The 237,048-nt window shown below is 37.4% G+C and overlaps 19 protein-coding genes, 1 long non-coding RNA gene and 2 pseudogenes across 37 annotated transcripts; 12 read left to right on the top strand and 10 right to left on the bottom strand.

Annotated features, from left to right (window-relative positions):
* Positions 1–11,909: 11,909 nt before the first annotated feature.
* LOC126627660 (protein NRT1/ PTR FAMILY 5.4-like) lies at positions 11,910–21,331 on the top strand. Its single transcript, XM_050297170.1, has 5 exons — positions 11,910–12,088; positions 12,289–12,506; positions 12,775–13,026; positions 15,124–15,398; positions 20,257–21,331. Exons 1-5 carry the CDS (start codon positions 12,019–12,021, stop codon positions 21,134–21,136), a joined length of 1,695 nt encoding a protein of 564 aa, XP_050153127.1. The 5' UTR covers positions 11,910–12,018; the 3' UTR covers positions 21,137–21,331.
* Positions 21,332–27,572: 6,241 nt separating this feature from the next.
* LOC126627664 (two-component response regulator ORR9-like) lies at positions 27,573–29,640 on the top strand. Its single transcript, XM_050297176.1, has 4 exons — positions 27,573–28,017; positions 28,378–28,565; positions 28,925–28,995; positions 29,178–29,640. Exons 1-4 carry the CDS (start codon positions 27,909–27,911, stop codon positions 29,335–29,337), a joined length of 528 nt encoding a protein of 175 aa, XP_050153133.1. The 5' UTR covers positions 27,573–27,908; the 3' UTR covers positions 29,338–29,640.
* Positions 29,641–33,378: 3,738 nt separating this feature from the next.
* Positions 33,379–70,244, top strand: LOC126627656 (PH, RCC1 and FYVE domains-containing protein 1-like). Of its 6 annotated transcripts, none has more exons than XR_007625105.1 (10): positions 33,379–33,971; positions 34,730–34,816; positions 35,865–35,954; positions 36,216–36,296; positions 36,550–36,741; positions 36,823–38,895; positions 39,321–39,467; positions 39,984–40,348; positions 40,626–40,837; positions 40,995–41,176. XR_007625105.1 is itself a non-coding variant. In XM_050297164.1 (10 exons), exons 2-10 carry the CDS (start codon positions 34,323–34,325, stop codon positions 40,756–40,758), a joined length of 3,228 nt encoding a protein of 1,075 aa, XP_050153121.1. In that variant the 5' UTR covers positions 33,379–33,971; positions 34,161–34,322; the 3' UTR covers positions 40,759–41,176. The 6 variants fall into 6 exon arrangements, 5 of the variants coding, with proteins under 5 accessions (XP_050153121.1, XP_050153122.1, XP_050153120.1 ...); XM_050297164.1 differs by adding an exon at positions 34,161–34,379 and having other exon boundaries at positions 34,727–34,816; positions 40,626–41,176; XM_050297165.1 differs by lacking the exons at positions 40,626–40,837; positions 40,995–41,176 and adding an exon at positions 69,947–70,244.
* LOC126627655 (F-box protein At3g54460-like) lies at positions 42,146–48,436 on the bottom strand. Of its 2 annotated transcripts, XM_050297162.1 has the most exons (9): positions 47,692–48,434; positions 44,728–47,244; positions 44,425–44,638; positions 44,042–44,323; positions 43,886–43,945; positions 43,651–43,781; positions 43,274–43,388; positions 42,694–42,844; positions 42,146–42,531 (listed from the first exon to the last, which is right to left on the bottom strand). In XM_050297162.1, exons 1-8 carry the CDS (start codon positions 48,228–48,230, stop codon positions 42,698–42,700), a joined length of 4,005 nt encoding a protein of 1,334 aa, XP_050153119.1. In that variant the 5' UTR covers positions 48,231–48,434; the 3' UTR covers positions 42,146–42,531; positions 42,694–42,697. The 2 variants fall into 2 exon arrangements, with proteins under 2 accessions (XP_050153119.1, XP_050153118.1); XM_050297161.1 differs by lacking the exons at positions 42,146–42,531; positions 42,694–42,844 and adding an exon at positions 42,853–43,049 and having other exon boundaries at positions 47,692–48,436.
* LOC126627657 (flowering time control protein FY-like) lies at positions 52,413–62,762 on the bottom strand. Its single transcript, XM_050297168.1, has 18 exons — positions 62,194–62,762; positions 61,715–61,806; positions 61,126–61,194; positions 60,882–60,986; positions 59,394–59,489; positions 58,900–58,982; positions 58,735–58,806; positions 58,567–58,664; positions 57,388–57,447; positions 57,237–57,297; positions 57,067–57,154; positions 56,882–56,945; positions 56,131–56,209; positions 55,495–55,584; positions 54,470–54,558; positions 53,561–54,078; positions 53,109–53,345; positions 52,413–53,008 (listed from the first exon to the last, which is right to left on the bottom strand). Exons 1-18 carry the CDS (start codon positions 62,456–62,458, stop codon positions 52,940–52,942), a joined length of 2,235 nt encoding a protein of 744 aa, XP_050153125.1. The 5' UTR covers positions 62,459–62,762; the 3' UTR covers positions 52,413–52,939.
* A 2,842-nt stretch (positions 70,245–73,086) lies between the features above and the next one.
* On the top strand, positions 73,087–73,810 carry LOC126629987 (probable RNA-dependent RNA polymerase 3). 3 transcript variants are annotated; one of them, XR_007625919.1, is made up of 3 exons: positions 73,087–73,179; positions 73,259–73,378; positions 73,489–73,810. XR_007625919.1 is itself a non-coding variant. In XM_050300160.1 (3 exons), the coding sequence occupies exons 1-3, from the start codon at positions 73,164–73,166 to the stop codon at positions 73,781–73,783; spliced, it is 435 nt and encodes a 144-aa protein (XP_050156117.1). In that variant the 5' UTR covers positions 73,087–73,163; the 3' UTR covers positions 73,784–73,810. The 3 variants fall into 3 exon arrangements, 1 of the variants encoding a protein (XP_050156117.1); XM_050300160.1 differs by having other exon boundaries at positions 73,087–73,183; XR_007625918.1 differs by having other exon boundaries at positions 73,087–73,383.
* Positions 73,811–81,451: 7,641 nt separating this feature from the next.
* On the top strand, positions 81,452–83,005 carry LOC126629600 (uncharacterized protein At5g39865-like). The gene has a single exon (XM_050299678.1). The coding sequence runs from the start codon at positions 81,825–81,827 to the stop codon at positions 82,644–82,646; it is 822 nt and encodes a 273-aa protein (XP_050155635.1). The 5' UTR covers positions 81,452–81,824; the 3' UTR covers positions 82,647–83,005.
* Positions 83,006–91,211: 8,206 nt separating this feature from the next.
* Positions 91,212–109,895, top strand: LOC126628980 (subtilisin-like protease SBT4.3; annotated as a pseudogene).
* Positions 109,896–111,771: 1,876 nt separating this feature from the next.
* LOC126630390 (uncharacterized) lies at positions 111,772–113,706 on the top strand. Of its 2 annotated transcripts, XR_007625981.1 has the most exons (4): positions 111,772–111,962; positions 112,054–112,675; positions 112,781–112,844; positions 113,129–113,706. It is a non-coding gene; the product is annotated as an uncharacterized LOC126630390 (long non-coding RNA). The 2 variants fall into 2 exon arrangements; XR_007625980.1 differs by having other exon boundaries at positions 112,781–113,706.
* Positions 113,707–116,146: 2,440 nt separating this feature from the next.
* LOC126628068 (subtilisin-like protease SBT4.4) lies at positions 116,147–118,581 on the top strand. The gene has a single exon (XM_050297651.1). It carries the CDS (start codon positions 116,173–116,175, stop codon positions 118,369–118,371), a length of 2,199 nt encoding a protein of 732 aa, XP_050153608.1. The 5' UTR covers positions 116,147–116,172; the 3' UTR covers positions 118,372–118,581.
* A 900-nt stretch (positions 118,582–119,481) lies between these two features.
* On the top strand, positions 119,482–121,885 carry LOC126627798 (subtilisin-like protease SBT4.4). Its single transcript, XM_050297352.1, has 2 exons — positions 119,482–121,680; positions 121,772–121,885. Exon 1 carries the CDS (start codon positions 119,482–119,484, stop codon positions 121,654–121,656), a length of 2,175 nt encoding a protein of 724 aa, XP_050153309.1. The 3' UTR covers positions 121,657–121,680; positions 121,772–121,885.
* Positions 121,886–123,099: 1,214 nt separating this feature from the next.
* On the bottom strand, positions 123,100–128,119 carry LOC126629530 (probable ADP-ribosylation factor GTPase-activating protein AGD11). Of its 2 annotated transcripts, none has more exons than XM_050299603.1 (11): positions 127,751–128,119; positions 127,588–127,668; positions 127,366–127,492; positions 126,866–126,946; positions 126,144–126,228; positions 125,349–125,424; positions 125,073–125,236; positions 124,764–124,992; positions 124,374–124,490; positions 124,187–124,282; positions 123,100–123,671 (listed from the first exon to the last, which is right to left on the bottom strand). In XM_050299603.1, exons 3-11 carry the CDS (start codon positions 127,412–127,414, stop codon positions 123,390–123,392), a joined length of 1,179 nt encoding a protein of 392 aa, XP_050155560.1. In that variant the 5' UTR covers positions 127,415–127,492; positions 127,588–127,668; positions 127,751–128,119; the 3' UTR covers positions 123,100–123,389. The 2 variants fall into 2 exon arrangements, with proteins under 2 accessions (XP_050155560.1, XP_050155561.1); XM_050299604.1 differs by having other exon boundaries at positions 127,767–128,119.
* A 9,657-nt stretch (positions 128,120–137,776) lies between these two features.
* On the bottom strand, positions 137,777–138,494 carry LOC126630491 (40S ribosomal protein S25-2-like). Its single transcript, XM_050300610.1, has 2 exons — positions 138,374–138,494; positions 137,777–138,288 (listed from the first exon to the last, which is right to left on the bottom strand). The coding sequence occupies exons 1-2, from the start codon at positions 138,374–138,376 to the stop codon at positions 137,965–137,967; spliced, it is 327 nt and encodes a 108-aa protein (XP_050156567.1). The 5' UTR covers positions 138,377–138,494; the 3' UTR covers positions 137,777–137,964.
* A 9,433-nt stretch (positions 138,495–147,927) lies between these two features.
* LOC126629363 (protein PTST, chloroplastic-like) lies at positions 147,928–153,976 on the bottom strand. The gene is made up of 9 exons (XM_050299386.1): positions 153,880–153,976; positions 153,445–153,479; positions 152,845–153,160; positions 151,075–151,164; positions 150,213–150,281; positions 149,570–149,675; positions 148,610–148,698; positions 148,347–148,459; positions 147,928–148,272 (listed from the first exon to the last, which is right to left on the bottom strand). The coding sequence occupies exons 2-9, from the start codon at positions 153,477–153,479 to the stop codon at positions 148,170–148,172; spliced, it is 921 nt and encodes a 306-aa protein (XP_050155343.1). The 5' UTR covers positions 153,880–153,976; the 3' UTR covers positions 147,928–148,169.
* Positions 153,880–159,886, bottom strand: LOC126629364 (E3 ubiquitin-protein ligase DIS1-like). Of its 3 annotated transcripts, none has more exons than XR_007625743.1 (5): positions 159,676–159,886; positions 158,367–158,596; positions 157,115–157,501; positions 156,407–156,780; positions 153,880–153,982 (listed from the first exon to the last, which is right to left on the bottom strand). XR_007625743.1 is itself a non-coding variant. In XM_050299387.1 (4 exons), the coding sequence occupies exons 2-4, from the start codon at positions 158,574–158,576 to the stop codon at positions 156,460–156,462; spliced, it is 918 nt and encodes a 305-aa protein (XP_050155344.1). In that variant the 5' UTR covers positions 158,577–158,596; positions 159,676–159,886; the 3' UTR covers positions 156,208–156,459. The 3 variants fall into 3 exon arrangements, 1 of the variants encoding a protein (XP_050155344.1); XR_007625744.1 differs by lacking the exon at positions 153,880–153,982 and adding an exon at positions 156,077–156,191; XM_050299387.1 differs by lacking the exon at positions 153,880–153,982 and having other exon boundaries at positions 156,208–156,780.
* A 1,562-nt stretch (positions 159,887–161,448) lies between these two features.
* On the bottom strand, positions 161,449–163,838 carry LOC126629611 (uncharacterized). Its single transcript, XM_050299689.1, has 3 exons — positions 163,454–163,838; positions 162,432–162,829; positions 161,449–162,119 (listed from the first exon to the last, which is right to left on the bottom strand). The coding sequence occupies exons 1-3, from the start codon at positions 163,616–163,618 to the stop codon at positions 161,681–161,683; spliced, it is 1,002 nt and encodes a 333-aa protein (XP_050155646.1). The 5' UTR covers positions 163,619–163,838; the 3' UTR covers positions 161,449–161,680.
* Positions 163,839–165,800: 1,962 nt separating this feature from the next.
* Positions 165,801–171,665, top strand: LOC126629871 (uncharacterized). Of its 2 annotated transcripts, none has more exons than XM_050300015.1 (11): positions 165,801–165,995; positions 166,454–166,525; positions 166,650–166,804; positions 167,538–167,825; positions 168,123–168,252; positions 169,422–169,529; positions 169,637–169,739; positions 169,832–169,957; positions 170,426–170,619; positions 170,873–171,000; positions 171,380–171,665. In XM_050300015.1, the coding sequence occupies exons 2-10, from the start codon at positions 166,473–166,475 to the stop codon at positions 170,958–170,960; spliced, it is 1,245 nt and encodes a 414-aa protein (XP_050155972.1). In that variant the 5' UTR covers positions 165,801–165,995; positions 166,454–166,472; the 3' UTR covers positions 170,961–171,000; positions 171,380–171,665. The 2 variants fall into 2 exon arrangements, with proteins under 2 accessions (XP_050155972.1, XP_050155971.1); XM_050300014.1 differs by having other exon boundaries at positions 171,374–171,665.
* An 890-nt stretch (positions 171,666–172,555) lies between these two features.
* On the top strand, positions 172,556–175,950 carry LOC126629779 (DNA-directed RNA polymerase V subunit 5C-like). 2 transcript variants are annotated; one of them, XM_050299903.1, is made up of 5 exons: positions 172,556–173,052; positions 173,975–174,025; positions 174,129–174,305; positions 174,730–174,843; positions 175,490–175,950. In XM_050299903.1, exons 1-5 carry the CDS (start codon positions 172,774–172,776, stop codon positions 175,613–175,615), a joined length of 747 nt encoding a protein of 248 aa, XP_050155860.1. In that variant the 5' UTR covers positions 172,556–172,773; the 3' UTR covers positions 175,616–175,950. The 2 variants fall into 2 exon arrangements, with proteins under 2 accessions (XP_050155860.1, XP_050155861.1); XM_050299904.1 differs by lacking the exon at positions 173,975–174,025 and having other exon boundaries at positions 172,564–173,052.
* A 544-nt stretch (positions 175,951–176,494) lies between these two features.
* LOC126628988 (protein LNK2-like) lies at positions 176,495–184,088 on the bottom strand. Of its 2 annotated transcripts, XM_050298873.1 has the most exons (10): positions 183,738–184,087; positions 182,000–182,288; positions 181,188–181,317; positions 180,337–180,467; positions 180,149–180,258; positions 179,968–180,054; positions 178,743–179,462; positions 178,498–178,652; positions 177,034–177,431; positions 176,495–176,927 (listed from the first exon to the last, which is right to left on the bottom strand). In XM_050298873.1, exons 1-9 carry the CDS (start codon positions 183,759–183,761, stop codon positions 177,065–177,067), a joined length of 2,013 nt encoding a protein of 670 aa, XP_050154830.1. In that variant the 5' UTR covers positions 183,762–184,087; the 3' UTR covers positions 176,495–176,927; positions 177,034–177,064. The 2 variants fall into 2 exon arrangements, with proteins under 2 accessions (XP_050154830.1, XP_050154829.1); XM_050298872.1 differs by having other exon boundaries at positions 180,149–180,467; positions 183,738–184,088.
* Positions 184,089–185,438: 1,350 nt separating this feature from the next.
* Positions 185,439–196,907, bottom strand: LOC126630677 (glutamate--cysteine ligase, chloroplastic-like). Of its 2 annotated transcripts, none has more exons than XM_050300830.1 (16): positions 196,718–196,907; positions 188,718–189,070; positions 188,461–188,611; positions 188,182–188,289; positions 187,937–188,029; positions 187,724–187,807; positions 187,538–187,606; positions 187,387–187,457; positions 187,200–187,268; positions 186,805–186,898; positions 186,594–186,686; positions 186,420–186,500; positions 186,135–186,227; positions 185,960–186,040; positions 185,808–185,877; positions 185,439–185,693 (listed from the first exon to the last, which is right to left on the bottom strand). In XM_050300830.1, exons 2-16 carry the CDS (start codon positions 188,936–188,938, stop codon positions 185,605–185,607), a joined length of 1,467 nt encoding a protein of 488 aa, XP_050156787.1. In that variant the 5' UTR covers positions 188,939–189,070; positions 196,718–196,907; the 3' UTR covers positions 185,439–185,604. The 2 variants fall into 2 exon arrangements, with proteins under 2 accessions (XP_050156787.1, XP_050156788.1); XM_050300831.1 differs by having other exon boundaries at positions 188,718–189,060.
* A 16,194-nt stretch (positions 196,908–213,101) lies between these two features.
* LOC126627755 (annexin-like protein RJ4) lies at positions 213,102–216,725 on the top strand. 2 transcript variants are annotated; one of them, XM_050297298.1, is made up of 5 exons: positions 213,102–213,238; positions 214,149–214,294; positions 215,190–215,408; positions 215,855–216,067; positions 216,204–216,725. In XM_050297298.1, the coding sequence occupies exons 1-5, from the start codon at positions 213,166–213,168 to the stop codon at positions 216,495–216,497; spliced, it is 945 nt and encodes a 314-aa protein (XP_050153255.1). In that variant the 5' UTR covers positions 213,102–213,165; the 3' UTR covers positions 216,498–216,725. The 2 variants fall into 2 exon arrangements, with proteins under 2 accessions (XP_050153255.1, XP_050153254.1); XM_050297297.1 differs by lacking the exon at positions 213,102–213,238 and adding an exon at positions 213,842–214,008.
* A 711-nt stretch (positions 216,726–217,436) lies between these two features.
* On the bottom strand, positions 217,437–236,471 carry LOC126628975 (annexin D4-like; annotated as a pseudogene).
* Between the last annotated feature and the right edge of the window lie 577 nt (positions 236,472–237,048).

Here is a 237,048-nt window from a genome sequence, read left to right as displayed (position 1 = left end):
GCTTCGACCCGAATCAGAAGAAGTGGAGGAAGACACCTCCTTGCAGAATGGTTGGAAGGATCAAAAGTCGTTTATCGTGACTGCCGAGACTTCCTAAAGCAACGTCGAGAGAATCCCCTCCACATATGCTCGAAGATCAATGACCCAAGAGTTTCTGAAAGACTCGGTCCCCTCCCACGACCCAGGCCAACTGCTAATCTAGGGAATGAACGACATGTCCTAGAGGAACATGAAGGTACAAGGGACTCTGAGGTATTTCGACAGACTCGCCCTAGAAGTCAGTATGGCAAGTCCAAGGAAAAATCACACGCCCTTGCTCAAACTTTTCTACTTCCAAGAGGCGATGGAGACTTACGAAAGAAAATCCCAGTGGTACATGACTCCATTCAAGACCCCCTTGTCCTACAGCTCCTTGAGGAAGTAAACATGTTGAAGGTCGAACGTCAGGCCGAGATACCTAACTGGAACCAACCTAGGCCTGGCCCTCTCACAAGGAGGATCTTTGACACCCCCTTCAAGCGAAGACAAAACAAAAGCTTGGTTTACAACTCAAAACTGGAAGGGAGGACCTAATTGAACACCTTAACCTCTTTGAGTCCACCATGGCATATCGGATGCACACCGACGAAGAGCGATGTCTTCTCTTCCCCTCCACCCTCTCTGGCGGAGCTCTAAACTGGTATTGCCGTCTTCCACCTAAGACAGTAGACTCATTTGAAGAACTGAGGAAACTGTTTGTCTCTCAACACATCTTTCAGACCGATCGCTTCCATTCTGCAGATGACTTGTACACTATTCGCTAGAAGCCGGACGAGTCACTACAAGAGTATGTTGGTCATTTCAGCCATCAGTATTCTCGTTGCGCTGAGGCAGATGACAAGACCACCCTCAAGGCCTTCACGGCAGGCCTATGTGATTGTTTCTTCAAGTACATGATCAATGCCAACACTTGGAAAACTTACTCTGAGGTGATGGCACAGGCTTACAACCATGCATTCGCCGAAGCAATGACATATCAAGGGAAACCCCCCACAACCACCCCTTATAAGCAAGTAGGGAGTGGAAGCCAGATCCAACCAAATGAGAAGACCTCAACCTTCCAAACGGCAGCGGTGCCTCCCCTGCCTTACTTAATACTTTTCCAAGTCAACAGACATATCAATCTCAGGGAAAAAGGAAAGATTTCCATCCTCACCAGTCTCATTTTAGTAAAAGGAGTAAGGGACACTACCGCGATAACCAAGGGTATCGCCATGATAATCCTCGACCCCAGGCAGTCAACACAGTGGGTCAAGCACATGTCAGGACAGCCCCTACCTCGAGGTATAAGGCATACACACCTTTGAACGCCACATGCATGGCCATTTACCCCAGCATAGCATACTTGAAACCGAAGCCAAAGCCGAGGCACCCGGATTGCAAGCCCACGAAGAACACGGGCATGTTTTGCTGCTACCACAAGCATAACGGCCATGACGGCGAGAAGTGTATCACCCTTCATGATCATATTGAAGCTTTGGCACGTGAAGGAAAAATTGATCAATTCCTCCTTCACCCTCCAAAGGGTAACTGTAACCTACACCAAGTAAATGTGATATATTCCATAAGTGGTGGCACACCCATATCTAAATCTTCCAACAGGGCCATGAAAAATAGTGAACGAGCTTTAAGGTCTGGCCACCAAGTGTTTCACATGGAAGACATCAGGGGAGGTAAGTATCAAAAGCCTAACTAGGATCCAATATGTTTCTACCCTGAGGAAGAAAGAGGTATCATCTACCCTCACAACGACCCACTGATCGTGGAAGCTCACATAGCCAACTTTGAAGTACGACGAATCCTAGTAGACACGAGGGCTTTGGTCAATATCATGTTTGCTGAAGCTTTCAGGGCACTTAATGTAGCTGAACACTTGCTCGACCGCTCGATTTCCCCTCTGATAAGCTTCTCCGGTGATATTGTACAACCTTTGGGGAGCATACACTTACCTTTCACCATTGGTACAGGCCCTTACACAGCTACCATTACCACTAACTTCTTGGTGGTTGATTGCCCAACGGCACACAATGTCAACTTCGGACGCACAGGCATCAATGATCTCAAGGCCATGGTATCCACACATATGTTGTTGATGAAATTTCCAACCCCCTATGGCAATGGTTACATCAGAGGAGATCAACTTAGTGCACGATCATGTTACAACACTTCGGTCAAGCAACAACACCTACATGTGCCCAAGGAAACCCTTTCTATACATGACCAAGTTATAAAGACCAGCCCAGACGAAGCCAACTTGGATTTTCACGGTGGCAACAGTCAACCCGATGATCTTCGAGATGACTCTTTCACCCAGCAAGCACAACCCGCTGAAGAGTTGGAAAAAGTCTCTATCTCAAAAAATTATCCGGATCACATGGTAAAGATTGGTACCACCTTGTCACCACCCATTTGGTTGGCATTGATCACTTTTTTGCAAGAGAACACTGAGATATTCGCCTGGTCATACGAGGACATGTCAAGCATCTCTCCCGATATATTCTGTCATCGCTTAAGTATTGACCCCAAGACCAAGCCAGTGAGACAGAAGTGAAGATCTTATGACGCTGAACGGTACGAGGCAATGAAGGCAGAAGTTGAAAAACTCAAAGGCATAGGCTTCGTCCGCGAAGTCAATTATCCAACGTGGGTAGCAAATGTTGTCCTTGTTAAGAAGAATCCGACCAAGGAAAGCCTCATGCTCTAAAAGGTCTAGTGGAGAATGTGTGTCGATTACGCCAACCTAAACAAATGATGCCCGAAGGATAGCTTTCCTCTTCCTCTCATAGACAGACTTATAGACTTTACGGTAGGGTGTGAACTCCTAAGCTTCATGGATGCTTACTCAAGATATAACCAAATCTTCATGAACCCTCTAGACCAAGAACACACAGCCTTCACTACTGACAGGGGACTATATTGCTATAAAGTCATGCCATTCAGCCTAAAGAACGCAGGAGCGACTTATCAGAGACTGGTCAATTCAATGTTCGCCGAACAGATTGGGAAGAGCATGGAAGTTTACGTTGATGATATGCTAGTCAAGAGCAAACATGCTGACCAACACATCACCAACCTATCTAAAACTTTCACCATTCTGAAGAGGTATCGAATGAGGTTAAACCCTAACAAATGTGCCTTCGGCGTAGGCTCTGGCAAATTCTTAGGCTTCATGATAAGCCAACGAGGCATTGAGGCTAATCCCGAGAAGATCAAAGCAATCCTCGACATGAAGGAACCGGTAACTTCAAAAGACATCTAGAGCCTTACTGGCAAGGTTGCCTTAACTAGGTTCATCTCTAAGGCTACCGACAAATGTGCTCATTTCTTCAAAGCACTTAAGGGAAGTAAGAAGTACATTACATGGACTGATGAATGTGCTGAGGCATTCAAGAACCTCAAAGACTACATGAGTAAAGCCCCTTTACTCTCCAAACCTGAGGTTGGTGACACTCTCGTTATCTATCTGTCGGTATTAGCTTCAGCAGTAAGTTCCGTTCTCATTCGAAATGATGGTAATGTCGAACGACCTGTCTACTATGCTAACAAGGCCTTACAAGATGCGGAGACACGATACTCCAACATTGAGAAATTGGCTCTAGCATTGGTCATGTCTGCTCGAAAACTTCGCCCTTACTTCCAAACACACTCCATCATCGTGCTTACCAATCATTCTTTTCGACAGATACTCCAAAGTCCTGACACTTCCGGGCGAATGATCAAATGGGCGATAGCATTGGGTGAGTTTGACATCTCCTACTAACCAAAGCCAGCTGCGAAAGGCCAAACAGTGGCAGACTTCATCATCGACTTCACATATCCTATTGACATTGTTTATATGCCTAAAGAAATTATTTCATTACCCTCGGTAGCTCAAAAATAGAACCAACAGCCCCAGCATGGAGTCTATATGTTGATGGCTCGTCCAACCAACAGGGTTGTGGAGTAGGACTAGTCCTTACAACCCCTGACAAAGTAGCAATGGAGTATGCTCTTCGTTTCAAATTCAAGGCGTCGAACAATGAGGCCGAATATGAAGCCCTCCTAGCAGACTTACGTTTGGCCAAACACCTTGGGGTTAAACAAATTGATATCTTCAGTGACTCCCAATTGGTGGTTAACCAGGTCACCAACAACTTTGACGCTAAGGATAGCTCCATGGCAACATATCTGGCATAAACACAATTTTTGTTCAAGCACTTCCACTACCAGATCACCCAAATTCCTTGAGCGGCAAAAAGTCATGCAGATGCTTTGGCTCGCCTCGCCTCAGCGGTGGAAGACAAGATTGGGATAAAAATTCAAGTCGAATTGTTGGCAGCACCAAGCACTATGGCTGCGGAAGTGTGCAACTTACAACAAGGAGATAGTTGGATTACCCCGATTTATAGATTCATTGCTCATGGCACCCTTCCAAATGACAAAGTCTAAGCTAAGCAAATTCGATACAAGGCTACCCGTTACTTGATCATTAATTACCAACTCTACAAGCGGGGTTTTAACCTACCATACCTAAGATGCCTTACGCCCGCAAAGGCGGAAACTGTCCTTCGGGAAATACATGAAGGAGTCTGCGGTGATCATGCTGGATCTTGATCCCTAGCACATAAGGCTTTTCGCCAAGGATATTACTGGCCAACACTCCATCAAGATGCCATCAGAATATCCCGCTCATGTGATAAGTGTCAACGCTACGTAACTATTCCTTACTCCCCTCCTAAGCCGCTCACTCCTATGATCAGCCCTTGGCCCTTCGCCCAATGGAGATTTGATTTGATCGGCCTAATGCCTGCAGGGAAGGGCAAGGTTCGCTATGCAATCGTTGCAGTTGACTACTTCACAAAGTGGGCCGAAGTAGAACCCTTGGCAACCATTACTGAGGCAAAAATAGAAGACTTCGTATGGAAGAACATCCTTTGCAGATTCGGCATTCCCAATGCGATAGTCACTGACAACGGTCGATAGTTCGACAACAATAAGTTCAGGATATTCTGCTCTAAGTTCAATATCAACTTATGTTTTGCCTCCCCAGCTTATCCCCAGTCTAATGGACAAGTTGAAGCCATCAACAAAATAATCAAGCGAACTTTGAAAACCAGCTTGGACAAGGCTAAAGGTTGTTGGCCAGAATTTGTACCTTAAGTTCTTTAATCATACCGCACTTCGTATCGAACATCAACAGGAGAAACCCCATTTTCACTTGCCTTTAGTATAGAGGCAATTGTCCCAGTTAAGCTTGAGCAAGCAACGCTTCGAGTCCAGAACTACGTGCAAAGCGAAAATGACAAACAACTTACCCTCAACTTAGATCTAGTCGAGGAACACAGAAACCAGGGTCACTTGAGGAATGTCGCCTACAAACAGCGTATCTCTAACTACTATGACTCAAGGGTCAAACCTCGTTCTTTCAAAGTGTGGGACTGGGTATTGAAGAAAAGATTACTCTGCGACAGAGTCCCGAGTGAATGAACACTTAGTCCAAACTGGGATGGACCGTTTGAAGTTGTTGGCATCAGTCGCCCTCGCTCCTACAAGTTTAGAAGCTCCGATGGCAAGACCATTGGCCATCCATGGAACGCTAATCACTTGAAGTACTATTACAAGTAAACTCATAAGCTTCATCCGTTCGACATCCTATGTAACGAAGACTATTTGGCATGAATTCAATAAAGAGGTGATTTAGACAACTTGATCATAATCTTCTTACATTCCTAGCAATGAAACACTCGGGTTCAAAGCTTCAATATGAATGCTTCCAACATGAAACAAAATTTAAGTATATGTTAATAAGACTATACAAATAAACGAACAGCTTCACAGTATATTCGTTCAATCATACATTCCAACACATTCATACATAAGCCAACTGTGCTTTGAAAGGATTCAACATATTTTGTGTCATTCGACACTTGCTACAATGTGCCTAGACACCTTGCCCTTATTCTCACCAACCAAGTGATGAAATGTGAAGAAGAAACTCATCTTCATGCCACCAACCAGGTGATGAAATGTACAACCCGTACTCTCCTTCATACCACCAACCAGGTGATGAAATGTACAACCCGTACTCTAATATCATTTGACAACTTACCACTCATGCCACCAACCAAGTGAAGAAAGAACTCATCTTCATGCCACCAACCAGTTGATGAAATGTACAACCCGTACTCTAATATCATTTGGCAACTTGCCATTCATGCCACCAACCAGGTGATGAAATGTACAACTCGTACTCTCCTTCATGCCACCAACCAGGTGATGAAATGTACAACCCGTACTCTAATATCATTTGGCAACTTGCCACTCATGCCACCAACCAGGTGAAGAAGGAACTCATCTTCATGCCACCAACCAAGTGATGAAATGTACAACCTGTACTCTCCTTCATGCCACCAACCAGGTGATGAAATGTACAACCCGTACTCTAATATCATTTGGCAACTTGCCATTCATACCACCAACCAGAGGAAAAAGGAACTCACCTTCGTACCACCAACCAAGTGATGAAAGCAACTCACCATTCATTCCACCTACCAGAAGATGAGTGGTACAACTTGTACACGTGAACTCCTAGCATTCACAAATAATCAAAAACCCTCAAGCTTGACAACTCAACTAGGGGAGCACTTATGCCCAACAAGAGTTATAGTCACCAACAAAGTCTTATTACAAGCCAACAGTAACTTCAGTGCATGGCATACGAAGATCAAGCTATTCAGCTCTCTTGCATCAGCTTCAAACATTTCCCCTCTGTAACAATGCAAACACTACAACTCGTAGAAAGTTTCACACACTCTTGATCAAGACAGTGTGAAGCAAAACCAATTTATGGTGCCAACAAGAGCTTCATCAATGGAGGGTAACCACAATTCTCAAAAGGTTCACACACTCTTGATCAAGCCAGTATGAAGCAAAACCAATTTATGGTGCCAACAAGAGCTTCATCAATAGAGGGCAACTACAATTCTCAAAAGTTTCACACACTCTTGATCAAGATAGTGTGAAGCAAAATCAATTTATGGCGCCAACAAGAACTTCATCAATGGAAGGCAACCACAATTCTCAAAAGCTTCACACACTCTTGATTAAGACAATGTGAAGCAAAACCAATTTATGATGCCAACAAAAGCTTCATCAAATGAGTTCAACTACAAATTCTCAAAAGCTTCACACTATCTTGATCAAGATAGTGTGAAGCAAAATCAATTCATGGTACCCAACAAAAGCTTCACCAACAAAAGCTTCGCCAACAAAAGCTTCAGCTCCAAAGCTTCACCTACAAAACTTCAACTCCAAAGCTTCACCAACAAAAGCTTCATCAATGGAGGACAACTACAAATTCTCAAAAGCTTCACACTATCTTGATTAAGATAGTGTGAAGCAAAATCAATTCATGGTACCCAACAAAAGCTTCAACTCCAAAGCTTCACATACAAAGCTTCAACTCCAAACCTTCACCTACAAAAGCTTCAACACAAAAGCTTCACCTATAAAAGCTTCAACACAAAAGCTTGCCCTACAAAAGCTTCACCCACAAAAGCTTCACCCACAAAAGCTTCACCTACAAAAGCTTCACCTACAAAAGCTTGACCCACAAAAGCTTCACCGACAAAAGCTTGACCCACAAAAGCTTGACCCACAAAAGCTTGACCCATAAAAGCTTCACCCACAAAAGCTTCACCCACAAAAGCTTCACATACAAAGCTTCAACACAAAAGCTTCACCTACAAAAGCTTCACACTATCTTGATCAAGATAGTGTGAAGCAAAATCAATTCATGGTGCCCAACAAAGCTTCAACCTCAAAGCTTCACCTACAAAGCTTCAACACCAAAGCTTCTACAAAACTTTAAAAAAAATATATATATATATATATATATATATATATTTTTTTTTTCTGAAATTCAAAAATTCAAAAATTCAGAAATTCGAAAATTCAAAAATTCAAAAATTTGGAAATTCGAAAAGAAAAAAATTGCCTAGGCCTCCTCTTCTTTGAGCCTAACAACTTTCATAACAAATATATATATGAAGAATGAGTTTTAGGCTACCACTTAGAAAGGAAATGCCTCATTCGTCAACTTCATCGACCGGAGACTTGGGGGACTCCTACCATATGCTACTGCACCTTGATACTCGGAAGTCTCACGACCACTTAGTGACTTGGATTTTTCAAGTCTCCAAACGAGAAGTTTTCCTCACTCGGGAAATTAAGGGAGCACTACCTCAACCTACATGCTTTACTCACAAAGCTTCAACATACAAGCTTCAACAAAAAGAAAAATTCAAAGAACTTAGTGAAGAAAGCCTTGGTGTATTTAACACAATATGTTGAAATGAAGCAAATCTTGTTTATTGATATCTCCGATAAGTTACAAATATGTACATATACATGAATCAAAATAAACAAACAAGAGGGAGCCTTCACAAAGGTTGCTTAGGAGAAGTCTCAGCAGTAGGCAGAGCTCCAGAAAGATGAGGCACCAGAGGGTGGTTATTCGGAGCCTTAGTGCTAGGCAGAACCCCAGAAGGAGGAGGCACCGAATGTTGATCATTTGGAGCTTCATTACGCGGTACAGCCCCAAAAGACGAAGGCAATAAATGCCTTGGGAACAAACCCATAAACCTCTGATGATCAAGTAAAATCTGACCATCAGATTCCTGCAGCTGGTCGAGCTTCCTCTTCATGTTTGTAACATAGTCATGTGCAAGCCTGTGCAACTGTTTATTCTCATGGTTGAGCCCTCTGATCTCCTATTTGAGACTTATCACTTCAGCCGCCAATGATTCAACTTGGCGGGTTCGAGCAAATAGGCGTTAGGCCATATTAGACACAGAACCTGCACATTGAACACTGAGAGCCAGAAAATCCTTAACAGCCAACTCATCAGACCTTTTGGAAAGTAGTCTGTTATCTTTGGAAGTGAGAAGGTTCCTAGCCACCACCGCAGTGGTCATATCATTCTTCATGACAGAGTCCCAACGGTAAGAGGACCAGTAGGGGATAAGAAGGATGGGCACCATATGTTATCTTGAGAAGGTATGGCTGCCTCTTCACCAAAGTTCAAGTCAAAACGACGGTCGGATGGGCCAAACATTCTCAGAAATGATGAGGGATAAATGAGGTGCAATAAATCTTTGAAGTAAGGGGAAAATTCCTACAAGCAATAACTCTCTGAATGTAGTCCTTGCACACAACTGGTGCCCTTATAAAAGAAAGGGCAACAGGGCCGTTGGTTCAAAAATCGAAGAGGCACCACTCTCCGGATTCCGAAGAGGCACCACTCTCTGGATTCGAAGAGGCACCACTTTCCACACGCAACATCAGCTCCTTGGGTACCGCAGATAACTTTGCCAAAGATCTCTAACAAAGTTTAGACACATAAATTTTGAAGGTCCAGCTACCCTACTTGATAACTAGAAAGTCTCAATGTGTGTCAACCTCCGTGCTCCGTGGCAAGGTAGACTGGCAAAAATGCCCAACCTTTAGTCACATTTGAGAAAACACTCCCAACAAGATTGCTTGCTCAAAAATCGAAGAGGAACCACTCTCCGAATCTCGAGAGCCAAACTCCCAACAGGATTACTTTCTCAAAAATCAAAGAGACACTGCTCTCCGAATCTCAAGAGTCAGACTCCCAACAAGATTGTTTTCTCAAAAATCGAAGAGGCACCATTCTCTGAATCTCGAGAGCCAGATCCCCGACAGGATTGCTTGTTTGAAAACCGAAGAGGCACCACTCTTCGAACTTTGAGAGCCAGATTTCCTTGGATAAAGCTTGTCTGCAATCTTCACACGCAACATCAGCTTTCTAGATACCACAGACCACTTTTTCAAAGCGCTCTGACAAAGTTAAAACATGTGAAGCTTGCAGCTCCCACTACATTGCTATAACCAAGAAGGGTAAAGGAATAGCATTATTACTTGCTCAAAAATCGAAGAGGCACCGCCCTCCGAATCTCGAGAGCCAGATTCCCAACAGGATTACTTTCTCAAAAATTGAAAAGGCACCACTCTCCGAATCTCAAGAGCCAGACTCCCAACAGGATTGATTTCTTAAAAATCGAAGAGGCACCGGTCTCTGAATCTTGAGAGCCAGATCCCCGACAGGATTACTTGTTTGAAAACCAAAGAGGCATCGCTCTCCGAACTTTGAGAGCCATATTTCCTTGGATAAAGCTTGTCTGCAATCTTCACACGCAACATCAGCTTTCCAGATACCACATACCACTTTTTCAAAGTTCTCTGACAAAGTTAAAACATGTGAAGCTTGCAGCTCCCACTACATTGCTACGACCAAGAAGGGTAAAGGAATAGCACTACTACTTGTTGTTAGGGAGACTCCTATATATGTCGACCTCCATCCTCCACAGCCAGGCAAACCTGCAAATAAAAAAATGCTCAACTTTTCTTCACATCCGAGAGGGCACTCTCAGCAGAGTCTCTCGAAATACTCAGCTTCTTTTCTTCCCGATAATACCTCTGCAAACAAGCCACACCAGAGCAAGAGTATCTCATATCATCAGGGTTAAAAGCAAAAGTATCCTATATCATGCTTTTTCCCTGTCTTTTCCTTTGGCCTTGTTCTTACCTGCAAGACAAGGAGAAAGAGAGCAATCAGTCAGCACTTGGAATCAAGCTTCTAGTCAGGAACTGACTGCCTGGAACCCCTTGCCTGATTACTTACCTGGCATTGCTCTCGAGTACTCATCTTCAACATCTTATGCTTCCAGAGAAGATACCACATCTGCCTAAGGAACAGATAGGGCAAGTGAGAAGGATACAAGGAAGCATGTGGAGACAAGCGTAGCAGAACACGTGCCGATACATACTAAATGTTATATAAGGGAGGTAAATTTCGAATAACACCTTAAAAAGTATCATTTTCAAAGTCCTTTGCTCATTGTCCTTGTAATACAATTGTAATGTTTGATATTTCCCTTTAAGTTCTTTGAGGAGTTCATTATGATTTTTCTTCAATGTATTTCTAAACAATTGAATCTAAAGTTATGTATAATTTTAAAATTTTCACATTCAAAGAGAGTACAACTTAAGTAAATAATTTAAACATAGCAGTAATGTTGTTAGTTAATAGTACGGATTAATATTTCTCTCTATTTGTTAGTTAAAAATTTTATGTGTGAAATTTTCAGTACTAAATTATTATGACAAATATATCGAATACGTACCATACTGGATAGGTCAGACATGTTACCCCTGAAAATCATCAAGGATAACATTTTGAAAGGGTCATTAACTATATCACACTTATTGACAACGTTTGTAATTGTCGGTGATGCCAGTCTGTGCATGGATCATGAGTTGATTTGTTAATAGTGTATCTCCCTGTATAAAATTCATCAACATGAATCACAGTCACGTGGGTATGTCCTCCAGCTGCCATGCATGCAACCATGCAATGAAATATGCTGCACTCTCCTGTCTTGGGGGGCTCAGCCAGCAACTTTGCCTCCTAAAATAATTCTGTATAAGCATAGAAGGCCACAATAGCTTCAAACTAAATAACTTATAATTCTGTATAAGCATGCATAGAAGGCCACAATAGCTTCAAACTAAATAACTTTATAAATTCTAGTTGCCCAGTGCCCACCATATATATACGCACACACGCATACACATATACATGGATAATGCTAAGGGAACTAAATTTGGAGATAAAATTTACAAACTAAATGATGTGTCACCAAAAGAAATGAACACGTAATCAACCTTAAGTAATAAATCAATCATCAACTTTCATGTCCTTTAGTTTCTAAAATTTTATCTACAAATTTAGTCTCCCTAGCATTTCCCATATATATATATATATATATATATATATGAGCTCGGAAACACGATTCATAGTAATTCAACAAGAAAAAATTTCATGTAAAACCACCACATATCCTGAGAAATCTCAAGTACTTTTCTCTCTTGATGAGGTGGTTCAATAATACTTTAGCTCTCTAAACACCATCAATTATGAATATTGCTTCTACTGCACATGGAAAATCCAGTAAGGGTGGCTGGAATGCTGCTATTTTCATCATCTGTAAGCAATTTTTCTATGTTCATCTTATTTTTTAGTTTTTTTTATCAGCATCTTATTTTTCATTTAATTCCACGATTACTTGTGCTTTTTGTTTGCAATGAATAGTTATATTCAGTTCATTAAGTTTTCTGAAAATATATTGGAGTTTCATCTTTTATGAGTACTCTATTTATTTGTGCTTAATTAAATTTTATTTGCAGTGGTTGAGGTGGCCCAGCAGTTCGCATTCTATGGGTTGGCAAGTAACCTCATCATGTACCTCACAAATGTTTTGGACCAGCCCTTAGCCGCCGCGGCTAAGAATGTCACCACCTGGCTTGGTGTCTCATCAGTCTTCCCTGTCCTCGGAGCCTTTCTTGCAGATTCATATTTTGGTCGGTTCAAAACCATCGTCTTCTCCGTCACCCTCTATTTCCTGGTAAATCATCTAAGAGTTTTTCCCCATAATATATGTGTCCAATGTTCAGTTTTGTTAAGTACGTATGACGCTCACTTGTGTTGCGAGACTGTGATTCTAAACTATTAAATAAGTTAGAAAGTTGTAGTCTAAATGTGTTCAGATTTACAGTCTGATATCATAAATATATAGAACGTAGCCAGGTTATTTGACAAGAAAACATTAATCATGTTTGATTGGATAGATGTCCTTGTGTAGTTGTGTTCATGGCTTATATATCATTTTGTAGGGCACAGTTCTTTTGACTCTGTCCGTCTCAGTAATTCCTTCACAACGTCGCCGAGCAGTGTTCTTTGTGGCGCTCTACATTTTATCGGTGGCTCAAGGTGGGCAGCAGCCATGCTTGCAAACATTTGCAGCAGATCAGTTCGATGAGAACACGCCGGAAGAGATAAAGGCCAAGAGCTCCTTCTTCAACTGGTGGTACTTGGGGTTCGTGTTTGCTGCCACTTCTGCCACACTAGGAGTTGTATATCTCCAGGTAACAACTTTGTTCTAGATTCCCACATCCTCCCAAAAGTATTTAGATTATAACAGTACATAAAAATAAGAGTAATGTTATTCATACTATGTTTTTATACCACATTTCTATACTAGTCAGCATCTGATGTGGACAGCCACATCATTTGAAAAATTTACAAAACTCAAGAAAAGGAAAGAGAAAGACTCTTTGTATATCACAATCATCATTTAATTAACTAGTTTTTCTTAATTATTAGTTTATTAAATAATGAACTAAATTTAAAAATCTAATTAATTCAAATAATATGGCCATCCACATCAAATATCACCTAAGGTGGTATGAAAATGTGGTACAAAAACATGATATGAATAGTATTACTCTAAAAATAAAAACAAAATCACAAAAGGTATTTAATACTTCCAATTGTTGAATAAGCTATTTTGTCTGGTCAATACTACTAATAACTTGTATATTCGTGAAATTACCTTGTTGACTTTTATTGAATTTTGTGCTCCTCTTTCTTTTTTTAATATTTTATTGGTATTACAAAAGGGATGTGCTATCCACACATCCCATTTTACTTCTCACACACCCTTTAATAATTTTTGTCCGTTGATCTTCTTCAATTCATCCGATCCGACGGCTGAAAATTAAAAAGGTATGTGAGAAGTAAAATAGGATGTGTGAATATCACACCTCTTACAAAACATTACAAATCATAATTGTAACCAACAAAATTTTAATTAAGTTGGCTACAACAGTTTACTCTTTTTCACCCAAATATTAAATGCCCGTAGTTTATTAGATGAAATTAGTATATAAGTTTTTCTAGTTACACTCCATTATACCCATCTAAGTTCACCCCACAAAAATTTTAAAGTATTTGATTTCCGAATTACCCTTAAAAAATTGTAAATAAAAAAATAAAAAATAAAGAAAAGAATAATAAAAGGAAACACAAGACGCTCCCTCCCCCTTCCCCCTACAGGCACCCCTCCTCGATCCTCGACTACGACACCAGTGATCCTTACCAGTCTGATTGTTGCCCTCTCCCTCCCTCTGTATCTCTTATTGATTTTGGATTCAAAAATATCAACCATCAAAAGATCAAGAACACATTGCATCAAAATAAGAATCTGAATTCAAAGAACTTACAAATCAAGTTTTAAATTGAAGGAACTCATTGCTCTTGGGTTTTGTTAGCGGGAATTTCATATTTCATATAATTTCGAGAAGGGAAGAAGGAACTTGGATACTGGCTGCGAGAGTGATAGAGAAAGTGTTGGAAGTTCAAATAAAAACATTATTTCAATGTTTGTGTGCTGCTAGCTATTTTTTGACTCATGCTTCCTGCACCTACCAAAATTAAATGCTTCTTCTGTGCTGGCCGAAGATGTGGTTGCAACCAGTCGAGTAATGCAGTGTGTGTGCGTGCGCAAAAATCTAAAGCTGCTGTATGTTTTTTTAAAAGGGTGTAAAGAGTTTGAACACCTTCATTTATTTTGCATGCGTTAGTCTTTGTTTTGTATTGTTTATTAAAACCACTTGTGTGGTTCTTTCTTTTCTGCGTATATAAGTAAGTCTTCCCTGTAAGGCTTTAATATTCTAATCTCATTTCAGCAATAAGAGTTGTAAACTCTTTTAATAAATGAGAGTATTTTTTTTCTCAAAGCTTGCTGCTTCTTTTCTTTCTGTCGGTCCAGCTTCAAAGATTGTAAAAGTGAGAGGTGTGATGGAGTTTATAAACCTATCACCCACGTAATTGGTATTGAGTTAGCAAACTTTGAATGTCAACAGAAAGAAGGATGACAGTGAGGTTGGTAGGGGACGCCGTTGGTGATGAGAGGGACGCCGGTGGTTGTTGTCTTGTCGGGGAGAAATTTACATGTGATGAGGATGTGGGTGTATTTCCTTAAGAGTGAAATTGGATATCGCAAAAAAATAATTTGTGGGATGAACTCAGATGATTGCGTGATGTAAATAGAAAAACTCTTAGTATATTTATCCTATCGTTTGTCAAAAGAGAAAACATTACTAATCTTACTATTTGTCCTATCGTTTGTCAATTAATTATTAATTATGTACACTAATTAATTGAAATTACTACACTTGTAGGATAATGTTGGGTGGGGATTAGGGTTTGGAATATTGGCAGGGGTTTTGGTGGTGTCACTAGTATCATTCTTGTTGGGAACAAAGAGGTACAGGAAGCAAAGGCCCCCAGGGAGCCCTTTTACTACGGTGGCACAAGTGCTCGTCGCAGCAGCTCGAAAATGGCATGTCACTGAGACACTCAATTGCGAGAATGTTTATTATGGAGATGAGAAGGGTGAAGGCCAGCTACAAGGTCAGTCGCAGCCTGTAGTTTTGGCTCGTACTAATCAACTCAGGTACAACTTAATATCACATAAAGTACTACTCTTTCAAGTTTCTAATGTGCTTTCATGATTTAAACCATTCATTTTTTTTCTTTTTCAAAAAAATAAATTCATATGAAAGATCAGAACAAGTGAGAATCTAGTCATATAATTGTAATAAAGGAAACAAAGATAACTGTTACGGTTAGCCTATGTGTTTTTAGTAAAATCATAAAATCAATCCCACTCTAGCATTGTTATTGTGGGAAGTGAAAATGAGGTAGCTTTATTAAAAAATAAAATAAAATAAAAAAAGGAAAATACAATCTGTCAATTGGCATAAAGCCTAACTTTGACCATAATAACAAACAAAACCTCTAACAACCAATATAAAATATAACAAGGCCAACAAAAGATAACCTATCTAAAGCAGTAGTAAGAAAACCCTACATAATCTCGATGATAATATACGGCAAATTGAAATCTAGAGGGAAATTCCACCAAACAAGACCAATTGAAAAGGAACCATGATTTGCAAGGGGATTAGCAACTTGATTACCTTTCCTATAAATGTGAAAAGACCGAAATGCATTCTATGCAAGCAATTCCTCCACTCCATCTCAATTGCCAAGGAACCAATTGAGAAGAGCACAAGAAATGTAGAACCAAACTAGAATCAACTTCCAACCAAATAAAATATTAATCCCGAACTGAAGCTAATTCAATAGCCTTAATTACCGCTATTACCTCTGCTGCTACAGAGTTAGGAATCTCCAGGTTCAAATAAAGGCTCCATAGAACTGGCCTTTGAAATCCCGAAACACACCACCATAACCAGCACGACCAGAACCACTCTTCTGAGCACCATCAATTTTTAACTTAACCTAACCAGGATTAGGAGGAAGCCAACACACCTCTAGTATAACGTGGGCACGATGATGCCTACATGTAGCACCAAACCTTTTCAACACAGATAAATCGCAAACATCATTATTCATATAACCAGACTCTATATATTTGAATAATGGATCTGACCAACAATAAGCTTAAAAGCATAAGAAACATTAATACTAAGTCCTTTACGGCCACAAAGTGGAAACAAAAGCTGCCAACCAAAATCTCGTAATTGTGAACTCTTATTCAAGGCCAATCTATGGTGAAAACGTTCTAATAAGGAGCCATGAAGTGTACCTAAGCCAAAATCATCTCAAATATGCTGCCAAACTGACATGATAAAAGTGCATGTACCTAAAACGTGCTCAAAAGATTCCACATGCAAACAACATAAAACACATCTAGATGCCATAGACATCATGCGTCTTTGCAGCATGTCCTCGGTTAAAACGCGACCACATAAGATTTTCCACGCCATTATGGTCATTCTAAGAGTAATAAATTTAGACCAAATCAAAGCTTGCAACACTGCTTTACGCGTTATCCTCCATTGAGCTTTAGATGTTACCAAAGTTAATTCCGCTTCAACCTCTGCTCTTTCAGTCTTATCATACCAACCCTCCAAAGGTGTTCGAGAAACATGGGATTGGCCACTCTTAGAGCCCTCATCATCAACCCCACTATTCCTTGCATTCGCGACAAAATTATTTATTCTTCACCCAAAAGATTCTGCTCTAACACATTGTTTTCCACAACCGTCTATTACAATAGTATTTTCCTCAATATTACCAGTCATAAGATGTCTTTGTTGCTCCAATTGTGTTGGATTTTTGGATCACTGGCCGGCTCCACTTTAATGACACCGAATACTATTCTCATATTTACCACATGCTCAATCCGTTAGATGTTGAGTTTGACCATAAAAATCTTCGGTATTAGTTAGAGTAGGCTAATTCTATTTAAACCCATTGGGTTTCTTTGAACCCACCGATGTGGGACTTTAACACTTCCCCTCACATGTAACCCTATTTAGTAGTTCACATGTGGAGATTCACATCGGTAATTGAAACTTATAGGTCGGCTCACGTTGGGCCATGTTGGGCCACCACTCTTAGAGCCTTCATCATCAACCCCACTATTCCTTGCATTCGCGACAAAATTATTTATTCATCCACCAAAAGATTCTGATCTAACACATTGTTTTCCACAACCGTCTATTACAATTCTTCACTCTGAATAGTATTTTCCTCAATATTACCAGTCATAAGATGTCTTTGTTGCTCCAATTGTGTTGGATTTTTGGATTGCTAGGCCCATCTCACTCTAACAATATCGATATTGTTCCTATCTTTACCACCTACCCAATCCGTCAAGTGTGAGGTTTTATCACAAATGGCATTGGTATTAGTTAGAGTAGGGTAATTCTATTTAAACCCATTGGGTTTCTTTGAACCCGAAGATGTGGGACTTTAACACTCCCCCTCACGTGTAACCTCATTTAGTGGTTCACACATGGAGAACCAACATCGGTAGTGGTTCACACGTGGAGAACCACATTGGTAATTGAAACTCAGAGGTTGGCTCACGTTGGGCCCACTTGTTTTCAATGGAACTCAGCGGTTGCCTTTATATTAAGAGTTCAGACTTGTTTCCTTATGGGTGACAAGCTCGTTGGCTTGCACGGGCTTGAAACCGTGGGCTCTGATACCATGTTGGATTTTTAGATTGTAGGGTCCGCCCCACTCTAACGTCACCGATATTGTTCTCATCTTTACAAACCTGCCCAATCCGTCAGGTGTGGGGTTTTACCACAAAAAATCTCAATATTAGTTAGAGGAGGGTAATTCTATTTAAACCCATTGGGTTTCTTTAAACCCACCAATGTGGGACTTTAACAAATTGATCATGACTGATAACAGCTTCTTGAGGTTCATTTACCATAGTATCATGTTGTCCTGGCATGTGTTCTTTATTGGCATTTCTCTTAATAGTTGACCTATGTGGGGAGATAAATTTGCGTGCAAAAGACGGATAAATTTTCGTGCAAAAGACGGACCTTCTCGATGGTTAACAAAATTCGTTGGTGTTTCAGTCACCGCAACAGCTTTGCCCTTGAAGGAATTATCTGTCCGTTTAGGAACAAAAACCTTAGAGGCAGTACGGCGTTTTCTAGCATTACGCCGTCTTGAATGACCGCAACGTTCATATCCATCACCCTTTCCATCATTCAGATCTATATAAGATTGCCCTTGCTGTGCATACTTGCAGCGACTGACCATATGCCGCACATTCCCACAGTGGTAACAAGAACCTGCAAATCTTCACATTCTAACCCAATTTCTATTGATGCCCCATTCCTACGCTTGGTCATCGACTGTAAAGGTGGGTCTATAGATCAATTTGCATCGACCAAAAAGTGAGCAAAAAGTCCAAATTTCCTTCCCAAAGTGTTATCATCAATCTTTACGGGCACTCCAGTGCCACTTGGCACTTCGAAGAGAGTTCTTGGCTCCCAAAAATCTAAACCAAGATCCCGGAAACGTCCAAATATTTGCATTGGTATTCCATTGGTTATCTGGGGAAAAACTCGGTAACCACTTCGAAAACCTCAAAGTTCCAGGTTTCAACATAATTGCTCCCTTAGCCCAAAACCGTAGAAAGAGAAACTCTGAAGCAAAATTGAACGTGTAAAAACATTTGCATATGGGCTATAGGGATGATGCTCCAAGACCCCAAACCACAGCATAGAATAGCTAGTTTCTTTTCCAAATCCGCAGGAGTGTAGGGTTTTTCCTTAGCATTCAATTGGAGACGTTCACGTAGCATATTCTTGGACTTATCAAGGTCAGATTGATATCCCTCTTCAGAAATCGTGGCTGTTGTTTTCCCATCCTGAACAACCGGAGCCGGCAAGTTTGAAAACGGAATAGCCGCTTTTGCCACAACCGAAGCAAAAGGACAATGGAGGTTTAACAGTCCCCTCATCCAGGAATGACCACGGACAAATTGGTTTTTTCATAGCCATGAGCATGTCAGTCACGGAGATGCCCAAAACCTAACTAGATGAAAAGAAAATTTCATGATTAAATGCACATCATGAACGACATCTTGGAGTCGGCAATAAAACTTGCACTGCTGCCTAGTCTACTAGCATTCCCAATTTAGGCAAGAAAAATAAGGGTTTAGGCGCAAACCCTAGCCGCCCAAAAGAAAACCCACATTCAGAGAAAAACTAGGGTTTAGGCACAAATCCTGCCGCTTAAATGATTTCAACCACCCCTCCTCCGTTAACGTATATAGTATCTAATATCGTTTGTTCAAAAAATAATAAATCTTACAATTCTAAGAACTTCCAATAATTTTCTAAGAGAATCTCTAATTAGATATATTCACTATCGATTTTCTTAAATGTAAACAATAAATAAATAAATAGATTAGCAATATTCTTTATTATTAAAACTATACAATGATAATGATGATAATCAAACAAAATGTAATGTGGAATTCATTATTCAATATGACATAATGATCATATATGGACATATACTATAAGGGTGCCAACCTAAGGGTAATTTGAGCGACAAAGAGCCTCTAATCATTTCAATGGGTCAGGTTAATTTATTGGGTATGTAAATGGAAATACAAAGAATCTTGATCGTTGGATTATGAGTTGATCACAATTGTCACATTTTTGTTATTCATTTTAACAAAACAGACACATATAATGACTTAGTCAATGACTAATTAGACAATTTTAGGTTATATAGAAGCATAAGATCATACATAGTCATAGATGACGTAGACGTCCGAACCTCTAGTTAGGGTGTCCACATGCATTCATAGATTATATTCTTTTCCCCTTGGCTGTTCTTCCCCATTTTCCTATAGTAAAAGTACGTAGCCAGTCCTTTGGCTCTAATTTTCCCGTACGAGATCCACACTCTCATTAGTTACAATTAACAAGCTCATTGTGTAATGAAAACAAATAATAATGCAGGTGCTTGGACAAAGCAATGATCATAGACGAACTAGATGCATCAACGGAACCTAGAAATCCATGGAGGCTATGCACTCTCAATCAAGTGGAAGAAGTGAAGCTCGTCCTCCGACTCATCCCCCTATGGTTGAGTTGCCTAATGTTTGGTGTAATCCAAGTCCAACATAACACCTTCTTCACCAAACAAAGTAGCACAACTATCCTATCGATCGGTCCCCATTTCCAGGTTCCTCCGGCATCGATTCAAGGCCTCACTGGCATTGTAATTCTAATCACTATTCCAATCTACGACCGGGTTTTTGTCCCAATAGCCCGAAAATATACGGGACACCCCTCGGGTATTACTGTGCTACAAAGAATCGGCACTGGGCTAGTTCTATCCATACTCGTTATGGTTGTGTCAGCTCTAGTAGAGGCCAAAAGGCTCAACATTGCAAAAGACTACAATCTTATGGATAAACCTAAAGCAATAGTACCAATGAGGGTATGGTGGTTACTCCCACAATATTTGATTCTTGGCCTCGCATATGCATTTGCCACGGTTGGACTTCAAGAATTGTTCTACCATCAAATGCCGGAGCAAATGAGAAGCATGGGAGCAGCAGCACTTTATTGTGTTATGGGAGTTGGCAGCTTCATGAGCAATTGGATTATATCTGTTGTGCAGTTAATTACCTCAAGAAATGGTGACAAATGGCTTGGTGACAATATCAATCGGGCTCATCTCGATTACTTCTATTGGGTGCTGGCAGTTTTGGGCACACTAAATTTCTGTGTTTATGTGTTAGTTGCAAATTTTTTTGTGTACAAAAAGGTCGAAAGAGAAGACAAAGTGAAGACGGAGTTGAGCATTGCAAACAACCACGGTGGAGAGATATGAGACATATTAATTGGCCATGATTCAAGTGCACAAGAAGAACAAGATTCAAACATGGATAAGGTGATCTAACATTAAAGCTGGAAGCAAGCCCCCTAGACATTAAAACTTTATTTGCGAAGAACTAAACGCGTTGTATAAGATATTGCAATATGCAGAGTTCTTTGATTTAAACTTCGAATGGATAATTGTTCTTTATTTTGTTTTGGAAACTCCCTTACAAACACAAACCACATTATTCAACTTACTGTTTTAGTTTTCTAGATGAACTCTTCATGAATCAGTACAAAACGTGTGGGGTATTGTTGGAGTTCGAGAAACTAGGATAAGTTCTAGGATCATCGACCAGTAAGTAAGAGTGAGTTCAAAAAATCGAAAACCGAAAAAATATCGATCCAAAGCCGGAAAAAAAAACGAACTGAACTGAAAACCATTAGTTCGGTTTCGATTTTAGTGATTCAAAAACCGAACCGAATAAATATATATTAGTTTTGCTGCATCTCGCTCTGATCCCACTGTGCCGACTCATTCATCCGTCGAAGTCAGCCGTGGCTTCCACCATCATAGAAAACGAGGTGGTTCTCGCTCGCCGTTGCTGACATGCACCAGATCTTGCCACCTTTCACTCCAACTATTATGATTGAATTGTTCCTCTCAGTGACTGAGCTTTGATCTAGAAGCTTCTTGGGTACGATGCTTCGACTAGAAGTGCGGTGTAAATTGGATAAAATTCTTGTCCATTTTATTCTTTGTTATGGCTTAATTGTTCATAGATATGAATGACTTGGGTCTGCAATTTTACAATTATTGGTCTGGATTTGGTCTTTTCAATTTTAGAAATTGTGTTAGATTTGAATGAATTTGAAATTTTATATAAAGCGTTTATTGTTTTATCTAAAGATTTGTTTTTCAGAATTATACCAAACGGAGGAATTAAGCCATAATATCAATCAAGGCCGGTCCAAAGATTTTTGAGATCCGGGGCGACGTCAAAAAAAAGTGTCATAACTTCATGTAAGAAAATTATTTATTTTCACACATAAGACATCGAAAAAATTATACTTAGAAAAACACTTCAAACTCAATAATTTAGAAACATAGAAAGACTAATTTATTTTGTATTGAGAGAGGGAAACAAAAAAACTTCGGGCTTACAAGTAGATAGATGATAAATTTTGTTTTCCATCTAAACTTTGAATGTGTTTTTGAATAAATTGTGAGATGTTTTTTTTCTTATTTACTAACCTTGTCAATATGGGACTAAAAAATAATGATGTTTTCGAGTCTTTAATTGATATGTATTATTAATGAATGAACACTAAATTAAACATTTTGATGACACATCATATAATTTGCAAATTTGGTCTACGTATTATTCTTTATTGAAGATTAGACTTGAATTAAAACGAATATGTAAAAATAACAACCCACATAGCTACTAGATAGTAACTAAAAATAAATTAACAACCAAACAAAAATTTGTAAAAATTGAAAAAAAATAAACATGCACATAGCATTTCGAACTTAGGACCTCTTGTTAATTTTAAACAATAAAAATCATTGTGTCTAATTAAACTTCTTGATTCTTTAACCAAATTTTATAAATTTATACTCTTATAAAAAGAAGTTTGTAAAAAATGGAAAGTAAATAAGCACATATGGTGTTTTGAACCCAAAACCTTCTCATTATTTTCAAATGACAAACCACCACTTCTAGTTAAATTTTTGTGTCTTTTAACCAAATTTTATAAATTTATACTCTTATAACAATATATATAAATATAACATCCTAATAATTTTGATGACCCTAATTTTTTTGAACCCTGGACAGTTGCCCTGCCTGCACTGGGCCTAGGCCGGCCCTGATATCAATCAATACATATAAGTGTTTTACTGAGGGATTACATGAAGTCATTGAAGTGTTTGAGGGATTTTGTAATATCTGTGGATTTCGATTCTATTGTTGTGAAATGCGTTCCCTCTACTGAGGGACAATAAACTAATTTTCATTGTACCCGGCATTATTTGTATTATTTTAAAAAACGAAAAATTTTAGAAAAAAAATCAAACTGAACTGAAAAAAACCGAATTGAAGAAAAATCGAACTGAAAAAACCGATAAAAAATCGAACCGAACCGGATAGTAACTTCAATTCACGTCGAACCAAATAGAATTGAACCCACCCCTCCCAGTAGGTGTTTCGATATGATCGATCAAATCTGCACAGAGAGCATGAGATCAACTCTACAAACAGCGAACAACGAAGACAGGTCGGAAACATCAAGTGACTAGTCAGACCTGCTTAGAAGGCAGGCACGAGGTCAATTCTACGAATAGAGATGACCGGTCGGATATGTCAAACGGCCAGTCAAACAGGATCTATTTCAGAGATTTCTTCATACTTATTCGGGTTTTGATCTCTTTCGTTAATAATTTGGGCCTGAGTGAAACATCACTAAACTTGAGAGTCAAATTAGAAGGTTGCAACTCTTCTAATAGGTGGACAATCGGAATCAGAATTTTTTTTTTAAACAAACGATATTATTATGCGAAAGAGTGGATGGACTAGCAATAATGTAGTTCAGATTTGTCTTTGGTAAGAATCAAACTTAAGACCTTTAACTTACAAATAAAAAAAAATATCGCTAAACTATAGTACTATGTGGCTACAATATAAATCAAATTTGACAATAACAAGAATTAGTATTTGATCAAGAGAGTCATAAACTTCCACACAAAAGTTGCCTGCATAATTTCTAATTCGTGTCTATTGTCTTTGAGAGAAACACGAAGTAAGTCCACCACATTCTAATGATCAAGTGCTCGAACCTTAGAAGATAATAGTTGAATCCTACTTAGACAACGTTCAAAGAACCACAAGCACACAAGCGAGGACAAAAGTCTACCTAAGGGCATTGCATAGCAAGCCTCATATATCTTATGCATATGATGATTCTGATTGAAGCTATTTGTTAGTACTTAGTAGTAGTTATTTTAAAAAGCTTCGCTGATAGGTTTGAGCTATTAAAATCACTTTTGCTTGTTCTCTAAGATCAGTCTATTAACTAACGATGGGATGTCGGATGGCCTCATTTTGTATGTAACGTATTTGGCTGGTTAGTTGGCGTTAAAAATATAAGGACAAGGACATGTAAGTTTTCAGTATGTACCATTATATCACTACCACGAAATGCCACAACGTCGATGTAATTCACATCTGCTAAAGATAAAACTTAGAGTTGATTAGTTTGTTACGTTAGTTTTGGTTTGTTAGGTTGAGTTGTTAGTACAAGTGTGTTGATGACTTGTATATATACACAAATGTAATTTTATTTTCGTATCAATGAAATCATAATTTTTCTAATATGGTATCACCCGTCTATGTCTAACGACCCGATTCAATTCACGCTTCCCTCTCTTTCTTTCACTCAAATCTCATCTTCTTTGTCAAAATCTAATCCTTCATCTGGATTTGCAAACCTTATTATTGGCTATGGCAACCTCTGCATCTCTTTCTTCTGATTCTGCATCTCAAATTCATCCCTCTCCAACCACAAATCCAAGCCCTAATTCTTCGAATTCCTCTTCGATTACATCTATCACAATTCAGAATTTTGGATTTATCTTATCAAAATCACGACCACGAATTACTTGGCGTGGATTGCTTTGTTCACTTCGATCTTTCATCGCTACAATCTCACTGACATCATTGAGGCATCAATGAAATCAATAGCTAGTTTTCCAACTCCGCATTCTTGTAATGGTGGAACTATTTACTTCTTAATGTTTTTTAGTCGAGGATGTAAACATTTCACTTAATCAATGAATGTCTATTATTTCAAAGGAAAAAAAAAACTCCCACTTATTCCTCGCTTCCGTGTAATTTGAGATTGATATATTAAGATGATTTGAAGAATCCATGAGAGACCAAAATTTGAGTGGCAGGGATTGAAATAATGAGATTTGTGTACACTGGGAAACCCGAATAGAGGATATGATTTGATTTGATACCTACGGATCAAGATTTTAGAGATTTTATTTGTTTTTTCCATTTAAAAGGAAGCCAAAGGGCGAAGGAAGATTCCGACCTGATGCAAGAGAATCAACAAGAATCGCTTGAAATTTCACCCTTGCATGCAATAAAACCCTCACAGCATCCACTTTTTCTCTCTTTTTAATATAGTCGACGAGCATCTAACGGTCCTCCATTTTGTAAGTGTAGCTTAAGGTTTAGGATCTCGAGTGTTAAACGTTAACAATACAAATCACTCGTGTTAACGTCTAGAAGGTTTGCTTATGGTGGCAGGATCCCTTCTCCAATTTTTATTTTACATTCCAATTTTGGTTAGAAACAAAATTCACCCCTCCCGAACCCTTAAGATACAACCCGACATCACCGTACCAAGAGATCTAACGGTATAGTCTTTGCCCTTATTGCTACTATATGCAATTGAAGAGAATACAATATTTTTTTAGTATAAGTAATACCTTACGCTAATTTACAATAATAAGATACGAGGATAGTTTGAACCAGAATTCAGTGGGTTGAAGAGGATGTCCCTTCATAGACGTAGGCATCGGATAAAATTGAAAGAGAAACAATTGTTAGTTCAAAATCTTCAAGCCAAGATTGAGTTTATAAAAAATTTAATTTTTTGTTACTTTTAAGATACTGTCTTAACCACATTCACCCACCACTCTTTCGCCATTTCTTTTCTTCTTCTTTTTTTCATAAACTTAGGGCAGTGCTCTTTACAAACCCATTTGTACTTCTTACACACTTATTCAAGTTTTGGTCTTCGACTCAAATGACTTGAAATCGATGGCAAAGAATAAACAAGAATGTGAAATGTAAAAGTTAGTGCGTAAACAACATTTTCCTAAATGTATTAGTCCAAGAATCATGTCTATTTGAAGAGTGACTTGTATCAAATGAATTTGTTGTCATTATAGTGTTTTATTCAATAATACAATGTGACAATATAACACGTCAACTTTTCATTATATCACATTGTGATATTAAATCGAGATGCGTGATTGGCAAACAACCTTCAATATGAGTTGCTGTTGCCCCATTTGGCCGTGTGAGTGGTTGGCCAGCCAATTTTTGCAATATTCGTTTATCTCGGAGCTCCTAGTATGAAATTCGTGTGACAAGTGACTTCAAGTCATGTATGATGTCATTCACAACTTGCCACGAGGTTACACGTGGATTTGGTACGGAGGATGAAGTAGGTCATGAACGTGCATGGGAAGGCATACCTGATACCTCCAGCCTTACAGTGCCCTTTGGCTCTAACTAAAAGGAAAGGCCAAGAGCTAAAGCCCAATGGCACCCCGTACTAGTAGCTGCAAAAATCCTAAATAGTGATTACCCTTTCTAATTACATAATAAGGGATTTACGTAAATTACAAAAAAAATTACTGTACCATTTCAAAAAATTACCACCAAAAATAGTATTTGCAAATTACATAATAAGGAGTAATTTTCTACTTGATTTTTAAAAATTGCATCACCAAATAATAATACGATATTCTCCTCTAGAAATAAATCTGAGAAAATACTATTTGGAAGCACTTTTGAAGAAAATCTTTAGTGATGCTTACAAAATTATGGACTTCGTTTTATTTTATCCTCTAACAGTCATTTTGGTTATGAACGCTAATACAATTTATATCTCTATCTCTGCAACCTTTAATTTTGTCATACTTTTTTGTTAATTGTCGTCCAATGCACATGAGCAACTTTATGCGCCTAAAATAAACACTAGAAAATAAATAATTAATTGATTTGTGAGAAAATAAGGGGAATTGATATTTATACATCTACATCAAATTTCAAGGCTTTTAATGTACAAAATGAATGAAATTAACTCTCCACTTGATGAAACAATTGACAAACTAAAAGTTTTTTGGGGGGCCTTGATGGCAAAAGTTCTTTGGTTGTAGATATAACCTTCTTTGATTGACAGATAGAGTTATGTCAAAAAATATATTGTGGGTGTACGGATAATGCTAGGTCGATTAAACTTATAAATTATGTGACGTATTACTAATTTAAAATAAACATATGAACCAACACTTAAATAATAATTCAATCATCATCCACTTCATATAGTTTACTAAATGTGGTTTAAATAAATGGTTTTTCTAACATTACCCTAATAGTTATTAACGAAGATTGTTTGCTTTGAGTTCAAGGAATTATTCTCTTTATATGCAAATCAAAGTTTAACACGTATACAAAAATTACAGTTTTATATATATAAGAGATAACTCTTTACGTGTAAGTTGTTATTGTTCATTACTAAGGTATCAAAATCTCTTGGATTTTTTTATTTTTTTTTTGGTGAATAATCTCGTTCAACATCTTGACTTGAAAACAATATCAAGAAAGATAAAGCTAATAATAATGCAAAATTTTCAGACTGGACCGTAATGGTCAATTTTCTCAAAGGTCAAATGAGAATTTTTAAAAAAAAAAGAGAAAAAATAACACCTTCTTTGTTTGTTCGCTAATTCAAAAATCAACATAGAAGATCCTCAAGATTCTGGACGTAATCTGTCGGATCTTTCTTTCCAAACTGTCAGATTTCCAAGAGGATTTTCTCTATCTCACTGACTCCGATGGCTTCCCCTTTTAAATCCCACCCACCCTTCCTCTCCTTTCACCATCGCCATCACCATAATATTCAGTAGTTCTCCTGTTCTTCTTCTTCGTATTTTTCCTTCTTGTGTGTTTTTGTGTTGCTTTTGAGATTACAAGATCGGAAATATGGGTTTGGCAGCTGCAGAGGCTCATCAGTTTCATGTTCTTGCTGTTGATGACAGCATCATTGACAGAAAGTTGATTGAGAGACTTCTCAAGACTTCTTCTTATCAAGGTAAATGTATAATTTGATCAATAAGCACGATGATTTCAAGATTTGGATGCATTCTTTTGCTTCTTTTCATGCTTGTCATGCTTATAGATTCGTCAACATGATAATTTATTAGACTGGCCAAATTAGCTTTGTTTTTCACTTTCGAGTCTCTTTGGTTTGAAGACTCTCTGGATTTACTCTAGGGTGCCTTTTTAAATGTTTTTATTTATTTATTTCTTAATTTTCTAATAAGACTGCTATCGTTTCACTTTCAAAAAACATTTTCAATTTATTTTTATCAAAAATGTTGATTATATTTATGTACTTTTATTTAATTGAGTGCTAAATCTTTTGGGTTTCTCCCATTTGCATTGTTTACAGTTACTGCTGTTGATTCTGGAAGCAAAGCTTTGGAATTTTTGGGTTTGCATGAACAAGATGATCAGAGTGCTGCAGATATTCCCTCTCTTTCCCCAGATAATCATCACCAGGAGGTTGAAGTAAATTTGATCATTACAGATTACTGCATGCCAGGAATGACAGGTTATGATCTCCTCAGAAAGATTAAGGTAAAACACAGGACCCTAAATCTTCATCAAAGCATAGGATTTATATTACAATTACAATCCAAATATTTTAGATCAAAATTTTGCTATCCTCCTGCTCTGCATCCAAATTCGAATCCCCCTAATTTAGATTAAATTAAAATATAGATTGAACAAAAAGAAAATTCTCCCATTTTTAATTTTCCATGATAAAATTTGGTGCATCATATAGTATACAAGAGTATTTGATCTTCATCAAAGTCCTCAGTTTGTATTCAATTGCAAATAAATCTTAATTGTTCCAATTCCTAACGCAATTAGCAGATCCATAGAAGGTGATAGTTTTTCCTCAAAAACCTAATAAAAATTTACTTGATTTGCAGGAATCTAATGTGCTTAAAGACATACCAGTTGTTATTATGTCCTCAGAGAATGAGCCATCAAGGATCAACAGGTAATTAGGAGAATATTTTAATATATCTCCACTGAAAATACACATATCCAATTATTGTACAGTTAATCATTACACACACGCGCACACACACACACACACATATATATATATACATGTATGTATGTATGCAATTATATATATGATCATGATCTGACATGGTTTGATGGGTTATTATTGATCAGATGCTTGGAGGAAGGAGCAGAAGAGTTTTTTCTTAAACCAGTGCAATTATCCGATGTGAACAAGCTTCGACCTCACATGTTGAAGGGCAGAAGCAGTATGGACATGGAGGACCAACCCAACTTCAACAAGAAAGGGCATGAAACTAACACAATCAGTTGATTCATTGCCAGACAGAACAAGAACAAAATATAATGACTTGGAAGTGATCACTTCATGAGCACTTGATCAATTTTCTCTCTCTTTGGAAGTATCAAGTAGGAATGATGATGGATGGATAGTCAAATATTGATATATGTGCGTCTCACATTACGTGCCACGATGTAGATCAAACGACCCTTGATCTCTATAGTTTTCAATAGACTTCTCTTCTCTACTATTTTTTCTTTTAGATCTGATTGTAAATTAACGAGCAGAAAATATTCATTGAATTTTGTCAGCTATAAAATATTTTACCTTTTTTTTTTTTGTTCTTCTTAGCTTTCCTTGTTATTTTCTTGCTAGTCAAATATGTACGCAATGGAATTTCGTTATGACTTTCTAAAATGAACAGAGGAAAGGCTATTACATCTTTATACGTCAAAAATGGTTAGTTCAAGGGGCTAGAGGGCGGGTAGGGAATTATAAAAATAAGGTTAGCTTAAAGGTTTGAACGTGTTAACCAAATGAAACAAACATGTTCATGGAATCGTATTTGTACAGTAAGATTTCTCTAGTAATACTCAATATACGAATAACTTTTATTTAGTCATATAAAATTACGATCCCATCTTAGACCAATTATTCGTAGAAATGAACTTCATATCGTAATAAGTTATAATTTTTCTTAAGTACATATTAAAATATTTGTCTCCGCATAAGAATAAACTATTGGAAAGGCAAAAGAGGCCAGATTGTGTGCATGTATCTACTATAAAGGGCAGAGTAGTATGGAGATCGACTGTCAATAGTATTCTGTCTTTAGTTCTAATTCTAAGATCCTCATTTTAAATACATGTGAGTACCTCTTTCATACCAACCATTAGATTATAAATGAACTTATCAGCTTAAACCATATCATTTATACTTAATCAAAATCCTAAACTTGAAAAAACTTACGCACGGACTCTTGAGCTTCCAGCGGCAAAGACAAACATCAAATCCCTTCGGAGATCACGATCGTTGAATCCTTTCTCCATCTCAAGCTTTCATTTTTTTTTGGATAAATTACACTTTCATACCTTAGGTTTGGGCTCTATTTCAATTCCTTACAACATTTTCAAAACATTTTACTTTTATACCTTAAGTACTATTTTATTTCAAAATAATATATCTGTTACATTTTCCATCCATAGATCCGTTAAATGCTGATGTGGCTGCCACATATATGCCACGTGGCAAGTAAAATAATTTTTTTTTTCTTCTTCTTCTTCCTCCTCCTTCTTCCTTCTTCTTCTTCTTCTTCTTCTGGGTTGCAGGGGGTTCCTTTTTTTTTTCTCTCTTCTTCTTCTTCTTCCTCCTTCTGGGTTGTAGGGGGTTCGGGTTCCCTTTTTTCTTTTTTTTTCCTTCTTCTTCTGGGTTGTAGGGGGTTCGGGTTCCCTTTTTTCTTTTTTTTTCCTTCTTCTTCTTCTTCCTCCTTCTTCTTCTTCTTCTTCTTCTTCTTCTTCTTCTTCTTCTTCTGAGTTGCAGGGGGTTCGGGTTCCCTTTTTTTTTTCTTCTTCTTCTTCTTCTTCTTCTTCTTCCTCCTCCTTCTTCTTCTTCTTCTTCTTCTGAGTTGCAGGGGATTCGGGTTCCCTTTTTTTCTTCTTCTTCTTCTTCTTCTTGCAGGTTTTTGGGTTCTTTAGGGATGTGGGTCGCTGGGGGGAAGAAGAATGAGGAAGAAGAGAAGAAGAAGAAGGAGGAGAAGGAGGAAGAAGAAGAAAAAAAAAATTCAGGTTTTTTAAAAAAAAATTAAAAATATATTTTACTTGCCACGTGGCAGACATTTGGTAGCCACGTGGTATATATGTGGCAGCCACGTCAGCATTTAACCGATTCATGGATGAAAAATGTAACGGATGTATTATTTTGAAATAAAATAATACTCAAGGTATGAAAGTGAAATGTTTTGAAGATGTTGTAAGGAATTGAAATATGCCCCAAACCTGAGGTATGAAAATGTAATTTACCCTCTTTTCTTTCCTATTAAAAATAAGGGGGCCAACTGGAAAGGATTTTGCGACGTCTTTGTCGCAAAAATTTGAATTCCAAAATTGTTTGAGCAATTTCCAAAACCCCAGCAATCCCAATCTATTTTTGGTGATGTAATTTACAATGTTTGGTTTTGGATATTATTGAATTTGTGGAATTGGGATTGTGTGGATTTGAAAACTGTTGAATTTGTGAATTGGAATATTGTGTGGATTTGAATATTATGCAAAAGGTTTTGAATATCATTCAAGTTTAAGTTTATTTATTCTACAAGCAAATTTGAACCACATTATCGCTAGTCCATCGTGAGTGATAGGTCTTAGGTTCGATTATCTTCAAAGGCGAATTTGAACCACATTATTGCTAACTTATTATGAGGCTAAGTTCATCACCTCCCCTTTGGTGTAGATAATATTGTTTGTTAAAAAAAAAAAGTTTATTTATTCCACTAGGATGACTGGTTAGAACCCAAGAGCTAAAACACCTATGATAAGTTTTTCCCCCGTATATATGAACATCCTCCACTACTGCTTTGGCTTGCTAATTCGTGTAGTTGGGATAGTCTTGATGGAGTAATCACTTGTGTTGTTGGGAAAATCAAATGTGTCGTTTCGGTGGCGTCATTTTTAATTATGGTAACGTTATGTGGATGATGATAAAATATAATTAATTGTTGATTGTATTAAATTAATTGTTTGGGTCCATTAAGACATGATTTTAATTAAATAGGCTTTGAGATTTATTTAAGCAAAAGGGTCCAAGTCATGAGCTCAAAATGGGTAAGTGATTCAGCTTAACGCATGAGATAGGGCAAGTGATTGGGCTTGATGCATTAGATAATGTCCATGATGCCAAAACTCTATGGTCTTTGTGTTTATCACATCCTATGTTTATTCATTTTTGTCCCTTGGAGAAAAGATGGAAAAGTCCTAAGCCAAACACACCTTAGTGTCGCCTAACCTCATTGATCCAAGATGCTAGCAAATTTATATCAATCACTCCACATCCATTACTAGATTTTTCAATGTGGATACTCTTAGATTCTCAACATTTGAAGAGTTTCACGTGATTAATCACGAAGAGAAAGATCACGAGCACAAGGATGATCCAACAAAACAGCACGTTCATGGTTAAAGATTCTAGTCAATCTCTTAATCTTTGTTCATTATCGCGAAAATTACAACCAACCATAATATAATTGGGATAACGTATTGTATATTATTTATTTGTTTTCCGTTGCTTATTTCATTATCCGATTAAATTTTGTCCCAATATCTATTGTACTTTTAGGTTAGGCAAACAAGAAAGTTTATAAGTTCTAGAAAATAAAATTCTTAATAATCTTAAATTTCAACTTCCAACATTTAAATACATAAAAAGTAAAGGTTTGTAAGTAAGTACTTTTTAAATGATTGAAAGTATTTTTGATGAAAGTGTTTTTTGATTCCAAAAACACTTAAGTGTATTTTGAAAGAAGAATCAATTATATGCTAATTCAAGTGTTTTTTCATGATTCACTTGACGTTTTACTAAAGATTGATAATTATCCCAAAAAGAGAGCAATTGTAAATACATTTTCATCAAAAACGTTTTGAGTCATTTTAAAAGCAGTTCTAAACACAATAAAATAACAAGAAAAGAAAAAATGCCTAATCGGATAAATGGTCCCCGTGGTCATAAGGTATTCGGAAGATAGCCTATGTGGTAAAAAAAATTCGAATTTAAACCCCTGTGGTCTAAGTCTATTAGAATTTATGTCCGAAATTAGAACTTTTGTCATTCCTCTGCTAGTAGCTTGCAGGTGGGTCTCACGAGTAAGACTAATGATAGAAGTTCTAATTTTGGGTATAAATCATAACAGACTTAGACCACAGGAGTTTAAATCCGATTTTTTTTACCACACAAAGGCTATCTTTTGAAGCATTTATCTGATTAAAACTAGTGTTCCCCCTTGTTCCATTCAATCGTGGCAATTGGTCAATGGCGTCAGTAGTTGACTTCCCAGCTACAAACATCAAAATATAAATTGAAAAAAAAAAAGGCAGGCAAACGGCACAGTTCAGTCTCCCACCGGATCAATCAATCACTTTCGACACCTCCACTCACTCAGATTCTCTGCTCTCTCTCTACTCTCTCTCTCACTATTTTCCCCCGCTTTTTCGGTCCCTTTCCTTTTCCGCACAGCCCGAGTTAATCTCCGATACAAACACTGTGCCTCGAAGTAAACGACGCCGAGAACCTTGGAAATCACCACCACTGCAACCACCATTTTTGGCCGCATTGCCTCGTCGTTTAGGGACAAACTCGGTGCTTTTCCGTCGCCATTGTTGTTATTCGTCCTCTTCTCCGAGCTCGATTCCGAGCTGCCTCGAATTCGGAAGTGAACGAACTTCAATCCGAATCACTGATCTCCGTCGAGAAGTTCAATCGACGGCTCTGATTGAGTCTCTGGCGAGGGAGAGGGCGAGAGACCTGGAGTTGCGGAAGGAGGCAATGGGAGGTGCAGTGGTGGCGATGGAGGTTAGGGTTTCGGAAGGGAAAGGGAGATTGAGTCGTTGATGCTGCGTATGGACAGGATGACTGCGGATCAGGCAAAGGCGGGCCCACTCGAAAGGGACATTGACTTGGTGAAGTTTCATTCACTTTGGAATTTTAATTTAATTTAGTTTTTTTCATTGAATTTCTTGTTTTTATTAAGTTGAAAGTGCAGTTGATGAATGGATTAGAAGCGTCGTTAATGATTAGTTTTGGTTCATTTTTAATTTAATTCGTATTTTTATGGTTTTGATAGTTCTTTTGTTATTAAAATTTGCCAGCTCTTATAGTTTGAAAGATTGGCTGTGTCGATGAGAAATGCAATACGAAGAAACATAAATATGACTGATATTTATAGTCACCGAATCAGCTGTTATTCCGCAGCATAATCTCAAGCCGCATTTGTTGTTGGATTGACTTGGTGAATATGTAAGGAGTTGTGTATGCACTTGGGAGACAACTCACTGTTTGTGTCTACATTGCCGTTTACATGGATTGTGGTATGAATTATTTCCCATGGATATGCGCACATGTTTGTGTGTGTGTGTGTGCGCGCACTTGGAAAAAATGGGAAAGAATGAAACTTGATGAATAGCTGTTTCATATGCCTCAAAACACAGATGTTCTAATAGAAGTGACGTCATAAGTTTTTCAAATAGACGTAGCAACATTCATACATTTAGTTGGATGTTATTGCAACTAACAGTGTGCTGTTTTTTAATCCCCACTGATTCATCTTGTTCTGCAGTGCTATTAATATCATTCTTTTCCCTTCTTTTCCGTACAGTTATCAGTTTGGAGAAAATATGTAGTTTAATCTAATTCATGTTCTGTGCTCATTTCAAAGCAGGCCATCACTTCTCTGAAAAAAGGGGCACAATTGCTCAAGTATGGACGCAGAGGAAAACCCAAATTTTGTCCTTTCAGGCTTTCCAATGTATGTCCAATTGTATTTGAAGAGCAATATACATTCTTATATTGGTTTTTGCATTTTTTTATTCTAAATGCTTAGTGTTCTTTCTTGGAGTTTTCAAATGTGAATCTGAGTTCTTAAGAATGATTTGTCTTGCATTCATGCTTGTGCATAATGATTATCTATTTCTTGCTTCACTTAGTTCATGTTAGGTCTTGAAGGTATGTCAAAGGGGATTTGCAGTGAAGTATTTGATGGCTTTACAGTGTCTTAGAATTTTATATATGGCAATATCTCTAGTTATATTTTTGGCATGTTATGCAGCCAGACTGTGAATTAGGCCTGCACATGCACATATACTTCTACCTCACCAATGGTCCAGATTGATGGTCTAGCAAGAAAAAATTACTTGGTAAGAGTAAGGTAGGCCGGGCATAGTAAGTGAAGCGAAATATATACAATGTCTGTATGCCATAGGTATTGTCTTTTTGATATTCCAGAACAATTTGGTAAGAAGGGTTTAGACAGTGTGGAACATACTCTTCATATTGCTTGGTGTTCACATTGTACTACATCTGCTATGTGGTGCTTGTTTTAGTTGAATATAGGATCAGCATACTAGTAATAAGTTTTGGATGCTTGCTCATGTCTATATCTAGCCTTCTTGATGTTGGAGTAAATTCTTCATCTGAAGTTCTATTGTTACACAGCCTTACAGCACTATTATTCCTTTTAGGCTTTTTATCCAAAATGGTCCCTGAGATTTGCATAACTCCTCATTTTGAGATTTTAAATCAATAGAATTGGTCCCTGAGTTTGTCCCCATCAATCATGTTGGTCCTTCCGTGAAAAATCTAGATTAAATAAGGATAAAATAACAAAAATACCCTCAACTCAGGGACTAAAAAGCCTTCCTTTTATGATATTTTTGTTAAGTTTTATGAGATCTAATAACACGATATGTATGAGTCATTTATCGCAGTTTCTAGTGATGTACTGAGCAAAGAAATCTTGCCATCAATTTCCTCTTTTTACTTGGATTTTGAATGTTATTCCATGTTGCTTCTTTCAGGATGAATCTGTTCTAATATGGTACTCAGGAAAAGAGGAGAAATATCTTAAACTAAGCCAAGTCTCGAGAATTGTACCTGGTCAGCGCACTGTAAGTTCCTCATGTTCTGATCTTCTACACCTCTTCAATGGTGAATACTTCAATAATATGACAAGAACATACAAATAATATATATCTGTTATTTTTAGCGCCTGTAGATTTATCTTTAGTTCTTTCTAGAACTATATTTCCTCCGGATTATATCGTGGTCCCTATAGATTTTTATTCTTGTATTGCTTGTTTAATTCCCTTTGTCATTTATTTCTCAGTTATGAATGTAACTGAACATCCTGTAATTTGATATTACTGCAGCAAACCTTTCAGAGGTATCCTCGGCCTGAAAAGGAATATCAGTCATTTTCTCTTATATGTGATGATAGGTCTTTGGATTTGGTAAGCATCTTCTTCGTTGTTGATTTCTGCTGTATCCGATTCTTAAATTTTTTTTTCTCCATGCTCAACTATTCTTCTCCTTTTATGGTAGAGGACGTATTGTTGTCTAATCATTTATAAATTTTACATTGTAATAGTTTATTTTCATGACTTTCTTTTCTCTTTTCCAATCCATTTACTTCTTTATGTTTACCCTGTGTGCTCTTCCATAAATTTCATTTACTTATTTTTTTAATTTACTTGCTTATGCCAGATATGCAAGGATAAAGATGAAGCTGAAGTTTGGTTTACTGGTCTAAAAGCATTAATATCACGTGGCCTTCATCAGAAGGGAAGACCAGAATCAAGAAGTGGAATTACATCTGAGGCAAACAGTCCGAGATCACACACCCAACAAAGTTCTCCATTGAGCTCTCCATTTTGTAGTGGTGATAGTTCGCAGAAGGTGATCTATTTTTGTCTCTTCTGTTATTGCCGTGCCTAAACTGTAACATAGAAGTAAATAATCTTCTTGTCACTGCTGCAGGATGGCGTGGAACCGTTTCATCTTCATGCTGCATTTGAAAGCCCTCCTAAAATTGGTTTAGAGAAGGCTTTATCGGATGTCATGTTATATGCCCTGCCTCCAAAAATCCCCTTCCCTTCAGATGCTGCTTGTGGCTCTGTTCCGTCCCCGGGAGGCTCAGATGGAATGAATGGACGAACAAAGGGTGCAGGTGTGGATGCGTTTAGAGTAAGTTTATCAAGTGCTGTTAGCTCATCAAGTCAAGGCTCTGGTCATGATGAAGTTGATGCTTTAGGGGATGTTTTCATTTGGGGGGAAGGCGTTGGTGATTGCTTTCTGGGTGGAGGATCACATAGAGTTGAAAGTTCTTCTAGTTGTAAGATGGATTCTTTTGTGCCTAAAGTCTTGGAATCTGCTGTAGTACTTGATGTTCAAAGCATAGCTTGTGGTGGACAGCATGCTGCTTTCGTAACCAAACAAGGAGAGGTATTTTCTTGGGGTGCAGAATTAGGAGGCAGACTTGGACATGGTGTGGATGCTGATGTTTCACATCCAAAACTGATAGATGCTCTGAAAAATATGAATATTGAATTTTTAGCATGTGGGGAATACCATTCTTGTGCTGTCACACTTTCCGGCGACATGTACACATGGGGTGGCAGTACTTCCAATTTTGCGCTCCTTGGTCATGGGTTTCAATCAAGTCAATGGGTCCCAAAAAAGCTAAATGGACCTTTAGAGGGAATTCATGTCTCATCAGTTTCATGTGGACCGTGGCACACAGCTGTTGTGACCTCTGCTGGGCAATTGTTTACTTTTGGGGATGGCACATTTGGTGTTCTAGGTCATGGGGACCGAAAGAGCATTTCAGTGCCCAGGGAGGTTGATTCCCTTAAAGGTCTCCGTACTGTGCGAGTAGCTTGTGGTGTTTGGCACACTGCAGCAGTAATTGAAGTTATGGTGGGGTCATCAAGTTCCAGCAATTGCTCTTCTGGAAAGCTTTTTACATGGGGAGATGGAGATAAAGGTCGACTTGGACATGGTGACAAGGAAGCAAGACTTGTGCCCACTTGTGTTGCTTCTTTGGTTGAACCCAACTTTTGTAAAGTTGCCTGTGGACAAAGCCTGACTGTTGCACTTACAACTACGGGCCATGTTTACACCATGGGAAGCCCTGTTTTTGGTCAATTAGGGGTCCCTAAAGCTGACGGGAAACTTCCAAGACGTGTTGAGGGAAAGCTAATGAAGAGTTTTGTTGAAGAAATTGCTTGTGGTGCTAATCATGTTGCAGTTTTAACTTCAAGAACTGAGGTTTACACTTGGGGAAAGGGTGCAAATGGTCGATTAGGTCTTGGGGATACAGAAGATAAATTTTCACCAACATTAGTTGAAGCTTTAAAAGATAAACAAGTCAAGAGTATTGTCTGTGGCACTAACTTTACTGCTGCTATCTGTCTTCACAAATGGCTCTCTGTTATTGATCAGTCAATGTGTTCTGGCTGTCGCCTTCCATTTAATTTTAAAAGAAAAAGACACAATTGTTATAATTGTGGACTTGTGTTATGCCATTCATGCAGCAGCAAAAAGTGTCTCAAGGCTTCCATGGCACCAAACCCAAACAAACCTTATCGTGTCTGTGATAATTGTTTTGCAAAACTTCGGAAAGCCACTGAAACCAACTCTTCATCTGGGTCTGCTATTAGTAGAAGAGGAAGTATGAATCAGGGATTCAACGAACTGATTCAAAACAATTTTATAGAAATGGAAAGTGGATCTTCCAAAAGAAACAAGAAAATGGATTTCAGCAGCAATTGTGTTATTCCCATAGCAAATGGAGTTTCTGAGCGTCGAGCACTCAATGGGACTAGATCCTTCAACCCAGTTTTTGGATCATCCAAAAAGTTCTTCTCAGCTTCGCTTCCTGGCTCCAGAATTGCATCTCGAGCAACATCACCAACATTGAGACGGTCTAGTCCACCTCGTTCCACAACACCAACCCCAGCTCTTTCGGGGCTTACTCTTCCAAAAGTTGGGGATGATGCTAAAAGGAAAAATGTCAGTCTGAGTGAAGAAGTTCTAAAATTAAAAGCTCAGGTATGTTGCTTGTCTTTTTTTGGTTGTCAATAACTGAAAATTAACTTTTCTGTTCAATGTCTAGTTTTCCCTGCATTTCAGTCAAAGCAAATTTACTTCCTCCTGAGGATAACTTGTCTTTCTGTTTGAGTAACAATTTGATTTTGTGTTCAACTCTGGGATGATATCTCACTGTCTAAGAGGGAGAAGGATTGCTAGATGTCGATGGCATTTTCTCTACTTTGTATGTCAGTACTTTGTATATAATAATTTTAGGGCGATGAGCAGCAATGAGATATTCTCTTATGTTTTCTTCCAGTTATCTCCTTCATTCTACTTTACCATGGTGATTACCTTTTTATTCTGTTTTTCTTGCATTCACTGTGCAAAATTACATGGATGAGGTTCTGACTTTGTTCTTTCAACTAATCGATCTTATGGCGTAGGTTGAAGATCTTACTCGTAAAGCTCAACTTCGAGAAATTGAGATGGAAAAAACTGGCCAACAGTTGAAGGAGGCTCTGAAAGTAGCAGGGGAAGAAACCGTTAAATGCAAAGCAGCAAAGGAAGTAATTAAGTCGCTCACAGCCCAAGTAGGTTTATTCTCATGTTTATAGTGAGTATGCATTCTGCATTTAAACAGTTGAGTGTTTGCAATAAAGATTGTGGTCAGTTTGATTTTTCAAGCGCATGCACTAATTTATCTGGATATTAACATACCGTGGGAAATGCAGAAGAAAAGAAAATAATGATGAAGTCAATGCGTTTTTCGTATCAGTGAGGATGTATGGAACTTCGTAACTTTAAACAGGAACCTTATTTAGGTGCTATGTGCATATGATCAAGTTTACAATTCTTAATCAATAATATGGAGATAATGATAAACAGCCAATAGATATATAACTATCAATTTATACTTTTAAGTTTATTTAGCTCCTCGGTATATTATCCTATTTAGGACTGTCATACTAAAATTTCAGTTTTGAGGGTTATGTGCGTAATATGGAAATATAAATGTAGGATCGGTAATGGAAGTTAGAATTATTATGTCGGTTGCAATTCTTCTATTGAATGCAATCTGAATTAATACCTTGTTTCATTTATGTTAGTTAAAGGAAATGGCTGAAAGGTTACCAATTGGAACAGCAAGAAACATGGATACTCGTCCATTAGACTCTTCCAGTCCCACTCGTGAAGTTTCTACTACAGCCGTTGAGAAAACAAGCAGTACATTGAATTTCTCAGAACCATATTCAATTGTATCGAGCAGTGAGATAATTTCTGATGTGCCACAGGCCACTTCGAATCACACTGAAGTGGCACATTCAGAAGCAACAGCTAGGCATAAAAACAGAGGAGCAAAAGCTGAAACAGCACAAGGGGATGAATGGGTTGAGCAAGATGAGCCTGGTGTATATATTACCCTAGTTTCCTTGCCTGGAGGTGTCAAAGATCTCAAGCGTGTTCGCTTCAGGTATGCCCCTTTTTCCCGATTACTTCATGCAACCCAAATTTGATCGAAAATAAATGTGTTTGTGTTTTCCAGTGTGGATTGAACGTTGATATGTATTTCAATCACATGTCAGTGTTAATTCTTCGTTTATTTTCCTCTTCCTAATAGTAACGTCAAGGGATTGTATATTTTATGTCCTTTGCTTACAAGGCCCGTGTCTTCCAAACTATATTTTTAGTACACTTTCAATCATATTTAATTGACGATGACTAACTTTCAATTGCCTCAATTCTGTCAGTCGAAAGCGGTTCAGCGAGAAACAAGCAGAGCAGTGGTGGGCGGCAAATAAGGGTAGAGTATATCAGCAGTACAATGTTCCGGTGGTTGAAAAATCCAGTATTCCGACGGGGAGAGAAGGGTTAGCTCATTGAGCTGCTAATATCAGTCAGGACACAAGTGGAGAGAAGGGTTTTTACCCTCATTGACCCTTCATTTTTTCATTTTAAGGAGGTAAATGTGGTAATTTCCTCTCCTCTTCCCGTAAATTTTGGTTTTATCCTTCTCGTTTTTTTTCCCTTGAGAATGTTGTAAACACGAAAATCCTGTAGCAAATGAAGCAGCTGAAATTTACATGTCTACAAATGTATCGTCAGACGACTCATCGGAGATATTTGTTTTTCGGAGGGGAAATGGTAAGAGCAGGTCAGTCGGGCTTATGTAAATTCTTTGTAAGTAGGTTGGTTTCTGGATTCAAATTCCGAAATAACTTTCCTTGTAAATCCTTCACTCGACAACTATTTACATAAAAAGCTCAAAAAAATTCAAATGAAGTTGAACAGGTTTCAGCAATCTTTCTTGTGTCCGGTTACAGTGAATTGAAACGAAGGAATTTTCTGATCGCCGGTTCAGGTGTTTGCATCTCCTCCATCATCAAACTATCGCAGTTGCTTAGTCTTTATGTTCATATAATTTGGTTTTTGATAGGTGACGCCACTAAAATTATGAATTTATTACAAGCGAATCACTTCTTTGCGTGCCATAAATTGCCTCGATATGCCGATACGCCAATTCAGGAAAGAAAGAGAAAAAAGTAATTGGCAACAATTATTAGAAATAAATTCACTTTTTCTGGGACATATTAATGGTGCAAGGCTCAAAAGTCAAAACGGACCATGTGTTCTAGTTATTAGGTTAATTTAAAATTTAAGTTTTATTTCTTTTTTAGATCTAATCACATTTGTTAATAAAAATAAATAAAAAACAAAGGAAGAATAAACAACCACCCACAACGCACAACGTGGGTTTGAAGATACATTTAAAACATATAAAATCATCATATTGTTCCTATGTTGTATGGGTAGTTGTTCATTGTTCTTCTCCATCAAAGCGAGAGCATTGTAGGAAATATTGAAAGCTTCACTATTTTTACCTTCTCACTTTATATATATATATATATATATATATATATACGTGTTATTTTTTATTGATTTTTATTTTTCTATAAATTTTGATTTAGGTAAAGGAGAAAAGGGAATATATGGCTTTCTCAACTACGGTCAATTTTTCGATTACATAGTCAAAGGTGGGGTGGTCAATATTAATTTTCTCGAGACTATAATGATGGAACTGGCGTGGTGACAAGTGAAGTCGAGGTGGATATGGAGACGCTTTCGCCGAGTTTCCTGTGTGTGGGTATGGTTGGGTTTTGGGTCAAGGTAGATGACAGGTGGGTTTTTTTTTTTTTTTTTTTTTTTTTTTAAGGTGATTTTGAAATTATATTTCTTCCTATTTTATTTGAAAAAATATTTTTAACAGAAATTAGATACAATGTTCTTAATTGGCTTGCGAAGATAAACACGGAGTCTAAATTGGCCAAATTAACAACACGAAGGCTAAATTGACCGAATGGGTATAACACATGACCATTTTGACATTTAAGCCATGATACAATGCTACAATTGAGAAATAAATACATATATACTTTATATATACACACAATGACAGGATGCTCCCAAGCCAAGTCTGCAAAGCAACTTGTTACTAAGAGGTCGTGTGCCCACATAACCCGGTCCTAGGATTTGTAAGCCAGTTCAATTTTTGTACTGCTTGAAAAGAAACCAGCGTTGGCAAGACGATACCAGCAAAAATGGTAGTAATTCAAATGCTAAAATGTTATCGATGGCATGTACAAGATGGTCGCATTCCTGCACGCGAAAAAATAAATGTATGAGAAAACCAAAACCTTCAACAAAAGAAAGTGCAAGTACGATTGACGAAAAGGTCATATCCAAATTAACACCCTTAGGCAAAATGAAAAATTAAGTTCGCGTCAAAACTACCCGAATCGAGAGAAATCATGCACCAACCTTTTTACATCTTTGAATTTGTCCGCACAAAGCTAAGATGAGACAGATAATTGCTCTCGGCAAAATCATGTAACGAACGCTGAGTTCGTGCCCCTACAGGTTCAGATTTTCCAGCCTCTTCCTTTAAAAATCTTCTGCACTCATCAGCATCCTGAAGCAACATGAAGGAAAGCATATAACAATAATTCCTAATATTGAAACCTTAGAATTTCAAAAAAGTATAAATAAACTATAGAAACATACATATATTGCAAGAAAGTAGGGGTCATACATGCACATTGCCCACCCAACCATAGAGACAAACAAACACACGACCACAGGGAAAGAGGAGCGATAAAAAGAACAAAAGACGAGAACTGTCACGTTATATAACGAAGTTTCAGTGAATATTTTCCAAAGTTCTTAATTTCAACTGAAACATATATGTGGAATGAAATATACGATATTTTATTTTTTAGGAAATGCAGTAATTTATATACTTATACTCTGACAATCATATAGAGAATTTATCAAACACCTGCTAAATGTTTTTAAAAGATAGCTAGAACACTATGAACTGAAACCACTGGTATGAGTTTACCTGTAAGAACTCCAGCATTTGCTCTTCAATTGTACCACGCATTGCTAGAGTTTCCACGTGTATTGGACGAGTAGCACCCATACGATGAGCACGACTAACAACTTGTTCCTCCATGCTAATGACATTTAAACCAATAATAGAACATATTAATATCATAAGGAAACATAAATTTATTGACCATTGTATTGTAATTTATTGAAGCCACTAATAACAAGAAGCCTTGATCTTTGAAAAACACAGGTTAGAACTGAAAGAGAAAGTTCCTTTCCAAAACAGAGCTGAATTAAGCAGTCAGACTTTTATTTTTATTTTCATATATTTTCGGTTCAAACTAAAAAAAGAAGAGAACATGATAATAGGGATTTAAGAATGATAACCTCCTGTCCCATATTGGTTCCATTAAAAATACATGTGTCACAAAGCTCAAATCAAGGCCCAATGCAGCACTTCCATCCATCAAAAGAACTGTGCAACTAGGATCATGCTGGAACATGGCCAATGACTTCATCTGAAAAAGGAAAGTATATTAATTATACACAAAACGAAAAGAAAATTAACTGAAAGCACACAACAAACAAGAAAAAATATATAATTCGAGAGGGAAACATGTACCTTGTTGCTAGCATGCAATGGGCTATACATCCCAGCATATTTAATACCAGCAATCGCCAACTAACCAAAAAGTAAGAAATTCAAATCCCATTACTTGCACAGCCAGAATCATATAATGGAAAAAATCCATGAGATAGTATGGTATATATTACTCACCTGCTGTTCAATAACATGTATATGCTCAAGAAATTGAGAAAATACCAAAACTTTTTCCAAGTTTGTCTCTTGAGTCTTGGTGCTCATTTTAAAGTCGTGGATTTGCATTGATCCTTTTGAATCACTTATCTCAGACAGTATATTTTCAGTGTGCAAGGAATTATCATTGCAATCTGGAGGGCAAAAAAATTTTCTGTTAGCTTCCTGCAATGCTTTCAATTTCTCTACAATATAGGCGACTTTACTGCTAGATGTTGACTGCCAATCAGGATCCCAGTTATCCTACATAAAAACCAAAAACCCTACATCAGCAAAAATGGTAAAACACAAGAGACAAATAACAAGCTGAAAATAGTTCAACTTGTCTTGAGAGCCATGCTTGCCTGTTTATATGAGGGTTGTAGCTCAATAAGATCTTTAGGAACAGGCCATTTTGGATTGAGATTTTCTGGTCGAGCTAATTCATCAGGAGTTTGCATCTCATATAAATTGCCACAGCCAGGAAATGTACACCGTTCACTGTCCAAAGCAACACAATCGAGGCACAAAAGATGCCTACATGGCGTAATGACAGGTAACCGACACCATTCCTTGCACCTGATAAAATAAAAATGCAATCTCTAATCAGTAATCATATTTTATCTGCCCAAGGTGGGAGTGCGGGGGTTGTCAACAACAAATATTACCTCACACAGTTGCCGCCGTAAACAAGATAATATTTTATATAAGCATACTCCTCTGACATGGGATCTAGACCATTCTCAACTAGAATATCCATCGTTTCCTGAATATCTTCACCAGCTTCTGTTACTTTTATATGCCCAGCCACGCAGCACGATAGCCTGACATTTCCAATAGTTGCACTTCGAAACTTCCATTGCTTTGGATTCAAAAGACTCTCAACATGAGAAGGATCGTTCCAGTCAGCCATTAATATATTACGCCGCACTGTAACTACCAATTCGTTGTAACTTCTTGCATGTTCCTCGGTAAAATCAAGATAAGTAACTTTCTTGATGCAGGGTGGGATAGCCAGCAAATCTACCTTTCTTGCACTAATCATACACCTATGCAGTAAATGCAACAAACGTGATTGTCCTTCTTCCATCTTTGCTTCAAAAGGCCTAAGAATCCCAGCTTCCCATGATTTATGATTCTGCCCATAAGCTTCCTCGTGAAGGAACTTGAGCAATGGTTGAAGATGTGAGAGTTGACTGTTGGGTGTATTAGGAGTTGGAGTTCCAGTCAATATCCAACGGTTTGAAGCCATCAATGAAACTGCCATCTGCATTTTGTTTGTCAAGCTAAGACTTGAGCCAAGAGTGTGCCCCTCATCTAGCATGACTCTAAGCCAGTGCACTTGCATCATTGCACTTTTCTTCCGAAGGCCCCACTCTGCACTTAAACGGTTGAATGTGGTTATGACAACATCATAGTCCCAGGCCAGACTGTGTGCAGAAGGCTTCCTATTATCATTCCAAACGTAAACTCGTAGATGACCAGGCCTTACATGCTTCTGAATTTGAGTGTTCCAATGATCAACTAAATTTGATGGAACAACAATTAGGGTTGCCCTAGAAAGATATAGCCTGACTGAATCCAATGGTGAACAAAGAGCAATTCTGAGAGCAGCAACGTCAAAACTCATATTGTCAAGATTTCGTGGGTAAAACCACCTATTAACACCCTTTTCTACTCTTCTTTTGAGACCAAATGCTTGAAATATTTTTTGAAACCCATGGGCATCTTCACCAGGCGCCACGCAAGTGCTCATGAAAGGACTTCGCAAACCATTTGTCTCCATTGCCGAGAGCTTGTCAGGAGAAAGGTTAGTCAACCAAATTAAGGATTTCTTTGTTATGGAATTTATCAACGCATAATGCTCTTTAAGCACACTAACGAAGAAACGAACATTTTGTTCCTCTCCTCCAATGGTTCCTTTTGTGCAAAATCCCAGTAAATGTGTTATTGGAAGGCAATTATCCCAGGCTTCTTCAGGAACGCTACAACTTTGGTAGAAAGGATCAGCATTCATGCTACAAAACCATGCTTCACTAGCATCAGCAATACTAGCTGGAAGCTTCCGCCACTTGCAGCAAGCATCACACTGAACCCAGGAGTCCTTATAATCATACTTATCTGCCTTAACCTTCCTAGGCCTCCTTTTCCTAGAACTTTTGCTCGCATTGCTAGATGCACCTTCAAATGTGGGAAAAAGATTTTTACTGATGCCGCTCAAGCTCCTGGTGCATCGAACCCCACCCACTGCTGGATCGGAGTATGCAGCTGCTGGTGTTTCCATTCCTTTACCATAAGGTCCAGGACATGAATTATTAAATCCTGTAATTTTCTCATCATGAAGAACTAGCCTGGCTCTTTTGGATCGTTGGTATTTGGAATCCCAAATATAATTTTGAGAATTCTGACCGCTGTCCCTCTTTTCCATAAGCATCCTCCTGTCAGCAACATAATCACCATTAAGCTCATAATAACCACTTCTTGGGTCACCATTATGTGTACACCAGTTGACATGTACCCCGACTGGTGGATTTGCCAGTGTTCCCTGTGTCTTTAGAATAAGGGAAAGAGCAGTTATAGTCTTGCCTAATCCGGGCTCATCACAGAACATTCCCCCATGAAAATCATTCACAGTGGGAGCTACCCCAGTGTCTATTTTCCCAGAGATGGTGTTTATGTAGAAAGAAAATCCATCTTCAGTTGAGAAAGACGAGTACAAAGGATGTGGCAGGATGTCAGCATTTCTCTCACGCTGTAGCATCCACTCTACTGCTGCCTGCTGATGAGGAAAAAGTTTAAGTTTCATGCATGGCATGATTGAGACGGCCAACAGTCTCAGATGGCAGCAGGTTGCAGACACCCTAACAAGGTCAGTTGGGTTAAGTGCAGCTAGAATATTAAGTAAAATGTCATCAGATATCTCACAAATACCAGATCTGCAAGAGTCGTCACAGGATTGTATTCTAGAAGAACCAGCTTTTCCTGTTTTTGCAACACTAGGTAAGCTCTTAAAAATTTCGTGAAGTTCAAATAGCCTTTTCTTTGAAGTATCCGTGAAATTATGATGCAGCTTGCAACCGAAAACGTGACAATCTGAAAGATTCCATATGCTTCTGTTAGCTCCTAAAGTATTTTCAAGATAATCTCCGCTGTTGAGCATTGCGCTTCTCTCTCCCCAGTCAGAACTGCAAATTAACGTTGTTGAACTTGTTAGGGTGAGAGGAAAGATAGAAAGGTTTTCAATTTAGGGTAAAGGACCCTTGCAATGAATCGGAATCAACCAACTGCAACCACGCATATAAATAAAATGAACGAAAACAAATTCAAAGTGGCAAAGTGGATAACTTTAAAAAAGTAAGATGACATATGTATATGCTTTTTATTTACAAGTGATCATTTTTGTGGAAAGGAGCGTGAGAGCGTAATCCTTCGGCACACAAACAACCCAAATATTCGATGCATAGCATCGGAACCAGAGCCTAAATTATCGAAATGCAAGCCATAACATAACTAGGAAATAAAAATGTTGATACTTGATACAACAATGTTATTTCTACCCGTCTCAGTCCTCTCTTTTTTCGGTTTAACAATTGCGAACTAGTTAATCAAAACGAATGGATATACACATTTACCTCAAATGTCGAAACAGAGCTCCGGCGATGGAGCCGGATCTCGGGAACTGCCAGCCAGCCAGCAATGCAATTGGGAGATAGACATCGACCAGCACCACAGCCCTGACCTCTCCACTGACTCCAGCCTCAACCCGAACCAACCGAGCATCGATCATCAAGCACTTGTTCACAACCAATGCGTGGAGCTGGTGCACCACGCTAATGCTCCCGTGCACCAGCCCTATGCTCCTCCTGCTCCTCCTCATCCCAACATTCTTCAACCCCGCCTCCGGGTTCCTCCTCTTCCTCCCCAATTCCCGAACCAGAACCTCGCATTGCTTGGAGTCCTGAACCGGGATGACATCGGCTGAGGGAATTGAGTCCACGGGGGAGAGGACGACGCCGTTTGGGGAAGTGAAATTGACGTCGGACTGGGAAATTTGAAAGCGGGTGCCGAAAGGTGGGGTTTGGCGGGGATCCGGGGAGGAAGTGACAGTGAGAACGGCGCAGAGGAAGCCGCAGAGCTTGTGGTCGGAGAACGACGACGTATCGTCATCCATTGAACTGAATTGGGGATGGGGGTGAGAGATAAGAGGATTAGGGCACAGAATTAAGGGGACATTGGGTGATAAATTAGGGTTTTGAAATTCGAACTGGAAGGCAATTAGGAAACGAAGAGGAGGAGGATGTGATGATTTGATGGGCGCGGAGAGGGAGTTTTGGTGTTTGGCTAAGGCTTTTGTCCTTTTGTGGGGCCCGCTTTGGAGGTGGTTCAGTTTAGATTTAGTGGACTCTTGAGTCTTCGACTCACAGAATATAAAACCGCACGTGGTTCCGAGTTTTACTCGCACCTGCAACAATTTTTTTTTTTTCGTTTTAAAGAAGGGAATTGTTGACTTGACCGCGACAGTTTACTATTTTGGAAGTTGAGAATACTTACCCACAAAGACATTTTAACTTCTTTTGGTCACTATGATGTAATTTATACGTGCTATAAATCAAATTTAGAATGTATTATATGAAGTACAAGTTTGAAATTCGTCTACATCCATTGGGCCACCCTAGTGGTTTGCTTGCACTTACAATTAGTTTGGTTATATTTTAAAATATAGAGAGATTAAATATTTTATTTATTTCATAGATGAACAAATTTTAATATAATATCATTCACACACTCATTTATACTTCTCATACAATTCTTTTATTTTTGGGTCGTCGATTGAAAAAATTGAAGAAGATTAATGATCAAGACTTAATAAGGTACGTGTGAAGAAAAAGTAGGAGTGTAAATAGTTCTATCCAAAATTTACTTATGTGGTAAGTGACAAAGAGGCAGCTGCTAGTGCTAGTACAGGAAGGGGGGCTTAGTTTCCAAAAAAAAAAAAAAAGGAAGAGGGGCTTTGTGCTGAGGTACTGAATCTTCACGTCCCGACAAGAGGACTGCTTGCTGTTAGTGAGGCCGCTTCTGCGGCGGAGGGAGGAATCTGCTTCTAGTACTGCTGTTCACGTCGGCAACCCTCGGTTCCCAAAGAGAAGCTGTCATTCTTAAAGATAAAGATGGCGTTGTATTAGTATAATCTCCTAAGTGATGATCCAGAGGGTGGATTGCCAACCAATGTATCTTCATTGTCGATGATGGATTGCGAAAACTTCAAGCCTTCGTTTCAGTAGGGACTGCACAGACTCACCTGTCTCACAAATCTCACCTTGGTTGTCAGGACGTGCCGAATGGAATATAAGCTTGAAATTCGCCCACACCGGTTGAGCCACCAGGTGGTTTACTTGCACTTGCACTTGCAAGGTTATAGTCCCTTTTTTTTAACAAAGTTATAGTCCTTTTTAACTCTTATTTTACAGAGATGACAAAAAAGGGCAAATTGAGAACTGGACTTAGGGGTGGGCACGGCGCGGTTCTATCCCTAAATCGGAATCAGAACTAAAAAATATCAACGGTTCGGTTGGGTGTGGTTCCATTTATATTTATTACTAGGACATTATGGTTCGGTCTACACCAGCTCCTATTCGGTTCTTGCTGGTTTACGGTTTCGAATACTAAATTATTTGAACACCAAATCATCATGCATTCAAATACATCTTCTAAAACTGATTATATAAAGTTGCATACAACACATATCCTTTTTAATGCAAATGTCTTTAGCCAGTGGCACCAAGTCAACAAAAAGAGACAATTAAAAGAAATATGCATTCGTCAGTCAACAAAAAAAAAATCAAGAACTCCAGCAACATTAGTCTCCTAATATTGGTACCACCAACAACAGCAGCAAGCAAAAAGAAATATTCAAATAACATTAAAGGAAATATGCATTGGTCTCTTGATGTTGGCAGCAACAACAAGCAAAAACAAAAATCCAAATGTCCTTGGCAGTGGCAGATTCTTTTTCAAACAACAGCTCCTGTATACAATCAAACAACATATAATCAAATCAAACAACTTATTTCAGAGAGCAAGCAAAATCAAACAACTTCTTATTTCAGAGAGCACGCAAACAACATACATCAAACAACAAGCTTACAATTCAAATTAGTAAGGAAGGTGCTAAAAAACTAAAGTTACATACATACCATCAATAATAAAAGATGATAAGTTAGGACTGAATAGTTTCTAAAGTCCCAATGCTAGATGTGCCACCATTCCTTTTTTCTAGAACATATAAAAATCAAGAACTCATTAGAAAATAAGAAGGTAAGCATGCAACAAAACAAGAGAAAAAACAAAAACAAAAACAAAGTAATGAAAAATAAATATTCACACATGTTTCAAGTGCTTTATAAAACTCTATATCTTCCAAGATTGTCTCGTCGTCTAAAATTGAGATGTTATCTGACATCAACCAATTTTGAGTACAAAATAACCTCTCTACCATTAGCGGAGTCAATGAAGAACGATACGAGTTCACAATCCTTTATCCTGTTCTAAAGGCAGATTCTGAAGCTATCGTTGAGATCGGAATTGCAAGAACTTCCTTTGCAATTAGTGCCAACACTGTATTTAACACCATTCAATTTCCACCTATTTAAAATATCAAAATCTTGACCCACTTCCACTTTTTCATTGCGATCTAACAAGTACCTATCAAACTCATGCTCTGAGAGCACGGCATTACATGCTTCAACTTTTTTTATCCAACTTTTATCCATTTCGGCTCGTTTTTTCCCCCCTTCCATGTTGTAGTTGTAGTACTAGTAGTATTAGAACAATATTAGCACTAGAACCACTTGGTTAGTTGGAAGAAGGAACATATTCATCATATAGTTTCAAGATTAGGCTGTTTACCTCATCCTTCTTAGCTATGGCTTCATCAATTCTACACCTGCGACGCTTCAAAATATGTGGCACTATTACAATTTAGGCTACACATCACTCAACACGAGCTAACCTCACAAGAATACAGTAGTACGACAACAAAACAAGAGTAAATTTTAATTCAGACCAAGAGAAAATGGAAAACCAGTAGAACTCAACCATATTCCTAATCTCAAATATGAGAAAAAATAGAGAAAATACCAAGGACGGAGGACAGAGGACAAAGAGTCGTGAGCTGTCGCGGAGAAGGGATGACGAGTGCCATCGCAGATAGACCTGGCATTTTGAACCCGACCTGTTAACCCGACCCGACCCGTTAATAGTAGTATTTGGGTGGATGCTTAATGGGTTTGGTCGCTAACGGGTGAACCCGTTAAATAACCGGTCACTTTGGGTCAACCCGTTAGCACCCGTTAGTTGAGGATGTTTTAGTAATTTCAGTAAAGTCTTAACAACAAAAAATAAACTCTATGAAAAAAAAATAATAATAATAATTGTTAACGAGTGTTAACGAGTGAAACGGGTCAGGTTCGGGTGACCTGTTAGCTTAACGGGTTAGGTTCGAATGACCCATTAATTTAATGGGTCAGATTGAACCCGACCCAAACCCGATAAACTCGACCCGTTTACAGGTCTAGTCGCAATAGCTGAGGTAGTGGGCTGCCTAAGGAATCGCTAATATTTTTGGATAGAGGCTGTGAGTGAAGTGGTCGGTTGAGTGAAAAAAGAATGAAAGTCTAAAAGTGTGAAATGGGGGATGTGATGCCGTGAGTGAGGTAAGGGTGAAGTGGGTGAGCCCTAATTAGGATGGGATCCACTGCTTTGCAACTTGGTGAAACTAATTTTCAACCTAATATACCATGACATGTGTGTATATATATAATTAATTAATTAATTAATTATAATAAAACGGTTTGGTTCCGTCCAGTTCTTGTTCATTTGAAAATGAAACCAAAACCGATTTGAACCGGTCTGGTTTGATTTTTGACTCAAAATTGACTTTTCCGGTCAACAAGGTTCTTTTCGGTTTTTTTTTTCATATGGTTCGATGCGATTTTGCGGTTTGACGGTTTTTAAGTCCACCCCTAACTGGATTTTCGAGAAGTGGAATGCTTTAAGTTTTAGGGAGCAAAGTGAAACTATAATTAAGCTTTGAAACGTATGTTACTAAGACTCATCAGAGTGATTCGGGCAGAGACTCAAATACATGTGGTTTTGGAAGGCCAAATATTTGATATACAACGGTTAGCTCAATATTCGAGGTAATTCATGTTTAATTCAATCTAAGATTGTGTAATGGTGCCAGACACTCAGTGGCTCTTATGCTTTTAAAATTCAAATATCGTGAATGAAGAGATCATCAAGACGCATACATGGAATAATTTTTCGAGCCTATCCGTTTTTTTCAATATCTTAGTTGTTGATGCAAACATTTCTATTCATATTTAATTAAATTTCGATTTTTTGACAACAAAAATCTCTACTGATTACAAGAACATGGCCACTGATTTCTTCTTCTGGTCTAAATTTCTCATTCAAGGAAAAAAAAAATAACAATACAAAAGCCAAAACGAGCATAAGACAATTCAAATAAAATCTCCTGTTTGCTCAAGCAAATCTGTATCGACGAGTCGATTCTAGGCCGCAGTACATAAACAAAAACGAAGACATACATCCATACTCCAGCTTCGGAGGAGCTTCCTTCCACTCTGTCCGGGGTTAACCGGGATTTGATGGCAGACTAGAGAAGCCATCAGCGGACGCACAACGCCAAGTGCAACATTTCTTTTTGCTCGACCAAAGCTATCTCAACGATTCAATTCCATGCTAAGGTAAAAACTACCAAGCCGAATGACATGATTTACATGTAAACAAGCTGGCCTGAAGAGAGGGGGAGAGAGGAGGTAGGGAGGCTTAAAGAAGTTAAGGCCGATATAAAATAGTCTACTGAGGTGTTTGCCCGTGCGGTGGTGGCCCTGGTGGAGGTTGGGGCATGCCAGATTGACCCCTAGACTGCAATATGCAAGACAAGGACACATTAGCTTTTACCGAGTTAATGTTGAGATTTATGAAAATTTCTGTACCACCGAGGTAAAAAGTATTGTCTTCTTACCTGGTAAGGATTATAACCCGGATGCATGGGAATTTGCCCAGGTTGACCCCGGTTGAAGGTGCCACCCTGAGGATACATTTGAGGTCCACTTGCATTTGTTGGGCCCTGCATGTTTGGCATACCATTTGGAAAACCTCCACCGCTTGTAGGTAGAGATCCCGAGTGCATTGGGTTCATGCCCATAAAATGACCTTGTGGCAATGGGTGACCCATCTGATTCATTGTACCTTGAATTCCCTAAAGAACCAAACTAATGTTAATTACCACCGACTATGAGATTTTTCAGGAGTACATAGTCAACCAGGATCGTTCTGAAACCGAATGCAATCTTTCCCTATTTCTTGAAATAAGAATATATCTAACTTTTAAAACAATATTCCAGGCAGATCCAACTTATAAAAATAAGATGCGAATAATGTAGTAAATAATTCTGTGAACTAAAGAAGTCATACCATTGGCATTGAATGTGAGGTAGGAACCGATGAAGGCATAGACAAAGATCCTGGCCCTGAAGATGGCATACCAAGTGGGGGCATTTGGGGTGGCGGTCGATGTAAATGAGGATGCGGCAGCAAGGGTAGATGGGATGGAGGCTGCAGCTGTGGCATATTTGGAGGTGCCATAGGCACAGGGGGCATTTGTTGCGGGTGACCTTGGTGTTGGTGTTGCTGTTGTGGCATCTGTTGAGGATTTTGCTGATATTGTTGCTGCTGATTCGCAGCAAGAAGAGAGGGGTGGGGACCAGGCGGGAGAGGAGGAGCACCTAAAGGCATTGAAAGTGCATGAGGTTGCTGTTGCTCCCCCTGATTTGATGCATCAAGAGAGAATGGCATAGCAACTCCAACACCTGGAATAGTTCCTTCATTTCGAGTCAACCCAGGAACAAGTGGTCCAGGAGTTGGTGGTCCTTCAGGTACTGGAAAATTACCAGTCATGCGACCACCAAAAGCAGGGTTTTGCTCACCATAACCTGAGAAAATAAAAAATAACATGATGCACTGATCAATTCCGGATACATTTACCTTAATTAAACCTAAAAACTCAAATGCAGGGTGTGGGCAGGTGGATTTTTGTGAGTGCGCGCACTTATATGTGCATTTTTCTCTTTAATATCACCCCCTGTACTTAGCATATAGAGTGTTAGGAGCATGACACCCAAACTTGAAAAAAAAAACATCCTAATATGCTGACAACATTAGTTATTTTTTAAATAATAATAATAAAATACCCTCAAAGGGAAATGTTGAATCATGCTTGGTATTGCACAAATCAAACTTAAAATGCTTAAAATATGACTTCTAGTTGATAAGATAACGGCTATATAGTTCCCCATTTTGATTTTGGGGTAGGCAAAGTACTACCTTGATTTTGGCCGGGGTTAAATTTATCCCGACCAGTGTCTCCTGGCCTATTTCTGCACCAAAACCTCGTAGTGTGATCATTGCTACCACTGCAGAAGAACAATACAAGTAAATGAAGCCACTGCCAATCCAAAAGAGTAATTCAGATAATTGTGCCCTAGCTTGTTGAAAGTACACCAATATTATTCCGTATCACAAATCTAAAACATCAAGGTGGTCCTTGGCCAAATATTAGACACGTCTAAACTTTTTAACAAAGCCCAATCACTATAGAATTTGGATTTTGGTAAAGGTAGACAAATACATAACTTATGTTAAACAAATTAGAGCCAATCCATATGTTAAGCGAAACAACCCAGGGCACATAGAATGTTCTTATACCAGAAACATGCCTCTGACAAATCACAAGGTTTCAAAATAGATGGTTCCCATTGATCTAAAATTCTAAGCAATTTCTGTACGAAATTGCATTACTCTCAAGTAGCAAACTCGTTATGACATGTAATGCTCCCCTTTCATACAAAAAGTTCAAAACAGCAGCCTCACAGCCAGCAAAGTGATTAAGGACAAACCCAATAAAGTTTCTACTCTTCAGCAGGTTTCCTATATGGTTAGTTCCCTTAAGATTCATTAACAAAGAAAAAGAGCAAAGGAAAAAAATCGCCAGAACATCTTAGGATCACCACTAAATCCTAGGACAAAGAACTATGTCAAAAATTGTATGCTTTAATGAGATAGCTTTTGACACATTAGTATTCACCAATGGAAAATCAAAGGTAGGCCATAATCTCTTTAATGAGATAGCTTTTGACGCATTAGTATTCACCAATGGAAAATCAAAGGTAGGCCATCTTCGAAGATCATTTTATAAGTAAAAAACCTTAATTTATAAATTGAATTGGCTTTGGGTGCATTCCAATTTTGGCAACTTTCACAATTCACATATATAACATAAAGGTTTGAAAGGGGGTAGATCCTAATAATGATAGAACGAAAAACACGTTACGAAGACATGTAATACATACCTGCAGAGAAGGTAACCAATAGGATGCCACGCAAGATCCCACACACTGTGATCATGTGCATTAGGAATTTCAACCTGGGGAGTTTCATGCCTGTGCATCAGGATATTTTAACTTTCAGAAACTTCCAAGTTATAACGAAGATCCATATGAACATAATAATAGCAATTTATACTGAAAACTTGAAGATATCGTCATTTTCTCCAGTCGTCTAAAAGGACATGGAATGTAATACGGCTTTGCAATAGAGTAATTTATATTTCACAATTATTAACTCATAAATATTTTACTATTATTTTTCCTTCACTTAATTACTTCTAGCATTTTCTGTGATACTTAAGTTAAACAATGATACTGTCCCTTCTCCCCTCAAGATGCTTCTTGAAAAAAGATTACAGTTCCCCTATATATGACTAATTTGGTAAATGGTTGCCGTATAATCTTATAGAGTTAAAAGATGGGTTTTCTTACTTTCTAAATCATTCATTTCCTTCTAGAAATACATACGTGTTGCAACAAAGACAAGTAGGTAAAATTACAAGGTTTAGAAAATACATACGTGATGCTTAATGGATTGAGTAAATTATAAAGGAAACTGAAAAGATCATAGAAGGTACTATAATTGAGCTTAGAATTTACCCAACAAGCCAATGGTAAATGGATCCATCAGAACTCCCACTGACAAAATATTCTTCATGAAACGGATGCCAAGCCAAAGCTGACAAAATTTCAAAGAATGATAACCATAAACTTTAATTAATATATTTAACACAATAGCTTTGGCCCTCCATTGATGAGGCATGAGCATAATAAAGATGCAAGGGAAATGGAAGAAGTTATCCAGACAGCAATATTTTGCAATACTAATATTATAAGTTACAACTGACAATAGCTAAATCACTGTGAAGCTCATCCATGAGAAATTTAATAAGAGTCAACAATAATGACGAACGGTACTTATAACAGAACTACAAATAATAAAAGCAATCAAAAGGGATGAACAAAACAGGATACTTGGGACCAATAACGCAAAATTTTGAGAAAATGGATTATAAGAGTTTGATGGGCGAAATGGAGGTAACTTATAAATGATAACAGTGGATGAAACTTCCCAGGTTCAAATTCCTAATATTTGGGCCTCAACATCTTTTCCACTGTTTTCAACTGTTTCTTTCTCTTTATTTTTTGTGAAAACTATTTCTTTCTCTTTAATGTCATTGTGTTTCCTATCCAAAAAAAATGTATACAAAGATAAGAATATTAAGATGGATTGATCAGGATAACTAAAAAAGATAAATTGAAACACCAAGATATCAAGGAAACATCGAAACACCTATAAATGACAAGATAAGAGAAACACTAAGGTGATATGAGAAGAAACTTCACTGACCGGTCACATCCTTTCGATGCCCACGGAAGGATGCAAGTTCCTTCATGGCCCTTATGTCATAAACCTGAGCATGGAGTGCAACAATATCAACAGCCATAAAAGGAAATTATAAATTTTCAAAGAACAAAAAGATCCATTATCAATTTATGTGACAGTGCAGAAGAAAAATAAAATTAGCCACCAACCTTGATGATTTGATCCTTCGAAGCAGTTAGCACCCAGTTACCATTTTGGTTCCATTTAACTGAGAGCACCATATTTTTATGGCCATGACTGCAAAGACATGCATAACATTTCAAAAGAAATTTAAATAATAAATAATTCACAGGTTTAACTGCAATATTTCTCTACTTACAATGAACAGAGTTCTCGCCCTGACTTAGCATCCCAAAGTTTAACAAGATTATCTTTCCCACCTACAGTATAACCCAACCATATTTAAGTAATCAAACACTGACTTACAAAAAGATCTCAATATCAACTAGGAAGAGAATTTTTGCAAATACCTGAAACTAGTAGGGATTTAGTAGGGTGCCAGTCAACACTCTTCACATCCCAACCATGGCCTGCCTGAGTTCAAACCACAAAGAGTAATTCTAAGGTTACTCCATGCACTTCTTAAGCACGAGAACATGACGTCAACAACTTTATAAAGAAGAAAACTTAATGCAGTTATGAATCTAAGATAATCTGTTCTTAGATTTTCTGCTTTGAACCCAATAAAGTATGCTAATAATAGACCAACAACATATCCCGGGTACTGAGAACGCAACATGCTTTATGCATTTAGACAAAGCTAATCAAAGCAGTCCTAAACTTATGGACTGGGGATCGCTTCTTAAACAAGATTTTGTGTCCTTCGAAGTTAAATTTTAGTCAAAACCCCTTTTGGTCTAGCTAACCCAACATTACACCCTAGTAATACTTCCTGACGCTTAAGGGGGAGGGAGGGAAACAGCCATAACAGCTAGGGATCCTGCAATGCGAGATCTCACTTAGAAGCTTTATTACTCAAGAGCCAAAACACATACTGAAATAGGTAAACAAGCTCTCCATTCACAAACATTTGAGGAAATGCACTCTTCATTTCATGAATTTGTGATTTTCAACCGGCCATAGTATATGTTTTAACTTGGTTGATATGATGTATCTCAAGTCATACTAACCCAAAATATCTTAAATATAGCAACTTCCACTTATCAACAAAACAAAATGTAAATAAACAGACAGGACCTAGCACACTTCAGTTTACTGGGTATCAAAATATGTAATGCAGAAAACAAGAAATCACCAGAAACAATCTAACACTTCGAAATAGAGTATATTTTTATCACAACATTCCAATGCACTGCCAATACCAGAAAATTTCTGGCAGACAACCAGGGCTACCAATTATGATAAAGCTGTAGGTTGAAAAGGACATCTAGATCCTAAGGTTTTCCTTTACTAATCAGAATGGGAAATGTACATAAAATACTAAATAAAGATAGAAAATATTATATTAAGATGAATTCACATAGAAAATGGATGTCTATGTGTTTAGAACTTTGGATGAAGGGTTTGCATGTCTTTTATTGTGCAGATAACAACATATCAACAACCTTGAACAGAAGTACTTGAATTGAACTAGGAAACCATGATCAACAAGCTCAGTCTATATCCATTGTGTAGTCAAAGCACTTTACCAGTTAATGTGCGCTCTTCTTGGCACCGTGCAAAGTCCCAAACTTTAACAGTATTATCATCAGAGCAGGAACAGAACTTCAAGTCAGTCTTGCAGAAGCTGTTAAACCAGCCCAGTTAACAAATGTCTCAAGCAGAATGAATTATCTTACGCATATGTGAGAATTTACCTTAAGTCACGAACAGATTCTTTATGAGCAGATTTATTGGCCTTTACATTATTCATATTGTTCTGCCAGTACCTAACGAGTACACCCATAATTATGAACACATTAAACTATCATAATTTTCATTTAATGGAACAAATTAAAAATTAACATCTAATCTGTAATTACTTTATTGCACCGCCATCATCACCAGATACCATCCAATTGTCATTATGACTCCATACCATAGACCTGATTGCTTGATCATGAGCCTACAAATTGAGGAAACAAAATCAGCTCTCATTCTGACATCCATTGGACAGTAATTAAAAGAAATGGACATCTAATATTTTCTTATTTCTTCTTTTTTCTTTCTAGAAGAAACGATAGAATTTTACTAAAATAATAGAAGGAATTACAACAAGTGGATAAGAAAGCCACCAACTAGCAAAAATAGCTATGACCTCTCAAGTAGGACTACTTTAAAAGTAACTAAAGCTGAACCAAATTCATTTTACGGCTGCTAACACATTCATCACTATATAAGAAAGAGAGTAATCCCTGAACTCATTCGAACTGATGCCCAAAGGGTTGCCTAGTATCTTACTCTACCCCATAGTTCCTCTATACTCCCACTCCCTTATAATCCTCAATAATTCTTCTATTAACCTGAAGAATTTAACCTGAAGAATCATTTCAAAGTTAAATGATTGCCCATTCCAAAGAGTGAATTCCCCACTTTGAGAGCCAGTAATAAGACGCCTTCCTGTAGGAGTCCACTGTGAAAAAATAAAGACAGGACAAGGTCAGTGAAAATTAGAATGAAAGCTCAACAAAAAAACCAATAAAATAACGTAAAAAAATTTCTATTATCCACCAACCAAGTTGAATATTATAAACCCGTTATCTTCGAAATATGAGAACACTAACGGGTTTTTTTTTCTTTCTGGTTCACGGCCCCAATAAAGAAGACGATCTAGTTCTTTTACATAGGAAAAATAACTGGATGAACCACCACCCATTTTAAAGTCTTCACCCACTAATTTTAATATTCCTTGCATTCTAAGGGTAGATAATAATGTGATGGATAGACCTGACGCCTAGAGAATTAGCAACAGCAAGTAATGTTACTACGTTACTTTTTCTACACAGCCAAGACAGTAGCATGTAATCAGAAATTAGTACCAAGCATTTCAAATCAAGTGGGGTCTATTGGAAAATTAATCCCCATTGTTGTGGCAAGCATACCCAATAGAAAATAAATTGAACCGAGATGACAAATGAGTAAAATGCAGCAAGAAAGAGCACCAAGATTTATGTGGTCAGCGAAAACCGCCTATGTCCATGGAGAGTGTTTCCCTCTTCACTATAATCAGAGGTAAAATACAACCGTAAAAGTAAAACCACTCAAGTGTTTAACACCAGAGCCCGTATCCAATAGGATACACCCCTTGTACACCCTCTGTAAAACCCGTGTAGATCACTTTCACCCTAGAGAAATATCCTCTCTAGTAACCCAAGAGTAATCCCACTCTCGCAACACACCCAAGAGTAAATCCACTTTTGTATCCCATGCACTCAGATAATTCCCATCTGAGCCATACTTCAAATGACCAAGGCCTCCACTTTTATATAGGCCTTAAGAGAAGCCTCGTGAAATTGCTAGCCACTTCCTTACACCAGTACACCGACTTGCATTAAATACATGAAATTTCACCTAGTTGTTCCACTAATGGAACTCTCTAGAGCCACCCAAATTATCCGCCAATACACCAATGCATCAGTCAAATAACCACTGTATTAGTTACAATACAATGCCAAGTGCCAATCATGGGAAATCAAATGCATGTCTTCCATATTATCAATACATGTAATTCCACATGCATTCATTGATGTCAGATGTCAATCAAACAAAAATACTACCAAAGTGATAGTTGAACAATAATATTATTCATTACTCAAAAGTGGTTGGACAAATCCCAGCTATCAGTCACACCTCCCTCTGAAATGGGGATCACCAAGTTCAAATCTCCCTCCAAACAATATAACTCCAAACTCAAAAAGAAACATCAACAGGCTCAATGAAGGATGGAACAGAAAAACAAAAAAACGCAAACAGGAAGAGGATTTAGATTTTCTTTTAACCAAATCTGAATCGTACTGAAACTTACCAAAACCCGATTAATCGAACAACGATTCTTGTTTAAAGAAGTGTGTACAAACTTTGCAGCAAAGCTAGTGGATGGATTATCTGAGTAGGCAACTGGAGGCAACATCTACACCGAAAACACAATATTCAAGTAAAATGAACATATAAGCCAAGTTCAGACAAAAATTGGACTACCATCGTGCTTCCAGTTAAGAATTTCTTAAACACAGAGAAAAAATGAAATAAAAATAACAAGGACTACTGACATCAATTGCTGCTGCAGGTGTGGGTTGCAATACCGTTCTATCTCTTGCATCGCGCTGCCACATTCGAATCTGAACACAATGATAAACGATTTTAAGATACTTAATCACTAATATAAATTTGCATGTTTAAGAGACAATGACAACGAGCATCCTTAAAGGCTCTCTACACCTAAAAAAGAAACCTATATATCCAAGGGACAGAACTTAGTGATCTTTCGTGAATTTAACATCTGTGTGGGAGTTTATTTTTAGTTTCAGTGTGGTGTTTGCTGTTCTGATATGCACTTCGTAGGGGTTGTGAATCATGATTGGACCGTTGTAGAGAGGTCCGTTGGACTGTTTTCTGGCCCGGAACAGATGTTAAAACCATGGTCATTTTAAAACCTTCCTTCAGCAAGTAGATAACACCATATCGCGCCACACGTAACTTTTAAGAACATGGGTTCATATAACATAGAAAAGTTAACAAACAAATGCAAATCAAATTACATGTACCCGTCAAATAAAATGACGTCTTGCTGAAATGATGACTGTAGGAAAGTCAATGAGAGATGAACAAAAGTAAAATGCAAAAAAATGAAAACTTTACCTGCATATATCGCACAACGGTGCTAGTATAATCAACTGCCCTCCTGTGTGTAAGCTTTCTCATCCTTTTTCCAGGAAAACTGTCACCATGAGCTGTAACAAACAAACCACCTCTCACTAATTTTAAACAAACGGAATATTGATTAAATTCTGCACCAAGCCTCTAAAATATTAAACCACTACTTTCAAATATTGTTTACGCCTTTGGCCTCACTGGCGCACCCTCATACATTGCAAATCTAAAGAACTTCATGATCCAAAACCAGTTCTAGGGGTTTAATTTACAGATTCTTTATCCGAAGCCATGTCGCTTTAAAACTGTAAATCCAAAGTTGAAAATCCCCAAATGCAACCAATTTCTTGTTTAGGTGCTTTCATACACTTCAAATTCTTTTATTTTCTTCTCCATTAATCTCCAACCGGAAACCAAAAAGAACCACAACAAAATAGCAAAAGACAAAGGCATAATTTGGTACCAACCATCATAAGGAGGAAGAGGAGGAGCGAGCCCAGGTTGGTTGTGATACTCTGGAGGCATATTAGTTGAAGAGGCCGACGGCTGACGCATCATTGGGGCCGGTGGCGGCGGCCCCCTATGAAATTCTCCACCTTGCTGCTGATGTTGCTGCGGATGTTGCTGCTGATATTGCTGGTGTTGTTGGGGATGCTGCTGCTGCTGATGTTGCGGGTGCTGCTGCTGAAGCTGCTGTTGGTGGTGTTGCTGTTGTGGATCAGGGTACATCATTGTCGCCCCAATTCAAAGAACTAACCCTCTGCAGACGGAAAGTACGAATCCGAGAGAGAGATCAAATTTGAAGGAAGAAAGTGAGAAATTCGAGCATTCCGAATACGAAAGCGAGAGCTTGTTGTGCTCTTCAGGCGGGGTTAGGGCAGTGAGGGGTTTTCAGTTAGGTCTCTGTGTTCGAGCGGATTCATGGAGTCAAATTGGGCTGAGTTTTGCCTTCACAAACATCCAAAGCCGTTTGGTTCCATCCAACGGTGGAAATTACTGTTCGACGCGGAAAATGAACATATGGGTGGATGTAGATCGGGGAACTACTGCGTATTTTGAAAACTATATTTCTTTTAGGGTGAGGGATTATTATGTTTTCAAAAAGGTTTTTTACAAAGATTTGTTTTTTTTTTTTGCCCACTCATCTTTGTTTTTTGTCCCTCCAGGTTTAGTAGTTGAGCTTCATGTCGACGAGGATTCTTGACAAATTTTGGTATATATTTCAACGATATAACTCTTATTCTACCCTTATTGTACTTTGTTTATGCTCTGACATTATGTGTGAATTGGGTTCTTTCCCGCTCATTGGCACACTCATACATTTAGGCATTTTAGGGTTTAAATTTATTCATGTTTTCCACATCACTACACTTTATGGCTACGTCACCCTCCAGGTGTCAGCCAGCACAGCTCGATTTGAAGTCCATGTGGACATTCCGAGTCAGGGTGTGTTAGTTTGAGAGATTTTTCAACGTGACTGTAATACGGAGCGGTAAGTCATATGTTATTATTATATAAGTGGAGGAAAGTTTCTTTTTCAAGTGTCCATTAACTTGTATACTGACGTATGGTGTACATACTCGTGTTCTAGGCACGTTAAAACATTTCTTTACTAATAGAGGCCGCTAGTAGACGAGTTTCGGATGATGAAGAATCGAACCTACTTAACTCTTAATCAAATGATAGCATAATTGAGTGGGGAGGCTCAACTTTGAGTTCTTTACTTCTTTTTGCCTTGAATGCTAAGGACTTCAAAAAAAAATTGCAAGTAGAAAACTAACTCACAAAATGAAAATGATTTAAAGAGAGGAATTCGTATTGAAATACTTAATAGCTATTATCCGAGGGGAGGAATTTGTAATGAAATACTTTGTAGCTTTTATAAGAGAAAATTATAAGTGGAAAGCTACGTAAAAGGAGAAAGCAAATAAAATCAAGAGCTTTGCCAAAGAAGACTTGCTTTGTTTTTTAGAGATCTTGGAGAAGGTATGGTACTTCTTCACCAAAACTATTTGATATGAGAGAGATTTGGAGAAGGAATGATACTTCTTCTCTTTGAAATGCTTTGAAAAAAAGCTTGCTTTCTATGTAGAGGTTTGCTCTTTGAGAGACATTGAGGGCTCATTTGGGAAGCTAAATGGGATTGAGCCTTAAGGATATGATTTGATTAGTAGAGACATATAAGACAGGACTTGCAACCCATATACAAGGTTAAGTTAGATAACTTACTCTATTGTAAATTCATAACTCATTATGTTCAATCTTGTTCATCTCATATTTAAACACAACAAACAACCAATTAAACTCAAGTCAATTTTAATTGATTACAACATATTCTAATCAGTGCACCAAACAATCCTTGAGAGTATTTATTCGTAGAGAGGCAGGGCTTTCTCCTTTGCCCATACTCTTTTTTATATAGTGCTCCATGATGCCTTAGGTCTTCACCTATCTTTATCTTTATTTTGTGTCCAAAATGATAAAGCTCTTACATTCACATGATTTTTACCACACAATGATCTTAACAAACTAAAATGGGCTATCTCACAACAAGACAATGTGGCTTTGCAAAATCCATGTGGACCAATATCTTTTATATATAAAGCCAGTGGCCCAATTTTGGGGTCACGGCTTCAACAAAAATATTATGACGAGAATGCCCCTCAGCCAAAAAAAATTATAACCAGAAAAAATAAATGCATAAAATAATCCAAGAGTAATTTTGTAAATTTATTTTTTAATATTTTTGTCCAACGACAACAACTCTAAAATTGGAAGACAAATGCTTCCATCACAGCAGATGCGCCGTCATCGCAGATCCGCGACCACCGTTAAGAGAAAGAACCCACAAATAATTTTTGTCAATTGTCAATAATTTTGGTTATTTTGAAATATTCGTTGAATTGAGAGTATTTTTGTCAAATCAACCCCTCATTTGAACTGGTGGTTGATTCAATTTAACAGAGATTTTTCACATAAGGACCAAAAGGACAATCTCAAGACTAAAGTGAAGAGTTATGACAACTTTAGAGACCATTTTAGCTCAAAAACTTTTTTAAAATACATAAACCATTTCTTATCTTCATGATCACAAAACATTGGGGAAAATGTTATTCGCACTCCAAAAATCTCATTCTACACTCCTCACAAGTGTATTTTTCTTTTCTAATATAGAAAGTTTGAAGTGTAGAATGAGATTTTTAAAATGCTAAAAATAATTTTCAACATTGGATCCAAATTCAATCCATCTGTATGAGGACCGGTGACAGCTTGAGTCCACCATTCCCCACCTCAACAATAAAAGTGAATAAAGTGATAGAAGGAGAAATGTTAATAAGACTTTTTCGAAAGTGAAACTCTTTATGAATTATCTGTCATCTTACATATTTTGCATAATGTTTTATAAAATTGCAGAAAAAAATAATATTAAACAGTAAGATGACAAAAAATTTATAAAAAATTTCCACTTTAAAATAGTCTTTCTAAGCATTTCTCGTGATAGAAGATTGGAGTGAGCCCACTAAATTCTTCATCACAATGTTTCTTTTTCATGGATTTAATTAAGGGAGTTTTAACGAAACACTTTCGGTAATGTTCATTTTTAACAAAAAACCACAATTTTACTCTTCCATGGTATTATTCACTACACCTTTATTTGTCATTTTTTATTAAAACTAAATTTTTTTGGACTTTTCGCTAGTTTTCCTTTTAATCAATGGCATGATTAGAACTATTTTTTGAAACATTAAAAGTTGTTTCAAACAATTATAGGCTGTTTAAATTAAGCTTAATAAGAAATTTTAAAATGCTTATAATTTAGAAATGCGCTTTACACAAAGCACTACCAGGTTTTTTTTTCCTATTAAGCATTGATTCTTTCTCATAAAAGTAATTTTTAATCAAATTAGCAAAATTACTTTCTAGTAAAGCAAACGACAAAGGGTCCAAAATCATAATTGCTGTATATATAGTTAATTCAATATTCATTTTCATAGAATACCATTATTATAACCTCCGGTTTTTATGCAATAATATTTTAATTATATTAATGTAAATGCCTAAACAGGAGATTCAAATTTAAGTAGAAAATGGAATCACATTGACCGTGGTAACCAAAAATCGCATACTTTTATGTGATGTTCTTGATTTGTTGTTTTGGTTTGGATAAACCACTTTGGTTATCCATTGCATTGATCATAGAGGGAAAAAGTGGGAGTCTCCATGGATTCTTTCTCAATGTCACCTCACAGCTTAACGTAAATTCTCGTATTAATATTACAAAATATTGTGCCAAAAACATGATGTGGCAGAAAGTTTATAGAAAGTTCCACTTTTAAGAAGGTCCCATTAGACCATCTCCAAAGAGAATGTCAATTTATAATAGTCAATTACAATTGATAATTAATGTGGCAATCTGAGTCTTATGTCAAATTTTATACTTTCCAACCAAATTGTCAAATGTTATATCTTATTAACATAGAGCTTTAAATGGTTGATTTATTAAAAAATTGTTAAAACAAAATTTTGATCGGTGAAATGTTAGTGGAATAAGGGACTCACTTATTAAAATTAATTAAAAATAAATTTGATGTTGATGTCAAATTTGACTTCTATTCACAAAAGCTTCAAATACAGTCAACAAATAATATTTTGATTGGAAAATATTTTTATGTCAAATATGTACAATGACATCTCCACTGAGGATTTGACATCTTTTTCCATATATGCTCTTAACATTTTTCTTGAATAAAATATATTTTCAAAAAAAAAATGCTTGCTCACACATATGACTTGCATAAAACAATAATTATATAAACCATTAAACAACAGAGTAAGACTTAACAAATAATAATATAACCCAAAGAATAAATGATAACCAATAAATTAACATATATTGGAATTTGTCAGTTTTTGTTTCACAAATTAAAAATTGCAGGAGAAACATAACAAGAATGACACCAAAGCATACGATACACGCGTACAACAATTATCAACTTCTCATGCTTATTGAAAAGAAAATTAAAAATTCTGATGAGTATTGAATTGCCTCATTGTTAAGGTCTTTCTTTTAAGAACAATGCTTAATTACTCAGGGATAAGTATAAACTTTCAAATCACAGAGTTTCTCTGTAAAAAATGAATTAAAAGTCAATCTATTTTAAGGAAATCTGTAGTCCGTAATGTTTTTACCAATTCGTTCATTTATTTTATACAGTTAGATGACTAAACAATCTTAGTTTTAATTGATTTTTTTTTACAAAGGTGATTTTTATAGAGCGATTTATAATACGAACAGTTATGATCATTAACATAAAATTCTATAAATCAGAAATGTAAAGTTTTAAGAATGGACTACTACTCATCCTTTAAAGAGTTAATTCTTGTTCTTCTTTTAAATTCATTGCGCTGGCTCGGTTTAACATAAATTAATATATAATATCGCTTTTAATAAAACATTGTGATTCTTAGCAGGTGAATAAAGTGAAACTTCACTAAAAAGTCAAAAGTTACCCGCGTCTTTAGACTTTAGGGTTCCTACTTTGTGAAAGTTAATCGCGTCTTTTAATAAGGACAAAGATTGTCTAGCCTTTCATTTTCCGTACTTTCTTATTTTGTGTGGTCACGATTAAGTTACGTTAATATTTTATATTATTTTTTTATAAAAATAAATAGTAATATAAAATATTGACGTGACTTAATCGTGACAACACAAACAGCCGTACTTTCTTATTTTGTGTGGTCACAATTAAGTTACGTTAATATTTTATATTATTTTTTTATAAAAATAAATAGTAATATAAAATATTGACGTGACTTAATCGTGACAACACAAACAGAAGATGGGAGGACAGACAATCTTTATCCTTTAATCGAAAGCAAGATGGTGGGCCCCAATGTCAGCAATCAGCGATCACTCCTCATTTCCCTCATCTTCTTCCATCTACGTACCTACCTATGTATCTCCCAATCGCCACAGGTCACTCCTCATTTTCCACCACTGCAATCCGACCGTCATCATCTTTTTCCCGATCAACCCATTTATTCTCCGATTGCCAGAAAATAAACAATTCATTCTTTGACATTCCCGATCAACCCATTTATTCTCCTCATTCTCCACCACCGCAATCCACCGGTCACTCCTCATGTGTTATGGCTGTCGCCTTCCCTTTAATTTTAAAAGAAAAAGACACAATTGTGATAATTGTGGACTTGTGCTATGCCATTCATGCAGCAGCAAAAAGTGTCTCAAGGCTTCCATGGCACCAAACCCAAACAAGCCTTATCGTGTCTGCGATAACTGTTTTGCAAAACTTCGGAGGGCCACTGAAACCAACTCTTCATCTGGGTCTGCTATTAGTAGAAGAGCAAGTATGAGTCAGGGATTCAACGAACTGATTCAAAACAATTTTAAAGAAATGGAAAGTGGATCTTCCAAAAGAAACAAGAAAATGGATTTCAGCAGCAATCGTGTTATTCCCATTGCAAATGGAGTTTCTGAGCCTCGAGCACTCGATGGATCATCCAAAAAGTTGTTCTCAGCTCCTTCGGGGCTTACTCTTCCAAAAGTTGGGGATGATGCTAAAAGGAAAAATGTCAGTCTGAGTGAAGAAGTTCTAAAATTAAAAGCTCAGGTATGTTGCTTGTCTTTTTATAATAATTTGTGTGTCAGTACTTTGCATATAATAATTTTAGGGCGAAGTGCAGCAATGAGATATTCTCTTATGTTTTCTTCCAGTTATCTCCTTACCATGGTGATTACCTTTTTTTTCTGTTTTTCTTGCATTCACTGTGCAAAATTACATGGATGAGGTTCTATCTTTGTTCTTTCAACTAATCGATCTTATGGTGTAGGTTGAAGATCTTACTCGTAAAGCTCAACTTCGAGAAATTGAGATGGAAAAAACTGGCCAACAGTTGAAGGAGGCTCTGAAAGTAGCGGGGGAAGAAACTGTGAAATGCAAAGCAGCAAAGGAAGTAATTAAGTCGCTCACAGCCCAAGTAGGTTTCATTCTCATGTTTATAGTGAGTATGCATTCTGCATTTAAACAATTTAGGGTTTGCAATAACGATTGTGGTCGGTTTGATTTTTCAAGCACGAGCACTAATGGTGAAGTCAATGCGTTTTTCGTATCAGTGAGGATGTATGGAACTTCGTAACTTTAAACAGGAACCTTATTTAGGTGCTTTGTGCATATGATCAAGTTTACAGTTCTTAATCAATAATATGGAGATAAAGATAAACAGCCAATAGATATATAACTATCAATTTATACTTTTAAGTTTAAGGAAAACTAATGAAAATGACATGAAAACTTTGAGTTTTAACGAAAATGAATGGTACAAGGATTGACTTTTTAGTGTAAAAATATGGTTTTTCGTTAAAGTGAACAGTACATGGAGTTTTTCGTTAAAGTTCCCATAAGTTTGTTTAGGTCCTCAGTATATTATCCTATTTAGGACCGTCGTACTAAAATTTCAGTTTTGAGGGTGATGTGCCTAATATGGAAATATAAATGTAGGATTGGTAATGGAAGTTAGAATTATTATGTCGGTTGCAAGTGTTCTATTGAATGCAATCTGAATTAATACCTTGTTTCGTTTATCTTTAATATTAGAAAGCCAGAAGGAGAGTTTGGTGTCTCAAAGCTTCACCCAAAAAAAAAGGGAAAATTTCTGAAAGGTTACCAATTGGAACAGCATTTGTATCGAGCAGTGAGAAAATTTCTGATGTGCCACGGGCCACTTCTAATCACACAGAAGTGGCACATTCAGAAGCAACAGCTAGGCATAAAAACAGAGGAGCAAAAACTGAAACAGCACAAGGGGTTGAATGGATTGAGCAAGATGAACCTGGTGTATATATTACCCTTGTTTACTTGCCTGGAGGTGTCAAAGATCTCAAGCGCGTTCGCTTCAGGTATGCCCCTTTTTCCCTATTACTTCATGCAACCCAAATTTGAACAGAACGTTCTCAGGTATCGAAAATAAATGTGTTTGTGTTTTCCAGTGTGGATTGAATGTTGATATGAATTTCAATCACACGTCAATGTTAATCCTTCGTTTATTTTCCTCTTCCTAATAGTAACGTTACTTCAAGGGATCGTATATGTTATGTCCTTTGCTTACAAGGGCTGTGTGTTTTCCAAACTATATTTTTAGTACACTGTCAATCATATTTAATTGACGATGACTAACTTTCAAGTGCCTAAATTCTGTCAGTCGAAGGCGGTTCAGCGAGAAACAAGCAGAGCAGTGGTGGGCGGCAAATAGGGGTAGAGTATATCAGCAGTACAATGTTCGGGCGGTTCAAAAATCCCAGTTTTCCGACTAGGAGAGCAGGGTTAGGTCATTGAGCTGCTAATATCAGCCGTATGTTATTATTATATAAGTGGATAAAAGTTTCTTTTTTAAGTGTCCAATAACTTGTATAATGACGTATGGTGTACGTGCTCGTATTCCGGACACGCTAAAACATTTCTCTACTAATAGAGGCCGCTAGTAGACGAGTTTCGGATAATGAAGGATTGAACCTACTTAACTCTTAATCAAATGATAGTGTAATTGAGTGGGGAGGCTCAACTTTTAGTTCTTTACTTCTTTTTGCCTTGAATGTTAAGGACTTTAAATTTTTTTTTGTAAGTAGAAAACTAACTCACAAAATGAAAATGATTAAAAGAGAGGAATTTGTATTGAAATACTTGATAGCTATTACACGAGGGGAGGAATTTGTAATGAAATACTTAGTAGCTTTTATAAGAGAAAATTATAAGTGGAAAGCTAATTATAAGTGGAAAGCTACGTAAAAAGAGGGAGCAAATGAAATCGCCAAAGAAGAATTGCTTTGTTTTTTTAGAGATCTTGGAGAAGGTATGGTACTTTACCAAAACTATTTGATATGAGAGAGATTTGGAGAAGGAATGATACTTCTTCTCTTTGAAATGCTTTGAAAAAAAAGCTTGCTTTCTGTGTAGAGGTTTGCTCTATGAGAGACTTTGAGGGCTCATTCGGGGAGCTAAATAGGATTGAGCCTTAGGGATAGGATTTGATTAGTAGAGACATGTAAGACGGGACTTGCAACTCATATACAAGATTAGGTTAGATAACTCATTTTATTGTATATTCATAACTCATCATGTCTAATCTTGTCTATCTCACATTTAGACACAATAAACAATAGAATAGACTCAAGTTCATTTTAATTAGTTACAATATATTCTAACCAATCAACCAAACAAGCCCTGAGAGTATTTATTCGTAAAGAGGCTGGGCTTTCTCCTTTGCCCATACTCTTTGTTATATAGTGCTCCATGATGCCCTAGGTCTTCACCTATCTTTATCTTTATCTTGTGTCCAAAATGATAAAGCTCTTACATTCACATGATTTTTACCGCACAATGATCATAACAAAATAATATGGACCATCTCATAACAAGACAAAGTGGCTTTGCAAAATCCATGTGGACTATATATATTACAATAAGCTAAAAGCTTAAGGCCCGATGCCTTCCTTGATTATATGAGTAAGTCCAACAACAAAAACTAAAATTGGAAGACAAATACTTCCACCACAGCAGATGCGCCATCATCGCAGATCCACCATTACCACCAAGAGAAAGAATTCATGAACAATTTTCGTCCATTGTCAATAATTTTGGTTATTTTGAAATAATCGTTAAATTGAAAATATTTTTGTCAAATCAACCCCTTCTTTGAACTGGTGGTTGATTAATTTAACGGAGATTTTTCAAATAAGGACCAAAATAGTTGAAGGGGGACAATCTCAGGATTGTCCAACAACAAAAACTCTAAAATTGGAAGACAAATGCTTCCACCACAGCAAATGCATCGTCATCGTAGATCCGCCACCACCACCAAGAGAAAGAACCCACAAACAATTTTCATCCATTGTCAATAATTTTGGTTATTTTGAAATATTTGTTAAATAGAAAATATTTTTGTCAAATCAACCCCTCCTTTGAACTGGTGGTTGATGATTTAATTTAACGGAGATTTTTCAAATAAGGACCAAAATGGTTGAAGGGGGACAATCTCAGGATTGTCCAACAACAAAAACTCTAAAATTGGAAGACAAATGCTTCCACCACAGCAAATGCATCGTCATCGCAGATCTGCCACCACCACCAAGAGAAAGAACCCACAAACAATTTTCGTCAATTGTCAATAATTTTGGTTACTTTGAAATATTCGTTAAATAGAAAATATTTTTGTCAAATCAACCCCTCTTTTGAACTGGTGGTTGATTCAATTTAACAGAGAATTTTCACATAAGGACCAAAATGGTTGAAGGGGGACAATCTCAGGATTAAAGTGAAGAATTAGATAGCTGGACTTATATTTTATTACATGGAGATAAATTGTTGAGATTACAATTCATTTCAGCTGGATTTATTGATGAAAGATCTTCATTATCTCTTCACCGAAAAAAACAAAAAAAAAAAGATTTTCATGATCACAAAACATTGGACCAAAATTCAATCCATTTATGAGGACTGGTCACAGCTTGAGTCCACCATTCCCCACCTCAACAATAAAAGTGAATAAAGTGATAGAAGGAGAAATGTTAATGAGACTTGTTTGAAAATGAGACTTTTTATGAACTCCTTGTTATTTTACATAACTTGCATAATGTTTTATAAAATTGTAGAAAAAAATAACGTTAAATTGTACGGTGACAAAAATATTATAAAAAATTCCTTTTTAAAATAGTTTTTTTTAAGCATTTCTTGTGATAGAAGATTGGAGCGAGCCCACTAAATTCTTCATCACAATGTTTCTTTTTCATGGATTTAATCAAATGGCAGGATTAGGACTATTTTTTGAAAAGTTAAAAGTTGTTTCAAACAATTATAGGCTTTTTTAATTACGCTTGATAAGAAATTTAAAAATACTTATGACTCGTTTGAATGTATTTTTAAAATAACTGAAAGCGTTTCTGGTGAAAATATTTTTGGAAACAATCCTTAGTAAAAATTTTAGTAAATTCTGGAAAAGCGCTTAAAGTGCTTCCTGGAAGAAGCACATAACGGGTGCTTATTGTAGAAAACACTTAAAGTGCTTTTGGAAATCAAAAATATTTTTTCTAAAAGTGTTTTTAATTATTTTAAAAGCACGTTCAAACAAGTCTTTATAAATCAGAAATGCGCTTTTCACAAAGCACTACCAAGTTTTTTTCTTATTAAGCATTGATTCTTTCTCATAAAAGTACTTTTCAACCAAATTAGGAAAATTACTTTCTAGAAAAGCAAACAACCAAGGGTCCAAAATCATAATGGCTGTCCATATTGTTAATTCAATATTCATTTTCATAGAATACCATTATTTTTAAAATTACTAGGAAATAAGCCCATGCGTTGCTGCGGGAACCAACTGTTTCAGGTGTAACTGCGTGAAGAAGACACATTTCAAGTGTAACTGCATGAATAAGACACAAAGTCAGTAAGTAAAGCTCATATTCTTAACAGTGTTATTTTAACAACAATTTTGAGTCCTACTGCATTCTATGTCCAATAGGAATTTAATTGCCCTTCTATACCATGGAGTGGTGCCGAAAGATTATTTTATGGAGTTACTGATGAAAGATCTGGAAAATACTCAGTGGTGTTTTTTGCAACAGGCGTGCAGCAGCCAAAAGTAAGGTTATATTTCTATCTATCTAAATGGCTGCCATATTGTTGTTTTTATACATGTCTACGGATTATATAACATCCTATTAAATTTATTTTTCTTTTCACTATTTCTAGTTCTTTGATGGGTTTCGTTCCTTCATGTTCTGTATTTCCAATTGCCTTAAGCTACGGCGGGATGGATGATGATTACAACACGTTTAAGTTGATGTCTTCTCATATTTGTGTAGAAGAATCATATTTGCAACATCATTTGTCATTCTTGAAGAAAGAGGAAAATATTAGTTTTAAAAAAGGGAAAATTTCTAGTGCTCAGAGTTATATGTTGATGGGAACCACTGATCCAACAGGGACTCTAGAAAAGAATAAAGTTTGTGTTCTTCTGTATGTACAATTTCTGGAATTTTTTTAATCCCTCCTGTTACACAATTAGTAGGATGAAATTGAATGTTCAAGTACTTGTTTAAGTAGCTAACTTTCGAAGCACAAATGTTCAAAGCAAAAAATATGCAAAAATGTTGTTCCCATAAGAAACTGAAGAAACAGAAACAACATGCAGTTAACACTTTGTTTGCTCCTGCAGTTAAGATGGTTAAATATATGTGTTGCAAGCTAGCCACTTGTTTTAGCATTAAGAAAAACATTTCCGAAGCACAAATGTTAAAAGAAAAAAATATGCAAAAGGGTTGTTCCCATAAGAAACTGAAGAAACAGAAGCAATATGTAGTTGACATATCTGGACAATGAGAGGATTACAAAGACAACCAAGAATGAGAGCAAAGCAGACAGCAGACGAATAAGGACTTGGATTCTCTGCCCTCCAATTTTGGTACCCTTCCCGTGCCCTCCTGTTTTTGTGGTCACGGTTAAGCCACGTCAACATTTTATATTAATATTTCTTTTTGTTTTATTATTTTTATAAAAAAATAATATAAAATATTAACGTGGCTTAACCGTGACCACACAAAACAGGAGGGCACGGGAAGGGCACCGAAATAGGAGGGCAGAGAATCCAAGTCCGACGAATAACATAAAGCGATCGAACCAAACAGTTAATTAATAAAGAATCATAAAGATAAGACGTCTGAAACGGAAAGAATGGGAAAAGACCATATTTAAGTTCAGGTGACATATGAAAGTCTTGATTCAAATGTGATTTAAATATAAGCAAAAGAATAGATGCATATCATTTGTATACACACACCACCATCTGCATAACCAACAACTTCAATGAATTTGCACAGAATTCCAAACTCTAACCCTAAACCACACCCACCTTCTAAAATCTCGAAATAATAGAATGAAAGTGGAAATTAAATTTCAAAAACCCTCATTTCCACATCACAACTAACCACTGCAACTATATATTTTGCAACCAGAAAAACGATAATAGTTTCTTATTTTATACGTGTATAAATCTCTTAGGAGAAATGGAGTTAAAATAATATAAACTAAATGAAAACCTGAACAAATATTTGAAACCAACGAAAGTTTTTTTTCACCCGCCAACACAGATTACATAGTAATGCATTAGCTAATTGTAACAATTGGGAAAAACCACTTAAACAACTCAAAAAATCAGTTTGGTCCAAAGCTATAACACAAATCCTAATTTGTTCTTAGCTGATGTTGCTAATTCTATGATCAAGATGGGGAATATTAGTCCTCTTACAGGTACAACCCAAAGTATGTGATGACTGATGAGTGTGTGTGTGTATGTGTGTGTAGTGAAGCGTTCACTTGAGATGCTTAAGATAATATTCGAGCAAACTCTGGCCTCAAGGTTTTACTTACCTCAAACCTAGCCTTGATCTTCTCTTAATTCACTGTTTATTAACATGGCTAAAATCATTTTCATTCGCAAATGCAATATCATATTAAGTGTGCTGCTACGTCCACTCATATGTTCTATGTAGCATATGAATTCTACTCAATACCCTAACATTACAGCGAAAATTAATTGATATTATAAAGAAGTTGAGACTTTACCAAAGCAGCAAGGCAGTGGTTGCAAAATTCAAAGGCTATGCTTTCACTTTGTTTCGATTTGCAAAATACCAAAAAAGATATTTACAATCGAGGAAAGAAAACACATTTCACTAAAGAATGCACTTCAGCCATTATCAAATTGTCAACCGAGCGAAACACATAAAACCATACACATATACACAGCCGAATTCTATTCTTTTCAGCAGTTCCTGGTAAAAAAACCAAACCCCTACAGAAAATCAACGAAAACAAACCCTGGTCGTATGACTCTTAGGCCTAGTCAAATGATCCTATTCCATATCCAAATGGGTTTTCTTAAAAAAACCAATCTCTCAGTTATCCTTTTGTTTTCTTCTTTCAAAAGTCAAATCAAGACCAAAGTTTCACATATAATGTATACCCAGAAAAATAAAAAGCAAAATTAATGTATTTCAGAAATGGACATCGGGTCGATGTTGAACCTTTAAAATCTGTAAACCCAGCGAATCAAATGAGTAAAGAAAAAGAAATCGAAATCCTACTGTTCTGAATTCATTCTTCTGTTTGCTAATCTAAAGATGAAGGGAAAGTTATCATAATTTCAGTATGCAAGATTTCGCTATGACAGATTTCATTTGCAGGCACCAAAACATGGGCAAAATTAAAGTTGGGGTCTTCATACTCTATTGGGTATCTGAAGTCATGTGAAAGCTCGGAAATAACCAAACCAACATCCAATTTAGTACACACCTAAGAAAAACTTAAGCAAGAGTGCTTACAAACTCTCTATTGGTAGTAAGTTTTTGCGACGCTGAGTTGAAGGCCTAACTCTTGTTTAGTGCTGCATCATTTAGATAATCGTAGACCTAGAGTAAAAATTTAAAAAAAAAGAGAGGGATTTTCTCCCTGATTGTTGTGATAAGAATCACTCAAAGACAATAGGAACCACTCCAATCCATAATAGCATTTCACTGAGTTCAATACTGTAATGGAAAAACGCGAGAATATAGAAATATAAAGTGAGGAAGCACACTTCCTATATTTCATGAAACCTCGCACAAAGTTACAGTTTTCAATCTAAAATGTTCCCAGATAAAAGAATCCAACAACCTAGTTTAGAAAAGACCAGAACTTTCCTAGTATTATCTCAAATTTCCTACCGAATTTATCAGGCATCGCCTCTAAATCAAAACTCTAAAATCTTGAATTCACTCACCTTAAATACACAGTGCTTTGAAGGCTGCAAACAAAATGCCCAAATCTGAAGAACCACGATTTCCTAAAGCAAAAAACAAAACAAAATTAAACACGACAACATGAAATTTGTAGCTACAAACAAAATCCCCAAAATCACGATAACAAAATTTAAACAGAAAACCCATTCATAAATAAAAATTTACATTCCTAAACCCCTCTCTCCCTTTCTGCAATGCGCATTGCTCCCATCGCCTTATCTCTAGATTTTAATCCCAGCCTTGAGATGGGTATTTCCAACTTTCGACACCCAAAGGGCAAGCCTCATTGAAAATGGACCAAAGGCCATCAGATCAAACAGCTGATGGCTGGCCCAAAAATAGTGTATGGTACTGCCATCATTGCAGCAGTATATAATCTAATCAAATTAGTAAGAAAAACATATGTTCTCATGCATGTAGAAACTCAGTGGAGAGGATACTACAATTGCAACACAATGAAAAGAGGCAAAATGGCAAACACATGACAACTACACTCAAAATATAGAAGCAACCAGGAAATAAAACGACATAAAAAAAGAGCCCACCAATTTAATGAAGAATTCTCCAAAACTCATAACTATAAACATAATTCTACGAAAGCATGAAAAATTTACTAAAACCCAAATAACATGTAACAAAACCGAAATCAGATTCTAAGTGGGTTTATGAAAAATAGTATTAATCAGATATGAACACTGTTTCCATATCAGATTGAGAGTGTGTGTTTAGTTTGGAGGCATGGTCTTAAGAGTTTACAAACTGCTTATATGATTATCTGACTTTAGTGTTTACAAACTGCTTTGGTTTATTCTAATTTGGTTGTAAATTAATGATTTTACTCGAGGTAATCGAGCACGTTGCAGACGCTACTGAATTGTGTAAATAATTATGAAACAGACGTCTGTCTATTCGAATACGTACACACATATATGATACACACACACACACACACACACACACACACACACACACACACACACACACACACACACACACACACACACATATATATATATATATGATGGATGAACCCAGATAGCCAAAGAAGTCAAAAGAGAGAGAGGGAGGCTCCCTTCTTTGTTAGCTTATCTATAAAAATAGCATCAGCTTTTTTCTCACCTAATGAAAGATTCTGAACTATTTTTGCATATGAAAGCAATAAAACAGTTGTTGGATGATCATCATATAGGGCCATGGCTAGCTCCCCACTATATGTATATGCAGAGAACAGAAAAGGAGCCCAAGATGTTAACCTTGCAACTCACCCCTAAACCTGCTTCTTTAAATACATTCATTTGGCTTCACTTGTACACAAAAACCCCAAAAGATGTTTCCCCAAAAATAAAACACATCTCTCACTAAGTCTTCATCATATTGTTTCCACACACCCTTTCATATTATTTTCCCTTCAAAACCTTCCTCTACCACTCTACCCTCTCCACAGCCATGAGCTTCCCTATTAGATGATAGGTTTGAGTTCAACCCTGAGGAGTGCAGTATTGAGAACGGCAAGTGGGTGTTCAAAACCAAGATTTTAGAAAGCAATCTATCAACAGATGAGCAAAAGAATAACTAAAAGAGCCTTCTAACACCCTTATCACATAAATACAGAAGCAACAAAGTATGGAGAAACAATCTAGTAACATAAATACATAAGCAACCAAGATTTGCAAAAACAATCTATCAACAGAGGAGCAAAACAACAACTAAAACAGCCTTCTAACACCCTTATCACAAAATATAGAAGCAACAAAGTATGGAGAAACAACCTAGTAACAGAGAGATATTCAAAGGATGTAAAGCAGAAAGGAACCTCAATTTGATTTGTTGAGAAGGAAACAAGAGTAAAGCATGAAGAAACACAGAAATGAGCACATTGTAACTCCCAAAGTTATAAAGACACAAACCTGACTCTAACAGTGCACGAAACAGTGCACTAAACAGATTGATCTTCCTAACACCCAACTAAACGGGCTATAAAATTCCTTTACAACTTTATCGAAACAACAAAATGTTAATCACAGTTTTAACAAAGCAAATGGCAAACCAAACAATAAACAATGATTTAAAAACAGTGTTTGAGCTGTTGAATAAAAGGACAAAACCTCTAAATATCCTTGCCACTCAGTCAAACCATGCTTTCTGCCCTCTCTCTCTCACTCTCCATCCTTCTTTAAAAAATTGGACAAAATCCATAAATCTCTCCCACAACCCTACAAACTGCACGCAACCACGCCTTCCCCATTAATTGTTGCGGAAATGGCATCCAGCTGGAACCAAAATCCCAAAATGAACCCTACCCCTAGCCCTCCAACTTGCCTCGCCGTCTCTCTGCGCACCCTTTGTTGTCTACCCTTAAAACCAAACTCTCAGGCATCCCTACCCTTGATTCGCTCATCCTACCCCTCTTTCTCTCCTCCCGTCTTTCCTCACATCCCGTTTGAAACACACGACTCTTCCCTCTATCCTCTTCTCTCACCCACGACTCTTCCATCTCTACTCTACTCTCTGCCATTCTGCAAGCTGCACTGGATGACTCACGACATTCACCTCAGCGCATTCCTATCCCTACCGAAACCAACCAAATAAAACCCAGCCACAGGCCAAACCAGCAAAAGGCCATCTGCCCAAACCCAAAAAAAATCCCCCAGGCCGAACCCAAAACTTCCACAAAGCCCACTCATTAAACCAATGGTATGGTTGTAATTAAACTGAAATTCAGGTACAATGAACAGTCAAGAACAGTGCCAATTGCAATGCTTTCTTTAGACTAAAGTAATAACCTCCATTTTTCATACAACAATATTTTAATTACATTGACGTAAATGCCTAAATGGGAGATTCAAAATTAAGTACAAAATGGAAGCACATTGACTGTGGTAACCAAAAATCACATACTTTTATGTTATGTTCTTGAATTGTTGTTTTGGTTTGGATAAACCACTTTGGTTATCCATTGCATTGATCATAGAGGGAAAGAGTGGGAGTCTCTATGGACTCTTTGTCAATGTTACCTCACAGTTTAACGTCAATTCTCATGTTAACATTATAAAATATTGTGCCAAAAATATGATGTTGCAAAAAGTCTATGGAAAGTTCCACTTTTAAAAAGGTCTCATTGGACATCTCCAAAGCGAATGTCAAATTATAATAGTCAATAACAATTGATAATTGATGTGGTAATATGAGTCTTATGTCAAATTTTATATTTTCAAATCAAATTGTCAAATGTCATATCTTATTAACGTAGGGCTTTAAATGGTTGATTTATTTAAAAAACTGTTAAAACAAAATTTTGATCGGTGAAATGTTAGTGGAATAGGGGACTCACTTATTAAAATTAATTAAAAATAATACTGATTGGAAAATATTTTTATGTCAAATATGTACAGTGACATCTCCAGTTAGAATTTGACATCTTCTTTAGATATGCTCTTAACATTTTTCTTGAATGAAATATATTTTCATAAAAAAAATGCTTGCTCACACATGACTTGCATAAAACAATAATTATATAAACCATTGAACAAATGAGTAAGACTTAACAAATAATAATATAACCCAAAGAATAAATGATAGCCAATAAATTAACATATCTTGGAATTTGTCAGTTTTTGTTTCACAAATAAAAAAATTGCAGGAGAAACGTAACAAGAATAACACAAGAGCATAAGATACACGCATACAACAATTATCAAATTCTCATGCCTAATGAAAAGAAAATTAAAAATTCTGGTATTGAATTACCTCACTGTTAAGGTCTTTATTTTAAGAATAATGCTTAACTACTCAAGGATGAATAAAAACTTCCGAATCACAGAGTTTCGTGCTTATGATTAGAACTGTTCATATTGTGAATCATTTGTAAAGATCAACTCTGTAAAAAAATGAATTAAAAGTCAATCTATTGTTAGCAAATATGTAGTTCGTAATGTTTTTACCAATTCGTTCATTTATTCTATACATTTAGATGACTAAACGACATTAGTTTTAATTGATTTTTTTTTTTTGTAGAAGTGATCTTTATATGGTAGTTTGTAATATGAGTAGTTCTGATCATTAACATAAAATTCTATGAATCAGTAACGTAAAATTTTAAGCATGAACTCCTACTCATCATTTAAATAGTTAATTATTGTTGTTATTTTAAATTCATTACGCTCGTTCGGTTTAATATAAATTAGTATATAATATCGTTTTTAATAAAATATTGTGATCCTTAGAAGGTGAAAAAAATGAAACTACCCTAAGAAGTCAAAACTTACCTGCGTCTTTAGACTTTAGGGTTCATACTTTGTGATAGTTAATCGTGTCCTTTAATCAAAACAGGACGATGGGGCCGAACGTCAGCAATCAGCGCTCCTTTTTCAAAAGTCCAAGCCTAAAATTCAAGTAAAGCACATTGTTTCTCTCTCTAAACAGAAAATGACATCCAATTCCAAAAAAGAAAAAAGAAAAAAGAAAAAAGATGACGTAGATGATAATTTTGTAAATGAACCGAATTTGGAGAGATTTTTTTTTTTTTTTCAATTAACGGATAATCAAGCCTACATTATTAGAGAAAGGAGAAGATAAAAGTAACTTTCAAAGAGAATGAGTTGTCGTTGTCACGTTTGAAGTATAATTGTAGTTGTTTAATCTGAATTGAGCGAGAACGTTTGTAGTTGTTTAATTTTCCTAAACGTTTAAAAATCAATCGTTCTTTAAACTTATTTTATTTAAAAAATTAAAATCATTAAAGATATTTTTGGAAATATATGAGAAGATAGTAATTGTCTTTCAAATTATTTTACGGTGAATAAAAAATAAAAAATATAAGGTGGGTTAGAAAATAATACAGGATATAGTAGCACCAAGCTTTGCAAACAAGCCTCCGTTTTAAAAGCCATTTTCTCTCTCACAAACAAACACAACAGAATCAAAAACAAAAACGAGAAAACACTCGCTTTTGTCAACACATCCCAACAAACCCCCATTTCCCTCATCCTCTTCTACCTGGCTATATATCTCCCAATCGCCACCGTCACTCTTCTTTTTCCACCACCGCAATCCGACGGTCATCTTCTATTTTCCGATCAACCCATTTATTCTCCGATTGCCAGAAAAGACATTTCTGATTAGCCCTAATTTGTACGGTCAGTTCTGTCCATTTCTTGATCGAATTCGAATTCGAATTCAAACCCTAGCGTTGCAAAACCCCCCAAAGGATATCAAAGAATTCAAATTTCCGGTGATTTTTCATCTGGGTCGATGGCGGATCTCGAAAATAGGGTCGAATTGGCGGGTAAGCCCAAACCCACCTACTTCTTCAATCGATCGCTTACCATGTACCCAACTACCTTGGATGCCCCCAAAAAGCCCCATTTCCAGGCCTCCATCGATCACCAGACCAATTCTTTCAAGAAATTCTACAATTCAATCGAGACGGTGCGGTCCGCCAGCAGCTCCTTCAAAGGGAAGGTCAAGAAGCTCTGCAGTTTCTTCGAATCGGAGAAACATGTGTCTCGAAACCCCGATGAATCGCAATCCCTGACGGTCAAGCTAAGACCGTCGAAATCAATGGCCATGCCGAAATCCATGGCGCCCGATTTCCGGATCCTGTCAATTTGGTTGCCGGGCACCGATGATCGGATTGTGGTGTATTTCACGAGTTTGAGAGGAATTCGGAGGACATATGAAGATTGTTATGCTGTGAGGATGATATTCAGAGGGTTTGGGGTTTGGGTTGATGAGAGAGACATATCGATGGATTCGGCTTATCGAAAAGAGTTGCAGAGCGTTTTGGGTGAGAAGAATGTGAGTTTGCCACAAGTATTTATAAGGGGAAAGTATGTGGGAGGTGCTGAGGTGATCAAACAGCTGTTTGAAACCGGTGAATTGGCAAAAATTCTTCAAGGGATTCGCACTCGGAAACCCGGGTATGTGTGCGAAGGTTGTGGGGATGCACGGTTCTTGCCCTGCGTGAATTGCAGTGGGAGTAGGAAGGTGTATGATGAAGATGAAGGAATGCTGAAGAGGTGCTCCGAATGCAATGAAAACGGTTTGATTCGGTGTCCCGATTGCAGTTGTTAAATTCTCAAATGCCAGTTTACCGCATAATCTAGACGCTCCTCTGTTCATGAATAAATACTCGAGAATATTTGATGGTAATGTTTCATGATTTGTGGTTTCTTTTTTGTTGGTTGATTGTGCATCTGTGGGGAATGGATGTTCATTCACTCTTTGAACTGCATTTTGAATAATTGGGTTTATTATCGAAATGCAAATTGGTATGGGTATGTCTGATTGTAATATACAGTGGGGCGAGGTGTTTCTGCCCTCCCAAATGCTAATGTAAATATTTAGTATTGTGCTATCATCGCAAAGGTTGCGATGTCTGATGAAATGTATTGAGATTGGATTTATTTATGTCTTAATTATTTACTCTTGAATTTCTTTGGCATTTAATAAAATCTAGTGCACATGTTATGTGTTTTTTTTTTATTTTATAAATTTGTGGATGTGTTGATGATGTGATGATCTATACTAAATGGAATGAGGATTTGGCCTTTGTGTTTGGATTCCCATTTTATTGTGAATTTATTCACTCAGTTGCAATTGGTGTGATAATCTTTGTGAGTGATCACTGCCATCTGCCAAGTTACTTCTTGGAATTCGACGTCGTTCATCTAGTTCATATGTGTTTCGTTATATTTCTGGACATATAGGACTTTTATGATTTGGTGTTATCTGTAGTTTGATGTGCTGATCTTTCAGGGTTGTATCCATATGTTTGATGGAATTTGGAACTCTGATTCATAGTTCAGTAAACTTTTTGAGCGGCGGGGATCGATATCTGGTGCTGTGAAATAAAAGTTATGATTTGTCATATCTAATTTGGCAGTCGCTGATTGGTAGGTCATTTCCTAGTTGGAGAGAGCATATAAGGGAGAAAAGAAATGCAGTTACAAGGAATTTATACTTATTTTCGGTTGTGCTGCAGATTGAGTTTGAAATTATATAAATGTATACAGTAATCTTGCAGATATATGACTACAGATATCGAGGGTACTTATGTTGTTTTTAGGGGTGGTTTGGGAGTGAGGTGCTTAAAAAAAAAACACCCATGAAAAAAAGTTGTGAGGGTTTTAGGTGTTTGGTAAACTGAAAAAAAATAGCTTATTTTGGAAGCTGCTGTGAGAATAATCTGAAATCAAAAGAAAAAACTGAAGCTGCTATTTGCAGTTTTGGAAAATTAGTTTTTTTTCAAAGCATACGGAGTTACAGTGCTCCTTTAATGAAAAGACCTACTATCAGATTGTTTTTTTTTTTTTTACAAAAAAGTTTACCAAACACTATGCTGATTTATTTCACAGCCGCTTATTCTCACAACAGTTTTTTTTCAAAACATAGCAATGTCAAACCAGCTCTTAGACTGTCAATCAAAGACTGTATAGAGAGTATGACACAAGAAATTACCTGTGTAGGGTAAGACTAGGGTGCCCTTTTTTTACTAGATTATCTCGCTATCAATCATGAGCGTACATTGAGACGTGATTTTACTTTATTAGGGGTTTCGATTTTAGTAGATAACTGTATTGTGTATATGGTGTTACATTTACTTTGTGGTCTGTATATCTGTTAGTTTCCATCTGAGATGATGGGTTTAAGCTAGGCTAGGGATTTGATCAGGATTTTCTTGCGAGTCTCAACCCCCTTTACCGATGACCTCCAACCGCACTTCTAATGAGCAAGAGGCCTACAAGGACCGTTCTTCCCATACTGGTGGTGTGTATGAAAAATCATGTAATAGTACTATGCTTTTGTTTAGGATATGCTGACTTCACAATTGTGCTTGTTGGAGTCTTTGTTATCCAATTTCTTTACCTGTTCACTCCATACTGCGCATATTTCTGGCCGAGGTATGATTACTTTTCATTCATTGGATTCCGTGGTTGTCATTTATAATTTAGGTTTCTTTATGGGAGGAGGATTCTCTATCCTCCTATTTCCATCTCCTTCCGTGCCTTACCCTTTGCAACTGTAAATTTTGAGTGTTCATCTTATCTTAAGTTCTTTGGTTCGCTGGCATTTAGAACATATCTTTTGGACATCCGAACTATGTTGACATTTGGTTTGGATGTGCTTTTAAAATACCCGAAAGTATTTTTGGTAAAAATATTTTTATAAACAATCATTAGTAAAATTGATAGTAAATCCTGGAAAAAAAATACTTTTGGAACCCCAAAACATTTTCTTTAAAAATGATTTCACTCATTTTAAAAATACATCTTTTATTCTTTTCTCTTCTCAACTTTTGGACCCTCAAAACTCTTTTACTACTCTTTCCTTTTCTCTCTCCCTCCTTTTCCTACACTTTCCCTCCCTCCCGCCATCGGAACCAAAAAGGCTGGTGAACTTGCCGGCCTCCAAAAATGCTACGTATTTTCCCCATGAATTTTAAATTCTAGATCTACCAATATGTTTTTTGAGATCGAAGATAATTTCTCTATGCCCATGGTTACATTGAGGGAGGGGGAATCAAAGGAACTATGTGCAGTTCAAATGCAAATGCTCTTCACTACTTAAATTACAAGCTACATAATTTAGATATTTGTCTTTTTCAGAAATTTAGCGTAATTGGAATGCGGCTATTAGTTAGTTTTGTGTTGTTTTTATAGTTTCTAAATGTATGGGTGATGATGGTATTTATCTTGTTTTGTTTGTGCTTTTGGGGACTTCTTGTCCGCTTTTTTATTTTTATTGTTTCTTTGCAATAAAATTTTGTTTCTTCATAAAAAATAAAAAATAAAATTACAAGCTATTGACGGTGATACGTGGACAACACTTCTTTCTTGGGTTTGATGAGCATATGGGCAACAATCTATGGGTTTTATTTTGGGTGTTCTATTTTGAGATTTTGTGTACAAACATTGAGTGTTGCATGATGATATTAACTTCTCACGAGAATTACAATATGCCAAGAAAATGTGCTTCTTGTATTTTAGGCTATTGTTTAGATTCTTTCTAATATCACTTTTGTATGCTTTTATAAATTCTTCCAAGATGAAGAAGAATAGAGAATTATGAGTGTTTTGAGTTTGAGATTACGTGAGAATCTTAGGGCATGTTTACTCAACAAGAATGAGAAATGAAATGAATGTGAGAACTTAGAGATACGGAAAATAAGGCAAGCGGATCAGATCAATTAGCTCCCTTAGTTGATGTGATTCCTGAATTTTATATACTTTTGTTACTGATTAAGCTTGACATAATTAACTTATTTTGAGCTCGAGTTAGGCTTGGCTTGCTTCTTATACAACTAAACTCGAGCCAGCATAAAACATTCAAGCTTGATACCAAGATAAAACTGTTTCGAGCTATCTACCATGGTAAGTGGGTTCCGCCTTGTAACAAAATATCTCAACCTGGGGACACATTTTAGTAATAAAATATATCATGAAAATTTCAAACATAGTTCTTTGAGACGATCACGTAATCGTTTATCTTTTTATTATTATTGTAACTTAGTGAGATGCTAGGGCTGCTACTGCCTGTGAGACCTGATTTCTCTCTTTAGTTCACCTTCAACAACCGATTTTGTGCAGCTTATTTGGTGTAAATAAGTTGTAAAATAGGTTGTTTTTTGCTTTCTTCTCTGCTACTTTGCTGCTTCTGGCGAAGTTGCGACTTCATGAGCAAGTGAGTGCACGACTCTTCAAAAACAACCTTGTTGAATAAAATCTAGTTATGCATTTTTGTTTTAGGCCTCAGTTTGTATTGGGATAGATTTTCAATTTAGTTTGAGTTGTTTGGTACAAGGTAAGAGCTTCTCACGAACTTGACCAGTCAGACATACTAACGTTCTTCGCTTGTTTCTTTGACGAGCCGAGCTTTAACTAATCAAACAAAGATTGAACCTGGTGAAAGTTCAAGTTGTTTCGAACCGATTTACAATTCTAATTTTTCACATTTTGAATGAGTAACGATAGCAAAGTATTTGAATACAAGATTTTATTGATCAATTATATATAAAAGGAAATTGTTGGTAAGAGAGTCAGGTATGAATCCCTCTGTATTATATGAGTAGCGTCATTTAAACACCAGTTTTATCTCTCTCACACTATAAGGCAAACAAGCCTTCTAGAGTTGAATCTATATACTACATTGGGAAGTTCCTCCTCCAGTTCAGTGTTGTTAAATTTCCTTTTAATTATTTCATACATTTGTACACTTCTATGTAGTTAGCCTGAAAATACATACCAAATTCAAAGAATTTGCAACTATAGAAATTATTAGTGCTATTATTTCGTTTTTAAATTATTTTTATTATCTTCAGTTTGTGTTTTGTAGTTTGATTAATATTATGCTTAAATTGAAAATTGATTTTTGTTTCTTGGAGTTAGGTATCCTTTAGTTTTTAAATATGCATCACAGATGTTTTTCTATATTAATAAAGAACATCTCAACTAGACCCGTCAGTTTCTGACACGACACGGTGACACAACACGAAAACGACACGAAAATAACGGGTTTCGAGTCAACACGATAACTAATCGGGTCATTATCGGGTGACCCGTTAAGAAAAAAATTATTTTAATAATTTTAAAGTTTAATTACTAAAAGATTTATTATAAAATACAATAGTCATATTAATATATACAATATATTCTATATTAAATATATAGTTTTGTATTATTATTCTATATAAGTTTTTAAAAAAAAAGTTCTAGTCATTATTTATTTTTATTATGAGAGTTCTTTATTATCATTACTAGGATAAATTTTACTTAACATGTTGTTGTCCAAAATTAAAATAAACTAGTATAGAATTTGAATAGGCAAGAACTAAGAAACATACATACAAATATAAAAAATGTGAAAGAATATATAAACACTTGTGATTCATCATTATTCCTCCACGAGTAAATAATAGTTATACTTACATTATCGTTTAGATTTTTAAAATCCTCCAAACCCTCATGAATAATGTTTTTATTTGAGGGCAAAATTAATAATAATTATTGTAGAAGTGTAAAAAATGTAAAAAAAAAAATATACAATCACTCATAGTGACAAGCTTTACAACTTTCATGAAGGAGTCAGCTTCGAAATCCAACATTATAATCCATAAACCTTAAATTTATATTTAACCGTCGATTATCATTTACGCTTTATTCTTCTTACTGAATTTCATTTTTAAAATTTTCTTTTTTGAAAACATGATCATCTGGCAGATGTAAGAAGATGGACGGTTCATATCTCTGATATCACGTTTTGATATTTACGGTTAACTAAAATATGAGTCGATGTCATATAGTTTGTAGAAACTTTATAAACATCAAGCAATATTTTCACTAACCGTAAAACTCTGAATATAATATCAACGATCCAAACCGTTCTTCTTCTTGCACCCTTTAATAAATCATGTTTTCAAAAAACAAGATCTAAAAAAACAAAATTTGATGAGAACAATGAAACCTAAATGTAAATAATAATCAACGGTTAAATTTGGATATATGATTTATATGATTATAGTTGCGAATTTCAAAGTTAAGCTATTCATGAAAGTTGTAAAGTTTGTTATTACACTTCTACATTTTTTACACTTCTACATTAATTAAAAAACTATTAAAGACTTTACTTAAATAACAACCGTAAGATAAATGAGAGTAAATTTGTACTGTTAGATTCTATTTCACTTATATTATTAGAATTTTTTTGGATGAAAAAACCCCTTCTCTATTCCAATATTTTCCAATTTTACCATTTGATCAATTTAGGTAAGTGAAAATATACTTAAAAGAAAAATGTGTTTTTATGTTTTGGATGTAACAAAATGATATGTATATACTTTTTCAGTATTATGTTTTTTATTTGATTATTTATTGGTTTAAAATATATATTTCTTAACGGGTAACGGGTTGGGTTATATTACCTGTTAATATTATCAGGTCGATTTCGGATTGAGTCATTTTACCTATTTATGTTAACGGATGTTATACGACACCACCCGTTAAGATATCGGATATGATACGAAAACGACACGAATATAAAAAATACGACACAAATTCCATGTCTAATCTCAACGGAAAACTCATGGACCCGCAATCCCAAAAGAGATGGATAAACAAGGCAAACTTGTTCATTTATTGTCCAGGGCGCTACACTTGATACAGTACCCAGGGAAGGACCACTGTTGCCCGCAGATTGTGCAGTGAGTAGCCCTTTCTTCATTGCCTAGCGTCCAGGTTAAAAGCACTGGGAGTATTGCTTTCCAACTGAAATTGTAATAATTCAACTCCATCGGCAATAGCGCCATCAAAAGCAGCCAAGATACCTCAAATACAGAAATATTTTGAAACGGTGGTGTCGGTTTAAACCGACAGAATTATTAATTGCAGCGTGTCAGTGATGGGTGTCGGTTGTAGGAATAATTAATTGGGTAGAGGACGTCAGTGGGTGACAGTTGGTGTCAGTTTTATTAACATATATTTGTTATAGAGCTGCCTCTGCCCTTCTACTTTTCATACATTTTTATTTCTTTTTATTTATATAGTTACAGTTAAGGTATATAAATATTTTATATTAATATTACTTTTTGTTTTAATATCATTATAAAAAAATTAATATAAAATATTAACGTGACTTAATCGTGACCGCACAAAATAAAAGATATGAAAATGTATTGGAAGTTGGAGGATAGAGAAGCTAGCTCCATTTGGCATTTCAGTGTGTCAGGAAAAGGTGTCGATTTTAACCGACGTGATCATTAATTGCAGTGTGTCAGATAGAAGTGTCGGTTTTAACCGACGTGATCACTAATTGCAGTGTGTCAGGAACGTGTCGGTTTTAACCGACGTGATCATTAATTGCAGTGTCTCAGTGGGTCACAGTTGGTGTCGATTTTGACTACCGACGGAAGGTTTTCACCCGTAATAAAACTCCATTCTTCCCCCATTTCTTCTGTGCGCCCATTTTCGTCTCCGTTTCCTTCTTCCCCTGCTTATTTTTCTTCAGTTCTCTCTTTCTCCCTCTTCCCTGTGCGTCCCTTTCTTCCCCAATTTCAATCTTTCTCCTTCTGTTCCTAGTAACTTTTGCTATGGATCAACATATCAAAAATTAACATTTTGAGGAACCCCAATTCGAAAAGGAAGATTTTGAAGCTGGTTCATTTTTATTTGATTTGTATTATTAATTTCAGTTTCTGTTTTTTAACTAATATTGTGCTTAAATTGAAAATTAATTTTTATTTTTCGGTTTTTAATTGTTTGTTCTGTATTAATAAAGAACATCTTAACGGAGACGCGGACCTTCAATTCCCAAATGGATAGAATAGCCTTTTTTATTTGATTTGTCTGAAAAATGCATTAGTGATAATTCTAGTGTTTTTTCAAAATATGCAGCGGCGGAGGTTAGAAATCACAGAAATCTTTCGTTGATGAGAGATTGGCGTTTAATTGAGGAACATGACAACAAAGTGTTCTAGAATAGAATAAAGGTATACATATATTTTTTTAACTTGAAAAAAGTAGAATAAGTCAATGATTATAATAATAATTAATTAGCCTGAATATTTTTATGAATTTAGAAAAGTATTATTTTTCAAGAAGAAGATATATCGAAAATGCCTATAATCCGCCACATAATACTTCAGATTGCCGAGCATGCGCACAAAGAGCATAGAAATAGATTAAAAAAAATTATTATACTTAAAAAGCAGTCGAGTAGCACTACAACCCTTTTTCTGATGTGAATCCTGCAGAATTGGCTGTGTTTGTGGCATATTGAAATAAAGAAAAAATAAAGTTAAATGTTTTATGGTTTATTTTCTTATACCTTTAAATTTGTTTAATAAATTTCCTTATTTTTTAGGAGATTACCGAAAAAATTAAGATTAATCGACAGTTGAAAAGAATGAACCATACAACCGGTTCAAAATCTTTTGTAAGAGTGCGTGTCACAGCCCGTCCCGAACTTTTAATGTCGGGGACGTAAAACGACGGATTTACCCTTAGCGGGTATTAAGGTATGTGTGTGACATTATTTGGTTTAACCTTATATTAATTTTGGAGAAAAATAATTAAGAGGAGTTGGGTTATAATTTTGGTTTTTGTTAATTTTGGTTACGGATTTAGATGATGGATGGTGAGGATTGAATGTGGACCATCTAAACCCCTTACCCTCTCTCTTTCCCGTAACTCTCTCTCTCTCTCCTCCCTCACGACACTCTCTCTCTCTCACACCCATATCGTGACGGCCAGCACGCCTTGATCCTCTGGGTCGGGGTGTGTCAGTGCGGCGAGAATATGTATGAGTTGTACATTTAAAAAAAAAAAAACGATGTTAATTTTAAATTTATTATATAGTTAGAAATTTTACTTTTAATGTGAAGTTTGCTTAAAATTGCTTGTTTTTCCCTTGACATATAATTAAAGCGGAATAAGCATGGACAGAGACATATCCTGTTTGTTTTTTTTTTTTTCATTGTCATACACAAAAAGATAGAACTTGGATTGATGAAACATCTGAGCGCACAAGAGTAATTGATTTTTTGTGTTAGTATTTCATTGTTATTAATTTTTAATATCTATAGTTTATTTTTCTGTTTTATGATTGTTGAATTTTTATTTTTAAAAATTGTATTGCAAGGCAACCATGGAGAGCAATATTCAGTCTTTGATTGAGTCTGGCCAAGAAGACAATGATGAACTTAGGACCAGAGTTTATGTCGAGACGATGGATCCTGAGAGTCATAATAAAGTCCGAGGATTTGGGCATGGGGTGACTCTTAGGACCCATCGTCTCCACATAAACTCAGGTCCTAAGTTCATCATTGTCTTCTTGGCCAGATTCATTCAAAGATTGAATATTACTCTCCATGGTTGCCTTGCAATACAATTTTTAAAAATAAAAATTCAACAATTATAAAACAGAAAAACAAACTATTGATATTAAAAATTAATAACAATGAAATACTACCACGAAAAAATCAATTACCCTGTGCGCTCAGATGTTTCATCAATCCAAGTTCTATCTTTTCGTGTATGACATTGATGAAAAAAAGAAACAGGATTTGCCTCTGCACATGCTTAATCTACTTTAATTATATGTCAATGAAAAAACAAACAATTTTAAGCAAACTTCACATTAAAAATAAAATTTCTAACAACTAGATAATAAATTTAAAATTAACTATATTTTTTTAAAATGTACAACCCATACTTGTTATCGCCGCACTCTTGCAAAAGATTTTGAACCGGTTGTGTGGTTCATTGTTTTCAATTGCCGATTAATCTTATTTTTTTCGGCAATCTCCTGAAAAATAAGGGAATTTATTAGATAAATTTAAAGGTATAACAAAATAAACCATAAAACATTTAACTTTGTTCTTTCTTCATTCCAGTATGTCACCAACTCAACCCACTGTGCAGGATTCACATTAGGAGGAGGGTTGTAGTGCTCCTCAACAGCTCTATTAGTATAATATTTTTTTTAAATCTATTTCTATGCTCTTTGTGCGCATGCTCCGCAATCTTAAGCGTCATGTGGCAGATCATAGGCATTTTCGTTATATCTTCTTCTTGAAAAATAATATTTCCCTAAATTCATAAAAAAAAAATCAAGCTAATTAATTATTGTTATAATCACTGACTTCTTCTACTATTTTCAAGTAAAAAAAAAATATCTATACCTTTATTCTATTCTAGAACACCTCCTTGTCATGTTCCTTAATCAAATGCCAATCTCTCGTCAATGGAAGATTTCTGTGATCTCTAACCTCCGCCGCTACATATTTTGAAAAAACACTGGAATTATCACTAATGCATTTTCTAGACGAATCAAATGAACAATGTTGTTCTGTCTATTTGGGAATTGAGGGTCTGCGTCTCCGTTGAGATGTTTCTTATTAATACAGAACAAACAATTAAAAACCAAGAAACAAAAATTAATTTTCAATTTAAGCATAATACTAGTTAAAAAACAAAACAGAAATTGAAATTAATAATAATTTAAAAATGAACCAGCTTCGAACTCTTCCTCTTCGAATTAGAGTTCCTCAGAATATTGATCTTCGATATGTTGATCCATAGCAAAAGTTACTGGAAGGAGAAGGAGAAAGACTGAAATAGGGGAAGAAATGGATGCACGGGGAAGAGGGAATTAAACGAAAGTGATTGCATTGATGAAATAGGGAAGAAAAGGAAATGAAAGCACATATGAAATGGGGAAAAAGGAGGTTTAAATATGGATAGTAAGTTGATGCCGGTTAAAATTGACAATAACTGCATTGACATCGAATTAATTGTACGTGGCGTCAAATTAAATGGAACTTGTGTCGGTTGAAATACGACATCTGACACACTTAACTGAAATGAATGTGGTGTCGAAGTAAATAGAAGTCGCGTCGGTTAAAACTGACACACTTGACTGAAATGCACGTGGCGTTGAAATAAATGGAGCTTGCGTCGATTCAGACCGACATGACGTCTTACTGACTGACTTTCCCGTTCCTAAGTGACCGATTGAAATTCCTTTTCCCAAGTCTGAAAGACTGACGTCGAAATAAATGGAACTTGAGTCGGTTATAACTGACGCCATATCTAACACACCTAAGATTCCTTTTCCCAATTAACATTGGCGTCGAATTAAATGCATCTGGCGTCAGATAAAACCGACACTAGCTCTGACACTGACTGACATTCCTCTTCGCAATCTATTTCCTCGTGCAAAACAAGAGGGAAAATTCCCGCCTAAAATATTTCCATTTATTCGACATAGCTGACCAATGTCGTCAGCTAAAAGTGACAGGAAACTAGTTTTTTATTTTTTTATTTTTTTATTTTTTATTTTTTTTAAGTTTGATCCAAAGAAAAAAAAATAACCAGCTGTTTTTTTTATGTTATCTCATATAACATTTTAATAATTAAAAAACTTATTATATTAACACCCTACATACTTAATACACCCCACATTTGGTTTTTCAATTAAAAGTTATTTTAATACACCCCACATACTTCCCCATAATACCCTCGCACCCCACATTTTTAATATACACCTTACATTTTCTATATACATCCCATATTTTATATACACCCCACATTTCTCAAATTTTATAAAGCTTTTAATTTGGACAAATAATGCCGACTAAGATTTTGACAAAAGATGCCCCCTGGGATTTAAAGCATATGTGGGTTGTTTTCAATTCTACCATTAAAACTCATGTCGTCTGTTTTTAATATTTTGTGTTAATTTTAGGTTTTTAATTATTCATGCAATACCTAAAAGATGAATACGAACATAGAAGCTTGAATAACGCATCAAAAGCAAGATTAAATAATTATCGATGTCGTCAAAATCACTAAAACAATTAATTTGACCTCATGTGAAGCTTTTGAAACATCAATTTCGTGTTTTATTCGTCACAAATAATTTTTCTCAATCAACATGTTTGTAGTTTCATTAGTTAGGGTTTTGTTCAGCAATGGAGGGTCGAAGGGGCTTTGATAGTTGAAGAAGATAAATAATACGTTAAAAGTGATATGGGTTGTGTGTGTATATATATATATATTAACCTGATAAGGTCAAAATTGTCATTGCATAATAGGATAAATAAGTTATTTAATACTAAATTTTAATGTGGGGTGCATTCAACATTTTGTAGGGTGCTAATATAAAAAGCCTAATTAAAATTTAACTTATATATAATATGCAATAAAAAATATATATAATTTTATGATAAAATATCATCACAAACGAATTGAAACATAGTCTAATTAATACTTAAAATACATAAAATAATTAATATATTTATTCCGTGTCATCATCTGTTAGCTCGTCGTCGGCATTGGCATAATTAACGAACTTGGTAGGCAACAATAATGATTCAAGAAAAAGAGTCTCTTCCACGCCAACCCTTGTATGGAAATTTTCATTGTCATGTATCCGATCATCCAAATTATGTATGGCACAATCATCAATTGCATCATTATCATCTAATACGTCAAACAAATCCCTCGGCTGTTTTTGAATAACTACGTGCCAATCTTTTTCAATTGTGTCCTCCATGTAAAATACTTGTAATGCTTGTGATGCTAATATGAAATAATCCTCTTTAAATCCTAATCGATTGAAGTTCACCATAGTAAATCCATATTGATCAGTCTTCCATAAGTTGGAAAATCACTTATGGTCCATAAGACGGCAGCTTTCATCGTAAAATTTTGGTTGGAATATGCATCATAAGTGGGAGTGCCCACCTCCCACAACTCATTCAACTTGTCAATCAATGGACACATGTATACATCAATCTCTTTACTAGGACTACGCGGTCCTGGTATTAACAGAGACAACAACAAATTCGATTACTTCATACACATCCAGGGCAACAAATTGTAAACAGAAAGCACTACAGGCCATGCGATATGGTCATGCCTTATTTTCCCAAAAGGTTGGCCAACCCTAATCGGACATTTCGAATTTCTGACGCAAACTCTGGATATAAATTATCCAAATGCTTCCATGCTAAAGAATTTGAAGGATGCCTCATAAACTCATCCTTAGAACATTCAATTGCGTGCCACCTCATATGTTCAGTCGTATGCTTCGACATAAAAAACCGCTTTAATCGTGCTTTTAAAGGAAAATATCACATAACCTTAGCTGCAATTTAGTTTAGTCCAATTAGGTTTCTTACAAATTTCACTTGCAACAATAAGATAATTGGGGCAAGATATTATAATTATTTCTCATCTGCGAGGGATGAATCCGGTCATGGAACCCACACTGCCTCCACGGCAGCAGGAAACCCCGTAAGGGGAGCAAGATTTTACGGACTAGCACAAGGGACTGCAAGAGGTGGAGTTCCTTCAGCGAGGATTGCTGCTTATGAAGTCTGCAAGTTTGACCAGTGCTTTTCTGCGGCAGTCTTGGCTGCATTTGACGATGCCATTGCTGATGAAGTTGACATCATTACAATTTCAATTGGAAGGACTGCCGCTCAATTTGATCAGGATGCTATAGCAATTGGAACTTTTCATGGAATGAAGAAAGGGAAACTAACCACATACTCTGCAGGAAACAGTGGTCCTGCAGAGGGTTCTGTATCAAGTGTAGCACCATGGATACTTACCGTTGCAGCAAGCACTACAGATCGCAGGATAATTGACAAAGTTATTCTTGGAGACGGAAGGACACCAATTGGGAATTCGGTGAACTCTTTCACATCAAATAGAACTAGTTATACTTTGGTATATGGAAAAGATGTTTCGGAAGGATTTTTGGTGCGTATGTGCACAAGGTTGCCTAAAAGTTGTGATTTGTCATATTTAATTTGGCATTGGCTGATTTGTAGGTCATTGCCTAACTGGAGAGACCATAGAAAAGGAGAAAAGAAATGCAGTTACAAGGAATTTATACTTATATTCGGTTGTGCTACAGAAAAAGTTTGAAATTATATAAATGTACACAGTAATCTCGCAGATATATGAGTACAGATATCAAGGGTACTTATGATGTTCTTAGACTGTCAATCAAAGACTGTATAGAGAGTATGACACAAGAAATTACCTTTGTAGGGTAAGATTAGGGTGGTGTTTTTTTACCAGATTATCTCGCTATCAATCATGAGCATACATTGAGACGTGATTTTACTTGATTAGGGGTTCCGATTTTAGTAGATAACTGTATATGGTGTTACATTTTGTGGTATGTATATCTGTTATTTTCCATCTGAGATGAAGGGTTTAAGCTAGGCTAAGGATATGATCAGGATTTTCTTGCGAGTCTCAACCCCCGTCACCAATGACCTCCAACCGCACTTCTAATGAGCAAGAGGACTACAAGGACCGTTCTTCCCATATTGGTGTGTCTGAAAAATCATTTAATGGTACTATGCTTCTGTTTGTACGTTTGCTTCTTTTTCCGGTAACCAAACAGAGGTTCTTATACTGATCTCTGAGATTGAATGTTCTGTTGCATTTTTGTTCGTTCTGTTATCTCTCGCTTCTATTTTTCTCTGCGATTTGAATAAGAGCTCTTGTAGCAGGGCTGCGTTTTATCCTTCTTCGATCACGAGCTTGATCTTCTGTATTGTTCCTTTGTTGGATTCTTTGCTGTCTTGTTTAGGATATGCTGACTTCGAAATTGTGCTTGTTGGAGTCTTAGTTATCTAATTTCTTTACCTGTTTACTCCATGCTGCGCATATTTCTGGCCGAGGTATGATTACTTTTGGTTCACTGGATTCCGTGGTTGTCATTTATATTTTAGGTTTGTTCATGACGTGTGCAACTGTAAATTTTGAGACCTGTATGCATCTGTAAATTTTGAGAGTGTTCATCTTATCTTTTGTTCTTTGGTTTGCTGTCATTTAGAATATCTCTCTTGGACATCCAAACTATGCTTGCCGACCAATTTGGGACTCTCTATTTAGAATATGAGCTAATTATGATGTCCTTTTAAAATATCTGAAAACGTTTTTCGTAAAAATATTTTTATAAACCATCCTTAATAAAATTGTTAATAAATTTTGGAAAAACATTTAAAGTATTTTTTGAAAGAATCACATAACTGATGTTTCTTGCAGAAAACACTTAAAATGATTTTGGAATCCCAAAACATTTTTTTTAAAAACCCTTTCATTTATTTTAAAACACATCCAAACGAGCTCATTTTACTCTTTTCTCTTCTGAACTTTTGGACCCTCAAAACTCTTTTACTTCTCTTTCCTTTTTTTCTCTCTCTCCATTTTCCTACACTTTCCCTCCCTCCCTCCATCGGAACCAAAACAAAAGCTGGTGAACTTGCCGGCCTCCAAAAATGCTACGTATTTTCCCCATTAATTTTTAACTTCTAGATCTACCAATATTTTTTTTTTTTGGGAGAACCTCGGCGGTACGAGGGAATTTTATTGATAAGAAAAAAGAAGTTACACCTAGACAGGGGGGGACATAAACCTAACCCCTCATAGAACAAGAGAAAAGAAATACAAAAGAAAAAGGGGGGGGACATGCACCTTACCCCTTTTGAGAAAGGAAATGCCGGAAAAAGAGGGGGGGACATAGACCGTACCCCTCTTGGAAAAGAAAATACAAGGAAAAGACTAGGCGGACATAAGCCCAAACCCCTCTATAAACCTTAAAAGGTAATAACCTGCAAAACAAACTGCAAAACAAAAGGGAATCCAAAAAGGTTAGGAAAAGAAAGGAGAAAACACATCAAGAAGAGGAGACAAACCTGTAGGTTGGCATGCCCAAGAAATCTGAGTGCAGAGGAGGGAGGATCTCAATTGGGGGAGTGGAATGCCAGACAAGTGAAGATGATAGAAGCCCTAAATTGGCTAATTTGTCAGCAACAGCATTCCCTTCTCGAAAAATATGAGAGCAACGAAAAACCATGTTCTGCAAAAGGAGAGTACAATTGTTCCAGCGTGTCTGGAGCGACCAAGGGGGAGAGAAAGATCCAGAAGCAAAACATGATATTACACTCGAAGAGTCGCTTTCAAGCCATAAATTTTGCCAGCCTCGCGCGTGGGCCAATTCGACAGCAAGGATGACAGCATGGAGCTCCGCATAGAAAGAAGTACGATGGCCCAAGCTTAGGGAGAAACCACCAAGAAAATAACCCGCAGAATCTCGAAAAACCCCGCCACATGCCGCAGGACCCGGATTACCTTTAGCAAGGCCATCAGTATTCACTTTGACCCAAGAAGAAGGAGGGGGGTGCCAAAGAACAGGGACAATAGAAGGAGCTTTACAGGGGTTAGGCGATATTCCAAGAGAGACTAAAAGTTGCCGATCCAAAGTGCCTCGTACATGGCCAGGGGTGAGAGCTCCAACCTGCCTAATCCAGGCCGAGGTGGAGTGGCAGAGACGTGAGAATGAGGGAGGTTTGCCTTCAAACTTCACTTTATTACGCATCTTCCAAATAGCCATGAGTAAGAAAAACCCTGAAGCTAGCCAGACATTGCGAAGATGTGGAGAGAACCGCTTTGACAGAAAATCAAGCCATAGATCAGAGAGGGAGCCCATAGGTTGAATAATAGTGCCAAATTGGGTAGCTAGCCAACGCCAAGCACATTGTGCAAAGTCACAGCTAGAAAATAAGTGGTCAATAGATTCAGAATTCTTGTGACATAGTTGGCATATTGGAGCCAGCGGGATGCCTCGGCGCTGAAGTTGATCCTCCGTTGGGAGCTTGTTGAAAAGAATCTTCCAAACTAAAATAGAGTAACGAGGTGGGATGAAAGGACGCCAGATAATGGAAGCCCAACTCTTGACAGGAAACCGATGACGAACAATTTCATAGCCATCGGAAAAAGAAAAACCACCAGAAGTAGAAGCTTCCCAAATTAAAACGTCCTTATCCTCATCAATTGGAAGAGGCATTTCTAAAATCTCTTTAGTTAGGTCTGGGAAAGTAGAAGAAAAGATAGAAGGAATAACCCATTGTCCCATACGAATAATATTTGAGACCTTAGTACGAGATAGAGAAGGGGCAATCTCTGTTGCACCAACGACGTCCACAATAGGCTTATCCAGCCATTTATCAACCCAAAGGGAAGTAGTAGAACCATTTCCAATCACCCAACGACAATTCTAGATCTACCAATATGTTTTTTGAGATGGAAGATAATTTCTCTAAGCTTATGATTACATTGAGGGAGGGGGAATCAAATGATCTACGTGTGGTATAAATGCAAATGCTCTTCACTACTTGAATTACAAGCTACATAATTTAGAGATTTGTCTTTTTTTCTTTCAGAAATTTAGCGTAACTGAAATGCGACTATTGGTTAGTTTTTTGTTGTTTTTGTAATTCTAAATGTATGGGTGATGGTGTTATTTATCTTGTTTTGTTTGTGCCTTTGGGGACTTCTTGTCCACTTTTGTATTTTTATTGTTTATTTGCAATAAAAATTTGTTTCATCATAAAATATAAAAATAAAAAATAAAAAAAAAATTTACAAACTACTGACGGTGATACGTGGACAACACTTCTTTCTTGTGTTTGATGAGCATATGGGCAACAATCTATGGGTTTTATCTTGGGTGTTCTATTTTGAGATTTTGTGTACAAAGATTGAGTGTTGCGTGATAATATTAACTTCTCACGAGAATTGCAATATTTTGAGATTTTGTGTACAAAAACAACCTTGTTGAATAAAATCTAGTTATGCATTTTTGTTTTAGGCCTCGGTTTGTATTGGGATGATTTTCAATTTAGTTTGAGTTGTTTGGTAAAAAGTAAGAGCTTCTCACGAATTTGACCTGTCAAACATACTAACGTTCATCGCTTGTTTCTTTGACGAGCCAAGCTTTGGCTAATCAAACAAAGATTGAACCTAAGTTCAAGTTGTTTCGAGCCGATTTATAATCCTAATTTTTCATGTTCTGAATGAATAACGATAGCAAAATATTTGAATACAAGATTTTATGCATCAGTTATATATAAAAGGAAATTGTTGGTATGAGAATCAGGTATGAATCCCTCTATATTATTATATGGGTAGCGTCATTTAAATACCAATTTTATCTCTCACACATTCTTAATTAATTTTTTTCCATTAACCTTATTCAACGAATTTGATCTAACGGCCGAAAATTAGATGTCTTGGAGGAAGCATATAAGGCAAACAAGCCTTCTAGAGTTGAATCTATACTGCATTGGAAAGTTCCTCCTCCAGTTCAGTGTCGTTAATTTCCTTCTCCTTAATTATTTCGTACCTTTGTACACTTCTGTGTAGTTAGCCTGAAAATACGTACCAAATTCAATGAATTTGCAACTATAGAAATTATTAGTGCTATTATTTCGTTTTTAAATTATTTTTATTATCTTTGGTTTGTGTTTTGTAGTTTGATTAATATTATGTTTAAATTGAAAATTGATTTTTATTTCTCGAAGTTAAATATCCTTTGATTTTTAAATATGCATCACAAATGTTTTTCGATATTAATAAAGAACATCTTAACGGAAATCTCGCGAACCCTCAATACCAAAAGAGAAAAAAAAACAAAACACACTCGTTCATTTATTATCCAGGGCGCTACACTTGATACGGTACCCAGAGAGGGACCACTGTTGCCCGCAGATTGTGCAGTGAGTATCCCCTTCTTCATCGCATGAAAAGATCCAATTGCTATAGCGTCCAGGTTAAAAGCACTGGGAGTATTGCTTCCAACTGCAATTGCAAAAATGTCAACTCCATCGGCAATAGCGCCATCAAAAGTAGCCAAGATACCTAGAATGCTTAAATATTTTGAAACGGTGGTGTCGGTTTAAACCGACAGAATCAATTAAGTGTCAGTGACGAGTGTCGGTTGTAGGAATAATGAACTGGGTAGAAGAGCGTTAGTGGGTGACAGTTGGTGTCAGTTTTTATTAACATATATTTGTCAATTGCAGTGTGTCAGTGAGGAGTGTCGCTTTTAAGCGACGTGATATAGTGGGTGACAGTTGGTATCAGTTTTTATTAACATATATTTGTCATTGCAGTGTGTCAGTAAGGGTGTCATTTTTAATGATCGTTAATTGCAGTGTGTCAGTGTAGAGTGTCGTTTTTAATCGACGTGATGTCAGTGGATGACAGTTGATGTCAGTTTTTATATTAACATATATTTGTCATCGCAGTGTGTCAGTGAGGAACGTCCTTTTAACCGACGTGGTCGTTAATTACAGTGTGTCAGTGAAAGGTGTCGGTTGTAGCCAACGAAATAGTGAATTGGTAGAGACATGTCAATAGGTCACAGTTGGTGTCGGCTTTTTACTACCGACGGAAGGTTTTCACCCGTAATAAAACTCCTTTCTTCCCCCATTTCCTTTGTGCGCCCCTTGTGCTCCTCTTTTCCTTCTTCCCTGCTTATTTTTCTTCAGTTCTCTCTCTCCTTCTGCTTCCAGCAGCCTTTGCCATGGATGAACAATTCGAAGAACAACATTTTGTGGAGCAACAATTTGAAGAAGAAGAGTTCCTAGTTCGTTTTTAAATTATTTTTATTATCTTCAATTTGTGTTTTGTAGTTTGACTAATTCCCTCTTCCTCGTGCGTCTCTTTCTTCCCAATTTCAGTCTTTCTCCTTCTCTTCCCAGTAACTTTTGCTATGGATCAACGCTTCGAAAATCAACATTATGAGGAACTCCAATTCAAAAAAGAAGAGTTCGAAGCTAGTTCACTTTTAAATTATTATTATTGTTATTATTAATTTCAGTTTCTGTTTTGTTTTTTAATTGGTATTATGCTTAAATTGAAAATTAATTTTTGCTTTTTGGTTTTTAATTGTTCATTCTCTATTAGTTAGGAACATTTCAACGGAGACGCGGACCCTTAATTCCTAAATGAACGAAACGGCCTTGTTCATTTGTTTCGTTTGGAAAATGAATTAGTGATAGTTTTAGTGGTTTTTCAAAATATGTAGCGGCGGAGGTTAGATATCATAAAAATTTTCAGTTGACGAGTGATAGACGTTTGATTAAGGAACATGACACGAAAGTGTTTTGGAATAGAATAAGGGTATAAATATTTTTTTTACTTGAAAATAATAGAATAAGTCAGTGAGTCTAATAATAATAATTAATTAGTTTGAATTTTTTATGAATTTAGGAAGGATTATTTTTCAAGAATAAGATATAACGAAATTGCTTATGATTTGTCACATGACGCTTTAGATTGCAGAGCATGTGCATAAAGAGCATAAAAATAATTTAAAAAATTATTATACTAATAGAGCAGTCGAGGAGCATTACAATCCTCCACTTGATGTGAATTCTGCATAGTGGGTTGACGATGAGTTGGTAGCATACTGGAATAAAGAAAGAACAAGGATAAACGTTTTATGGTTTATTTTGTTATACCTTTAAATTTGTCTGATAAATCCCTTATGTTTCAGGAGATTGCCGAAAAAAATAAGATTAATCGACAGTTGAAAAAAATGAACCATACAACCGGTTCAAAATCTTTTGCAAGAGTGCGGCAAGAATATGCATAAGTTGTACATTACTTTTTCAAAAGATTTTGAACCGGTTGTATGGTTCATTGTTTTCAATTGCCGATTAATCTTATTTTTTTTCAGCAATCTCCTGAAACATAAGGAATTTATTGGACAAATTTAAAGGTATAACAAAATAAACCATAAAACGTTTATCCTTGTTATTTCTTTATTCCAGTATGCTACCAACTCATCGTCAACCCACTATGCAGGATTCACATAAGGTGGAGAATTGTAATGCTCCTCGACTGCTCTATTAGTATAATAATTTTTTAAATTATTTTTATGCCCTTTATGCGCATGCTCTGCAATCTGAAGCGTCATGTGACAAATCATAAGCAATTTCGCTATATCTTATTCTTGAAAAATAATAATTCCGAAATTCATTAAAAATTCAAACTAATTTATTATTATTAGACTCACTGACTTATTCTATTATTTTCAAGTAAAAAAAATATTTATACCCTTATTCTATTCCAAAACACTTTCGTGTCATGTTCCTTAATCAAACGCTAATCTCTCGTCAACTGAAGATTTTAATGATCTCTAACATCTGTCGCTACATATTTTGAAAAAACACTAGAATTATCACTAATTCATTTTCCAGACGAAACAAATGAACAAGGTTGTTTTGTCCATTTGGAAATTGAAGGTCCGCTTCTTTGTTGAGATGTTCCTTACTAATACAGAACAAACAATTAAAAACCAAGAAACATAAATCAATTTTCAATTTAAGCATAATACTAGTTTAAATACAAAATCGAAACTAAAATTAATAATAATAATAATTTAAAAATGAACCATCTTCGAACTCTTCCTCTTCGAATTGGAGTTCCTGATAATGTTGATCTTCGATATGTTGATCCCTAGCAAAAGTTACTGGAAGGAGAAAGACTGAAATAGGGGAAGAAAGGGATGCACGGGGAAGATAGAATTAAACGAAATTGATTGCACTGATGAAATGGGGAAGAAAGGGGTTTAAATATGGATAGTAAGTTGGCATCGGTTAAAACCAATAGTAATTGCACTGACGTCGAATTAATTGTATGTGGCGTCGAATTAAATGGAACTTGTGTCAGTTGAAATCGACAAGACATCTGACACACTTGACTGAAATGAACATGGCATCGAAATAAATCGAAGTCGTGTCGGTTAAAGCCGACATGATGTCTGACACACTTGACTAAAATGCACATGGTGTCTAAATAAATGGAGCTTGCGTCGGTTAAGATCGACATGACGTCTAACTGGCTGACTTTACCCTTCCCAAGTGATTAACTGAAATTCCTCTTCCCAAGTTTGACAGACTGACGTCGAAATAAATGGAACTTGTGTCGGTTATAACCAACGCCATATCTGACACACCTGACATTCTTTTTCCCAATTAACATTGGCGTTGAATTAAATGTATCTGGCATCGAATAAAACCGACACTAGCTCTGACACTGACTGACATTCCTCTTCCAAATCTATTTTCGCGTGGAAAACTGGAGGGAAAATTCCCGCCTAAAATATTTCAATTTATTCGACACAGCTGACCAATGGTTTAGCCGTCGGCTAAAAGCAATAGGAAACTTTTATTTTTTTATTTTTTAATTTAATCTATAGAAGAAATATGACCAAGTGTTTTTTTATGTTCTCTCATATAACATTTTAATAATTAAAATTTAACTTATATATAATACGCAATAAAAAACGAAAATATAATTTTATCATAAAATATCATCACAAACAAATTGAAACATAGTCTAATTAATACTAAAATAATTAATATATTTATTCTGTGTCATCATATGTTAGCTTGTCGTCGGCATTGGTGTAATTAACGAACTCGGTAGGCAACGGTAATGATTCATGAAAAGGAGTCTCTTCCACACCAACTCTTGTATGGAAATTTTCATTGTCAAGTATCTGATCATCCAAATTAGGTATGGTATAATCATCAATTGCATCACTATCCTCTAATACATCAAACAAATCCCTCGGCTGCGTTCGAACAACTACGTGCCAATCCTTTTCAATTGTGTCATCCACATAAAATACTTGTAATGTTTGTGAAGCTAATATGAAATGATACTCTTTAAATCCTAATTGATTGAAGTTCGTCATAGTAAATCCATATTGATCGGTCTTCCATAAGCCGGAAAATTAATCATGGTCCATAAGACGACAACCTTCATCATAAAATTTTGGTTGGAACACGCATCATTAGTGGGAGTGCCCACATCCCACAACTCATTCAACTCGTCAATCAATGGACGCATGTACACATCAATCACTTTACCAAGATTGCGCAGTCCTGGTATTAACAAAGACAACAACAAATTCGATTGCTTCATATACTCATGCCTCATTTTCCCAAAAGGATTAAATCCATCACTAGCCAACCCTAATTAGACATTTCGAATTTCTGACGCAAAGATATAAATTATCCCAATGCTTCCATGCTAGAGAATATGAAGGATGCCTCATAAACTCATCCTTAGGACATTCAGTTGCGTGCTACCTCATATGTTCAGCCGTATGCTTCGACATAAAAAACCGCTTCAATCATGCTTTTAAAGGAAAATACCACATAACCTTAGCTACAATTTTTTTTCCTTGAGCTATCCTCTGCGTTGGTAATTTTATATCTTGATTTACCACAAACCAAGCACACGGTCAACTAACAAGTGTCTTTCCAATGGATCATGCAATCATTGGGACGACACACATCAATCTTCACATACGTCATACCCAAGTCATTTATAAGGTTTTTTTCTTTATAACAGGATTCAGGCAAACAATTCCCTTCAGGCAACATTCTTTTAATTAACTCGAGTAATGTGGTGAAGATCTCGTCTGGCATTCCCGCTAAACACTTGATCTAATACAGACTTACAGCCACTTCTAATTTCTTAAACTCCTTACAACCTGCCCACACATCTTGATCTGCCTCTTTAAGCAACCTAAAAAAAGTCTCCACCTCTTCTAGACGCCTTTCCCCAATAGGGGGTTCAGTAGATGACCCAACACCTTTTTCTATTAATGGTTCGAAAAATACATCATTAAGAAAATCATGCATACTAGTCACCTCATCTTCTGTTTCTTCTTCTCCAATTGCCACATTTTGCTCTCCAATGTTGGGCTCACCATGATGTCGCCACCAAGCATTTTTATAATCTTTATCCATATCATACAATACGAGATGTTCAACAATAGTGTTCCTAACAAAAGTATATCGATTATAATATCTTTTGCAAGGACATCTAAACTTATCGGGGCCAACACCATTTGCAACCGCTTGATCCAAAAATTAATTAATTCCAGTTGTATACGCTTCCAAATTTCGGGGTATCGTCAACTAACTCTTGTCCATGTTTTACCACTTACGAGGGCTACAATCTTCTCTATCATGTAGGCATAACTATTAGAATTTTCAAATTCTATCTTTCAACCCTCAAACTCTATCACGATTGCAATCTTTTAATTTCCAACACCTATTTTAGTAAAAAATAAAAATAAAAATAAAAATAAAATAACAACAAAAAGTTATCAAAATTATGCTCATCTAATCTTGATTGTTTGTTAAATTCAAATTTTGTATATCCTCATAACAATTAGAGTGCAAAAAAAAAATTAATTTAACATAATATATTCCTATATTACTAAATATTATTACAAGTCCACAACACTTACTAAATATTTTTCAATGATTTTGAATTTATAGTGAACTTAAAAGAAAAGGAAAATGGTTAACTATGTGTTTTAGTCTTACATGCTTATAGACTTCAAGGGGTGAGGGATACTGGGCCACAACACTTACTAATACCATTTTGTCACATCCCAGCCCGGCTCCACCATAGCAAGATATTGTTCGCTTTGGACCACGCCCTCACATATTTATTCTTGGGTTTCGGCACGAGAACTTCTTAGGGGGTCATCCATCTTAGGACTGCTTTCGCCCAAACTCATTTAACTTCAGAGTTCTTATCGGATCTGGAGCCAGTGAGTTCCCAAAACGCGTTTTGTAATAGGAGGTGAGCATGTACATATAAGGCCAAAGACCAACCTTCACCCTGCCAATGTGGGATCTCACAATCCACCCCCCTTAGGAGCCTGATGTCCTCGTCGGCACACTCGAACGGACGGTGAGTCTGGCTCTGATACCAAATTGTCACATCCTAGCTCGACTCCACCGTGACACGATATTGTCCGCTCTGGGTTTACCATTCCCTCACGGTTTTGTTTTTGGGTTTCGAGACGAGAACTTCCTAGAGGGGTCACCCATCCTATGACTGTTATCGCCCAAACACGCTTAACTTCGAAGTTCTTATGGGATCCGGAACCAGTGAGTTCCCAAAAGGCCTCGTGCTATATGGAGGTGGACATGTACATATAAGGAACATCACTCCCCTCTCCATTGGTCGATGTGGGATGTTACAATTTGACTAAACATTTATTAATTTAACATAAATCATAGATATTTATCTAAATACTTAAATTAGAAATTTTAAATAAATAAACTTGTGGATTTTACAATTTAAAAATTAAGGAATTTAGTGATAGAAGCCTGAATTATGGAAGAATTTTGTCATCGAACAATTCTTTATATACTCAACCAGCTCAAATGAAATCCCTACAAAATTAAGTTTTGAACAAAAATTAAACATAAGAGGAGAAAACAAAAATACTAGAAGCAAGAAAAACTTACTATGAAGAATAAGGAATTAATGAAGTTGGAAGAACAAATAAGAAAGATGCGAAAGAGGAAGAAGAAAACACGGGGAATGATATATAAAGGACACCAATATGTCGCCTACAACCGACACCAGGTTTCAAAATATTTAAAAACAATCATTAGTGTTGGGTAGAATTGACACCATTCTTCTTTTAACCGACACTAACTTTATGTTGGTTACAAGCGACATGGTTTTCTTTTTATACACACCACTATTTAAAAAATATTAAAATCTATGTCGGTTACAAGTGACATTAACAATTTATGTCGGTTATAAGCAACGTAGACAGTTTATATCGTTTAGTAATTTCGACACCATGTTAAGAAGGTGTCGGAAATGTCTTATCTGCCAGTATGTTATATAAAACCGACACCAACCACCAACACAATAAGCCACTTTTGTAGTAGTGATAGTGCCCACATTAAAATAAATTGCATCAATCACCATACAAATTTTATACATTCTTAAAGCATTAGGATTTTTTATTAATTCATCGGACCTAGGGCTTGCTAACATGGCTTTGATACCAAATGTTGGAAAAACCTTAGTTATTAGCATGCATACTAGTCACGATTTGAAATTAGGTAAGAAAGACTTACCTGATGCAGCCATGGTTATTGTTAACACACTTAAGAATTCTTCTACTCACTCAAGACCTTATGTTCCAATGGTGATAGAACCCTAATTGCAGAACCTTTTCTTTGTGAGCAGGGAGTCCTTTTATAAGTATAACCTTTGCCAACTTCCATCTAACATGGAGTGTTGGTTCTTTACAATTAGTTGCAGTTTCATATTGCAAGTTGTTTCCTGATCACAATCACCACATATTCCTTGATTATAGGAAGCAGTTTTACACGTTTACAACTCCCACCATTTTGTACAATTGGCAACTGCATTTCTTCCTTATACAATTTAGTTTAGTCCAGTTAGTTTTCTTACAAATTTCACTTGCAACAATAAAATAATTGGAGCGTGATATTATAATTATTTCTCATCTGCGAGGGATGAATCCGGTCATGGAACCCACACTGCCTGCACGGCAGCAGGAAACCCCATAAGGGGAGCAAGATTTTACGGACTAGCACAAGGTACTTCAAGAGGTGGAGTTCCTTCAGCGAGGATTGCTGCTTATGAAGTCTGCGAGTTTGACCAATGCTTTTCTGCGGCAGTCTTGGCTGCATTTGACGATGCCATTGCTGATGGAGGTGACATCATTACAATTTCAATTGGAAGGACTGCCGCTTAATTTGATAGCAATTGGAACTTTTCATGCAATGAAGAAAGGGATACTAACCACACATTCTGCAGGCAACAGTGGTCCTGCAGAGGTTTCTGTATCAAGTGTAGCACCATGGATACTTACCGTTGCAGCGAGCACTACAGATCGCAGGATCATTAACAATGTTATTCTTTGAGACGGAAGGACACTAATTGGGAATTCGGTGAACTCTTTCACATCAAATAGAACTAGTTTTCCTTTCGTATATGGAAAAGATGTTTCAGAAGGATGTTTTGGTGCGTATTGTGCACAGGCTGCCTAAAAAGTAGTTTAGTTAAGGAAAAGATTGTGGTGTGTGATTCATACAATGGAGATAGTGAAGCTCGTCGAGCCGGTGCACAAGGTGCTATTTTAACCAATTGGAATAACGAAGCTTCTATTGTCCCACTACCTGCAACAACTTTAAGTAGTGAAGATAATTATGCGGTCAAGTCCTACATCAACTCAACAACAGCCGCTCGAGCCAACATATTAAAAACCGAAGCAATAAAAGATCACGCTGCACCTGTTGTTGCTTCCTCTTCTTCGTTGGGCCAAATTTAATTTTACCTGAAATTATCAAGCCAGATATAACTGCCCCAGGGGTGAATATCTTGGCTGCATTTTCGCCTGTCGCTCGTGTAACAGATACCCCTGAAGACAAAAGGCATGCAAAATACAGTTTTCTGTCTGGAACCTCCATGTCTTGCCCCCACGCGCTGGTTCCGCAGGATATGTTCGAACATTCCACCCTGATTGGTCTCCTCCGGCCATCAAATAATCTCTTATGACCACAGCCTGGCCTCTGAATGATACTGAAAATTCTCCTGGTGAATTTGCTCATGGATCTGAACACATAAATCCCATAAAAGCTATAAATCCAGGGCTTGTGCACGAAGCTTCTAAAGACGATTACATAAAGTTGCTCTGCTCGATCTTGGATGAGGCCAGAGTTAAACTTATATCGGGAAATAACATCACTTGTCCTACAGGCTCTGAGAAAGGGTTGTCAAAGGATCTCAATTACCCTTGTCCTACAGGCTCTGAGAAAGGGTTGTCAAAGGATCTCAATTACCCTTCGCTGGCTGGTATCGTTTCACCAGGAGCATCATTTTCTATTAAAATAAACAGAACAGTTAGAAATTTGGCCTTGCAAACTCTACTTACAAGGCCAAAAGCCTCCAAAATTCGGAAGTTGACATCAAAGTGGTGCCTCAAGTTCTTTCTTTCAAGTCATTGATCGAGGAGAAGACTTTCACTGTGACCGTTGTTGGAAGAGGCTTGCCAGATAAAGCACACGTGTCTGCGTCACTGGTTTGGTCCGATGGAACTCATATCATCAGAAGTCCAATTCTCGTGCGTAGCGTACACAATTCATCATAAGATACTGACAACTTCACTTTATTATCTAGACATTCGTTGTTGCAAAGGAAATTTTCTTGTATGCGACACATTTTGCGAACTGCTTGTTTCGTTTGTGTGTTAAATAAAAGCAAACTGCAGAGGATTTGTTGCTAGAAAACCTGATCAAGATTATCCAAAGGAAAATATGTTTGTTAATCCAAATTTACCAACAAACAATTTTACTTACTGCACTCTTTTGTATACAATCAAATATATTTCATACTACAATACCAAACATGGTAAATTTTGATAAGACAAATGCCAAACCTGATCAACTTGAGCAAAACAATGAACAAATCTTTTGCTAAGAAACAATGAAAAAAATCACTGGATAAACCAATGCTAAAGCCTAAGAGAAATACGATCCTGTGCAATGGCGTGTTTTAGGTGTAGCCGTGAAGGGTTTAAATTTTTCAGGTTTTGGGTTGAGTCTTTTGATTTTGTTTCAGTGTTTAGGGTTGATATATAGTTAAAAAAATGCATGCATAGACTTAACGGGGAATGATACGTATTTTTTGTTTGTTCAAAGGATGATACATATTCTACTTTAACTAATACAAATTTAGTGGAGCGGAATTCAATGCACAGGTAGAGTACATTGGCTCTAGTTAATTCTACTATGCTCATGTCAACGCGAATGATTTCGTATATAATATCAACATAAATAATACAAAACAGTCAATAGGAGAGGATTTGGGTGCAGCGTCAATTCATACAGCTGCAATTCAGATAACTTTGTTCATGTTGGCAGCCCTACGATGTGACCATGTGTGATTCTAATTAAAATTGGAACTGAAATTGAAAATTTATTAATTGAATTATGGCTTTTGGAAACGAAGAATAAAAAGAAAGATTTCGAACAATTGTTCATCCTGCAGATGGAAAGAAGTTAATTTTCATAAACCGTGGAAATTCTGGTCAAGGGATAAAATATATTCCAAAATATATTATATATTCATTGTTAAAGGAAAGAAAATTATACAGATGAGATTTTTGATGTTCCTCAACCAACTATAAAGTAGTCGTCCATGGTCACAATTTTCATCATCGAAACAAAAACAATGGCAAAGAACGGAGCTCTCCTGGTTGCTTATGCATTCTCAATTATTCTCATACTCGGTATGAGCTTACCGTGTGAAGCCGTTGATCAGGAAGATAGAAAGATATAGACTAAATTTATAAACTAAATGACATAAAAGTTTATGATTGATTTATTACTTAAATATTGATTAACGTACTTATTTCTTATTGGTAACAACACCTCATTTCCTAAGAAAGAGATTTTATTGTTTACTTGGCATCACTTACTAAGGATGAGATTTTATCACTCATTCATCACAATATATTTTAGAATAAATATTTAGGTACGCTGATTGGATTTTAATATTATTTCGGTACACTTTGTGTTCTTTATTGTGTATTGGTATATACATTTCGGTATATTAATATATTATTGTGAAATCCCGTCCTGAATTTGTTGTATTTTCATATTGTTGGACTTATGAAATTACCATTGTACCCTTGAGTTGACTTTCGTTGACCGTCTTGTCGAAACGCGTAGTTTTAATTTAAATAATTTATTCGTATCGTACTCATCGTCACGAACACGTAGGCGCGAATATATTCAAAATTGGATGTATAACGAAGATTCTATGTTCGAACCGTCGAATGTTTTCAGATATTTGTGGTTTGTTTTATACATTCTTAAATCGCGAATCAAGAGGACCCACTTAGGATTCTTGTCCGCTTAGCCTTACCCAATCCAGATACCCCCTACCTTTTTCAGATTTTCTTATTTTCTTTAAAACACACACACACTCTCTCTCTCACAACTCTCTCATCTCTCTCTCTCTCTACACTCTCTCAAACCACCCTCTCTGAGGGCTTTTCACACAAACAAACAACACCACAACGATAACAACATCCCCACCATCACACTGGTGAACTTAGAATCGAAAGAGAACCCCCAAACCTTTCCAAACTCGCTGCACAGTGCATTCACTGTTCACAGATTTTTTCGACGAGTTTCCACATTCTCCGGTGAAGGTAAGCCTCAAACTCATCTAAAAGTTGTAGATCGTGTCCTTGTGTATGTTTGGAAATAGTTTTGAGAAGTTTTGGTGATGTTTGGATGTAGGAACCTCACGGGGAAAGCTTCCCTAGTTTTCTGACTAGCACATCACTTTCGAGGCATTTTCCGACCAAACCATGATGTGTTAGCCATCTTCATCTTGCAATGCACCATTATCTTCATCTCGTTGAGAACTATGGTTTTGTTTTTGAATCACTCGATTTGGTTGAGTATTGAAGAAGTTATGAGCGTTTGAAGTTTTACCCAAAAACCGGCCAACTCACGGCCTAAAACCGGGTCGACCCGACTCAATACCCCTAGATCCAGATCCAAACCCAAGTTACTACCAGGCCCAAATGTCAAGCCCAAACCCATATTTGTGACCCACTAAACCCAGCAAAAAAAAAAAACCCCAACCTAGGCCCCTAACCCACTAAACCAAACCAGAACCAAGCCCAACCTAGAACCCAGATCCCAGTTAGCGTGTGGGTCTGCGAGTGGTCGCCTGTCTTGGCCTTCACCGAAGGTACTGTGCTTCGCCTCTTCGTCGCATGGGCGCCTGTCTTGGCCGGCTCGTGGAGCACATGTGCCTCCACCGAAGGTACTGTGCTTCGCCACTGTCCATGGCGCCGTCAGCAACTTTTTCGACAACCCAACTCAGCGCGTGGCAGCTCTGGGGGCACCCAAGGTCCCTTATATGTTTTTCAACGTTTTGAATCCATTTATGACATCCGTTTTCCGAAATTCAATCGTCTTAGTATAGTTTTATTAATTGGTTCCTTTACGTGCTTAGGTGCGTTTGTTAATGGCATTTCCGTCTTCCCTAGTTTGCATGGCTCTTCGACTACGAAGTATCTGTGAGTGGACCCATTCCAAAATGCATGATTTAATTATTAGAAATGCATACATAAAAAGCATGATTTAATGGATACGTTTTATGAAACGTTAATGAGTAAATTGGATTTTACGCTTTATGAAATATCATGCTTTACTGGACTTATGTTTACTAAGATATTTATGAATATGATTTATGATATGATGTTTGAGCTACTGGGCTCCAATGATATATATTTTGGAAAGATTATGTTCGATGATTTTTTTATGTGCTTATTCAGTGGTTACTCATACTATGTGCCTACAGGCGAATGATATCTATATATGGCTTCAGTCGGGTGATGTAGGGGCCTAAGGGTGAATGAAGATTTATATATGAATTCGATCGAGTGATGTAGGGGCCTACGGGCGAATGAAGATTTACATATGGCTTCGGTCGGGTGATGTAGGGGCCTACGGGCGAATGAAGGCCTTCGGGCGATTTTGATACCACTACTAAGCACACAATATATGATATATGTTTTATGAAGTTTTATGGCATGTTAGGGTTTTCGGAAAAGCCTATTACATATTATATTATTGAGTTTTCATAAACTTTGGGGGTTAGTACGTTGAGGAATAACTGTTTCAGTATTACTTATATATCAACTTGGTCCACTCATGTTTTGTTTTATACCCCCTCAGAACCTAGGAACGAGGCATACGATCCGAGCTCCAAAGCATTCTCATACCAGTGACTTTGTGTCCTTCACTCCACTTGGACATTCTTGTAATAGCACTTTCTGTTACACCTTCCGCTTGTATTCTGAACTATTAGTATACTCTGAACATGTCATACATTATCACTTTTGTTTTGTTGACAGTTAAACTTATTATATTATTTTGTTGAGGTTGTATTTGAATATTACATTGTGCAGTTATGCACAAAATTTATATGCATGTTTCACATGTTCTTGGCATATGCATTCATTAAATGACTTGCATCACCCTCGGGTGTTCGCCATCCCGTTGTCCTTCGGACACGGGGATCGGGGCGTGTCAATTATAATGTATTTTGGCACAAACATTTAAGTGCATCAATCTATTTTAATATAATTTCGTATAGAGATTTCAATACACTTATGAATTTGTATTTTTTCTTATGTGTTATTTGGAAATATTTTGACAACTCCTTAAAAGTGAGTGATTTTTCGTTTGAGGGATTAGAAGAGGATTAGACATGAAGAAATCTCATCCCTTCTAATCTACTATTTTGGAGAGGATTGAAATGGATAAATTTTCTTTGTAAGTAATTCATTTGGTATGTTCTAGATGGTCATAATTTTTCATTTCTCACCTCAATATACCTTCAAATTAAGGAGTTATTTCTCCAATCCATTGCTAAACAATCTTACAAACCAAACTAGCCCTAATGACCCTTTTGGTGGACCAGATCGGACAGGACATGAGCCATTAAATTGAATACGAGTCCATGCCGTTCTTTGATGGGGTCCAAATATAATTTGGACGTACAAGATGGGTATCCTAGATGGACAAGGATTTTCTGCTCCTTTTTTTCCATACTCTTCCATCCTTCTCTGTTTGTGTGGTCACAGTTAAGCTATGTCCTTTTGTCTTATTATCTCTATAAAAAAATCAATATAAAATATTGACGTGGCTTAATCGTGACTACACCAATAGGGGGAGGATGGAAGTGTATGGGAAAAAAGGAGTAGAAAATCCTTGTCCAACCTAGATACCAATATCGTAGATTCGGTGGGATATGAAACCTAAGTACGATGGGATATGAAACCCATCCTCACGAGCAAAGGACGCAAGGCTAGTGTTTCTTTAAGTAACCATTGTTAGTTAATTAGAAAGTTAGGAGAAACTAAATAGTTATTGGAGTCTCATTATTTACAACTTCACCATACTATGTATCATTGTATTTAAAACTGAATTATGATAGAATTTACTTCATTTTAGTAGCGTTCCCTCCAATTCTTGCAAAGCGGGAAGCCTTTTATCATTGCTTTCCACTAAGATCCAGAAATTCTAATAATTACAAATGTAAAAATTAATATTTAACAAACGATATTAACTATTAGAGAAAGGGGATAACAGAGGACCTTTGACAAGGACTAGTAAATACTTTTAACCACTTGAAATACAAATTTCGTTTGTCACATTTTTAGTTTAGAGATTGATGTTAAATAACAAGATATTTGATTCAACAATTTTCATGTGAGTAGGAAAACTAATAAATCTGCATTTCCAGTAAATCTTTTGAGTATACGTAACCTAGTTATCTTCAAAGATATATATAACCAACTCATGACTACATTTTTCGTCAGCAACCAACCAAGAAATTATCGATGAAGAAATAGCCAAAAACGCCCTCTTTCCACTAGACTACTTCCCTATAAATTGAAGTTTCTTCCAAAATAATCTTAAGGTTTAATTTATTTTGTTGTCAATATTGTTCTTTTGATTATATGGTTTTTTTTTTTTCAGTAAGAAGGGCATTAAATTGATTATTATTATTATTAAAGATGCAACATAAACTGCACCCACACTATTTTTCAAAAGAAAAAACGAAGTTAAGACTTGAAATTTGACAAAAAGGAAAAACATAGAAGTTTGAACAATAAAAATTACCAAGAGAGTTAGTGAGCAATCTAATATGCATGCAAGGTCACACAGCAACAAGGAGCAACTTTGTTAAATGTGTTTTGGTTAGTAGCTAAACATGCGATTAAAGTGAAATCGGCAAGGCCAATATGTCATATAATAGTATAGTTTTTATCGCAAATGGTCTCAGAATAATATTATAGATTATTGACAACAATGGAAAACGAAAAACAAATTGTTCAGGATCGAGTTGTTTGGTATAAACTTTCCGGTGATAGCTAGCTAGTAGGTGCCTATCTACGATGCTTTCCGATATTGCAGCAAATCCAGCTAACATATGTAAAATCTGATACAATTTCTTGAAGTGTTCGGATATTGATCAGTGCAAGTAATCCGGGTTTGGCGCGTAAAACGTGGGTTGATGCCGATATTTGATACCTTAGTTTGTACGTAAACCAGCCAGAGTTGGCAAATCTTGGATTTTTGCAGCATCTTTAGAAATTATTCGGGCCACAAGCTAATCCAAATCTGTTAGTGCACATGAAATGTGCATAGGATCCTACGTGAGCTTGGAAATTGTGGTTAAGGTATCGAATCATCATGTTTAAGTTAGCTGAAGCTTGTAATTTGTAAGGTGCAGTAAAAAAATGGAGGAGAAAAAATACAACAAGGTAGGTAGCGGTGAAGAGATTTCGAGTATAAATTAGTCCTTGCTAGTTATGATTGTGATCATCGTACAAAATGGCTAAGTATGGAGCTCTCTTGTTTTCTTATGCTTTCCCTATTCTTATACTCACTATCAGCTTCTTCAGCAAAGCCATTGGTCAAGAAGATAGAAAGGTTCACATTGTGTACATGGGGTCACTTCCGACTGTTGAATTTTACTCATCGTTGTCTCACCACCTCGGTATGCTAGAAAGAGTTGTCGAGGGAAGTTCTGCTGCAAATGTCTTAGTCAGAAGTTACGGAAGGAGTTTCAATGGATTTGCTGCCAAGCTCACCGAGCGCGAAAGAGAAAAGCTTGCTAACATGAAGGAAGTGGTCTCTGTGTTTCCAAGCAGAACTTACCAACTTCAAACAACAAGGTCTTGGGACTTTATGGGTTTACCAGAGAACGTCACTCTAAATACCACCAGTGGCGGTGAGAGTGATATTGTTGTCGGCGTGATTGACACCGGAATTTGGCCTGAATCCAATAGCTTTAGAGATGATGGGTTTGGTCCTCCTCCCAAGAGTTGGAAAGGTGCTTGTGAAGGTGGCCAAAATTTTAATTGCAACAACAAGATCATTGGAGCTCGATATTACACATTAGAGGAGTCTGCAAGGGATGTAATAGGTCATGGAAGCCACACTGCCTCAACGGCAGCAGGTCGTGCCGTGAAGAATGTGAGCTTTTATGGACTAGGCAATGGTACTGCAAGAGGAGGAGCTCCTGGTGCGAGAATCGCGGCGTATAAAGTCTGCACTGATCAAGGATGCACTTCGGAGAATATCTTGGCTGCTTTCGATGATTGTACTGCTGATGAAGTCAGCATTATTTCAGTTTCACTTGGAAGTCCTTACGCGCCTCCTATGGAAGATGATCCTATTGCCATTGGTGCTTTTCATGCAATGAAGAAAGGGATAATGACCATACAATCTGCTGGCAACAGTGGCCCTGGAGAGGGTACTGTATCAAGTACACCACCATGGATTTTTACGGTTGCAGCATGTAGCATCGATCGTAAATTCATTGCCAAGGTTTTTCTTGGAAATGGACGTACATTGGATGGGCTAGCCGTGAATGCTTTTGAATCAAATGGAACAAGTGCACCTTTGATATATGGAAGAGAGGCTTCGAGTCACTGCTCAGAATACCCTGCACAGGATTGTGCAGAAGGCTGCCTAGACCCTGACAGAGTCAAGGGAAAATATGTGATGTGTGATAACTTTGGAGGACTAATTGAGGCTGATCGAGCTGGTGCAAGAGGTGCGGTTTTAAAGAATGTAAGAGATGATGTTCCTTTTGTTCTCCCACGATCTATGAGCGGTGTAAACAACAGTGATTATAATCTGGCCAAATCCTACCAGAACTCCACCACAAATCCTCGAGCAAATATAGTAAAAAGTGAAGTCATAAAAGATCCTACCGCACCAAGTGTCGCTTCCTTCTCTTCGCGTGGTCCTAATCCAATTTTACCAGAAATTTTGAAGCCGGATATTTGTGCCCCAGGAATAGCTATTTTGGCTGCATATTCTCCAAATGCTTCTGCCTCAGCCAGCCCTTATGACCAGAGGCGCGTAAAGTACAATGTACTATCTGGAACCTCCATGTCTTGCCCCCATGCTGCTGGTGCTGCTGCATACGTTAAAGAATTCCACCCGGATTGGTCTCCAGCAGCCATCAAGTCAGCTCTTATGACTACAGCTTGGCCCATGAATGATACAAGCACTTCCCCAGGCGAATTTGGTTATGGAACTGGACATCTCAATCCTGTAGGAGCTAAGCAGCCGGGACTTGTGTACGATTCTTCTAAAGAAGATTACATTAAGTTGCTTTGCATGTTTTATAAGGATGAGACTCGAGTTAGACTCATCTCGGGAGATAACAGCACGTGCCCTACTGGCTCCGACAAAGGAACACCAAAGGATCACAATTACCCTTCAATGCTTGCTAATGTAACATCAAGGGCATCATTTAAGGTTGAATTTCCTAGAAGAGTTACGAATGTTGGCCATGCAAACTCCACATACAAGGCAAGTATCTCCAGGAATTCTGAAAATGCCGACATCAAAGTTGTGCCTGAAGTCCTTTACTTCAAATCCTTGAATGAGGTGAAAAGTTTCGTTGTGACCGTTGCTGGACCAGGCCTGTCCGTGGCTGGAATTGTGACAGCGTCACTGACTTGGTCTGATGGAAGTCACCACGTTACAAGTCCAATTATTGTACGGGGAGTGTAGACCAATCTTAGCCTTAACTGCACTGTTTGTAGTAATAATATTCGGGACTTGATTGTTGCATTGCATAGCAAGCAAACTTTCTGATTGTATGCGAAACATTCTTCATACTAGTCAAGTTCATAAAATAAGGCCAAACAATGAGGAATTTACGAGAGAGAAACAATGATATTTGAATTAACATATGAAATTTGTATGTAGAATTTGAATTTCTGTTTCCGAAGTGTAGTTAAGCGGCCAGTTATTATGTGTTTCTGAAGGGAAGTATGCTCATGAATCATGATCTCTACCGCAAAATTATTGAACTCGAGAGCAAGTTTCAAATCTTGATCTTACTTCTGTTTGCGATATAATCTTGATCTTCGATTATATTGCAGTCCACATATTTCTTATGTAACCATACAAATTTATTCAATTGTATGAATTTTAACAAGGAAGATCTATGAAGATGACTTAAAAAATGAACATACCTAAAAGAGTAGTTAGCGCCATATTAAGTTACCAATTAGTTAGCGCTTGAGCGCTGTTGTATATTAGACATGAGTTTTAGTTGAGAGAGAGACACCCTTGTTGGTGATAAACATTGCAATGTTCACAATAATAATCTTTCTGAAAGTTGTGGTATATTATTGATGACCTAAAATGAACCGGTGGGATCATGAAATTACTTTGTGAAACGGGTCTATACAACAGATTAGTGTCATATTAAGTTACTAACTGTTTAGTGTTTACTGCTTAAGCTCTTGTGTGTGTGGGAATGACTTAATTTTGAATATAAAGAAAAATATCAGCGTATAACATATACAATTGATCTTGATATAGTTAATGGAAATCCATACAGCTGCAATTCAGATGGAATTGACCTTCTTCTTGGATTTAGTTGCCAAATATAAAATGTACACAATCTGAATTGTATTCAACATTTGGATTTTGTTCATCCTGCATGTAGAAAGAAATAAATTTCCATGTCCATAAAAACTGTGGTCAAGGGATAAAATCGATTCCTAAAGGAAACAAAATCTGGATGTTAGTGCAATCGAGACTTTCGTTGTGATTCATCAAACCATAAATTACTCGTCACTGGTTACAATTGTCATCATCGAAACAAAAACAATGGCAAAGCATGGATCTCTCCTGTATGCTTTCTCCATTATTCTCATGCTCGCTGTGAGCTCACCGTCTGAAGCCGCTGATCAGGAAGATAGAAAGACATATATTGTCTACTTGGGATCACTTCCTAAGTATCAGTTGTTCTCGCCATTGTCTCACCACATTGGTATTCTCGAAAGCATTACAGAGAGCAGCTCTCCGTCGAATCTCTTGGTCAGAAGCTACAAAAAGAGTTTCAACGGATTTGCTGCCAAGCTCACTGACCGAGAAAGAGAAAGGCTTGCTAACATGGAGGGAGTCGTCTCTGTGTTTCTGAGCACAACTTACCAACTCCAAACAACACGGTCTTGGGATTTCTTGGGTTTCAGTGAGAAGGTCAAACGAAACCCTACTGTCGAGAGCAATGTTATTGTTGGTGTCATCGACAGTGGGATTTGGCCTGAATCAAATAGCTTTAGTGATGAAGGTTTTGGGCCAGCTCCCAAAAAGTGGAAAGGAGTTTGCAAAGGTGGCTTCAATTTCACTTGCAACAGCAAGCTCATTGGAGCACGGTATTACATTGATTCCACCGCTAGAGATGAAGTAGGACATGGAACTCATACTGCCTCAACAGCAGCAGGGAATCCCGTAGAGCCTGTGAGCTTTTATGGACTAGCTCAAGGCATTGCAAGAGGAGGAGTTCCCTCTGCGAGGATTGCTGCATATAAAGTTTGCGGTTCAGAAGGGTGCAGTGTAGATGGGATCTTGGCTGCTTTTGATGACGCCATTGCCGATGGAGTTGACATCATTACAATTTCAATTGCAAGTGAAACTGCTCCCCCGTTCCATGAGGATCCTATAGCAATCGGTGCTTTTCATGCAATGGAGAAAGGGATACTTACCTCGAATTCTGCAGGCAATTATGGCCCTGCAGAGCGTACTGTATCAAGTGTAGCACCATGGATTCTTTCAGTTGCATCAAGTAGCACAGATCGTCGAATCATTGACAAGGTTGTTCTTGGAAATGGAAGGACACTTGTCGGTAGTTCAGTGAACACTTTGGAATTAAATGGAATGAGTTATCCGTTGATAGAAGGAAAGGAGGCGTTAAGATCAAGTGGATGCGTGGACTGTGAAGACGGTTGCCTAGACCCTGATTTAGTTAAGGGAAAGATTGTGGTATGTCGCCAGGCAAATGGCAGTATCGAGGCTCATCATGCCGGTGCAATAGGTGCAATTACAAGCACTACCCGATCTGATGTATCATTCATTGTCCCACTACCTGCCACAAGTTTTAGTAGCAAAGATTATGATGTGGTGCATTCCTACCTCAACTCCACAGCTAAACCTCTAGGGAACATACTAAAAAGTGAAGTCATAAAAGACCTTGCTGCACCCACTGTCGCTTCCTTCTCTTCGCGGGGGCCTAATAATATTTTACCTGAAATTATCAAGCCAGACATAACTGCCCCGGGGGTTGAAATTTTGGCTGCATTTTCACCTGTTGCTTCTCTGACAGTTAGCTCTGAAGACCTGAGGCATGTAAAATACTGTATACAATCTGGAACCTCCATGTCCTGCCCGCACGTAGCTGGTGTTGCTGCGTATATCAAGACATTCCACCCCAACTGGTCTCCAGCTGCCATCAAATCATCTATCATGACCACGGCTGGGCCTGTGAATAACACCAGCAATTCCACCGGTGAATTTTTGTATGGTTCTGGACATATCAATCCTCTAAAAGCTGTAGATCCGGGGCTTGTGTACGAAACTTCTAAGGATGATTATATTAAGTTGCTCTGCTCGATCTTGGATGAGGCGAGTGTTCGACTTATATCAGGCGCTGACCACCCTTGCTCTGCAAAGACCGGGAAAAAATCTCCTAAGGATCTCAACTACCCTTCAATGGCTGGTACTGTTGCACCAGGGACTTCTTCGTTTTCGCTTAAGTTTCGTAGGACAGTTAAAAATGTTGGCCTTGCAAACTCGACATACAAGGCAAATATCATCTCAAAGTCTGGAGTTGACATCCAGGTGGTGCCTCAAGTTCTTTCCTTCAAGTCCTTGAACGAGGAGAAGGCATTCGACGTGACAGTTTCCGGAAGAGGTATGCCATATGGATCACATGTATCTGCGTCGCTGGTGTGGACGGATGGTACTTACAGTGTTCGAAGTCCAGTTCTTGTATTCAGCCTCTAAGCTTCGTCACAAGTGATCGCTAATGTAGATTCACTGCCCCAAACAAAACATATTTTCTGATTGTATTTCATCCATTTTCATCTACTTAGTTGAAATAAACATGTTTTTGTTCTAGGCATATTTTAGGAAAAGAGGGGAAGAGGGCCGGCGGCAAGGAGAGGAAAAATAGAGAGTTTGGGAATTATGTGGTATGATTTCTCACTCATTTGTGCCTTTACTTATGGTGATAAGGAAGAGAGGATTACACAATCACACAACTAATGGAATTGGAATTACAACACTTCCCCCTTGAATGTGTAAATACTCAAATAGATGACACATCAAGTCTTTAGTTAATGCAGAAATAATTAATTAACTAATAATAAAATTAAGCACAAATTATCGGCACAATCCGCAACAACAGCGCCATTTTTTTGGTAGCAAGAATATAATCTCTTCAGTTTTAACGAATTTGTATCTACAAAACAATTAACATCTTTGATCAAAGACCCACACAGGCCCACAAGGTGAGGAGTTTGACTAATGACTCTCCTAAGAATAACTCTAAAAAGAGTGAGTGTTTAGGGTTTGTATGCGTAGCAAAAGCTTACCAAAGTTTGGTAGAGATGAGGTATTTATAAGGAGGTGATCAGCCTAGGTGGAGGGTTTTGCCCTACACGTGGTGGTTTCCCATTATCTTAGGTTGTGTCGTCCGTGGGATCGATAAGGAAATAATATTCGTAAGATATTAATTAGGAGATAATATCTTGGGATGATGATAGAAGCATCCTTAATTGGTTGCAATGAGGATTTCTTACTTGTTTGAGTCGATCTTCAATTGAGAATGTATTAAAAATAGGATTCGGTGATTAATCCTATTAAGCACTGTACCTTGAAAACCTGTTTGTAACATGTAATTTGACTTTCTGAATTGCTGAGATTTCTCTACTCTAACTCGACGGTTGTTCGAAACGAAACTAATGTCTTGGCCAAGGTAGTATGCTCACCCTTGCACACAAGTCTGTATCCCCCTCTACCAAATTATTGTCTTATCAAGGAAATGTTAGAAAAACAGGGTAGTTCTGTTCCTACAAGTAGGAATGTGTTTCGATTAGCATCAAAGTTTCATCAATTTTTTTTTTTTTTTTGAAGAGTAATTTCCGACATCAATTTTCACGTTCTACACACGCCTCTTAATTATGGCCTCGATTCTCTTCTGATATGTTCGATCCAATGCTTTGAAAAAAGGGACGGTGTGCAGAAATCCTCTCCCTTTTTTCACTTGTTATCACATTTTCGACAAGGCTCTTGAGTTCTGGGCACCAAAATTTCATGTAGAACCTTATATCTAAGAAAGTCTATCGACGAGTACGAGAAGAAATGGAAAAATTGCACTACATTCGCTTATGCTTCCATCCAAAGTTCTTAAGAGAAGATTACCAAATATGAAATACCAGAGCAATGTAAATGTTGATGGATGAACTCCCAAATTTCCCAAACTGGACACTGTTTTAAGTTTCATACAGAAAAAATGAAAAATAAAATCGAATCCATCTGCATACCACGAAGTTCAAATCCTAAATTTTTTTATCTACAGATTAAAAAGAAAAAAACTACAGTAATATACAACCGAGACTCGCTTGACAGAGCTATTGATATAATGACTTCTACGGTATAACATACACAATCTATCATGGTGAGTTGCAAACCTCGGCATCATAAGGGTCTCGTAAGTTCCATTTCCTTAATGCCGGCTATTGATTAAGAGGCACACATTCAAGCTCAATCTCCAGTATACCCCTCTCAACATTCTGTAGCCTGAGAGAGATCTGCTGTCTTACTCTCCCGTCTACGAGGTTGATGACACCATCTTTTACGAGTGTGTTTTCTTTGCTGGCTACCCACTTTCCGAGCTGCATCGGCTCATTGATCGTGGATTTCTCATAAGCTATAGCAGCACTCACCAGAGGTTGAATATCAATCTCGGCCTCACCCATATAATCATCAGCTTTGAACGTATCTTTGTCATACACCAGCTGTATGTAACGATAGAAACATTACTAGAAAATTTTATCCAATACTGAGATGCAAAGCACACATACACATCTTCATCGATAGTAAGGGAATGCTAGTATACGATTCTATAGATTATGTGTACACAACAATAATAAATCAAGTCAAAAACAAAAGCAGAGAATCTTATCAGTTTCTTATGGTAGGCTATGACTTGTATACGCTTTCCTGTAACTGTGGAGGAAATTTCGTGCACTGGGGAATTCAATTTTACAACTGTCCCAAACTAAAGGGGAAAAAAAGTTTCTGAAATTTATTGAACGCTTCCTTTGACATTAGTGCTCAATAAACAATTAATTTATGTACAAACGTTTTAGGAGAAAATCATTTTTAGTTTATCAACTGCAACACCAGAAAATGTTGCATTAAATAGCAATCTCAACACGATACACATGAAATTTGAATCTATAATGTAAAAAATAATGCATTGGGTGGACTCGATGTCATAGTATTTTCATAGGAACCAAGTAAAACTTACCACTTTTAGAGGAGGTATGTGATCAGGAATTGACAGCATCAGGCTCTCATTCCATACGGGATTAAGATTGTTCTTTATGACACGCGTCTTCACTGACTGCAACAAATATTTAGGGAAAACTGCATTTTAAGTTTATTGACAAGGTTGAATTCATGTCAAAACAACAGCTTAAGTAGAAGAAACTTACTTGGTGACCCAATGCAAGGATGACGTAAGGGTCACTTGTCATCATATCCCGTACAACTAGGTTGGTTCCTTTAACCACATTCACCTTGATTAATCCAACAAATTCGATCATACCTGCCTATAATGTACACTTGAAGCAGTAAGATTATATGCATATCAACCAAAATTTCAAACTTATACAAAAAACTTTGATTTCTCCTTTGTGATTGTCATGGATTAAAACTATGGCACAACTATTTCTGGTTCACATTTAAAAATAAAAATCCTTTTTTCCAAATAAAGAAAATAGACATGGTACTATATAACCTCACTCCAAAGGGAGCAAGGGCATCAAAACGACTGAGAAATAACAAGATAAAACAACACAGTAATCAAACAAAAAGGCCATTACCATTGGCATTGAGTAGCCCTTCTTTGCGGTCTTATGTTCAGAGTCTTTTCTTCCCCAGCTGTTACGAAATGCCTGCCCAATACGGTTTTTCGTTGGTTGTTTCTCATACTGTTTCTTATCTTGGGTAGAACTAATAGTTGAATTGCTAGGAGGTGATTTCTTATTAGGTGGAAAAGGACATGACAACGGTTCATTGGGGTTCAAGAAGTCTAGCAGCTCATATTTTCTCCTGCATATTCAAGTAAATCTCAGATTTAGAATAGTATAGGTTTCAAAACAAAGTAATTGAAAAGATTTTACTTGAATTACCTTATAAAATAAAAGCGCTCCTCTATAGAAGAATCTGGTTTTGGTTTACAGAAATTTTCCGGCAAGCAAGCCTCATACTTCTTGTTTACAGTAGTATTTCCTCCCATACTTGCCAAGATATCAACTTCATCGTCTGACCATTCATCTAGCTTCACTGATACAACCTATCATATTTCCAGATCAGATTAGAATCTCCAAATTCCAATACTCTATAGTCAAAGTTTCGCATCATACATTCTTTCTGGTAAATCCAGAACAAGGTACAATAATCCATACCTTCGAAATATGCACTCCAAGGCTTCTATGTACACCAGAACACTTTATACAAATAAATACTCCGAAGCTTAAAGATCTGATATTGAACCAATCAGCAGTCAAAATACAACGTAAGCAACCAAAACAGTCATAGCTTACATACATCTAGGAAGAGGTAGTCAAAGTGAAAAACTCAAAACATGAGGTTGTTTCGTTTACTAAATACCAATATCATCAAGAAAGTTGGGGTTCCACTATAAAACTAATTGACAATATGGCGAGATGCCCAATTACTTATAAGCACATGCAAAGTCCCTTTCTTTCCTGATGTGGGATTCATACTCTCAATAGTATCATCCAACTCCTAAGTTGTGAATATCTCTCACCTCAAATTATTGCGCAAAAGATATCAATATTACCAACAATTCTAAAATCAATCGTCAAATTCACAACTACTCATTAAGCATCATTGTGAAAACATGTGTCATTACTCATCACAAATTTTCCTTCAATCCACGTGCAGGACCCACTCTCAAACAGTGAACATGCATGAAATTTGCACTGTCCTCATTGGGATATATACTTAACTCAAAATTGAGCTCAATAGGATGAAAAGAAGATTGTACAGATAATATACTAATTAATGGTGGACAGGAAAAAGACCATGTAAGATACTTTTTTATTGAATACCAGTTAAGACACTTGAACACCTTCTATTAGTTCGAAGTAACTTCATAAAATGTTTTCTTCAGTTTTTATTAAAATTAAAACAGGATAGATGGTAAAACATTCTCTTCATGCAAATATGATACTCACACCCATTTTGGATCTAGAGCTCCACAATCTGCACAGGACCTGTTGGCAGATTGGCGCAACAAAATCTCCAGCCTTTCTTGTGGACCTGTTCAATGAACTATAACGGTTACAAAAGATACGATGTGCTCTTATTACAATGTCACAGGGAGACCCACAATAAAGAAAGGAAAATCATCCCAAAAAAACAAAAACAAAAAAAAAAAACAAATCGGTACATCAGATAGAAGAAAGCTTGGTGATGCAGAACTTATTTTTCAGGATTTAATTCTACTGGTACATGATTTTTAGGTATTTATAACCACACGTTGGGTTCTCAAATGCTGGACGTATCTCCCTCATTACCACTAACACTTTTTACATTATAAACCTCCTATTTGAATTTCATATTCACAGAGTCTTTTGCCTGATCTCCATGAAGGTAAACTAGAGGCATCAAATAACAGGATAGAAAATGGAGGTATTGGATATCCCCGAGCTATCTATATACTATATCTGATCCACTGGCAATTTGAAATGTTTCTTGGAGCAATCATGTTGTATGTTAAAAGTCAATATCATAACTTTGAGTATCATCTATTCAAATGGCTTACTGCAATTTTGAGTGAATAGTGACACGCCACTAACAGTTAACTACGCTAACATGTCATGAAAATGAAAATCTTTGCAAGTCAGAGCACACACGCATTCTTAAACATGCATTTGATGTAAAGGATAAAGAGTACCAGATAATGACCGTTGGTCACTAGGGCATCTCCAAGCCGGTGCGTCTGAACATAAGAGATCATACAGGCAAGAACCTGATCCTACAAATGAAACATGTTCATTTATTGATGAAACCCAGTATAAATTCATCTGTGCAACACCGTGCAATCAGTTCATCAACTTTTGTACTCTTGAAAAGTATGTTTAACATCAAGAAGGTACAACATCACCAAATGTTGTCATTAAACAATTTTAAACCACGTAAAAGCATCAAAATTCTGAGGAATTAATGTAGATTTTTACTTGAAAGTTCCAAAATAAGATATGACATGACCAAAACCATTTGTTTCATTGCAAAACACAAATTTATTACTTTTCTTTAGCAATTAATTATCCTGCCCTCACAAGGTAATATATCATATCCTTTCCAAACGCTGTAAATTTTTATGAAGGTCATAAATGCAGCTGCAGGATAAATCTTCTCAACTATTAAAAACCATTCCTAAAATAAAATTTATACCTGAAACTTTGTTGGGAACAGAATTATCTTGCTGGGTAGACATCTCCATCCTCCAATGATTCAGACCCAAATCATGAAAAAAAGTGCTACTTTCTGAGGATACCCATTTAATCAATCAGCAATTCCTCTGCATCCAATTCCACATTAATTAAATATATACCCATTTAATGGAAAGGGGAAATCAAAACAGATATGAAACAAAGGATTTAAAAGGGTTCTTACAGATTGAAATATAGGTTATCAAAAGAAAAGGTGGAATGGGTTTTTATCTGAAACAAAAAGGTGTTCTTCTGAATTTCTTCCCTGCACCAAACACAACCAAGTTAGGCAAATTGGTAGACCATACATACATTTTTCAAAAACAATCCACCAAGCAAAAAACTACCCAGATGGGTCCTCACAGATTGAGAGAAATTCATGACATCAAACAGATTGAAGCTCAAAACTTTGGGTTATTTGGATTGAAATACAAAGGGGAAAAGGGAAGAAATTGGTGGGTGGGCCAAGAATGTGAATAATCTTATCTTTTGTGATAGGATTTTGTGATGGAAATGATGAGAACAATGTGCAATGTGGGTTTTGTCAAAATATTTTCATTCCTTCAATTCTCTCTCTTTCTTTAATTTTGTATATAATAATTGCATTTGAAAGATACAGTTTTCTGTTTTTTTTTTCTTGGTAAACAGAGTCTGGCATGGAAAACAAATAAAACAAATAAAACAGAGTTTGGCGTATCTTCCAGGAAAAAGAAATATAAAAAATGAGCTTCGGGAATGAAGCATTTTGTGGTAGTTGGGTGATTGATTTATCATCCATTCGTGAGGCAAACATGTATACACGTTTAGTCCTACCATAAAGATCCAACAAAATATAAATAAATAAACAAATAAATAAATAGTCATACCCAATCATTACTTGTGGCTCAACAGTGAAATGATGAATTTCATATCCGTATTTCACAGGCACGTTTTAGATTCGATTTCTGGCACGTGTGAATCACATGATAGCCTTCAAGAGAGGCTGAAATATCTCTACAAATCTTCCCACTCCAAGAAAGGTAAATTACAGTAACGAAGCCACTAATTGGCCTTTTTTTACTAAAATAAAAAATAAATAGTCCCACCACATCAACACAAAAATTAAGTGAAACAACACGTTTATATTAGAGACCAAAATATATTGTAACATTTTTCTTATTTTTGTAAAAACGATATTGGGTAAGGAGAAAATTGAACTCCGAACAAAAGAATCGAATGCTAGGATAAATGCTACTAATGCTATTAATAAGGAAATTAAGCTTGAAATTTAAAGTATAATACTTGACCATTCAAATGACGATGAGTATGAGTTTTTACTCAAAATTTCATTGCTAATTCATGAATTTTCATGTTTTTTATTAGAACCGTTTATATTATAATTTATTATATAAATATAGCCTTTGTAAAAAATAATTAAAACTAGGAAGTTTTAACGAAATACTCCCGGTACTGTTCACTTTTAATGAAAAATGACATTTTTATCTATCCTGGTAGTATTTACTTTCTGTTGTGAACATTCCTAGTTTAAGTATGATTGTGTAAATCCTAAATTAGATTTGATTATAGCTATCATTTCCTATTACAACTTGTATTACTTGGAGAAGAAGGAATATCTTCTCACCCTTTACTACTATAAATAAAGGCACAATGTAGGAGGGATAACAACACACACATTCCCCTACAATTCTACAAACACACATCTCTCTTCCCTCTCTCCTGTGCCGCCGGCCCCTCTCCCTTTGTTAGATAAAAATAGACCATAACACGTTATCAGCACGCTCCTACCGCTGCGATTAGGAATCTGACGTTGGAGAATTTTTTTTCTGCATCAAACCAGTTCATCCATATCATCACACAATCAGGTTCTTTCAAAACAACGGCTTTTAACTCGATATTTTGCAAGCCCTGATAGCATGAACATTCACCATGATGCATGACTCAACTTTACGTTTAACGTATTTTAGATTCTACATAAATTGTGTATGCCTCATAACCAAAATTGCTGCAATTATGTGAATTTGATATTTGCCATGAATTGAATCTTACATATGTATATGCATTGAAACTATTATTTGCATATGCATCAAAGTAAATATGTGATTCATTGAATTATATATGCATCTAATTGAATTAATGAAAAAAAAAAGAGAAATTTTTTGCGATTGGGACCTAGGGTTCTTTCGAACCCGTGACCATCCTGCAGATGGGGTCTCCATGCCAAACCGAGAGCCTGCACCTCTCCTCTTCTCCAGAAAACCCACGGAGCAGAAGCTCTAAAACCCCAAACCCAGAAATTCGATACCTTTCATGGTGTCCCCGACCATGGCATGGCCTGCAGCCACAACCCTGAACCTTTGGTTCATATTCCCGACGACCTGAAGTTGTACCATGTCGGCAATTGAACCAAGATTCACTGGAATCTCGTCGGAATTTTCTCGAAAATTCGATTTCAATTTTTAGGGTTTTATAGTTGTTGAAACGTTGAGATTCTCTTATCTCCGTGGTTGTCCATGACAACTGTGACTCACTCCGAGCCCCAACAACCCCGACACGACCACCTGCAATGGCGTCGTCGATCAAAACTGATGTTCTTCCCCGGTGATACACACCCAGCACACACTGGGGTGTTTTTGGTTCAGACCCGAGCCCATTAAGGCTTAGATGGACACGGTTACAAACACCAGCCCTCCGGGCTTTGGTGTTCTGCTTGAAGCCTTGCCATCTGGGCTCCTAGATTGCAGCCCATCCATTTGGCCCATTTTCTTCTCGGCCTGATGAAAAAAAAAAGAAAAAAAAAATTTGTTTTTTCTGGACTCGCCTGCAGCGGCCCAGCCAGAAAAAAAAGGAAATTTTTTTTTGTTTTGATTTTTCTTGGACCTGCCTGAAGCAGCCCGTGTGTGAAAAAAAAAACAAAGAAATTTTTTTTTGCTGCCTACAGCAACCCATTTCTCTTGCCATGTCTCCCCGTGAGCCTGCAGCTCACCCATGAGCCACCCGTGGGCTTTGCCCATACTTTAGGCCCTCGAGATTTTATTATTTAATATCTTTAAATAATTTGGGTTTTTATATTTTTCACCCACATTGTTAATTTGGCCCAAAGTCCAAATAATTAATTCAATTATAATTATACACCTACAAGTTATATCTCTTGCATATACTTGTTGCATCTTTGTTTGCATATATATTGCGTTTGCCTGCAGGAATATATGAACCTGAAGTTCATAATTACTTTGAAACCTGAAGTTTCTTATAAACATGCCTTGTTTGAAAATCTGAAGTTTTCACTTAAACATATCACCCATGAAAACCCGAAGTTTTTCATGCAAAATTACCAATACATGTCTATTAGAACCTGTATGTTCTACTCCTATGTGAATGGATTGATTTTTCTCCATTACACTAACCACATCTTGTCCATCTATTTTGTGATAGGAACATGTCGAATTTGAACAAACTCGACTTCATCGCTTTGGAAGTCTCTGGAAGGAACTATATCAAGTGGGTTCAAGATGTGAAGCTCCACCTCACTGCAAAGAACTTGCGTCCTGCTATTGAAGAAGCAACAGATGAACTTGTTGGCGAAGCTGAAAAAGTCACTGTTATGATCTTCATCTGAAGACATATCCATGACGCTCTGCAAACTGAGTACCTTGCTGAGGAGGATCCACGTGCATTATGGGTCGCTTTGGCTGATCATTTCGATCACCAAAATGACATATTCTTGCTTGAAGCAAGACACGACTGGCAGAACTTGCGCTTCCAAGACTTTAAGTTTGTGAATGAATATAATTATGAAGTTTGTCGAATCTGATCACTTCTCAAGTTTTGCAATGAAACTTTGACTGAAGAGGGTCTCCTGGAGAAGACCTACTCGACCTTCTCTGCTTCTAATATTGTCCTACAGCAACAATATAGAGCTCAGAAGTTCACCAAGTTCTCGGATTTGATCTCTGTTTTACTTCTTGCTGAAAAGCAGAACCAGCTGTTGATGAAAAATCATCAAGCTCGACCTACTGGGCTATTGCTGTGCCTGAAGCACATTATAGCACTAATCAGCACCCAACACGCCAAAAGAGGCGTGGTAGGGGCGGCCAGAAGCCATCCCACAAAGGTCAACAGAGCCAAGGCCCATCCAAAGGAGGAAACAAAGCCCAGAAGCGCCCAAACCTCGCTCCTAAGGCCCCGAACTTCAAGAATAAGGGCAAAGCACCCACAACCATGGATGACAATATGTGTTATCACTGTGGTTCAAAGGACCATTGGTCCCGTGTTTGCCGAGCTCCCAAGAAGGTTGTAGATGAATATCATTCTCGTCGTAAGAAGTTTGAATCAAACTTCATACAAGTGGACGAACCGGAGACTACAAAAATGGAGGTTTCTGACTTTCAAGAGGACACCACTCCTATGGAAGACTAGAATCTTAGACATAGACTTATTTCTTAGTTAAAATAAGACCATTAGGGCCGAATTCCACCTAGTGGCCGAACCCCCTTTTTTTTTTTTTTGATTTTGAACAATTTTCCTTTATGTTTTGGATTATTCGTTGGTGATTTGTTTTGGATATTAAGTTTTAATCCTTGAATAAATGAAATTATTTTGAATTGATATTTGTTTTTATAAACTTTTATGCATGTGACCGATTCAAATTAATTTTTCATTCTAGGTATGACTAGTGGGAAAGTTAGTTGTCTGGCAGATAGTGCAACCACGCACACTGTTTTGCGTGAACGCATCTATTTCACTAAATTCATACCTAAGAATGCACCTCTGACAACCCTCTCAGACCCATCCAACCTGATAGAAGGATACGGTAAGGCATGTATAATGTTGTCCAATGGTACAATCTTGACCATTGCTGAGGCACTCTATTCTCCACGTTCCGGAAGAACGTTACTCAGTTTCAAGGACATTAGAGATAACAATTACCATGCTGAAACCCATGTAGAAAACGGAGTTGAATTTATGTGCATAACTTCATACGAATATGGCCAGAAGCGTATTCTCGAGAACATGAAGCGTATCCCAAGTGGTCTGTATACTACGACCATACGCCCCATAGAATGCCACTATGTGGCCGGCCCTACCACAGGTGCCGCGCACGAAATTACACTTTGGCATGATCATTTGGGACATTCTGGACGAATAGTGATGCGTCGTATCCTCAAATCTTCACACGGGCATCCACTAACCCAAAGCTTAGGTTCGATCCATGAAATCGCATGTCAAACATGTTCTATGGAAAAGCTTATTACTAAGTCTTCTTATGACAAGATTCGTTCGAATCTCCCATTTTTCTATAACGGATTCAGGGGGACATTTGTGGACCGATTCAACCTCTCTGCTGACCATTTAGATATTTTATGGTTTTGATTAACGCTTCCACACGTTGGTCACACGTGCTTGTTGTCCACAAGGAACGCTGCATTCTCCAAACTGTTGGCTCAGGTTATCAAGCTCAAGGCTCACCACCCTGATTATTCGATCAAATTTATTCGATTGGATAATGTTGGAGAATTCACATCTAAAACTTTTGATGACTATTGCATGTCGGTTGGGGTTGAAGTTGAACATCATGTACCCATGTTCACACCCAGAACGGCCTGGCAGAGGCTTTCATTAAGCGGTTACAAATGATTGCTCAATTGTTGGTCATACGTACCAAGCTTCCGATCGCTGCTTAGGGCCATGCAATATTGCACGCAGCAAAGTTGGTCCGCCTGAGGCCTATTGCGACACAACCATTTAATGCCCTTCAGTTGGTCACCGAATGCGAACCCGACATATCGCATATGCGCGTCTTTGGTTGTGCGGTATATGTGCCGATCTCGCCGCCCTTACGTACAAAAATTGGGCTTCAATGAAGGATGGGAATCTATGTCGGATATGATTCTCCTTCGATTATTCGTTACTTATAACCTTTGACAGGCGATCTGTTTACCACTCGTTTCGCGGATTGTCACTTCTATGAGACAATCTTCCCGTCGTTAGGGGGAGATAAGAACGTCAACGTTCCTAATGAACGACGTGAATTATCGTGGACGACTCTCACTTTGTCTCATTTAGATCCCCACACCGCTCAGTCCAAAGCTGAAGTGCAGCACATATTAGATCTCCAGAGCATAGCTCAGAGCATGCCAGATGCTTTCATCGATCTAGCGCGCATGACAAGATCACATATTCCAGCTGCGAATACGCCTGAAAGATGGATGTACCAAATGTATGACGGACTGCCCTTCTGGAAGCCCGGGACACTAATTCTGGTGATCCACGTACATTAGCGGCTAGCCAATCATCTGCCCCTACACAAAAGCGTGGCAGACCCCTTGGTTCAAAGGATTCACACATCCGGAAGAGGAAAACCATGGCATAAGGTCCTGAAGAGCCTACCGTGAATCCGACTATCGCTTACTCATTCTACCCAACTCATGAGGAAATTGTAGATTACGGAAGCGTCCTTGAAGAGACGAATCCTCCTCCCGAGAATCGTGAGATTTCGGTCTATTATGCTAGCTTAGATGATGTGTGGTGTAGAAATGAGATGATTGTCGACGATGCATTAACATTTGCAGTAGCTACTGAGATCATGTTGAGTGATGACATTGAACCACGTTCCGATGATGAATGTCAACGTAGAGCTGATTGGTCAAACTGGAAACAAACAATCCAAGTCGAACTCGATTCACTTGCGAAATGTAAGGTGTTTAGACCTGTAGTTCCTACTCCTCCACATGTAAAGCCCGTTGGCTACAAGTGGATTTTCGTTCGGAAGCGTAATGAGAAAAACGAGATTGTGCGTTACAAAGCTCGTCTTGTAGCACAAGGTTTCTTGCAATGCCCCGAGATTGCCTATGACGAAACTTACTCACCCGTTATGGATGTGATTACTTTTCGCTACCTTATTAGTTTGGTAGTTTCCGAAAAACTAGATATGCAGCTGATGGACGTAGTAACCGCTTATCTCTATAAGGATCTTGATACAAAAATTTATATGAAAGTTCCCGAAGGACTTACATTAACTGGTTCAAATATTTCCAAACCCCAGAACACGCTCTCAATTTGGCTGAGGCGTTCACTCTACAATTTGAAACAATCCGGAAGAATGTGATATAACCATCTAAGTGAGTATTTAACTAGTCAAGGATATGTGAACAACGAACTATGCCCTTGTGTGTTCATTAAGAAGTCACATTCCGGATTTACGATTGTTGCAGTATATGTCGATGACATGAATCTCATCGGAACTCCTGAAGAGCTCGCAAGAACTGCTTTGCACCTGAAGTCGGAATTTGAGATGAAAGATCTAGGTAAGACTCGATACTGTCTCGGTCTCGAGATAGAGCATTGTTCGGATGGAATCCTAGTACATCAATCGAACTACACCCAGAAGGTGTTGCACCGTTTTAATGAGGATAAAGCGAAGTCTTCAAGTACTCATATGGTCATTCGTACGCTAGATACAAAACGAGATCCCTTCCGTCCGAAGGAGGATGATGAAGATATTTTGGAGCCTGAAGTTCCTTATCGAAGTGTGATAGGCGCTTTATTGTACTTAACTCAATGCACTAGACCCGACATCTCATTCGCTGTTAATCTTTTGGCAAGATACAACAATGCACCAACACACAGACACTGGACTAGCGTGAAAGACATCTTTCTTTACCTTAAGGGTACTACGGATTTGGGCTTGTTTTATCCCTACGAATCCTCGAGTGATGCCGCACCCTATGCTTATCGGGTTGATTCTCGCCTTGTTGGTTATGCCGATGCTGAATACTTATCCGATCCGCACAAGGCGTGTTCTCAAACGGGTTATGTCTTTACCGTTGGAGGCACCACAATCTCTTGGAGGTCAACTAAACAGACCTTAGTTGCCACTTCGTCTAACCATACTGAAATTCTCGCCTTACATGAAGCAACTCGGGAATGCTTTTGGTTGAGAGCAGTAGTGGGCCATATTCAAAGCTCTTGCGATCTTCATCCCGCCGTTAATGCCCTGACGATGATTTTTTAGGACAACGCAGCTTGCATCGAACAGCTCAATAAGGGTTACATCAAAGGAGACAACACCAAGCACATTGCGCTGAAGTTTTTCTTTACACATCAACAACAAGAGCATCAGAAAATTGAAGTCACGCAAATCCGTTCACAAGACAATATGGCCGACATCTTTACCAAATCACTGCCGAAGGCGACGTTTCAGAAGCTTGTTCATGGAATTGGTATGCGTAAACTTTCTAAGTTGTAACTTTGCTATTTCTCTTTGGAATTATGTCAAACTTAGGGGGAGTATCCTGTAGATACTTGCTTGATCTTAATGTACTCTTTTTCCCTACGATTAGGAGCATTTTTCCCAATGGGTTTTTGCTACCTAACTAGGTTTTAACGAGGCACCCACCTTGGGCTGGTCATATCCCTGATGACGTCCTGTAGACGTTTCTTTTGACTTTGCATTTCTCATACATTTTTCCTTAGACTATGGATTTTGTCCCTACTCGGGTTCTTGGCATAGCCTTAGGGTTTTTTAGTGAGACTTACTACTTATGCAAGTTCCTACCTTATTGAGAATAAGCGTTGTTCCTTGGAATCAGTGTCGATGAGTCGACTTCCTCAACTTCTGCATGATGCTAAATCTACCTTGAGTATTTACACACTCAAGGGGGAGTGTTGTGAACATTCATAGTTTAAGTATGATTGTGTAAATCCTAGATTATATTTGATTCTAGTTATCATTTCCTATTACAACTTGTATTACTTGGAGAAGAAGGAATATCTTCTCTCCCTTTACTACTATAAATAGAGGCACAATGTAGGAGGGATAACAACACACACATTCCCCTACAATTCTACAAACACACATCTCTCTTCCCTCTCTCCTGTGCCGCCGACCCCTCTCCCTTTGTCAGATAAAAATAGACCACAACACTTACACATTTATTTATCATTTTTCATTAAAACCAAAGTTTTTGAGGACTTTTCGTTAGTTTTCCTTTAAAACTAAGGCCAGATGAATGAAAATTGTAAAAGCATTATGAACCGCCAATGTATTTACTACAATAAATTGACTAAACGACCTTAGTTTTATTTTGTATTTGCATTACATGTTTATTTATAGTTGGCTTTACTTTTGTTTAGTTTCTCTTTATTTTTGTTCATGTTTGTGTATTTAGAAAACTAATTCGTAATTTTTGCTTGCAGGATAAGATTGTAGACGACCGAAATGCCGAACTAAGAGCTCTTATTCAATGCATATAAAAGATTACAACCTGCAGTTCCACTACTCGCTAAGAACATTGTTGACCTGGAAAAACTGAAGGGGAATTGGAGATGTTTGGAGACATCTTTTGACCCCAATGTTGAACAAGAGCAAGGAAAAGGAAAGAAACGTTGTACCGCTACTTCTGCCTGCCCCCAGGTTTCAACCGCGTCCTCCAGTGAAGAGTCGGAACAAAAGTCCGTAGACCGCTATAGCACCCGTTACTTAGACCTTATGCGACATTGCTTACTATCATCCACGTCCATCGGTTCTTAGGTTCGTTCGATTATCGCCTTGAACCACATTATTGACAGAACACACCACACTGCGAAACCAATTCTGTATAACACAAGGGCTTATGCATACTCATAGCCTCATAGCACATGTGTTGGGAAAATAATTTACGGAGATCAAACTGGGATATCAAGGAGAGAGATGATGCTGGAAACTATTTCAGACATGAGCGAAAAACCAAGGTCTTGAAACAACTGCTCTCCAATCCCTTACGAACCCGCCTACACTTGGAAGTACCATTCTACCACACTCCCACTAACGATCCATATTCAACTTATCGGCATTCCTAGGCAATAAATCGTTACACAAGTCACTCGCATTACGCTAATCCAAATCAACGTGTCCCCAGAAACATTTTACATAACCACAACTCCAACAACAACAAAGCCTTTTTTCTCACAAAGTGGGGTCGGCTATATGAATCCTAGAACGTCATTGCGCTACGTAACCACAACTCCAAGCACAGAAAATAAATAACACAAAGAGCGTCAGATTCAACACATAACCCCATCGGCAGAAGATCATTTCCACGGTATTGGCTGATCAACATTAGCGACCATCAAATTTGAGCTTTAAACAAAAGCAATCGTGTTTCATGCCTCAAAAGTCAAACCCTAAACACTGCAAATATAGGAACACCAACGGGGTAGTCGAGGATCCTATGCCTGAAAAGCCTACTATGCGAAAACATAACACATTTTCGATTGAGCCGACTAACTACAAAAACATAAGACATTTTCGGTGGTGAATACCCGAAAAGCATTATATTTCATTACGATTAAAGTGAAAAATCGGCATATATAGAGCAGGCAAGTAAAAAAATCAATTTCAACAAATAAGAACCGAGCATTGGCTGAAGCATATATTAGGTGAAAAATGGATAGTAATTCATCAAGCCAAGAAAATCTCTAGGTTTCCATAAAATTGTAGATTAAACAAAATCGACGCTAAATAGTCTGAAACGACATATAACGATACCCGAAACGACAATTAAACAAGAAAGAGCAAAGAGACCTAGGTGTTGGTAGCCCTGGTGTAGATCTGCTGGCTGGCGTGGGCAGAGACCATCCTGATCGAGCCTCTAGCCATCAACTCCCTGATGGCCTTCCTGGCCAGGGAACCGTTGATCCTGAGACGGTCGGAGAGAATGGACGGTGTGATGAGCTTGTACTTGGGGGCCTCAGTGAGGAGCTTGTCGTAGGTGCCCTGGTCGAAGAGCACCATGTTGTTCACCTTCTCCTTCTGCTTTCCCTTGCTCCACTTCTTCTTCTTCTGCTTGCCTCCTCCGGACTTCGCCGGCTTCGACGACGGCGGCGGTGCCTTGTCCTTCTTCGGCGCCTGAAAAATCAAAAACGAAAGATTGTCAGAGGCATTTACGCAAACAGATGGTTGGCGATCGGAAGATGATTGGGTACGTGCTTACCATGATCGGATTACAGCGACAGGGAAGGGAGGAGAGAGGAGGGATCGGACTACAGCGGCGGGCAAAGTGAGAGAGTGAATGAGGAAGCGATGTGAGTGGGGAGGTTTTATGACCTAGGGTTTCATTGGGTTATATGCCGACGACGTCGTTTGGGTGGTGTTTTTGTTGTGGGCTAGTGAGGTTCCTTGATCGAGTGACGGCCCACTTGTCAAAGTTCAACATATTTAGGCCCAGGTCTTTTTTCATTAGAAAAAAAAAAAAATTGAAGAGAAATTAAAGAAAATAATTTTATATTGCTCGTTTAAAAACAAGTAATTAGAATACGGATTCTCACTCAAGCTATTTTCTCAAAGGAATTTAGAATGGCATTGATTTCATAAAAATTGTTGACACAACCCGATCCAGAATGTTCACTAGGACTCCGAATCAAGTTGTGATGGCCGACACCTGGAAGGTGACAAAGCCATAAAGTGCAGTGATATGGAAAATATGAGTAAATTTAAACCTAAAAGTGTCTAAATATCAGAGTGCGCTGGTGAGCGGGTATGCACCCACTTCACATGTGTTGTCAGAGCATAAGTAAAGTACAGTAATGTGGGTAAAGATCATACCCTCAAAGGTAGCCACTTATACTGAGATTCGTCAAGAATCCTTGTCGATACGAACTTTCAGCAACTAAAACCTAGAGGGGTACAAAACAGAAAATGTGAGTAGGCAAAAACAAAGTTTTTGAAAACATCTTTCTCCTTAGAAAATATAATAACCTCTCACCATAAAACCCGTATAATTTCCCAGAAAATAATACTACATACGTATATAGAAATCATTCTCGAAAGCATTGGAAACAAGGTGTATGTCATGCCAACTATCGCAACAATAAATATGTAAGCCAGGTGAAATAAATCAATGTAAAATGATATGTCAGCCGAAGTCACCTAACGTAACCTGTACGGCTTACTCTATAGCTTATAATATATTCATGTACACAAGTCGGAACCACCTAATGTGGTCTGTACGACAGGGCTAGGTGTAAATATGTACGCTCAAGTGCTACGATCACGTGAAGGCTGTGTGAATAATCGCAGGTCACCTACGAGTCGGAACCACCTAATGTGGTATGTACAACAGGGCTGTGCACTAAACTTAGATCCAAAGTGAACGTGCGGTGCAGGAGGTGAACATCACGTGAAGGATTGTGCCCTGGCCACGAACGGCAGCACTAACACTAGGGTGCGGGATAATGAGCACTAAATGCATCCAAGCATAACCATATACATCACAACCACTAACATCATACTGTACTCACCTGTAGTTTACCTGGGCCTCTGCAGCATCATGTAACATTATGACATGGCACTTCAATCACATTTCATTTAAAACAATTTCTGCGAAAAACATAAAGCATACATACGTGTCTATATATATATATATATATATAACCCAAAAGCCCACTCATCTGGAGTCCGCGCTACAACTCCTTAGCACGAATATCGAGATGTCACGAACGACCATCGCCTAGAGCAAATATCAAATCACATCTCAAAATCCTTACTGATAGAACATGTAATTTACATAAAGCACATCCTTACGGACGATCTAGAATGATTTGAGACTCATTGACCAAAAGTCAACCGTCAATCAAAGATCGACAGTAGGGTCTATAACCCTATGTAACTCAATTTGGGAGATCCGCAACTCAGATTTCCGATTCGCAACTTCCAAAGATCCACATTATGTTTCTAGAATAACATACTAAATTTTTGGAACGAATCAACGGTCGGATCTCCGCTAATTGCCAAAACCAAATGGCGATTAACGTTTTATTTTATAAACTTACAAATCTAATTCGGGAAGATCCATACGTCGGATTCCCGATCCGTAAGTTTCTATGGTCCTCAAATATTACTTACTATAATGTTTTAAATTTTGGTGACGATCCAACAGTCGGATCATCGATTCATATAATGACCTATTAATGTATCGTAGAGAATTTAGGTTCCAACAATCAACCTACGCCATCCTACTATCAGAACTAAGCCCAAGGCATCTAATTTATCTTAAAAATATCATCGACGAACCTCTGACCACGAGCCTCCGCACGCGCAGCTGTGGGTGGCAATCGGCTGCCTCGACTCGCCGGAAAATTCACATATGTCAAAAAATTACCAAAATTTATAGAAATGAAGATCTCAACAAGTAGAGAAAGTTTTATACTTGTAGCCAAGTCCAATTTGGCCGGGAAATGCTCCAATTTGTCTTGAATCAGCCGGAACCCTAATATGGGTGTTCTTCAAATCGTTACCAAATTGAACCCCAACGTCCTAACAAATGACTGGTCATAGTTCCTAGGTTCAAGGGAAGTATTTTGGTGGGTTTGATCGACATTGATGGCTGCACGGACGGTGGATCCCCACCGAGACACCCATGAACTCACCCTTGGGAGTTTCTCTCCGTTTCAAAGCCAAATTCACCCAAATTTGAGGTGGAACTTGAAGAATGGAGGTTATGGAGCTGGTTCTAGGTGGTGGCAATAGTCGTTTCGTCGAGAAAACGATGGAATCGGTGTTGAAATACCTCGAATACTGGTCAGGTCAACGGAAGGGAACTGGGTCGTAAGGAATCTAGTGTTGCTCATCTCTTCTCCCGTTTCCTCCTTCCTCATTTTCTAATTAGGCAGAGCCCATTTCCCTTATTCACGGCCCTCCACGTGGCACCTCAGAATTGTTTGGAGAAATCCAAATTATTATCAAATTACAATTTCATCCTTAACTTTGCTCGTTTATAACTCCAATTTCGATTCCGCTTGCGCCCACACTTTCATGATGATGAGTACTTCGAGAATACCCTAACTGAATGAGTGTTGTGTCTCTTAACTATGGCCAACATACGTCAAAATCTTTGCCTCTAAAGGCATTTTTGTAAAATCACTATTTTAAAAATTTATAAAAATGAAAAATCAGGGACGAGTTGTCACAATTGTTCACTAACCCCATGAACTTAACTTGTTAAGAGACTATGCAAAACATTTGTATCTTAGACTCTTAGTTTGTTAACAGTTAGCACTAATACAAAAAACACTTTGCGCGACGAAATAAGATTTGTTGTGCAAAATAAAATTTCATCGCTCAAAATCTTGCGCGACATAATTTTTGTCGTGCATGGTTCGTCGCGCAAAGCTCGTGACGATAGGGTTTGCGTGACAAAAATTCATCTTTGTTGCACGAAGGTACTTTGCATGACGAAATATTTCATCCGCAAAGTTTTTTATTTTTGATTTTTTTATTTAATTAAATTAATTTAACATTTTGCACGACGAAATATGTGGTGGCGTAAGATTTTGCGCAACAAATGTTTTTGGTTTTTATTTTTTTATTTAATTAAATTGACCTTTTGTTTTATTATTTCTATTATTTGATTTAATTATAGTAATTGTTTACACAACGAAATATTTGGTAGCGCAAGATTTCTTTAATTTTAATTTTTTTAATTTAATTTAATTGTATAGCTTTATTTTTTTAATTACTTTAATTTAAACTGACATATTCAAAATAAAATTACAAATGAAAAATAGTGATCAAATTATCCATAATATACATTTTATTAGAAATGTACATATAAATTAACAAATTACAATAATAAAATCCTAATCCAAGTTTGTTGTAGTGGTGGTGGGGGGGGGGATATAGTCTGATAGCGTCATAATCCTCAACTCCTCAACTTTCACCGTCAAGTCCTGACGATTCCCTACAAAAAAATAAACATTGTCAAATAACCAAAAAAAACAACATAAAATAATACCAAAAAATGGGCATAAATTCCCCTAAAATCGGCATACCCCAAACTCCACCCCTCACCCTATACCCAACCCCAAACCCAAAATTAACTCCAAAAACACATATTAATAAAAAATTAAATTAAAATTTAGAGAGAAAATACCTTTTGGCAAGATTGAGAGTGAGTGAGAGATAGGGAAAGAGGAGTGAGTGAGAGATAGGGAGAGAGGAAAGAGTGAGAGAGTGAGGAGAGATAGTGAGTGAGAGAGAGAGAGAGAGATTGAGTGTGAGAGAGGGGGTCTGATTTAGGGAAAGGGAAAGAGATGAGAGGTAAGATAACTAGAGAGATATACATTGAAAAAATTGTGGAGGAGTTATTTTGGTTTTAAAAACTGTATCACTTTGCGCGACGAAAGATTGGCCATGCAAAGTCTTAAATTTTTTTTTTTTAAAGTTCCCACGCCCCATTTTTGGCATCCACCCAAATTTTTAGGGTTTTGCACGACGAAACATTTGTTCGTCGCGCAAAACTTTACGCGATGAAAGATTGGTCACGCAAAGTTTTTAAAAAATTTAAAAATTAAATTTCACGCATCCCATTTTCGGCACCCGCCAAAATTTAACAATTTTGCGTGACAAAATATTGGTTCGTCGCGCAAAATTTATAGAAATAAATTTTATTATACAATTTAAAATAAAAAAAATTAAATAAACTAGGTTTATATGACGAAATATTAGTATTTGTCGCGCAAAGTTTTTAAAAATAATAAAAAAGAAAATAATTTTATTTTACAATTTAAAATATAAATAAAATAAAATAAATAGGATTTAGGCAATGAAATGTTGATTTGTCGTGCAAAGTAAATAATAAAAAATAAAGAAAATAATTTAGGTTAACAATATAAAATATATAAAATTAAATAAAAATAAAATAAATAGGGTTTATGTCACATCCCGGTCCAGGATTGGCTCTGATACCAAACTGACACATCTCGATTCGGAGTCCTAGTGAACAATCCAGGTCGGGATGTGTTAGTTTAGGCAACGAAATGTTGATTCGTTGCGCAAAGAAAATAATTTAGGTTAACAATATAAAATATATAAAAATAAAATGAATAGGGTTTAGGCGACGAAATATTAATATTCGTCGTGCAAAGTTTTAAAAAAATAATAAAAACTATGAAAATAATTTATTTTACAATTTAAAATATAAAATTAAATACAAAATAAATAAATTGGGTTTAGGCGACAAAATTTGTCGCGCGAATTTTTTAATAAATATTTTTTATTTTTTAAACATATTGCGCGACAAACTCTAAAATTTCGTCGTGCAAAGTGACTTTGCGCGACAATGTGTGTTTCGTCACGCAAGAGGTTTTTTTTACTAGTTACCATACATTCGAGCTCTCGAGTTCAATTTTCTCTCTCTCAACAATGCTAAGCATAGCATATTTATTTTTATCTTTTACTTTCACGTGTTTAATTTTATGTTCAGCTACTACTTGTCAATGTGATATGAGAAATCTTTTTTTTTTTCACTTTTTAACTTACTACTTTTCTTAGGCTTCCTAAAATTAAATGGGCCATTAAAATTTAACCCTTAATACTCGAAGCTTAAGTGGAAGAAAGAGAGGGAGAAAATAGCCCAATTATACTTGGCAAAACTAACCTAGAATAAATAAGAGAAGTTACAGCTAATTTACCATTTGAATTGAAGTTAGCAATAGTAATGGTAATTGGAGTTAGCCTGTTAAGTAAAGACATGAACAATTAAATCCCCTTAAAACAATTTAACTATATTCGTGTGATAATAATAATAATAACTATGTACAACATGTACAACAATATTTACATAATTAGGCAAAGTTGCACCTATATTTTGAGAGTACGTACTCTACTCTGATATAATAGATAAATTAACTTGTGCAACTAATTTTTGCACAATAGCTAATCAAAGTTGCACCTACATTTTATTTTAATGGGATGAGCTAACATAACTCATTTATTAATTAGTTCGGCCCAAGCACAGCCTAAATCCACTGGGCTAACTTTAATTGTGTCAAGCCATGCCAGAAAAATAGTGCACGACTGACTTATTATAATACAAGGCTTTATGATAGGGATATTTCGCCATTGACACATAGGTCCACGCTTCAGAAGCAGTGACCATATCGTGAAATAATCGGCATTCTTGCCATGTTTGCGAGATCATCCCCGACGACGACTTTGCCACAAACAACATGACCTTGAACCATGCCAACCAGTGGCGGATCCAGGATTTTAGTATGGGGTGATTCTAATTTTAAAGCTCAAAAAAAAAAAAAGGACCAAAATAACATTGAAAAAAAAAACAACAAAGTCACTATCTGTCTATCAAAATAAAATAAATATTTTTGTTGTCTTGAAGTATAACTACATAATGTGTAACTCTTGTCGTGAATGTGAGACTATCAAAACTCTTGCCGTTAATACAAAGACAAACACTGTGTTGATCACTTGAGTGACAAGTCCTCACAACATGCACTAATAAATAAACTAGACACCCCAAAAAAAACTTGCATAACTAAACTCTAATTAGGGTTTTGGGATCGAAGAGAAGAATGGAAGATGTATGCAAACTAGAGGCTAAACCCAAATGCTAGCAAAGATTATAGGCCCACTGGGCAGCAGTCAGCAATAAGCGTAGAGAAGGAGGGTAAGTTTAAAGTTTTTTACTAGTTGGCAGAGTTGAGGAATCCCAGTGTGTAAACCTCACATGGAGTCTAAACCAAAGAGATGTGATCGGATGTCCAATCACAATAAAAAATGCACGCTTTCCATTTTTTTTAATGGTTTGGCTCAGAACGGTCTTGTTTTGGCCAAGTAATTTGAAAGAAAAAGAGTCATCTTCTTTCTCCTTCTATTTTGCAGAAGGTGCTCGGTAGCCATGGTTGCTCTTCTCCTCCACCATAGCCAGGATTTGGGTGGTCCTGGAGATTTTCATAGCCACTTTTCTGAGCCTTTGGGTGGTCCTAGAACCACCTTGGTCCATTAATAGATCCGCCTCTGATGCCAACTCAAGGATGATGTCGGGTCAAGGATGTGACTCTCCCATGGTTGCAAACGATATTTGAGAATGAGATATGTGAATGACTAGCACTATATATAAGGTGTATTTATATTAAGAATGTGTTGAATATAGTAGAAAAGTATGTGGAATTTGATTCTCCATGAGCTTGGTGAAGAACACGAATGTTATGGCATTTTGGTGTTTGCCTTAGCCATAGGGCTTTCTGAATTTCTCCAAGGGTTGAGCTTGCTCCAGTTTTGAAGTCCATCTTTTGAAATAAGCTGATTATTTATAGGTAAGGAATCTGGTATTAGTTTCCAACTTTGAATCCCATAACTAGTGGGATTGACTTTTCTTATTTAATTTAAACAAATCATTTAGTTCAGCTCTTAATTAAAACCAAGCCAAAGTTTTTAATATTCTTAGATGATTACCCAATTGGCCCCATTGAAAAATATGTTCCCATTTATGGGGTTCAAATGGACAATATAATTGTTGTTGGAAGAAAGGATTAACTGAAAGTTGCTATGTAAAAATTAATTACTAATATTGCTTAGAGAGGTAGATAGAATACAGATTAGATAATAATAACAACAGTGTACAACAATATTTACGCAGTTAGGCAAAGTTGCACCTACATTTTGAGAGTAAGTACTCTACTCTAATATAGTAGATAAATTAACTTTTGCAACTAATTTTTGCGCAATAGCTAGGCAAAGTTGCACTTACATTTTAATTCAATGAAATCCGCCAACACGATCCATTTATTAATTAGTTCAACCCAAACATGGTCCAAACACACGTGGGCTAATTTTAATTGTGTCGAGCTATGCCAGAAAAATAGAGCACTACTGGCTTATTATAGTACCAGCCTTTATGACCGGGGTATTTTGCCGTTGACACATAGGTCCACACTTCAGGAGCAGTGACCATATCACCAAACAATCAGCATTCTTGTGCCATGTTTGCAAGATCATCCCCGACGAGGTCTTTGCCACAAACAACATGACCTTGAATCATGCCAACTCAAGGATGATGTCGAGTGTTGAAATAGGATGTGGCTCCCCCCATGATAAAAAACGAGATTTGAGAATTGGATATGTGATGACTAGCATTGTATACAAGGCGTATTTATATGTGTTGAATGTAGTAGAAAAATATGTGGAATTTGATTCCCCACGACCTAGTGGGATTGAATTTATGGTTTGATTTAATTTGAACTAATTATTTAATTTAGTTCTTAATTAAATCAATATGTTTTTTTTAGGAAATTTAGCTCTTAATTAAAACAAAGCCATATTTTGTAATATTTCTTCCCACAACCACTAACTTGGGTTGATATCTGTTTAATCTGTTTCCCCTTCTGAATTTAGGATTTAAATAATACATGTTAGAGTATGAAACCAAGTAAGAACGAACACAAAACAAAAAAAAGTAAGAATAGAAATAAAATTGTTGCCCGAACTAAAAACAATATGAAATATAGCTAGCAAGCAAAAAGAAGGCATTATACTTTTAAACTTGTTCATGTATATGGTAACTAAAAGGGTAATTTTATTTACACCCATGCAACCTTTTTTTACACCCAACTTAAAATTTTGAATGTTAATTGTCTATTTTACCCTATTGCATAATTACTATTAAGTACAAAATGAAATTAATAATAAAACTTAAATTTATCAATAAACCCAAACATTATAATTAAACCCTACTAGCTAAAACCCTAGAAAACCGAAGAAGGTGAAGCCAGTGTCTCTTCTCTTTCCCAATGCTTGCACGTTTTGTGCCAGAGAAAAGACTCTTTTTCGCTACTGCTTTGGCTAACGGACTTCAAAATATTGAACTTGCAGAGTGGGCAGGTGGTATTGATCTGTAACCATTTGTCTATGCTCACAAACAAGAACAACGTCCTTGGCCTCTGGGTGGTTTCTTCGCCAAACTTCTAAAAATCAAATGGGTGTAAAAATAAATCCACATATTGAATTGGGTTTATGGGGGTATATTAGATATTAAATTTGAGTTTAAAAAGATATTAATAGTTTAGTTAAAAATTAAATGAGTGCAAAGAGTAAGTTGGGTGTAAAATTAAGTTAGATGGATTTAAATAAAATTTTCCTAACTAAAAATAGGTAACCTTGCAACGATTTCGTGATTCAAAATTCTATCATCAACATGCTTCTACATTTTATCTAAATAGGATTTGGTCGGTCCAAACACAGCCCAGACCCATGTGGGCTGACTTTAAATGAGCCGAGTTGGGCTAGAAAATAGAGGACGGCGAACTCATTTAATAACAGCCTTTATGATCGGGGTATTTCGCCATTGACATAGAGTTCCACACTTCAAGAGCAGTGGCCATATCGCGAAACAATCGACTTGTAACATATACTAATGAAGAAGAAAAACAAATGTTAGAATAATTTGAGCGACCACTACTCGTGCTAACAATACATTACATTGAGAGGAAAAAAGAAAGTAATATAATTGTAATCCTCAGTTAAAAGTTCGTTCGTTTACACTCCTTTCAGTGTTTATCTTGTGATCCTGCTTTTGTTTACTCAATCATTCAAAGTACAACAAAAACAAGTGAAATAGAATAAAATGAATAAAACGGAAGTGTGCAAGTCATCACCCGAAAGGAATCACAATGATTTTGGTGGTTTCATTTGATAACCTCTTTATCCAACCTCTTGATCTGACACAGTACCAAACATACAACAGTATCAACTGCATCAAGCACAATACACCGCATCTGATTATGTATAACGATACAAAGCAAACAGTTTCGCGGAGATTTTAGATAAAATGCTCGTTTCTTTTTCCTTTTCTGCTCTAGCAGTTAAAATACTAGGTTTTTCTGTACATCAGAAGCAGAATTAAGGACCAACATCCTTTATCTGTAGTTAAAATGTTGGGTTTTTCCGTACCAAAAGCAGAAATAAGGACCAACATCCTTTTATCTGTGGACCTCGATCTATTCCACGATTAACAAGTTATTTTTTGTTAATCCCTCACCAACTGTAGGAAATTCTGGTGATAGTTTCCATTCTCCATCAACCAAGAACTTGATTTCGTACCTTCAAAATGAAATTACGAGTCAGAGTGAAGAAAGGGAGGAAGAGGAGGAATAGTTGAGTGATCAGGTAGGTACCTTCCAGGTCTCAGCATTAATGTTGTCGAGAATGTAGTGAAAGAACCAGTGTACTCTGGAGATAAATCCTCTCCTTGACTCCATCCATCAAAAGTGCCCATAACTTGCACACTCTGTTATCAAGACAAAAACGCTCTTGTCATCATTTTCTTTGCAATGAAGAAGAAAGTGACCCGAATCATCATATTCCAGAAAGTCACTCATCATTACCACACTCCGTTAGTTGAGGAAAAGGAATTACCCAGTAAAAGGCTTATATTTACCTCAGCCATGCCGCACCAGAATAGGGGAACCTCCTTGGATTGTGCAGCACCAACATCCTTTATCTGTTCCTTCAACTTTTCATGTACAGCTTCACACATGCAAAAGTACTTTTGGTTAGAACATACGGAAAGTTTACGCGCAACAACGACATGACAGCATTTTCAAAGAAATCCGATATAAGTTGGGAAACAACAATTCTGAAGTTAAAACAGGGCTCCCCACCCAAATATCTTGCCAATGTTTATCCTACTTCCAAATACCAAAGTTCAGAAGATCAGATGAGAACATAAGGAATAACCCATGTACTATACAGGATATAAAAAAATAATCTCTTTCAACTTAAGAATCCTAACCATTTGCATGAAAACCGTATCGACTCCAAATGACTAATGCCCAGGAGTTTTACTCAAGAGGTGATCACCACCACCATTACCAAGTAAGGCATATTTCTTTTCCCCAAATGCCAAGAGTCAACCAACCTTCTTCCTTAGGTTTCTGCTCTGAATCCCAACTATTAAGTGGTCCTTCCTCCCTTTCTCACTCCTCAACCAAGTGGTCTTTGTTCCTACATTATGTTTCTTATTACTTTTCACTATAGGATTGTAACCCGTATATGACTTATTTAGATTGTTCAGATATCGATGGTCTGAAAATGAATTTAAATATCGATTACAAATATATTTTTAGGAAAAACAGAAAATCAGAGAGAACATCTCAAGGCACCTATTCATGCAATGGCTCAATTACATTGGTGGAGGAGATGCACCTTAGGAAACATCGTGCCATTGAAAGAGAAGAAAATACACACTCTTATCTTTGTGCGGAATCATTTGTTTCATGATGCTATATAATGCTTCTTAACAAAATTTCTCAGTTATCAGGAGAGGAATAAAGATTTAGCAGAAAAAGGAATGAGAGTGAGTAAGAAGGAATAAATAAATCAATCTAGAGCAAGTTACCTTCTAAACGGGAAAGAAGGTGGGATTGAATGTATTTCCCATTAATCTTTCTTGAACCTTCAGGAATGACAGAATTGGTGTTTTCTTCTGCCAATTTCACCAAAGCCTGCCCATTAGAACAACTAAAGGAATCATGCCATCACAAGTCTTCGACTTTATTGAATCATGTGGGACCGTAATGCATGATAGCACAATGTTCAACAAGTGCCGATGGGTATGTTATTAGTAAAGCGGTTGTTGTAAAGGTTAAAGGTTTATGATATATAGATCCTATGTTTTGATGTTTGAAATTCTTAAAGATTAATTTATTTTAGCAGAATTAAATCAAGATGGCTTTTGAAATCAAGCAACTATAAACGTCTAACTAAATGCATTTTGGCAGCGGATATGACTTTATCAAAACTGGGACTGGAACTACTTGCTCCTTCCAAATAGTGCTCGACCTACAACCATTTTTTGTATAAAAAAAGGGATTTGTAGAATGTTAAAGAGGCCAAACATGAAAGAGAGAATGCCTATCTTGGGACTTAGATGACTCACATGTGAAAAATATACTGATCTCTAGGGCCTTAAATTAGTCACAAGTGTTGACATATGTTCATGCAAGATGTGCAGATCAACCAGCACTTGTAAAATATGTTACCTGAATTTGAAGTTCCAAGACAGCAAGTTCACTTTTGAAGTTAACCAACGCATCCTCCTTTATATGCAACTGTATAAATGACAATCAATCTCAGATGTCAAATCTATGACACATGATAGAGCAATCTAGACTGAAAGACCAAAGAAGATGTATATGAAGCTTGATGATTAAACAAAATAACCTTATACACGTCCAAGATGTCTCCATTGAACAGCTCCATGAATTATAGTTACAACTTATATGCACATTAATTTTCTCGAAGAGCTTAAGACGAGCTATTGGGTGAAGAAAATAATTTGAAACAAAAATTCATGCAATATATTTTGTGTCATTTTTCTCATAACCCAAATGATGAAAGTGGTGGGCGCATCGTCACCTTTCAGTATATTCAATTCAACTACCTTCAAATTTAAAATGAGATTATGAATAGGTGAACCTTTATGTATAAATTTGTTAATACTCATATGCTAATGCTAAACAAGCCAACAACTCAATTTTAACATTCACGCTTCATCTCTCAGTTATAATTTCTTTTCCTCCAGTAATATGGCTTTTATTTTAAATGGAGTATTTACTGATAGCCATGGAGTGTCATTGAAAAGCACTGGACTCAACAAGGTTTTAATCTACTTTCCTGTTTGTGAAAGAGTCTTTCACTCTTCAGTAGAATTAACACACACTGCTGCTAGAATGCATTCCTAAATGCATATTATTAACCCCATCAAATCAATTAAGAAATCAACACAGATGGCAACAGCATAAAAGGTAGGCCACTCCCATAAAATGATGAAGGAGAATTTAAATGACATATTGAATCAGGTGTCAAATTATAGAAAGGCCAATGCTACAGATACATACAAACCTGTCGTTTGAGAAACCGATTTTGTTGATTGGCTTCACTTAGTTTTTTGACGAGCTTTGTTCTTTCAGAATCAGCTAGCAGTGACTGCAACTGATAGCGTTTTACGTTAAGTTAGTTCTTCAGATCTAATATATTCCTGAAATATCAAACAAACCCATGCCCAAAGTGAAGTCCAAGATCTTAGTATTCCCCAACCTTTCCTCTAATAATATTCAAAAGTCCTTTTATTTCTTTCCAGCCTTAACAGTTAACACTACCATATACTTAAGAACAAACGGAATCTAGGTAACTATTGGAGTTAACACCTTTTCAATCATGTGTTGACATTAACAATCTAACCATTTTTCCTTTAGCAAAAACCAAACGACTCGCTATTTTCATTTACTACTGAGCAACAGAAGGGTTGAAAGCATGAATCCTTAACCAACACTGGAAATAGTAGGAAAATCAAGCTTTATCCCAAAATCAAAGTATCACAATTTTTAGTGTAAGAAGCACCTAAAGAAACAGAGACCAAATTATATAGAACTTTAACAACTAAGTTAAGCTGCAAACACTTTATTTTCTTCACACCAATCCAAATTATCAGGATAGTTTGAACATCTGAAATTCAAAAGAAATATATATTTTATATATGGAAATTGAAACAACAACAAAGCCTTTTCCCACTAAGTGGGGTCGGCTATATGAATCCTAGAACGCAATTGCGCTCGGTTTTGCGTCACTTCTTCCTTTAGAACCAAGTACTCTAAGTCTTTTCTTAGAGTCTTTTCCAAAGTCTTCCTAGGTCTTCCTCTACCCCTTCGGCCCTGAACCTCTGTCCCGTAATCGCATCTTCTAACCGGAGCGTTAGTAGGCCTTCGTTTCACATGTCCAAACCACCGTAACGGATTTTCTCTCATCTTTCCTTCAATTTCGGCTACTCCTACTTTACCTCGGATATCCTCATTCCTAATCTTATCCTTTCTAGTGTGCCCACACATCCAATGAAGCATTCTCATCTCCGCTACACCCATTTTATGTACGTGTTGATGCTTCACCACCCAACATTCCGTGCCATAAAGCATTGCCGGCCTTATTGCCGTCCTATACAATTTTCCCTTTAGCTTCAGTGGCATCTGACGGTCACACAACACGCCGGACGCACTCTTCCACGTCATCCATCCAGCTTGTATTCTATGGTTGAGGTCTTCATCCAACTCTCTGTTCTGTTGCAAGATAGATCCTAGGTAGCGAAAGCGGTCACTCTTTGGCATTTCCTGATCTCCAATCCTCACCCCTATGGAAATTGAAAAAAGGTCGTAACCAGTGCACAAGGCTCCCGCTTTACGCAGGGTCTGGGAGAGGTGAATGTCGGCTAGCCTTACCCCCATTTATGGAGAGGCTGCTCCCAAATGGAAATTGAAAAAGGAAAAAAAAAAAAAAAAAAAAAAAAAAAAAAAAAAAACTATGTCTGTCTACTATCTAGTACTAACAAGTGTGGGTTCATAACAATACAGATAAAGCCACCGCTAGCCAAGAATTCTAAAAAAAATAGAAAAGGAAATCCATGCATTTAAATGCTGTCAAGGATTTATAACGCAAAAAAGATTGGACCAGTTCCAAGATCCATAGTGAGAGATTATATCCAATTCTAGATATTATCACGAACCTGTGCTATAAAAACATATGGATTTTGATCATGAAAAAGATAACCATGGAATTTAATGGTGGGAACTTTTTCCTTTACTGCCCAATTTACCATGTTAAACTAATTAGTGGCATGAGTACCTCATTACTTCTTAAAGGCTGAGAAGGAAGTTCCTGCTGCAAATCTTTATCTGTACATTCATCATTTCCGCTATAGGTTTCTGCATGTGCTGATGATGATTCCTCCAAACTAGTGGGAATTGAATGTATTCTCCAGAAGAAATGGTTCAGGGGATGCTTCCCAGTAGAAACTTCAGAACCCATCAAGATCAACCTCTGATAGCTCAAATTTAATTTCCCAGTAGTTACAATGTGTGGAAGTGGACGGATATTTCTCCATTCCAACTTTCTTGAACCTTTTCTTGACATCCACAGTACTCGGTTGTCAAGGCAACACCTGTCGAGATTACGATGAATGATGATAAGAAAATGAAATTCATAACTACTTAGCGACATCATCAATGCCATGAATATGAAAGACTAAGATGGAGATGAAGTTATCAATATCAGCAATGCTAACTAAGTATATTGATAGTGCAAGAGCAAATCATACAGAATTAATGTTTCCGATAAGCGTCAATGCAAATGATCTGTAGGTAAAAACAGTGCTTGTTTAGTGAATTTTCAACTAATACACGTAGGAACCAATTGAATTTATCTATAAAAGTGAAGAAAGCTTACCGCACGGTACCTATCTCCATGTTGATTGATTCCATCTGAAAAATCGTTACAACGAAAAAACATGATCATAATTTTTGCTAGAAACTTGAATAACTCAACAATTCTCTAAAATCAAAGTAATAATACTTCTCTGTCAAAAGGAACCAATAACCAATGACTGTAATTCGTGTCCAATTGCTCTAACTTTAACAGCACAATCTAATCAAATTAAGCTGCACACTGTAGAAAAATGACAGTTCTTGAACCGACACCCACTACCCACAATACAATTATAGCCCGTTTACTAATCCGTAATCTCGAAATGTGATAAATTCATATCAAATGGTTTCTTTACATGAATTAGAGAAAACCCATCAATTGAATAATGGAATTGAGCTCACATTTCAACTCTGGAAAATCTACACGTAAAAATGAAAAGAAATTGATAGGACTTACTGTAGAAAGCTGGCGCGAAGAGTAGCAGCTCCGGTTGAAACTAAGGCGGAGGTGGTGGCGAGGTAGCCGAGAGACGGTTGGAGGACGGTTGGAGGAGGAGGAGCTAAATTAATGGAGAAAGAAAGGAGTTAGATTGAAGAGACATTCTGCAACCAATAAAAAGAGGCCACACATATAATCACAACATCCTAATGAAAAAAACGAATAAAATTAATAAACTCCACCTATTTACCTGAAGAATTATAGAGAGAGCGAGAAGGGCGGCAAGCAGAGATAAAAAGCGAGAATTGAGTGAATTGTGTGGTATAATTTCTTATCCTACGATGATTTATTAAGATTTACAAAATTATATTCTTAATTAAACTATTTTAGTGAACGGTTTGTTGTAGTTAATATTGTTTAGAGCAACTTCACGTGAGGGGATAATTATTGCCCAAGCAATCGGGCAATAAAGGCTTAATCAGATTAATAGTCTCTATGGTTACAGGTAGTTAAAAGATAGTTCATGTGATAAAAAAAAACTAGGATTTAAGATTCTGTGGTGAAGTTTGTTAAGATTTATACCCAAAATTAAAAATTATGTAAACTTTCGGTTAATTGTTAGCACGTGAGCCAGCCCCACATGCTGTGAATTAATAGAGAGTTCTGTTTTAGCCTAATATGTGTGGCTCATCTGCTAATAATTAACAGAAAGTTGACGGAATTTTCAATTTTGGACATAGATCTTAACAAACTTCACTACAAGAGTTTAAATCCTTTTTTTTTACCACATGAGTTATCTTCCAACTACCATGTCACCACAAGGACTAATAATCCAATTAGGGCTAGACAATTATTGCCTCTGTGAATAGTAATTGCTTAGTGCATCTCCACCTCGTAAATGAATTGTCCAGGCAATTGGCATTTAAAATTTTTTTTGTTAAAAAAATATTATGTTTAATTTTGGATATGATTTTTTAACCAATCCCGTCACACCACGTGTTATTATCCTAAGAGCAATTCCACCCCAGTGGATTTTGCCCAGGACCCAGCACAAAAACAGGGCCAGCACCCTGTCAACCAAGTCCACCCCTCATTTTGACTGGTACCCAGCCCGAGCTGGGCAATGGACCAGCCCAAAACAGACTGAGCAAGAAGCTGGGCAGTTTGCCTGGCGCGTGCGCTTCACGCAGGCGCTGCCGCGAGTAGCCGACAGGGCTGTCAGCCCACTTGTGCTCCGGATCCCATCAGCGACGTGGCATGCTTATATCCGTTGGATTTCCAACGGCTAGTTTTTCTAGACCGTTGGATTTCCAACGGTAAAAAAAATGTAAATTTTACTTTTAAAATATACCGTCCGATCACAGATCAACGGTCCACGTTAATTAACTAATTAAAATTTATTAAAACATACAGAAAAAATATTAAAAAATACATAAAATTTTTAAAAAAAATTTATTTATTTTTTCTATAAATACCTAACTCTCATCTTCCACCTTACACCACATTTCAATATTTTCTACACTTTCTACCAAAGCTTTCATATACTTTTTGTGTGAAAAAAAAAATACCAAAAAACTTGTGGTTGAAGAATAAAGTGTATTTGATGAGTTTATGTAATTTCATTTTAGTGTGTTTTTTTTTTATAGTTTATTTGATGAGTATGTAATTTTATTTTAGTGTGTATTTTTTTTTTAAGTTTATTTGAAATTTTATCTGAAATTGGTTAAAAATCTTATCCGAAATAAACTTAAAAAAAAAAACACACCAAAAAAATGCGCTGGGTGCCAGCGCATTTTTTTAGGGGTGGAGATGCCTTGGCCTATTACTGTTCACTCCAGTCTATTACTGTTCATTTGAGTGGATAAATGCGCTGGGTGCTGGCGCAAAGTCCTTAGGGGTGGACTTGCTCTAATTGCAGTTTTTCTAGAAGAGTATGGTTGGGTATTTATAGGAAATATATTTTTTTTTATATTCCATTTTTCTGTATTTTTAACATTATTTTCTAACCAAATTAATGTGGACCGTTGGTACAAATTTGTTTTTTGTAATCGGACAACCCAGATTGTGCCACGTGGGTGTTTTCCTTTTAAATTTTTTTTTTATCCCTAAGAAGGACGGATTAATATGGACAGAAAAAAACTCTTGGTCTCAAACACTGAGTAGAAAGGATCCGAATCCGGAGTGAATTGATCCAGAGAGTATCCTTACCTCAAAATTAGGGAATAAGGTAGTTAATTGGTTCGAGAAGGGTGAATTTGACGTTGCAAGTACAAGTACGCGACCCCGCACCCCATCCACTAGGATGTTAGACCACAATAATCGATAATATCCTACAATAATCGAGTATTATCGAATCACAAAAACAAGTCTCATTTGCTGCATGCCAGCCATACAGAGTCCAAATCTGTATAGAAGGATATTTTAATTTTATAAGAGTGCCTTCCTACTCATGCAATTAAAGCATGAACAAGCAAAGAGAGTTTGCTTCCTACATTCCCTAAACTACATGGCCAGAAGAGACTCGTAACCAGGAAAAGCGACTGACCTACCAACTAGATAAGATGATCGAACGAAAGAGATCAAAATGACAGATTGCTGTCACTGTTCCTTCCATATCCTTCCGGTCACCCTAAGCTTCAATTCCTTTCGGTCTCCTCCTGAGAAGAAGAGAGCCATGTTGCGTTGAATAATGAGACCATCAAAACTGTCACGAACCTTGCGATGGCTATCCCTAATGCTACGCGGCACCCCCTGCCAAATCATCTTCCTCCCGTTCCCACCTACTTCTAGACTGTAGCTGTAGTTCTTTGCCTCGTTATCATCACCCATGAACCGCAAGAATGCTATGTAGACGGGAGCCATCCCGAGCTGGAAAGCTTCAAAATGTAGGCAAAAATACTGATTGAAGCAACTAAAAACCTGCAGAATGGAAAAGATGGCAAATTTCTAGTTATGCTTCGTTTGTGTCAAAGACGGATTTTGGAAAAGATAGCAAATTTCTAGTTATGCTTTGTTTGTGTCAGAGATTTTTCTATTTTGAAAAAGGGGACCAGCTGGTGGCTTCGCCACGGCAGTCCACCCTTCCGAAGGCTGGGAAGACTCATAGAGCATTTCAGAGACAGATGTTTCACTCTTTGTTTTATCGATCATCAAAGCTTTTAAGCTAAATGGTTTTGAGTTGGCTGAGGATTAAATTGTGAGGGAATGAAGAAGGATAATGGAGAACAATAAGTAAGGCAAAAGTGAATAATACCGTTAACATCCACGTGGCGTTTTCAACTTCTTGTGGATTTGATTTTACATAGCGATGGTTGAAAGTGCTGCCATTGTGCATGTCGACTTTGTGATCATCTTTTAAATGGGCCACAAGATGAGGAATATCTCCAACGACGGAGCATTCAGAACCAGCATAGGGGCAGTTATAGGGTCTATGGAGACACTGAGATTCATGCTTTAGCTTGCTGTAATAAGGGTATATGCCCATGCAACCAAAACTCTGGTATTTACATGGAAGTTCCAGAGAAGCAGCCACCTTCTCCAACGCAAGACATCTGATATTACCAAGCTCATGCCGGCAAGTGGGGCACCGGTTGTGAACCCTTGGTTTGCAACCAGAACATAATGTGTGACCATTCGAACACTGCAAAAAGCGAGAAAGCCAATTAGGCAAAGAACAAAGTTGGGGTCCTATTGAAAAGCTTCCCATCCCTCAAAAGAACTATTTTTTCTGTTTTCTTAATAAATATTGTAAATAAATTTGACAAAAACCTATGTTACATGAATAAATAAATTCAAACTTTCTAAAGGAAAAAGTTTAAGAAGAGAGAAAAAAGTTTACATCAAATGAAGGACTCCACAATAAAATTATGTAATTACGATATAGGTAGACTTATTAGATATAACAAGAGAGTGATAGTTGTTATATTGTAAGAAGTTGAGTTAGTTACAATTGGGCCTTCTAATATGTTCTTGCTTAAAAATACTTACATGCGCCAAAGACCATTTAGATTTGAAGGAAAAAAGCGAACTCAATAAAATCAAACAGCTCAAGAATATGCACTTGGCAAGGGTTAGTAAGGAGTGAAACCAATAGTGGCATAACAGAAACCCGTCCACAAAGTTGCAAATGATAGCACCTCGTCTACCAGTTTCCCAAGAGAACCCCTCCCACAAAGTCAAAACCTCACACTTGATGCTACTTTAAAATAAGGGAACTTTAACGAAAAGCTCCCGGTACTGTTTACTTTAACGAAAAACCATATTTTTACACTAAAAAGTCAATCCTGGTACTATTCACTTTACCCTTTATTTTGTCCTTATCGTTAAAATTCAAAGTTTTCAAGCCCTTTTCATTAGTATTATTAGCATCGGTAAGGGCTAAGTGAGAAAGCACGCTAGTTTCAGCTACAATATCGTGAATAAGTGAGTAGAATTAATACTAGAATGAAAACTAAGGGAGTGGGTTTGACTTCATAAGATAAAGCAAAATTATTAAGTAATCAAACCTGATGGATTGGGGGGTACATAGCATTTAAGCACACAGGGCACTCCAGCAGCTCGCGAACACTGCTAGAAACTGTCACATTAGGTTTTTGGGGCATTTCAGTAGCATCATCGACACTTTCTCCAACATCCAGCATGTCCTCACTTTGAGGAGGATCAATAACCTCAGATTTGGTCCGGATGTCATCAAAAAATGGACTACTGGATGCCATGCTGGTACGCAGCTACTTATCTGAGCCGAACATATAAAAAAAGTTCAATAAACAGGTGATGCAAAACAATAAGCATTGTACGATACACCATGTTTAATTCATGCACCAAGTTCTAAATGATCCAATCTAGATAAGGGAAAAGCTCTCTAACCATATCTATTTCATAAAGGATAACCATAAGTAGAAAGAAGTACCAAGTGTGTCCTTAAAAGCAAAACTTTTTTCCCATTACACTTTCTGGTTTTCTTTTCAAGCTCCGTCCACATGCTATCAAAGAAGTCCAGTCTAAACTCAAACATGACAAACATGACTTCTTATATTCGAATCCAAAGTTTAAATCGCAATGGCAGACAAGAAACCCTTATAAGACCGAGGTGTGAATACCATAAAGATTTATAACCTTCATCCTTAGCTCAAGTGGCATGTGAAAGATGAGGGAGAAGTAAATGCCAGTTCCCTTATAACGATTAACACTATGTTTTTGGTGTTTACATTTCACACGAGTGAACAGCGCTCGATTGGACGACTACTATTCAAAACACAAATGAGAAAAATCGACAACAATTATGCATATCGTTCTTAGGAGGTAAATGGAAGGAACCTACCTATCAACCTCCCAGTTCTCATATATCAGAGAATTGAGAGCCTCAAAATTCTGAATATATTCAAGTAAATCAACTACTTATGATCAAGCAGATCGAATTCAAATTTTCAAAACTTAAGCAAATACAGAAACATGTATTCTTCAAGGAAATGTACATAGCCAGGATTCAAAATTCTACAACTTTAAAATTTGCAAAATCATGAAATAATTCAACAAATTAACTGATCAATGCAGATCGAAACACAAACAAAGCAAATGGGTTCGTCTAAATGCCATAATCGGACTCCAACATCGCATGCCCACATTCAAATTCAAAATCAAGTCCACAATAGATCTAGAAAATTCCAAAACATATTCAGAGAAAAATACAAACTTTTCCATCTTAAATTACATAAATTTCAAATGGGTAACCATAAAATTAAAAACCCATTAGAGAAAACTGAAAAATAAATAAAACCCAACAAATTTAAGATGGAGAAAATGAAAATATTATACCTTTGAATTATAATCAAACGCCCAATGCAGAGAGAGAGAAGGAAGGAGAGAGGAGAGGTCTGGTAGGTGGCCGGCTATGGGGAATTGTCCCCTGCAGGCTGCAGTAATATAATAAGGGGGGACGCGGAAATGCGCGTTTGCGAGCTCAAGGAATTTCAAATTAAAGCCGTTTGAAAGAGAAAAGAGAGAGAGTGGGGGACGGGGAGGAGCGTGGCGTTCAGTAGAGAGAGAGAGATTTCTCGAGGAAATACACATGGGAAAGGTCAACTGTCGAGGTCAAAGCCGGAGGCGAGTGGGTCCCCGCTGACTGTTCTCGTCTTATTTCCAAAGCATATAAATAAATAAATATATAAAATCCTTTCAAATTGGGTAAAGAAGTTTGTGCGAATGTTCCCATTTATTTTTGGTTTTTTTTTCCTGGAACAAATGTTCATTTTAATGGAAGAGAAAAACTTTAATAAAACTGTTTGATTTCGAAAGTTCTCAAAAAGTTACGTCGTGACATACTAGTTTGAGTCCAGTGAGACAAAAAAAAAAAAAAAAAAAAAAAAAACCACATAAAATCTCATGCATGGTTTTGTAATTATCAAAGTGAGAATTTTATAAAATCCCCTTTTATCAACATTTCATGATTCATTCTTTATTGACTTGACCTCAAACATAGAGATCATTTGAAAACACTCAAACATAGATATCATTTGAAAGCACTTAAACATAGATATCATTCACTCATATATAACCCAAGGATCTTTACATTATTGAGTGATAAACAAGGAAATTCCCTTTGTCAACCATCTACAAAAACTTATCAAAAGTACCTAGAGTAACACTAACAATTTTTTAATGATTGATTTTAGAATTAGAGACATAATGGTAATTTTATTCTATTTATTTATTTAATTTTTTTTTATACAAAGATAATATTTTTATTGAAAAGTGATCGGAATGTAATATTATTAAACTTGTCATTCATGAAACTCGAATATAAGACTTCTCATTTAACACACATTTTTCATTTTTGAAAGGCTTTTTAGCCAAAATAATGCATGTGATTGTATAACTACTTACTTTGATCTAAGATTTGAAATGATAGAAGTGGTCCTAAGTTTGTCCATCATCAATCATTTTGGTCATTCGGTGAAAAATCTCTATTAAATAAAGACCTAAAATACCCTTAATTTAATGAACTATGGGCCAAATTGATATGACAAGTTTGAGGGTATTTTTGTTATTTTCTCCTTATTTAACAGAGATTTTTCACTAATGGCAAAAATGATTGATGGTGGATAATTTTATGGCCATTTCTATTATTTTAAATCTTAGAGACCAATGTGAAGAGTTATATCAATCTCAAAAATTATCTTTAAAAAAAAAAGAAAAAAAGGTAATAGTGTATATAGTATACTATTGAGGAATGGCAGAGTATTTCAGTTTCCTTTTTTTCAAACTCTGATGGTTGTCCCTGGAGATGCAATTTGAACTGCAAAGGGCTTCATGGCCACACAAACAAAAAGAAAAAGAAAAGAACTTTTGAGGGTATGCCCGTCTGAAATGAATCCACTTGTCATATAACACATGGCAGTACATGTTATATATATATATATATATATATATATATATCACACTATATGAAGTTTAACCTCAAATCAGAGAATCAATCTCTGACTAATTACATAACCATATGCATGAAAGAATGCAGCAGATAACCATATACATGAAAGAATGCAGCAGATGCACTGAAAAATACGTAAAGACAAATCACAGTTTGACACGTGTATATAAATTTTTCATTTTTGTAAATTTAATAAGTTACATTTGCATATGTGTTAGACTGTGATTTGCAGTTAACAATTGAAGAATGACTCTTTACATGTGTTTATAAAGTATATTGTACACACACACAAAATACAAAAAGTGCAGATTTGACTTGTAATGTATGTGACTTCCTAACTACCCAAACTGTTGGTCAATCTACAATCGAAATTAGGTCATGTATTTCACTTTTTCAGACTGCCAAAGCTCGCTTAAGTCCAGCTCTTTGCTCTGGGGTCAGTCTTGTAGGAAACCTGATCTCAAATATGATCTTCAAATCACCCCTATTGCCAGGCTCTTTAGCTATTGGCATACCCTCCCTGGCAACGACGAGCTCGTAGCCCGGGTTCACAATGTTAGTAACCGGAATTGATAAGTCGCGACCATCAAGCGTGGTGAGGTGCACCGTGGTTCCACCCAATGCCTCGGCCAGTGTCACCTTTTTATTCACAATGAGGTCATTGCCATCTCTCTTGTAAGTGTTGTGTGGTTTCTCATCAATCACAAACACAAGGTCAGCTGGCAGGTGACCTAGCTGCTCATTTCCTTTATCTGGGAATGTAATCTTGGTTCCTTTCTTCCATCCTGGCTTCACATCAATCGTCAATATTTCTTGCTCCGGCACTTGGCGCCTGCGATTTTCATTGTCCCCAATGGAGGAAAAATGAAAAGCAAAACAAGTGATCAGCTGATATTTACGTAGAGATTTCTACAAAAAAACATATATCATTGACACTCTAAAATAGTTGGTCATGCTGCAGTCCTCCCTAATGAACAAAATAAGGGAGGAGGAGCACAAAACTACCATTTTGAAGTGCTAATTACAATTCCATTTAGTAATTATAACGACCATAATCGAAACTGTATCAGTTGGGAATAATATATTCAACTAACAAGCAATGAATCTACAAACAAAGAACATATCGAGTGTAAAAAAAGGTTACCCATTAGCATCAACCACACTCCTTGAGATCTTCATCTTCCTTGTTGATCCAGAATACAGCTCCTCAAGGCTGCAGGGCAATTTGCTCTCAACTGCTTGTGGTTTCTTTGGTGTGACACCTTCACTATATGACCGAAAAATATTTTCACCTCCACCAAATCCTCCGAACGTCCCCCCTCCATCGGATGAGAACCTCTTGGATTTTCCAGGTCCCGATGACCCAAATCCGAAGGGACTACTTCCGAAGAATTCTGCGAAAATGTCCTCCGCGTTCCTAGGATTAAATCCATTGGATCCACCTCCATATGAGAATCCACCACTTCCAGGTGGTGGCATATCTTTCAAACCTTCTTCACCATCTTGATCATAAACTTGTCTTTTCTGAGGATCACTCAAGACCTGAATTCACAAACCCATTTCATTATTTTATTCACACTACTAGCTAGAGCCAAATGAAATCTTAACTGCTTGCATATATAGATGAAAGAGCAAAGACTGTTAGATACCATTCAGAAAGAACCACTTAGTTAAAGAAAATGATTTCCGCGCTTTTTTTTCTCTTTCTGCACATGCTTGTTTATTCAATCCGAAATCTAGAAATAAGTTGGAGTGTATAAGATGAGGAAAAAAACATGTGGAAATCACTAATATATAACTAAGTACAATTTGGGCTAATGCCCCCATTTGGTTGTAAATATATGCAGATGTTGAAATGATCATCTTATGTTCTTTACACAAATTTATATTAATCATTGTTCATATTACAATCTTCGTTAGCATAAATACCCGTCACTATGTGCATAGAGAAGTTTTGTGTGCCTGAATCAACATTGTCAAAAATGTATTTGACATGTTACGGACACAATTTTGTTGGTGAATATGATACCGTAACCTTAAAATTACATATTGACAATAAAGAAAGGATGTCTCTTTCCATTGACGGATTGTAGAATAATCAAACAAATGAACGTGTAACCTGCAGAAATACGAGAAAGGAGGGAAAGAGAATGAATAATTACATGCCTCATAAGCCTCAGAGATCTGCTTGAATCTGGTTTCTGCTTCATTTTTATCATTAGGGTTCTTGTCAGGGTGCCATTTCATGGCCAGCTTCCTATACGCCTTCTTTAAATCATCTTCTGTTGCGTTCTTGTTCACCTTCAATACGCTGTAATAATCCACCCCCATTCTCTCTCTCTCTCTCTCTCTCTCTCTCTCTCTCTCTCTCTCTCTCTCTCTCTTTATCTCTCTAAAACAAAATTACATAAAGATTAATTGTGAGAGAGTCGATCTGCAGAGAGGAAAATGGTTAGGTGATTGGTCTTCTTCTTGAGAATTCAGAAAGAGAGAATATGAATGTCATGTCATGGTTCCTGAGGAACTTTTTCCCTTTTTTTAGGTTGTAATGACATATTAAGGATATATTTTGTTAAGACAATGTTTGATGGATGTCCTCCAATGTGCCTCACATACAATGATGGCTAACTCCTATTTACAAGGAAGGAGGATGTGGATCATTTTTTGTTCTTTGACCAAATTTAAAAAAAAAAAATTTGTTTATGTTTTGTTCTACTTAACATGGCCTCAAATTGGTTGGAGTAAGCTATCTCGATAAATTGTTTTGTCCAAACTATCTTTTTGCCAAAGATAGATTCGAGACTCAAGAGCCGTGTATGTGAGCGTGCCACTATTAGATGCTACCACCAAACAGTGTGAATGTGTGTTAGTGTATGTAGATTGCGCCTTTAGCTAACTTCTCGCAATTAAAAGCCGATTACTCTATTGTTGAGTTAGCAACCCAAATAAAATAGTGCGAATACAATCGGAATCTCAATAAAAAAAAATTGAATTACACATCCTGCACTTGAAGAAGAATTAGAAAATGAATAAATATAATGATAATTTGATTCTTGGCCACCGTAGTAAATTAGTGAAAAAATAGAATTTGTTTCTTCGTTTTTTACAAAAAATAATGAGTAACACATTGGTTCTTTTTCTATGCTTCAAATGCTGAGAATTTATATTCTTGTTCGTTATGAATAAAAATAGGTTTCGATCTCCATAAGCGTACAAATCTTGAAATAGAAAGTAAATGTCTGAAAGCCAACGCAAATGCTTGTAAAAAGGAGAAACGTACACTTAAAAGCATAGGGAAGCATTGGAGAAGACAAAAGCAAACTATCTCAAGCCAAAAATTTGCCATATCGAACTACGTATATGAGTATCGGGCTAAACTTAGAAGTTGGATTTCTGGGGAAGAATGATCAGTCGGGAAGACAACAACCGGTAATCATACTACAACGTAGCTCGAAGGTGTTTTTTCGAAGAAGAGTGAAGGAACTTGACTGCAAAATCACTTACTAATTTGTTGAGAGAGTTGGAGGTCTTGAATACGGAATGCGATACTAACCTGGATGTTAGGTTATTGTAAAAAACAGTAAAATTTATGTTCATGTAATTATTAAATTGCCCATATTTTTTATTTGAGTTCAGTTTTGGTGGCAGGGTTAAAATGGTAATTTCCTAGTATTTTGGTTGATAATAAGAATTTTATTAATAGGTAGATTAGATTAATACTTTTGCACACGGAAAAAAAAAATAGGGAGTCGCTAATAGGGAACAAATATTGAAGGGGTACTGGCATATATAAGGAACCAGGATCCTCTCCTGAGCAGTTCCCTAGGTATCCTAGGGATCCCGCAATCATATCCGTTCATCGTATATCATGCGGTCAGAAATTATTTAAAATTTAAAATTTAAAATTCAAATATAAATAGTATCTAACGAAAACTGACCGCACGATATAAAATGAACGGACAAGATTGCGGGATCCCTAGGATCCCTAGGGAACTGCTCAGGAGAGGATCCTGGTTCATATATAAGCTCAGTTGTTTTGGGGTTTGGACAAATAGCGAGGGTTTTTGGTTATCGATAACGGGTGTTAATAGGATTCGTAGGTTGACCTAAAATGATCCGTTAATTAACCGGTTCACTTATTAACAACTTGACCTGTTAAACATTTACCCAAATACTAATTTTAACATATAAATAATGTCTTGTTAACGAGTAAGGGAATTGTTATTAGCATTCCAAAAATCTCATTCTACACTCCTCACAAGTGTTTTTTTCTTTCAAAATATAAAAAATTTAAAGTGTAAAATGAGATTTTTAGAGTACCAATAACAATTCCCTTACTCAAATACTAATTTTAACATATAAATCAGTTCTCGTTAACGAGTCGGATTTGAAATGTCAGGTTTTAATAGTAGCCCATCATCACTACCAAACAAGGCCTCCACAGTAGCCCAAACATGTTAGTCCCCACCACCCAATCCAAGTTTCCAAGACGTAACCCTCTCTCTTTGGTCCCTCTCCTCTCTCTCTCTCTCTCAGCTTACTTCCTTCTCTCTTCACTCTCTCCTCCATTTCCGATTCCGCAAATTCATCCTTCTCCGATTCCGCAAATTCGCCTTCTTCTCGGCGTCATCTTCTTCGGTCCCATCTCCTTGTTCTTCACTCCTCTCAGCCTCTATCAGTCGCAGCACCACTCGCACACTCACACCAGGTACACCTCTTAAACCCCTCTCTCTGCATTTTTATCTTTCCTGATTGATAACTTAATTTGGGTTTTATTAATAGTTTAATATAGAGTTTGATTGAAGGTTTAACTCAGGTTTATAATTGGGGTTTTACTTATGTTTTCAATTCGATGGGTTTGGGTATTTTCAGCTCCCCAAGTTTTTCACTTTCGTTGTGGATTGTTGTTTTTGGAATTAATTAGCTTTGGGTTTTTCATTTTTCTCAAATTCCCACCTGATTTGGCTTCCATATTAAAATCAACAAATCACCTAAAAAAGGTAGCTTCCATTTGTATTAACTTCAGGTGATTTGTTGGTTTTGTTTGGTTGCCCGAGACGACGGAGATTAAGGGTTCTATTTGCTTGTTTCTTTTTAGTCTTTCTGATTTCCATAGAAATGAAATTGAGTGTGATGATTTGAAGTTTATATCTTTGACATTTTCAGGTTAAATTTGGTGATAGCCATGCCGGACGTGCACTCCCTTGTGAATGATTTCCTCATTAAGCTTAAAAAGCGGTAAGTTGTTCTTTGGCGAAAATTCATAGACTATACTGGCGCAAGCTGCTTGCTCAAGAGACTATACTGGTTAATAGGTATATTTCATGATTCAGAATTTGATTGCAAATTTTTGCGGTTGCAGTAAAATTGAGGGCTCGCAGGCTACTGCAAAACAGACGGCTGAATTGATTCGGTCGGTAATTTCAGCACAGCGGGTGCCCTACACAAATCAAGCCAGAGCATTGATTGATGCTGTGAATGCTGTTGGGGAGCGGTTGATTGCTGCAAATCCTATTGGTAATGTTTTGAAAAGTCACATAAGTTTTGTAAAGCACAATGATCCGATGTTGTTATTTTTTATTTTTAAGGAGTAAATTTTTTTCATTAGTACAAGGGTCATTCATGTTACTTAAACGTCTTTGTTTGTAATATCTTAAAAGACACAGGGCTGTACATTGAGAACTCATCTGAAGAACTTGTTACTGTTTTAAAAAAGTTGTGCTTTGTGCTAGTCATTTTGGAGGAAACATATAGCTTTCAAATTGTAGTAAGATGAACTTCAATTACTTTTAAGACCATGTTCTTGCCACCTGTCAAATTAGACTTTATCTTTGTTAGTGATATGCGTATCAGGTTTGAAATGCAGATATAATAACAAACTGTATTCTTTAAGTAGCATAAATGCAGATATAATATCAAACTGTCTTCTTTACATAGCATAAATCCAGTGGATGGTAGTGAGTTTAACTTATGTTAGCTAAGTCTAATGATCAAATTTTATTGTGTTGCCATTTTTTTGTGTGTATACTCATGTGTTATGAAATGAGATGATATCTCCTTTTAACCAAAGAAAACGAATGATATATCTCCCAGGTATATAGAGGAAAGTACATGATGTATGCGTTTGATTTTAGATATATTTATCTTAGGAGTTAGGATATACGGAAAAATCTTTTTCTTATAATCTGGACGTAGAGGTTTATATATATATTTTTATTTTCATAATAATGTTTTGCGCATATGATCGCAGAGCTTGCTGTGGGTAATATTGTGAGGCGTGTTTTGCACATTATTAGGGAGGAGGATCTTTCTCTCACTACTGCCGCTATGGCTGGGTTGAACATGACAACTGTTAGTGATGATGAAGATGATGGTGACCATGACAACCATTCGACTCTATCTGCCGCTGTTGTTGCGGCTGCTGCAAGAAGCACACTGCGTCCACCATCTTTGCAAACACTGCTTGAGGACATTCCTGATGTAGCAGCTGTTCCTCATACTTCTTCATCTGGGGGTGATTCTGAAGAAAAAACCAAATGTATGATTTTCATTCTTAGCATCATTGAGAAACTTATTTAGATACACCCTTCATTTTCCCTTTAGGAAAAAAAAAAAAATTGTTTAAAGGATATATACACATTTGACATCTATTTCTGATCATAAATGTGGTATTTGTGTTTGAAAAGTAGTCAATGAAAAATTGGTTTCCCTAGTCGTCGGGCCTGTGGTGGTGGAATTGAAGTTATTACCTTTTAAAGGCAGATTACACAGCTGTATGGCTTATAGATATTTGTTTTCTTTTCTTCTCAAAAAAGATATTTGTTTTCTTTCACAGCTGCTGATAAAAGTTCAAGAAGTCGGAAGCTGAAGCATGATGTTATTGAAGCAGTCAATGAACTTATACAAGATATTGGCACTTGCCATGAACAGATTGCTGAGCAAGCAGTAGAGCACATTCACCATAAGTATGTATTTACCCCAAGCCTTTGCTATTAAGTTTGTTTCACTGTTACAGTTCATTTTATGCTTTCAAATATAAACACATCCTTCAGTCATAATATGCTCAATTTCACTTAAAATATGCATATTTAATATAATAATGATTTTGCGTGAGATTGCTTTGTGCTAATATTCTAACTTCTAACACGCATATATTATCTCATTCACGCATATAAGTTGGTTAGACTTTTTGGTGATTTAGTTTAGGGTCACCATGGTTGAGGTTGTAAAATTAACTTCTCTGGTGTTCGACATAGCAGCGGTAGAAAACTTTTCAAGTTTAGCTACTAAGCATAAATTAGTTTAGATCCTGAACGTGCTTCCATCAGTCCTGATCTTTCAAGCACCCTTGTGACTGAGTCAGTCACATTTTATTTCACTTGTTTGTGTTTATACTTTATATGAGAAACGCAAAATTATTTTATTCCTTCAGTTGGTGTTTATATTATCAATTGCATTAGTCTCTAGGATATAGGCCTAAATCTGAATTCCTGAACTCTTAGAAACCCCATAACTTTATGCACTCCAGTGGCACTCTTTGGTAATCACAAAATTTTGACTGTGGGGCAGTCACAAAAATATACTAACCATGAATAAACACTACCTAGTGATTGGTAGGCCAGCCGATTATCACCACAAATGAGAATCTGGTCCGACAAGTTCTTATGCTCCAAAAATTCGTGCCTCTTTTAGTCAGTACTTAGAATTTAGTACCATATCAAAACTTTCTATTTTTCTTTTGGCAAAATTGAATCATATATATATATATATATGTATGGATGTATGTATGTATGTACTTATGCATATACATACTTTTACATAGTTAAACAATTTGAATAGAGTAAAAAACTGAACTTAGAGACAGTAGCATAATAAAGTTTGGGGTTTTTTGTTGGGATGGTATGAAAGATTTTTCCTCATGATCAATTTTCTCTTCATATGAAAAAAATATAGTCATTTCTCCAGAAAATAATTGGACAGGGCAAAGATTGCAAATCTTGACAAAATAGGATATTGCAAAACTTGAAAAAAGTGAGACCTCAATGAGAATATTTGCTAGTGGCTTGTGATTGATTTTAATTGATGTTTCATTGTGGCTATTTAAATCATGCTGTTAACTGTGTTTCTTTTGCAGTGAGGTTATATTAACTTTAGGTAGTTCAAGAACTGTACTGGAATTTCTTTGTGCTGCAAAGGAGAAAAAAAGATCGTTTCGGGTTTTTGTTGCTGAGGGAGCTCCAAGGTTAGTGTAAAAATCTGTGTATTTGTTACAGTGGATAGGATCCGTACTGATGATTTTGATATTTTTATTGGTCAGTATTAATTTTGTTATTAATTCCTTTGTATTAGGTATCAGGGGCATCTTCTTGCTAAAGAACTAGTTGCAAGAGGTTTACAGACCACGCTGATCACTGATTCAGCAGTTTTTGCCATGATATCCCGAGTCAACATGGTATGATGTGATCAGTGATCTATGTATTTTTTTCCCCATATGAAAATCTACATCCTTGTTCCAGCTTCATATTGAATTTTGTAATGTTAAAGGTTATTGTTGGCGCTCATGCTGTCATGGCCAATGGAGGGGTTATAGCACCTGTCGGGTTGAATATGGTAGCACTTGCAGCGCAAAGGCATGCTGTCCCTTTTGTTGTACTTGCTGGCAGTCACAAGGTAAGTTAATGCAATCACTGTTCGGCGTGACTCGGAGATTTTAGAGATTTGCTGTCATTCATAAATTGGGTTTCCTTTAAAATCAAGATGAGAAGCTGAAGAAGTGGGTTCCGCCATTAGAGAATTTTCTATGAATAGATTAGCATGAGATAAACATCTTTTGCGGTTCTAGGAAATAGAGAGACAAAATTGATGTTACTGTCAGAGGGTTATTTTTCTAAAGTCGGCTCTGTTAAGTTTTAGTTAACTTATTCAAGTTTTTAATGGCTGCTTCCTAGTCTATTATTAGCCTTGTGTTTGCTTGTTTATACTATTGGGGATCAGATCCTATTGGATTTTGTCTGTGGAGTTGGTTTTAACTGAATTAAACCATTGAACTGGGCGTCATTTCATCTGCAGCTCATTTCTTGAACTTTAGCCTTAAACGTTACCTTACTCCAAGTCTTTCCCTGGTGGTTTACATGACAGTTGTGCCCTTTGTATCCTCACAATCCCGAAGTGTTACTGAATGAGTTAAGATCTCCTTCTGAGCTGCTGGACTTTGGGGAGTTCTCGGATTGCATGGATTTTGGAAGTGGCACTGCTTCTTCGCTGCTTCAAGTTGTCAATCCTACATTTGATTATGTGCCACCAAAGCTTGTCAATCTATTTATCACTGATACGTAAGTCAACTAATTTCATGGACCAAGTGGAACTGAATTCATGAAAGATTAAAGATTTAACCTATTGAATTTCTAGTCTATTGTTTGTAGGAACCAAATGGAAAAGGGAAATTAATATTCTGGCCAGATCTAATCATATTCTAGTCTCTTGAAGAAATTTAAAATTCTCATCTCGAGTATTCCGCACTTATTTTGTTCTCTATTTCCCTACTTCCTAGCTAGTTTGTAAATTACTACTGTTATTCCTTCACAGGGGAGGGCACAATCCGTCGTACATGTACCGGCTTATCGCAGATTATTATTCTGCTGATGATTTGGTGGTCCAACAAAGGCCTGTATAGGCAGTTGAGTTCAGCTCCCACATGTTTATCATATTCTTGGGTAAGTTTTGAACTTTTGGAGTCTAATTTTAGTCTCACAACCATTGGTGGGTATCTGGTGTATTCAGGTGAAGTAGAGCACTGATCTAAACCGAAATTTTTAACAGAATAGCTAACAGTAATATAAGGAATCTGATCTAAACTTTTTGTTTTTAGTCTTAAAAATGGTGCCTTCTGGTATGTGTTTGAAGGTTCGCTTATTTTCTTTTTTGGGTTGAGAGGAAAAGATGCAATCAAATTAGGACAATTTCCGATGTATGGACCGGCCTAAATGTACTAAATCTTCACAGATATTCCTGTTGGGTGTGCCTCGAGTTTCTTCACGAATGCTTATTTACTGTATATTGGGCTAACATTGTACCTGTAAATTCTAGTTTCAGGTAGTACAGAAAGCTATAATGGTTATGGATGGATGAAGCGGAAAATGAAATTAAACTGTAATCGTGCTGAACCACGAGGAGCGCTATCATCGTGCTGGAGGAGTAGCAATACGAAGTATGATAAGTAAGTGAAACAAAGAGAGCCAATTTTGTGTATGTGGCCATTTAGGAAGTGTAGAGCTGTATTGATACAGAAGTGAATCGACGTCGGTGATTTTTTGTGATTGTGGAAGGACAAATGGAAAGGCATATTGTTTCCCCTAACAAGATGGATGTTGTATTGCATGTTTTATCTTGTTGCAAATTGTTCTTCATGCCCCTGCTTCTAGATAGTAGATAGTAGATGTCAAATATTTTCAGTTAACTACAAGTTTTCTAGAGCCTGAGGTAAATTGAGTGGCAATTTATAAAGGAAACTAATTTTTGCACTCAGCTTTCTCTTCCTTATGTATCCTCGTTTATTTATGGTCTTTGAATTGAATAAATCAAACTAGAATCGAGTGGCTGGAAAACTAGGGACATGCAAAGTAAGACCAAAATTAGTTCCTTGTATTGGAGTTTTCATGAAATTTAAGTTAAATTTTGCGATATGAATGATTTTTCGGTTAAAATCCCAACAATCCGTCAAAAGAAAGGATTATCCTACTTTGGGATAGAAACTTAGGTACAACTGAAAGCCATTCAGCGAATATTTAAAAGAATCACGCATTGTCATGCATTTTGACTTTGTCAACGTGTATTGACTCTCAACTCAACTAATTTCCAGAACAGTGCAGCCTAGGTGCAACAGAACAATCAAATTGTATGAAGAGTGTTTACCTAGTTGGAAATTATTAGACACCAGTTTGGGGCCACTCGATGTTAAAATTCTTATCAGTCATTGGTTACTTGCAAGTGGGGGAATGCAAATACTCTCCCCCCGTGTATTTTACTAATACGCAAACCTAAAAAATTAATTACATTTTGGTTGACAAATTAAAGTATTAATTACACTAGCAGAGGAAGAATAATAGTAGAATTTTAATATAATTAAACTTTGAGTTTTGAGTGATAGTAGAGTACACGTGACATGAAGAGAAGTGAAAATATTAAAATGAAAAAATGAAAAAGTTATCAGCATTTCTTAGTAGCGGATGATAATAAAGGAATTTCTATAATTCTTAGGATACAATATTCCGAATTTTTTTAATCGTTAGATATTTGATTTTGAATAACGAAAATCCCAAAAGTCAGGAAAGAGGACGCGTGTCTAATAAAATCAAGCGAGTAACGCAAGTTCCACATACTCGAGGCCACTCCGTACACACGCACTTCTCTCCGCCCATACAAACGATTCATATTCCCTCCAAACGCCCCACTCACACACACACTCATCAGAGAGAGAGAGAATCTGAATGGCTATCGTGAAAGGGGATGGCGTCGTTCCGGGCAGCGACGGAGGCAGCGGAAGGCCGGGGTGCATAACGAGCCACGTGGCAGAAGGGAGCGTGGAGAGCACCAGGTTCTACCTGTGCCGTCGTACAGTCATGGAAATGCTGAGGGACCGAGGCTGCAACGTCTCTGACTTGGACCTCAATCTCTCGCTCACTGAGTTCCTCTCCGAGTTCGGCCCCAACCCGGACCATGAACGCCTCAGCGTCTGCGTCCATCTACGCTCCAAGCCCTCCAAGAAGGTAACTTTCTTATGTATGTGTTCTGTTTTGTGTTTGGTTGCTGAGAAAAACAGGGGAATGGAAGGAAAAAAATGCCGAAAAAAAAGATTTTTTCCGAGGAAAGATGACACCTTTTTGTCCAAGTTCTGATTTTTTTGTTTGAAATAGAAAAAATGGCAACCAGAAATTGTTTCCTTTAGGAAAGATGACATTTTTTTTTCTGGATTTTTTTGTTAAAAAATGACACACTTTCTTCGAAGTTTCTATCTTTTCTGTTCGATGAAAAAAATGTCGAAAAGAAATTTTTTTTCTGAGTAAAAGTGGCCCATTTTTCTCAAATTTCCAGTTTTTTGCTCGACAAAAGACAATGTGGCATCAAGAAAATGTTTTTCAAGGAAAAGGATGACACCTTTTCTTCAAAGTTGCATCCTCTCTATTACCACGCAGCTGCTGGCACAGAGTTAGCCGAAGCTTATCGCTCAAATGCCGTCATTGATTCTTCTCCGTGAAAAGAAGTTCATGACACCTTTTGTTCAACGTTCCTACCGTTTTTGTTCACAAAAAAAGAAGAGAATTTCTCAAGTTTGAAGCTTTTAGAGAGTAGTCGGTCTGATGCAGAAAATACATATCTTTGGTGTAAACAAAGAAATACAGTTAACAGATAAGTTTGACAAATTATGTACAAGTCTGAACTTTCTAAGTAAGTGCGTATAATTGCTCAGTTGTAGATTGTTCTTGTTGACTCCTGTGATCTCGACCGCCTCGTGGCGCCAAGATTATTTAGGTTCTGTATTATATATGGGAAGGGGTCAAGTAAAATGCTATTTACATTTGGTAAATTTAGGAGCAGAGAAGTGAATGAGGACATATTCTGGAAGAAATGAACAATGATTCATGGAGCAAAATTTTTTGAGTTCGATTGACTTTATTTTCTTGTTCGAAGTTGGAAATTATCTCAAAGAAAAGGTTCTTTAGAACCAAAGATTTCGTAGTGGTAAGTGAAATGTAATTTTATCGGTGTCTCTCTTTTCCAAAGTAACCCCGCACGCTCCCGTTGCAGTATCAATGATGCAACTGAATGTTGAGTTTCTTTGCAGATTGTTGTCATCTTTTGTGGAACTGACGAGATAAGGAAACGCAACATGTGCGGTATCTATGCTGGCCTCCCGAACAAAGCAAGTATTCACCAGCTGATTCTTGTCTTACAAAGTAAAATGAACTGCTATGCTCGGAAAGAACTTGAAAAGTATCCATTTAAAGTTGACACCTTCCATGTAAGTTACCTGATAATTATTTTTCATTTGCATTATACTTCACCATTTTTTCAAGTGTCTTAAGGACAACCATGTTAGTTGTGGAGGCATTTAATGTTTGTTTTATGCTGAATAACAAGAAATATCGGTCATCTGGATTTCCTCGGATGGTTCTTCTTAGTCTACTGGTTTTCTTTTGGTTTTGATTGCATCATTCTGGGAAATGGCTCTCGTATGCAGATACACTTCTCTGTTTTAATGATTGTGTTTTCATCTTTCTTTTGTTTCGGGTGAAAGTTCAAGGATGGTAAAACAATGAGTATGTTATCCTTGCTCTTCTTTCCCTTAATAATTGGAGTCGAGCATAAGTTCAGTCAGTCCTACGGTTTCCTCTCTACTTTTTCTTTGTGCATTTTTCCCTAAATAACTTGTGTGTTGGCTTCAGATCTCGGACTTGCTGGTGAATATCACAAAGCATGTTTCACAGCCGAAGCTTGAGATGCTTACTGCTGAAGAAAAGATGAAGCTGCTAATGAAATACAACTTGGAAGACAAGAAGGTAACTCTACATGTATTATTTATTTATCCTTATGTTGGAAAATAACCTTAATTTGTTTACTTTGTCTTGGCGGAGCACGTCACTGATCAGTACATGCCTATTAACGAAGTGTGCAATACCTTGTGTGTTGGTCTATCAAAAGAACATGACTTTTAATGGCTGAAAATTTACAGCATCATGATATCGAGATGCATGGCTAACTAGAACAGTCGCTTTACAAGTGATTAGTCCTTGCTGCTTTGATTGACAAGGAAGCTAGCTAGTTTCCGGGTGACGTATAGCTCTCGATAGCTGGTTTAAGAAGTGCTTTACCCTATGGGAACAAGGTAGCCATTCAAACATTTTGATCTAAAAAACTTGTGTTGGTAGTATGCACCAAAGGAAAAAACCATCCAATCCTGAAGCAATTTTCCGTCAAAATAGCTTGCAGTCAAAATCTTCTTACCTTGCAGTCAAACTTTTGTTGGCTGCTAACATATAACTGGTTTTTCAGTGTTTGATTGAAATATAATTGGAGTTGTTTACTTAGCGAAAAACTGATATGAAAAGCAGGGAGCCTTGTTGACTTGGGGTCGTCCTTTAAGATTGAAAAGTAAGACGTGACTCAGATGTTGTCTAATTTAGTTTTCTTATGTTTCTTCCTCAGCTCCCTCTGATGCTGGCAACTGATGCAACTGCACGATACTACGGATTGGAGAAAGGGCAGGTGGTAAAAGTCAATTACAGCGGGGGATTTGCTGGACCACTTGAAACTTACCGCTGCGTCGCTTGATTCTTGTACGAGATTTACGTGCCACTTTATGCAGTGATGAGTGCTGAGTTACAAAAACAAGCTTATATCTTAGACAGGGTTTCGACCGAGATACAAAGATTGGTGTTGGTTTATTGGCTTGGTTTTAGATAGTACTAGTCATGGTGGTGGTTGAATTTGGCATCCTCTCTGAATGTGATCCGTACATTCATCAATATAACTTGGGTTTCTTGGTATTTTTGTCCCAATCCACCACTGTAAATAATTTTAAATTTCACTATCGTTAAGTGATGATGCGGACAATTGTTAAAGTAAGTTTTACTCTCAAATCATCTATGGAGCTTTGAATTTCCTTATCAATGCAGTTTAGCTAAACAAATTTACGATTTTAACATGACTAGGAGTCGATTTGGCAAATTAGAGCTCCAAAAACAACGATTAGTAAATACCAACTTTAATATTTGTCCAACTCATCATTTAATACTAAAAACATCATCACATAATGTTGATACAGTCACCACCGGTGACCTAACGGATGTCTGATAAAAGTTTTAGATCGTTATTTAGAATGTTTTAAAAAGTTGAGATTAATTTGAAATCATTCCAAAAAATTGAGTGGTTATCCATACTTAACTCATTCTAATTTTTTTGAATTTTCTAATGACAGAATGCATATCAGTGTGGGAAGGTAACGGTCACCTTTGTCATTTTTTATATACCAAGATCCCTATAGAAATATCCAAGTCTCCACAAACATTAACAACATTTATCATGCACCCGAGATCATGTGTTTAAATATCATCGCCCAACATCGCTTTATGTCTGTAAAACTAGGTTTTATGGCACTAGTTTATAGTAACATTGTTCAAATTCAACGTTGAGGACTAAATTAACACACGGTTAAAGTTGAAAACGTTGTAAGCGATTTCAATTGTTCATATCTTTACACAGCAATATAAAACATCTACTTTATCCAAGCACATTACGAAAGAATCTCAGATTAACTCGTGATATATTTTCGCAATCTGAACGTATAAATTTCTTACTAGCCGAAGAGGCGGATCCGGAGTGCACCAATAGGCCAATACTAGCTAGACACGTGGCTCCCGCCCTTCGTACATGAAAATATTACTAACAGAGGTCTCAAGTATTGCCTTGAATATGTTTAAGGAAACACACCAGCTAATCTTATGACACTTGACTTTAGTCTTGAAACATGGATATATATATGCACGCAACTAGTTTTACAGAGCAGATTGGTTTACAGGATACTCCCTCCCCATCGGTAATGTTGTCCGAAGGCTGAAGCTCCTCGACCACTAAGACTATATGGCTGACAACGAAAGGAAATCTCCGCGTTATCAGTAAATCCATACAGCCGTGTATGTGAAATGAATTAAATTATTAACAAGCATGGGAGAGATAAAGGAAGGAATTACCCTTGTCGAATTCTGAGGCGCACGCATTTCTTCACAGAGAGGCTTCAACCTCCATAGTTCCACCATCATCCGGACCAGTGCTAGATGCGTTTTCTGAGTTACCCACCAAAGGACTGGTTTTAAACGGGTTCACAGAACTGGGCTCAGGGAATGGGCGACAGCTTTCAGATCCTTGGCGAGGAAAGCACTGCTTGTTCTTCAGACTGTCAGGAAGGCATTCATTTGACAAGTTCACCAAGCCTGCTGTTTTGTGTTCACATGACAACTTGGTAGAAATAGGTGATTCAGATGCGTCAGATTTTTTTCCCGATGAATTCAAGGGTCTATGGAAGAGCAAATGAGCCACAGTTCGATCTATGGGATTGGTCTCTGTTTCCAAATCTGGTATTTTACCAAACCTACAATACCATAGGATTAACAGGAAAGTGAGTGATGATTCACAAAGACGAAATGATTCTTACCCTTGACCCAAATATGAAATTGATCAGTCAGTCCACCACAAATCGATAAAGCAATACAACAGGTCAAACAGACAAAGGCTTTCGAATATAGTCAAGAAGATGTAAACATAAACGGTGATAAAAGAAAAGAACTACATAAGTTTTTCCATTTCCCATTTACTTAAGAGTGGAAAGGAGGTATGAAAATGGTGGAAAATGGATTATATAAGAACAACCAAAGAGGTGGACAGACAGTGAAACATGGGTGTGCAATATTTCGGGACAAACCTGTTAGCACTTTGACGAGGTGAGATTCGATACAACCATTTGCCTACTAATACCCTATTTCTTTATAAATTTTCCTAGAACTGACCTTTCTACCTGGGTTTCTGTACAAGAATCCAGCTGATTAAATGATCCTTTTTGCCCTCACACACCCCCAACCCCCCTTCCTAAATGGAGTGTATTGTTAACATTCCTATATTGCTAGGATTAATACCAAGTGATGAAGGGGAATGATACATGTTATGTTCAAACTAAAATTTTAACAAGTTTAAGACAGTCACGACTCATGTTCATTAGTTTCATGAATTTTATAAGGTTTATAACCTAGGATGACTGTTTCCCTTTTCTTTTCCAATTGTTTATGAGTAAATTTTTGTTCTTTCACAGTTTGGGGAGAATGTGATCACCCAACCCAAAACCAATTTGCAATGTGTGGAGACCCAAATTTTTTTAAGAGAATAGATTTACATCCTACCATATGCATGGACAATTTTTTACAGTTGAAGTCCGTTGGGCATGCCATATATCATGCTAAAATATGAGCATCGAACCCAAAGACAAATATCCATGGGCGGAGAGGCCCAAGATCATTTAAGCATGTATGTTAAACTTCCATTGTCCGACGTGGGACAGGCCGCCTTAAGGACGTAAAATGCATGTAGGTAATCAGCATACAAAGGATAACCACTTGAGCCAAAATGAAAATGTAAAACTATAAAAACAAAGAAAACTCGTTAACCTGTTATGATTATTGATTTCCTCTGCAAAGACTTCACCCTCAACCTTACTACTTTTGTTTGAGCTGCTAGTATCACTAGCATAATGCCTCCGCATTGCACTTTGAGCCAACCGGTACAAGCTATCCCGTATGCAAAGTCTTATTTTGATGTCCAACTGTAAACATTGTTTTTCCATTGTAAGTTGTAACTAAATCTAATTTATTTACCCTACCAGGAGAAGAATCAAATTTGAAATTGAGCATACCTTTGATACAATATATTGAAGCCTGTAAAGTATTGTATCCTCAGCTGAGTGATCATCAATTGCTGCAGAAACAATACTGGAATCATCTTGTTCTACGGTTGAGTTCGGGTCCAGAGAAGGAAGAGTACTTAAGCCTTCAACTTCCAGATCAGCTCTCTCAAAATACTGAATTTGAGTTTCTTGAGGGCCTTTTTGAGTGCTAGACTGATGGGTGCTAGAGATTTGATGACTAAATTGTTGTTGTTGCTTCTGAATGGCAAGCATTGCCTGTAGTTGCTGCCGCCTCCTTAACTTTTCAATTTTCTCTTGAGGAGACATGGTTAGAGGCTTTGCTGAAGTATCTACTGACTTGTTTATAGCATTTGCATTCCCAGAAGAAACTTCACAACCAGAAAACAAATTTTGATGCTTAAATTTCCCAGGTTGAATGTGAGATGACACATGCGTAGATGGATTTGTGAGGTTCCCATACATAGACTGGGCTGCACATTGGTTTGGGATATGCTGGTAGGGTGAGGGCTCAGGTCCTTGAAGCAGTCTCTTCTGCTTGGGACCTGTAGAAGGAGAGGATTCTACCATGAAGCCTTCCAATTGGTTCTCAAAATGTCCACAAGGGGTTCTTGATGAAGGCCAAGTACCATAAAAATCTTGCAATGATTTCTCCTCACTTTTTTCCTCCAACTTTTTACGATACCTCATCAATTTTTTCTGCCTAGAAACCTGCATATATCAAGAGAAAGACACTATTAACCTAATTTGAATGATATGGAAAGTACAAACTATCAAATTGTGTTTGATATTTAATCAGTCAAGGTTTTTCCTTCCTAGATAAAGTTATGGCATCAAAGAAAATGTTCAAAATATTACATAACCATATGAATCCATAGAAGAAAGAGAACATTTCTTTTTAGTTGGATCATTAGAATGATTATGACATTTCTACAATTGATGTTACGCACATCAGACTCTCTGAATCTTAGTTGATGAAATTTTTTACTACACCTCTTTAACAATTTGGTTCTACCTCCCGGCTGAACAGACTTCCATTACGCAACGTTGACACACTGTTTGCATTTTAAAGTGATTTCTTAGTATTCCCCCATCTTAAATGGTATTATATTTTAAGGCATCAGACAGACTACTAACTTTCATAACTTATTTGCCTCATCACAGCACCTTGACATATCAGAACATAAGAGAGAAAAATAGAAGAAAATGGTAGTACCTTATCAGCTGTTTCATTTGGGGAAGAAGAATTTTCAGCATTCAAGGAAGAATTTGTCAGAGTGCTTCTTCCCGTGTCCATATCTGACTGTGAAAGTCAAATACAATTATGAGATCACTTTCTTGATTAGGTGAAAGGCATGAATATGCGATGGACTAATCAAGTTTAGATTAACTCATACCTGTTCCTTTTCCATGGTCTTACTTTTACCTCCAGCATATTCTACATGATCAAGTGCGGCATGTGCATTCTGCAGACCATAACTTGCAGAATAATCCATCTTCCCATAGCCTGGGGTGATTGACTGGTTATCTTTCTGGATATAGTCTGTTTTAATTTCCAAATACTCAGAAGCATTCGTTACTGCACCTGATGTGAAACTTGGTGAGTCTGAAGAAACAGGAAAGGCTTTGATTGGACTGTCAGTTGCATCTCTAGAGGAAGACCACAGCTCGTCAGCATTACCAAGACTTACATTGCCAAATATAGTGTCATCATTGCTGCAAAATCATCAATTGTTTATGAGACTACAGAGTTGGATGGATACCATTAATAGTATTTAAAAAAATGGAAGGTAGAATAAGGTAAGTTATGTAGAGGAATGGAGGGAGGAGTATCATAACCTATTAATATTTCATGGTCTGAAATTTTAAATGTATTTAGTACTTTGTTTTGTAGATGGTGTGCTTCAGTTTGTGAACTAGTACATCAGTGGAAAAGGAAAGATGGGGTACTTGACAGTAAAAACGCCACAACCAGCTGTCATTGAACACACCATTTTTTTTCTTGGGTGTTTGACAATACCACGATGATGGCTTCTTAAACTGCTCCAAGATGGAGACGAATAATAACAAAGAATAAAAGATTTCTATTATACTTCAGTTGAGAAAACTACTGAGAAATAATGATAGCCATGAAACTGTACAATTAGTTTTCCTTTAAATAGTTCTGCAGATCATGCCAGCTAGTCAACTCTGAAAAAAATAAGTATATGGTGCAATTTTTGTAAAATAGCAAAAATAAAATAAAAATAATTTATATCAGAATGTTGTTGAGACTCGATTAAAGGTCGTACCCAGTGCACAAGGCTCCCGCTTTACGCAGGGTCTGGGAGAGGTGAATGTCGGCTAGCCTTACCCCCATTTATGGAGAGGTTGCTCCCAAGTCTCGAACCCGAGACTCGATTAACAAAAAAAAAAAATGATGTCGTCATAAATTACCTAAAAATCCGGTCAAGATCATCAAAACTTCCGATGTTGGCCCATCCGTAGTCAACAATATCACCTTGTTCTTTACCTTCATTTGAATTTTGAAAAATTTCACCATCTTTATCAAGTTGGATTGCCTCAGCTGTTAAAAAGGTAAATATTTTATAAGAAGCACAAAATTTGTTAAAACTAGCAGAAATAAAATGTAAGATGGACAAGAAATTCAGCACTTCTAATTAAACAATCTGAAAACAGAATCAAAAGAAACAATTGAGACAACAATCCACCTCCCCAACACACAACAAATAAAGAACTACTTGTTTATCACGGTGCTATTTAACTTCTTTGTCATTTTTATTAAGACCAAAATCCCACATTTTTTATAGAATATAAGATGAATGGATGAAGTGGAAGAGTGCACCGGGTGTGTAGTGTGACTATCGTATGCCACTAAAGCTGAAGGGAAAATTTTATAGGACGCCAATAAGGTTAGCCATGCTTTATGGCACAGAATGTTAAGGCGGTCAAGCATCAACACGTGCAAAAAATGCGTAACGGATAGAAGGATGGTAAGCAAATGGAGCTGAGATAATGCCTAACCTTTAAATAGGATACAATGAAGCATAACAAATTAACCATAGCCTGAATGAAAACATTGATTTCCATTGTCAACCGGAAATGTACATGGGTTAACTGACACTGGATTATCTATTCCCTCTAACGGTCTTATCCAAACTAAAGATGCTTTATGATTAAAAATAAATAAATAAATAAATCATAACCGTAGGTGATAATTTCAGTTAAGTTGTTGGGTGCTTCAGTACCTATGCAATGCTGTTCACTTTTGGCAACATTAGCTAATGATGAATCTGGCCACGAGTCCATTCCAAATTCAGAGGTAGAAATTCCTTCACTGGTGTCAAAATTAGGACTGCTTTCCAACTTTCTGTCTTGCAAGTCAAACTTGGACCCATGGGTCTTCTGTTCGGTAGGCTTGATGGTGTGAGATTCTTGTTTCCATTCCTTCTTGTTACGACAATCCTCACTTGCCTCGTTGTAAGGCACAATATGATCATCACTCTCACCTGCCTCACTCCATATTATGTTTGCAAGCTGAAAAAAATAAAAAAACGTTAACATTAGCAAGAGGCATGACAAGAACAATATTTAAATAGTATAATTGAAAAGTTGACAAACAAATTATTTAAGAGAGCACTGGAAGTATTAATGACGATTCTCTCAGCTCAGTGGCTTATCACCTCTTGAGATTGCATACATATCAGATATAGAAAGACAACATCGAAAACTGCATGAGGATTAATGTACACTTGTTGGAAAACCACAAATCTTTAAGATTCTGGCACTTTAACAAATTGTACAAGAATTCCACTGGCCAAATAGAATTACCAAACACATCCTAAAAGTTAAAGCCCAAAAGATAAATATCATAACTCAACAAACTGCAGATTCCTAATTTAAATCGAAATAAAAAGCTAACATTATCCAAGCACTCTTGCATGAAAACCATAGCTATTGCATCCACCTTTTTCTCTCAAACATATTGCAATTCTGCAGTTCCAAATTACAGCTTTCATAATTGTCATCATGGTTAGGTATTCTGTAACTTGCACAGAGTGCATAATAGCTTTTGAGATAGTGTGATTTGTAGCTTTCACAACTAAGATTTCACTTTTCTTTTTGGTTACATATACCGCATTTGAAACTTTCCTTACACCTTCTTCACTCTCATATTTTCTAGTTAAAGTATAGAATTAGAGCCTCAAAAACCCACATTTTTCTTAAGAAATCTATATACCCTCAAAGCTCAATGTCACATCTATAATCCCACTCAGTGCATCGTTTCCAAAATTCTTGTTTCTCCAATCTTCAATTCAATATATAGAGTTCTAGTTCAGCTCGATTCTTGTTCTTCGCCTTGATTTCACTACACCAGCACCACGGAACTCTTCCTGCATCATATAAACTCATCTTATCCCCTACTTTTGATGACTATGTGCTCGTATTCGCACATGAATTCAAATTCAAATTGTCGCTCCAAACACCTTAATAACATAACTGACATTCCGTCTGTTCAACAAATAAACCACCTCCTGAAATGTTCATCCTTGGACTCACTCCACTGTTCTTCAATCGTTTTACACAAATATATGCGAATACCTAATCAACTTTTTTTTCGCAAGATTTTCATAAATTCATATCACTAATAATCATTTGTTCACCTCTGTTTCTCATTTGCTAGATTGTAACAAAAAAAGTCAATTACTATAACAAAAATTCAAGAAAATATAACTATGTAACCGTCGTTTTTGGCACCAAATTGTTCGCCAAAAAGCACATAAATTCACCTAAAATACAACAACAGCAAAGGAAATTCATATCTTTTATCTCAAAAACTCGAAAAAAAAAATCATTTCACATTAACACAAAAAATATAAATTTAAAATCTTATTACTTAATAAGGTCGGTCGTACCCAGTGCATTATTACTTAATAATGCAAAAAAAATTAAATTAAATTAAATTAAGAAGAAGAAACTGTATACCTCCTCGTCGTTCCAATCAAACATCTCTGAAGAAGCCACAGTTAATCGCAAAACCGAAACCGGAGTCAGATCGACGCACACAGTCTGGTCTACACATCGCCAAGAAACTTCACACTGTCACCATCCAACAAACCTTCCAACGCGCCCCCAGAGCGAGAGAGAGAGAGAGAGAGAGAGTGAAAGAGCAAAAGCACGGCCACTCAGAGCTAGAGGGAGAGGGAGAGAGGGAGAGAGGGAGAGAGGGAGAGAGCGAGAGAGGAGGGAGAGAGGTTTCGAGGGTGTGGGAGAGAAGAGAAGAGTTTGGCTTGTGCCGGGGAAGGAGGGCGGGTGGGGCCCAAGTCACGTGAACCGGTGAAACTTGGGACACGAGTGATGAGAAACGTATCTAAACTCGTGGTCAGAGAGAGGGGTGATCTAATGCTGCGACCTGATTGGCTAGAGGACTTCTCGGGGTCCGGTTTTACATTTGCATTTCGGACAAATTCCATTTGCATTTGCATTTCGGTGCCCTTTTTAAAATTATTTTAATTTGGTGTGGGTCGCGCTTGAGGTGCTTTGTGGTGGGCGCTGGGTCTGGACGTCGCTTTCGAAGGTTGGGCTGGATTGAACCGAAGCCACTATGTTTGTCCACGGCTCCTTGGATCCGGCGTGAGTGGGGTGGGTCAGTGCGGGTTGTCATCCTAACTTTTGGTTAATATTACTATTTTTAGAAACACTCATCTCTTTTTTGTCAATTTAGGGCTCGTTCGAAAGTATTTTGAAATAACTGGAAGAGTTTTTAGAAAAATTAATTTATAGGTTTCAAAAGCATTTGAAGTGCTTTTGCAAGAATTACCAGTTATGTGCTTATTTCAGGAATCACTTCAAGTGTTTTTTTTCAGGATTTACTTGCATTTTTACTAAAGATTGATTCCAAAATCATTTTCACCAAAAGCGTTTTCAGTTATTTCAAAGTTACTTTCAAATGAGCTCTTAGACTTCTCACTTTGCGAGGATACAAATTCTCTTGCAATTAATATATCGTTTTAGATATAGCTGCCACTTTTTTTTTTTTAATTTTTTGATTTTTAATTTTATAAATTTCAATTTAAGTCAATTATAGTTTTATAATTGCAAAAATATAATTTCAGCTCTCAAGTGGACAACATATTGTTTTTTTTATTTTTATTCCTCCTCTTTCACTAGTTCACTTCGTACATTTTGTTTTGTTTAAATTTAATGGTTTGGGGAGGGGGAAGATTAAAGTGGGGATATTAGGTAATTATAAAAATTCAAGGGGTTAACTCGCCATAATTAAAATTTAGAAATTTTTTTGCCAATTATAGAAGTTCAGGGAGATAACCGCTAAAATTAAAATTTAAGAAAATATTGACAGCTCTTTATAAATTCGGGAGAAAATCGACAAATGCTTAATATTTTATTACTTTAAACAAAGATACTTTTTCATATTTTGTTTTGTACCTATTCCTAAACCGCATTAAAGCATATGAAAAGAGAGTTAAAAAAAGCGGTGCAAAGGCATCTTTGCTGCAGGTGCATGACATAAGATGGGTTTTTTTATTTATTTAAAATTGAATATAAACGATATTTGACGAAAATTGATCGCACGATGTACGATGAACATATGTGATTGGAGGACCCCCGATCCTCGCAACGAAGAATCGCTCAAACCAAAGAGCTTAACCAGAGAGATAAACATGCTTGAACACACAAGTCCAACATAATTTGTTTCGGAAAATGTTATAACAAATAGGTGGATGCAACGAAGGCAAATTTCGGCCCTTTGCCGGAATCATCCTTGGAACACAAGAAAATTTGCAAGGTTTACATACAAAGATGAAATATCCCAGCAAAGTGCCTTGCCTGATCAGTATCGTAGCTCCTCGAAGACGGGGTCTATATTTTGCCCCCATTCCCCATAATACAGCTGCAACAGCTTCTCAGCCGGTGCTACACCTGCAATACATAATTTAAGGTTCAACGTAAACACACAATTTCCGCCAAAAAGAAAACAAAACACCAAACGCTGAATAATGGAAAATCAGCTTAGCTTAGCTCCCGATTGCATACCAGTTCTCGCCACCTCCACCACCCCATCCAAAAATCCCGATTCATTCAAGCCTCTTCTTTCCAGGCCATCCTGCACAAGAATAGACGGATCCTATGAACCAGCTGCGCACGCGCACAAGCACACTTAAAGCAGTAAGAGAAGTCTAATCTACCTTGGCAAACTTCACCACATTTTCGGCAACATGCTGCAGCAGTCCTCCACGAAATGGCGTCTTTAGACCAGTTTTGGGGACCTGCTAAATTGTAATTTTACAATCAGATTTGGGAACTTAACCGTTGTACAAGAACGCAGAAGAATGAGCTTTGTTTTGAAGCGTTTGACATCACCTTATCTCTCAGCATCTGTCTTTCTTCGGTGGTCCAATCAGCTATCATGTCCAGCACATTTTGCAGGGAAACTTCATCATACAATAAACCAGTCTGGGATTTTAAAGAAAGTCACAGGGTACGTAAGAGCCACAAAGACATAATTGAAATACCGGTAGATACAAAAGTTATAATATTTGTTACATCTGTTATCAGAAAATAACGTTCAAACTCCTTTGGCTGCTTAGATATAGTTAAGAAGAACAAATGAACTAGTTTGATATGAGGAATCGAAATGCATATTACCCAAAATGCTGGCAAACCACAAAATGTCTTCCAAGGCCCTGAACCAGCGCCCCTCATCTCCAAGTACTTCCTCAGCCTAACCTGAATGGGAAAAAAAAACGGATAATTAGGCAATAACATCAAAGAAGCAAAAACAAATAATTAGATTGTTGACGCACGTATGATGAAATGAACCTCAGGATATATTGTTCCCAAATGCATCTCCCAATCACTTATGGTTGGAATAACTTCACCCGGAATGCAACAACGCTTTCCTGCCATAAACTCCTGCGGGAATATAGCCATACTATGTCGTTAACAAAACAGTAGCTTGGCACAGAGAGCTTGCAACTACAGAAGAAAGCCTCAAATTACAAGACTAGCTATGAAAAGGATAGATGGAAACCCGGAAGGTCATGTCAGTACAGTCAAAATAGTTCTTGTTCCGGTAGACAAAGTACATGGGAATATCAAGAGCATAATCAACATAGCGCTCAAACCTGCACAAGAAAATAAGATAAAATCGACTAGATATATTCGAAGGTTTGTACAACTATGAAAGAAAAATCAGCATTTGATAAACATGGACCACAGAACAACAATGCCAAACCGAACAGAACAAATACCAAACACATCAAATTTAACTGCATAACAAACAATGAAAAAATAATAAGTGTATTAGGCAAAAAAGGAGACCAGAGCTATCTGTTCTGAAAGACATTGGATTATTTATGCACAAGCTTACAAAGTTTCAGAGGAAAACAGCAAGAACTTCTTTCATAAGTATAAAGAAGATCTTACCCAAAGGAGTCATGAAAAACAAAAGGAAGCATGCCTGTACGATCCTTGTCCACATCAGTATAAATTTCACTGTAACAAGAAGTCGAAGAATCAATACAGATGCCATGTATCGACCAAATAATAACAACTCCACTAAAAAGAGAAATAATAGAATGCATTAGACCAGAACAAAACAGAATACAGAAACCTTCTCATGCAAAGAAAACCACTTGGCTTTCCTTCAGTGAAAGGTGAATTTGCAAATAGAGCTGTTGCAATCTGTTTCATTTGTTGAAAGGTTCATGGACATCTGAAAATAAACAAATTTTACACCAAAAACAAGGGATCATAATCCTCACAGGCTGCAAAGCGAGACTAGCACGGAGTTTCCTTATCATATCTGTTTCCGAACTGAAGTCCAGATTAACCTAGAAAAAATGAACAATGATGGTGCTCACGAGTTTAAAAGATCTTCCGTGACCAAATGAATCACGTTGCGAGTATTCATAGCAAGAACCTCCTTTGATTAGTACAAATCGTTATACCTGTACACTACAAGTCCTGAACATTGAATCAATTCCTCGCGAGCCAACTTTGGGCATGTAATTTAGAAAAACTTGATATCTTTCCTGAGCCAAAACACATGATCAGAAGAAGTTATAACAACTTTCAGCAGTCAACAAGGCATGTTTCAACATTTGCTATCTCAATATAAGAATCGAAAATGCATCTCCATAAGGTTGAATGGAGGATTATACCTTGGGCATCAAAGGTATGTCTTTAATCTCCCATTTAGGCTGATAACCAATATCAAGTAATCCAATTCCTATTTCCTTTAGAACCGATTGAACCTAGTAAAAAATGAACATAAAAAACAAGTTAACATCCAAGAGGAAGGAGAAAACAGAGAACATTCTGGAAGTGGCCTTTAACTAAAAACGATTTATGAATAGATTGTGGCATAGTTGCACATGAATTCCAAAGTACAAACATCTTTACTGACCTGATAAAGGTGTGAATCAACTTCAGCATGAATTTGATGCAGAGTTTCAAGGGGTGCACCGCTATGCTCGAACTGACCTCCAGGCTCCAGCGCTATGCTTTGGTTACCCTACCCAGCATTGTCACATTTTATTTTCATAAAAATCATGATAATGGCAAGAGTTTCTTGATAACTGATTAAACATATTGAGTCATACGAGAATGCACAAATTACAGGGAAATAATGGAAGTTAAACATAAAATGAACACAAATTACAGGCGAATTTAAGCAATATTATACCTGTTTAAGTGCAATAACGTTGTCACCTTCAAAATTTTTATCCCAACCAAATCTCTCAGCAATCCCATTAAGCAACTCAGCTATTTGTTCATACTTCATTGGACGTAAAGTTTTTAGGTCAAACCCAAACCTCTCATGTTCAATCCCAATCCTAAAGAAGGAATCATGATCAAGTTTACAAAAATTAGCACAAGCTATCCAAAAAACTGAGTATACAAAGCATGGTTAAAATAATGCAATAATATAGTATAAATTACCTCCAATTTTCCTTAGGCTTGCATCCAGATGCAAAGTAGCCTATGAGATCCTCCTTGGTCAGTGGATCTGTTGAAACTGCAGCTGCTTCTGAGGGAGGCCTTGCATTAACGATCACGCTACCCCATCGTTTCTGGCCTTCGTCTAAGTTGCCTGCTACATGCAAAATCTGTGTCTTCCTAGCAGCATAATATAGTGAAGCTGTCTGTGAAATGAGTGCCATGGCTGCTCACAACAACAAGTTGCTAACCTCTTTGATCTTTCTTGATCAGCAAGTTCTGAACTTCAACTTCAAGGATTATATTTTTTTCCTTTCCAGAACAAGTTGTATTTACAGCCACGATCCTACAGGAATCTTAACAGACGTATAATCATAAGGAAATCATAATACATATATATCTTGTACCGAAACTAATTAAAAACTGTGAAAACCAAATATAATTATGGTAACCTGGGAGAACAAAGTGCGTTCGATGCAACACTCTAACTAGAGAGAGATTTTTTAACCATTTTGATTTTAGGCATTACACACTTCCATTTCCTCTTAATACAAAACTTGATTAAAAAGAAAGTCCACAAACCACTTCTTTATTTAAGTCATTGTATGAATGGGGGCATTCTCAAACAACAAAGTTACAATTAAAGAACTAAAAAATTTACTGAACAAAACACTTATATATTAATCCATAAAGTTTTTCATACAAAATACTTAGAATCATTGTTGTTGAAGTCAGTCATATTGATACTAAGAGAAATGCTAAGGAGACTCTCAAAGTGGGACTCTCCGCCACCTCATGTTTTTGCCACAATGTTTAATAATGTTGGTATGAGGATTGTCCTAAAAACATGAGGTGGCGGAGAGTCCATGGAGAGACTTTTAGAAGAGTCTCCTTAGCATTTCCCTTGATACCAATTAACATATAGGGTTTAATTTGTATTTTAATTAGGGTTGGTCATTAGGATGCAAAACTGTACAATTTTTTTGCACAAAAGGGACAAAAAATGAGTGGGGGCATCCACCCCCTCTAGGCTTATAGTGGCTCCATCCATGGACGTTAGGCAGCTGTTAACCGCCCGGATTAGTTCCGGGGCGTTTGAAAATTAAGAAAGTGTGCTTATACCCGCTTAGGCATCCGCCTAGCCCACCTAAACCCGCCTAGGTCGTGACTCTTACTTAGACAGAAAATCGATAACTTTCATTTTGTATTTTATTTTTTCAATAAAATGTAAGAGACTTATTGAATATTAGGATGAAAACTCATTATATGTTTGTTCTCCATGTTTAAATATGTTCTAATACTTTATAATATATATGTCATTTTATTTTGCAATTGATGTTTACAATTATTTTTCTTTAAGTATAAATAGGCATTTATATGTATGAAGATTGATGGAAAGATATAGAGATGGGAAAAAGGATTTACACATGGTCTTTATAGATTTGGAAAAAGCGTATGATAGGGTCCCAAGAGACATTCTTTGGAGGATTTTAGAGAAGAAAGGAGTACGAGTAGCATATATCTAAGCTATAAAGGATATGTATGAAGGAGCAAAGACTGCCGTAAGAACTCATGAAGGACAAACCGAAAGCTTTCCCATAACTGTAGGATTACATCAAGGCTCATCCTTAAGTCCTTACCTTTTTGCGTTGGTAATGGATGAGTTAACAGGACATATTCAAGATGATATTCCTTGGTGTATGCTTTTCGCAGACGATATAGTGTTGATAGATGAAACTCAGGAAGGGGTAAATGCAAAGCTTAACCTTTGGAGAGAAGTGTTAGAATCTAAAGGTCTTCGCCTAAGCCGATCAAAGACAGAATATATGGAGTGCAAGTTCAGTGCAAATGGAGGCCAAAATGAGTTAGGGGTGAGGATCGGAGATCAAGAAATACCAAAGAGCGACCGTTTTCGTTACCTAGGATCTATCTATCTTGCAAAAGAACGGAGAATTAGATGGAGATCTCAACCATAGAATACAAGCTGAATGGATGAAGTGGAAGAGTGCATCTGGTGTGTTGTGTGACCGCCATATGCCACTGAAGCTCAAGGAAAAATTTTATAGGACGGCAATAAGGCCGGCGATGCTGTATGGCACAGAATGTTGGGCGGTGAAGCATCAACACGTACACAAAATGGGTGTAGCGGAGATGAGGATGCTTCGTTGGATGTGTGGGCACACGAGAAAGGATAAGATTAGGAATGAGGATATCCGGGGTAAAGTAGGAGTAGCCGAAATTGAAGGAAAGATGAGAGAAAATCGGTTACGGTGGTTTGGACATGTGCAAAGAAGGCCTACTGACGCTCCGATTAGAAGATGCGACTATGGGACAGAGGTTCAGGGCCGAAGGGGTAGAGGAAGACCTAGGAAAACTTTGGAAGAGACTCTAAGAAAAGACTTAGAGTACTTGGATCTAACGAAGGACATGACACAGGACCGAGCACAATGGCGTTCTAAGATTCATATAGCCGATCCTACTCAGTGACTTGGATTTTCCAAGTCTCCAACCGAGAAGTTTTCCTCACTCGGAAAATTAAGGGAACACTACCCCAACCTACATGCTCCACTCAGAAAGCTTCAACATACAAGCTTCAACAAAAGAAAATTCAAAGAACTTAGCGAAGAAGGCTTTGGTGTATTTAACACAATATGTTGAAATGAAGGAAAACTTATTTATTGATATCCCCGATAAGCTACAAATATGTACATATACATGAGTCAAAATAAACAAACAAGATGGAGCCTTCACAAAGGTTGCTTAGGAGAAGTCTCAGCAGTCGGTAGAGCCCCAGAAAGAGAAGGCATCGAAGGGGGATCATTCGGAGCCTCAGTACTGGACAGAACCCTAGAAGGAGGAGGCATCAGAGGTTGATCATTTGGAGCTTCATTACGCGGTACAGCCCCAGAAGACGAAGGCAATAAATGCCTTTGGAACAAACCCACAAATCTCTGATGATCAAGTAAAACCTGACCATCAGTTTCCTTCATCTGGTCAAGCTTCCTCTTCATGTTTGTAGCATAGTCATGTGCGAGCCGGTGCAACTGTTTATTCTCATGCTTGAGCCCTCTAATCTCCTGTTTGAGACTCATCACTTCGGCCGCTAATGATTCAACTTGGCGGGTTCGAGCAAATAGGCGTTGGGCCATATTAGACACAGAACCTGCACACTGAACACTGAGAGCCAGCGAATCCTTAACAGCTAACTCATCAGACCGTTTGGAAAGTAGTTTGTTATCTTTGGGAGTGAGAAGGTTCCTGGCCACCACCGCAGCGGTCATATCATTCTTCATCACGGAATCCCCAACGGTAAGAGGACCAGTAGGGGAGACGAAGGATGGGCGCCATATGTTGTCTGGAGAAGGCGGGGCTGCCTCTTCAACAAGGTTCAAGTCAAAACGACGGTCGGAGGGGCCAGACATTTTCAAAGGTGTTGAAGAGAGAAGAAGTCGGACAAATCAAGATCTTAGAAGTGCAAGAATGGAGCTTCTACTGGTGGAGATTCAAGTGTGCTTTGGAACTTAATGCCAGCCTCTATAAAAAGCTGCACTCGACGGAGCTTCAGACATCGAAGAGACGCCTGCTCAGAAATCGAAGAGGCGTTTGCTTTCTCAAAAGCTGGGCTGCTTAGAGACCACAAGGGTGATCTCATAAATCGAAGAGGTGTTTGCTTTCTCAAAAGTTGAGCTGCTCAAAGACCATGAAAGCCGATCTCAGAAATCGAAGAGGCGCTCGCTTTCTCAAAAGTTGGGCTCCTCAGAGACCACGAGGGCCGATCTTAGAAATCGAAGAGGCACCTACTTTTCCAGCCTTATCAGCACCTGTCACACGCACACTCAGCTTTGCGGAAATTATGGGTATTCTGTCGAAGACTTCTAGGGAAGTAGAAAACACATGAATCTTACTGTCCAATCACCCACTTCCCACACACAACAATAGCTCATGGGTACCACAGATAACTTTGCCAAAGTTCTCTGCCAAAGTTGAGCACGTGAAGCTTGCAGCTCCCACTACATCGCTCTGACCAAGAAGGGTAAAAGAATAGCAAAGAAACAGCACTAACAAAGTTTAGACCCATAAATTTTGAAGGTCTAGCTACCATATTATTACCCACAAGGGTAAAAGGAACAGTACCACTGCTGGATAATTGGAAAGTCCCTGTGTGTCAACCTCTGTGCCTCGTGGCAAGGTAGACTAGCAAACATGCCCAACCTTTACTCACATTCGAGAAAACACTCCCAATAAGATTGCTTGCTCCAAAATCGAAGAGGCACCGTCCTCCGAATCTCGAGAGCTAGACTCCCAACATGACTACTTTCTCAAAAATCGAAGAGAGGGTAAAGGAACAGTACCATTGCTGGATAATTGGAAAGTCCCTGTGTGTCAACCTCTGTGCTTCGTGGCAAGGTAGACTAGCAAACATGCCCAACCTTTACTCACATTCGAGAAAACACTTCCAACAAGATTGCTTGCTCCAAAATCGAAGAGGCACCGCCCTCCGAATCTCGAGAGCCAGACTCCCAACATGATTACTTTCTCAAAAATCGAAGAGACACTGCTCCCCGAATCTCGAGAGCCAGACCCCCAGCATGATTGCTTTCTCAAAAATCGAAGAGGCATCGTTCTCCGAATCAATCGAAGAGACGCTCGCTTTCTCAAAAGCTGGGCTGCTTAGAGATCACGAGGGCCGATCTCAGAAATCGAAGAGGCACCTACTTTTCTAGCCTTGTCAGCACCTGTCACACGCACACTCAGCTTTGCGGAAATTATGGGCATTCTGTCGAAGACTTCTGGTGAAGTCGAAAGCACATGAATCTTACTGTTCAATCACCCACTTCCCACACGCAACAATAGCTCATGGGTACCACAGATAACTTTGCCAAAGTCTCTGCCAAAGTTGAGCACGTGAAGCTTGCAGCTCCCACTACATCGCTCTGACCAAGAAAGGTAAAAGAATAGCAAAGAAACAGCACTAACAAAGTTTAGACACATAAATTTTGAAGGTCTAGCTACCATATTATTACCCACAAGGGTAAAGGAACAGTACCACTGCTGGATAATTGGAAAGTCCCTGTGTGTCAACCTCTGTGCCTCGTGGCAAGGTAGACTAGCAAACATGCCCAACCTTTACTCACATCCGAGAAAACACTCCCAACAAGATTGCTTACTAAAAAAATCGAAGAGGCACCGCCCTCCGAATCTCGAGAGCCAGACTCCCAACATGATTACTTTCTCAAAAATCGAAGAGACACTGCTCCCCGAATCTCGAGAGCCAGACCCCCAGCATGATTGCTTTCTCAAAAATCGAAGAAGCATCGTTCTCCGAATCTCGAGAGCCAGATACCACATACCACTTTTTCAAAGTGCTCTGACAGAGTTAAAACATGTGAAGCTGGCAGCTCCTACTACCGTGCTATGACCAAGCAGGGTAAAGGAATAGCATTACTACTTGTTGTTAGGGAGACTCCTATATATGTCGACCTCCATCCCCAACGGACAGGCAGACCTGCAAAAATGCTTAACCCTTCCTCATATCTGAGAGGGCACTCCCAACGAAGCCTTTCGAAATATTCAGCTTTTTTTCCCCCCGATAATACCCCTGCAAACAAGCTATACTAGAGCAAGAATATCTCATATCATCAGGGTTAAAAGCAAGAGTATCCCATATCATGCTTTTTCCCTGTCTTTTCCTTTGGCCTTGTTTTTACCTGCAAGACAAGGAGAAAGAGAGCAATCAGTCAGCACTTGAAATCAAGCTCCCAACCACGAACTGACTGCCTGGAACCCCTTACCTGATTACTTACCTGGCATTGCTCTCGAGTACTCATCTTCAACATCTTATGTTTCCAGGGAAGATACCGCATCTGCTTGAGGAACAGATAGGGCAAGTGCGAAGGATACAAGGAAGCATGTGGAGACAAGCGTAACAGCACACGTGCCTATACATCCATTACTCTGTCAAAAGAAAAAGTATCCCATATCAGCAGGGTCGAACGTACTCTAGATTTGATGGACTTGTTTTGACCCTCAAATTCTTCAGTCGGCCTTATACTCTGGAGGAAACCAGAAAACCCTCCAGCTCAGTTCAAGAATAAGCCTGTGGAAAGTTACTTCTTCAAAAGCAAAAGTATCCCATATCATCTCTTCTCATTTTTCTTCTCTTTATCCTTCATGCTGCTGCAAGATGGGGAGAAGGTGAATAATCAGCCGGAGCTCTGATTGCTTACCTTGTCTGTCACCTCTTTCAGCAGATCCCCTAGCTCGGCGACTTGGGGGACTCCTACTACATGGTTTGTATCGCGCTTGACCAAGCCTGAAACTACAAGTAAGCTTCAAGTGAAATTGATACATTACCTTGTGCATCTCCACCAGTTAAAGATACCACCCCTGGATGGAGGAAGAGTACTTCCAGAGAAGCTGCCACATCTACCTATGAGACAGATAAGGCAAGTCAAGATGATACCACACTCCGATACTTAGAAGTTTCGTGATTACGAGATCATTCTCCCACAATATTTCCTAATGTCATTTGTACTCTAATGTCATTTGTACTAAATCATTCACTTGTACTCACTAAAGGAGAGCTTAAACCTATGTACTTGTGTAAACCCTTCACAATTAATGAGAACTCTTCTATTCCGTGGACGTAGCCAATCTGGGTGAACCACGTACATCTTGTGTTTGCTTTCCTATCTCTATCCATTTATATACTTATCCACACTAATGATCGGAGCAATCTAGCGAAGATCATAAAAAGCGACCGTTTTCGCTACCTAGGATCTATCTTGCAAGAGAACGGAGAATTAGATGGAGATCTCAACTATAGAATACGAGCTGGATGGATGAAGTGTAAGAGTGCATCCGGCGTGTTGTGTGACTGTCGTAGGCCACTGAAGCTCAAGGGAAAATTTTATAGGACGGCAATAAGGCCAGCGATGTTCTATGGCACAGAATGTTGGGCGGTGAAACATCAACACGTACACAAAATGGGTGTAGCGGAGATGAGGATGCTCCGTGGGATGTGTGGGCACACGAGAAAGGATAAGATTGAGAATGAGGATATCCGAGGTAAAGTAGGAGTAGCCGAAATTGAAGGAAAGATGAGAGAAAATCGGTTCCGGTGATTTGGACATGTGCAAAGAAGGCCGACTGACGCTCCGGTTCGAAGATGTGACTACGGGACAGAGGTTCAGGGCCAAAGGGGTAGAGGAAGACCTAGGAAAACTTTGGAAGAGACTCTAAGAAAAGGCTTAGAGTACTTGGATCTAACGGAGGACATGACACAAAACCGAGCGCAATGGCGTTCTAGGATTCATATAGCCGACCCCACTTAGTGGGAAAAGGCTTTGTTGTTGTTGTTGTTGTATAAATAGGCATTTATATGCACAACGTATTATAAAGTTACTTAAATCTGCCTCGGTTGCTTAGACCCTTGCCTAGCCACTAGGCCTCAGCCCGCCGCCCGACTAGCGCCTCACGTCTTTTAGAACCTTGATTTACGTATTGCATATATAACCACCAAATTTCATGTCAATTTCCTAAAATATGGGATTTTCCCGCCATAAATTGAACAATTCAATGAGAACTATCTCAATTCCGAGTTTTTGGTGCTGAAATTCAACGCATCAGTTAAACAAAAAACCCAAAAGTTCCAACCAAAAAGAAACCATTTGCTGAAAGCTCAGAAGCAATCACAGCACCATGGCTGATGCTTTAAAACCCTAAGGGTCCGTTTGGTGGGCTGGAAGGGATTGAGCCTTGGAGATAAGATTGGATGGGCAGTGATTTGTAAGACATGACTTGTAACTCATGTATAAAAATATGTTAGATAACCCATTATATTATGAACTCATAACCCATCATGTGCTATCCTTATCACGTTTGACACAACATATAACGGACTATATTCAAATCTATTTTAATTTATGAGATAGGAAGTAACATCCAATCGGAGGACAATAAAATTAACGGAAGGAAAAGCTGAGAGAGAACACTTGAATCACCTGAAATTAGAAAAGCCAGTGAAGCGTTTGCATCCTTAAGTCTCCCACCCAGATCGCCCCCTGAGCTTCACATGCACCTCACGGGGCCTTTTCCCTTTTAAAGCAACCCTTTCCCTCTCCTTTCCGTTCCCAGAAGCCAGCCCCCTCTCTCTCTCCCTCCCTTTTTCATTTCCCCGTTGCTTCCCCTCTATTTCAGAAGCCTCCTTTACTTTTTCTTAAGTATAAAATTTACTCATAATATGTTTTGGGTGTGCTATCTATATATCTTTTTTTATTTCTTCTATATTTTTTGTTAATTTTTGTCCTTTGATCTTTTTCAATTCATCCGATCCGACGGTCAAAAATTAAAAGGGTGTGAGAGAAGTAAAAATGGATGTGTGAATATCACATCGCTGTACTTTTCATTTGGCTTGAAGTTGTTCTAATTAAAAAATTAAAATTTGTTTTTTTATATAAAAAATAAATTAGTGACTGCATCACGGCAGTCCATATTTTTGAGAGTCGAGAAGATTTACAGAGACTCCTCCCAAACCACAATCGTACGATTCAATAACGTCAAAAATCAAACCCAAAATATACCGTGTAGAATGTAGGGCCTAGAATTTGTCTTTTGGCATGAGGGATGCTTTACAATGACTTACCTGGTGTGCCTTTTCGGAAAGGGATCTTACAGGTCTCTTCCTCCTAATCCACTAAATTAAGGGATTTGGATTGATAAAATTTGATATAACGGCTAAAGTTATTATAACTTTTTAAAATAGATCCCTGTTTGCAACCGTTGTATCAACAGTCTGGATTCTCGAACTTGATGAATTATGGAGAAGGAATCCGGAGAGGATCCCTTTCCTGCCTTTTCCATCATTCTTTATTCAATAAACTTTATTTATTTCTTCTCAACTAATATTAATCTCTAGTTTGCAAAAAATGCCTTCTCACTTTTCTTTTCTCTTCTTTTACATTGCAAGGAATACACTTTCCAGATTCTATACAGCTAATGAATTTTCATATAAGCATTAGCGGATCAAGAATCCGAACCTCGAGGATTCTATTGTAAAATAAAAAAATTTACTTTCAACCAGAAATCGACAAAACTATGTTACGCACATGTCAACAAATACGATATATGCCTAAGTAATCTAATAAGTGATATTGAGTGTCATCAATACAATCTATCGAGATATTGTCTAGTAGGCATTACTTCAAACACTTAATAGACACAAAAGAAACTCGTACAAAACATTTAGAGTGTCCTAAAAAATCCTTAACATATATAATTTTCAGACTCTAAATAATCTAATGTTCTAAAAAATGGCCTAGGCGGTGGTGATCCGAGGCGTTTTCTTGCAAATCGGTTGGAAAAATTGGCTGGGCTCTAGGCAGGCTAGGCGGTGCTAGGCGGCTAGAAAGTTTTGTTTTTATTTTTTTTTTTGAAATTAAAAAATAAAAAAAATCCTATCTACATTAATATATTTCATTATTTTCCTCTTATTTTGCATTTTATGTGGTTTTAAATTGTGAACTTATTATACATGTGTCATCCTACAATACTCCTTACTATGGTTATATGACATATATGCTTAATATGTTTTAAAATTTTAGACTTGTTGGATACTCTTTTTGCATTTTATTATTCTTTTATTATCTTATCCATGTATTTCATACAAGTTTAATTTTTTATAAGTGTCAATATATGCACTTATTTACAAGATATACAAGAAATTTACCTAAATCCGTCTAGACGCCCGTCTAGCTGCCTATGCTCTAGGCGCAAGTCCGTTGCCCAATTAGTGCCTAGCGTTTTTTAGAACCTTGAAATAATCATGAAACCACCTTAGCCCCAATATACATTCGTGTGATAAAGGCCATGTACATTATATTATGGGTAAATCGCCAAAATGGTCCCTGAGATTTGCATAACTCATCACTTTAGTCCCAGAGATTCCTAATCGATAATAGTGGTCCCTGAGATTGTCCACCGTCCATCATTTTGGTCATTCCGTTATAAACTCTGTTAAGTGTCCCGGAGCTCTTGGCCGGAAGTTTGAGCAATTTTCAAAGCTTCGTAACTCAATCGTTTATTAACCAAATTCGACCCATAATATATCAAAATGAAGATAGGAAAATGTATAATAATATTATACCTATTTTGAAACCCAATAATTACCATATATGGCCAGAAAATAGTTTCAAAGGTTACTGGTTCGAGTGAAAACTTGAAAACTTGCCGGAAACTGGGTAAACTTTAAACGTTCATAACTTCTTCAATACGCAACGAAATCAAATGATTCAAAAACAAAAATCATACTTCTTGACGAGAAAAAGAGAATGGTACCTTTTTTGACGGCTAACTCGCCGTGGTTTGGCCGGAAAACGGCTCGAAAGTGGCTACCTTGGTCTCGAGTTAGCCACTTTCGAGCCGTTTTCCAGCCAAACCATGGCGAGTTAGCTGTTGAAAAAGGTACCATTCTCTTCATTTCATCGAGAAGTATGATTTTTGTTTTTGAATCACTTGATTTTGTTGAGTATTGAAGAAGTTATGAACATTTAAAGTTTACCCAGTTTCTGGCGAGTTTTCAAGTTTTCACTCGGACCAGTCAACTTTGAGGCTATTTTTAGGCCATCTCTGGCAATCATTGGGTTTTGAAATAGGTATAATCTTATTTTACACTTTCCTATCTTCATTTTGATATATTATGGGTCGAATTTGGTTAAGAAACGATTGAGTTACGAAGCTTTGAAAATTGCCCAAACTTCGGGCCAAAAGCTTCGGGAAATTTAACTAATTTTTTAACGGAATGACCAAAATGATGGATGGTGGACAATCTCTTGGATCACTTTTATTGATTTGGAATCTTAGGGACCAAAGTGATGAGTTATGTAAATCTCAGGAACTATTTTGGCGATTTACCTTTATATTATAGTCACATCCAAAAAAGAGTGTCTCCATTTTTGTTTGGAGCATGTGTGGTTGTGCCTTTTAAGTTAATATTTACTCAGAATGAGGCTGCACTTTAGTGTTATTATCAAGCAGTGGCAGATCCAGGAAATAATGTTTGAGGGGTCAATAAGGATAGCGCGCGTAGCGCACAATTTTTTTTAACAGAAACGGCATGAATATCGTCATTTCATCGAGTCTTGGTAGGATAGCGCGACCATTCGTATTAAAACACGTGGTGGGGTCACATACAAACATAGTGCACTGCAAGTCCTAAGTTGTATAACCTCTCAGAAAATAAATATAAGAACCAAAACTTTTGTTTGAATTCGATGCAAATGTTTGGCTCCGTGTCATCGACCTCCTCGGCATTGCCGAACCAAAACAAAACATAAACACAAAATAGCAACGTATGTCTCCACTCTGCCTCTTTGTGGATAATCTTCGTCACAATCTGACTGAATTTTGAGATTTTTCTGCATCTTTTGGTGTGACCACAGCCACCCCCCCCCCAAAAATATCGGTCTCGTTATGCATGCTGGCTGGCTTCCCTTCATTTGTGTTAGGTCTTGGCTGACAGCATCCTTGGTTCTTTCAGACCTTTCGTCGAACACTTGGTGTGCAGCCAAGGGGTCTCACCAGCAGCTCTAAGGGGTCGCACCAGCAGCTCCAATTGGTCTCTAAGGTTGTTTCCATGGCTTCCAAGGGGTCGTGCGACCCCATTGACCCCACTGTGGATCCGCCATTGTTATCAAGTGAGTCTAAAAAGAAGAGTGTCACCATTTCATCGATTGAGAATGGAACATATGGACGGTCGTGGCATGTGCATATACATGATCGAATTCTACTGGCTTGGCTGTCTGTCAATTATATAAATTGTAAAGCTTGTGAACGTGACTTATTGACCGAATTTAGTCACAAATATAATTCCTTGTTTGTGCACCGTAATCATTTTGGTTATTCAATGAAATATTTTTCTATATCCTTGATAAATGAAGGGGTTGGTTTAACAAAAATATCCTTAAAAAAACGGTTATATGGTCATTCACTTAAAAATTTAATGAGAATATTGATAAATGTTAAAAGGAATGATCAAAATGATTGCTTCATAGTTTTACCTTTGCCCGAATCTCGTGCTACCTCTCCCTATAGTTGAGCAAGTAAACTAGCATTTACAGTGGACAAACTTAGGGATCAGTTCTATCGATTTTCCTTGTCATCGACCAAAATAAAGAATTATGTTAATCTCAATGACAAATTTGGATAAAAAGCTACTTATCACCAAGGTCTAAAATATCGATATTATCCCGATATTTCCATCGAAATTTCTGTGTTTTTGGACTACCGATATTTCCGATATCATTGATATTTTAGACCTTGATAGGAATTCTATGTGTTACTAAATCACTCATGTATCTTACCATGCAATGTATAAAGTGTAAAATATTGTACTAATTCATTATATATAAATTATTATGGTGTGTTTAAACTTCTTTCATTAATTACTACATATTTTCTACACTCACAATGTTTACCAGCTCGCCATATAATCAACTTAAATCAGTTAAATCCATCATGCAATGCATTTCCTTCCAATTTTTTGTGATAAACTAATAGATAATTGACTAAATAAACATCTTGCAAAGTTTCAATAAACATTTCCAAATTTTTCTTACAATTTCCGTGATTTTTATTCAATTTTTATCGATATCTAATATCCTGATATTTCCATCGAAATTTCTGTGTTTTTGAATTACCAATATTTTCGATATCATCGATATTTTAGACATTACTTATTACTCTGCAATGAAAAAAACTTTCTTGCAACCAATATATCACTAATGGTTTATTTTGATTAACTCTGATAAAACCATGGAAGAAAATGCCGATAATATAGGCGAAATATCGCCGATATTATCGGTTTTTCGGGATGGCGATATTAAAAGTGGTATCCGAATGCTTTTCGGCCAAATATCGCGATATTTTGGAAATATCGGCGAAATATCCATGGACGGTGGAATCGGAATCCGAGGCGACGTTGGAGAAGAACGCCGGAGACGGTGGGGCGATTCCCGGGCCGGTTTCGTCCCAAAAACCTTGCAAAAACACGAATCTTAACATCAATTTCACATATATACATCAGATTTCATGCATGCATAAACGATTCAAGGCAGGGTGAAGTCGGTTTAGGGTTTAGGGTTTCATGGAATCTCACCTGACGAAGACGAAGACGAACGATCCTTGCTCAGCGGCGCACCTCTGACTTCGCCTGAGCCACGATCAACGGCGAAGGGAGAAGAGAGATCGAGAGATCTCTGTGTGTGTGTGTGTGTTTGGGAGAAGAGAGATCGGAGATCTCTCTTTGTATGTGGGTGTTTGGGAGAAGAGAGATCGGAGAAGGGAGAAGAGAGATCGGAGAATGGAGAAGAGAGATCGAGAGATCTCTGTGTGCGTGTGTGTGTTTGGCAGAAGAGAGATCGGAGATCTCTGTGAGTCCGATCTCTGTGTGTGCGTGTGTTGGACTTGGATCCGATGTCAACCTGTGGAGCTCTCTGTGTGAGTGTGTGTGTGGGAGAAGAGAAGGGAGAAGAGAGATCGAGAAGGATGATCGAGAGAGAGAGAGAGACTGAGGAGCTCTCTGTGTGAGTGTGTGTGTGGAAGAAGAGAAGGGAGAAGAGAGAACGAGAAGGATCGAGAGAGAGAGAGACTGAGGTTGTCTGCGTGCGTGCGTTGTGTGTGCGTGCGATGTGTCTTTTGAGTGTGTGGGTTCCTCCTGTCAGGAGGATACAACTCACTCAATAATCCCTGACAAGTTTTACAATTATTTGGACATGAGACAATTATAATTTGTATTCTTTTCAGACCATGAATGGTGGTCATTTGTGTGTGTGTGTGGGTTCCTCCTGTCAGGAGGACACATGACTCACTCCATATTCTCGACAACACGAACAATTATTTGGACAATTTCATGCAGCTTTTACCATTATAATTTGTAGTATTTTCAAACCATGGACGGTGGTTTCATTCAAAACCATGTGCCGATATTGTTTTAAAAGGTGGAGTTTCAGAGTTATTGTGTTATTCTTTCAAAGTTGTCATTGTGAAAAAATTTCAAGAGGTGGAGTATCAGTATCAGAGGAGCCTTTTCGATTATTTTATTTCCCTTACCCCTTTCAAAGTCATTCCAGATCCAGAGCTTAAACACAAAGGGTTCCATATTTAAAGTAAGTTTACAAACTTATATTTATATTCTTATAATTTATACAACAACAAAAAAATTTGTGTGAACTCGTATGTTAATTTTTTAAGTAATTAATACTTGCATGTTAGTTTTTGTAAGTAATTAAGTAATGTTAACAATTGCATGTTAATTTTTTAAGTAATTAAGTAATGTTAATACTTGCATGTTAGTTTTTGTAAGTAATTAAGTAATGTTAACAATTACATGTTAATTTTTTTTAAGTAATTAATACTTGCATGTTAGTTTTTGTAAGTAATGTTAATACTTGCATGTTAGTTTTTGTAAGTAATTAAGTAATGTCAACAATTGCATGTTAATTTTTTTAAGTAATTAAGTAATGTTAATACTTGCATGTTAGTTTTTGTAAGTAATTAAGTATTGTTAACAATTACATGTTAATTTTTTTAAGTAATTAAGTAATGTTGTATAATTATTCCCTAGGATAATTTTAATATGTTTAATGTTATTTATTATTTTATTTCCCTTACCATTTTCAAAGCCATTCCAGATCCATTCCAAAGCTTGAACACAAAGGGTTCCATATTTAAGGTAAGTTTACAAACTTATATTTATATTATTGTAATTTATACAACAACAAATAAATTTGTGTGGACTCGTGATAATTTTAATATGTTTAATGTTATTTATTATTTTATTAATATTAGGTTTTATTATCAAATAGGATTATTATTCATTAATATTTGGTTTTTTATTATCAAATTGGATTATTATTCATTAAATTAGATTATTATAAAATTGGATTATTATTCATTAAATTGGATTATTCATTAAATTGGCTTATTATCAAATTGGACTATTCATTAAAGCCCACTCAATGTAGTCTCCAAACTTGACCTTAGGCCCAAATCTCAAACATAACCACACTTGGGTTGGGTTGGGTTGAACCAAAAGGTCCAAAACTTAGGAAAAAAAAAACGAATTATTCATTTTTATTCATTAATATTAGTTTTTTTTATTATCAAATTGGATTATTCATTAGTATTAGGTTTTTTTTATTATCAAATTGGATTATTCATTAAATTGAATTATTATTAAAGTGGATTATTATTAAATTGGATTATTATCAAAAAGGAATATTATTCATCACTATGTTTTATATTAGGATTATTTTCATGAAACATAATTATCATCATTTATAGTAGGATTATTTATATTAGGATTATTATCAAAAAGGAATATTATTCATCATTTATATTAGGATTATTTTTTTATCAAATTGGATTATTATTCATTAATATTAGGTTTTTTTTATTATCAAATTGGATTATTATTCATTAAATTAGATTATTATAAAATTGGATTATTATTCATTAAATTGGCTTATTATCAAATTGGACTATTCATTAAAGCCCACTTAATGTAGTCTCCAAACTTGACCTTAGGCCCAAATCTCAAATATAACCACACTTGGGTTGGGTTGGGTTGAATCAAAAGGTCCAAAACTTAGGAAAAAAAAAAACGAATTATTCATTTTTATTCATTAATATTAGGTTTTTTTTATTATCAAATTGGATTATTCATTAATATTAGGTTTTTTTATTATCAAATTGGATTATTATTAAAGTGGATTATTATTAAATTGGATTATTATCAAAAAGGAATATTATTCTTCACTATGTTTTATATTAGGATTATTTTCATGAAACATAATTATCATCATTTATAGTAGGATTATTTATATTAGGATTATTATCAAAAAGGAATATTATTCATCATTTATATTAGGATTATTTTTTTATCAAATTGGATTATTATTCATTAATATTATGTTTTATTATTCCATATTATTTTTTTAATTACTTAAATTTTTACAATCATTTTCTTTACTTCATATTGTATTCTTCTGTAGAATAACTTTATTATTTAGGTTCTGTAGAATAACTTTATTATTTAATTCTTTTGTCTAATTTTCATGAAAAATAAATGTAGGTACGTTTAAGATGTCTAGTGGAGCTAGTAAACGTGATCCAGCTTGGGAACATGGCGACCCAATAGACGGAAACAAACATGGCACAATTTGCAAATATTGTGGTCGGGTAATGAAGAGTGGTGGAGTGACACGACTTAAGTACCATCTTAGTGGATTAGATCCAGCAAAAAATGTCCAACGATGCGATAATGTCCCCCCAGAAGTGAAGGCATTCATCAACACATTATTAAAAAATAAAAAACAGCAGAAGGAAAAGATGACACAAGGAATGGAAAATATTCGAGCTGGGCTACGGGGAGAAGTCTATGGCCAAGCGGTTGACAGTGATGATGACATGGGACCTGAAGAACGACGCAGTTTGAAACAAGCATTACGTGCCTCCAAACAGTCAGCATGAGAAAGAGAACACCTTCATAAAATTCCTAATAGGGGACAAGGTTCCGGGACAAGTGGTGGTGCACAAATGAGACGGGGAGGCAGTCTTAGAGAATCACAACCAACACCACCAATAGCCCCAAGTTTATATAAGTCATCCAACGCACGTCAAAAGAGTGTTTGGAGTTATTTCAAGGGAGGTAATGTGAAGGAGGGAATGGGGCGTCTAATTAGCAAGTTCTTTATCTATGAAAATGTCCCTGCTGCGAAGGCATCATCACATCATTTCAAAAATATGGTAGTGGGATGTCAACAGGCCGGTGTTGGAGTACAACCTCCCACTCCCTATGAGATAAGAAACAAATATTTGGATATGGAGTATAAAGACATTGGCGAGTATGTTAACAAGTTGAGGTCAAAGTGGGAAACTAATGGTTGCACAATCATGTGTGACGGATGGACCGGCCCGACCAGATTATCTATCATCAACTTAATGGTATACTCCAAGGGAAAGACAATTTTTTTGAAGTCTGTTGATGCTTCAGACCATATAAAGAATTACAAGTATATTTACAAATTATTGAGGGATGTAATCATGGAGGTGGGAGAGCATAATGTTGTCCAAGTCGTGACCGACAACGGTTCTGCATTTGTCAAAGCTGGAAAAAAGTTAATGAAGCATCATAATGTGTTTTGGACATCATGTGCAGCACATTGTATTGATCTTATGTTTGAGGCAATGGGGAAGAGAGAGAATGTTGCTACTGTGGTCAAAAGAGCTAGAACGATCACAAATTATATTTACAATCACGGTTGGTTGTTGGCAAAGATGCGTGAATTTTGCAGAGGAGAAATTATTCGTCCAGCTACCACTCGATTCGCCACCAACTATATTGCATTAAACAGCCTACTCAAGAAGAAAGCAGGGTTGAAGCAACTATTCACTAGTGACGATTGGGCTGATGTGAGAATTACTTGACACACAAATTAAACCCTCTTTTTGACAATTGTAGTATAGATGTAAGTAGGGTATCGTTCTAGGCCGGGGATTAGGAGGGATTGCTAATCTATTAAATTAACTTAAAAATATTAAATAAGACTCAAGGACACAAAACTAGGCTAAAAACTCTAATAACTCGAAACACACTTAAAATGACTCAAAATAATGAAAACAATTAAATTAAACACTAGGAACTGAAATGGACGGAAATTAAATTAAAAGACTAACAATAAAGAAAACTAAATAAATAATATAATTTAATAATGGATGGGTGTTTGGTTTTGATGAAAAGTAAATTAAACTTAATTAAATTACAGAATTGACAAAAACATGAAATTAAGGTGAAAGGATAAATGACGGACTAGCTAGAGGGTTTTTCTCCACACATGACACATATGCAACCTAAATTGATTTTCAGTTTTTCTTTCAATAAGTTGTGAATTTCAACACTTCAGATTAACCGTGAATAGCACTTTTTTAATCTTCAAGTTTTCCTTAAGTTATTGAATTGGACGGAAAAACGCATACAACAATTCAAAACATTCTTCAAAAGTCCCCTACGTGAAAAGCACAATAGCGATACAATCAAAGATCATTAAACTTTGTGAAAACTATAAGCATTGACGAGGCATTCGTAACTATGAAAAGCATGATACTCTTGCCAAGAATTTACTTAACGTGATTGTGACTAGCAACCTTTACTACTTGTGAAAATAAGTTCATAACGATTAGGTGAAATTCACTTATATTCTAGCATCAAATTCATGCATGTAAATTAAGCGTGCACTCTCAACCAACATACACAAATCAGTTTTTATACGAACGGATAAGTAAATTGAAATCACAACTTATGAAATCACAACCGAAGGTAATCAATTCATATTACAAATATATTCATAGTTTCGAATTAACCTCTTAGCCAAAATAAATTTAATTACACATTATTAAAACAAAAATAAAATAGAAGTTTGAAAAGATTTAACCGAGAGAAAGGATCTGCTGCTTGGACTCTGAACTGCATTTTCATGCTGACCTCCTGTCCTCCTCGCCACTGACTTCCCTTCCTCAAGCTGCCCAATGGCAGCACTCTCCTCTCGGTCCTCTTCCTGCGTCTCTGCGAGCTGCCAAGCAGCTCCTTTGCTTCTTGGTTTTCTTTCTTCTCGCACCAGCTGCCAAATGGCAGCTCTGATCTTTCTCCTGCGTCTGTCTGCGAGCTGCCCAAAGGCAGCTCCTTTCTCCCGCTCCCCAGACTTTTTATGACCTGCCTCTGTCCTTGCCTCTTATTCTGTTTTTCAAGGCTGCAAGACAGCCTTTTTTTTCCTTAGCTGTCCCGCCTGCTTTCATGCCTGGCGCTCCGCAAGTCTCTCCTTGGATTCTCGTTGTCTTTCCTTTTTTTCTTGGATCCCCTTTCTTTATTTTATACCTCTTGCTGTCCTTGGATTCTTCCTTGACAAAATAATACAAAACTAATTTGTATCATAAACTCTAAATTAGTAGCAGTTGGGAATTAAGAACAAATTCAAGTAACAAATCCAAAACCAATATTCTATGAAACAATCAATTCAATGCATATAAAATAAACCAAAATAAACCAAAATAAAACCCAATCCAAAAATAAAACCAATATTCTTTCTGTTTATTATTTAAAACTCATTTGTGCTATTTTTATTTTCTTTGCATAACAAATCCTATAAACATAAAAATAACGTAAATAGCTCAAAAATATAAGGAACTAACTAAGAAAAGACGAGTGAATTCGAAGTAAAAATATATATAAATATGATCCGATCATGGGCCAACCACAATTTCAGCCGCTCAAATACAGGTCGTATGGTGGAAAGTATAGTGCTTGATCATGCTTTTTGGAGTCAAACAGAACATGTGTGTCAAGTGTTTGAACCTCTTTACAAAGTTTTACGGATCGTTGACACAGAAGTGTATCCTACTATGGGGGCAGTATATGAGTTGATGCGTGTAGTGAAGGATGAATTGGAAAGAAAACATGGTGCAAGGTGGGTCGTAAAAATAATTGAAGACCGATGGTATAAAACATTATACCACGATTTGCATGCAGCAAGTATAAATTATGTCATAATTTGCAATTCATTTCTTTAGTTGCATAAGTATTATTTATCTTATTAGAGTATGTGTTTCTTTGAACAGCATATTATTTGAATCCCCGATACCAATACAGACCCGGTGTTGGAGATGATGGTAACCTTATACGTGCTGTACATAATGTATACTCTAAATTAGACCCTGCATCACCAGCAGTTGGCCAATTTGGAAATGAGGTACACAATTACTTAAATTATAATAATTACTTTGTTGGATTAAACTAACACAATTTATTGTATTCAGCTAACATGGTTTAAAGATGCAAGAAGAACATTTGGAGAACCAAAATCAGTTGCTGCTCGAACAAATATGTCTCCTAGTGAGTATAAACATATTTCACTATAAGTTTATAATAGAATTTGTTGGAGTTATTAGGCTTATCAACATTATTTTTCATTGTAGCTGAATGGTGGATCATGTATGGGATCGATGCACCAACTGTGAGAAAGTTAGCAATAAAAGTATTATCACAAACAGCTTCCTCATCTGCTTGTGAAAGAAATTGGAGCACATTTGCACTCATCCACACAAAGCAAAGAAATAAGTTGGCTCATAGTAGCTTGGAAAAATTAGTTTATTGCTACTACAACATGAAGCTTCAAATTCGAGATAAGGAAGCAGAAATCGATCATGTCGACCGTGGTGACCCACTAGATGTGTTTGATATTGTTGGTGAAGATGATTATACAGAGGGTAACCAACTTTTTCAATGGATTAGACCTCTTCATTTAGATGATGATGAAGGCAACCCAGCTCCCAGAGTTGCTGAAGAAGCACGTAATGAAGGGATAAATGTAGAAAGAGTATTAGAGGAAGAGGTGGGATCTAGCAGCGCTGACTCTTTCGAAGAACTTTTGCACCCAAGACCAAGCAACACTGGAATTCCACATTTTTCCAATCCTACACAACCACAACATCGTGCTGATACTAATGATAGCTCTAGTACAAGATCAGGAGACTCACCTACCACCGGAGGTGGGAATGATGAAGGACATAGTGGAGCTGGAGGTAGTGGAGCTGGAGGTAGTGGTGGTGGATATGGAAACTATTATGGACCACCACCTCCCGGATATATGAGCCCATTCACTGGTGAGGCAAACTTCACGCATGCAACACAAGATGATGACCATGGCAGTAGGCGGGCAGGACCAGGAATTGGTGCCATAGGGAAGGACTATACTCGCAGAGAAAGAGGCAAAGGGATTTTGTCAAGTCAAGAAGATGACTCGTTATCTAGAACTTCAGACTCTGTTGGATTGGGAAGTAGTAACTATGGTTATACTCATAACCAACCATTTCCCTACCCTTCATATCCCATTCCTGTTGGGATGGAATCGAGCGACTCATGGAATCAATCCCAGCCTCAATCTTCAAATGATTTTTCTTATGGACAACCTCAACCAATCTCGGATCCATATGGGTGGCATATTAACAATTACATGCAAAACTATTTTGGGGATTTATCATTTGATAACTACTCTTCACAATACACTCATTCTACACATAGAGATGATGACGATAGTGACAAATTTGAACCTCATAGGAACTCTATGTGGTACTAAAGTGTAAAATATTGTACTAATTCATTATATATAAATGATTATGGTGTGTTTAGACTTCTTTCATTAATTACTACATATTTTCTACACTCATAATGTTTGTCAGATCGCTATATAATCAACTTGATAATGTTAAATCCATCATGCAATGCATTTCCTTCCAATTTTTTGTGATAAACTAATAGATAATTGACTAAATAAACATCCTACAAAGTTTCAATAAAAATTTCCAAGTTTTTTTTACAATTTCCGTGGTTTCCATGTAATTTTTATCGATATCGATATTTTACCGATATTTCCATCGATATTTCCGTGTTTTCGGACTACCGATATTTCTGATATCACCGATATTTTCTTCCTTGGATAAAACACACAATAGTGCGGCCTTGTCGCACTTGAACAAGTACCAACGCAATCACGCTGCCTTGTCGCACTTGAACAAATACCAACGCTCTAACCTGTCAGCTCTATTCTCTAATGGACAAGGATTGTATTCTTCTGTGCCTTTTTGTTTGTGTAGTTATAGTTAAGCCACGTCAACATTTTATATTACTATTCATTTTTTTCTTATTATCTCTATAAAAAAATAATATAAAATGTTGACGTGGTTTAACGTGATCACACAAAATAAGAGGGCACGGAAGGGCACTGAAAGTGGGAGAACAGACAATCCTTGTCCTTTTCTAATACCAGTTTACTGTACATATTAAATTCTCAATACGAATCTTGATTTCGATGAACTCTGATTAAACACACAATAATCAAACCGCAAAGAAAATACAAAAACACTAGTTTCCCAAAAAAAAGAAAAGAAAAGAAAAAGGAAAATACAAAAACACCAAGCACAAAGAAAAAGCACGCACAAGAACACAAAATTATAATGGTTCAGCCAAAATTTGTTAACGTCCGCACCGATGATTCCCGAGATAGTTCAATAGTATGAAAACCCCTTTGGTTCACTAACCCTAGGTCTTAATTTCTTTTACCCCTCACATTCTCTCAAAAGTGCCTTCCCTTATGTCTTGTGATCTCTTAACAATTTGATCTTACTCGCACACATAAAACCCTCCAGATGCCTTGTTCATATAATATAAGAATTAGGATTATACAGGAATTCAACCAGGATCGAAAACTCATCCCAAATCGTACACAACTAACCTTAATATATAGGACTCCTAAACTTGGTCATTTAGTCACGCTCACAAGCTTAATCTGCAATTTATATAATTGACAGCCAAGCCAGTTATATACGATCACGTTTACGCATATGCCACGGCCGTCCATATTATCCTTTCTCAATCGATGAAATGGTGACACTCTTTTTTAGACTCTAGATAATAAAAACTTAAAATGCAGTCTTATTCGAGTAAAATATTTACTTAAAAGGTACACGCACACATGCTCCAGACAAAATTTGAGATACTCATTTTTAGATGTTACTGATTATAATGTATATATGTCTGTGTATAACAAATTATTAAATCAAAATTTTTAAACCATATGATATGTGAAGAAAGTTGGGTTCCACCATAAAATGTGAGTTGTCCAAATTACTTAGAGGCATATGCAAGGTCCTTCATTTCAAGTCTAACACGTGGACAACACAAGTCGGATGACGTGAAGCACGTGTGGTCATTAAGTTTCATACATGAGACAACGTATACTCTAATATCATAAAGAAAGTTGGGTTCTGTCATAACGTCGATTGGCAATATAGGAGTAGCCTAACTACTTATAAGCACATACAATGTCTCTTCCTCTCGTTAGTGTGAAATTCATTCTCAACAATGTGATTATTGATGATTCAATTATTACTAAATGTTGATTAGCATTTATTTTTTATTAATGACATTCATATGATTTGTTATTTTAATTTAAAAAATTGGTCTATTTAATATTATTCTTCGAGACACTATTAAAAAAAGAAAACAAAGTAGCAGGTGTGAACACAAAACGCAGAGATTTATAATAATTAGTTGGAAAAAAGAAGTAGCATGTGTGAACACAAAACACAACACACAATTTTCAAACACCACACAATTTAATTTATTAATTAGACCAACCCGGCAATAGACAAATAAAAAAGCATATCATGAGTCATGAGGTGTGAACACCAAAATTTTATATTTAAAATATTTGAGAAAATTGTAGTAATAGTCCCTTAATTTTAACTTAATTAGAATAATGATCTCTCAACTAAAAATTCTCGTCAAAATATGCAGTTATGGCCATTTAGGTCAACTTCGTCAGAATTCCGTCAAAATGACTCATGTCGGAATGACAATTTCTATAATTTGGTTAAAGTTGAGAAATCATTGCTACAATTTTTTTCATTTAGTTTTTCATATTTGCCCCTTGATTCATCCGCACGTGTGTGGCACATGACTTATTTTGACAAAAGTTCTAATAGAGTTGACGAAAAAGACCATAGCTGCACGTTTTGATCAGTTAAGGAAACAATGGTCATGAATTTTTAGTTAAGGGACCATTGCTCCAATTGAGTTAAAGTTAATGGACCATTGCTACAATTTCCTCAAATTTTTTAATGCAAATTGTACTAATAGTCTCCATGATTTAGTTAGATTTGCACCTTCGTCCTCGTTTTCTATTGCATATTTATCGTACATATTCGCTTAAGTCTAATATTTTATCAATTAAGTTGAATTTTCCATCACATTTTGGGCACATCTTCTCATTTAAAAGCACCTATCGTGGATGAAATTTCTATTAGTTTGACGGAATAAAATTACAGTAACATTATAAAATAAGAAAAATTAATGAAAAAGGGTTTGAAAACCTTGAGTTTTAACGAAAAGAACTAAATAAAAGGTAAAATGAATAGTATCAAAATTGACTTTTTAGTGTAAAAATATGGTTTTTAGTTAAAATGAACAGTACCGGAAGTTTTTTGATAAATTTCCCTATAAAATACAACAAAAAAGCTACAAACATTAAATTGAAAATCCGAGTAAACTACGAGGACTATTCATATTTAAATTACCCATTTCTTCCCTTGTTTTACAATAATTAGTGGGAGTAAGGGAAACTATTAAGATAATTAAAAAGGTATATTGTTCACGTGTAACGTACGAGGAATCTCGACAACATGATGTGTGTGAGGTGGCCATTAACTTCAATGGTGAAGACTGTAAGAAAACCTAGCAATATATAAAGGGTCACGCACTTGGACTAGTCTCTCACTCACATTTTACTTACCTCTTTCCTTCCTTTCCTACTGAAAACCAAGCAAAAACAGCTAGCAGTTTACGATGGCAAGCCTCATTGCTCCAGACCACTTCTCTCCTCACGACGATGCAGAAGCCCTCAGAAACGCATGCAAAGGTACTCTACTCTCTCTAACTAATTTTTAGCCAGTCTACACTGTCATATAAATTTAAAATCATACCGTTCTTGAAAGAAGTTATGGAATGAGAGCCAACAAAAGTGTCTAAATGTGTTTCCAGCCCTATCCTACCCCCCGTGTGTGTGTGTGTGTTTGTACGTGTACGCATGTCCCATACTTCTTTTGTTTGGTCTTTGATCATATGAATGTTAACCTAGGTAGGTTGGTGATTTATTCAATTTTTCTTCTTATGAGTAGATCATCACATGTTTCTTTCTTAGATTTTAAGTTTGATCTCTCAATTTTGGCCTAACTCATTCTAAGGGTAGAATAATTTTACGATCTAAAGTAATCCTAGCAAAAAAGAAAGAACAACTCCAAAACGGAAGAAATTATTAATTATGTCTTCTAGGTCCAGTAGAGGTGATGTATATATATAAAGAATGTCATATTATTAGAGATTGCCATGTTGCAACCACCTATTAATGCCACACCAAATCCAACCAAAACTCACATAAGCACCACCTCATTTGTGGATAATTAGTAGATATGCTAATTAATATATTCCTAAATACCACAATTTTAGTTGATTTCTTAATGTGAAAGATTTGCTATAAATATTAGACATTGTAAGAGCAAGAGCACAAGACAGACACTAGTAAGAGAGGACTCAAACCTAGAAAATTATCTCCAATAATGGCTACCCTAATTGCTCCTGAAAACTTCTCTCCCGTCGACGATGCTGAAGTTCTTCGAAAATCTGCGAAAGGTTTAATCATTTTATTCGGCCATTTAATTCTTATTTTATTTTTCATGCAGATGATTAATTGTGTTTTTTATTTTTTTATTTTGAGAATTTATATATATGGTAAATTTAATTTATATTTCATATTTTTGTGTACCGTGTAGGATGGGGGACTGATGAGAAGGCTATAATCTCTATACTTGGACATAGAAACGCAGCACAGAGAAAGCAAATCAGGCTTGCTTACGAGCAATCTTATCAGGAAGATCTTCTCAAGCGCCTTGAGTCCGAGCTCTCTGGGGATTTTGAGGTTTTTTCTCTCATACTTTCACCCTTAGTCGATATTTACCATTGCTATTTATTTATTTATTTTTAAATATTCATAAGTCGAAAATAATTTAAATATTTTTAAAAATAAATGCATGAAAAAAATGTGTTATGTTTTGATTTTTCTTGTGTATCACAAAACATAGAAATCTCCGAAGGGTTTTGTCCTTTTCCTACAAATATATAGAAGAGGGTGGAAAGGAGAATATTACCATCTAATGAGAGCAACATTTGAAGGTTTCTAGAGAACAAATCAATGAGCTGTCAATAAATTATTAATTCCAATTCTTATTTTGTTTAAAATAACGAGAGATTTTTCAGTGTGACTGGTACACGAGGTGGTACATCACGTGTCATTATACAAATAGTGATATATGTGTGGTAAAATGTTAATAACTTAAAAAGTAAAATTTCCCACTACTTACATAAAAACACGTGATATACCATCCATATTCCCGTCACAATAAAAAATTTCTCTAAATTAACAATGACATAGAACACATGTGGTACCATCTCTATTAAAGAACAGTATTAATGTGGTACAAAAAAATATGGTAAAAGTACTATTTATTAATATTAAGTAATTTTTTTTGAGATTTTTGTTGTGGACTGAAATGTTTTGATGAGATTAAAAGGTACCCCTTAAATACAAGAGTTTTTAACATTTCAGTCAATTCATCACTTTTGTATTAAATATATAGAATATAAAAGCCTTTGCCTCTCAAAACTCTCTACATGGATGAACTTACATGGTATCTACTTTCGAACTCAAATTTTCTATATTTTCAAAGTTATATTAGTTTTGTATCTCTTGTTTGAGCAATTTGTGTTATACCATATACTAAAACTAATTTCATTTGGGGATATGGAAAATGTAGAAAGCGGTGTACCGTTGGATATTGGATCCTGCAGATCGAGATGCTGTTTTGGCTCATGTGGCCATCAAGAAATCTGAGTGTAACTACAATGTCATCATCGAGATTGCTACCATTCTATCTCCTGAAGAGCTCCTTGCAGTAAGGAAGGCTTACCAAGTTCGCTACAAGCACTCCTTGGAGGAAGACTTGGCTGCACACACCACTGGTGATATCCGCAAGGTACACGAACATTATTAACGGCAAGGATTTTTTTTTGGCAAATAGTATGACATGTTAAGTTATCTCACTGTGAATTACGTGAGAGTCCACTTTACTAATGGACAACATAATAAGTTGGAGAATTTGCCATTCTTTGCCTCCTCTTTTTGGTATTAGGTGAACTATTATTTTGGTATTAGGTGAACTATTCTTTTGGTATCTGTGTTTTTCTCGAATGGTATTAGGTGAATTATTCTCTCTCCTCTTTTTTTCCCTTCCCTTCTCTCCCCTCCTATTTGAACGGTCACGGTTAAGTCACGTCAACATATTAGATGAATTTTATATAGAAAGAGAAAGACAAAATAGAGAATGTAAGAGGAGGAGAGGGAAGGGAATGGAAAGAGGAGGGGAGAGAATCCTAGTCTGAATTGTTAATGGTGTTTGATGGTTTTTGGTCAATGTTACAGCTTTTGGTTGCTTTAGTGACTGCGTATCGTTATGATGGTTCTGAGATCAATGCAAAACTGGCGAATTCGGAAGCTGATATCATTCATGATGCTATCAAAGACAAGGCTTTCAATCATGATGAAGTTATTAGGATCCTAAGTACTAGAAGCAAGACTCAGCTCATGGCAACCTTTAACCGCTACCGAGATGACCATGGCACTTCCATCAGTAAGGTACGTATGAACCTCCTTATGTCGAAGTTAGAGCATCCAACCCAAAACTAATTACTTACAGAGACTTTTATCTACTAAGAGTCTAAGATTGAAGACTGCCGAGTTTGACCTCTAAGTTTTCTTCTTTTTATCACAGAGTTTGTTGGAAGAGGGTTGTGATGGTCTCCAGAAGGCACTGCATGTAGCCATCCGATGCCTCAATGACCCCAAGAAGTACTTTGAGAAGGTTCTTCGCAACGCAATCAAGAGGGTTGGAACTGATGAGGATGCTCTCACTCGTGTGATTGTGACAAGGTCCGAGAGGGACTTGAAAGACATCAAAGAGGTTTACTACAAGAAGAACAGCGTTCCTCTCGACCATGCTGTGGCCAAAGAAACTTCCGGGGATTACAAGGATTTCCTCCTTACTCTGCTGGGGAAGGAAGATTGAAAATCTTCGCTGAGAAAATTAGTATGATCAAGTGCTATGAGTGCTTCTGTTTTTCTATTGAGTTTGATGACTGTCTTTATTTTCTGTGTTTGTGTTTCCTTGTGGTGTGACTATCTACCTTACCTTTATCTATGTTTGTTGGAGTTTAAGGTTTTTATCAAGACTTTTTGTTTTCGTTTCGGATGTTATGGAGTATTAATAAAAGTTGTCTGTCAGCTTTTTAATCAAGGGTTGGATTAAATAGAAGTTATATTTATAATCTAGCAACAGATTTCGATTAATAGTAAGCGAGGAAAGTAAAAGGATGTAATGAAATTGCAAAACTAATATGCCTGATGATTAACTATGAGGAGAAATGGATATGCTGAGCAAAAATATATGGGTGTGAGTCATGTGACTTCTATAAGTAATGTCCGTCTTGTTCTCTTGCCAAAAGTCGGGCAAAAAGTGTCTTCGTGACTTCTACCAGGAGAACAGGACGTAAGGACTAAAAACATGAACAAATCTAAATCAATAGTATCAAAATCCAAGGAATCCTCCCATTAAACCATAAGAAAGTTTGTAGATAAATCTCAGGATCTATCAACATAATAACTCGTTAAATGATCGCTTAAAATAAAAAACAACCCAATTATTGGTATATGAATTACAAACTTATGTACGTGGATTATGCCATTAATTTCTTAGAGAATGTTTGAACTATGTCCTTAACTATTAGAAAATGTTAACAAATGTTTATAGGTAATCTAAAAGTTTCTTAAGCCTCTAGTAGTAATATACTAATATTTCCTTAAACTCATATTCAACTGGAGAAAACTTGGGCTTACTTTCAAAATAGGCTTTGCTAATCTCATCCCATTTCATTCATTAACTTGAGCAAAGAGGGAGTGGTCTCACCAGCTTGAGTCTCTGCACGCTACTTTGAAGGTGCATCGATACTTCTTTGAACACGAAATGAGTTTATTGAAACGCTAAAATGCCTCATTGATTGATTGATTTATTTCAGTTTCTCTTAATGATAACACAACACACATACAGATAGCTATAAGAGCCATGAAAAGGCCAAACAATCGAAAGCAATTGACAAGGGTAACACAGAGTCCCTTTCAAGTAATCCCGACAAACCCCAACTTTCCGTCCTGCCGTTTTAGTCAACCTCCTCTTGCAAGCAATGTGAGTAGGAAATCCTTATAATTCCCTGTTTGGATCAAAACTTGAACTTTGGGCTCAAGAAAGGAGTTGGCCCAAAAGGAGGCCAGAAGGGAAAGTCAGCCGAAGCCCAGTCAAAGCCCAGAAAGTAGGAAAGGGCCTTTTCTGACTTAGTACAGCTCATGAAGACTACTTGCTTACCTACTCAAAGGCCAAGTGGTATAGACTGACCAGCTACACAGCCCATAAAGTACTTTATGGTGGCAGTACATGTAAAATAGCTGATGAGTCATCACCCTTCAAACCGCATTCAGGCAAGGTTGCTGCTACAGGAGACCAAGCCGAGTTATCTATATAAGAAGAAAGAGAAACCAGGAATAAGGACACTCAAACAAACAAACAAAAGCACAAACTCTGCTCAAAGCCAGATTTGCCTTCAAAATGAAGCTATAGTCAGCCCAAGCCTTCATCCCTCTCGGGACAAGCCTTCATCCCCCGCGGGATAAACCTTCACTCAAACCCTTGTAATAGCTCTACTACCTTTTTCAACCTTGCTGTAGTATCAATTCATCTTTTGTAATCTCTCTCTTTCTAAAGCTTTCAGACCCTTGATAAACTACAAAGATAGGAACCTGCAAGACGATCATGCTTGCCCGACAAGGTTAAACCTTGCCCGACCTTCTTTGTGTTTTTGTCTTTTCATTCATTAGCCTAGCAATATGTTGTATACTTCCAGTTATATTCAAGTTATTTCTAGCAAGATGACTATTAAAAGGCTTTCTCAGTACTCGGATCCGATTTGAATATATCTTCAGTGTTCAAACCAGATCCGAGTCCTAAGCCCTCGGGCATGTAAATCTGATTAGTTAAAAGTCCTTGGCCTCAAGGCATAAAAAAGAATCTTATGTGGACTTAACCCATCCATGACAATCCTTGATAAACGAGAAGTCCGAAGTTACTTGGGGCGCAAGTAATTGACCTACCTCTTAGTCTTATTTCTATTACATTATGATTATCATAGAACGCTTAAGCATGGAATGGATTATGATAGGAAGCCTCAAGGCCTACACCTAAGGCCCCACGAAGGCACCTATTTGGATTCATTCCGTTCTGCGGTCTAGAACGTTTGAGTATAAGAACGAACTCTAATGGGAAGCCTCAAGGCCTACATCTAAGGCCTTACAAAAGCACCTATTTGGGTTCATTCTACCTCTCGGACTCGGGTAATCAGAAGTATAATAGTTATAAGACTCATGCAATCACAAGAACAAATATGATGTGTTCGAGCACTGGTTTAGTTATTGATAGGAAGCCTCAATGCCTACACCTAAGGCCTCACAAAGGCACATGTCATAACTAACACGGTTTCTCGGATATATACATATATACAACTAAGACTCGACATCCATTTCACATCTGCCATACTGAAGATGGCAGTGGCACGCCTGAGCACCCAAAAGTTAACCTTGATTGTGAGCCTCAAGGCCTACACCTAAGGCCCCACAAAGGCACCTCTTAAAGTTAACTCTGTCCTTCTCTTTCAGTCTTGCCCGACAAGACTTGCCCGACAAAGCCCGACAGTGAAGCAGAAGCCCGACAGCAGCTATCAACCGGCACCAACCTCCTGGGGAGCTGTTTCTCGTCGGCCAGGAAACATCCTCGACGGAAATTCCTGACGCGAACATAGTTTTGGCACGCCCAGTGAGACCACATTTGATCAGAAGATATATGTCAAAATGCCAGAAGATTTGCAAACCACATTGCTACAAATGTTGCAAAGATTGGAGAAAGCTTCCACAGGCTCCAGAAAAGAAACAGACCTGGTTCATCCCGAGGGAAAGAGACTTAAAACCAGCCCGCCAGAAGAGTTGGTGGTAGACAAACCTGCAATTCCCTTCTCAGAAGCCCCTGTAAATATGATCAATATGGCATGGGTTGAGAAGGGAAAAGAAAGAATCACAAGGGAACCAGAGGAAGAAAGATTGGCTGAAAAACCTACTGGAGGGGTGATTAAATCGCCCGAATATCCAAAAGCAGCCATAATCAAGGGGATGGTTATGTGTAGTAAGTGCCAATGCGAGTGTGAGCTCAAAATTCCCCCGGTTGGAATCCTCATTGATCATGAACTGATCAGGAGTAAGGAAGAAGATGAAAGGAGAAGAGCCCACGAAAAGATTAAGCAGGCTACGAAAAAAGACACTTCCCGAAGCGTTTTTCAACGATTAGGAGGTGATTCCCAACCCAAAGCTTTGTCAGAAGTATTTCGAAACCATGAAGCTTCTGAAGAGGCAGAAGATATGGGGGCCAAAATACGGAGGGGTACAGATCATCCTCAATATGGCCAGATGGGAAGGGAAATCAAGAGGATGGATAGGATAACAAATCCTGTCAGAAAAGGAAATCCTACCCACCTCGGGTGAAAATGGTATGTAGTTGGAAAGAACGGACAACCTACCAAACAAATAGGAGCCTCCATAGTCAGGAGGGTTCAAAGGCAGCACAAAGGCTACATGAATTCCCTGAAGACCCCCGCAACATCCGAAGCCTCCAAAAATAAAAAATTGGAGAAAACATCATCTGAGGGAAATAGTCAGCTCCGCTGGAGAAGTAAGAAAGAGGTGGAAAATGCCAATAGCAAGACGGAAGGCGAGGGGAATTACGTGTCGCAGAGCCAACACCTTGGGAAATATCGGATCTTGAGGAGAGCTTAAGAAGATCTGGTCATGGTGCCAACCCCCGGGTGGAAGCCAGAGCCTATTTGCGTTGGAGCTGTTTCATCTGAAAGGAGACTACCTTCTTTGCCATTGGTGGATCCCTTTGGTGAAGTTCCAAAGCAAACGCTGTATGCGGGCACGAATCAACAGGAGGGGGCACCAGAACCACTACTTCCAGCCGATGCAATGGCCTGGTTGGATGAATTCATGGACCAGATTGGGGGCAATAAAGAAGATCTGCCTGAGCCTAGTAATTTTCATATCAACATGGCGTATGTATTATCCGCCATGTTTGGTGCCAGACTTGATCAACCCGCTACTATGGAGGATGATTACTTGACAACTGAGCCAATGATGGCACATGTCAATGTGGAGGTAGTCGAAAAAGGAGAGTCGGGCAAGGCTGAATCCACTGAAGCTTCCAAAGATAGTCCTTTCAGGATTTACACAGACGAAATGGTGTTTAGCCGCCCGAACAGCTCGTTGGCCAATCATCTGAAGCCCATATATGTTGCTGCTCGTTTGAAAGATGTGCCATTCAAAAGAATTCTAATTGATGGGGGAGCAGTTGTTAATGTGTTACCAGCCAAGCAAATGAGGAAAATGGGAAGAGGCACGGAGGATCTTATTCCCACAAACCTCACGGTCTCTAGCTTCTCAGGCGCTATCACCAAAACTCATGGGATATTGCCTTTAGAAGTGGATTTGGGATCTAAACAGATCATGCTGGCTTTCTTTGTGGTGGACTGCATTTCCACTTATAGGGCCTTACTCGGAAGAGATTGGATCCACCAAAGTTTGGCCATACCCTCCACTCTTCATCAACAAGTGGCTGTTTACCATGAAGCGAGCACAGAAGGACCAGGCTTTTGGGAGATGGTGGAGGCCGAATCACGACCATTTCTCCCCACAGCCAATGTTGCGGAAGAAAGTTTCTACAACCCCAACGTAGGAATCTTGAAGTGTTTAGGAGCTGATGAGAATGGCCGCCCTACCAAGGTGATGGCCCAAAAGCTTTTGGAATAAGGAATGCTCCTTACTAGAAAGGAGTGGGATAGACCTTGTATCCTCCCAAATCCCCTACACCATCAATGACTGAACAAAAGAAGAAAGATCAGGTAATGGCTGTCAGATCCCTGATTAAAAGACTGTTGGTATATGGGAAGGGAAGAAGGCAAGAAAGGGAGCTCTTGGACAAGGAAGAGCAGGAATGGCAGGTGGGAACTTCAACCAGCCAGCATGAAAGCAAGGAAGAATCTTGCAGAGAAGAATTGGAACGGGCCATTCAAATGGCCGAGTGCATTTATGACCTAGATGGGCCAGATGACTTGCCCAAGAGCCCGGAGTTGGTCGAATTTTTGTGTGCAGAACCAGATAAGTCACCAACAGAAGTCCAGGATCCTCTGGAAATTATTGATCTAGGGACAGAGGAGGATCCAAGACCAATACAAATTAGTGGTTTATTGGGGGTTGATGATCGGGCAAGGATTATCTGCCTTTTGCAAGAATTTAAAGACTGTTTTGCTTGGCATTATACTGAGATGCCAGGTTTAGATTCAGCCTTGGTGGAACATAGAATGCCCATCAAGAAGGGATATAAACCTGTTAAGCAAGCACCACGAAGGATGTCAAAGGAGATAGAAGAAAAGGTCAAAGAAGAGATTGAAAGGCTAGTAAAAGCTGGCTTTATTAGACCAGCCAAATATGTGGAGTGGTTGGCCAACATTGTACCCGTTTTAAAAGCTGTAACAAAAGCAGTACGATGTTATGTCGATTACAGAAATATTAATGGCGCTACACCAAAAGATAAGTATCCCATGCCCATGGCCGATTTATCCATAGATGCAGTAGCAAAACATAAAGTCCTATCTTTTATGGATGGGAATGCCGGGTATAATCAGATAAAGATGGCTCCAGAAGATATACACAAAACAGCTTTTAGGTGTCCCGATCATATGGGGGCATATGAATATCTGGTCATGCCATTCAGGCTCAAGAACGCTGGTGCAACTTACCAAAGGGCAATGAATGCCATCTTTCACGATCTGATTGGCCAGAGCATGGAGGTATACATCGATGACATAGTGGTGAAGTCCAAGACAGAAGAACAGCATCTAGAAGATCTCAAACAAGCATTAGCAAGGATGAGGATCCACAAATTAAAAATGAATCCAAAGAAATGCGCGTTTGGAGTAAGAGCGGGCAACTTCTTGGGATTCCTGGTGCATCAAAGAGGTGTAGAAGTGGACAAGAACAAATCTCGGGCAATAATGGAGTCGCCTTCACCCACCAACAAGGTGCAACTCCAGAGGCTACTGGGCAAAATTAACTTCTTGAGGAGATTCATTGCTAATTTAGCAGGCAAGATCCAGCCGCTGACTCCTTTATTAAGATTGAAAGATAAAGAAAACTTCGAGTGGGGACCACCACACCAACAGGCCTTTGACAGCATCAAGGCCTATTTGACCTCTCCACCAGTGTTGGTGGCACCTCAAAGGGGAAAACCCTTGAAGCTGTATATTTCTGCCTCAGAAAAGTCAATCGGGAGTTTGCTAGCCCAAAATAATGAAGGCAGGAAGGAGCAGGCAGTGTACTACCTCAGTAGAATTCTGACCGAGGTAGAAACAAGGTATTCCCCAGTAGAGAGATTATGCTTGGCTCTATATTTCACTTCCAGTAAATTAAGGCATTACATGTTACCTTGTCACGTGCACATCATCGCCAAGACAGATGTGATAAAGTACATGTTATCAAAGCCAATGCTCACAGGAAGGATTGGAAAATGGATTCTAGCATTATCAGAATTCAGTTTTCAGTACGTACCCCAAAGGGCAGTCAAAGGCCAAGCAATTGTTGACTTCCTGGCCGAGCACCAAGAATCTCAAAGTGAGGTAATCAATATCCTAGGAAGCCTGGAGGTTACTAGCATTTGGATCCCGCCAAGAAAAGATATTTCGGGCAAAGAAGATTGGGTCCAGCAAGAGATAAGAAGAGTAGCTGGTCTCTGGATCACTCATTGGAAGTTGTATTTTGATGGATCTCACACTCAGAAGGCTTCAGGAGCGGGGATTGTAATTGTAAACCCTCAGGGGGTTTATCATTATTATTCATTTCTCCTGGACTACCAAGGAAATACTAATAATCGGGCAGAATATGAGGCCTTAATAATTGGTCTGGAAATCTTGATGGATCTGGGGGCAGTAAAGGTAGAGGTCTTTGGGGATTCAGAGTTGGTAATAAACCAGTTAAACGGGGAGTTCAAGTGCAGACATATTACCATGGCGGAGTATTACTTGGCAGCTACGCAATTATTGAGTTTCTGGGATTCTGAGATATCAGTTAATCATGTTCCCAGGGGATCTAACTTAGCGGCCAACGAGATGGCACAACTAGCCTCAGGAGTGCCAATACAGGAGAGAATATATGGGATAGATGTCGAGATCCAAAGAAGAAACCTTCATTCGATCTTAGAAAGGGGATTCAGTCTAGATATAATGGTGCTAGAAGCCGAGATAGAAGATTGGAGGTCACCTATCATTCATCATTTGAAGGATCCCTCTTCGCCTACAAGCAAGAAGGATAGACAGCAAGCAACCAAGTATGTCTTATGGGCGAAGAACTTGCTAAGGAAAGCTCCAGATGGGTTACTGTTGAAATGCTTGGGCCAAGAAGAATCCATGAGGGTAATGGCCGAAGTACATGAAGGAGTATGTGGAGCACATCAGGCTGGAACGAAGATGAGATGGTTGCTTAGAAGGTATGGTTATTTCTGGCTCGACATGGAAAAAGATTGCAAGTTTTATACCCGAGGTTGTGAAGAATGTCAAAGGCACGGACCTCTCCAGCATGTGCCCTCGGTACCTTTAAATCCAGTGGTCAAGCCTTGGCCCTTCAGAGGATGGGCGATGGACTTCATCGGGCAAATCTATCCAGCTTCTAATAAAGGGCATACCTTCATAATTGTAGCAACGGATTATTTCACCAAGTGGGTGGAAGCATCAACAGTAAAATTCATAACTTCAGCCACAATCAAGAATTTTATCGAGACCAAGATTCTGCACAGATATGGGGTGCCCGAAACTATAGTGACGGATCGTGGGCCATCTTTTATTTCAAAAGAAGTTGAGGAGTTTGCAAGTAAGTACAAAATAAAGATGATCCGGTCTAGTCCGTACTACCCTCAATCAAATGGCCAGGCAGAAGCCAGCAACAAGATCCTGGTCAACATTATCAAGAGAATGGTGATTGATAGTCCAGAAAAGTGGCATGAAAATCTGAGGAACACTTTGTGGGCATACAAAACTTCCAAGAGGGCAGGAACAGGGACAACTCCTTATGCTTTAACTTTCGGGCAAGATGCAGTGCTCCCCGTGGAGATCAATGTAAGTTCTGTAAGAATGCAAAATCAATTTGGGTTACATAGTGAAGAGTACATCGAAGCCATGTGTCAAGGAATTGAAGACTTGGATGTAGCCCGAATTGAAGCTTTGAACCAGATTCAAGAAGGAAAGCAAGCCGTTGCCCGAGCTTATAACAAAAAGGTAAAAATGAAGTCTTTCAGGGAAGGGGATTTAGTCTGGAAGACAGTCCTCCCTCTAGGAGCTCAGCTCAGGGGCTTTGGAAAATGGAGCCCGACACGGGAAAGTCATTTCATTATTAGTTACGTTTTAGATAGAGGAGGATACTACTTGACGGACCTTGAAGGGAATAGGCAGAAACATCCCATTAATGTTAAATTCTTAAAGAAATATTGTCCTACGTTGTGGGATGTTAGAGATTGTTATATTGAAGAGGATACAAGGTAAAGCAAGCTTCGGGATATCAATGTGCAGTGTATATTTATCAATCATTCAAGAAGATGGAAAGACAAGAGTTGCTGAGATAATGTATATTTTATTTCGACAAATTGATGAAATTTACAAAAGATTCAAAGCTAACGTATTACAATCAATTCTCCTTCTGGATGCAATGATATCTTCAGCTGATTTTCCGTTGTCTTCATTGATGGAACCCAATCAGGTGATCGGGTTGTGCGGCCAACATAAGCCTGGTAGAGGATCCTTAGACAGGACCATCACCATAAGTGATGGTGAAGCCCGACTTATCACCGCAATAAGCAGGAAGACAAGCCTTCAAGAGGAAGCAGGAAGACAAGCCTTCAAGAGGAAACCGCCTGACCAAGGGTGTTGGAGATAGCAGTCATTTGATGAAAACCTTTTTTCTCACGAAAAGGGAGTTTTAGGAAACCCCACTCAAAGCCTGAGGAACCCATTTCTCAGTTTTTGAACGCTCGAGGAAGATGGAAGAGAAGGCCGAAGAGGATTTGATGGCTTGACAGAAGAAATTCCGAGCCAGAATTTATAGAGCCCCTAGAGGATAGTTCAAAGGTCGTGAGGAGAGCAAGGGGCACAGGGTTGCCTTCATCCTGTCTAGAAAACACAAAGTTCCAAAAGATTGATATACACGCATGCGGATATTCAATCAATGATGGCGCCTGGGATTCCAACCTTAACATTAATTGAAGGGGGGCACTGTTTGGATCAAAACTTGAACTTTGGGCTCAAGAAAGGAGCTGGCCCAAAAGGAGGCCCAAAGGGAAAGTCAGCCGAAGCCCAGTCAAAGCCCAGAAAGTAGGAAAGGGCCTTTTCTGACTTAGTACAGCTCATGAAGACTACTTGCTTACCTACCCAAAGGCCAAGTGGTATAGACTGACCAGCTACACAGCCCATAAAGTACTTTATGGTGGCAGTACATGTAAAATAGCTGATGAGTCATCACCCTTCAAACCGCATTCGGGCAAGGTTGCTGCTACAGGAGACCAAGCCGAGTTATCTATATAAGAAGAAAGAGAAACCAGGAATAAGGACACTCAAACAAACAAACAAAAGCACAAACTCTGCTCAAAGCCAGATTTGCCTTCAAAACGAAGCTGTAGTCAGCTCAAACCTTCATCCCTCTCGGGACAAGCCTTCATCCCCCGCGGGATAAACCTTCACTCAAACCCTTGTAATAGCTCTGCTACCTTGTTCAACCTTGCTGTAGTATCGATTCATCTTTTGTAATCTTTCGCTCTCTAAAACTTTCAGACCCTTGATAAACTACAAAGATAGGAACCTGCAAGACGATCAGGCTTGCCCGACAAGGTTAAACCTTGCCCGACCTTCTTTGTGTTTTTGTCTTTTCATTCATTAGCCTAGCAATATGTTGTATACTTCCAGTTATATTCAAGTTATTTCTAACAAGATGACTATTAAAAGGCTTTCTCAGTACTCGGATCCGATTTGAATATATCTTCAGTGTTCAAACCAGATCCGAGTCCTAAGCCCTCGGGCATGTAAATTTGATTAGTTAAAAGTCCTTGGCCTCAAGGCATAAAAAGAATCTTATGTGGACTTAACCCATCCACGACAATCCTTGATAAACGAGAAGTCCAAAGTTACTTGGGGCGCAAGTAATCGACCTACCTCTTAGTCTTATTTCTATTATATTATGATTATCATAGAACGCTTAAGCATGGAATGGATTCTGATAGGAAGCCTCAAGGCCTACACCTAAGGCCCCACGAAGGCACCTATTTGGATTCATTCCGTTCTGCGGTCTAGAACGTTTGAGTATAAGAACGAACTCTAATGGGAAGCCTCAAGGCCTACATCTAAGGCCCTACAAAGGCACCTATTTGGGTTCATTCTACCTCTCGGACTCGGGTAATCAGAAGTATAATAGTTATAAGACTCATGCAATCACAAGAACAAATATGATGTGTTCGAGCATTGGTTTAGTTATTGATAGAAAGCCTTAAGGCCTGCACCTAAGGCCCCACAAAGGCACTTGTCATAACTAACACGGTTTCTCGGATATATACATATTTACAACTAAGACTCAACATCCATTTCACATCTGCCATACTGAAGATGGCAGTGGCACGCCTGAGCACCCAAAAGTTAACCTTGATTGTGAGCCTCAAGGTCTACACCTAAGGCCCCACAAAGGCACCTCTCAAAGTTAACTCTGTCCTTCTCTTTCAGCCTTACCCGACAAGCCTTGCCCGAAGAGTCTTGCCCGACAAGACTTGCCCGACGAGACTTGCCCGACAAAGCCCGACAGTGAAGCAGAAGCCCGACAGCGACCCTCAACCCGCGCCAACCTCCCGGGGAGCTGTGTGCTCGAATTAAAGAGACTCCGTGATGGTTCTCGAATTCCTCCTTGATCTCCATCATATCCGAGTGAGCTCGGGTAACAATTACTCTAGTCAATCCCTTCTTGGTATGCTTATGGACATCAGTTCTCAATGAATGTTCCAAGACCTGATAAGAACAAGAGTTCAAGAATTTCATGCACAAGGTTGCCTGAGAGGTCATATGTAATATTGCATTAGTAACTTGATACAAAATTTGTGACTCTGGCTTACCTTGCTGAAATATTTCTCAGGAGTACACAGGCATTGCACCGTCTCTTTTAACCTCACAGCATGATCAAGATCCTAAACAAAACAATGTGACTTTAGAAAATAGATGCAAGTAGCATTCTGAATACTGGAAGTATTTCGGTTGACAAAATTTCTGGATAATGTTGCACAGCCAACTCTTTCTCCCAACTTATTTCTCTTGCATACGTCGGGTTGCATAACATGCTATCTAAGTAGGCCAAGAAAAATTCGAAGAATTAGCTAGGCAGGTAAACGTTCTCTTTGGACCTTATATACATACTTCATCAATGTCGTGGCCAGAAATTTCCTTGTAGTGTTTAGAGACTTCCTTGAGATGGGGCTTGCTTCTTGTTGATAGTATCCTGATCACCTCATCATCTTCATTGGGGTGCCTCTTATCGACATCCTTAATGGCATTAACAAGTGTTTTGGCCTCAGATTTTGCAGTGTCATCCTTAACCTTTGATCCTTCGTACCTATAGGAACTCACAAGAGCAACCAAGAGCTGGACAAAATGAAAACGAAACACCAGTTAAATGACTTCACATATTCATTTCATACACACACATATTACAATTAATATGTTCAAGATCCGAATAAGAAAATGAAGAAAATAAATGAATTTCAAATGACTCAATATAGTTAGTTTTGGCCCTTTTCAACTGCATATTATCTGGTTATTTGAAATACATTTAACCTAATGCCTTCTAATTTTTTAGCAAAGTTAGTTTCTTATCAAAACCAAATCTTTTCTTTCACGTTCGTTCAACCGAATGGAACCTATGTATTTCAATGTCCTAGTTATTAAACTACCATACTGCACATTTAATAGCAATACTAGTACCATCCCTTTTTTGAAACCTTATCTTTGTGCAATAGTCGTGCAATAAAATTAAAAAAAAAACCAGCGAAGTACAAGGCCCATATTTCTCAATTCTCACTTCCATCTATCTCAGATCACAATTATCAAACAGGCACTATTAATTATCCCACAAACGAAAGAAAACTAAGAGACAACTATGCAAGTACTGAGTATGGAAGATGAAATTTACCTTGCCTTCAGGGCTATCAACGCGGTAGGCAACATCTTCTCAATGGAGTGATCAAAGAGGGAATGGTAGGCCTTCCTAGCTCCTAATAGCTCCTCGGAAGATCTAGTGTGTGTTCATATTAGCATTTATTTTTTTCTAGCTTTATCAAGTTGTGCAAGCATGTTAGCCATTGGATCTCTATGTTATCAAACCATTGAATCAATCTTAAGCTATCAAACCATTCTAGCCATTTGGATCTCTATGCTCACCAAAGGTAAAGGGCTTTAAGCTGCCTTCAACGCTCCCCATGGTTATGCATGACTCTTCATTCAAACCTAAGACCTCTCATTTTTAAGCAAAGAAGAATATCAACAGTCCGTAGTACTGGATGATCTATCATTCATTTCTATCATAGCGTGAAAATACTCCTTTTTTGGTAAAGGGCTTTAAGTTGCCTTCAACGCTCCCCATGGTTATGCATGACTCTTCATTCGCAATCATGCTGCTTGTCGCACTTGAACAAATACCAACGCCTAACCTGTCAGCTCTAATACTAGTTTACTGTACATCTTAAATTCTCAAGAACACAACTTGGCTGCTCACATTTCAGCAGGAGGTGGTGCTTACACCCAATCTTGGGTGGACACGTGTCCAAGTTTTGATTAACGTGTCCACCCGGGATTGGGTGTAAGCATCACCTCCTGCTAAAATGTTCAGCAGCAGTGAAGTCTCTTCCGATTCTCAATATGAATCTTGATTTCGACGAAGTCTGATAAAACACACAATAATCAAACCGCAAAGAAATACAAAAACACCAAGCACAAAGAAAACGCACGCACAAGAACACAAAATTATAATGGTTCAGCCAAAAATTGTTAACGTCCACTCCGATGATTCCCGAGATAGTTCAATAGTATGAAAACCCCTTTGGTTCACTAACCCTAGGTCTTAATTTCTTTTACCCCTCACATTCCTTCGAAAGTGTCTCCCCTTGCGTCTTGTGATCTCTTAACAATTTGATCTTACTCGCACACATAAAACCCTCCAGATGCCTTGTTCATATACTATAAGAATTAGGATTATACAGGAATTCAACCAGGAGCGAAAACTCATCCCAAATAGTACACAACTAACCTTAATATATAGGACTCCTAAACTTGGTCATTTAGTCACGCTCACAAGCTTAATCTGCAATTTATATAATTGACAGCCAAGCCAGTTATATACGATCACGTTTATGCATATGCCACAATCGATGAAATGGTGACACTCTTTTTAGACTCTAGATAATAAAAACTTAAAATGCAGTCTTATTCGAGTAAAACATTTACCTAAAAGGTACACGCACACATGCTTCAGACAAAATTTGAGATACTCATTTTAGATGTTACTAATTATAATGTATATATGTCTTTGTATAACAAATTATTAAACCAAATTTTTTAAACCATATGATACGTGAAGAAAGTTGGGTTCCACCATAAAATGTGAGTTGTCCAAATTACTTATAGGCACATGCAATGTCCCTTATTTCAAGCTTAAAACGTGGACAACACAAGTTGGGTGACGTGAAGCACGTATGGTCAGTAGACTTCATACATGAGAAAACATATACTCTAATACCATAAAGAAAGTTGGGGTTCCATCATAGCACTAATTGGCAATATAGGAGCAGCCTAACTACTTTTTTTTTTTTTATATAAATTTTTTTAGAGACGGATTAGGCGAGATTAGCTCTTCATCAACAGTCGCATGCAAGGCAACAACCCTCTTCCAAATGAGAAACGACTGTTGCACCCAGAAACCCCCCGCCCGTCCCCCCTCTACAAGATTTTATTAATAATAAGAAGAAAAAAGGAAAAGTAGAACAAACGGGGGGACTAGGCCAAAACCCGCTAAAAACAATTAATGAAAATGATATGGACTAGTTTAAGGGTGCTTAGCTTCAGTCACCTAAATTGAATTCCCATAATTCAATTGGTTATATTTCTTTCCCAAAATCCTCTTCCATAGCAACAATTTGCTCCTCATGAGCTCGAACGGAAGAATGGAAGCCCAACACAATCTCTTATATGAGACGCATCAGCAAAATCGGGTACCAAGTCCCACCACGTAAAGCTATTATTCATTGCACCAAAATTAGCAAAAGCATCTGCCAAACAATTCCCTTCCCTAAAAATATGCGAAAAACGCAAATGCAAGCGAGCAATATGCCATAAACAATTTGCCCAAGAAACTTTAAGAAACCATGGAACATCCATGGAGTGAGCTGATAGTACGCTGATGACATGCATAGAATCTGTCTTTAACCAAATGTTATGCCATTCTTAATCTTAATCCACCCAACAGGAGGCGGACGCCAAAACACAGGCACGAAACTAAGAGCATCCAAAGAAAGGGATGAAATTCTTAACATGGAGAATATGGGAATCGATACACAACCAGTGAAAGAAGAAAAACAAGTAGAAGTTGATTCCCTCCAATGCCGTAAAAGACAACGTTGGGACTCGACAATACTGAAACTTTTGTTCTCAAACCTGATCTTGTTCCTTTCGTGCCAAAGCCACCAAAAGAAACTGCAAATAACCAATAACCAAAGTTTCCGAACAAATGTGGGGAAAGATGAGACCAAAGAACCATAAAAAATATCTTCAATGCATTGCCAAGGATCATAAGGCTTGCCAAAAAGAATGAAAATCCATTTCCATAAAGCAACCATTTGAGGACAATGCAGAAGAAGATGGTCACAAGATTCCCTAGCATTATGACAAAAAGCGCAATAAGAAGCTAAAGCCACACCTCGGCGTTGCAATAAATCATCAGTCAATAATCTTCCATGACAAGCTTTCCAAACTACTAAGCTTTTGCATGGTTGAATAGATTGATGCCAAACCATTTTAGCCCATTTTTTATGTGGAGCATGAGATGAGAAAAAAAAAAGAAAAGCCTCCTTAGCTGAAACAGTACCCGAAGATGAACCTGTCCAAAATAACGCATCATCCATGTGTGCAATTGGCAATGGAGTCTTCATAATCTTCTCCAAAAGATGAGGAAAAGAAGAAGTAAAGACAATGGGAAGAGACCATTTTGAATCCAGAATAAAATCTTTTACCTTCGAATTCAAGGGAATTATGTCAACCTCACCAATATTAGAGAGCAAAGTGGTTCCAAGCCAGTTATCATACAAAAAAGAAATCTTATGGCCATCACCAACACTCCATTGAAGGGAACTATAGAAGGAGGGCCATAATTGTTTAAGCCCCAACCAAACGGAAGACTTTTTATAAGACTTTAGCAAATGAAAGTTGTCTTTAAGAAATCTGTTACGTAACCAATCCGAAGCCGGTGAGGAAGAAGAAAATACATCCTAACATTTTTTAAGAAGGAGAGAACAATTGGATTTAAAAAGATCTCGGATACCCAAACCACCCTCTTCTTTCAACTTACAACAAGAACTCCAAGTTATTAGAGGCATACCTCGTTTAAGAAATTTCTAATCCACTCTTGAACTTCACGTAGCAAATTAGTAGGCCAAGCATAAATTTGTCCTCTCATCAGTGTGAAATTTATTATCAACAATGTGGTTGTTGATTATTCGATTATTACTAATTGTTGATTAGCGTTTATTTCATATTGGTGACACTCATATGATTTGTTATTTTAGTTTAAAAATTGGTTTACCTAACATTACTCTTCAAGACATTATTAAAAAAAAAGAGTAGCAGGTGTGAACACAAAACGCAGAGATTTATAATAATTAGTTGAGAAAAGAAGTAGCATGTGTGAACACAAAACACAACACATAATTTTGAAACACTGCTCGTGCGTAAGAGTTCTGGTGTTCCTTGAGGGTAACTTTGTCCTTTTTACCCTAGAATCTACGTGTCACCTCTATATTCTTCTTGATTATTTTGGCTCCACAAATGCCCCTACACCTGTTGGGTTGCTTGCAGGAAAGGGCAGTAAGTAGGGATGGGCAAATACCCATCGATTATGAGTAACCGTGGTTATCCGCCCATTTAAATTTCACGGTTACAGTTATGGGTAACCGTTTAGATAAATAAACGGTTATGGGTATAACTGTTTACCCGTGAAATTTAAATGGGCGGTTATGGGTATTAACCACGGTTATGAACGGGTAACCATTTACCCATTTATTTCATGTTCCCTATCGGACAAAACTTAGATCAATGCTATTGACTATAGTGCATGATTTCTATAGCTAATATAATATAGTTTTTCTTAACCACTTTAATATTTCATGGTCCATTATAAATATTATGTTAATATTTTACATTCCGAGTCAAATAACCCAAGAATACTGTCTTTTAACAATTTTCGTAACCCAAGAATACTTAGCAAATTTTATATTACCTTCATTGCTAACAGTTAAAAAGATCATCTATAAACTATTATTTCAATTATTGGAATGGTATACGGACTTAAAAAATTAAAATGCGGAAATATATGATGAATGTACTTATAACGGTGTTTAATTGTTAGAAAAAAAAAATTATGACAAATTTTTCTTTTTTAATTTTCAAGTTGTTAAAAAATCACGTAGACGGGTGAAAAAGGAGTAAATGGTAAAAAAGAAAGGATAAACGGGTTTAAAAATTATAAATGAGTAAACGGGTACTAAATGGTTACGGTTAAATGGGTACACGGTTATGGGTATGGTTAACCGTTTATAAACGGTTATGGTTATGGGTATAACCATTTAGACAATTATCCAATGGGTAAACGGTTATGCGGGTATGAGAATAAACGGTTATGAATAAATAACCGTGGTTACCCGTTCGCCATAACCGTTGCCTATCTTTAGCAGTAAGTGTAGAGATCTCCAGCTTTGATGCAGATTCTCACTTGGAATTAAATTTTTCTAGGAAAGGGAAATAAATCACCTCCAAAGCCTATTTAAGCCTACCTTAAGTAAGGGATTAAATCAACTTCGGAGGGCAATTATTTATCTCTACAAGAAAGAGAGAAAATTAGAGGATATTTGTTCCCCCTCCCCTAACATTCCTCTTTGCTTGCTCGTGCAACAAACCGTCTTCCATTGATTTCTTTGTCTTCTCCGCGCCCACCGATGTAAGAAAAACTTAATTCTCCTTGTCTTGTTCTTGGGTGGTGCTGCCACGGGGTAGTCGTCGGGGTGGTGTGGCACGTCGGCTAGCAGGGGCTAAGAGTTAGCTTGGAATGGGCCAAAGATGTGGTGTGGCAGGGACCATTGCTTGTGCTGCTCGACTTGACTGAAGCCAAGGATTGGCTCGGCATGGGCCTAAGAAGTGTCGTGGCATGGGCTGCTTGCCAAAAATGAGGGAATTGCTTGAGTTTTGATTTCTCAACTGCCGTAAATGGAGCAATCAAGGATGGAGCTACCAAGATCGGAGTTGTTGAAGATGAAGTGTCGGATAAGCGAACTGTTGAGTGCAAATTGGTTGCTGCCCCCTGACCATTTCCTGCCTAGTTAGTCTTCAAGCATTCGATCTTTTGAGCTATGTGGCCTTCTCGCACTGGAGAGCTTACCCAGATGGGTGTCGGGGAATTAGTTTACCTTATCGCACTGGAGAGCAATTAGTTTACCCTTACACACTGGAAAGCTATTAGTTTACCCTCTAGCACTAGAGAGTAATTAGTTTATCCTCTCGCACTGGAGAACATACCTTTTTGGGTGTCGGGGAATTGGTTTATCCTCTCGTTCTGGAGAGCAATTAGTTTATCCTCTCACACTGGAGAGCAAACCCATATGGATGTTAGGGAATTGGTTTAACCTCTCGCACTTGAGAGCAATTAGTTTATCCTCTCATATTAGAGAGTAGACCCTTTTGGGTGTCCGGGAATTGGTTTACCCTCTCGCACTGGAGCACAATTAGTTTATCCTCTCACATAGGAGAATAAACCTATATGGGTGTCACGGAATTGGTTTACCCTATCGCATTGGATAACAATTAGTTTATCCTTTCACACTGGAGAACAGACCCAGATAAGGGTTTGAGCTGTTGTTGTAGATATCAGTTGTTGTAGACATCAGTTGAGCCAGACTTATGAATAACTTCTTGAATCTTCATTGAGAATAAAGAAATGAATCAACTGTGCTAGAAGGTAGAGACTGTATAATAAACTGGATAATCCTCGGCTTGCAAAGTCTTATTCGTAGAGCTATTTGAGACTTCGAACTTATTTGGAGAAGCCATAACGGGGTTAAGGGGGGATGTAGACTTCCCTTGCTTATGCAGGCTGTGTCATTGACCTATTAAGATATTCATCATAACAGCCATCATTTGTCAGCTTCTCAAGGTACTGCTTCTACTTTAAGCAGTTGTTGGTAGTGTGGCCAGGTATTTGATGGAATGCATAATGCTTTATGTGATCCAGCCTGGTAAGATCGTCTTTCATGGGTGACGGCAGTTCGAACCAAGGTTCGTTCTTGAGCTTGCGGAGAATTTGGCCGATTGGAACTGTGAACTTATTGAATGTTTCGGGCGTTGAGTCTTCTCTGGTCGGGGAACGTTTCAAGCGCTTCTTTTTCGACTCGTTTTTGTTAGACTGTTTGGCCTCGTCCCATAGTGCGTGCTTTTCTGCCAAAGCATACTAAGTTGCTAGAGTCAGTTATTCTCCTATGATCAGCTTTTTGAATAAAAGGTGTTTGGTGGGAAACCCATTTCTGAATGCTGCTATTGCTATGTCCTCATTGTAGCCAACAATCTTGGCATTTTCCACTTTGAACCTCTTGACATAGCTGTGAATTGTCTTCTAAAGGTTTTTTATGATGCTAAAAAGATGGTCGGATATCATTTTGATTGAGCAGTTAGACGAATACTCCTTAGTGAAAACTAAGGAAAGTTCGTTGAAACTCCAGATCGACTACAGCGGTAAGGTGTGAAACCAGTCTTGCGCCTCGTCTTGTAGAGTTGTGGCAAAAATTTTGCACATAAGCGCGTCGTCGTTCCTGAAGAGGATCATGGTACTGCGCTAGTGCTTAAGATGTCGATCCGGATCTTCGTCTCCTTTGTACGGAATGAAATGAGGCATAGTGAACCCGTGAGGTGGATCTGTCCACTCAATCTCATCACGAATGATGACATGCTTATATTGGTCATGTCTTGTCGAAGCGCATCGTCAACAGCCTCGTTGCGCTAAAAATTGAGCAATCGTTCAGTTAGGAGCCTGTTAACTTCTTCTTGAATTTGCCTCTGCTGGGGCAATGGAACTTTCGGCAGCCCTTGGTTATGACCTATTGGTCTAGTCCACTATTCCCTATACTCGACTTGTCTATGTCGTGGTTGCGGTTCATGTGGTATGTTCATAGTAGGCTGCTGGTTGAACTTGAGCCGGATTGAATGACTGCTTCTCTCTATTTGTTGTGTTTCCTACTCCAATGTGAGTTGAAGGATGTTCCTTGCGGACATTGCTGTGAATGAACACTTCGCTTGGAAGGTCGTTCATGTTGATTACTAGATGGTAGTCCCAACTGTGAGTGTATACTTATCTACGAGTTTAGTCTAGAATGCACGCTTCTCCGTGTGCTAAGACGAGAGTATAAGCTATCTTGGGGGTCAAATCAGGAATGTACATTACTTGAACACTCGGTTAGTGGCTGGTCGAGTGGTTGCTTACCAAAACGCTGCTGGAGAGGTTCGTCGTATGCCATTGTCCTTTTTCGAGACACATCTTCTGAGGCACGCTGCAAAAGTTGATTCACTAAGGTCGTTTGCTGCGCGAGGGCATTTGTCAACTCTATGACTTGTCGGGACAAGTGTTGTTCGCCATACGGGATGGAAGTGCTTGGATGTTAAGTTTCTCCGTATGTGGTAGACTTCGGGCACGAGATTTGAGTTGGGAAATGTCAATTCTGCAGAGACATGTGGTGAAAATGCCCTTGGTTCAATCATAGGCCCTGTAATTTGAAGCTGGGACGGTTGAATTAATCTTGGGCCGATTTGGGTTGCTTGGAAGGCCACGAGAGCAGGCTAGGCCACGGGATTGGGATGCTCGGCGTGTGGCGTACATGGGTGTGATACTAAGGTTCGGCTTGGCAATGTGTTGGGTTCGCGTCGGGCTTGAGTGGCTCGGGTCGTCACTCCTTGGGCTTGGGCTGTGTGGGCTTCAATGGCACGGCTTGGGCTGTGATTGTGGTGTTGTGAGCCTTGCTGAAGGTGGTTGCCATGGTGGTTACCATGATGGTGCCTCGTGGGGATGGTGGCACTCCCCTCATCGTTGTGTTGAGC

Source organism: Malus sylvestris, chromosome 7 (assembly GCF_916048215.2).
Source record: "Malus sylvestris chromosome 7, drMalSylv7.2, whole genome shotgun sequence".
Classification (NCBI taxonomy): Eukaryota; Viridiplantae; Streptophyta; class Magnoliopsida; order Rosales; family Rosaceae; genus Malus; species Malus sylvestris.
Note: the sequence above shows the minus strand (reverse complement) of the source record. Positions and strands in the feature narration are given on the sequence as shown.

What these genes read in the sequence shown, in the direction of transcription:
- LOC126627660 (XM_050297170.1), top strand. Translation starts at nt 12,019, where the DNA reads ATGAATATTGCTTCTACTGCACATGGAAAATCCAGTAAGGGTGGCTGG. An exon ending in TGCTGCTATTTTCATCATCT is followed by an intron (nt 12,089 to 12,288) that starts GTAAGCAATTTT and finishes TTTTATTTGCAG; the next exon opens with TGGTTGAGGTGGCCCAGCAG. An exon ending in GCTCGTACTAATCAACTCAG is followed by an intron (nt 15,399 to 20,256) that starts GTACAACTTAAT and finishes ATAATAATGCAG; the next exon opens with GTGCTTGGACAAAGCAATGA.
- LOC126627664 (XM_050297176.1), top strand. Translation starts at nt 27,909, where the DNA reads ATGGGTTTGGCAGCTGCAGAGGCTCATCAGTTTCATGTTCTTGCTGTT. An exon ending in CAAGACTTCTTCTTATCAAG is followed by an intron (nt 28,018 to 28,377) that starts GTAAATGTATAA and finishes CATTGTTTACAG; the next exon opens with TTACTGCTGTTGATTCTGGA. An exon ending in ATCTCCTCAGAAAGATTAAG is followed by an intron (nt 28,566 to 28,924) that starts GTAAAACACAGG and finishes CTTGATTTGCAG; the next exon opens with GAATCTAATGTGCTTAAAGA.
- LOC126627656 (XM_050297163.1), top strand. Translation starts at nt 33,903, where the DNA reads ATGCTGCGTATGGACAGGATGACTGCGGATCAGGCAAAGGCGGGCCCA. An exon ending in ATGATAGGTCTTTGGATTTG is followed by an intron (nt 36,297 to 36,549) that starts GTAAGCATCTTC and finishes TGCTTATGCCAG; the next exon opens with ATATGCAAGGATAAAGATGA. An exon ending in GTGGTGATAGTTCGCAGAAG is followed by an intron (nt 36,742 to 36,822) that starts GTGATCTATTTT and finishes TCACTGCTGCAG; the next exon opens with GATGGCGTGGAACCGTTTCA.
- LOC126627655 (XM_050297161.1), bottom strand. Translation starts at nt 48,230, where the DNA reads ATGGATGACGATACGTCGTCGTTCTCCGACCACAAGCTCTGCGGCTTC. An exon ending in GCTCTGTTTCGACATTTGAG is followed by an intron (nt 47,245 to 47,691) that starts GTAAATGTGTAT and finishes GTTAATTTGCAG; the next exon opens with TTCTGACTGGGGAGAGAGAA. An exon ending in TACATGTTATTGAACAGCAG is followed by an intron (nt 43,946 to 44,041) that starts GTGAGTAATATA and finishes CTTTTTGGTTAG; the next exon opens with TTGGCGATTGCTGGTATTAA.
- LOC126627657 (XM_050297168.1), bottom strand. Translation starts at nt 62,458, where the DNA reads ATGATGTACCCTGATCCACAACAGCAACACCACCAACAGCAGCTTCAG. An exon ending in CCGTTGTGCGATATATGCAG is followed by an intron (nt 61,195 to 61,714) that starts GTAAAGTTTTCA and finishes CATTGTGTTCAG; the next exon opens with ATTCGAATGTGGCAGCGCGA. An exon ending in AGAAGAGCGCACATTAACTG is followed by an intron (nt 57,448 to 58,566) that starts GTAAAGTGCTTT and finishes GAACTCAGGCAG; the next exon opens with GCCATGGTTGGGATGTGAAG.
- LOC126629987 (XM_050300160.1), top strand. Translation starts at nt 73,164, where the DNA reads ATGAATAAGACACAAAGTCA. An exon ending in ATGAATAAGACACAAAGTCA is followed by an intron (nt 73,184 to 73,258) that starts GTAAGTAAAGCT and finishes TATGTCCAATAG; the next exon opens with GAATTTAATTGCCCTTCTAT. An exon ending in CAGGCGTGCAGCAGCCAAAA is followed by an intron (nt 73,379 to 73,488) that starts GTAAGGTTATAT and finishes CACTATTTCTAG; the next exon opens with TTCTTTGATGGGTTTCGTTC.
- LOC126629600 (XM_050299678.1), top strand. Translation starts at nt 81,825, where the DNA reads ATGGCGGATCTCGAAAATAGGGTCGAATTGGCGGGTAAGCCCAAACCC.
- LOC126628068 (XM_050297651.1), top strand. Translation starts at nt 116,173, where the DNA reads ATGGCTAAGTATGGAGCTCTCTTGTTTTCTTATGCTTTCCCTATTCTT.
- LOC126627798 (XM_050297352.1), top strand. Translation starts at nt 119,482, where the DNA reads ATGGCAAAGCATGGATCTCTCCTGTATGCTTTCTCCATTATTCTCATG.
- LOC126629530 (XM_050299603.1), bottom strand. Translation starts at nt 127,414, where the DNA reads ATGGAGATGTCTACCCAGCAAGATAATTCTGTTCCCAACAAAGTTTCA. An exon ending in AGGGCTACTCAATGCCAATG is followed by an intron (nt 124,491 to 124,763) that starts GTAATGGCCTTT and finishes TGTACATTATAG; the next exon opens with GCAGGTATGATCGAATTTGT. An exon ending in ACATACCTCCTCTAAAAGTG is followed by an intron (nt 123,672 to 124,186) that starts GTAAGTTTTACT and finishes CGTTACATACAG; the next exon opens with CTGGTGTATGACAAAGATAC.
- LOC126629363 (XM_050299386.1), bottom strand. Translation starts at nt 153,479, where the DNA reads ATGGAATCAATCAACATGGAGATAGGTACCGTGCG. An exon ending in ATGGAGATAGGTACCGTGCG is followed by an intron (nt 153,161 to 153,444) that starts GTAAGCTTTCTT and finishes TAATCTCGACAG; the next exon opens with GTGTTGCCTTGACAACCGAG. An exon ending in TTAATGCTGAGACCTGGAAG is followed by an intron (nt 148,273 to 148,346) that starts GTACCTACCTGA and finishes TTCATTTTGAAG; the next exon opens with GTACGAAATCAAGTTCTTGG.
- LOC126629364 (XM_050299387.1), bottom strand. Translation starts at nt 158,576, where the DNA reads ATGGCATCCAGTAGTCCATTTTTTGATGACATCCGGACCAAATCTGAG. An exon ending in TGTACCCCCCAATCCATCAG is followed by an intron (nt 157,502 to 158,366) that starts GTTTGATTACTT and finishes CGCTTTTTGCAG; the next exon opens with TGTTCGAATGGTCACACATT. An exon ending in ACGCCACGTGGATGTTAACG is followed by an intron (nt 156,781 to 157,114) that starts GTATTATTCACT and finishes TCCATTCTGCAG; the next exon opens with GTTTTTAGTTGCTTCAATCA.
- LOC126629611 (XM_050299689.1), bottom strand. Translation starts at nt 163,618, where the DNA reads ATGGGGGTGGATTATTACAGCGTATTGAAGGTGAACAAGAACGCAACA. An exon ending in AGATCTCTGAGGCTTATGAG is followed by an intron (nt 162,830 to 163,453) that starts GCATGTAATTAT and finishes TTGTGAATTCAG; the next exon opens with GTCTTGAGTGATCCTCAGAA. An exon ending in AGTGTGGTTGATGCTAATGG is followed by an intron (nt 162,120 to 162,431) that starts GTAACCTTTTTT and finishes TGAAAATCGCAG; the next exon opens with GCGCCAAGTGCCGGAGCAAG.
- LOC126629871 (XM_050300015.1), top strand. Translation starts at nt 166,473, where the DNA reads ATGCCGGACGTGCACTCCCTTGTGAATGATTTCCTCATTAAGCTTAAA. An exon ending in TTCTGAAGAAAAAACCAAAT is followed by an intron (nt 167,826 to 168,122) that starts GTATGATTTTCA and finishes TTTCTTTCACAG; the next exon opens with CTGCTGATAAAAGTTCAAGA. An exon ending in GTAGAGCACATTCACCATAA is followed by an intron (nt 168,253 to 169,421) that starts GTATGTATTTAC and finishes TTTCTTTTGCAG; the next exon opens with TGAGGTTATATTAACTTTAG.
- LOC126629779 (XM_050299903.1), top strand. Translation starts at nt 172,774, where the DNA reads ATGGCTATCGTGAAAGGGGATGGCGTCGTTCCGGGCAGCGACGGAGGC. An exon ending in TTAAAGTTGACACCTTCCAT is followed by an intron (nt 174,306 to 174,729) that starts GTAAGTTACCTG and finishes TGTTGGCTTCAG; the next exon opens with ATCTCGGACTTGCTGGTGAA. An exon ending in ACAACTTGGAAGACAAGAAG is followed by an intron (nt 174,844 to 175,489) that starts GTAACTCTACAT and finishes TTTCTTCCTCAG; the next exon opens with CTCCCTCTGATGCTGGCAAC.
- LOC126628988 (XM_050298872.1), bottom strand. Translation starts at nt 183,761, where the DNA reads ATGTTTGATTGGAACGACGAGGAG. An exon ending in TTGATTGGAACGACGAGGAG is followed by an intron (nt 182,289 to 183,737) that starts GTATACAGTTTC and finishes TATTTTTTTCAG; the next exon opens with CTTGCAAACATAATATGGAG. An exon ending in GAAATCAATAATCATAACAG is followed by an intron (nt 177,432 to 178,497) that starts GTTAACGAGTTT and finishes ATGGTATTGTAG; the next exon opens with GTTTGGTAAAATACCAGATT.
- LOC126630677 (XM_050300830.1), bottom strand. Translation starts at nt 188,938, where the DNA reads ATGGCACTCATTTCACAGACAGCTTCACTATATTATGCTGCTAGGAAG. An exon ending in TTGATTCACACCTTTATCAG is followed by an intron (nt 188,030 to 188,181) that starts GTCAGTAAAGAT and finishes ATTTTTTACTAG; the next exon opens with GTTCAATCGGTTCTAAAGGA. An exon ending in GACAGATGCTGAGAGATAAG is followed by an intron (nt 186,041 to 186,134) that starts GTGATGTCAAAC and finishes ACAATTTAGCAG; the next exon opens with GTCCCCAAAACTGGTCTAAA.
- LOC126627755 (XM_050297298.1), top strand. Translation starts at nt 213,166, where the DNA reads ATGGCAAGCCTCATTGCTCCAGACCACTTCTCTCCTCACGACGATGCA. An exon ending in CCACTGGTGATATCCGCAAG is followed by an intron (nt 215,409 to 215,854) that starts GTACACGAACAT and finishes TCAATGTTACAG; the next exon opens with CTTTTGGTTGCTTTAGTGAC. An exon ending in ATGGCACTTCCATCAGTAAG is followed by an intron (nt 216,068 to 216,203) that starts GTACGTATGAAC and finishes TTTTTATCACAG; the next exon opens with AGTTTGTTGGAAGAGGGTTG.